We start from the raw sequence: 288,358 nt of genomic DNA, 5'->3' as shown, positions 1-288,358 counted from the left end.
TAGGCCCATAACCTTGGCCATGATTATGCTAAAAACCTCTACTGATTGCATAATTTTATTGCATTTATATATTATCACAGATATGGTAATACAGCAGGGGGCATCACGCCTCCTGTGCATTACTTATCCGAGCTGCGTTGTACAACACAGCATCGGATAATCTGCGTACCATTGGCCGGCTACAGTAACCCATGGGGTCACGCAGCCGGCCGCCGCAGTTGAGAGGAAGATGCCATCGCCACCCCCTCCCGGCCCAGAAATGACAGCAGACTGTCAGTCACTGACAGTCTGCTGCCAGTTTGTGAGCGACATCACATACCCGTTCTGCACATGCGCAGAATGGGTCATGCGCCTGCGCAGATTCCCGAACATCAGGAATCTGTGTTCAGTGCTGTATCGGGCCCGGTGTTTGCTTAAAAAAAGAAAAAAAACATTGGTAAACATCGGTTCCAGAGAACCAATGTTTATATCTAAATAATGTTTTGTATTCAGTGTTAAACACATCGGTACTTCGTGTTTTCTTTTGATGTCCCATCCCTACTGTGCTTCACTGATGCCACAGGTCCTAGTGAATGGATAGGCTGTGTTCTCATGGATTTAGCTCAGCCCACAAAATGACTGTCTCCATTGTATTTTCTGCTGGTAAGTGTCCCAGTATTCCAGTACTTATGTTATTTTCTACGCTTAATCATTTACTGGCAGTTGCCTAGAGAAGGCCACGTCCAATCAAAATTTGACAGTCGTATGTCTGTGTTTACTAGCAAATGCATGCAGGCGGCCCTGGCAGAGGAGTAGCGTGTAGCCAGGGTGTCCGAAGAGTATGCGTGCTACGGCGCCCCACCCACCACCCCCCTCAAGTGTTCCAGGGAGGAGGCGGGTCCAGATGGGATTAATGTAAGGCAAAAATAAAGATTAGGGTAGCCCCCTGTCATAGTGCCCGTATGCAGTGCCCCCATGTGCCACAGGAGAGAACACCCTTATGCAGGCCTCCAGTAGTGTCCCCAGTAGTAGTCCCCCCCTCGTAGTGCCCCCAGTAGTAGTAGTCCCCCCCTTTGTAGTGCCCCCAGTAGTAGTAGTCCCCCCCCTTTGCAGTGCCCCCAGTAGTAGTAGTCCCCTCCCCCTTGTAGTGCCCCCAGTAGTAGTAGTCCCCCCCTTGTAGTGTCCCCAGTAATAGTCCCCCACCCCCCTTGTAGTGCCCCCAGTAGTAGTCCCCCACCCCCCTTGTAGTGCCCCCAGTAGTAGTCCCCCACCCCCTTGTAGTGCCCCCAGTAGTAGTAGTCCCCTCCCCCTTGTAGTGCCCCCAGTAGTAGTCCCCACTTGTAGTGCCCCCAGTAGTAGTAGTCCCCTCCCCCTTGTAGTGCCCCCAGTAGTAGTCCCCCCTTGTATTGCCCCCAGTAGTTGTAGTCCCCCACCCCCCTTGTAATGCCCCCAGTAGTAGTAATCCCCCCTTTGTAGTGCCCCCAGTAGTGCCAGACCCCCCCCTTTGTTGTGCCCCCAGTAGTGCCAGACCCCCCCTTTGTTGTGCCCCCAGTAGTGCCAGACCCCCCCTTTGTTGTGCCCCCAGTAGTGCCAGACCCCCCCTTTGTAGTGCCCCCAGTAGTGCCAGACCCCCCCTTTGTAGTGCCCCCAGTAGTGCCAGACCCCCCCCTTTGTAGTGCCCTCAGTAGTGCCAGACCCCCCCCCCCCCTTTGTAGTGCCCCCAGTAGTACCAGACCCCCCCCCACCAGTAGACCAACATACTATAAAAAACAAAATAAAAAAAAAAAACCCACTTACCTGAATCCCCGCTCCCGCTGCTGCCATCTGCTCCTCCGTCTGTCCTGCCGGGTCGGGCCGCTCTGCATTATGGGAGAGACGTCATATGACATCATGACGTCTCTCCCATTGCCCACTGCGGGAGCCGGAAGATGGAGCGGCTCCCACAGTGGGCGCAGCAGCAGCTAATGAGAGTCTGACAGACTCTCATTGGCTGCTGCCTACAACAAACACACAGCTGCCGGAGCCGGCGCCTGTGTGTTTGTCAGTGTAGCGCTGACCGAACTCCGTCCGGTCAGCGCTACACACGCGGTGCAGTCTGTGTCACAGTGACGCAGACTGCCACCGGCCACCGGCCCGCATGACGCTGCGGCCCGGGGGGGCACATGGCACCCTGCCCCCTGGCCCACCCCACCACTGTTTACTAGTAAGACTTAATGTTTAGTAATACCTGCAATGAGCTGCGATTTAGAAGTGCCAGGAGGAAGTGACCTGGGAGCTGATCTCCTGATAATGTTGTACAGTTTATTCCCTGTCTGAGATCAGAGTAGCTGTTGTGTAATTACAGGTTGTAGCCTTCTGTGCAAGTCAGAGCAGCTGACGAGCCACTATGGGCATTGTAGTTCCACCACAGCCGAAGAGAAAGAGGCTGTCAGGAAAAAAATAATGTATATTTTGAAAAGTTACATCTGAAAATGTAGATTATAACCTAACACATTCTGAAATACAAACAATACCACTTTATACATTTAAAATGCATTACAAATCCATAATTGCCGCAAAATGTCTCTACTGTACACCCTTTATAGAAAACCCCAATAATAATGTGCCTGCTTACATGTGGTAATAGGGAATAGCTGGATTAGAATTACTAATACGATATTTGTAAAAGTTTGTGCGTTTTTTCTTTTTTGTGGGCTCTCAATCAATTTAGAGATTGCGCACAGATGTCTGTCCTACCGATGGTGGTTGTACCCAATACCCCTGGCCCATGTTTTAGAAATGTGGGCCTGATTCAGAGCCGGACGCTCTGACAAGAGCGCTCGCTCTGAATCAGGGCCCTCCTACCTGTTATTGGAGCGGCTTCCTGGCCGCTCGCATAGCTGTGGGTGACCACCCACAGCTCATGCGAGCGGCCAAAAAGATGGCCGCAATGGTCAAGACCATCGCGACCATCGGGCTTGCGACGAGACCCTGCGGTAGGGTCTCGCTGCCGCAAGCCCAGGAGTGCTTTTGGCTCTATCAGATGTCAGTGATGTCAGTGGGGCCGGACCCAGACGGTAGGCGTTCCCACGGGAACGCCTCCGTCTGGGCAGCCACACCACCGGCACGCCCACCGAAGGGGGCGTGCTGTCACTCACCATTGACAGCACGCCCCCTTTGGCGCGAGACCCATAGCGACGGCTTGGCTGTCGCTATTCGGGTCTCGTGCATGCGCACGACGGAACTCCATCAACCCGCACCATCAACCCGCTTGCGAGCGCTAAGCGCTCGCGTGCGGGTCTGAATCAGGCCCTGTATCCCTGGAAATATCCCTATTTTTCAATATTGACCATCTGAGTTTACACTGAAAAGTATCTTACTCTAAGCACTTAGGACCTCATTTTGAGTCGGTCGTACGCATCCGATGTTTCCAAACCACGCGTGCGTATGGTTAGTTGTGCGCATGTGCGTACAAGACCTTGTGATCCAAAATGCTCTCGATCGTATGGCTTACGAGCAGGAAGTGGCTTCTGGGAGTTGATTGAGATGAAAGGCCGTTTGTGGGTGTTGACGGGGGTGGTGGGCTAAAAACACAGGCGTTCCTCACCGTTTTCAGGGCGTTTTAGGGGCGTACATAACTTTCCTGCTAGGGCCGACATAGAAGGCCGGAAGTAGTAAAACGGCACTCTGCGAGCAGGTTAGAGGCCTGGCTGATCGTCCAGCTTGAGGTTGGCTATGTGCTCTCTCAAGCACCAGAGTACAATCGATACTATCGAATGTGACTGATGTTATGTTTGATGTTTCGTTTTTGTGCCACACAATGCAAGCAGCTAATAATCGTTTGTTGTTGCTAATAACACTGCTAAATGGCTTGTAACTGATTCATTTGTGTTTGTATTACAGAATAATAAGAATAAATATATTTCATGGGGATGGCTTATTCTGTGCGTTTTTTTGATAATTTTTTATGTAATTTGCACATGACACAAGCGGCCACAACCAGCAGAAGAAAATTAACATACAGCGACTGACAACGATTGACTTGATCACTAACTGCTATCACTCGTTAGCTAGAGGAGGTGCTTTGTTCATGTATGGGCGTCACTTTGGTTGCAATCGCCCAGCCGTGCGTTTGTTTTTTTTTTCTGATTCTCGATCTTTAAGCGTACGACCGACTGAATGAGGGCCTTAATGTACTGCTCCCTATCTGTTCTTATTGTCTGGGTTTTCACAATTGTTTCACTTACATCTAGTGACGTAGACACCTACATGAGCCCAAATCATCCTTGGAGGCGATCACTTCTAATCCACACACGCCGCCATTCTGTCCTACAAATCTGTGCGCATTATTAGGTGTGAGATCACAAATGTTCCTGCTAGACAATGAAAGTAAATATCTGATTTATTGCTATGGTTTTTGTGCAAAGGGACAGCTTTTAACCATGCTAGAAAATCCCCTTCCTAGGAGTATCTTGCAATAAGTATATTTGGGTGCAAAACTTGTAGTACGCCCTGACAGCACATTTGGGTGCAAAACGTGTAGTACACCCTAACATTGCATTTTGGTGCAAAACGTGTAGTACACCCTAACTTTGCATTTGGGTGCAAAACATGTAGTACACCCTAACATTGCATTTGGGTGCAAAACTTGTAGTACGCCCTGACAGTGCATTTGGCTGTAAAACTTGTAGTACACCCAAACATTGCATTTGGCTGCAAAACTTGTAGTATGCCCTAACAGTGCTTTTGGGTGTAAAACTTGTAGAATGCCCTAACATTGCAATTGGGTGCAAAACTTGTAATACGTCCTATCAACAATCAGTCCCTTGCTTTCATGATCATTGAACTGATAATTGATTATTTTCTATGGTTCAGCACAAATTCACAACTAAGGGCCTGATTCAGACCCACTCGCGAGCGGCTGTCCGCTCGCAAGTGGGTCGATGTTATGGACTGAGCATGCGCACGACGGAGGGAGCTCCGTCGTGCGCATGCGCCAGACGTGATGAGCGAAGGAAAGTCCTTCGCTCGTTGTGTCCGATCAAAGGGGGCGCGCTGTCAATGTTGATTGACAGCACGCCCCCTTTGGTGGGCGTGCCGGGGGCGTGCCTCCCTGACGGGGGCGTTCCCACGGGAACGCCTCCCGTCAAAAGCCGGCCCACTGACATCACTAGTGATGTCAGTGGGAGTGATTTTGGCTCTGATAGAGCCAAAATCACTCCGGAGCTTGCGGTTGAAAACGTCAACCGCAGGCTCCGGCTCGCAAATTCGATGGTCTCGACCATCACAATGCACGCTCGTATAGCCTGTGGGTGGTGACCCACAGCTATACGAGCGTCCAGGAGGACGCTCCATGAAAATGGAGCCCGGCCCTCATTCAGAGCGTGCGCTCTGCTCAGAGCGTACGGCTCTGAATGAGGGCCTAAATGCAATGCTAGTAAATGGGTCTGATATTAAAAGTGTTTGCAAGGTAAAAACTTTATACATGTATAGGCCAGTGCTCACAATGCTAATTTCATATAAAGCAACTCTAATATAATGTCCAGCATTTATTTGTAAGCATAGTCTTCACTTTCCATTATATTGATCTAAACATCACCTGTACTTTCACCTTTAAACCCAGCTGCAGAATGTATTCTCTATATCTGTGTTACTGATAATCTGTTGGAAAGTTTACATTCTAAAGATACCAAAAGTTATGAAAGTTAGTATAGACACATGACAAAAGGTGCTATACTGATACATGGTACTGCTAAGGTATTTACTGTCACCCTTTATATGATGCACCAATTCTTTATCATCTGCACACCTTAGTTTGGTGTCCATGTGTGCTGGAGTTCATGGATTTTGTAACTCTGAGCCCAAGGTATAAATGCAGAGCTGGGGATAAAACCAAAGCGCTAGTTACAGCAGAGAAAACATTGGGCTACCCAATATTCCGCTACATGTAATGTAAAATCTTTTAGAATGATGTCCTGAATAATTAAATCAAACAAACGATAAATCATTTCCAGAATGTAAATGTGTTCCAGCAAAGATGGAACTACCTGATGTAGCGTATACAAGTGTTGTTAACAACATAAAGTAATGGTGGTCTCCAATGGCAACTGTCTTATCTTTGGCTGATTATATTGCTGCTTTACAGTAGCCACACATACCTTGTTCTCTAGCAGTTACAATTGTTATTCTGCTCCCTTATGTATCTTGTGTTCCCGCACCTCTCAGATTTAGTTGTATCATGTCCCCCTAAATGCATTGCGTTACGTCCTGTATTGGCGCTTTATAAGTAAAGAATAATCCTTTTTTTTTTTTTTCTTACTGAAAAAAAACACGACTATATGTCACCAGGGCCAGATTAAGGTCTGGGGGCCCATATTAAATATGGCCAAAATGGGGGTATGCACAATGGGGACCGTATCGCTCGTAAGCGGTATATTGACAAATAGCGATAGCTAAGCTTAAAAAGGAAAAGGGAGGACATTTAACGAGTTACATAACCCCTTAGCACTGTCTCCCCAGAGAAATCAAACTTCAAGTACACACAAGAAAAAAAATACACAATATACACCCACAGGAAAAATTACACACACATAGGCACCCACATGAAATATTACTTACCAGTTGCACAATCTTATCCACATTACACCGCACATAGTGCCCCTGATTCACATTACACCACATTGTACTAGTGCCCCTTATTCATGTTATGACACACAGTAGTGCCCCTTTTACAAAATGCCCACAGTAGTGCTCCTTATACACAATGCCCACAGTAGTAGTGCCCCTAATACACATAATGCCCACAGCAGTAGTGCCCTTAAGCAGTGCCCCCAGTGGGGGTAGTGCCCCTTATGCAGTGACCCTAGTAGTGGTGCCTCTTATGCAGTGCCCCCAGTAGTGGTAGTGCCTAGTGGTGCCCTTTATGCAGTTCCCCCAGTAGTAATGCCCCCTGTGGTAGTGCCCCAGTAATAATGCTCCCTGTGGTAGTGCCCCAGTAGTAATGCTCCCTGTAGTAGTGCCACCTAGGTAATGTTCCCAGTAGTAGTGCACCAATAGTAATGCCCCCAGTAGTAGTGAACCCTATAAAGAAGCCTAATGCACACAAAAAAAAACAACTAATACCCGCGTCCAGTCCGCCTGGCTGCTCCTCTGAATTATAGGAGAGACATCATGACGTCTACCGTAGTTGACTGCGAGAGCCGCAAGCCAAAGCTCAGGAGTAAGCTCCGCCTCCGGCTGCCGCTGTGGGGAGTGAGCTGGGTGCCTACTGGTAGCAAAATCTCAGCGGGCGCCTGGCAAATAGAACCTCCCTGCGGCGTCGGGTTTGGTGGGGAGGCAGAACTGTTTTTTTTCTCCCGTTCTGGACCACTTTAACCCCGGTGGGTGTGGGGGCCCTTCACGCCTCCAAATAACCTCAGGCTGGGGGTGCCTCACTAGCTGGGCTTCCCCCAGTCCCTCTCCCATCACTGAATGGATGTTGCACGCATGCGCGCAGCATCCATTCAGAGTCTCCGGGGTCCGGCACCGCCACTCGGCTACGGCGATGGGGGTCCCCAACCTCCTGATTTGACCACCAGCGGGCCACTTCGGTCCACGGGTGGAACAGTGGGATAGTATTGTCCCGCTGAAATCGGGATGTTGGGGAGGGGTGCGCCCTCTATGGGTGGCGCCCCTGTGTGACTGCACAGGTCGAACACCCCTAGAGCTGGCCCTGGTCACACCTGTAACTGAATATACAGTAGTACTCAGAGAGAGCCCAGCAACTCTTGTATCATAGATTCTATTCAGTGCTGAAATACATATCTGTGGCTGATAAGCGGCACTTGTATAACACAGGCTGCACTCTGGCCAATGATACAAGGCTCATTTACTGAGTGTAAATACTAAATAGATCTTACTCTGATACGGAAAGCTTTGTCCGGAATATTTCATGCTCTTCTAGGTTAATGTCAGGATAATCCCAAAGAGCAAACTAAAATACAAGAAGTTTATGTGAATGATCTATTACGATGAAAAGATGTATCCTTTTCAAGAAAATAATGAACCTTTTTAATACTACGTTGCATGAAAAGGGCTGAACGGCCTAAGAGATGTTAAGGCTACTAGTATAAAACATTTAATGGAAGTTTAAAGTGCAAACCTTAAGACCACTATTGCAACTCTCATTAACACTTATATTTTCGTAAGATGGCGCCTCCTAGCTGGAGCCCTGGTGTTACTACATGTTGCTGGGGGTTTTGTGCTCTCCTAGTTCTGTAATAAAGAAATTACAAATAATTTATTTTAACTATCATTAAATGGCTGTTGAGTAATGTGTTAGTGGAAAGGCCAATCACACGCTGTAATCTCTTAATGGTGACTTGTGATTGGCCTTTGTGATTGGGGTTGTAAAAGAAACATATGGGCCCTGGTAAAAAGAACTGCATGGAGCAGCCCCGGTGGTTCCATAAGCATTGGCCAACCAGGAAAATCAGGGCCTTCCAAACCTGTGTGTATCTAGAAATAAAAGGGATTTTGTTCATCTTTTGACCAAAACATGTCAGCTTGCAGCAGATGGTACAGGGGTATTGATAGTGCCCACAATAACTGTTTTTCTGTTTTGAACACATATATGGTATTAATATTGCCACGCTGCTGGTGCCATGTAAAATGGTAAAACTGAGGGCGGGCAAATTTATTTTCTGGGGTTTTTTTTTAAATCCTGACCAATAAACTATGTTAAGATTGCCCTCTACTACTTCCATCATTTCACAGAACTCTGTTTTACAGGAATTGGCAGATTCATTTAATCAAGTCCCTTCTGAGATTCAGGGCATCCACCGCTGCCAAATTCAGGTGCATAAAATTAATCTGGTTAATGCCCCTTTCTTTCACTATTATTTTGAAGCGGTGATTATGGTCCCTATTTATTAACAAGACAACCCCTTTAGTACTCGCTAAAGGGGTTATGTCAATTTTCAATATTTAAACAAACAGCGGTAATCTAAGATTGTCACTGCATCATTGGATGATGAGAACGATGCAGTCCCCATTGCCGGCAGCAGCCTTTCAGCTTCAGCGAAGCTTTCCAGGCACTGCCAGGTCCCCGCCGGGTTTCTGTGTCATGCGCAAGACACAAACCCGTCGCTGGCAGCGATAGGCTGTCAGCAACACAACTGAGGATGCCGCTGAGAAGGGAGATCGTCGCTGGACCTCGCCGAACCTCGCTGGAGGGGTAAGTAATGATGAATACCAGTGACATATTTCTTTGTATCACTGCGATACTAAACAAAACTTGCCGCTAGTATTTACATTTGTTGATAAATGGGACCCTAAATACCCAGTCATATATGGTCATTATCTGCTTTTGTGATTCATCCTCACATTCTCTTTTCTAGGAATATAGAGAGCTGTCCTATAGGGATGTAGTCAGGAAGCCGACTGTCTGAATGCCGACCTCCGGCTTCCCGACTGTCTAATCCCAGCAAGGTACTAATGACAGGCGTCGAAAACCCCATGCCTGTCATTAGACCTACCACGGGAGCCCGACGCCTGGCATACCGAACGAAGGTAAACCGGAAGCGGGCAACACTTGGGGAGGGGGGGGGGAAGAGTTAAGTTTTAGGGCTCCCGAGGGGACTTAGGGTTAGGCACCCCCCCCCCACACCGTGAGGGTTAGGTTTAGGCTAGGGGAAGGAGAGGTTAGGGTTAGGCACCTTCCCTGGAGACATAGGTTTAGGCTGCGGGGAAGGGGGGTTGGGTTTAGGCTCTTGGGGGGGGGGGGGGGGGGTTAGGGTTAGGCACCCCTGAAGGAGGCTTAGGGTAGGGAATTAGGTTAGCGGTACTTACCTTAATTAGCGATTGGGATCTTCACCCCTGCCGGGCTTCCGCTGTTGGGATTTGAACTGCCGGCCATGCGGTAATACATATTACACCCGTCCTATATCATAGCTGTGTATTGGTGCATGGCATTAAGGCAGTTTTCTTTTGCATTATTGTGTGGTCAAAGCCTATTGTTTATACAGCATAGGCTGCAATGACTAATGCATTCAGTGCAGACCCCATAGAAACCTACGGGGGGTGCTTTAGCTGTCAAAATGGAAGATTGCAGCAAATATCTCCAATCTCTGCTGCAGCCCCCAGTACATACATTTGGTGTTTTTGAGGTATATTCCACAAATATTAATTGATAAATAGGCCCCTTAATGCTAATATGGAATTCTAATTGCATATTTTGTTCTTATATTTACCTTTCTCCTGATCTTGTTGCCCTGAACCTAAATGCTACTGTTCTTCCAAAAGATTTTTAGTAATATAAACTAAATATTTGTTTAGACTTTTAAAGATCTGTCTTACTGTCACAATTCAATGACCTTACATGAGCTAAATGCTAATCATCCTATTAATTAGTACATCACTTCTGGCATTAAACTACTGCATAATTTTACATTTTAAGCATGCGTTTACAGACATAATTCACTTTGACAGCTGTGAAAAGAAGGTTAGTTAGTAAGGCTCGGCAGCACAATGGATAGCATTGCTGCCTCAATGCGCTGGGGTCATGGGTTAATTTGCGACCAGGCTCCAATCTGTGTGCGTGTGTGTGTGTGTATTTTTTCAGGTGATTCATTTTTCTACCACACTAAAAAAAAAAAAAAAACATACTGACATAGATGATTAAATGTTTTCTGTAAATCACTACATAATATGCAGGCACTATATATTAATAACTGGTAATAAATAAAGACTGATAGTTTCAGCAATATGCTCTACCACCAGTTTTTAAATGTGCAATGGCATTTGGAATGTAGAAAAAGTAACAGAAGCCATGCTAATTTGTAAGTTAGAGTATAATAATTAAGGTGCATACACACACAACGATTTTTTGAACGATTACCGTTAACGATATCGTTCAATCGTTGAAAAAATCGTTCACTTTCTGAGTTAAAACGATGAACGATTATCGTTCATGCGCGTTCACGTTGGTAGTTTATAGTTTGCAGTTCAGTCAGACTGAACGAATTTCATTAAGGGAATATACAAAAATCGTTTGTAGTTCAAAAAAATTGTTCATTACATTTAGTAAATGAACGATTTTAGTAAACTATTTTCGTTCATTTTTCCCTTGAAAAAATGAACGAAAATCGTTTACTAAAATCGTTTATTTACTAAACAGTTGTGTGTGTATGCAGCTTTAGTATTAGTTCCTAAGAATATGTATATACAGTGTATATGTTTCGGCGTATACTGCACAGCATGGGGTGATACAATGTATGTGACAGCAACTTGGCTCTAATGTGTTGCAAACATGGCCAGAAATGTTGTCATTTAGAGTTTAGATCGCATTACCAATTATTCCATGTAGGTAAACTGACTTGGTGTGTGGGACAGATTTTCACAGAAATATGGCATTTGTAGTCAACAACATCTAAATATATGTTTGAGGAGCAAACGGCTAATCCACTACCTGGTGAAAGGCCATTCAGTACACACCACACTCCTTTGCACATGTCGAACTGTTTTTGTTTGATTTTAGTTGCACTCTGAATAATAAATTTATCTGTGACCTTCTAGGGAAATGATTTGCAGACCCATATAAGAAGGCTTTTACTTTCTCAGTCTAGTGCCCTTAATATTTTATTCAGCTCACTTATAACATGAAACATTCATTGGAAGGACAGCATTATATTATGTAGGTGGATGGTCTGTGCTTTGTTTCAGCTTTATACTCCCATCACTCACTTGTTAGCTGATGCTGATTGCTACCCACTACCCACTTCACTCCAGGATTTAGGAAATGGATCTGACATTGTAATATTCATGAATAAATTGTGTTTCTGTGTTCAGTGTAATGATATACTTATGTCACTGCACCAGGCCGGTAACTATTATAGAGAGAAATAAGGTTGTTTCACAAAATGTAATGAAATATTGCATCATTTCTGTTAAGCAAGGTCTGTGACATGGCCATGTCATATAACAGTGTTCCACAAGGCAAACCTGTCATCATGCTGTGTCACTACAGTAAATGGCATCAAGTGAAGTAACTGCTGGAGGCAAAAGTTGCATATTTAGAGACAGACTAAATTCTGCACAATGTACTGCCGGACTTCACCTCGATGTTCTGCTGAGCCCATTGCCCTATTACACCACACATTCTTTGATAATTAGCAAAGAGTCCAGCCGCAGAGGTCCGAACATCCCAAAGGAACTTTGCAATCATTGTGCTGACTTGGATCCCCCCCCCCAAAATATTCACAAGATGCCTGGAAAGGACTATACCAGGACTTATGCTTCTGTCTTGTCTACATTGTTACACCAAACCCTCAGCTATCTGACCCAAGTCATACTACACCACCCACCTCTGACATGCACTTCCTCCCATGGACTAAGGTTGCCATCTGACTGGCTCCCACACCAGTGCACACACTGCACACATATCCCAGTGCCTTAAGGTGGGTACACACTAAGTGGACGGATCGGCCGTTCCGCCTCCTAGCTGACTATTGGTAAGTGCATACACACTTGCCAATCGTTGGGCTGATGTGTCATCACCAGGGGCAGAAGTATGGGAGACAATGGAGACGCCTGCCGCCGGGCACCAGCACTGAAGGGGAACCTCCTCCATCACCCACAATATATTCACCCCACTTAGGGCTGTAAATATGGGGGATAGGGGGGCACGAAATGATAACTTGCCTCCGGGCGTCTGGGATGACTTTACACCACTGGTCGTGACTGATGTCACAACTGGGTGGGCATTCACATGTGCCCGCCCAGTTGTGATGTCAGTCACCCGCAGCCTCTGCAGCAAGTGTACGGGTGATGGGCTGACCGCCCATACACACAACACGAATATATCGGACATCAGCTGTGCTGCACAGCCGATGCGATATGTCTGTGAACAACGTCGTTCACAAACATATCATCTGTACATGTCTCTCTCTCTCCTCTCCCGGCCAGTGTGTACCCAGCATTATGTACATCAACAGAATTGAACATTCTGGGTCTGATTTAGATTGGTGCCAGGTAAAAATGCACTTTGATGCACTCCACATGCTACAAATCTTATACCTAAAGAGATTAACGTATCTTCCACTCGTGGCTCCTGGAAAGGTGGGTGGGGCCGTACACGTGGAAGTCATGCAGTAAGTTAGTGCATGCACACTAAAGTTAAACACGCCATTTAGATATGCATCCTAGTTACAGTTAAAAGTATCTAGAAATGCGGAGGTGGAACTTTTGTGTGTCCATCCTCCTAAATTCAACATCGGTTGAAATAATCAAAAAAGTAAATCTGGTGCAAGCAAAACATTTCTTCCACAGTCTCAAGCAGGATCATATGTGGATAAAACCCTGGTCACGCTCAGTGGAAATGGGTAACCCAGGTCTTCCGATCCGGGACCTGTTTACCGCATGGTGATTGGCTGTTATTCGGAAGCTGTCCGTGACAGCTGTCACCGGGGAGGGAGATGTTACGGTTTTTACCCCATCCCCGCTTCATACGGTGAGGCTGTAATCTCTCCCTCCTGTCTCCCCGGTGACAGCTGTGACATCATAGCCTCCCCTTAAGGACACCTCCCTCCCCCTCCTTGGGAAGGACCCCCTCTTATAGTCACTGGTCCACTCCGGTCTAGCGTTCAGGGGGAGAGCTGGAGTTTCTGCCGCTTGATGATGACATCATCTCCAAGCGCCGGGACGGCACCCGGCAGTGGAAATGGGGTAAATCCCGGGTCTGACCCGGCTTGGAACCGTGTTCCAAATCCCACGTCAGACCCAGGATTTTGGTGGAAAAGGAGTATAAGTAGTCCAAGCTAACTGTATACCAGCGTTGATCGCTATTTATTTGAATGGTAAGTAATGCATTTAAAAAGAAAAATATCCAGAAGTTCCCTTTGGGGTAGTTTGGGATGGTCACACTTCAGAAATCTTTGTTCCTCCCATAATGGAGTACATGCAGATGCCCATGAGCCATTGACCTAGAAAGAGAAATTAACTGATTGAACTCAAAGCATATTTTGACTTTGCCGAAGACGAAAATGACCCTCGTGGCTACATCTCTTTTAGGACGATGTGAGGTAAAAAAATAAAATTTGCAGTATCCAGGTGTCTCTCTATGTTCTGACTGTTCCAGAATAGTCAACTAGTTAAATTGAGTATACATCTAAAAGCTGAACACCAAAACAATGATGACAATACAGAGTATTATTTAGACTTGCAGAATGTAATAGGTATGTTTTAGGCTGGGGACATTTTATAATAAATGTTCACTAATTTTTTTTGTCAGAATTTACTATTTTTTTTAAATTTGTTATTAAAAATAGTACTGAATAAGGGTCGCAATTTTGGGGATATTTTTGGAAAAATAGAAATGATATCTCTCTCTCTTGACTTATTTATGAAATAAAGCACATTTATTAAACGAAACGTCAGCAAGTGGAACAATGACCAGATGCAGGAAAAGAGATCTCATTATGATTAATTTCAATTTTAAATCTTTCAGATCTGCTTTTGTTACAAAATGTGCTCTTTTATTACAATATTAAGAAAAAGACATCTATACAAAGGATAATGCTCTCAAACTGATGTTACAAAAAAAATCTTCCTTTGAGTGCCACAACAAGGTGAACACTACTTCACATTCACTATAACAAGTAGCATCCAAGGTCAAGTACTAGGAAACTTGATAACAAGAAAATTACAAGTTGTATTATAAGTCAAAGACATACAAACTACTGGAAAATAATCCAGACAAGTGGAACGTAAGGGGCACATCCACTAGCAGACTGTGAAAAGACTGCACGATTACGACATTGTAATCGTGCAGCCATTTCACAGTCTGTGCTGTGCCTATAATGAATGATCAGTCGGTCAGTGTAGGCACCCTCCCTCATCCCTGAACATGGGCAATCTGTCGTTATCTGCAGATTTACCAGCATATTCAGGCGATGATAGATGTCAAAAACGACCAGCGGGAGCGCGCATCACTGGTTGTTTACGACATTTTCATGGCTGATTTGTGAACGATTAATGAACTATTGAATGATATAGTTATCGTTCAATTGCTCATTTTAATCGGGTAGTGGATACCCGCCTTAACAGTGCTAGTAATGAGAGATCATCTCCAGTACAGAAGGACTTTAATGCTGAGTCTAATGCAGATCCACTTGTCTGATGAGATAGACACTGCTCATGTACCTGGTCCATCAAGAAATGAAGACTATCCAGGAGGAAAAGGAAGAGGCAGTGATAGCTCAAGGAACATTGTTTTACATCATAAAGAAGTATCACACACAATTTCACTGTATCCATAAAACAGGCAACTCTTACTTAACAGAAGAAATTCACAGTTCACCATTATCATCTCATACATCAGAATAACAGTGACTCCTTATGTTTGGAAATAGAAAATGATCAGAACAAGAGAGCGTATGGCCAGGGCAGGAGCAAGGTATCTTTGTACCCTAGGCATAGCTTCAGCCTAGTGCCAGGGCAAGAGCAAGGTATCTTAGTACCCTAGGCATAGCTTCAGCCTAGCGTCAGGGCCGGAGCAAGGTATCTTAGCACCTTAGCCATAGCTTCAGCCTAGTGCCAGGGCAACAGCAAGGTATCCTATAACCCTAGCCATAGTTTAGCCTTGTGCCAGTGTCGGAACAAGGTATCTTAGCACCCTAGGCATAGCTTCAGCCTAGCCCCAGGGCAAGAGCAAGGTATCCTAGCACCCTAGCCATACTTTAGCCTAGTGCCAGGGCTGGAGCAAGGTATCTTAGTACCCTAGGCATAGCTTCAGCCTAGCGTCAGGGCCAGAGCAAGGTATCTTTGCACCCTAGCCATAGCTTCAGCCTAGTGCCAGGGCAACAGCAAGGTATCCTAGCACCCTTGCCATAGTTAAGCTTAGTGCCAGGGTCGGAAAAGGGTATCTTAGCACCCTAGGCATAGCTTCAGCCTTGTGCCAGGGCTGGTGCAAGGTATCTTAGCACCCTAGACAAACCTTCAGCCTAGTGCCAGGGCTGGAGCAAGGTATCTTAGCCTCTAGGCATAGCTTCAGCCTAGTGCCAGGGCCGGAGCACGGTATCTTAGCACCCTAGGCATAGCTTCAGCCTAGCGCCAGGGCCAGAGCAAGGTATCTTAGCACCCTAGGCATAGCTTCAGCTTAGTGCCAGGGCCAGAGCAAGGTATCTTAGCACCCTAGGCATAGCTTCAGCCTAGCGCCAGGGCCAGAGCAAGGTATCTTAGCACCCTAGGCATAGCTTCAGCTTAGTGCCAGGGCCAGAGCAAGGTATCTTAGCACCCTAGGCATAGCTTCAGCCTAGCGCCAGGGCCAGAGCAAGGTATCTTAGCACCCTAGGCATAGCTTCAGCTTAGTGCCAGGGCCAAAGCAAGGTATCTTAGCACCCTAGGCATAGCTTCAGCCTAGCGCCAAGGCCAGAGCAAGGTATCTTAGCACCCTAGGCATAGCTTCAGCCTAGCGCCAGGGCCAGAGCAAGGTATCTTAGCACCCTAGGCATAGCTTCAGCTTAGTGCCAGGGCCGAAGCAAGGTATCATAGCACCCTAGGCATAGCTTCAGCCTAGAGCCAGGGCTGGAGCAAGGTATCTTAGCACCCTAGGCATAGCTTCAGTTTAGCGCCAGGGCTGGTGCAAGGTATCTTGGTACCCTAGGCATAGCTTCAGCCTAGCGCCAGGACCAGAGCAAGGTATCTTAACACCCTAGGAATAGCTTCAGTCTAGTGCCAGCGCTGAAGCAAGATATCTTAGCACCCTAGACATAACTTCAGCCTAGTGCCAGGGTAGGAGCAGGGGCGTATTGGGCCGCCGGGATGCGTGGCCATTTCCCGCTGGGCTGGTCCCTTTTTTCCCTTTAGTGGCCAGTGGCCACCCTTCACTCGCCGCTCCGCTCCGTTGGCCGCTAGCCCGGCTGCTGTGATTGGAGCTCAGCTCCGATCGGGCAGCGTTAGATCTTCTACAAATGAGCAGAAGCTCACTCAAGCTATAGAAAAATGGCAGACGGGAGAGCTGCTGTGCATGCCCAGCCGCAGCCGCTCCTCCCATAAACCTTTGCGGAGCCTGTCAGTCACCACTGACAGCTTCACCTCTAGCCCGTCTGCAGCCGTCCCCCAGGACCATCTCTGTCTGCTGTGTGCACTCTGCATCTGCAACAACAAGCAGCCTGCACAGCAGTCCAGACAGGAGACAGACGGTAGGTGACTATAATATACTGACTGTACTGTGCAAATAACACCCTTGTAGAAAAAAAAAAAATCTGAGTATGACAGTCACCTCCAGCACTGCTCTCTCCCCCTATTGCACACAACTCCAAACACTCCCTCCACCCCCATTTGCGACCCCCCTGACCCCCCCCCCTTCCACACACAGGACCCCTTTCCTGCTCTCTTCTTACAGCTCCATACACTTTCCCCATCCACAGCACCCCCTTCCCCTTCCTTCATACAGGTCCCCTTTCCTGCTCTCTCACGGCTGCAAACACTTCCCCGATCCACAACACCCCCGGTCCCCCCCCCCTGCCATCCCCCACATTGGTCCCCTTTCCTGCTCTCTTCTTACAGCTCCAAACACTTCCCCTACCCCATCAGCGGCACCCCCCTCCCCACACAGGACCCCTTTCCTGCTCTCTCCTCACAGCGCCAAACCCCCCCTTCCCCCACACAAATCCCCTTAACTGGCAAACTGTGTAAGTGAATAAGGGGCCTATTCATCATCATTAAATGGCCCGGTAACCATGCGGAAACATTAGTTTTTCCGCATATGTTACTTACCAATTCATCATCATGGGTCTTATAGGACCCAATGATATTTAGCAAACTCCGAAAATGTAAAGTTTTCGGAGTTTAGTGCCAAGAACAAGTTCCATCTTCAGACGCAGCTTGCTCTCATAGCCCTGCTCCTTCCTTCAGATTCCTCCACCGCCTTCTCACGGACTCCCTGGCGGCTGTGCGCATGCATGACCTCGGGTCACGCATGTTTAGCCGGGCCGGCGGGGAAGAGGTAAGTAACGCAGCTACTTCTGCTTTTTGGAGTAGCTGTCCCCGAAACGGAGCAATGATGACTTGCTCCCGTGTAATCTAGCCCGGCTGTGAGTTGGGTACTATAGTATCCCTCGCAGCGAGATCAATACTAAATCATCGGAAGTCACTCACCTTCGATGATGAATAGGCCCCTAAAATAGATGACATTTTCTGAAATGTGTATGTCTGTCATGGTGATTGCTGCTCTTTTGTCAGTAGTGTCTCTGTTGTGGTGATTCAATTCAGCATGATGTTGAAAAGCCCTGGGAAGGAGTTCCCGGAGCTATTACATTGACCACGCTGTTAAGCCGATTGAGAGGAATCCTCCTTAGGTGAAAGCAGAAATCCGACTAAAGTGCTGGCTGCGATGTTATTTTCCGGCTTAGTATGGCGCTAAAAGCATTGTGGCTGGCACTTTAGTCAGAGAATGCCGATTAGCGCAATTAAACACCCAGCCTAAGGCGCGTTAACGGGCATTCTCTGACTTAAGCAGTTCTAGTTGGACTTAATAGCGAGGTCAAATGAATAGCTCTGCGAACTCCTTCCCTGAGCTAGTCTACAGGTGGTTCTAGTCTGACTTAACAGCGTGGTGAATTGAATCGCCCTCTGTGAGTGATGCTAGTGTTTACAGTTGGATTTGATTACATATGTTGGAAGTAGTGCAGGTGTGCTGGAAACTGCGGTCGTTGGACAATAGCAGACCCTCCAATATGACCCATTCCATTAGGTACAAAATACTCTGCTCCTGGACTTCCCTCTTAATTTATGATTGCAGCCACCTGTGTTAAAACTAGGGGTGTGCACCGGCCACTTTTCGTGTTTTGTGTTTTGGATCTGGATCTTTCTTCGTGTTTTGGATCTGGATTGGTTTTGCCAAAACCACCCTTCCGTGTTTTGGGTTCTGGGTTTTGTGTTTTGGATCTGTATTTTTTTTTTAAAAAGCATAAAAACAGCTAAAATCACAGAATGTGTTGGTTTTTCTGCTCCTATGCTATTATTAACCTCAATAACATTAATTTCCACTAATTTCCAGTCTATTCTGAACACTGAACACCTCACAATAGTGTTTTTATGTCCAAAAGGTTGCACTGAGGTAGCTGGATGACTATGCTAAGCGACACGAGTGGGCGGCACAAACACGTGATCCATCTAGGAGTGATACTGCAGTGGCAGACAGGATGGCAGTTTGAAAAACTAGGCCCCAAACTGTACATAATGCAAAGAAAAAAAAGAGGTGCAAGATGGAATTGTCCGGAGGCTTAGCCATATCTTTGCAAATATATGCAACTGAGATCTCTGAATTATCTACCACCATGTAGTTTTTCAAATCTTATTGCTGATTTCATTCTGAGTGCTGGGGGAATACTTTTTGTTGTTTCTTGTTGTATAAACAGGACATGCACACTTTAACAAAGCAATCATTTCAGCGCCAGGGTCTGCCACACAACTGTGGCTGAAATGATTGGTTCGTTTGGGCCCACACAAAACAAGCTGGCAATTAATCTGTCCCTGCACAAACTGGCTCTATGGAGGCAAGATGTCGTCCTCATCCACCGATTCCTCACCCTCTTCAGTGTTGTGTACATCCTCATTCTCACAGAGTATTAACTCGTCCCCACTGGAATCCACCACCACAGGTCCCTCTGTACGTTCTGGAGGCTAGTCTCCCTGGAAGAGTTGATAATTAATTTTTATGAACATCATCTTCTCCACATTTTGTGGGAGCAACCTCCTACACCTTTCGCTGACAAGGTTCCCGGCTGCACTAAACACTCTTTCGGAGTACACACTGGAGGGGGGGCAACTCAGGTAAAATAGAGCCAGTTTGTACAGGGGCCTCCAAATTGCCTCTTTTTCCTGCCAGTACAGGTATGGACTGTCTGACATGCCTACTTGGATGCTGTCACCAATGTAATCCTCCACCATTCTGTCAATGGTGACAGTATCATATGTAGTGACAGTAGACATGTTAGAAATTGTTGCCAGGTCCTTCAGTCCGGACCAGATGTCCAAACTTGGTCCTGCCTGCCCTGCATCACCACCAGTGGGTTGCTTAGGATAGCTAAGTTTTTTCCTGGCAGCCCCATTTGCGGGAGAAAATGAAGAAGGAGCTGTTGACGTGTCAAGTTCCGCTTCAGCTGACAGTGTTTTCACCAGCAGGTCTTTGCACCTCTGCAGGCTTGTGTCGGCCGGAAAGAGAGACACCACATAGGCTTTAAACCTAGGATCGAGCACGGTGGCCAAAATGTAGTGGTCTGATTTCAACAGATTGACCACCCTGGAATCCTGGCAAAGCGAATGAAGGGCTTCATCCACAAGTCCCACATGCCGAGCGGAATCGCTCCGTCTTAGCTCCTCCTTCACTTTCTCCAGCTGCTTCTGCAAAAGCCTGATGAGGGGAATGACCTGACTCGAGCTGGCAGTGTCTGAACTGACTTCACGTGTGGCAAGTTCGAAGGGCTGGAGAACCTTGCACAACACGGAAATCATTCTCCACTGCGCTGAGTCAGGTGCATACCCCCTCCTTTGCCTATGTATAGGCTTGAATGGCCTTTTGCTGCTCCTCCATCCTCTGAAGCATATAGAGGGTTGAGTTCCACCGCGTCACAACCTCTTGCTTCAGGTGATGGCGGGGCAGGTTCAAGAGTGTTTGCTGGCGCTCCAGTCTTCGGCACGCAGTCGCTGAATGGCGAAAGTGTCCAGAAATTTTTCAGGCCACCCAAAGCGTCTCCTGCACGCCCCTGTCGCTTTTCAGAAAATTCTGCACCACCAAGTTTATTGTGTGAGCAAAACATGGGACGTGCCGGAATTTGCCCAGATGTAATGCCCGCACAATATTGGTGGCGTTGTCAGATATCACAAATCCCCAGGAGAGTCTAAGTGGGGTAAGCCACTGGGCGATGATTTCCCTCAGTTTCTCTAAGAGGTTGTCGGCGGTGTGCCTCTTACTGAAACCGGTGATACACAGCGTAGCCTGCCTTGGAACGAGCTGGCGTTTCTGAGATGCTGCTACTGGTGACGCTGCTGCTGTTGCTGCGTAAGGTGATACATCTACCCAGTGGGCTGTCACAGTCATATAGTCCTTAGTCTGCCCTGTTCCACTTGTCCACATGTCCATGGTTAAGTGGACATTGGGTACAACGGCATTTTTCAGGACACTGAGGACACTTTTTCTGATATTTCTGTACAGTCTCGGTATCGCCTGCCTAGTGAAGTGGAATCTAGATGGGATTTGGAACCGGGGACACACTACCTCCATCAATTGTCTAAATCCCACTGCACTAATGGCGGATACCGGATGCACGTCTAACACCAACATAGCAGTCAAGGCCTCAGTTATACGTTTTGCTTCAGGATGACTGCTGTCGTACTTCATCCTCCTCGCTAAGGACTGTTGGAGGGTCAATTGTTTAGTAAAAGAAGTGGTTTTCCTACTTCCTCTCTGGGATGATGAACGACTCCCAGCAGCAGCAACAGCGGCAGCAGGAGGCGTAGCAATGCAGGATCCTCCGGAGGAATCCCGGATAGGAGAGTCAGTCATGCCAGTGACATGGCCTGCAGGACTACTTCCGATCCTGACTAAGGAGGAAATTGACGAGGAGGGAGTTGACGGTGTGGTTTGCAGGCGCTTGGATACAACAGGACAACGGGATTTAGGAGTCCCTGGACTGCTTACAGTCTTAGCCAAAGTTTCTGAACTTGCCGTATAAGGGAGGATGTTCCTAGGTGGTTAACGTCCCTACCCCTACTTATTCCACCTTTACATATGGTACATATGGCAAGACAGTTGTTGTCCAGATTTGGACAGAAATATTGCCAGACCAAAGAGGTGGAATGTTTGGTCTTCTGCCCAGGCATGACCGTGATGGGCTTTTTCATCCCAAGGACAACAACTGTCTCCCCCGGAGCCTGATTTAAACAAACCACATCACCATCAGAATCCTCCTCGCCAACTTCCTCCTCAGCGCCAGCTACACCAGTATCCTCATCCTGTTGTACTTCAACAGTGACATCTTCAATTTGCATATCAGCAAGTGGACTGTGGGTACTCCTTTCAGCACTTGCAGGGGGCGTGCAAATGGTGGAAAGAGCCACCTATTCCCGTCCAGTGCTGGGAAGGTCAGGCATCGCAACCACCATCACACTTGGACTCTCCTTGGGGATTTGTGATATCTTCTTAGAACGCACAGTTCTTCGCTGTGCTTTTGCCAGCTTAACTCGTTTGATTTTTTTAGTGGGAGGAGGGCTTCCATCGTCATGTGAAGCTGAACCACTAGTCATGAACATAGGGAAAGACCTTAGCCATTCCTTGCCACTCCGTGTCGTAAATGGCATATTGGCAAGTTTACGTTTCTCTTCAGATGATTTAAATGTTTTTTTCAACGTCATTTTCCTGAACTTTGTCATTTCTGATTGTATGTGCCCTCTACTATGACATTGGGCATCGGCCTTGGCAGACGACGTTGATGGCATGTTATCGTTTATGTCATGACTAGTGGCAGCAGCTTAAGCACTAGGAGGAAGTGGTTTTTGATCTTTCCCTATTTTATTTTTATCGGAGAAAGTTTGGTCCTCCATTTATGTTATATTGATATATACGTGCGGCTAAGGCGCACACAAACACAGAAAATAATTTTTTATTTTTGTTGGAGACTAGTGCACTTTGTGGGTTACACCACCCTTTAAGAAATGAGCCAGCCGGCCCTTTCCTTATGTGACACAGGCGCACGCTTGGCACTACTTTGTTGATGCATGTGCGGCTACTGTGCACACAATTCACAAACACAGAAAATATTTTTTTATTTGGTTTGGAGTGTACTTTGGGGGTTACAGCACCCTTTAACGGTCAAGCCAGCCGGCCCTTTACTTACGACACAGGCGCACGCTTGGCACTACTTTGTTGATGCACGTGCGGCTACTGCGCACACAATTCACAAACACAGAAAATATTTTTTTATTTGGTTTGGAGTGTACTTTGGGGGTTACAGCACCCTTTAACGGTCAAGCCAGCCGGCCCTTTACTTATGACACAGGCGCACGCTTGGCACTACTTTGTTGATGCACGTGCGGCTACTGCGCACACAATTCACAAACACAGAAAATATTTTTTTATTTGGTTTGGAGTGTACTTTGGGGGTTACAGCACCCTTTAACGGTCAAGCCAGCCGGCCCTTTACTTATTATTATTATTATTATTATTATTACCCTTTATTTATATGGCGCCACAAGGGTTCCGCAGCGCCTGACAAAGTACAGAAACAAATGAGCACACAAGACAACAGCTATTAACAGTACAGACAATGCAGTGCAAGTACATGATTTATATACATTGCTGCATAACACCTAAATAAGCAGCAGGGTGTCAGTAATCAGTTTTAGGTGCCATTGTGAATGAAAGTAAAAGTAAGGCAAGAAGAAGCACGTGAGGAAAGAGGGCCCTGCTCGCGAGAGCTTACATTCTGAGGGGAGGGTCAGACAAACAGGGGTGACACAGATGGGCTAGATAGTGAGGAAGGAGCATAGAGTAGTGGGTTAGGATGAGCGCTGGAAAGCATTGAGGAAGAAGTGGGTCTTGATGGCCCATTTGAAGATTAAGAGCCAGGAAGCCAAGTGATGGAGGAATTTTGCAGGAGCAGTGGTGTCAGAGGGGTAAATCCAGGGTTTGGTGATGGCTAGGAGAATCCAGGCATTGCAGATGAAGTGCTCATGAACGGAGACCAGTTTATTATAGACAAAACTGGCTTTCCAGAGGGAACAGGAGAGAGGGACAGAGTTAAGAGGTGAGAGGAGAATGAGATTATTAGGGTTGATGCAGTGTGGAGGTGATACTGATCTAGAGAAGGGGAATAAGGAGTGTGGGGTTATGTGGCTGGCTTCTGAATGAGGAAGGGTGACAGCAGGTGGTGGGTCAGGTGGAGGTTTAGTGTGGTGTGGGGGGGGGGGAAGAGGATAGGTGACTTGGAGAAAAGAGAGGGTGCAGGGTTTAGTGGTGGTGCAGCAGGACCATGGTGGAAGAGAAGTGAATAATACTGGAGTTGTGGGAGATGCAGTTGAGGGACTTATATGTGATGAAGAGAGACAGAGGAGGGGGAGAACGTAGAGGGGACTATGGATGGAGAAAAGAGGTGAAAACTGGTGGTAGAGGAGAAAATAATGTAGCGGCTGAGTGAGGGTGGAGTAGAATAAAAGAGACATCGTGTAGATGAGGCGGTTGGGGGTGAAAAAGTCAGTAGTAGTAATGAGTTTGAGATGAGGGAGCAGTACAGGTCAAAATCAGATAAAAGAAAGAACAGTGCTGGAAGATGTAAAGGCACAATTACAATAGTAAATTATAACCAAAAAAGGAGTGTAGAGCTGTTAAAGTAGCAAGACTTGAGAATTAGTCTAAAGTATATATATATATATTTAAAAAAAAAAGTATAGGTGTGAAACAATGGTAGATACGACAGTAAAGATAAATTGACAGTGGTATTGGAATGATTTAAACAATGTAGAGAGGAAACGCAAACATACAAGTATTAAATGTTCAGTAAGCAGGTAGTTGCTTGCAATGCTGAAGCATGGTGTTGTCAAAAGATGGGTCCAGGTTATAATGGAAGCTGGTTGCTGAGTAGCAGGGTTTCCAGAAGCTCAGAAGATCCTTTGCTTTATTCCAAGTTATAGAGAGTTCTTTTAAAATATTGTCCTCCTGTCTTCCTCCTGCTTAACTCCTGACTAACTCCTGAAGTTATGCTGTACATGTAGTCCCACTTAGAAAAACCCCACTTTGAAATAAAACCTAGCAGCCTTGTACAAGCCTAAAGCCTTGTGACCTACTGATTATATAGTTAAGCATAACATGTGTAGTCACTGATGACACCCACCCTCATTACCCTCACCCACACCAGATACAAGTCATAAAATTCTAATACAAACAAGCAAGGCCAAAACAGCATCCCATGAAGCTAGGAGATAAGATCTGACTATATAATTAAATTTAAAGTTACTCTGGTGTTTACAGATATTAAATAAAGACAGTATACCCAGCAAATCTGAGAATTCCAAACAGCATTGGTTTTTCTATAATAGGTGCCTGGTGCAAATATATGATTACCCAGCAAATCTGAGAATTCCAAACAGCATTGGTTTTTCTATAATAGGTGCCTGGTGCAAATATATGATTACCCAGCAAATCTGAGAATTCCAAACAGCATTGGTTTTTCTATAATAGGTGCCTGGTGCAAATATATGATTACCTGCAATGAAAGAATGGAAAAATCCGTCAAAACATCATCCCTCACTGATCGCAGAGGATATAGCTAGTAAGAACTCCTGACTAACTCTTGAAGTTATGCTGTACATGTAGTCCCACTTAGAAAAAACCCACTTTGAAATAAAACCTAGCAGCCTTGTACAAGCCTAAAGCCTTGTGACCTACTGATTATATAGTTAAGCATAACATGTGTAGTCACTGATGACACCCACCCTCATTACCCTCACCCACACCAGATACAAGTCATAAAATTCTAATACAAACAAGCAAGGCCAAAACAGCATCCCATGAAGCTAGGAGATAAGATCTGACTATATAATTAAATTTAAAGTTACTCTGGTGTTTACAGATATTAAATAAAGACAGTATACCCAGCAAATCTGAGAATTCCAAACAGCATTGGTTTTTCTATAATAGGTGCCTGGTGCAAATATATGATTACCTGCAATGAAAGAATGGAAAAATCCGTCAAAACATCATCCCTCACTGATCGCAGAGGATATAGCTAGTAAGAACTCCTGACTAACTCTTGAAGTTATGCTGTACATGTAGTCCCACTTAGAAAAAACCCACTTTGAAATAAAACCTAGCAGCCTTGTACAAGCCTAAAGCCTTGTGACCTACTGATTATATAGTTAAGCATAACATGTGTAGTCACTGATGACACCCACCCTCATTACCCTCACCCACACCAGATACAAGTCATAAAATTCTAATACAAACAAGCAAGGCCAAAACAGCATCCCATGAAGCTAGGAGATAAGATCTGACTATATAATTAAATTTAAAGTTACTCTGGTGTTTACAGATATTAAATAAAGACAGTATACCCAGCAAATCTGAGAATTCCAAACAGCATTGGTTTTTCTATAATAGGTGCCTGGTGCAAATATATGATTACCCAGCAAATCTGAGAATTCCAAACAGCATTGGTTTTTCTATAATAGGTGCCTGGTGCAAATATATGATTACCCAGCAAATCTGAGAATTCCAAACAGCATTGGTTTTTCTATAATAGGTGCCTGGTGCAAATATATGATTACCTGCAATGAAAGAATGGAAAAATCCGTCAAAACATCATCCCTCACTGATCGCAGAGGATATAGCTAGTAAGAACTCCTGACTAACTCTTGAAGTTATGCTGTACATGTAGTCCCACTTAGAAAAAACCCACTTTGAAATAAAACCTAGCAGCCTTGTACAAGCCTAAAGCCTTGTGACCTACTGATTATATAGTTAAGCATAACATGTGTAGTCACTGATGACACCCACCCTCATTACCCTCACCCACACCAGATACAAGTCATAAAATTCTAATACAAACAAGCAAGGCCAAAACAGCATCCCATGAAGCTAGGAGATAAGATCTGACTATATAATTAAATTTAAAGTTACTCTGGTGTTTACAGATATTAAATAAAGACAGTATACCCAGCAAATCTGAGAATTCCAAACAGCATTGGTTTTTCTATAATAGGTGCCTGGTGCAAATATATGATTACCTGCAATGAAAGAATGGAAAAATCCGTCAAAACATCATCCCTCACTGATCGCAGAGGATATAGCTAGTAAGAACTCCTGACTAACTCTTGAAGTTATGCTGTACATGTAGTCCCACTTAGAAAAAACCCACTTTGAAATAAAACCTAGCAGCCTTGTACAAGCCTAAAGCCTTGTGACCTACTGATTATATAGTTAAGCATAACATGTGTAGCCACTGATGACACCCACCCTCATTACCCTCACCCACACCAGATACAAGTCATAAAATTCTAATACAAACAAGCAAGGCCAAAACAGCATCCCATGAAGCTAGGAGATAAGATCTGACTATATAATTAAATTTAAAGTTACTCTGGTGTTTACAGATATTAAATAAAGACAGTATACCCAGCAAATCTGAGAATTCCAAACAGCATTGGTTTTTCTATAATAGGTGCCTGGTGCAAATATATGATTACCCAGCAAATCTGAGAATTCCAAACAGCATTGGTTTTTCTATAATAGGTGCCTGGTGCAAATATATGATTACCCAGCAAATCTGAGAATTCCAAACAGCATTGGTTTTTCTATAATAGGTGCCTGGTGCAAATATATGATTACCTGCAATGAAAGAATGGAAAAATCCGTCAAAACATCATCCCTCACTGATCGCAGAGGATATAGCTAGTAAGAACTCCTGACTAACTCTTGAAGTTATGCTGTACATGTAGTCCCACTTAGAAAAAACCCACTTTGAAATAAAACCTAGCAGCCTTGTACAAGCCTAAAGCCTTGTGACCTACTGATTATATAGTTAAGCATAACATGTGTAGTCACTGATGACACCCACCCTCATTACCCTCACCCACACCAGATACAAGTCATAAAATTCTAATACAAACAAGCAAGGCCAAAACAGCATCCCATGAAGCTAGGAGATAAGATCTGACTATATAATTAAATTTAAAGTTACTCTGGTGTTTACAGATATTAAATAAAGACAGTATACCCAGCAAATCTGAGAATTCCAAACAGCATTGGTTTTTCTATAATAGGTGCCTGGTGCAAATATATGATTACCCAGCAAATCTGAGAATTCCAAACAGCATTGGTTTTTCTATAATAGGTGCCTGGTGCAAATATATGATTACCCAGCAAATCTGAGAATTCCAAACAGCATTGGTTTTTCTATAATAGGTGCCTGGTGCAAATATATGATTACCCAGCAAATCTGAGAATTCCAAACAGCATTGGTTTTTCTATAATAGGTGCCTGGTGCAAATATATGATTACCCAGCAAATCTGAGAATTCCAAACAGCATTGGTTTTTCTATAATAGGTGCCTGGTGCAAATATATGATTACCTGCAATGAAAGAATGGAAAAATCCGTCAAAACATCATCCCTCACTGATCGCAGAGGATATAGCTAGTAAGAACTCCTGACTAACTCTTGAAGTTATGCTGTACATGTAGTCCCACTTAGAAAAAACCCACTTTGAAATAAAACCTAGCAGCCTTGTACAAGCCTAAAGCCTTGTGACCTACTTATGACACAGGCGCACGCTTGGCACTACTTTGTTGATGCACGTGCGGCTACTGCGCACACAATTCACAAACACAGAAAATATTTTTTTATTTGGTGTGGAGTGTACTTTGGGGGTTACAGCACCCTTTAACGGTCAAGCCAGCCGGCCCTTTACTTATGACACAGGTGCACGCTTGGCACTACTTTGTTGATGCACGTGCTGCTACTGCGCACACAATTCACAAACACAGAAAAAATATATTTTTTTTTAGCACTTGGGGGGAGCACTCCTGACGGACAGAGCACCCCTTGGACAACACTACAGCACTCCTTTAGGACTGGGACACTGCACAGGACTTTGGAGTGGACACAGCCCCTATGGACAACTGACTGCACAACACAGTCCAGCCAGTCCCTATGGACTTTGAAGTAGTGGACACAGCCCCTATGGACAACAGTAGCACAACACAGCCAGCCCCTATGGACTTTGAAGTAGTGGACACAGCCCCTATGGACAACAGCAGCACAGCGCAGCACAGCACAGCACAACACTACTCTACACTACACTACACTACACAGCCCAGCCAGCCCTAACTCCCACCCTCCCTCTTCACTGTCCACAGCCGAGTGAGAAAATGGCGCTGACGCGGGTACCTTATATAGTATCCAAAACCCGCGAGACCCGGAAGGCGGGATGATGACGTTTTGCCTCGATTTCAGATCCGTCAGGCGGGAAAAGTCGAGCCTGACTCGGATCGGCCTCGGATCGGGGGGCTTGGGGGGGTTCGGATTTCAGAAATCCGAACCCGCTCACCCCTAGTTAAAACACCTGTCCCATCAATTACCTAGTTCAACACAGGTGACTGCAATCATACATTAGGTGGGAAGTCCTGTATCAGAGCATTTTGTACCTGATGGAACTGGTCATGTTGGAGGGTAGGCAATAATCATGATCTAGGGCGTCCAATCATGTTAGTGAGTTTTATACATTATGGGCCTTATTCTGTGTCAGACGCAGGGGTGATGTTGGACGCAGTGGAGTGAAGTTTCTTGTCCGAGTTGCACTGAGTATAGATCCCGATGGTGTTTGTACAGATGTGCAGTACAGATTCAGACACACACACAAAGAAGTGCTTTATAAATGTGTTGGGTGTTCCAATGTGGTTACAGGGGGTCGGCTAATCAGACGCAGACGTAGCGATGGGCGTGAGTGACACCGGAGTGTTGCGCATAGTGGTTTTGTGCATAGACAATGAATCGCTCACACTGGAAGCCATACATAGATGGATAACCTGCATCTAGTATAGGGCTGGTGCAAGTTTCAATGGTGCGACTGATGTTGGCATCTAAAGATGCACAAAGCATGATTGCAGTGTCTGTACACACTGGCAGTGGGTGTCACAGTACTTGCATATTCAGACGCATGAACATGCAGTCGCAGATGCAACTGCATCAAAAGACGCAAATATGGCCGCAACTGCGCCTGTCACAGAATCACAGAATCAGGGCCTATGAGTATGGAGTATCCCACCCCCTCCATAGATCCCGCCCCCCTCAAAAGACCCGCCCCCATTAGGGCTGTTCCCAGATTTTTCCCAGGCTGCTTTTCCATCCAAATCCAGTGTCAAACACAGGATTTTTAAGGGGGGTTCTATACATTCAGGGAGGGTAAAGGCAAGGAAAATGAGGAACAGTTACAGGAGAGTTATAGTGAGAGTGTGAGGGCAGGGACAATGAGGGGGAGTTACAGGGAAGCTTAGGGTAGGGACACACTGCACACAAATACCTACACACATATCACTTGTCTTTTCAAGGCCTTTCTAGTTTCATGGCACTACAAGTCGCAGCACATCCAGTTGGCAAAGTGTGCTGGGACTTGTAGTCTCATCACAGCTGGATAGATAGTCAGTGATATAGCTGCAAATAGGATCCCTGGACTTCTTACCTTTTAATGTAGAGCTCCAGGTTATGCTGTTCCACTGCAGCTGCCGCAGGGTCCAGGATCAGCTGGCAGTGGGCAGAACGCACTGGTCTGCGGGGAAGGGGAGCTAAGGAGGATAAGTAGGTGCCTTGTGATCACTGTGGGTGGCCCGCTCCTAAGACCAGCTCCTGAACGAGGTCGACGTTGCCAGCTGCTCGGCCCCGCACAGCTAAGGGGTGGTCTTGTGTGCAAAGGGACCACCCCTGCTAACAGTGCCACACTCTGCCCCCGCAGTGGTTCCCTGGTAGGAACACAAGATCCACACACTGACTCGGCCACCGCTGCTCTCGGCTAAAGGGCCAGCACTATGATAGGTACGCTAGCCTGAGCAGATGACAGCTTCCTGTTTGCGTTCCACAGTGGAAAGCAAATCCAGGAAGTGCGGCAGCCAGCACAGACATACATAAGAATAGTCTTTGCTGGCAGCCGGTGTTAGTCGGCCCGGCAGGCAATGTCAGCCGGCCTGGCAGAGAGGTGCATATAAAACAAGTTTGGTTTATCAGGGGGGGTTCTGGGTACAGTTAGAAAGTTGTATTATTCAACATTCAAAGCTAACACACCACCTGACTCCCGCATATGTCACGTATCATACACCAGAGCTGGCAAAGAACTTTCCAAGGGGTAAACAGTAATCCATTCAGCAGAAGAATACAGTCCTCCAAAGTGTGATTGCATCCAAGACTATAACGAGAACCCAGCTTGCATACCGATATTCGCTGCACCTCAGTTGGAAGGGATGGCTCTTTGAAGAAATTATAAGTGGTCTGAGGAATAAATGGTGCTGTGGGGAGAGACTTTTTGAAGTACAGAATATCATAATATAATAAAATCTCAAATAGTAACTTTAAAGAGTGTGACTTCAGCAGTGTTATTTTTTCAGGGGGAAAGCACTGAAACACCATTTCGGACATTCTGTTAACAACTAGCTGGGATACCCGGCGTTGTCCAGGTTGAAGAATGAACCTTGAAGTACATCTGCAGCCTTCATTTTTTACATTGTCCTCATCTATAACCCCATTCCATTGATCCTGAAAAGGACCACACTGTTTGCTAACATTATTATTATTAGCATTTATTTATATGGCGCCACAAGTGTTCCGCAGCGCCTTACAAAGTACAAAAACAAATTGTATACAAGTGACTTACAGAACAATACAATACAGGACATGGATAATATATATTGCTACATTAGTGACCATATCACCCAGATAAGCAACAGAGCATAAGCAACCAAGTGTTAGGTGCCCTAGTGGTGAGTAAGAAGTAAATGACACTATAGTAAGGAGAAGCACAAGAGGGTAGATGGCCCTGCTCGTGAGAGCTTACATTCTAAAAAGGTGGGGGAAGACAAACTGGGTTGACACAGATGGGGTAGATGGGAACGAATGAGCATGTAGCAAGGAGTTAGAATGATAGCTGGAAGGCTTTGATGAAGTAGTGGGTCTTGAGAGCCCGTTTGAAGGATTGCAAACAGGTGGAGAGTCTGATGCGGAGTGGGAGAGAGTTCCAGAGGTGGGGAGCAGTGCGGGCAAAATCTTGGAGGCGGGAGTGGGAGGAAGTAATCAGCTTGCATGAAAGGCGGCGTGCATTAGTTGAGCGAAGAGGGCGGAGAGGAGCGTGAAGGGAGATGAGATCAGAGATGTATATGGGAGAAGATTGGGTGAGGGCTTTGTGAGCGAGCGTGAGAACCTTAAATTGGACTCTGAAAGGGAAGGGGAGCCAGTGTAGGGCTTGTAGGAGAGGGGAGGCAGATACAGAATGTTTGGAGAGGAAGATAAGCCGTGCAGCAGCATTGAGGACAGACTGGAGAGGAGAGAGATGGGATTTGGGGAGGCCAGATAGGAGGAGGTTACAATAGTCCAATCTGGAGATGACCAGTGAGTGTATGAGGGTTTTAGTAGCATCCTGGGTGAGATAGGGTCTGATCTTAGAAATATTTTTGAGATGGAAACGACAGGACTGTGAAAGGTTCTGGATATGTGGTTTGAAGGAGAGGGATGAGTCCAGGATAACTCCAAGACAGCGCACCTTTGGACTAGATGAGATAGTTATTCCATCAATTGATAAAGAAATAGTGGGAAGTGAGGTGATGTGGGAGGGTGGGAAGATGATTAGCTCTGTCTTAGACATATTAAGTTTAAGAAATCGCTGGGACATCCAGGAAGAGACAGCAGAGAGACAGTTGGAGATACGAGTCAGAAGAGAGGGGGAGAGATCAGGGGAGGAAAGGTAGATTTGAGTATCATCAGCATAGAGATGATAATGGAGGTCAAAAGAGCTGATGAGTTCACCTAGAGAGGAAGTATAGAGGGAGAATAGGAGAGGACCAAGAACAGAACCTTGGGGAACACCTACTGTAAGAGGCTGTGGAGGGGAAGAGGAGTCGTGAGAGGAAACTGAAAAAGATCGGTCAGAGAGGTAGGATGACAGCCAGGAGAGGGCAGTTTCACGTAGACCAAGGGAGTGAAGGATATTCAGCAGGAGAGGGTGGTCCACAGTGTCAAAAGCAGCAGAGAGATCAAGGAGAATGAGAAGAGAGTAGTGGCCTTGGGATTTGGCAGCAAGGAGGTCATTGCTGACTTTTGTGAGGGCAGTTTCAGTGGAGTGGAGAGAACGGAAGCCAGACTGAAAAGGGTCAAGGAGGGAGTGGGAGGAAAGAAAAGTGGTAAGGCGGTTGTAGACAATCCGCTCAAGGAGTTTGGAGGCAAAGGGGAGGAGAGAGATGGGACGGTAGTTAGAAAGAAGGTTAGGATCAAGGGTAGGTTTTTTAAGAATGGGGGAGACAAGGGCATGTTTGAATGCAGAAGGAACAGTGCCTGATGAGAGGGAGAGGTTAATGAGGTGGGCAAGATGGGAGCAGGCTGAGAGAGAGAGGAAGCGGAGGAGGCGGGAGGGGATGGGATCAAGGGGGGAGGTGGAAGGGGGGGAGGACCGGATGAGGGCCATGACTTCCTCTCCAGATACAGGGGAGAAGGATGTTAGAGTTGGTAAAGTTGATGGGGAGGGGTGACTAGGGAAAGGAGGAGGTGGAGAGCTGGGGGACTGATTGGATATGATGTCCTGACGTATGGAATCAATTTTAGATGTAAAATAGGTAGCAAAGTCAAGGGCAGTGAGCAAGGAGGGGAGACGAGGAGGGGGTGGGCGAAGGAGGGATTTGAAAGTAGTGAAGAGACGCTGGGGATTAGAGGACTGAGAGGAGATGAGGTTCTTAAAGTATGACTGTTTAGAGAGGGAGAGCGCAGCACTATAGGATGAGAGCATAAATTTGAAATGGAGAAAATCTGCCTTAGAGCGTGATCTTCTCCACTGTCGCTCAGCAGTTCGAGAACACTTTTGCAGGTATCTGGTGCATTTGGAATGCCAGGGTTGAGGAGTAGATCTGCGAGTGTGAATAGTGATTGCTGGGGCAACAGAGTCCAGAGCAGAAGTAAGGGAGGCATTGTATAGGGAGGCGGCTTGTTCAGGGCAGGAGAGAGAGAGGATGGGGGAGAGAAGTGAGTCAAGCAGGGAAGAAAAGGAACCTGTGTCGATAGTGTCAATGTTACGCTTAGTAATGGAGGCTTTTGGAGGTAGAGGAGGGGAAGGAGAGAGGGACAGGTTAAAAGAGAGAAGGTGATGGTCAGAAAGAGGGAATGGGGAATTGAGGTGGTCAGAAATATCACAACGGTGTGTGAATACCAGATCAAGCACATGGCCACTCACATGGGAGGGTGAGGAGGTCCATTGGGAGAGACCAAGTGACGATGTGAGGGAGAGGAGTTTGGAGGCAGAGGATTCTGTGGGGATATCAATTGGAATATTGAAGTCACCTAGGATAATGGAGGGAAGGTCTGAGGAGAGAAAGTGAGGGAGCCAGGAAGCAAAGTTGTCAAGGAACTTGGAGGGAGGGCCAGGGGGACGGTAAATGACAGCTACTTGGAGGTGTACTGGGTGGAAGAGGCGTATAGCATGGACTTCAAATGAAGAGAATGTGAGGGATGGTTCAGAGGGAATGGGTTGGTATGAGTAACCAGGGGATAGAAGGACCCCAACACCACCACCATGGCGACCCCCAGGTCGTGGGGTGTGGGAAAAGGTGAGGCCCCCAGAGGAGAGAGCTGCAGCAGAAGCGGTGTCAGAGGGTGAAATCCAGGTTTCAGTAATAGCTAGGAGATTCAGGGAGTTGGAGATGAAAAGGTCATGGGTTGGGACCAGTTTATTACAGACTGACCTGGCATTCCAGAGGGCACAGGATAGAGGGACAGAGTTTGTTGGAGAGATTTGAATGAGATTATCAGGGTTGCTATAGCGTGGGGGTGAGATTAATTTGGGGAACCGAGCTGAATAGAGTGTAGCGATGGTGCGGACTCCAGTGCTAGAAGGGGAGCCAGTAGAAGGTGGGCAGGAAGGGAAATTAATGATGTGTGGATGGATGTGGGGTAAAGTGACATGGAGAGGGGAGTGGGAGGAGGGATTAGCAGTGAGGTTGTAGGACCCCTGTGGAGTATAAGAGAATGAAAGTGGAGTAATGGGAGAAGATGGGGAGGAAGGTAAACAGAGGAGAGGAGATAAGGGGAAGAGGAAGTGGAGGAGACAAGGGGGAAAGGATAAAGGTGGAAGCAAGGGGCAGAACAAAAGATTAGGTAGACACTGAGTGAAGGTGGGATTTGAAGAAAACATGGTAATAGTAAGGATGATGTAAATAGGGGAAGAAAAGTTAAAAGTAGGAATGAAGACAGAATGTAGGAGAGAGCAGATTTCCAGAAACTCAAGTAATAGTGCAGTGTGGGAAAAGAGTCTGTACTGCAAAAGTTTATTATTGAGTATAAAAAAGTGGAGATTTGGTGGGAGCAGAAATTAATTAGTAAAATATACAGTGGTAGGAGCTAGATATAAGACTTAGAAAAAGAGCTAAGGTAAATGTACATTATTATAGAGGAAAACTGACATAACACAGATAAGTATGCATTAGGATTATATGTAAAGCACAGAGCCAGCAGCAATAGTAGCAAGGGAGGCACCAGGTTTATGCAGCCACCAGACAGGGAGTTCAATAATGAAAGTCCTGGTTATGTGTCCACAGGAGCTAGTAGTATGGAGACTGTGAACTCACAATTGTTCATTCCACTTTGTCCAATTAATTAGTTTGTTGTTTGTAGTTTGGTGGGTTTCCTTCTGTTTCACTGCTGTTTAACGCTGATATAACGCCAATTAATCGATTTAAAAAGAAGTTGACACTTTTAAAATAGGACACTTCTAAAGATAGGGCACCCATGGTTCTAGCCCTGAAAAGGACCTATCTATCCATTTATATAGAGTATTTATACACTGTGACCTCAACACTGAGGTATAAACAATGTTGTTTGTTTTTCCATTAGGAGCCAGAATAAAAAGGCTGTTAGAAGCCCCCACTCTGACTATTTGGAATGGGGTATATCAGGAGCATAGCGACTTACAGAACAGAAATCAGTATATCTTCCCAAATCACTGCAGAACAGAAATCACTGCAGAAAAGAAGTAATTGACAAGCAGAAATTTCTGTAGAACAACCATGGAGACCATTGTATATGAAAATGTTCTTGGAGGAAATTAGTAACTGTCAGTGCAGATGGAGTGTAACAGTTGATCCTCCAACTCACTGCTCTTCCTTTGGAGCTCTGCCTGCTCCACCTGGTATATATCAGCCTGTGCCTTCAGATAAGTGCACTTCCTGAGCGAACTTGCTTAAACCAAAATTTCAAATAAGAGACTCCAAGGCCTACTTGGTGGGCACCATGTACACCTCCATGGCCCTCATGAACTTCAAACATAGCCAAAAAGCAAATCCTGGACAAACTACACCACCATGCCAAATTAGGTGGAGCTATGTACAAAACTCTGCCCATGCATAAAGGACAAACAGACACACACACAACACACACACTTTCTCACTTATTGTATAGATGACTTAAATCGGAACAGATTATTTGAACCTTACTCCGGAAGTCAGGAGGTGACATAATCCTGTCTCAGGATATTCTGGACGCCCTAGGCAAAGATTTATCCTACCACTCCTGTTCCCTCCAGCCAACTATATAAAACCTCACTCACACGCTTTTAGCAAAACCTTAGGAACAACTTTTGCCACGCATAAGCACCTCCAAATATACATATATTATGGTAGACATCAATGTCCCAATACATAATAAAAATAAATAAATCAGTGTCCCAATACATAGTGCGCAATACGTAAAGTATGACACAAATCAGTGCCCGCAATACATAATCATGCCGCACATCAGTGCCCGCTATACATAATTATGCCACATACCAGTACCTGCAATACATAATTATGCTGCACATTAGTACCCGCAATGCATAACTAGGCTACACATCATTATTTATTGTTGCTAATAAAGTCAGGGTCCCACCAAAGAACATTTTCTCTCTCCCCCTCATTCCTCAGTGACAGTAAAGCTGCCAGCTACATCAATCGGATCAATCCACCCACACTTTAAATATTTAACCATGTGTTAAGCATGGCATGGCACATGCTCAGTCTGCAATCGCTTCCATGCACATTTTGCAGATGTCCACGACATCTGTCCGCATTTGGGTTTCCATCTAACTCAGAACCAGGCGTCAAATGTGCATGATTGTTTGGGAATTGTGGGATAAAATAAAATGTTCATACTTTAATTCATATCATACTTACCAACATTTGACCAGCCCCCTCCGGGAGGGGTCTGCCAGGACGGTGCAACAGGTTGGGTGGAGATGTTTCAGGCAGGCAGAGCCGGGGCCACTTTATAATGCCGATATTACCGGCATTATTGATTCAGCTCGAATTGCGTCATCGCACCGCCGAACCTCCCACTTTTGCGGCGATCACGAGGGGGCGGCCGACATCCTGGGTAAGGATACTGCCTTTGAACCTCTATGTACCCCTGCCTATACCTTCTAATATCCTTCCTATAAACCTCTAAGGGTGACGCTAATTTGCGTACGCAGTCATCCAGTAAATAAAGACTCCAGACTTAGAACATGTGGTTCCAAAGCACAAAGTATTATTCAAGTAAAAGTAGTTACACCCTATGATCCTCATATAATCTTAGCGCAAAGAGATTATACAGACCCAAGTACAATTATACATACGCAGCGCTCTCTGGTCCAGATGTTAAGCATCAGCAAGAAACCCCTCGTCAATCAGCATTCAGCACAAAGACTAGGAACCCAGGGTCAGAGCATATTTATACCCCCCAGAAATAAACAACACAATAGAGAAGTTTGTTGCTAATACCATTGGTCCTAACGGGGAGGGCATATGTTACAAGGCATTTAACAGGTTGATTCAAATAGACACAACCCAGCCTCTTACAACTGGGGGTCTCTGGTTTCCAGCCTCATGCAATCATCCTAACAGTTGTTCATATTATGTACATTTTGTTGCTTGAAGACTCTGCAGTCCTTAAGTTGAGAATGCATGATGCGATCTCCACACCGATGGTACCGGAATACTGTTGAGAGAGTACGCGTCAGTACAATTCCAAACATGGCTTACTTATCACGTATAAAACCTTAGTTACAAAATAACCTTTATTTCATAGCAATTATAGTAAATGTGCATACTTGAATCTTATACCTTAAAGCTTATTAAACCTTTTATGTGAATATGTAATGTGTAAGTATGCGGGGTGTGATGTAAAGATGCTAGTTAACTTGGGGCAGATGCGTGCGCATGAAGCTAATAAACAGCGTTTTCATACAGGATCTTATGCGTTCGCTAATATGCGATTATTTACCAGCGCAATTGTGCGTATTAATGTGTGTATGAGAAATGGTGCACTTAAATCTCACTTAAACTAAGTGAACACCTAGCAGTGTGGAATGCTGAGCCTTATAGTTCCACACGCCCCCCTCTCTTAGCAGCGCCCACCCTTCCCAGGCTAAAAAGTACAGTCCTTTGTTCTCCGAGGTTCTTGTGTAAATGCAAATTAGCACAGCTACTAGACCCAAACCTCAGATAACACTCTTGGCTTGAAGGTATTTTATTGCAGGAAGCCTGCTAATGTAAGGTGCTACAAATGACCCTCTTGCTGTATTCGAGCAGGGCCACTTGGAGTGAGAGCAGACGTTATGTCCAGGAAGCTTGTCTACACAAGCTAGTTGTCATGTGGCCATTTGCTCTGTTTAGCTAATGCAATCCAATTTTTTTTTACATACTGTACAGCCATTTCTGAAATATATCCTTTAGGGGAATTATAATAATATACACTTTATCCAGAGCACCCAAACTACGTAAAGTCATGAAATGGGCTTTTGATGAATCACCGTAACTTATGGCGATGGTCACAGATGCAATCACATGATGCTAATAGTAATATCACCACATGTACTAAAGTGTGAGTTTATCTAAAATGGCGCTTAGGCGGCCATTCGCAAAATGGCGTCTTGAGATCTAATTTCCAAGATGGCATCTTGCGGCCAGTCGCAAGATGGTATCGCTGCGATTCAATTTTAAACTGATCTTGTCACAGCCAATAATCCAGCTTCGACAGTCCACCCTTTGATAGCGAACGACATGCTATCACAATCTGATTTTAAAATATAATTTAGGCTTACATTTATATACTATTTAGTGTTATTATGGGATAGCACAAGGTGGGTCTTAATCCATCAATAATGTGTCTCTGAGTGGGGACATAAAACTACTATTATATGCACACCGCGGATCTTTGAAGATCATGTGAAAGGTGTTGGGATACACCAGTCCTATAAAGGCAGTCTTGAAGGGGAATTGAGACTTTACATTATCTGAGGTGTTTTTTTAAAATAACATTTCAATAATACATTCTATGCATGTCTAAATATAATACATTAAATGATGGTATTTTCTAGTTCAGGGTTGTAGTGCAGTTCTGTATTTACCTCGGTATTCATACTGACCACCATCATAATTTCGTTCTTTCGTTTTACTCTATTTTTACATTTTCCACACTTCAACACAATAGGAGCACACCGGACACATATGCCAATTATTATGATGACAATTAGTATAAGGATTAAGAATTTGCCTATACTGGCGATCATTTCCTGGACCCATTCCCCTAGACCTGAGAACCATTTCACTGGGTTCAGCCATGAAACCCATCCTTCTATCTTCTCCCTTACTTCAGCCACTGAAGCGTTATGGTTCTTATGAAACTCCCATTTTAGCTGCAGAATTTCATGCATCTTCCGGTCTATCACCTCCTTGGGGTCGCTGGTATCATTGGTGACATAGGTGCAACATTTTACTCCAAATTGGGTGGCCAACGTTACGCAATACCCTCCAGTAACAGCAGTTAAATAATTTAACACTAGCCTGTGTTGCACCAGCTCTTTCTTGTACGCTTGCAATTCTCTCCCTGTATACCTGAATGTGTCATCGTACATCTCGGTGATATTATCTAGCAATTTAGCAAGTTCCTCAATATATCTAAAGTTTAATGTACCCCGAGCGATCCTGGTGGGATCCAATGCGACTAAAGCTTGAAAGCCAGTTGTCTCACTAATTAACTGAGTGGCTTTGTGCATGTCACCAGGTATCATATTTCGTTTGCCTCTGTGTTCATATTGTGTGTGAAGATAGGGTGACGGTGTGTTTTTATGTATACCAAGCATTTCAACATGTGTGAGGGTCATAACTTCTGGGACTACTCTTCCCAGGTAACACAAACCTTCGGAACCTTCGGAACCACTTATACGCTTTTCTTCCACATATAAAATATACATTATCAGGGAGAACATAAGGAATGGTATGCATCATTATCATTAAGCACATTTCCCTTGCAAACAATCCTATTTCTGGGTCTTCCATCTGGTACATGCAAGTTTCTGGCTGTATTATTTTAGCACAATAACCATCTGGCACCTTACCAATAATTTCTTTGGTGGAACTCAATGTATACCGATACCTAAAATGTTTCCCACTAGATTTAATTGAGCGTAACAGATAATGGTTTATGGATTCATTATCAGCTCTTTGTGAGAAGGTCATCATCTGATTATTCCCCCTCACTTCATAACTCCCGGGTTTATTGGGGTTGGTTATGTTTAAACACAGAAGTGATCTATCTACTTGGAATTGATAGAGTTTGAAATGAGGTGGTTTGGATGAGAGGAATTTTCCATCCAATGTTTTCCCTTTCTGTAATTCTAAAATTTCTGTGATATTCAGTGGAAATGGCACCAACCCTACATTATGCTGTCCCTGTGGCACATGTGAACACACCCAGCAATCAGTTTGATTTAACACTTTGCCTACCATGCTATGATAATCCTCTAAAGGATACCCATCCCAGTACGGGTTATATTTAGGTTGGCACCGTTGGATACAGTTCTCATCAACTAGGGACCCACAAAGCTCACAAATACAGGAATCTTCAGACGATAAACCTCCACACCGTCCCCGAGTATCCGGAATGACAGCTCTCTTAACAATAACAGTACTAAGATTGGTCAGACACTCCCCTGATTGGCATTGCACTCCTCCTGACTCCACTCCATCAGCACCGCCATCAGCTCCCATTTCCTCAATCGGTCTCCCATCACAGAAACTGGATATTCCCAAAACGACCAGGATGGTGAACACGCTAAAAGAGAATATGAAAATGAACACAGCAGGCCCATCCATTGTCACAACAAGACCTGCAAATTTCTCTTAGTTCAGGTATCTCACTACGACCTTTTCAATCCTCCCGTAACAAGCTCGCGAGCGACAGGTCCACGCTATCAGCCTGGTCTCCGACTTGTTTCTCCACCGGTTGATTGACCTTTTTGCAGTGAGTGGAATGGACCCAGGTATCTCTCTCAGCCACCTTCAAAGATGTAGTACTTGTCAGCAGCACCTGGTACGGACCTTCCCAACGATCAGTCAAACAACCTGAAAGCAAGCAATTTCTGATCATAACATATTGTCCTCGTTAAACATCATGACAGTTAGTTTCAGGCATATCATGGGACAACAATTTCAGTTTCTGCTGCTGTTGCTTTAACTGCTTACTCATTGATATTGATACTTTACAGTTACCTCGTTGTTACCCTTCAAGTCTTCCTGTGGACTTATAATCAAATGAGGTTGTCTACCGAACAGTATTTCGAATGGGGACAGATTTAGAGGGGGTCTAGGAGTGGTCCTTATGCTATGTAGGACCAAAGGTAACGCTTCTGGCCATCCTAGTCCAGTCTCTGCCATGATTTTAATTATTTTTAATAGTCCCGTTCATCCTCTCTACCTTTGCACTGGCTTGCGGTCAGTAGGGGGTGTGAAGTCAGCTTACACATATTTTTAAAAACATCACCTGTGAAATGAGTACCCCTGTCACTCTCAATGATTTTAGGGATACCGTACCTGCATACAAATTCCTGAACTATTTTCTTGGCAGTAAACGCAGCAGTATTAGTGACCGCTGGGTAGGCCTCAACCCAATTAGAAAATACATCAGTGCACACTAATACATACTTAAGATTCCTGCAGGGTGGTAATTGGATGAAATCAATTTGTATCACCTGGAAAGGTCTATCAGTCGGTGGAATGTGGGATGGTTCGGTAGGGATCGCTTTCCCCATGTTCTTCCTCAAGCAGGTCAGACAGGATATTGCTATCTTTTCTGCTTGTGAAGAAAAAGTATGCTCTCACCAACTTGCACATTCCTTGTTTTCCCAGATCAGTCAGACCGTGTGCTGCCTCAGCCAGGCTGGGGTAATATGCCTTGGGGGCTACTGGTTTACCTTGTCCGTCCCTCCAGAGCCCGGAGGACTCTTGCCCACATCCCTTGGACTTCCAAATGGACTTTTCCTGAATTGAACACAAATTTTGCATCTCAATTAATTTCAGCATATCAATTGTTTGGAAAAACATAATTTTTTCAGTGGGAGAAAACATTTTTAACCCTGCTGCCCATTTTGCAGCTTCATCGGCTCTGTTGTTGCCCAGTGACATCGGATCATCCTCACATGTATGGGCTTTACATTTAATTACTGCCACCGCTTTGGGCAGTTGGATTGCTTCTAAAAGATGTTTTATGTGTCGGGAATGTGCAACTGGTGTGCCTGCTGCTGTCATAAAATTTCTCAGATGCCAAAATTGTGCACCATCCCGAACGCGTACCTCGAGTCAGTGTAAATGTTAGCAGATTTGCCTGCTGCCAGTTCACACGCTCTAGTTAGTGCTACTAACTCTGCCACCTGGGCTGAGTGAGGAGGACCAAGAGGTTTAGCTTCTATGATGTCTGTGTCATTTACAACAGCATAACCTGTACATAATTCACCTGTGTCTGTTTGTCTATGACAACTCCCATCCGTATAAAAAGTCACATCCTCATTCTCTAAAGGTGTGTCGTGTATGTCAGGTCTAACAGTAAAGGTCTGATTCAGATATTCCATACAATCGTGCGTATCATTATGTCCGCTGAACTCACCTCCCGCCAGCAACTCACCTCCTTCCACCCTTTGTACATCATGTTGTACATATGGTAAATACGTTGCTGGATTCAGCGTGCTGCAACGTTTAACAGTGATGTTTGCGGGTGCGATTAGAGCTAGTTCCCATTTGGTAAACCTAGCCAAAGAGACGTGTCTGGTTTGAGCTGAGTTCAACAGAGCAGATACAGCATGGGGAGTGTAGACAATCATATCATGACCCAATACTACGTCCTCGCTTTTACTCACCAATAAAGCTGTAGCTGCTACACTTCTCAAACAAGTGGGGAGTGATCTTGCCACAGTGTCCAATTGGGTACTGTAGTATGCTACGGGCCTACTGGCATCACCATGTTTTTGTGTAAGGACACCTACAGAACAACCATCGGCTTCCGTACAATACAAATCAAAAGCCATGTCATAATCAGGTATTCCCAATGCAGGAGCTTTTGTCAGACTATCCTTAAGATTAAGAAAAGCCTGCTCTGTTTCCTCTGTGTGTATGACACGATCAGGCTTTGAGGAAGAGACTAATTCCTGTAAAGGCAAGGGTCAAAATAGAAAAACCTGGGATCCATATTCTACAGTATCCACACATTCCCAAGAAGGTACGAATTTGCTGTTGATTCTGCGGCAGTGTCATGTTCTGTATGGCCTGGATTCTATCATTTGTAAGATGTTGTAACCCCTGGGTTAGGCAGTGTCCCAAATATTTTACCCTGGATTGACATGGCTGTAGTTTGTCCTTAGCCACCTTGTGTCCTGTATGCGAGAGATGAAGCAACAAAAGTTTAGTATCATTCAAACATGACATAAACGAGTCAGAACATAGCAATAAATCGTCCACATATTGAATTAGAACAGATCCATTGGCATGTTGAAAAGATTGTAAACAGTCGTGCAATGCCTGGGAGAAGATACTGGGGCTGTCTATGAAACCTTGGGGTAACCGTGTCCATGTGTATTGTACACCTCTGTATGTAAATGCGAATAGATACTGACAGTCAGGGTGGAGAGGCACGGAGAAGAAAGCAGAACAGAGGACAATGACAGTGAAATGGGTTGCATTTGGTGGGATCTGCATCAGGATGACAGCTGGATTTGGCACTACAGGGAATTGGCTCTCTACTACCTTATTAACACCTCTAAGGTCTTGGACCAGCCTATAACCCCTCCCACCACTCTTCTTCACCGGTAAGATGGGACTGTTGGCTACACTAGCTGTACGAACTAAAATTCCCTGTTGCAATAATCGCTCAATTATTGGAAAAACCCCTAATTCTACCTCCTGTTTTAGTGGGTACTGGAGAATTTTTGGAGCTTGCCTACCGCTTTTTAAATTTACCATTACAGGGCTTACGTTTGCCATTAATCCAGTGTCCTGTCCATCCTTAGTCCAAAGGGAATCTGGAATTTGGGACAACATTTCATCTACCTTAGATGGATTTTCATTTAAACTTGTAGAGTGATACATTATCCTTTGGGGAGTGTCCAACATATCCCGCACCTCGTGTGCAACTCTCTCTAGGATATCTAAAAATACACCATCAGGGGTGCAATATATAACACATCCCATCTTACATAAGAAGTCTCTACCCAGCAGGTTAGTAGGAGTCGCAGCAGCCAGAAGGAAAGAATGCCTGGTATGGAACCCAATAGTAACCTCTGTGGACTTTGTTAAAGGATAATGTTCCACTTTACCTGTTACACCCATTGTTGATACTGTCTCGTTGGTCACCTGTAAATTAACTGGAGATTTTATCACTGGCCTGGTCGCCCCTGTGTCTACAAGAAAAGGATATTCAGTACCAGCTACATCAACCATCATGACCGGTTCTTCCCTAGTACTTCCCGTTAAACTGACTATCTGTAGACTACAGGTATGACCTGACCCCTAGTGTTGGCTACCATTCTCCAATAAAGCATTTACGGCCACAATTGGAGCTGGTGCCTGCTGGACATTTGCTGGTCTCTGTGCATATCCCTTATGGGGATGTCCAGGTCTTCCCTGATTTGGGGTTCCTACTCTTTTTACTGTACAGTTTCTACTTAAATGTCCTGTTTGTTTACAATTAAAAGATGTTCGTGGATCGGGTGAAGACACGTGTTGTTGTGAGGTTTGAGCAGAGGGTAAAGGTGGTGGATATGGGTAAGGATAGGGAGGGTAAGGGTATTGTGGGGGATATGAGGTTTGTGAGTAGTATGGGACCTGTGGTTGTATAGGGTTTGTGGAATAGAGCTGTGTTTGTTGTTGCGTGGGGTTAGTGAGGGCATATAACTGTTCAGGTGTAAGTGTGTGTGCAGATGCGAGTGTGTCTGTTGGCTGTGATGTTACCGTCATTCCCTCCAGAGCTTGTATACTTTGTATTCTTTGAGATGTTTTTATCATGTTCTATGGCAGATTCTATGAGGGTATCTATTGTGACTCCCCTCCAGCCAGGTTGTGAGGTCTGAACCTGAGTCTTTAAATTTTCTTTCAGACCGTCCATGAGTACCGTGACTATCATTCCCCTGTGGTGAGTGCTATCTTTAATATCTTCTAACCCAGTGTACTGGGTGATAGCCTGCAGAGCCTGGTCACAATAATCTTCTGCAGATTCACTCTCCTTTTGCTTAATGGTGAAAATTTTGTTCCAGTTAACTACTACCGGAAAATATATACCCAATTGAGTTACAATGCGGGAAATGTTACCTTGGTTTACTTGGTCTGTTAAGGGAACGTCACCATCCAATACACAATCCGTGATAAATTTTGTCACGTCAGTATTGCGTGGTAGACAGGCCCTTAACACCACACGCCAATCTTTATTAGTTGGCTCATGAGAACTACCCAAATTTCTCAAAAATCTTTGACATCTGGCTAGTTCCTTTTGGGAACGGGGAAATCATTTATGATGGAATTTAGTTCTGCTCTTGTCCAAGGACAATGCATTACTACTTCCCTCGTGGGCACTACACCGTTCGCATCTGCATTTCCATTCGGAACGGTTATTGTCCGAATGGGATGCAGACCGGCAGCACTGCTACCTTTGACCTTGTTACCTGGCTGGGGGTTTAATCTGTTGCTGCTACGTATGGTATTAACAACTTCCTCTATGGGTGCAGAGGGTGATAGCACTTCCCTTGCTGTTACCGATGAAGATGGCGGCACCACTCGTGATTGTGGTGATGCAGTATCTATCTTGCACAGCATGGGAAATGGCAGACATTACAATAGGCTCATCATCCACATCATAAACATTTTCTTTATGGTTGCTTAGGAGAGGGTACAAATTGCTTGTTACATTTTTATGGTTTTTTTTTGTAACTGTACTTGCACCTCCAGCCACATAAGGTGGGGGTGGTGAGCATGAACTGCTGGCAATACTCTCCACAACGCTACCTTGCTGCACGTGCACGCCATTTTTCGGCTTGCCCGTATTGCAATTCAGCATCGCAGATGTATTCTCTGGCAATGCGCTCGCAACGCTAGTTTGCGTCGCTTGCACATTTTTAAGCCACACATCCCCTTTATGCTGCCACAACTTTAAACATTCATAATATTTTACCTTTTTCTCTCGGGAGCGCATCAGACTGATGTGATCCCGGACATTATCTAATACATTTTTAGCAAAACTACCAATTCTGGGAAACGGTCTAACACTTTTCATCGTCATTTTAAACAATACATCACAATACCTTATCGCATAAGTACCGTACTTAGTATGCATAATACGACGGGCCGATCCAAACGGCGCTTCCATTAGCAGCACATCATTGTCTAACATCTCTATTGTTTGCATGGCCCCCATTCTGAGACAACTCCTATGCTTTTCAATAAAGATTTAAACTGGTGAAAGACAATCAAGATACTTTCACTTACCTGTGAAACGATTTAAACGGCAGTGCCCACACACCTGGATAAGATTTGAAAAAGGCAACTTCCACACCCAGATAAGATTTAGTAAGGCAACTTCCACACCAATGGAAGTTTAAGTAGGCTACTTCCACGCACCTCTCTACAACAAAGACAACATGTACACCTGCTACTGTGTATAGAACGGTAAAGCTACTTACCGAGCGAATAGCACTTAGCCCTTAAAGGTCATATGGTACCTCTAACTGTAGGGAGCATGTTACCCCTACCAACAAATACTCACTGTTACACACTTTTTCCTGTGCAGAAAAATACACGTTAACCCAGATATTGATAACAATTGAAAAATGTAAACCTCAACGGCTTTATTTAAACACGTGGCAGCACAACCGGAAGTACGTATACGCTATTGTGTGACCAGTCATATACACAATAATGCGACTACCACACAACCGTATGACAACTTTTTAGCTGCGTATGCAAAAGTGCGTCTTTACTGTGCGCAAAACTGCGACTCAGTCGCGTGCTCAATACTGCGGCACCCCTTTAAACATTAGGTTCTATCAACAAAGGAAAACAAACTTTTTCCTCTCTTGTCCCTGGATTCTAGTCAGCTTCCTTGGCTCACAACAAAATGGATAGCGGTCTTTCAGCACAAAGCGGTTGCAGGTAAACCCTGCATGTGGCCACTCCACCCTTTGCTGAGATATCGATAACCGTATGTGCCGTGTGAGTAGGTAAGTGACTTCACGATGAGCCCCCAACTAAGGATACTGCCTTTGAACCTCTATGTACCCCTGCCTATACCTTCTAATATCCCTCCTATAAACCTCTAAGGATGATGCTAATTTGCGTACGCAGTCATCCAGTAAATAAAGACTCCAGACTTAGAACATGTGGTTCCAAAGCACAAAGTATTATTCAAGTAAAGTACAGCAGTTACACGCTATGATCCTCATATAATCTTAGCGCAAAGAGATTATACAGACCCAAGAACAATTATACATACGCAGCGCTCTCTGGTCCAGATGTTAGGCATCAGTAAGAAACCCCTCCTCAATCAGCATTCAGCACAAAGACTAGGAACTCAGGGTCAGAGCATATTTATACCCCCCATAAATAAACAACACAATAGAGAAGTTTGTTGCTAATACCATTGGTCCTAACGGGGGGGGCATATGTTACAAGGCATTTAACAGGTTGATTCAAATAGACACAACCCAGCCTCTAACAACTGGAGGTCTCTGGTTTCCTGCCTCATGCAATCATCCTAACAGTTGTTCATATTATGTACATTTTGTTGCTTGAAGACTCTGCAGTCCTTAAGTTGAGAATGCTTGATGCGATCTCCACACCGATGGTACCGGAATACTGTTGAGAGAGTACGCATCAGTACAATTCCAAACATGGCTTACTTATCACGTATAAAACCTTAGTTACAAAATAACCTTTATTTCATAGCAATTATAGTAAATGTGCATACTTAAATCTTATACCTTAAAGCTTATTAAACCTTTTATGTGAATATGTAATGTGTAAGTATGCGGGGTGTGATGTAAAGACGCTAGTTAACTTGGGGCAGATGCGTGCGCATGAAGCTAATAAACAGCGTTTTCATACAGGATCTTATGCATTCGCTAATATGCGATTATTTACCAGCGCAATTGTGCGTATTAATGTGTGTATGAGAAATGGTGCACTTAAATCTCACTTAAACTAAGTGAACACCTAGCAGTGTGGAATGCTGAGCCTTATAGTTCCACATGCCCCCCTCTCTCAGCAGCCCCCACCCTTCCCAGGCTAAAAAGTACAGTCCTTTGTTCTCCCATGTTCTTGTGTAAATGCAAATTAGCACAGCTACAAGACCCAAACCTCAGATAACACTCTTGGCTTTGAAGGTATTTTATTGCAGGAAGCCTGCTAATATAAGGTGGTACAAACGACCCTCTTGCTGTATTCGAGCAGGGCCACCTGGAGTGAGAGCAGACGTTATGTCCAGGAAGCTTGTCGACACAGGCTAGTTGTCACGTGGCCATTTGCTCTGTTTAGCTAATGCAATCCAATTTTTTTTTACATACTGTACAGCCATTTCTGAAATATATCCTTTTGGGGAATCATAATAATATACACTTTATCCAGAGCACCCAAACTACGTAAAGTCATGAAATGGGCTTTTGATGAATCGCCGTAATTTATGGCGATGGTCACAGATGCAATCGCATGATGCTAATAGTAATATCGCCACATGTACTAAAGTCTGAGTTTATCTAAAATGGCGCTTAGGCGGCCATTTGCAAAATGGCGTCTTGCGATCTCATTTCCAAGATGGCGTCTTGCGGCCAGTCGCAAGATGGTGTCGCTGCGATTCAATTTTAAACTGATCTTGTCTCAGCCAATAATCCAGCTTCGACATGGGGGACTTGCCTACTCTTGCGGGGTGCTGGGAGCTGCACCCGATTTTCAGGAGGCTCCCAGCAGTCCCGAGAGAGTGGGCAAGTATTATGAATATGCACTTAAAATGCAGTGTGAGATGCCTGTAAGGTGTATACAGCAACCTATTACTTTTCTGCTTCAATAGACTACAACATTTCCTAACAATAGTACTTCAATATTGAAACAGCTCACCCACGGCAGGAAGTTGATGATGATGACTGACATATCTATACCCTGGATGGATCTACGCGCCAGTCACATGTTGATAATAATGGCTGCCGTATCTTTGCTCTGGATGTCTGTGCGCTCTATGTTAAGTGAACAGTTGCATTTTTTCATGTACGTTCTTTTCGCATCTTTACATCCCACTCTAATGGGCAGATCCAATGAAGCACAAATGCTGCTGGGACCTATTCCATTAACTGCAGAAGGCAGAGTCACAAAGCCTCATTGAAATCACCAATTTTAGTTCACAAACTGGCTGCTACCACTGGACCTGATTCAGACCCGGTTGCTAAGTTGCGCTCGCTCTGAGCGATTTTCGCCCCTCTGCGCATGTGTTTAATTTGCAGTGCGCGTGCGCAAGCCAGTCTTTGCGATCTGATTTTGGTTGCTAGAAAGCCACTATCAGGTCGCTACTTTGAGTGACAGATAATGCCGTTTGTGGGTGGTAATTGGCGAAGGTGCTTGTAAACGGGGGAGTGGATGTGCGAACGCAGGCGTGTCATGCCGCCAAAACGCTGTTTAAAGGGCATGCATAATTAACAAATTAGCATCATTGTACACATCACCTGCATGTATTTCAGGCCGCACTGATCCCTGTGCTTGCGGCAGGTTAAGGCAACCTCATGGGCTGCGAGCAGCTCCGATGGCTCTCGACGGTTCCGATTAATCCTACATTTCCCGGAGATGACATGTGTTGCAAGTGGCAAGGGGGCATCTTTATACACTTGCGGGTGCACTTTGCCGTAGCTCGCTAAAACATAGTGGGCGTCCTTATGGGACGCAGTGCGAGCACTTCATTTAAATATCCGGCCCCTTTTTGCCAGCGAGCGACCTCAACTTGCGAGCGGGTCTGAATGAGCTCCATTGTGTGTAAGAGATCAGGGGGTATGTTTACTATAGTGAGAGTTTTTTAGAAATGGTGATGTTGCGCATAGCCACCTTCAGTGTGCTCACCTTGTCACGGGTACTTAGACCCTCTTACTCTACACAGGGAGGCAGATTAACTGGCTGACGCATGTCTGCTGGCCAGTCATGTCAGGATTCACATGCAGCTGCGGTCCAGAGCAGCAAGTGCGCTGCCATCTTACCTGAAGCCAGCTGAGTTGTTCAGCCAACCTCGGCATCTCTGCACTGCACATGACTCTGACAACCAATCCTGTGCTGGAGCTTCCTATGTAAACTGCTCACTGCCACCTGTCCTCTGCCAGTATAACGAGTCTCCTAGGACTGGGGGTATATTTACTAAAGTGAGAGTTTTTAAAAATGCAGATGTTGCCCATAGCAACCAATCAGATTCTATTTTTCATTTAACTAGCACCTACTAGTAGATAATAGCTAAAATCTGATTGGTTGCTATGGTCAACATCTCCACTTCTAAAAACTCTCACTGTAGTAAATATTCCCCCTGGTCTCCTGTGACAGAAGCTGTTTCCAACTCCTGATTTCCTGCATCTGTACTAATTTCTCAGCTATTTCACCTGAGTGCTTTTCTTCCAGTGGATTCAGCTTGTCAGCTGCGCTCACCATTCTACAACTAATAGGGCCCATACACCCAGGGCCGTAGAGAGCCCTGGCGGGCCCAGGTACAGAGGGGGCTTAGCCTAATTGCGGGAGGCATGGCCACAACCCCTTGAGCTTAAAAAAAAAGCACTTTTGCAGCACCGCTTCGCAGCGCTGCTCGCCGGGGAGGGGGGCACTGTAAGCCTGGGGGGATGTGATCAGTGTGATCTCTCCCCCCCACAGGCAAAGGAGACTGCTGCGGCTGCTGCTGCTCGGCAGCCACGAGCAGTCTCCCACTGCAGCTCACACGCTGTTTGCTGGGCTGCTGTGAGAGTGAGAGAAGGGAGGGGGGGCGGCGCTGGACCCGGGCCCCCCTCAGGCTCCTCAGGAAGCCTGGGCCCGGGTAAACAGTACCCGCGCTCCTCCCCTCTCGGCGCCCCTGCATACACCACCGACGGATCGGCTCGTTGCTGCAATCCTGCAACCCGGCAATGCGGGATCGGTGAAATTCAACATGTTAGTTGGATTTAGGTATAGCTACTAGAGTTGTACACCGACCCCCGCATTTTGCTTTTGGATCTGGATCTCCCCTGGTTTTGGGTCTGGATTGGTATTGCAAAACCTCACCTCCGTGTTTTGTTTTTCGGTTGTGGTTTTGGATCTGGATTTTTTCTTTAAAAATCATAAAAACAGCTAAAATCACATACAATGGGCCTGTTTTTGTTCCTACAGTATTATTAACCTCAATAACATTTATTTCCACTCATTTCCAGACAATTTGGACCACCTCACAGCTCACTATATTGTTTTCATCCAGTAGAGGCCCAAAATTTGCACCAAGCTAGCTGGCTGACTAAGCTATTTGGCAGCAGTGGGTGGCATAAAAATGTGGCAGCTCAACTTCCAACATGGCACATCAGGAAACAAATATTTTTATTCTTCAAGAGAGGCCTGAGGGAGTTGGAGTATGTATGTAGTTGAAGGCAGGGACAGGAAGGGTTTGGTAGTAAATTTAATAAAACATTTTTATTCCAAAGTAAATTTATGAGTGAGAAGGGGAGGGGAGAAGGCATTTACAAAAAAAAATAATTTACTCATTCACATGAGTCCTTGCCCCAGAAGAATCCTTGAGCGCCATGCCTACTGCTGGGAGTGGATTTTCTCATCCCAGAAGGGGACCAGGAAGACTTCTAGTTGTGCTTTCCTCATGAAAAAGCATTTTCCAACCTGTACAGGGACATTAAAAAAAACATAGTTAGGGGCGTGGCTTAACTATTGGCCGAGTAGGATGTGGGTACTGATGGCTCCTACTACTTTGGAGAATTTTGGGGCCCCAGATAACTTACCGTGGTCCTGCATCAGAATCCAGTTATCCTCCTATCATCCTCCTCACTCGGTGAGCGTCTGGAGGCCGAAGCCGCTACAGGAGACGGAGTTCCAACGTTGGGCCTACTCCTGTCCTGAAGCCGGGAACTAAAGTTAGAGGCTGGGCGGAAGTCGCGGTCTGCGCAGGCGCGATTGCGGATGATCGGCGGCTTTCCCTCTTGCTGTGCTGGACTGCAGGTACCCCTTTGCCTCCCCTGCATCTTGATACTGGGCCCGGTGAAGCCCTGTGGGTCCCTGTAATAAGTGGAGCTTCAGGGGATTGAGCGGCTGCCGTCTTGGAAGAGGCATGACAAGCCCCACTGGAGCACTGGAAATAAGAGTGCCTGTATATCTGCCTATGTGATATTTCCTGCACATTTGCTCTGCATCTAGTTTTGGTTCTGCCTGCCCACAGGATCTTTGGTATTACATTTCCTCAGTTGGACAGTATACTCCACAGAATTGCTGGATCCTATATCTATATCAGCTATCATTATGGCCAGTGATTAACAAGATATGACTTTCTTTCACCACTCCTATATGTTCTGACGCTATTCAACATCTGTGGATTCGTTGTATTTTCAAGCCGTTGTTCTCTAATCTATTTTACTCCCTTTTCATCATTGGCGCCTAAACGTCAGCGTGTACGCCCAGTGTGGTGCCTCCTGTGAGCTTCTTTAAACAATGCTCACCTGCTCGGGGTGCTATGGAAGCTGCATCTCGTGACACCAAGGTTAAAGGATCAATTTCTTCAACACAGTCATCCCCGATTGCCGCTAACTGCCCTACCTCCTGTCGCCACCCCTGGTGATGGGGAACCTTTAACAGTGGGGTCCATGAAACAACTTTTGGTGTCCTTTAAAGAAGATATTTCCTTGGAGTTTCGGAATGCCTTACAGTCCTGTCAGCAGTCGATTGATGATTTGGGATCCCGCACCGATCACTTGGAAACTAAGATGGAGGAAGTGATTGGATCCCATAACGACCTGATTAACTTGCACGAGCAGCTTCACTCTGAGGTTACGGCTTTGCGAAATAAAGTTGGTGACATTGAAGACCGGTCTCGTCGCAACAATATAAAGATACGTGGTATTCCAGAATCCGCAGGTTTTCGGGACCTTCAGGACTTCGTTACGGATATCTTTATGAAGCTCTTGCCCACTACCACTATTACAGAGTTCTTAGCTGATCGTATCCTTCGTTTGCCTCGTGCAAAAAATGCCCTGGGGTTCCACGAGACACACTAATGAGACTGCATTATTTCCACATCAAAGAGGCTATACTTCGAGCTGCCCGTGCGACTGAGATCTACAAATATTTGGAGATATCTCTGCAACCACTTTAGCTCAACGCCGATCGTTTCATCAAGTTACAAGTGCTCTTCAGTAGGTAGAGGTCTTGTTTACCGATGTGGCTTCCCAACAAAGCTGATCGTTTCTCGTAATGGATCCACAGTTATAGTTTCTACACCAGATGACGGTCTTCAATTACTTCGCTCTTGGAACATTGTGCCTGATGACCCAGTACAGAAATCATCAAGTCCTCGTATCCAAAAAGAATGGTCTCTTCTGGGTTCGAATGGTTGAGGGCCAGCTTTCTTTTTGTATGTTTTGCTGTTTCATTTCTAAGTGTTTACTGGGCTGTCATTCTATGGGTATCAGTGACCAAGGGACTCTGGACTGTTACTGGTAAGCTGCATTTATAGAGGTTATGTCCTTTAAAAGAGTAGTTTTCAATGGGTTACCGGGACTCAGTGATTATTCTGTGTTCAATTACTGCTACTTCCCATTTATCTTTGTTTTTGTTTTTTTCAGAATAATAGTGTCATTACACGATTTTATTTAAATGTGCAGATTTTATCTGTGTTAGGAGTGGTGGAAGAAGGGCCTCTACCCCCCTTTTTCTAGTTAGTGCCATCCTAATTGGTGGCCTCCTCTAGTTCCATATGGGAGCTATTTCAGTTTGTTTATTTTGTATCGTTGTTTTTTTTATTATTATTATTATTTCTTAATGTTTCCTTTCCCTTCCCCCCTCCTTTTCTTTTTCTCTTTGGTACATCTATTGTTGTTTGGATGTATCGTTTTACATGCTGAAATGCGATATCTTCATTACTATTGTTTATGGTTATATCGCTAAATTTTAAGGGGTTAAACTCCCCAAATAAGAGACGTCTTGCCTTGCGATACTTTGCAAAGGCTAAGGCCCATGTGGTAGCTATACATGAAACCCATTTTGCTGCCTCTTCTCTGCCTAAGTTCTCTGACCATACTTATCCTCAATGTTACACTGCAAGTGGGCTGGAGAAAAAGGCTGGAGTAGCTATTTTAATTTCTCGTTCCTGTAATTTTGCTCTACAATTTCAACATGCAGATGTGCATGGGCATTATTTGATTTTAAGTGGTAAATTAGAAGACCAATTGGTCACTTTGGTATCTGTCTATGTCCCCAATACTAAACAGGTGGCATTTTGTAGACGCTTCTGTACTGTTTTGCAAAAATGGCATGCATGGCCGACCAAAGCAGAGTTCCCGGCAGCGGAAGCCCGACAGCGCTGGAAATCCCGATCATCGATAGGTAAGTATTGCCTAACGTAACCTAACCCCCTAACCCTAACCCACCTTAGTAGGTCTAACCCTAACCTCCCCTCCAAGTGCCTAACCCTAATCCCCCGTCTAAGTGCCTAACCCTAACCCCCCCTTCCCCGCTGCCTAAACCTAAGTCCCCCGGGAGGGTGCCTAACCCTAAGTCCCCCCCGGGGGTGCCTAACCCTAACCCTCCCTCCCCTTAGCCTAACCCTAACCCTCCCAGGGGGGGGTGCCTATCCCTAAGTCCCCCCCGGGTGCCCTAAACCTAACCCTCCCCCCCGGCGGCTGTCCGCTCGCGGCGCCCGGCATCCCTTCGATCAGTCTCCCGGCGTCAGGGAAATGTCAGGCATCTACATCTAGACGCCCGGCATTTCACCCTTGCTGGGATATGACAGTCGGGAAGCCGTCTGCCGGTATTAAGGCAGCCGACTTCCCGATTGTATACCCTATGTTCAGGGTGATAGAGTGGGTAGAATGCTGGCGTGGAAATTGTAGGGGAAACTGGCCAAGGAGAGAATCCATGTGATTTTCAATAAAGTTGGTGCAAAAGTGTCGGATCCTCTAGATATAGCTAATACTTTTGCTGAGTACTATTCGCAACTATACAATTTATCTAGTGATCCGCAAGTTTTTCAGCCTAAACCGGATGAGATGACTAAATTTTTGAATGCTATTAAACTCCCATCTTTACAGGATGATTTCATTCAATCTCTTGGCAATCCTTGGTCAGAAGAAAAGATAACTGCCTTTAAAGCTCCCTGGTCAGATTGCTATATCAATGCTTTTTATAACACTTTTAAGGAAGAATTGGTTCCAGCTCTCAAGTTATTGTATAATGAAGCCTCGGACACAGGATATTTTCCCAGAGAGATGTTGGAGGCGTAAATTGTGGCACTTCCCAAACCCAGAAAGAACCCCTTATTGGTTACCAACTACAGACCAATAGCACTTTTGAATACTGATGTTAAAGTATATGCCAAATTAATAGCAAGACGGTTGGGTCCATTAATACCCTCATTGGTTAACCAAGATCAGGCTGGGTTTGTTTTGGGTACACAAACTTCAGATAACACTAGGCGAGTTTTCAACTTGGTTGATTTGATTGCTGTATCTGGACATCCATTATTATTGCTTTCATTCGGTGCCGAAAAAGCATTTGACAGATTGCATTGGGGTTATTTGTCTGAGGTTCTGAGTCAATTTGGGTTGCAGGATAGAGCTTTGTCATCTATAATGGCCCTTTATTATTATTATTATCGTTTACTTATATGGTGCCACAAGTGTTCAGCAGCGTCTTACAAAGTACATAAACAAATAGATTGATTTACAGTGACTTACAGTACAGTACAGTACAAAACAATACAATACAATACAGGACATGGATAATATACATTGCTACATTCGCGACCATAACACCCAGATAAGAAACAATGCAAAGCAACCAAGTGTTAGGTGCCCTGGTAGAGAGTAAGAAGTAGATGAAGGTAGAGTAAGGAGAAGCACAAGAGAGTAGAGGGCCCTGCTCATAGGAGCTGCCGAAGCTGGATAATTGGCTGAGACAGAATCTGTTAAACTTAAAATCTGCACAATGCCATTTTGCGAATGGCAACAAGAGCGCCATTTTAGTGAATCTCACACATTATAAGTACATGAATCAGGGCCTAAGGCCCTCATTCAGACCCACTCGTGAGCGGCTGTCCACTCGCAAGTGGGTCGATGGTCTGCACTGCGCATGCTCTGCGGATATAGAAGATGCCTATCTCCATGTTCTCATATGGGGAACAGCATCAGGCATTCCTGCGTTTTGCATTTTTCAAAAATCACTATCAGTTTTCGACGTTGCCGTTAGGGTTATCCTTGGTTCCCCGCATTTTCACCTAAGAGCCTGTTATTCAAGGATCCATAGGAATCTCTTTTCTTAGACCACGTCTACCTGACATACCAGACTCTTATCCAACATGGTTGGATAATCAATTTCTAGAAATCCAGCCTCAGTCCAACCCAGAGACTCCAGTTTCTGGGGATGATCCTGGATACAGTATTTCAGAAGATTTTCATTCCGGAAGACTAAGCCGGGATATCCGTTTGCTAGTCCTCAGACCAAAGAGGGTGTCCATGCTTCGTGGTTTAAGATGGGGAAGATGGTAGCTGCTTTCGGAGCACTACAATTCGGACGATTCTACTCCTAAGTGTTCCAGCTAGACCTGCTATCACAGGGGTCAGGGACTCACCTGCATCTACATCAATGGATCCGTTTGGTTCCGGCTACTGGTCTACTCTGGTGGACACAATCCAACAATCTCTTGGCGGGCAGGAATTTCAGAAAGTGACTACAGACGCCAGCCTACGAGGCTGGGGAGCAGTGGTTCTTGACTATCACTTTAAGGTTCGTTGGTCCCCTCTGGAAACAGGGTGGCCCATAAGTGAGTTGGAACTCAGAGTAATTTACTATGCTCTGCTACAAGCAGCAAAGTTGCTAAGGTCACTTCCGGGGAGGTTTTACTCAGACAACGCAAAGGCAGTCGCTTATGTCAACCTCCAGGGTGGAACTCGAGGTCTCATGGCCATGCGAGAAGTAACTCAGATTCTCTGGTAGGATGACAGTCTGTCGGTATCCCTGTCGGCAGTATCCATTCTGAGAGTCGACAACTGGAAAATGGATTACCTAAGTCGCCAGGACATCCATCCCTGAACAATGGAGGCTTTACCCAAACGTGTCCCACACACTCATGAGTCGATGGGGTCGACCTCAAGTGGACCTCCATGGTGTCCAGATTGAATAATCAGCTCCCAGCATACATGTCAAGTACTCGGGATCCGCAAGCGACGGCAGTCGACACTCTAGCAGTCCTATAACTTGGATTACCGGGTTACTCCGATTACACTAATTCCTAATTTACAAAATAGAAAAAAACACAAGTTGACCTCAGTCTTCTCGTGGCTCCGAACTGGCCTCGGACTAGTTGGTTCTCAGACCGTCAGTTCCTTCTGGCAGAAGTCCAGTGACATCTTCCTCTTTCCCGGACCCTCTGCAACAGGGTCCTTTCGTCCACCCCAATTAGCAAAACTGCATTTTACGGGGTGGCTCTTGAACTGATATCTTGGGATGCAAAAGCATCCCAGACTCATTTTTTTTCCCCCACCATGTTTAGTGCCAGGAAACCCGATTTCGGCTGCGCATTATCATCGCATCTGGCACTCTTATGTGACATGGGTACCTGTCGGGGCTTTCTGTTTAGAACTTTGCGGTTGTCCCATTGTTTTGTTTTTTCTCTAGACCAGATCAGTTGCTGGCCTGCGATTGGGATATTATAAAGTGCAGGTTTCTGCTCTTCTCATTTTCTTTTGCCGTAGTTGCCCCTCATTCCTGAGATGCAGCCGTTTCTTCAGGTGGTGTTGCGGGGGCAGCCACCTTTTGTACCACCTATGGCTCCTTGGGGCTTCTCTTGGCTTTGGCTTCGGCATGCAGAGTTTCGGAATGGGAGGGCTCTGTTCCATAAGCGTCCGTACCTTGTGTTTCATGCTGATAGGGTGGTACTCAGGATGGTAGCCACTTTCCTCCCTGAGGTGGAGTCGGCTTCCCACATAAGCCAACCTTTGGTGGTGCCTCCTTGGTAGAGGACTTGGGTGTGGTTCGAGCTCTCCGCAGTCAAGCTATGTCAGTAATGATCGTTGGTCCAACACATTCTGTGGGTGTGGGTGACTCCACTTTACAATGGTACCATGCAGCCACTTGGTCATTGGTTCACAAGTTTTGGCCACCTTGTTCTGCAGGTCCCTCAGTGCGCCCCCGCCCATGGGGAAAACTTTGGGATGTGCTCAGCGTAAGCACCTCCAGTGTCCCCTAGTAGATGAAAGAGAAAATGGGATTTTGGTACTTAACGGTAAATACTTTTCTCTGATTCCACAGGGGACACTGGATGCCCACCTCAGCGCTCTTCGTCTGCCTGTTAGTTCCGTATGTTGTATGGTTTTGTTGTTGTGGTGATATTTCTCCTTTTCACTCTTGCTGTTCTCCATCTCCCCTCGGTCTTCATTTTCTAAACTGAGGGCTGGTGGGGAATAGAGGGGGAGGAGCTTCACACTTTTGAATTAATTAGTGCCAGCTCCAGCTAACCACGCCTCTATTCCCCAGCGTAAGCACCTCCAGGGTCTCCTGTGGAATCTGAGAAAAGGATTTACCGGTAAGTACCAAAATCCCATTTTAAGATCTCAGGTTTAGTACATGATAAACAGACCATGTTTGGTGCTATTCTAAACCACTGTGTATTTGCAGACTTCCGGTTCCATTGGCAAAGAAATCGCAACATATGTCTGGGAATTATGGATCATAGAGAGTTAGGCATTAAAATGTACTATGTAATGCAGCCAGCTTAGACTTGTTTTTCGGCAGGAAAACGGACACAAAGAAGCTGTTGGAGGCTGAACTATTACAATACAAACTGACCTATGAACTGCATCGTAACAGAACCAGGAAGAAGAACCAATGGGATTATGCCAACTTGTTCTATTGTATTGCCTATCTCTGCAAGGGTTTATATGCAAGCTCCCTGAAACAGCTAGTCAGTCATCTTTTCTTTGCTGTTGACGGAGGTTTCATAGTTGATGCCGGGAATCTGGATTCAGAGCGCCTGCGTATGTATAGACTGTACCTTGTGATTGTATAATTTGTTTGCGCTAGTTGTATTTAGATCACGGCATGTAACTATCTGCTTTTTGGTGAATAATATCTTTTTGTGCTTTGGAAACACAATCAAAGTATGAAGAACAATTATTTCTGGTGCAACTTATTACGCTAAATAGCGACATTTTAGAGTGTATAGATACGTAGGAATCGATAAAGCTTACATTCTAAGGGGGAAGGGACAGACAAACAGGGGTGGCACAGCTGGGATAGGCAGGGAGGAAGGAGTATGTAGCAGCAAGTTAAGATGAGAGCTGGAAGGCTTTGATGAAATAGTAGGTCTTGAGAGCCCGTTTGAAGGATTGAAGAGAGGTGGAGAGTCTGATGGGAAGCGGGAGAGCGTTCCAAAGGTGGAGAGCAGCGCGGGCAAAATCTTGGAGACAGGAGTGGGAGGAAGTAATCAATTGGCATGAGAGGTGGCGTGCATTTGTTGAATGAAGAGGGCGGACAGGAGAGTGAAGGGAGATGAGATCAGAGATGTAAATGGGAGAGGAATGGCTGAGGGCTTTGTAAGTGAGTGTGAGAACCTTAAATTGGGTTCTAAAAGGGAAGGGGAGCCAGTGGAGAGCTTGTAGGAGGGGGAGGCAGATGCAGAGCATTTTGAGAGGAAGATGAGCCGAGCAGCAGCATTGAGGACAGACTGGAGAGGGGAGAGAAGGGATTTGGGGAGGCCAGCTAGGAGGAGGTTACTTTAGTCCAATCTGGAGATGACCAATGAGTGTATGAGGGTTTTAGTGGCATCCTGGGTGAGAAAGGGTCTAATCTTGGAAATATTTTTAAGATGAAAATGACAGGACTGTGAGAGATTCTGGATATGTGGTTTGAAGGAGAGGGCGGAGTCCAGGATAACTCCAAGACAGCGCACTTTGGGGCTAGAGGAGATAGTTGTGCCATCAATTGATAAAGAAAGGGTGGGAAGTGTGGTTATGTAGAGGGGGAAGATGATTAGCTCAGTCTTAGACATATTAAGTTTAAGAAATCGCTGGGACATCCAGGAAGAGATGGCAGAGACAGTTGGAGACACGAGTGAGGAGAGAGGGAGGGGAGAGAGGTCAGGGGAGGAAAGGTAGATCTGAGTATCATCAGCATAGAGATGATATTGGAGGTCAAAAGAGCTGATGAGTTCACCTAGTGAGGATGTATAGAGTGAGAAAAGGAGAGGTCCAAGAACAGAACCTTGGGGAACACCAACTGCAAGAGGCTGTGCGGCAGAAGAGGAGTCATGAGAGGAGACAGAGAAGGATTGGTCAGAGAGGTAGGAGGATAGCCAGGAGAGGGCAGTGTCACATAGACCAAGGGAGTGAAGGATTTGTAGAAGGAGAGGGTGGTCCACAGTGTTGAAAGCAGCAGAAAGGTCAAGGAGAATGAGCAGAAAGTAGTGGCCCTTGGATTTAGCAGCAATGAGGTCATTGCTGACTTTTGTGAGGGCAGTTTCAGTGGAGTGGAGAGAACGGAAGCCAGACTGAAAAGGGTCAAGGAGGGAGTGAGAGGAAAGAAAGGTGGTAAGGTGCTTGTAAACAACATGCTCAAGGAGCTTGGAGGCAAAAGGGAGGAGAGAGATGGGACGGTAGTTGGAGAGAGTGTTAGAATCAAGGGTAGGTTTTTTTAGTATGGGGGAGACAAGGGCATGTTTGAATGGAGACGGGACAGTGCCTGATGAGAGAGAGAGATTAAGGAGGTGGGCAAGATGGGAGCAGGCAGAGGGAGAGAGGTAGCGGAGGAGACGTGAAGGGATAGGGTCAAGGGGGGGGTGGAAGGGGGAGAGGATTGGATGAGGGACATGACTTCCTCTCCAGATACAGGAGAGAAGAAAGTTAGAGTCGGTAAAATGGAAGGAGAGGGATGATCTGGGAAGAGAAGAGGTGGATAGCAGGGTGACTGGTGCACCAATCCCTCAGCTAAAATATTCGTGAATGGCCCTCTCTCCTCGGCCTTTTCTATATCGAATGGCACTCGTCAGAGTTGCCCACTTTCCCCTTTGATTTTCGCGCTTGCTATGGAACCTTTGGCGGAAACCATCAGGGAAACTATTGCTATACAGGGTCCTCAGTTGGGGAGCTCATCTCACAAAATCTGTTTCTTTGCTGATGACGTATTAATGTGCCTTACTAGCCCTGAATCCTCATTGTCGTCATTACATAAGATATTGGAACAATATTCCAGAGTGTCTCATTATAAACTAAATACAGCTAAGACAGAGGCACTTCCTATAAATTTTTCTCCTGAGCTTCTGACTAGGCTTAAAGGGGGTTACAACTATGCACGGCAAGATAAAGGTCTTACATATTTGGGGGTTCAGATTTCAAAAAGGGGGGTTGATGTTGTGACTTGTAACTACCTCCCCCTCTTGACTAAATGTTCACTTTTAACAGCTGATTAGATGTTACAAGAAGTTTTCTGGTTGGGCCATATTGCTGCTTTAAAGATGGTACTGTTACTCAAGTTAATGTACCTATTTCGCACCATTCCTAAGTTACTTCCTTTGTCATTGTTATCTAAATTTGATGGTGTTTTTTCAAAGTATGTTTGGAAATCAAAAAAACCTAGATTGTCTAGACGTATTCTGTCTTTACTTAAGATGGAGGGGGGTCTTCACGTGGGAACTGTCAGTAGCCGGAGCCAATCAGCGGCCGCTCTACAATCAGCGCGGCCACTGATTGGCTGGTGGGACTGCAAAGCCCGTGCAGTCCCGTCAGTTGGCATTCGGGAGGTATCAGTGTGTGTGGCAACACACATACTGATACCCGGTGCGTGGATCGGTAAGATCGTTTTTTTGTTTTCAAAAGTCTATGGATTACTGCGGAGACCAGCGAAAGGATATAGGTGAGTATGAAATCTTTTTTGCAGGGCCAGTCAATACGGATTCTACTGGAGAAGGGGACAGAAACATCTGGTATAGGTATGTGTGAATGGGTAGGTGTGTGTAATAAAGTTATTCTTGGCACGGTGTGTGTGTTTTGTCTTTATTTAACTATTTATTTTACAGTGGGGGCACAGGTGCCGCCTGTCTGCTGGCACTTGTGTCAAAGGGCAGGCATGCTGGCACCTGTAGTCCCACTGTAAAATACAATAGTTTACTTAAATTTCCCCACTTTACTACCCCCGTACCCAACGCTCCAGGGGTGCGGGGAAGAGCCCCGGGCTTCAGACCAAGCCTGGGGTTAAGGGAGAGGGGGGACCCCACCTCCCCTAAGATCTCCAGCTTGGCCTGACCGGCTTGGGCTGATAATACTTTGGACCCGGAGCCCCGGTGAAAGGGTCTCCGGGCTGTGGCATTACAGCCCGGCCATTTTAGGTCTGGTGCTGGTTTTAAATATAGGGGGGACCCGGAGCAATTTTTCCCCCCTATATTTAAAACCAGGACTGGCCCTGCAGCCTGGTGTTGGTTTCTAAATTATGGTGGAACACTACACATTTTGTTCCCCATAATTTTAGAAACCAGGACAGGCTGGCAAGCCTGGGGATGGTTAGGCTTTTGGGGGGGGACCCTATGTCTTTTTTTTTCAGATACAGTCAGGTGCATAAATATTGGGACATTGACAGAATTTTCAGATTTTGGCCTCTATTCACCACCACAATGGCTTTGAAATGAAACAAACAATATATGCTTTTACTGCAGACTTTCAGATTTAATTTGAGGGTAATTACATCCAAATCAGGTGAACGGTGTAGGAATTACAACGGTTTCTATATGTACCTCCCAATTTGCATTAGTAAATTTGAGAGTGGGAAAAAATGCCCAAACTCTCCCGAGTTTGCAAACTCTCCCAAACTCTCAGCTTAGTAAATTTACCCCTAAGTCTCTTATTGCTTATCATTGGCGTTCAGATGTTATACAAAAATTAGATACTACAGAGGATAAAAAACAAGCCCATTGTGATTTTGAGATAGCAGGAGTCTCATACTCCACCTAAGTTAAGAATCCATTAATGATTTGGTTCAGTTGGAGTGAATATCGAGCAGAGGCCCTGATTCAGAGCCGGACACTCTGACCAGAGCGCTCGCTCTGAATCAAGGCCTAGTTAAATTTGTAGCCGCCTTTTGGACGCTCGCATAGCTGTGGGTTACCACCTACAGCTTATGCGAGTGTCCATGATGATGGTCGCGATGGTCAAGACCATCGCGACCATCGGGCTTGCGACGAGACCCTGCGGTAGGATCTCGCTGCCGCAAGCCCTGGAGTGATTTTGGCTCTATCAGAGCCAAAATCACTCCCACTGACATCATTACTGATGTCAGTGGGGTCGGCTTGAGACAGTAGGCGTTCCCATAGGAACGCCTCCGTCTGGCAGGCACGCCCCCTTTGGTGGGCGTGCTGTCACTCACCATCGACAGCACGCCCCCTTTGGTGCGAGACCCGGAGCGACAGCTTGGCTGTCACTATCCGGGTCTCGCGTATGCGCTCGACGGAGCTCCCTCCGTCATGCGCATGCGCATTTGGGTACCATCGACCCGCTTGCAAGCGTCCTGCGCTAGCGAGTGGGTCTGAATGAAACCCAGAGTCCCAACGTTCTCAAAGCATTGCTGGCCTTACTCTGCCGATGTTAGATTCTCAATGATGGGACAATTTTATATGTCTGTTGTTTGATATATGTTTTATATTATATTGTTTATCTGTTGATAATTGTACGGTATGTTAACAGTACTTTGATATTTTTGTGATTTATATTGATGTATTCTGGCCCTAGGGCCAATTTTTTCCCTGTCCCTATTCTGTTATTTATATTATTATTATTTTATTGTTTATTTTATTTTATTGTATGTCTTGTTATATATATTTTGTGACGGAAACTAATAAAAATGTATTAATAGACTATGGGCCTGATTCAGACCCACTCGCGAGCGGCTGTCCGCTCGCAAGTGGGTCGATGTTATGGACTGAGCATGCGCACGACGGAGGGAGCTCCGTCGTGCGCATGCGCCAGACGCGACGAGCGAAGGAAAGTCCTTCGCTCGTTGTGTCCGATCAAAGGGGGCGTGCTGTCAATGTTGATTGACAGCACGCCCCCTTTGGTGGGCGTGCCGGGGGCGTGCCTCCCTGACGGGGGCGTTCCCACGGGAACGCCTCCCGTCAGAAGCCGGCCCACTGACATCACTAGTGATGTCAGTGGGAGTGATTTTGGCTCTGATAGAGCCAAAATCACTCCGGAGCTTGCGGTTGAAAACCTCAACCGCAGGCTCCGGCTCGCAAATTTGATGGTCGCGATGGTCTCGACCATCGCAACCATCACAATGCACGCTCGTATAGCCTGTGGGTGGTGACCCACAGCTATACGAGCGTCCAGGAGGACGCTCCATGAAAATGGAGCCCGGCCCTCATTCAGAGCGTGCGCTCTGCTCAGAGCGTACGGCTCTGAATGAGGACCTATATCTAAACCAATGGCGCTACACTCTAGAGCAGCAAAGACGTTCTCAATAAGTCACCAAAACTTATATAGACAAATACAAAAAAAAAAATTGAACAATCTCACTTGCGCTCCAGATTTTTTCAACTTCAAATAACGATGGTGGTAATTTTTCCTCAAGCCATAAGACATTCATATAATATAAAAGAAAATATATTTTTAACAATGGTGTGTAGTTATTTCACAAAAAAATGTTCCAATGGTGATGTAGGAGAAAGGATCAGTGCATATAGGTCCTCTTCAAAGATACATGCTGTACCAAATTCCAGTGAAATAGTTCAAAACAATCCGAGAGACACCCCAAACCCGTGAACAAGAAGGATATATATAATGAATCCTCACATGAATGCTTACTTCAGAAAGGATGGTTCAAAGCACATAAAGGTTTCTTTAGTCCCAATAATATACCAATGTATAGGTAAGAAATGGATATATTCCAATGAGCTCCAATATAATGCAACGTCAAAAAAGAAAAAATATGGAGAAAGTTGTGGTATGGGTATATTCACACATGTTTATTAAAAACTTCAGTATACAAACACTGCAATTCAGGAATTAAACTACAAAGAGTGTTTTTCATAACAACACTCTACTTGAAAAAGACGCCGCAGTGCATCGAAACGCGTAGAAAAGAGTGTTATGCTATGGTCTCAGGAAGCCTATCCATATTTTGTGTTATACTGAATATACCCGGGTTCCATCTTCAGTGTTTCCTATGTCAATTATATGGTATGGCTACCTTTTACCTATGGTTTTAGTTGGTTGTAGCTTTTAATAAACATGTGTGAATATACCCATACCTCAACTTTCTCCATATTTTTTCTTTTTTGACGTTGCATTATATTGGAGCTCATTGGAATATATCCATTTCTTACCTACACATTGGTATATTATTGGGACTAAAGAAACCTTTATGTGCTTTGCACCATCCTTTCTGAAGTAAGCATTCATGTGAGGATTCATTATATATATCCTTCTTGTTCACGGGTTTGGGGTGTCTCTCGGATCGTTTTGAACTATTTCACTGGAATTTGGTACAGCATGTATCTTTGAAGAGGACCTATATGCACTGATCCTTTCTCCTACATCACCATTGGAACATTTTTTTGTGAAATAACTACACACCATTGTTAAAAATATATTTTCTTTTATTTTATATGAATGTCTTATGGCTTGAGGAAAAATTACCACCATCGTTATTTGAAGTTGAAAAAATCTGGAGCGCAAGTGAGATTGTTCAATTTTTCTTTTTGTAATAAAAATGTATTATTGAAAAAAAAAAAAAAGCATAGTTAGTGGCCTCCAAACTGCCACTTAACCAGCACAAAGATATTAAGGGGTAAATTTAATTTACTAAAGTGATGTTGCCCATAACAACCAATCAGATTCTACTTAACATCACTTTCTAGAAGATAATAGCTAGAATCTGATCATTTCCTATGGGCAAGTAGCATCACTTCTAAAACTCACTTCTAAAAACTCTCACCTTAGTAAATTAAATTTACCCTTTAAGGTCTTACATTGTGTCTTTCTTGAGAATCCTGCGCCAACATCTGCTGCTAGGAGTGGAATTCATCCCAGTAGGGGACCAGGAAGACTGCTTTCCAAAACAATTGACTGTAAAATAATCCTTTGCAAAGCTTTCACATTGAAAATGTCCAAACCTGTACAAGGAAATTTAAAGAAACATAGTTAGTTAGTGGCCTCAAAGTGCCACTTAACCAGCACAGATATGTGGACAAACGTAAGATCTATGATTTAAGGCAGGGGTAGCTAACCCTGGTCCTCGAGAGCTACCCCCAGTGCATGTTTTCCAGGTCTCCTCACTGAATCACAAGTGTAATAAATAATTAACTACACCTGTGGATCTTTCCAAATATGTTGGTGAGTAGTGAATACACCTGTGCACCAGCTAGGTAGTCTGGAACACGTGAAGTGTTAATAGCTCTTGAGGTCCGCGGCTGGCTACCCCTGATTTAAGGCCTTACGTTGTGTCTTTCTTGAGAATCCTGCATCTGCTGCTGTGGCAAGGAGTGGATTTTCATCCCAGAAGGGGACCTGGAAGAGTGCTTTCCAAAAACAATTGACTTAAATAATCCTTTGCAAACCTTCTCTAAAGGTATTTCCTTACAGGGACATAAAAAAAACATAGTTAGTTAGTGGCCTTCAACTCAAACTGCCGTTGTACCCACTGTCCACTTAACTGGAGCAGATATTGTGGACAAGCGGAATAAAGTAGCAAATGCAACATTTAAGATTCAAGGTTTAAGTCTTATGTTGTGTCTTGAGCGCCATGTCTGCTGCTGGGAGTGGATTTTCATCCCAGAATGGATGAAGACATTGTTTTATCTTTCAAATGGACACAGATCTGAAGAGATATAAATAACTACTGACAGGAAAAAGAGGTGATTTGGAGGCCCTTACACATAACTGCCTTTGCTTTACTTCAGCTGCCCACCTTCCAGTGTGTACTCGGAAAGAGTTTTAAATTTCAGCAAAGCCGGGAACCTTGTCAGTGACTGGCCTGAGACTACTTCCCCAACATGTGGAAAAGATGATACCCATCAAAATGAACTACAAATTCTACGAGAAAGACCTTTACCGTCAATTACGTGCAAAATTTATAGAGGCACCTGTAATGGTGGATTTCAGTGGGGACAAATTAATATTGTGTGAAGATGATGTATACATCACCCCAGATTATACCATCACCCAAGCCTATATCGTCATCACATCCTGTGTTGTGTATAAATTACAGCTGCGCTCCCTGTTAGATTGGGAATTAAATGTCCACTTTAGTGGATGTGAGCTCCATTTTAGTCCATATCATCACCACACCCCCTACACATCTTCTGACCTGGGCTACAGGAGGAGCAGCTGCACTCGGGAATACGGTTGCTTGGAGTTACCCCAAAGCCTCGCTGAAATTCAGGTAGAGAGGGGCCATGGGTAGAGACTGGGAGTAGGGACACTATAATCAGAGAATGCAGATTTAGCTGCTTTATTCAATTTTTTAAAACATATCCTCTAATTTCACCTTTGAAAATTTTCATGCAAATCTCATCAGAGGTGTTTTGTGATGCCATGGCTAACGCGCACACACACAAAAAACAGATTGATTGATTGAATTAATTTTTGGGGCACATGGGAGGGAGAGCACCCGAACGAGGCAGAGGCCTCTTGATGAACGACACAGGCAGCAGCCCTGACACACACACACACACACACAAAAAAAGGTTGATTGATTGAATACATTTTTGGGGGGCACTTGGGAGGGAGAGCACCCGAACGAGGCAGCAGCCTCTTGATAAATGACACAGGCAGCACCCCTGACACACACACAAAAAAAAAGATTGATTGATTGATCAATTGAATTCGTTTTTTGGGGGCACTTGGGAGGGAGAACACCCGAATGAGGCAGCAGCCTCTTGATAAACGACACAGGCAGCACAACACCCCTGCACACCTACGTTGCTGATAAATGTGGCTAACGTGCACACACAACAAAAATTATTTTATTTTTTTACTGGTGGTGTGGCTAACATGCACACACAAAAAATTGCTTTTATTTTTTTTACACTGGGGGTGAAGAGTACCCCTGATGGACAGAGCACCCCCTGGATAACACAGCAGAACAGCCAGCCAGCCCCTATGGACAACAGCTAGCCAGCCCCTATGGACTACAGCCAGCCAGCCCCTATGGACAGGACAACAGCCAGCCCCATGGTTTGGATTGGACAACAGCCAGCCAGCCCCTATGCATAACGGCCAGCCAGCCCAACAATTAATTTATTATGCACAACAGCAGCGCAGCACAGCTCCCACCACAACCTCACAAGTAATGCAAGTGAAACAGCAGCGCAGCACAGCTCCCAGGTCCACAGCCTCTTCACTCTCCATGAAAAATGGCAGCGATCATGGGACCTTTATACAATCCAAAACCTGCGAGAATCCAACGATTTGGCAGGATGATGAAGTTTTGCCTCATTTTGAGATCCGAGTCAGGCGGGAAAACCCGAACCGACTCAGATCTGACTTGGATCCCCTAAGTTCAGGTGGGTTCGGATCTCTGAGATCCAAACCCACTCATCTCTATTAGCTACCCAACTAAGTTGTGGGGGCCCACACCAAGCCACATGGATCCTCCCCCACCTCCCCTGCCAACCGGACCCCCCTTTGATTACTTACCTTCTGGCGCTGTGTTGTGAATGCAATAGCACAGTCAGCGCTGCTACATAGAGCGCAGAGCGGCTCCTGAAGCCCGACATCAGTGATCAGCGTCACGTACATGATATGTCACGTGATGCTGATTAGGGGACTCGGAAGCCGCTCTGTGATCTATGCAGCAGTGCTGACTGTGCTATTGCATTCACAACACAGATCAGCAGCAGCTCAGCCCTCATCCGGGAACAGGTGCTCTAGGTTGGTCACTCCGACCCTGTGTGGGCAGGGGCAAATGCAGGATTTTCTGAGGTTTTCCACATACTGTATGTGTGTATATATAAACACATACATACACATATTTAAACAATAAAGCAGTATACATACACTTACATTTTATGCAGCTGCTGTTCACTTCATTAGGCTCCACCCCCTCGTGCCGTAATGCCGCGACTGGCGGGTCATATGGGGTTGGGGCTTGTCGTATTGGCTCCGGCCCCATTTTGGCCACGGTAGCAGGGGGAATTGGTCCATCAGGGGGGGGTTCTAGGTACTAAAAAACCCCTCCTGCGTGCTCTAGTGTTGGGGGCCGCTCTGTGTGGGAGCCTCGTGACGACCGCCCCTGTCGCTCTCCCCTTAATCCAGCCCTGTAGCTACCACTGCCAGATAGCATACGTACAGCAGACTTGCTCTGTTCTCCTATAACACACAAGCATACTGAATGAGAAGCAGTGGCGTAACTAAGGGGGGTCGAGCAGGGCGTGTGCCCTGGGCGCCATAGGACTGGCGGGGTGGGGGGGTACCGCCGGCCACGGCCCAGCCCATCCTAGTTAGGCAGTGTACCGCTGACCGCAGTAGTGTGGTCAGCGCTACACATTTACATAGGACCGGCGCTAGGCTTCCCTGCGCCCAGCACAGGTCCTATGCCAAGCCGAGCCTCTTCCTTCCCCCTGAGCGCTTACCTAATAGCGCCAGGAGGAGGGCGGGAGGTGGGCTCAGGCTGTGCAGTTTAACACACACATCGCCGCCAGCCGTGTATTAACCAGCAGCCATTGAGAGTCAGACATCCTCTCATTGGCTGCTGCTGCTGCTGCTGCACATACATCACCGCCACGCAACGGCGATGTGTGTGTTAACCAGTGGCCAATGAGAGTCAGACAGACTCTTATTGACTGCTGCAGCACCCACTGCAAAAGCCGGGCTGGAGCTCACTCATGAGCTCCGCCTTCCGGCTCCTGCAGTGGGTAATGGGAGAGACGTCATGACGTCTCTCCCATTATGCAGAGCGCGCCAACCCAGGAGGACTGACGTGTGGCGGCGGGAGTAGTGGCCGGAGCCAGAGCGTGGATTCAGGTAAGTTTATTTTTTTTTAACATGTGTGTCTACACTACGGGGGGGGGGGTGGAGGCTACTACTGGGAGCACCATTACTGGGGGGGACCTCTACTACGAGTGGGGGATTACTGGAGACTACAATGGGGGGGACTGCTACTGGGGGCACTGCATCGGGAGGGGGAACCTCTACTGGGGACTACTACTGGGGGGGACTACTACTGGGGGCACTATATAAGGGGCTTACTACTAGGGGACCACTACTGGGGGGCATTAAATAGGGAGGACCACTACAGGGGGCACTGTATAAGGGGAACTAGATAGGGGGGATCACTACTGGGGGCCTGCATAAGGGGACTACTGCTAGGGGCACTATATAAGGGGCTTACTACTAGGAGACCACTATTGGGGGCACTAAATAGGGAGTACCACTACAGGGGGCACTGTATAAGGGGCACTGGATAGGGGGGATCACTACTGGGGGCCTGCATAAGGGGGACCACTACTGGGGGCACTGCATGGGGGGACTACTGCTAGGGGCACTATATAAGGGGCTTACTACTAGGAGACCACTACTGGGGGCACTAAATAGGGAGTACCACTACAGGGGGCAGTGTATAAGGGGCACTGGATAGGGGGGATCACTGCTGGGGCCTGCATAAGGGGTACCACTACTGGGGGCACTGCAAGGGGGGGGACTACTGCTGGGGGCACTATATAAAGGGCACTGCATAAGGGGGTACCACTACTGGGGGCACTGCATTGAGGGGACTGCTACTGGGGGCACTATATAAGGGCACTGCATAAGGTGGACCACTACTGGGGGCACTTCATAGAGGGGACCACTACATGGAGCACTGCATAAGGGGGACCACTACTGGGGGCACTGAATAAGGGGAACTAATGATGGACTGCATAAGGGGGACCACTACTGGGGGCATTGCATACTGGGAGGTACTGTATAAGGGGAACTAATGGGGGGCTGCATAAGGAGGACCACTACTGGGGGTACTGTATAAGGGGTACTACTGTGGGCCTGCATAAGAGGGACCACAACTGGGGACATTACATACTGGGGGTCCTGTACAAGGGGCACTACTGGGGTTAAGGTGCATATGGAAAGGAGTGTTCAGAGTGACGATAAAGGGGTATATGTCATGTTGACATGCCCCATTTTTAAGTGACCATGCCCATTTTTCATCACGCCTTTTTTTTTACATTTGCCCTGGGCTACAAATACCCTAGTTACACCAATGATGAGAAGTCTCATTCATCCTCCAGGCTTCATTTACTCTGGTCCTAGTCAGTCCTGCCCTGTGTCCCCAGTTCCAGGTACTATACAAACTCTACATCTGATACACCTGAGGTTTTTCCTGTAGTTTGGCAGCATCAGTGATGACAAGGTGCTGCCAGATTCTGGACCTTCTCTCACTCTGTGAATGTAGGGATCATGCATCCTATTACTTGAGTGCACAGCTCCTAATTTTCTCTCTGCTCCCCACTATCTAAGAGAGCAACGGGGAAAGAGAATAACCTTCCTCTGCATCACATACCAAGAGCTGCCTATTACTACAGAGAAGGCATATAGTGATGTTATTCACTTTCTTTCTTCCCTTTTGTGTATATCTGTCTCTTTTTCTTCTCTCATCCCATCTGTGCCCTAGATACACACTTAGGGGGTGTTTCCAGCTGCCCAGAACCCACTGAAATTCCAATCACCACATCTACAGATGCAGTATGCTGAAACTGTGGGCACGAATCAGACTCGCACGCTAGGATGTGTTCGCTCGTAGCTGCCAATGTTTCGCAATGTGCGCATGCGTATGTATTGCACTTCACGTGCGGGAACTAGTCCATGCGATCAGGAAGTGTTCTCTCGCTGCGCATAGACAACCCAGCAGAATAAGTGACAGGACAAGCCATTTGTGGGTGGTGACAGGAGTTGGTCGATGAAAACAGGGGAGTGGTTGTGCGAACGCAGTCGTGCCTGAGAATCTTAACGCCATTTAAGAGGTGTGCATAATTAGTACACGTCACATGGCTGAATTTTACACAGAAGCACTCGCAGTGCTTGTGGTAGGCTATGGTCAACCACAAGCGCTGTGTTCACTTCCGATAGTACTCGATGGTACCGATTGTTGCATACACTTCCTGGAGATGACGTGCATTAGTGGGCATCTTAAGACAGGCTGGTCTTAATACACACCGCGATCGCACTCCAAGACATAGTGGGTGTGCTAATGCCTTGCCGTGCGATTGCCTGCCTTTGCCGGATTTGCATATGCTGCGAGCATGTCTGAATTGAGCCCTCTATGCGGTAGTGGGGAGCTCGGTAAGAAAGATGGGGTGCGAGTACGGTTTCTTCCCAATCACATGACTGAGTCGTAGTGTGACTTAGCAGAGCTAACTTCCCAGCACCTACAGTGATGGAGCGGTCAGCATTTTTACTGCAGGCTGCAGCATGTCATACTGTTGTTGGTTCCCCGTCTCTAATGTACAATAAGGGGCCTTTTTGTCAAATAATATATGCATGTGTTTTCAGGAGAAGCAACCCTCATGTGCGAAGCATTCCGACGCTTATAGGCTACCTACCGCAGAAATTACCGGGTGAGGGTTCCGTAGAGCTTTGTGGTCTCGGAAGATAAGTAAAGTGATTGCTAATGCCAGGAGCGTTTTAAGAGAGGAGGGGCCCTTGTGCAGCCTCCGTTTGAGTCCCCTCCTCTCTGACAGAGCAGTAGTCTCTGAGAAAATGGCGCCTTATTCCCTGGGACATGTTTTCTGCGCATGCGCGATTCATTGGGAAAATGGCTGCCTCCATTTTCCCTGTGTTTTTTTGCTGCAGATAAGCACTCTGGAGACAGCGGAGAGATAAGTATTACTAAATATGGGTGCAGGATGTGCAGTGTGCAGGCCCGCTGAGAGCTGCGGCGGGCCGGGGTAATAGGTGGCGTGGCCTAATCGCGGGAGGCATGGCCACGACCCCTTCCCGGAAAAAAAATATATATGCAGCGCCGCTTGCGCGCTGGGGCGCTCTGAGCCCCCTCAGCCTGGCGCAAAGCCAGGGGGGCGCAATCAGTGTGATCGCTCCCCCCACAGGCTTAGGAGACTGCTGTGGCTGCTGCTCAGCAGCCACGAGCAGTCTCCACTGCAGCTCAGCACACGCTGTGTGCTGGGCTGCTGTGAGGGAGGGGGAGCGGAGCCGGGCCCCCGCCGGGCCCCTCAGGAAGCCCGGGTAATCTGTACCCGCTCCCCCCCCTCTCGGCACCCCTGGCAGTGTGGGCCCCCCTGGACCCAGGGGCCCATGTGCACCACACACCCTGTACCCATTATAGATATGCCCCTGGCTAATGCGATCACTTCACTTCTAACGTAACACAGGGATGGGCTCCGAGCCCCTGTCCCTGATTGTGTATTTTAATACATTCAGGTGAGTCTTCTTTTCTCATTGCCGTGAACAGCGGGGAAAAGAAATTATAATTATTGGGTTTAAAACTTAATAAATGATAATTATGCCGCTAAGACCAGCTAGTCAGCAGATCCACTGCAATAAGGTTGTAAAACTATGCTTTATGGAAGTGCCTATATCTTGCTTGGATAATTGCAGATGTTCCATCCTTTCCACTTCTCCTCTTTTCATTTAATATTCTTCCCCTGCTCTCCCAACACTGTGTTATGCTGTGAAAAACTTACAATAAAATATGTTGAAATTAGCTTTTTAATAAATATAATTTTTATTAACAGTTATTTATATAATGCACAAAATATGCAGTACTTAATAATAATAATATTATTATTATTATTATTATTATTATTAAGAATAATAATAATAAATAATATTTAGACTTCTGGAGCTTTGAAACATGGTGGCTCGCTCAGGCAGGATAAAGAGTTTCACATTGAGTACATAGCTGCTACTACATCATAATGGACTGGGGACTCAGGGCCTGATTCAAACAGCGCTCACAAGCGGGGTCGATGCTCCCCCACTGTGCATGCGCCGCCTCCGGCGTGCGCATGCGCGAGGCCCAGCAAGCGACGGCAGCTCAGTCGCTCTGGGGCTCACTACAAGACAGGACGGCTGTCGATGTTGATTGACAGCTCGCCCCGTTTTGTAGGCAGGGAGTGGGGGTGGCTGCACAAACGCAGGAGTTCCCTTAGGAATGCCTGCCATCTGTGGGCGGCCCTACTGACACTTGTGATGTCAGTAGTGGACTTCCTGCTCCATTAGAGCAGGAAGACCACTCAGGCCTGCAGGAGCCGAGACCCTCCCGCAGGGTCTCGACACAAGCCCGATGGTCCCGATAATCGCGACCATCGCCAGGCCGCTCGCACTAGCTATGGGTGGTCACCCACGGCTTTGCAAGCGGTCTGGAGACCGAAACAAAAAAAAAACGCCTTGATTCAGAGCGAGCGCCTCTGAATCAGGCCCTCAGCCACAAACACTCATGCATCCCCCTTGACGGCTTAATTTTCACTGCAAAGCCTCAAGGGAAGGAATGTGCAACACAGTACAGCTGATGTTAGACCAACAGTTCATGCTCAGTGGCCAGGCTGATGTGGATGGCATTAAAACCACTCACTGCCTAAGGCCTACCAGGCACAAGGTTGTTTGGAAGCAACTTGCTTAGGGCTCTATTTATACAAAATAATCTATTTCAGAATGTTTCCCCTGATGACAAACAACCAAACAGGTACCACAAATACCCAGTTACAACCTTCCCACGAAGAGACGGCAACTTAGAGGTTGACTTTGACTGAGGGCATGAATAAGAGATGTACCCTAATGTAACACCCCAATTTTATGGGGTAAAGCTAATGATAGGTGTAGTAATCCCTAGTTCTTCCTTCTTTACAGAGAGGTAAGGAGGTAAGCACATTGCACTTTGGTAAGCTGTGTTGATAGGTTTATTTAAGGTTATTACAAAGATTATTTACTGTAAATCTTCCTTTACATTTACTTTCACAATACACATAACATCAAATCACATTATAATAACATTTGTATTTTTATTTTACAGGAACTCAGCAGCTCGTGGAATCACTGGATGCACCTGGATCCCTGTGGAATCCCAAAGGTTAGTATATTTGTCAATTCCTCCGATCACTTCAAACATAACATTTACTCAATGTAATATTACTATTCTATATTCTGACTTAACCATTAACGTTTTACTCTAACTTACACTGGTAAGTAAAGTTCCCCCAATAAAAGTCTAGCGCTTTATTGTTGGTGCACAATTAGTTACCGGAAAGGTAGGGTTGGTATACGTTGGTGATCACATACTCTTACTCCTTTCTGTATTTGTTCACTAATTAGTAACGTCCGATAAGTTTAAGTCTGAGTTCCACTGCCAGTGACTGTTACTGTGGCCTAGTTCGGTTTGTCTCAGCTTTCTACCAGCTCCCGACTGTCCACGGCTTTTTGGACCTTCTTTCAGGTAACAGCAGGGTGACGCGCCTCTCTCCTTGTCAAGCTCGCCTCCGGAACTGCACAGTAGCACTGCATACAGGTCCTTAAAACTGCCTCCCTTCACTGTTGTCCAGAAGGCAGCAGGTCTCACTGGGCAGCCTCTCCTAGCTCTGTTACCGGCAACTCAGAGCCGACCATCGTTGTTCCACTAAGTCACCCAGCGCAGCCCTCACCAGGCCAAACGCTGCCTCCGCACTTTTCAATGGCCGGTGAGTCTCTATGCATGTCCTGGATGCTTTCTGCTGGGACCGTGAGCTCGAGCAGCCAACTGACATTTTCAGACAACTGTCGGCTCTGCCCGCACGCCTCCCGCTGCAGCCGTCCTCAATGTCCACTGTCACCAATGCCAAACAGTGCAGAGCCGCATGCATATACAGTACATTATATTTAGACACTAGGGCATACTAGCACAAGTGGTACTTTCAGTTTCTGGGGTACCACACTAATGCCACCGCAGCTGGGGATATGTATGCAGTGGCTGTGCGAATATATGCAAATGTCGCAGCCCCTGGATTTGTATTGAGACACCCACTGACGGATACTCTATGGTCGTGGAGAATGGCCATGGGAACTGAGAAGCCTGAGCCCTTTTTACTGCGTATGGCAGGGATGGGGAACTACAGGCACGGGGGCCGTATAAGGCCCGTGGAATCATTTGGTCTGGCCCTCTGAGCTTTTTTCTGCTAGCCTCATCTGGCTAGTAGGGTGCCTAAAATGGCACCCTCCGGCCAGAATCTATGCAGCAGTGCAGTCTGGAGCATCCTTAGGATGCTTCAGATCGTCAAACCGCTGCCCATACAGCAGGATGCTCCAAGCATCGCTGTAATCAGCTATGATTGTGGCCCCGCCACTGTGTGATATCACACGGAGGAGGCGTGGCCTGCCCCGGGCCCGCAAATAATGTTATATATATCAAAATGGCCCTCGGCAGAAAAGAGGTTCCCCACCCCTGGCGTACGGAATTGCAGCTGCAGGCCGAGACGCACCCCGATAATGGTCGCAACAAGCCTGCGTTTCTGGGCACAAATGATCCCTGGCTATAATTCATGCAAATAAATCCTCATTGCGGGTGACCATGACACTTGACGCATGTGCAGATTACCAAAAATCGTTCCACTACGTAAACATCGGTATTACGTCCATCGCTGAATCAGGCTGTGAGAGCATATGTTGATGACTCGCCTGTCCATTATGACAAATTATTATCTTCGTCATAGCTTATAAAGAAGAACCTGTTTTTAATACTGCTCCATAAGATACAATAAATAAATAAGTCATTAATGGTGCACACACTTATCTTACACAGAGATTCAAATTATCAGTGTAATCACACACAAAAGAGCTCAAATATTAATCCTTATGCTGTCGCCACTGATGGTTCCTTTAAAGTTAAACCTTCAGGCTCACCGACAGAACTTATGAATTGCATTAATCAGCTAGCACATGGCAATTCATCAGACAAATCACCGCTGTACAGCCATTAGAGAGGAACAGGCACATAGGAAATGATTGCTCTGACCATACAATGACGTCTCTCAGGTCAATGACAGGTTACAGGAAAAGGCTCTCTCCCACATCACATTTACTACACAGCACTGGAGTGTTGAGATTTATGTTAACAACACAGAGGGCCTGGTTCAGAGGTGGAGGCTAATACAAGCGTGGCTGCGATTTATTTTAGATTTTGCAGCTGCGATAATATCATACTTACCTACACTCCCGATTCGGCCGGAACCTCCCGAAAATCGGGTGCCACTCCCGGCCCCCCGGAAAGGCAGGCAAGTCTCCTGACCCCAGCGACCCACCTGCATAAACCCCGGCCGGTAACGCGATTCGCGCTGAATCACAATGTCATTAATCCATACCTGCCAACTTTGTGGCTGCTCCTTCCGGGAGGGAGCAGCCAGATCGGCGGGACAGGGGGGGGCGTGGCCGGTACAAGGGGGAGTTGCCGGGCGACATCACTTGAAGGCGTGGTGGGGGTGGAGTCACGCAATCGCGTCAGTTTGGCCCCGCCCCCGCTATGCAATGCCGATAAAATAGGCATTGTGTAGCAGGGGGCGGGGCCAAAATGACGCGAATCGCGTCACCGGCCCCCTCCGCTGCGGGGGTTGCAGGGGTCATTGCGGGGGGGACAGGAGGGTTGGGTGGCAGCCGGGAAAATTGCCTGCCTTCCCGGGAGGTCAGGAGCGGCACCCGATTTTCGGGAGGCTCCCGACCAAATCGGGAGGGTAGGCAAGTATGCATTAATCTCTGCATTGTGAAGAGGGGCGGGGCCACGATAACGCAATTGCGCTGTCACGCCCTATGCCCCGCACCCAACAGAGTATCATCCTCTGAGCTACGCCCCTTTTCTCCCGCAACACGCCACCTTTTTGCCGCGAGACTCCTCCTGTGTGGTTGCCCGACAGCTCCCTCCCAGAAGGAGGGAGCTAAATGTCGGCAACCCTGGATAATATGCAAATTCTAGTCTCAGCCTTCCCCATGTGTGCTTGTGAGCGCCAGACATTGCAAGCTTTGAACCGCCAGCTGAAATGGGAGCAGCAGCAGCGGTCTCTGCATACACTCAGGGGTACCTGGTACGCATGCACCTAAGAGGTTTCCAGGATTTTTTGCACATACGCAGTAGCAAATAATCCCTTAGCTAAGCAAATATCACTGCATCCCCCTCTCATCCATTAGCTCTGGGATAGCAGACAATCATATAACTGGCAGAGCAGGTTTCAGTGGTATATATCACATTACTACTATACCCAAGTGAATTAGAAACTACTGCAGAGTTGTTCTTAGGTGATAGCCACCTAATGACTAACACTTTGGGGTGCCTGTCATACCCTTTTAAGGGGCCGATTTATATATAATTGCATTTTAGCCCTGATCTATAATATAATTTCTATATAATTACGATCGCATATCATGGTAACAAGAAATTATGTATCAGGGTTATTTATCCATATTTAATATATTACAATGGACCAACACCATCTAAAGACTTGCGATTGTAAAGATGGAGAACGCAAATGCAAGCAAGGCTTTTCATAACCAGTGCATGGCAACGAAAATATGGACGTGACCAAGAAACTGCAGGAGTGGTTTATCTAATGTGGATGCTGTATTAATGGCTAATTTATTATATAAGAAAAATTGTTGCATGTCGAACTATAATCAAATATATCACCAACCAGCCCTTTCTAACTAATCTAGTGACTGATGTACAACACCGCGAACTTTCTAGTGACCGATATACAATACAGGAAGCCATATAGAGTATGTCCTATGTCCACAGGTGTTTGTGTAATGTAGAATAGAAGCTCAAACCAATGTACTTTACACATTGACTCAACTCTACCGCTGCTCACAAAGGGCCTGCTCTGAGTCGGATGCTGTGCCGATATTTACGTAAATGGCCGATGTTTTGTAACTGCGCATGCATCAAAGTCGCAAAAAGGTGGCTCAGCGAATGCGTCCATCAGAGTGTGCATACAAAGTGTATACAAAGTCACAGCATGGATGGAGACTCGCAGACAAAATGTATTGAATATGTGCTTTGCGTTCCTGGCCGGTGACTGGGAGGTGGCTTTTCAGACACACAGATACGGTCCCGTCTTATGGACGTGTAATGGGAGTGTCACAGAAGTGGATGGGGACTCAGACGTACAATGGCTCACATAGGAGGCCATACTCTGAAGTAGAATCTGCACATAGCATGGCGGCTGCTGCAAGTTCCTATGGTGTGACCGATGGTTGCGTCTACAGAAGCACCAAGCTGTAGCTGTATTTGCATAAAGTTGCAGCGTCTGTCAAAAGACGGGGACAATGCTGCGTCCAACTCAGAATCAGGCCCAAAGGGAGGGTCATGTTCCTCCCTTATCAAACTACCTACAATCAACTTATAATCGTTAGTGCTGGCAGCCAATAACAAATAATAAAAAGTATGATTAATAAATGGGTGGGCGTGATGATGAGATTGCGTCATTGTGGCCCACCCCCCGCTACACAATTCCGTGATAATCTGCATTGTGATAGGGGTGCAGGACCACAATAGAGATTCAGCGTGAATCACGTCATTAGCCTTCTGAACCGCCAACTTTCGCTTCGTAGGAGTGCGGCTTCCAAACTCAGGTGCCACAGGCCATTGATGCTGCCACCTCAAGGCCCAACTCCTATTTCTCATTAAGGGGGAGATTTTATAGCGCTTGGAGAGAGATAAAATTGGAGATAAATAGCACCAATCAATCAGCTCCTGACATTTTTCAAACACAGCCTGTAAAGTGACAGAAGCTGATTGGTTGGTGCTATTTATCTCCAATTTTATCTCTCTCCAAGCTTTATTAAATCTCCCCCTAAATATCAGACAACAGACCAGAGAACCTCCCACATCAAAAGTCAGACCCCCAGATCCACTCTATGCCCCTCAAAAATAAACCCCAGACAATATACTCTAATTTCCCTAAAAAATATAAGAAAAAATAAATAAGACCCCAGATCAGACCTCCCCATCATTCTCAATTAAAATCAGATTATAGAGCAGAACAGGCGCACACCTCCTTTCCTCTTTATATAGAAGACCCCAGAGCTATGGGGAGCAGGGGCAACCCAATTCATATACTCACCCCCCTCCTGCGGTCTTTCAGCGGCAGCTTGCTTGTAGCTTCCTGCACTCTGACTGGTGAATAGCCCCAGCAATCCACCTATCGGTCAGGGGCGTATCTATAATGGGTGCAGGAGTATAGGGGGCCCTGAACCGCACACCCTGCACCCATAATATTACTTACCTCTCCAGAGTCCCACATCGGCGCGGGTGCAGCGCTGTACAAATGACTGGAAAATGGCCGCCAAGGCCCTTTTCCCGGTGACCTGTGCATACTCTATAGACTCTGGGCACACTCTAGTGCCCAGAGTCTATAACTCCGGCGCTAGCCTCACACACAGCTCAGTGCGCTGCCGGCCGCCGGAGAGGAGGGGGCCCGTGTCGGAGACTGCACACGGGCCCCCTCCTCTCTAGAAACACCCGTTATCGGTGTTTAAAGCATACATGCCTACCCTCCCGGTTTTCGCGGGAGGCTCCCGATTTTTCGGGTAACCCCCCGCACCCCCGGAAGGGTAGGCATTTCTCCCGCATTCTGCCCACTTCCTAGTGAAGTGGGCAGAATGAGAATACCAGCGGCGATCGCGGTCTCCGTGTAGGGGGCGTGGCTTAAAACATTCTACATGAATCATGTCATTTGCCCCCGCCCCCTATGCAAATTCTAGCCTATCGCGGCAATTTTACCGTGAGGGGGCAGGGCTTAATGACACAAATTGTCAGGCCCCGCCCCCATCACCCCCCTCCTGCTTCTCTTACCCAGGCTTCTCCCGGGAAGAGATCTGAAAAGGTAGGCAACTCTGGTTTAAAGACATCCCACCACTGTACTTGGTGAGTGGTCAGTAGCATCCAGCAATCACCAAGTCTGCGGTAGTTTACAGGGTACGATAGAAAACTGTCATATCCTGGATGTAACATCACATACTTGACTGCTCTGATGTACACACTAGATGACTTGCAAACGATGCAATGTCGTCAACGATTTCTCCTGGCCTCTCAGGCAAACAATCTAGTGCATACACACTGTGTAATCAAACCAACGAACAAATGATATATCGTGCGTCGTTAACAACTTCCAAATCGTTAACGATATATCATTTGCTTTCCAAAACACCTGACGACCATATTAAAGATTTCTGCAAAATTTAAATAATGGCTGTACTATCTACAGGGTATATAAAGCAGGCGCCATTTTAGCTCTGTGCAGTTCTCCTCTGTGACTAGTGAGGCTTGGTGTATACCTGCTAAACACTGTACATTGCTACTGCTCTGCTTTGCCTGGCTTAACAAAGTGTGTCTATTTTACATTCTCTTGCGATGGAGTTATAGCATCATATGCTGTGGCTGTGGTGTTAGCTCATAGGGAGAGGACCCAGAACAGGAGAAGCCTGAGATCATGCTGGACAAAGGAGTGGCTGCTGAAGAGGGAGACTCTCTCTCACATGTTAAGGCCCCCATACATCAGCAATTGATTGCATATAAAAATCTTTCCCTTTTTCAATCGATTGCAGATTGCATAGATGCCACAATTGATTAAAAAAGGGAAACATTTTTATACACAATCTATTGCAAATTGCTCGATTGCTGCAATCAATTGCTGATGTATGGGGGCCTTTACTGCTTATGGAGACTCAGGAGAGCAATCCAGATAATTACCGCAATTTCCTGCGCATGGATGATGCCACCTTCCAGGAGTTGCTGCGTCTGGTGACTCCCTACATCCTGAGGCAGAATACCAAGTTGCGGAGGGTAATTTCTGCTGAGGAGAGGCTGATTGTTACCCTGAGGTACCTGGCTACAGGAAGAACCCTGGCTGTCTTGAAGTTTGGCTCCCTCATCTCCCCTCAAGCTTTGGGCCTTATCATACCAGGGAAAGGTATAGATACCCTTTAGTATTTGTACATGGAAGTGATGTGGAGTGAGGGGGGAAGTGCGCATCCATGCCCATAAAGGCCACCAAAAGAATACATTTGTCCCCTAATGGGCTCGCTTCGCTTGCCACACTTTGGGCACGGTGGCTCGCTTCTCTCGCCACAGGTTTATATTCCCCCTCTATGTCCGCATGGATAGTAGGGAATGACGTTGGACAGTAACTGATGACGTCAGGGTACAAATACTGATGGGGATCTATCCACTTCCATTATACCAGAGAGACCTGCAGAGCCATCATTACTGTCCTGAAGCAGCAGTACTTAAAGGTAAGAAAAGACAACACAATTTTATTTCTTGTGCAAGAATTTTTTTTATTAGAAACGTACAAACTATGCACCCTAAAACATGGCTGCATTTTTTTCTTTTTTTTTAGAAATGTATAAAATGTCACGCAACATATATGTAAAACATACGTGCCAACTCTACCTGATTGTCAGAGAGACGCCCTGAAATAGTAGCAATCTCCCTGACTCTCTGAAGAGTCTAGTAATCTCCCTGATTGCACCTTACCTCTATTATGTAGCTGTTATATATAAAAAACAAAACAGAAATATATACATTCAAATGGGATCATTAATATTATTTTCCTGCATTGGGTATAAGACACAATGATCCCTATGGCTACATGTATTTTTTGAAAAGTATTAGTGTGTTTTCATCAACAAGAAGATCTTACTAACTGCTTTGGGGCTCATTTACATTTGGATGTAAGTCAAGTTTATGGCACGCCTCTCAGATGTAGCAGTACACGCCCACTTTAACCACTTGCCTGGCACGGTTGTATCAAATACGACCATACCAGACAGGGCATTCACTGACATGGTCGTATCTGATACGACCAGTCAGAAACGCCCAGTGGGCGGCATGCTGGAAGTTAACTTCCAGCAGCCGCCCATCTCAGAGGGACCTGCTGGTCCCTCTACACCTGCAGCTCTCCCTCCTTTGTGTCCTGATCACTGCTGGCCACAGTGATCGGGCACCGGCGGCACCCCCCCCCCACCCGGCGGACTTCCATAGAAGCAGCAGCCACGGCTCATGTAGCCGCGACTGCTGCTGTGACCCGATCACTGAGGCCAGCAGTGATCATGCAGCCGGCCACACCCCCTTCAGTAAGAAGCAGTAGCGGTGGCTCTGGTAGCTGCCGCTGCTTTGTATCTGGGCTGCCAGCGGGACACCCTCCCGGAACTATAGTGATCGCTAGTTGATCACTGTGGAGTAGCTGCAGCAGCGGCTCTGGTAGCCGCCGCCGCTTTGTGTCTGGGCCGCCAGCGGGACACCCTCCCGTTGCGGCTCCTAAACCACTGTGTTGAAAAAGCAACAGCAGCGACTGATAGCCGCGGCTGCTATCTACCCTGCCACGCTAACGGCGCCCCCGCCCCACTCCTTCCGGCCTTAGCTCCGCCTCCTACCTACAGTATATATATATATATATATATATATATATATATATACACACGTTTTCCATTTCCGAAATGCTCGGGACAAGGAGCATTTCGGATATGGGATTTTTTACAGTAGTTACAATACGTGGGGGTCCGGCTTGTGTTGCGGGATTTGAGCGGCATCCATGGCAGGGTGCGGGGGTCCAGCGGCCTCCATGGTGGGGTGCGGAGGGGTCCAGCAGGGGTGTGGGACCATCGATGGTTTGGGAACCGATGTTAAGGAAACATCGGTGGCTGTGGTCTCAAACAATCAATGGTTTCTATAAATAGTTGAACACATCGGCCAAAATTGCAATTTTTATGTTATACGGTGTTTTAAAAAAAAAAATTAAGAAAATTGTGTTGGATACGTCTAAAAAAAATATTCTTGACCTAATTCAGTCAGAAAAAAACCTGACAGTTTCTGAGCGGTTTTTGAAAAAAAAAAAATTGTCAGTCAAGTGTAATGTAAACATTTGCACATTTTATTGAAAACTATGGGCCTGATTCAGACCCACTCGCGAGCGGCTGTCCGCTCGCAAGTGGGTCGATGGTGTGCACTGTGCATGCGCACGACGGAGGGAGCTCCGTCGTGCGCATGCGCGAGACGCGACGAGCGAAGGACTTTCCTTCGCTCGTTGTGTCTGATCAAAGGGGGCGTGCTGTCGATGTTGATTGACAGCACGCCCCCTTTGGTGGGCGTGCCGGGGGCGTGCCTCCCAGACGGGGGTGTTCCCAAGGGAACGCCTACCGTCAGGAGCCGGCCCCACTGACATCACTAGTGATGTCAGTGGGAGTGATTTTGGCTCTGATAGAGGCAAAATCACTCCGGGCCTTGCGGTTGAGAAACTCAACCGCAGGCTTCGGCTCGCAGTGGCGATGGTCAAGACCATCGCGACCATCATCCTGCACGCTCGTATATGCTGTGGGTGGTGACCCACAGCTATACGAGCGTCCAGGAGGACGCTCCATAATTATGGAGGTGGGCCCTGAATCAGAGCGAGCGCTCTGGTCAGAGCGTCCGGCTCTGAATCAGGGCCTATGTGTATACATATTCATAGAAGAAAACTTTAAGTTGTATATAACAATAACTAGACCACAAAATATGGTCCTAATGTGCACATTTAACAACAAACATCTATTTGTATGTAAACAACATTATAAGTAAAATTATCAACAAGTTTTATCAGTCCCAATATCTTCGGTGCTCTACGATATATGGTGCTTGTGGCGCTGATTTGAATAGGTCAATAACCATGTGCTGTAAGCGTAAATTGTGGCACCATCAATCTGCCCTTACGGCATGTGTTTATAGACCTAGTAAAATCAGCGGCAGAAGCACCATATATCATAGAGTAGTTATTGGGAATTATAAAACTTGTTGATAATCGGGGTACAAAATATAACACACTTCTTAAAAATTATAAAATTGAGGAGGGTCCTCCTCTGCCTCCATTAAGGCACTATAGATGCCAGTGGAAGATGTGGACGAATAGGTGGGTGGGGGAGTAGGGTTTGATGGGGTGGGAGCCATCATTCTACTAGGGGCAATTTGGTGTTGCTGAGGCTCACATTTCCCCACAAATGACCAAATCATAGGCCAGCCTCTCAAATTGGAGCTGTTGCTCCGGGACCATTTGACACATTGCACTCCCCAAATGTGTGGTTAGGATGTCAAATTGGTTGCATGGGCTTTGGAGCAGGATTTTGCATTAAGGTCATGTTAACTTTTTTTTTTAAATACCAGTTCCCTACAACCATGGAGGAATGATAAAAGCATTGCTAACTAATCTGAACGAAGGTGGAACTTCCCTAACTGTGGGGGGCTATAGATGGCAAGCATGTGCGCATAACCCCACCTGCCAACACTAGATCCTATTACTACAACTACAAGGGAATCTTTAGCATTGTTCTGATTGCTGTGGTGAATGCGAACTACAAATGGATTTGGCAAGAATGGTCGTGTTCCGGATGGTGGGTCATTCAAGCACACGGCTGTCTATGAGAGGCTCATCTCCAAAAGCCTTAACTTGCCGTTTGTTTAGGAAACTAAGCACGGCCTAAATTTTGTTTGTGGCTGATGAGCACTCCACTTTGCACTCCATGAACACATTATGAAGCCGCGTGTGCAAAGGGACTGACGACAGAGAAGCACATTTACAATTACAGGCATTCCAGGTATTGAGGAGAATGTGTTCGGCATCCTCAGCAATCGCTTCCGCATCTTCCACACAGCCATTAACCTGCGTGTGGACAAGGTAGACTGGGTCGTCTTGGCATGCTGTGTCCTGCATCATTTTCTAAGGATTCGGCCAAATCGTGCAAAATATTGTCTAGTGCAGGCATGTCAGACATGCGGCCCGAATAAACATTTTATGCGGCCTGAGAGTGTGGGCCCACATATATACAATATGCGGCCCACACCCCTGCCACAATCGGAGCTCAGCTCTGATCGGGCAGTGTTTACTTTACAAGGTGGCAACGCTGGTCTCTGGAGCGATCACAAGCCTCTGATCGCTTCAGAGGCCAGCGTTCCCAGTGATGCAGCGCACGGGTGACGTCACCCACGATGAGCACAGCCTGTGCCTGCCGCTCTGAATCTAATTAGATCCAGTCAGCGGCAGCGTCTACGCGGGACTGCGTGGACTGGAGCGGTGCCCAGCGGCCATCGTGAAGAAAGGTGAGTACTGCACAGACAGGTGACTGGGGCCTTTTCTATACTGGGAGGGGACACAGCATAAGGAACATTACTGGGGGCACAACATAAGGGGCATTACTAGGTGCTCTGCATAAGGGGCATTACTGGGGGCTCTGCATAAGGGGCATTACTGGGGGCACAACATAAGGGGCATTACTGGGGGCTCTGCATTAAGGGCATTACTGGGGGCTCTGCATAAGGGGCATTACTGGGGGCTCTGCATAAAGGGGCATTACTGGGGGCACAACATAATAGGCACTACTAAGGACATTACTGGGGGCACTGCATAAGGGGTGCAAATTCAGGGGGCATTGCAAAAGGGGCTCTAAGGGGCACTGCATTGGTTTTTATTAATAATAAACGTTTCAAAATTGCATATAAGACTCTTTTTTTGTTGTTGCGGCCCACGCATTGTTAGACTTTGAATATTTGGCATGGTTGGTATTTTGCGTTTGACATACCACGTCTAGTGTGTAGGGACCTTAAGCCATACTTGCCAACCTTTATATTTGTGTTCCCAGGAAATGCCCGGGTAAGACAAGCTGGAGGGTGGAGACGGGGATGGATTAAGCCCCACCCCCAAATTGACGCAATTGGATCACATTTAAATAGAGGCGGGGCCAAATTACGCAAATCGTGCAGAATCGCGTCATGAAGCCCCGCCCCCTGCATGGAGACCCACGATCGCTGCAGAAATTCTCCCCATTATGCCCACTTCACTAGGAAGTGGGCAGAAAGCAGGAGAAGTGCCTACCCTTCCGGGGGTGTGGGGGGTTACCCGAAAAATCGAATTCTGGGAGGGTAGGCATGTATGCCTTAAGCCTTGGATGGTGATAAAGTGAATGGAGACAAAGTACCAGCCAATCAGCTCCTAACTGCCATGTCACAGGCTGTGTTTGAAAAATGACAGTTAGGAGCTGATTTGTTGGTTGGTACTTTATCTCCATCCAAGTCTTAGTAAATAGACCCCTTAGTCTGCCCCCTGTATGCCAGAGCAGGCAGCCTCAAATGCATACATTGTAAAAACTCTCATCCTGATGCTAAACAATACGAGAAATCCTTTGAAAAAAAGAAGATAAGATTAAGCTGCAACATACCGGGCAGAACTTTCTGACGTATCTTCAGCGGATTCGTCTGCTGGATTTAATGAGGGAGTAATATTACAGCAAATACTACATTTGTATTTAATATTATAGCCTCTTTAAATGAAGTGGACAAAGACATGGCGGCTTGGAAAGTGTTGCTTAGTAAATTTAGCTCCATGTGCCCATTCAGATGCTGGATCTCTCCTGGTGCCCATTACCTACTTACACAGGTGCGTTCTTGGCCTTATGTATGTTTATGTAGTCACTCATTAACCACATTCGTCTTATATTTGGCCGCCCTTGTCTGAACAAGAGGTTATGATGCCTAACAGCTTCATAGAAGTATATATTGTGAATATTAGAAGAAACTCCTCCACGGGTGTATCTATAAAAGGTGCAGGGTATGAAGGGCATGTGGGCCTCTATACTCAGAATGGTATACTTATACACCACCCCCTGCCTTTTGCCAGCAGCACAATTTCTCCTGTGATATATTCTGAAAGATGGCACTGGTGCAGGAGATAGTAAAGACTTTTCTATCTGCTGTGCATGTGTCATATTCAGATTCAGATACGTCCCATGGAAGATGGGGCCACCTGCAAAAGATATAGGGTGGGGGCCTGCTGCTCAGGGAGTAACCTCTGCACATGGCACCCCAACGTTAATAAGTCTCTGGATGACCTTCCTTAAACTCTGTATCTCCTGTCATATGGCAGGGATACAGGGCATCTGATTTATAATGGAGTCAGATGAGCTACTGTGCTATCACTGGTTCTACCCTTCTGTATGAATCAACCAATCCACACAGTGTATTTGTGCAAAGCAAATCTGTCAGTCTCCCTGTGTCGGAATGGGTATGTAATACTGGCAGTCGGGATGCCTCCTGTCAAAATACAGACAGCGGCATCCCGATGGTCAGTATCCCCACAGAGTGGCGTCCCTCCCCGCTGTGTCACCCGGTGTGGGGAGGGACGATATGCATGCGGCACAGCCGAAAAGGGGGCGTGAGCACATGGGAAGGGGGCGAGGCCACTTGGGAAGGGGCATGGCCTCATGGGCAAACCCCCGTGGTCCCGTTGTTACTGGGGGGCAGGGGCGGTGCCAGAAGTGCAAGCTGCCCCTTGTGTGCAGTGCCGGCCGGCTCCCTCACTTATTATACAGTGCAGCACCCGGCCCCTGTCACTGAGGGAGAGTCTGCACCTTGGTGACACCCGGGTGCGGCACGCACCCTCCTTGTGACGCCACTGTCCCCACAGGGGTTGGGTAAGTATACTTACCCCCACCCCTTCTCCGCCTAACCATTTTTGTAGCCTAACCCAGGTTAGTGCCTAAACCTAAGTCTCTCCCCTTCGTGCTTAAACCTAACCCCCCCCCCGGGGTGGCTAGCCCCCTTTAGCGGTGCCTAACCCCAACCTCCCCCCCTCAAACCTAACTCTAACCCTGCTATGCTAAGCCTAACACCCCCCCCCCCTTCCGCGGCTAACAGCTAAGACGCCCCCTAGCGTCTGTCTGTATTTCGGCGTCGGGATTAAGATTGGTGATGGGATTTGACGCCTATCTTAAGTGCCGTGTCGGGCTTTAGACCGGCTGCATGCCGTCCGCCAATCTGCTAACCACATCCCCATGTCTATTCCACGATTATTAGCACATAAACCCCTTACTCTCCCTTGTCTGGATACACAAAAAGGGGAACGACGGCAATAAAACTATTTTATCGCGACAAAAGTTGAAACTGACACAGCGCATGCGCACAGTGTAAGCTTCCGGAGCCGGCCGGGGGCTGCAAGACTCTGAAGATAGTGAAAACTACTGGGGCCAAGCTCTTAAAAGCTTCACTTTCTGGAGTTTGTTACATAGGGGTCAGATCATAGTCTCCATTGATAATAATAAGGTGCGATCCACAGTGCTAATTAGCACTTTGCCTGAGATTTTTGTGAAATATCCTGCATTCTGCCATTAGTATTTAGGAATACATAATTTTATATAAAAAGCAGTTTGATACACAGTTCCACAGTGCAAAAATGTTGTCTGATTCTTATATATTTAATAGAAAATCTATACATACATGCCTACCCTTCTGGAAGTCGTGGGAGGCTCCCGATTTTATGGGTAACCCCCCGCACCCCCAGAAGGGTAGGCACTTCTCCCGCATTCTGCCCACTTCCTAGTAAAGTGGGCAAAATAAGGAGAATTTTCTTGCGGACCAGAAGGTCCGTGAGTAGGGGGCGTGACCTAATGAAACGATTGAAAATTGTGCCATTTGACCCCACCCCCTTATTTAAATATGCATCGTTCACGGCAAATTGCCGTGAGAGGCGAGACTTAATGTCACAACCCATCCGGCCCCGCCCCCAACAACTCCAACCTGCTTCTCCTCCCCGGGAGGAAAAGGCAAATGTCGGCAAGTATGAATATATTTGGGAATGTATTCTTTCCTTGCTGTATCACTAATCGCACTGTTTTAAATAAAGTGTTCAAAAAACACCTTAAAAAGAAGCCCAAACTGGCAAATCATTAATCTGTTTAGCAATAAGACAGTTTCTAGAAAAATAGACATTCATTATTTCATCAGGTTATTATGCAGCCACACTGCCTGCTTTCCACTGGCTCATGGGTCCATTTCAGTAACAAGTGATGCAAAGTTAAGTAACAGTCAGTAAAATAACACTTCCTGTGCGTTTACAGCTAAGATCTGAAAAGAGGGCACAAAACCCTATCTAGTTCCTGGAGAAACACAGCATGACTAGGATCACTGTGCTGTACCTGCTGTAAGTAATTCTAGATTACCAATCTCATCTCTTATCTGCCATGGAAAGACAAGGCGTCATTACTGTCTGTGCACCTATCAGTTTCACACCTGCAAGTTTAATACCTTTACATGTGTCTAAACATATCAATGTACTGTGTATTCAGTTTCAATTGTAAGTAAGGGGAAGTTGAGATTTACCTCATGCAAAATTAACACATCCTTAGAAGTCAGAATTAAAACATAACTACAATGGACAGAATGAATATAGGAGGCTGTAGCTGGTTTCTGTTCATTTTCAAAACTTGCAATGTTTTCCAGTTTTGAGCATTGGCGGTATTTACTAAAGGTCTTTCGAAATGCAAATGCAATCTCCATAGGTTTCTGTGGGGACCACAAAAATGCCTAATTTATAAAGTTTGCTTGGCCCTTCGGGCTTTGTTTCACAATTTTTTTGGAGACGGATTCAAAGGTAATCACTGCAGTTTCTCAGACGGGTCTGAACCCAGAACCAAAGCTGGGTACACACTAGGTTGACAAGTCAACCTATCTGTGCCGGGCTTAATAGCTCAAGTGGGTGGGTATTTAAATTGCTTGTCCAGTTGAGCTGTCAATCACCGCCGGGTCCCCGCAACATGAGTACGAGTGATCGGATATGTCTGTAACATTTGTTACTGTTGCGATATACGGCGATAATAAATTAAAGTTATTGGTGGAAAACTCTCAAGTTAAATTTGCCCCCTTTCAGACATACAGCAAAAACCCAGATTTTTGGACGTGAACGTGCTTCAACCCAGGTTTTTACTATGTGTGAATAGAATCAACCCGGGTCGAAGTTTTGGGTCCATGACCCTGCTCTGTATCAGGGTTTTTCGCAGGTGAAACCCAGGTAGGCTCTAGTGTGAATGCATCCAACCCAGGTTTTAAGAAAACTTTCTCATTGGCTGTTCCGTGCACCTGCAGATGACATCAACTGCAGGCATTTGGGGCCTGATTCAGAGCCGCTCGTAAGCGGCCGCTCGTTCGCTCCGAGCGATGTTCGCAAATCTGTGCATGCGTATGGGTCGTAATGCGCATGCGCCAACCAGTCATTGCGGTCGGAAATCGAGCGCTCGCTAAATAGCGAGTGCCTGCTAATTTGAGTGACAGGATGAGGCGTTTGTGGGTGGTAACAGGGGAAGGTGCTTGAAAACGGGGAGTGGTGATCTGAACGCAGGCGTGCCAAACAGTCAAAACGGGCGTTTTAAGGGTGTGCATAATTAACAAAGCAGCGTCATCGACCACGTCACTTGGTTGTTTCTTAGCCTGAACTGTTCGTATGATTGCGGTAGGAAAATCCTACCACAAGCACTGCGAGCAGTTCAGATGCCTTTCGATGTACTCGATTAATCAAATAAATAGCGGAGATGACGTATGATGCGAGCGGCCAGGGGGCGTCTTTACAAAATAGCGAGCGCGTTTCGTTTGCTCGCTCAGACATAGAGGCGTCAATAGACCACAAAGAGCGAGCGCTCAATTTAAATAGCCGGACCCTTTTTCTGAATGAGCGAGCGCAAATAGCGTCCGGCTCTGAATCAGGCCCTTGGACCACATGGCTGGGGAGCAAATTAATATAATTCCGTATTATTTTATGTTTAACTTTTTATGTGAAAATTTTGTTCTGTATAGACCAATACTTTATAAAGGCTATATTCATAATTTTCTTATATTGTAATGTCAAAATTTATTAGTATTCAATTTAAAAAACATTGGAAACAAACTTTGTGGCCTTTACTCTAAAAAAGCTAATTTTCATATTATGTCATTACTGTGAGCAAAACAAAAAAAGTCCCCTTTAAATCCACACCAAATTCCAGGACAGACCCAGGTTCAGTGTGAACGTATCCGGCCCTGGAATTTTCTGGGTTTTAGTGTAGTGTGAATGAGGGTCTCAACGTTTTTTTTTGCTTCAAAAATTCGACTGTTTTTTTTTTTGCCAAATTACGCAACTTTCAAAACGAAATTTTTTTTTTTTTATTTATCATTAGGGGGGTTGTCCAAAGGGTTCTGAAAGAAATCCACACATTTTTAGTTAAAAATAGGGATATTGCATTTTTTTTTCTCCTGGTCTTAGGTGGAGAAAACTTTTCACCTGTTTTTGGCGAAAATCTGCCGTTTTCGCTGTTTTTTTTGGCGAAAATCAGCGTTTTTTGCTGGCGAATCCGGCACTTAGACCTGGGAATTTCCAGGGTTGATGGACCTGGGAAGTACCCATGTATTTCCTGGTCTTATGCCTGAAAGGGGTATAAATAACATTAAAAGTAATTGCTTTAAGTGAATTGGCTATTAAGATTGTAAGAATGTAGGAAAAAGGTTTTAATGCAGTTCATATCCAATTTTGTATCTGCACCAAATGCAGCCCTGGTGAGGAAAGCACAGCATTGTGACATCACAGCTGTGTCAGTGACTAAATGTACCATCATACACTGCAGCAGTACTGAACAGTGACTCTGTGTTCTCATCACCAACAAGATCCATGTAGTTTGGCTGGAGCAGCCAGTATTGGAATCTTGCCAGCGGTTCCAAAGAAGGTAAAATAGGATGATGTTAAAATAGTAATGCTTAGCAGTGTCTGTTACCCAGAGTATTCAAACCAGTTTTTCTCAACCTCAGTCCTCGGGGAACCCTAACAATGCATGTTTTTCACACTCTGTACTGGAAAACAAACACTTTTTTAAAAAGGTATGCAGTTTCTTTTGAACTATTATACCAATCCCTTTAAAAGATCCACGTGGTACTAATTATTATGCTTGTGATGTTGTGGGGAGACCTGGAAAACATGTACTGTTAGGATTCTTTAATGACTGAAGTTGGAAAACACTGATCCAATATTACTCCACAGGAGTCCAGGTATTGTTGCTTTCCAAACTAATACACACAGATATCATGTTGTTTTAACTTATTAGATTTAATGAAAGCTACGTGTTTGAAAGTGAACATGTACTTTAAGCTTTATTGTGAGACACACTGGCTAGTAAATTTAGTGTTTTTAATACAAGAGACGGAGGCCTTCATTCAGAGGCGGCCGTACGGTCTACGACCGCCTCGATGTTTGTCAAGTGCGTATGCGCACGAGGGAGCCGGCTCCTTCGTGCGCATGCGTGAGACTCGCTACGACCGACAGCGCCGGTCGTAGCGGGTCTCTTTCCAAAGGGGGCGAGCTGTCGATGTTGATTGACAGCTCGCCCCGTTTGGAAGGCGGGCCGGGGGGGTGGCAGCCCAAACGGAGGCGTTCCCATGTCAGTGGAGAGCTTCCGGCTCTGACAGAGCCAGAAGCTCTCCGGGGCTTACGACAAGTGAGACCCTACCCTAGGGTCTCGTCGTAAGCCCCCATCGCGACCATCACCCTAGCGGTCGTTAGAGCTGTGGGTGTAAACCCACAGCCTAACGACCGAAACAGAGGCGGGCGGTCAGGATGCAAGCGGCCGCCCAGTTTCTGAGCGACCGCTTGCATCCTTCGACCGCCTCTGAATGAGGCCCGGAGTCTTTTGGTGCAATTTGTTAATGGCAAGAGTCCAATAACACCATGGGTCGGTGGTTCCCAAACCTTCTTGAATCACGGCACCCTAGAGCAGAGGTTCCCAAACTCCATTACAGTCCAGGTTTTAAGGATATCCATGCTTGAGCATAGGTGACTTAACTAGTACCACAGTCAATTTGATTTAACCATCTGGACTCAATCATGGATATCCTTAAAACCTGGACTGTAATGGCAGAGTTTTTTTTTCTGGCAAAGAATAATAAAGTTAAATTGTGCTTACCTGCCATCCTTAGGTTGTTATATGGTTGTGGATGGGGTTGCACTTCTTTGTCCTCATGTTTTGATTGGCAGCCACCAGCATTGGTTTTATCTATCACATTGACCATAAATAATTTGATTTGGTCCTGGTTCACCTACCTGAGGCACCCAGTTTGGGAACCCCTGCCACAGGTTATTGCTATCTGTCAATATATAATTGTTTTATAGAAACATTTATTTAAAAGTTTGCTATATTTTGTTTTCATCATTTACATCCTTGGTCCTTACCTACTGCCATTGCATTAAGTGACCCTAGATTGCATTCAAAGCCTGATTGTGTTTTACATGCATTGGGCACGAGCAGTTCTTGGTTATGGGTAAACAGAGGACAATCTATTGACCCCAGTATATGGAGCAGGAAGCATTGGAAAAACAATGCCATAATGAAAATGCTCCTATAGCAAATGTTGTGGGTATAATTGGTTAGATCAGTGGTTCTCAAACTCGGTCCTCAGGACCCCACACACTTTCTTTTTTCCAGAACACCCAGCAGGTGCACAGGTGTGTAGATTACTCACCGACACATTTAAAAAGAGGTGGAGCTAATTTATTTCACTTGTGAATCTGTGAGGAGTCCTAGAAAACATGCACTGTTTGGGGTCCTGAGGACCGAGTTTGAGTACCTGTGGGTTAGATTAACATAAAAAAAGGCTAATATTGTGATGACAGTAAATAAGAGGCCTTAGAAAGGTTGTTTCAATGTCCCATGAGTCATGACCTGAAAAAATTGAATGGTTTTAATTTAATTTTGTCACTAAGGGCCATATTCAATTAGGCTACGAAAACCCGTTATCGGTGATACTTTATCACTGATGACGTAATTTTCACCATTTTTCACTTGTCCCCGTATTCAATTTCAAAGACTTTCCACAGGTGCCAGAAACCAGGGATAAGTTTTTACCATAGAATAGGTGACGAAAAAAAGTGCAGAATTGGGGTTTTGGAAGTACCCTGCACCCCTTGGAATGTCTCCCTAAGATATTCTGTGTAAATTTTTTTTTTTAAAGTTCAATAGGAAACCCCCAAAAATTAATTTTTGTTTTGGGGGCAAAATAAAATAAAATTGGGGACAAACTCTAAACTAGAGAAATAGACTCCAGGGGGGTTCCCAAGTATGTGGCAGGTGTTTTTTTAGAATGCGGTTGGTTGCGGCAGGTGGATTTTTAATGATTTTTTTTTAAAGTACTCTTTAGGGACTTAAAAATATGCTTTCTCCCATTTTCATGTACCACAAATTTGATGGGACTAGGTATTTCCCCCCCAAAAAGTTGCTAAATGCTATTCTTCACCACTTTGTCAAAGACGCATAAAAGCACCTGTAGATTAGCTTCCTGCAGCCGCCTAGTGGGCTTTTCTGACTGGTCGCATCAAATGTGACCATGTCAGGGAAAGCCCAGTCTTCTGTGGTCACATCTGATGCAACCACGCCAGGCAAGTGGTTAAGAGTAATTTGTGCCCATTTTACTACCATTTCTGCATCAGTTCAGTAGGTGATTTGTGTTACATCGTGCATCCCTATAAAAGTGCTAATTCACATCACAGCATTTTATTTGTTCTTTTAATATGTATTTTTTAAATTCTTGTAAAGAAAATTAGAACAGGGTACTCTATATGAAGTCCACAACGAGGTCTTCTGAAAGAAAGACACTTGAACGTCCCCAACATTCCCTGCTGGAAAAGCAGGACATTCCCCCCCCACAATTGTTAAGCTCACACTCCCAAACTGAAGGTTATATGCTGGAAGGGGCATACTTACTAAAGTGCAGGTTTTCAGAAGTGGAGATGTTGCCCATAGCAACTAATCAGATTCTACTTAACCTCTATCTAGCACCTAGAAGATAGTAGCTAGAATCTGATTGGTTGTTGCGGGCAACATCTCCACTTCTAAAACCCAGCACTTTAGTAAATATACCCCAAACTCTGAAAATACATGTTGTATTAAAGATGGTTTTTCTGCTTTCAGGCACACTGCTACGGGATTACAGCAATTCAATAATAATGTACAATGCTTTTAAAAGATTCCAAAGCAATTTCACCTCTTCCATGCACAATACTCAAAATTCTGATGTAAATGGAATGTTATTTTTGCTTTATTTTCAGAGCTGAAAGGTGGCTGTAAACTGTGTTTTGTTTAATGTAAAAACATGTATAGGGTAATTACACATGACAACTTCCTGAATTGCAGTTGGGAAAAAAAAGATATATAATTACAACGTGCCACTGCCTTTGAAATTTAGCAGCATGGTATTTCTGTAACTAATATCCAGTCTGCTTTAGAAAAAAAAAATATCAGCAGAAAAACAAAATGTTTGTTATTGGCTTTTACAAATCCCAGTCCAAAAAAAATCGAACCGGTTTTACATGTTTTCAACTGCCCACAGCTCACTGCTAGAAGTGTTTCCATGACGGCATAAACTTTACAACTGTAACCTTCTACTGTATGCCGTGGAAGCATATAATTTCTGAAGTGAACCTCTCTGGGCTTCATACTGTACCTCAGTAATACTGTAGCTAATTGTTCCCGAGTTGTGCACAGAACTAAATGCCTGTATGCAGAGTTGTATCCAGACCGACCCTAACCATGCGCACTGACACCAGCCCTATACTAGGTGCAAATGATGTGTCCCACAGGCGTATTTACGCGCACTCACAGAACTATGCACAGCTGGAAATACTGTTGGCATGCCTTCACTAACTGGGGTTACGTGAGAACGCTCAATTACAACGTAAAGAGCGCGACTTTGCATTACTTACTTGTGTATTCTCAGCTCTGGAGCAAGCGCCTTGTGAAAACACTTAACAATCTGATTGTTACTCATCTCTTCATGAGCCCTAAGGATGGCCATCCAATAGTGGCAACTTGTCTTTCTATGGCACGTAGATATTGTATGGTAATAAGTCACTGGTTTAACTATCAATGTTTACTTGTTGCGCAAGAAGCTGTGCTGCGAACACTGGGCCTGATTCAGAGCCGGACGCTCTGACAGAGCGCTCGCTCTGAATCAGGGCGTCTTTTTTTTTTTTTTATGGAGCAGCCTCCTGGCCGCTCGCATTGCCATCCACAGCTAATGCAAGCTGCCAGGATGATGGTCGCGATGGTCAAGACCATCGCGACCATCGGACTTGCAACGAGACCCTTGTGGTAGGGTCTCAAGGCCGCAAGCCCCAGAGAGCTTTCGGCTCAAACAGAGCCGAAAGCTCTCCCACTGACATCACTTGTGATGTCAGTGGAGCCGCCCCAAAACGGTAGGCGTTCTCATGGGAACACCTCCATCTGGGCAGCCATCCCCCCGACCTGCCAACACCAAAGGGGGCGTGCTGTCACTCAACATCGACAGCACGCCCCCTTTGGTGCGACACCCGGAGCGACGGACTGCCCGTCGCTATCCGGGTCTCGTGCATTGCGCACGACAGAGCCGGCTCCGTCATGCGCATGCGCTCTGGGCCACCATCGACCCGCTTGCGAGCGCATTCTCTGTGGCGACCATCGACCCAGTTGCGAGCGCATCGGCGCTTGCGACCGGGTCTGAATGAGACCCTATCTTTGTTGAAGATAAAAATCAAACCGTTAAAATAAAACAGTACTCAGACCTACCACTTTTTTTTTTTAATTATTTTTCTTTGCATTGAAAATCACATTACTTGTGTCATCTTTACTGCTGTGTTAAATTACTTGGAGAATTAATGTGTGTGTGTGTATGTATGTATATAATCATACACACACATCATATCACAGGGTATAGTAATCATGAATCAGTCACATAGTACAGCAGAAGCCATATATAACATCTTAGCACGTTTTATGTACCTGATGGCATGATGTTATATCAATACACTTTTTTTTTTTCATTTCTGCAAATACGGTGTGCTGGTTTATTTCTGGATATTCTGGAATATGCTTGCTGTAAATCTTTTAGTAGCGGCCAGCCCCGACTTTGCATGGGAGCAATTTAGAATTTACGCTGATAGTCTTTTCTTTAACCGAGATCCTATAAGATTGCCTTGTAGATGACATTAGTCCTTTTCCTCCTGACGTTAACACAAAAAGATTTAGTTTTTACATGACACGCAAAAGGGCCGCGTAAAGTTGCCCATGAGAAAAACAGTCACCACTTAGGTCAACTCCAGCCAAGTGCCTGTCCCTGTGCTTTATGTATTGTTGTGCCACAGTAGACAGACTCTTACCGGGAATTGGGCTCGTTTGAAATGAAAGAATTGTTTTATACACAAATGAAATAGGAACGGTATAAAAAGTTAAAAACTGACATTTTGTATCAGTAAACAGGGCTTACATCAATTTTTCTGTAGAAACTGGATAATACGTATCAATCTCTACATGGGATAAAATAAAGTGCCATTATTGTGATATATCATTAACGGTTTAGGGAGCATAAGCCAAGAAAGCGCTCAGAAGTCCATTTTTTCATTGACTTGCTTCACTAAAATCGTCACTGCTCGGCTACTTTTGTCTTACATTAATGTGTCATACACCCAAACCTTCCTCCACAAATACTCTATAGAATAGTGAGACAGACATCTACCAGGGATTTTATTTTATACTAACTATAGATAGATAACTAAGCTACCAGTGATTGAATACAAGTTTGAGTGAGCAGTACTTGTGCGCTCTCTTTCTTACCTTTATTATTATTCTCAGATTGTAACTGACCAAATTGCAAGTGTGTTATTCAGTGGTCACTCTTTTATATCTGCTGCTTAAGAACTACCATCTTCTGATTCCAACAAACCATACTGCCCTCCTAACTTCAGTAATAACATTCTCCTGACATACCCTAAAGCTGGGTACACACATCGTTAAGTGTGTACCCAGCTTTACGGTATGTCATGCGACGGACGACCTCACAGCCAACGGGCCGACATATCGGTTGGCAGGTACACATTACTCAATCCAGTGCCTGACCTCCCGATATGTCGGCACCAGCCGCATCCCGCTACATGGCGTCATCAGCCGTATTGTCAGACTGAGCTGCATGTAGGGACGATTTGACTGACGACCAAACGGGAACACGCTTGGTCGTTAATAGTGCGTACACACTGGACAATGTGTTGGCCGGATCAGACGACATATCGTCTACATATTGGCTAATGTGTACCCATCTTGAAACCAAGCAATTATGATGCTGAATTGGTAGCAAAATCTGCGTAAATTAGAGTTAAGAAAAAAAGTGTATTCCACCCATATGCAGAGCTGTATACGTCACGAGATGTGTCCAACTCCGCAACAGCAGTATACAGGTCATGTGGGCATTGCCATAACCTAACCGGTGTCTGTATTTGTGTGAACATGGTTTTATTGTAGCTGTCCCTTTACTCCCCCCTTCTGCCTCTCGAGTTATAAGCTCTATAAAGACACAAATACCAGATACTCGCAGTCTGCATTAGTGCATATCTATGCGTTCTTGTTCTGGACATACGCAGTTACATTTTGCAATTTATGCTACACAAACTGGCAGAAGTTACATTTAGCATCAGGCCCTACTGTATATATTGATGATCAAAAGATTCTTATATTTAATTTGTTTCCCACGCAGTTTCCCAAGGGAAAGGGGCTAGCTGTAGCGAGTCATTTTTACTCCTGGCTCACGCCACCGAGTCACTAGCCTAACTTCAATGGTTTTGAATGTAGATTTTCACACTACTCTGTTCTATGATATAGTTAAGATTACATGGCAGAGGGGGCTGCATATAAAAATTACAAAAAAAACCTATATTTTTACATATATAACAAAATCAAAAACAATCTCTCAAAACTGAGTTACCCAAATTATTTACAATTTACATGGCAGAAAAACGGCTATAAAGCGAACTTCACTCTGTAAAGTGCATCGTCATTTTGTTCAGTAATAGAACTAAGGGGTCTATTTACTAAGCAGTGTTAGGAGACAGAGTGAAAAGTGATAAGGTGCCAGCCAATCAGCTCCCATCTGTCATTTTTCAAACACAGCCTGTGAGATGGCAGTTAGGAGCTGATTGGCTGGCACCTTATCACTTTTCGCTCTGACTTCTAAGACTGCTTAGTAAATAGACCCCTAATTCGTAAACTTGAGATGCTTGTCATCACTGTGAGCTTCATCTGATCTCTCTTCATATAACAATTGGACCTCAGAATTATCAGTGTCTTCTCAATAGTTGTCATTACCTCCCCTCTAGCCCCGCACCAATAGATCGAACCTGTTGTCTTTCCTGCAACTAGCCCTACTCATGCAGTTTACAACGTAGATCCCTGTTCACCTCCTTCCAGTAGATAACCCACTAGACTTTAAAGCTGCCTACACATGAGGCCTGATTCAGAGTTCGGAATAGAGTGAGATATCTTTCTCAACTGTAAACCTGAACAAACCATATTACAATGCAAGGGGTGCAAATACATACATTTTTTTACATGTGGGGTAAATACTGGCTGATTTTGCATGTAGCCCACAAATACTGCACAGCTTTAGTTTTACTCTACAATTTAGATGTCAGTTTGAAAACGCTCCTCCCAAATCTAAATCTCTCTGCACATTTTAAATCTGCCCCATCTGCAGTGCAGCATGGCTTCACCAAGATGATCAGTTGAGAGATCTCACTCTATTCCCAAGTCTGAATCAGGCCCATGGTACGATCCGTTCAGTGAACAAAGGCCCTGATTCAGAGCCGGACGCTCTGACCAGAGCACTCGCTCTGAATCAGGGCCCACCTCCATTAAAATGGAGCGTCCTCCTGGACGCTCGTATAGCTGTGGGTCACCACCCACAGCATATACGAGCGTGCAAAAAGATGGTCGCAAAGGTCTTGACCATCGCAACTGCGAGTGAAAGCCTGCGGTTGGGTTTCCCAACCGCAAGGCCAGGAGTGATTTTGGCTCTATCAGAGCCAAAATCACTCCCACTGACATCACTAGTGATGTCAGTGGGGCCGGCTTCAGACGGTAGGCGTTCCCTTGGGAACGCCTCCATCTGGCAGGCACGCCCACCAAAGGGGGCGTGCTGTCAGTCACCATCAACAGCACGCCCCCTTTGATGAGACACTCCGAGCGAAGGAAAGTCCTTCGCTCGCCGGGTCTCGCGCATGCGCACGACGGAGCTCCCGCATGCGCAGTGGGGAACATCGACCCACTTGCGAGCGTACTGGCACTCGCGAGTGGGTCTGAATGACCCCCAATTTCCCTTGAACTTTCTGTAGTGCAGGACAAACGATATTGGGTGTACAGACTGAAAGATATCTTTCAGTGAAGTCATCCTGCCACATCTCTGAACAGGCAAATCTTGATGAAATCATCCAAGTTGGCATGCATGTATGGACGACCACAGATATCGTTATCGTCCATGTGGGAGCGCGCATTGTTGGTCGTTCGCTGCATAAAATGAACGATATCGTTCATAGATATCGTACCGTGTGTACGCACCTTAAAGTTACCTGCTTACCGAGCAGCTGAATCATTTGTTCCCTTTCAAATGTCATTACTAACTAGCTGATCTACTGGATTCCTTTCTTTCCTTTCTCGCCCTCACCACAAACCTATCCACCCTCCTTAGCTGCTGGCTAACCTACTAGAGCTCTCTCCACCAAGTTAACACCCCTTCTCCCCACTATTTTTATTTTGTAAACTAAACCACTAAATCCTTCTAACATTCTCCAAACCGAGGAGATGTATTAAACATTGGTTGATACTTTATCTCTCTCCAATCAGCTCTGTAATTTTACAGGATGTTTGAAAAATGACAGGAGGTGATTGGTTGGAACTTTTTAAGGATGGACATCGGTAGCCGATGGTTAACAACCATCAATGTTTCCGATTCAACGGAAGTACTTTTTCCATCAAATAGCAGGAATTTGATGGTTGCCAGCCATCAGATGCAGCTTTCCGATGGCTGGTTGTGGGGGAAGCACACATTGCTGCTCTGCATAGCAGCAGGAGAATAGATGCCGTACACATGCGCACAGCATGTTCAGTGTTAGGGGGTGCAGCCCAGCATCTCGAGTGTGACCCCACAGTTACATGTACAGGAGGCTCCGCACCCTTTTGACCTTAAGTGCAGATACGCGAAGCTATGACTGCTTCTATGCACAGTGTATCCATCGCAATGGTTATACAATCGAACAGTTGCGATGTGATGGCTACTTGTCATCGCATCGCTGTATTTGAGGTCAGAAGCCTGGCAACCATTATATTCCGGGCTTCCACTGTCCATCCCTAGCAGGGCCGGATTGGCCATCGGGCACTTCTGACACATGCCAGAAGGGCCGATGGCCTAAGGACCGGCTCGAGGAGGGGTGAAGGAAAAGACCCCCGCCCTCCACCCAACGGCACCGAAATCATTAAGATTTCACGGAGCCGGAAGGGGTGGAGGTGTGTATGGGCCGGCGGTGGCTGTGCCGAAAAGAGACAGGGGCATGCCGCGAGGCCAGCCCCCGTGACTCGCGGCACGCCCCCTTGCATTTACCACGCCCCCTCTATATGGAAGTGGAGGGCGGACTGCCAGGGCTGATATACAGCCCCAGTCCATCCCTGATCCCTAGTACTTTCTCTCTCCAAGCTTTGATACATCTCCTAGATACCTCCACCTTCTCCTCTTTACACTAAACTAACTCACTTTATTCCTCTCTCCATCTTCTCCTGACCAAGTTAACCCACTAAAGCTCTTTCCACTTAACTAACCCACTTTATCCCTTTCCAACTTCTCCCAACCAACCTGACCATAAATCCTTTTTCACCTTCTCCGCACCGAGATTACTCTCTAGATCCTTCTTCACACCAAGTTAGCCCACTTTCCTCTATCTCTACATTGAGCTAACCCACTAGATTCCTTTCCATATTAAACATGACATTCCAGGATCACGGTCTGCTCAGCCACTGGATCCCAGCAATACGCAGTGACAGCTCACAGCACCCACTGGATCCCAGCACAAATTCTTATCCCACTCACTCATGATGCCTCGGTGATGGAGCCTCCGGCTCTACCTCCCAGAAAAGTAAGTAATAGCGACTCTGCCCTGAGTGACCGGAGCACACAGAGATCTGTGTCCTCGTACATCCCACCTGTGGCACCGGGTCGGGCACCGACTAACGGCGAGCCCCACACCAGCCTCTACGGCCGGCAGCCGCCATTGCCCCGCCCTTCCCCCTGTGACACCAGAGGCGGGGAGTACGGAGCGGCTACGATTGGCCGATCCCCCGGCCGCTTCCTCCAATCGGCAGGCCGGCCTGTGGTAGTGCGAATAGCGCTGTGGGGGGATCTCAGTCAGTCAGCAGTGCTGCTGGGAGGAGGAGGTGGAGGAGGACGGCTCTCCTACCGCCAGCCCCTCCAACCGACACGGTCACACACCGGGGGGCCCCGCAGGTGAGCCGAAAACGGGGGATGCTCTGAGCCGGCTGGGGATGGGCGGTGGGGACCGAGGCGGGGCCGCTCAGAGCCGTTACTTGCATCTGGCTTTGCGCAGGCGCAGTATGGCTGGTCCCGTGTCCATCCGTCAGTCCGTCCGTCTGTCTGTCTGTGTGATAATGTGCATCACGTGTGTGTGTGTATCCTGTGTGCATGCTTGTGTCATATGTGACTGACTGTGTCATCTCTACCTCATCTATAACCTCATCTATACAGGACTCTGCCATCACCAACTCATATTATGTGTGATATTTATATACTATCTCTGATTATAATCTGTGTGATATGTACATAACCTAATCTATATTCTAGCTATACAGGGCTGTGTCATACCTTTTTATAACCATTCTATATGCAATAGCTAAATATACAGGTCTCTCATTGTATTTGATCTATAATCAATGTAATAACTATATATGCAAGACCCATACCTATCTAATAATTCTATAACAGGGCCCTCTTACCTCTTTGTTATCACCCAGGCTTGTTTTTACTATTCTTTTCCCAATTGTAAAGAGCAATGGAATATGATGGTGCTATTTAAGTAACTGTTAATAAGCTATGTAATTACAGGACTGTCATCCCTATCTAATTCTCTAGTCAATGTAATACCTATATGTACAGGACGGTATTATTATTATAAATCTCTATATCTATAATTCCCAATAATTCTATAGTGTACATATGTGGGGTTGTCTTCGCCATCTAATAATTCTATAATATATGTAATATCTATATATATATATGCATGTCTGTTATCTCTGTCTAATTAGTATGTAATATATGATATATATGCAGGACTCTCATAGTTTATAATTTCAAATCTATCCTCCGTGCGCTACAAGTTGCGTTGCACAATGTAAGAGCGCCGCGTTGCTTGATAGCGCCAAGCGTCTTGTGTGTCTTTTTCGCTTAAAATGCTTCTTATTCGCAAAGTGATGTGAATGAGACGCACAAGCAGCTACTGCTGATTCAAATGATATGCGGCATGCCTATATGCTGTGTGCGACTGCAGCTGTATCTACATGCAAAATGCTACATTACAGTGTCTGGGCCTGTGACACTGTAACAGGGATGGGGAACCACAGGCCCAGGGGCCGTATAAGGCCCCCGGAATCATTTGGTCTGGCCCTCGGAGCTTTTTTCTGCCAGCCTCATCTGGATAGCAGGGTGCCTATAATGGCACCCTCCGGCCAGAATCTATACAGTAGGCACGCCTGGAGCGTTCCTAGGATGCTTCAGACGGTCACACAGCTGCCCTTACAGCTCCCCGAAGCATCCTCAGGATGCTCCAGGCATTGCTGTAATCACTTGCGATTGTGGCCTGTCCCAGTGTGACATCACATGGAGGGGGCGTGGCCTGCACCAGGCCCGCAAATAATGTTCTATATATCAAAATGGCCCTTGGCAGAAAAAAGGTTCCCCACCTCTTCACTATAACGTAGTATTTCACATGCAGATACAGCCGCAGTAGCACACATAATATAGGCATGCCGCATATGAAGCTACTTGTGTGTCCTAATCGCATCTCTTGGCGAATAAGGGAAAAAGTTGCACGAAAAGACGCTCTCTGCTACCGGGTGTGATTAGAAGGGCTGTATAACGCACATGGAGGCTAATGTGTGTATATGTGTATAATATATATATATATATATATATATATATATATATATGTGTGTGTAATATATATTAATAATAATCTGTCAACACTGATAATTCTAGAACCTATGTATTAATAAATGCAGCGCTTTTGTTTTCTCTGAAGTTACAAGTTAATACAAGATTCAGAGGGGGCAATTCAATTAGAAGTGAAGAAATGTAACTCCTGGGATGAGTGTCCAGACCCATTCAGTTACCTGTGCTGTAATCCTGCAACTAGTGGACTTCTGCTCGCACCCTCTTAAGGTGCGAGCAGAAATCTGCGCTAGCTAGTGCCTTGAGGCTAATAGTAAAATGCCGTTTACCTCGACTAAGCCCCGAGCAATTATCGCGGTGATCTGCATCTCGCCACTTAAGTGGCTCATACACTGTGCGATAAATCAGGCGATCCGATGGATTGGTACGATTTTGCTGCTATATCGCACCGTGTAAGAGCATGTTATCGGATAGTGCGCGCACCCGTGGGGGTTGTACATCGCACCCCCAGATCTTACTGCAGGTTCAGTCGATCTGGGGATGTGCGATCCCATGCAGCACTATGCGGGTGGGGGAGGGGGAGACTGCATATCGGGCGGTCAGCCACCCGATCGCACCGTGTGGGGACCGCCCGATATGTCGGACGTCTGATCCCCCGTCACGTCTGACGGTGCAAATCGTACCGTGTATGGCCGTCATTAAGTGGGTTTACAATTGAAGACCTACGGGTACTTATCCTGGGAGCACATCTTGTCTCTTCTAATTGGACTCCCCACATACACTGGACAAGTCTTCAGATGCTTACTTTTATTCATTTGTGAAATTATTTAACTGATTATTCCGGTTTCTAAAACCACTTCAGTGCAACTATTGGGGTGCTCCATAAGGTGGAGCACCCCAAGACCAAGTAACCATATCTTATGTACAACAATCAGACAGCAAAGTATCCTTCCCAAAATGGTATGGATACTTTGCTATCTGATTGTTGCAGATAAGAGGTTCTATTTTTGGACTGTACCGTGGACTGACTTATCTTTAACATGGAGTGACAACAATAGTTTTTTATTTTGCTGTTTATATATGATGTCTGTGGTTCGTGTGATATATATATATATATATATATATATATATATATACACACACACACACAACTGTATTTCTAGCCCATACTGATTGTATAGTCTTTATAATATCTGTTTCATTCAAGACTCTTTCATCACTATATATATATTTTTTTTTAAATCATTGCAATATCTTTATATACTCTTGTCACTTTATTAGGTACACTAATGGGGAGTTCAATTTAAAGCATTGTGCCGCGATGCCTGGCTGCGCACACCGGGTATTTATGGTAGTACCGATATCACAAGTTTTACCTTGCTCCTTTATGGGGTGTGAGGGAAAACTAGGGATGTCGGAGGATGCAATGTTCCGGCATGGCACATCGAGTCTGTCAGGGAATTGAATCTCTGGAATGATTGTTGATTCTAGATTGGGTTATTTGAGTATCTCATGCACTGCTGATCTAGGCTTTTCAAGCACAATTATTTAGAGTTTACAGAGAATGGTGTGTTAAACAAAAAACATCCAATTATCATCAGCGTGGTGGGAAAAAATGCCTTGTATATGAGAGGGGGCAGAAAGGAATGGCCAGACTAGTTCAAGCTGACTGGAATGAAACAGTATCTCCAATAACTATGTTACAGCAGTGTATGCAGCAGAGCATCTCTGAATTCCAGCAGTTTGAACCTTGAAGTGGAAGGGCTACAGTAGCAGAAGATCTCATCAGCTTCCACTCCTGTCTATTAAGAAAAGGAAACTCTGGGCCTGATTCAACTGCACTCAAGCAACTGTGCAATTCTGTCCATCTCAAATGCAGCAGGAGGTGTCTGTAGGAAATGATGGTTGCTCCTTTGGCCAGGCTGCAGTAGCTGAAGCTTACCGCAGCCTGGCCAGGTCCTGGCAGTTGTGAGGACAGAAAAATCTGTGTCCCAGAAAAAGGAAGCGACATAACACGCCAGCCACGCCCCCCCAAACGGCACAGCATGTTAAACTTCGCAGAAAGGGTCCTGTCCATGCGCTGACCCTAAACCATCGGGTTAGCGTTCATCTGTGAATTAGGCCCTCAGTCTGCAATTGGCACAGGATCACTAAAGCTGGGTAGTAGAAGATTGTAAAAACGCTGCTTGGTCTGACGGATTTTGACGTTTTAGCTGTGACATGCAGCGTAAGCTATGTGAATCCATGTATCCGTCATGTATTGTGGTGTAGGGAATAGTTTCTTGACACATATTAGGCTGCTTAATGACAACTAGGCATTGCTTATATGACACTGCATACCTGTGTATTGCTGACAATGTGCATCCCTTTATGGCCACAGTCTACTCCCCTTCTAATGGCACTTACAATGGCACGTTATCCTATTGGATGTCACAAAGCATACATCTCAAGCTCTTTCCTCGACCATGCCAATGAGCACAGTGTACTCCGTTATCATCCACAGTCATCCGATTCCAATCCAATAGTATACATTTAGGATGTGGTGCAACTGGTGATGTACAGCCAACAAATCTGCATTAACTGCATGATGTCAACATGTTTCCATCACCTTGCTGAAGTCATATGCCACAAAGAGTTAAGGCTGTTCTGGGGGCAAAATGCTATGGTAACCAGATTCAAATAAGGTGTAACTAATAAAGTGGCCAGTGAGGTTTTTTGTTTGTTTCTCTCAGTAATCTCAGTGGACACTACAATTGTGTGCTATGGTTGTGATCCAGTATCTCCAATTAACCCTCGCACTCAATAGAGGTGCATAGGAAAATCTACAATGGTGGGGTACTGCATTCCTCCACGAAGTGCCCCGTCGCACACTGCAGAGCATTGAATATGGGCCAAAAAGTGTAATTCCGGGCACACATTGGACGATATATCGTCCAAATCCGGTGGTTCGGATGACGTATCGCGCACAGCGGCCAGTGTGTACCCACTATGTTGCTGACTATGCGCACTCCTGCGCGTTGTCAATAACATCGCCCGTCAGGCCAGCATGCAATAATGTCAGTGTGCCCCCCGTCATCGCTGACTGCATCGGCAAGTGTGTATGTACTTGCCGATGCTGGGTCCCGCCGCATGCATTATCGCACTGAGGGCCTGATTCAGACCCAGTCGCAAGCGCTGAGCGCTGGCAACCGGGTCGATGGTGAACCCAGAGCGAATGCGTACGATGGAGCCGGCTCTGTCATGCGTGAGACCCGGATAGTGACGGGCAATCCGTCACTCCGGGTCTTGCACCAAAGTGGGTGTGCTGTCGATGTTGAGTGACAGCATGCCCCCTTTGGTGTTGGCGGGTCGGGGGGGTGGCTGCCCAGACGGAGGCGCCTACCGTTTGGGCGCGGCCCCACTGACATCACAAGTGATGTCAGTGGTAGAGCTTTCGGCTCTGTTTGAGCCGAAAGCTTTCTGGGGCTTGCGGCCACGAGACCCTACCACAAGGGTCTCGTCGCAAGCCCGATGGTCTTGACCATCGCGACCATCATCCTGGCCGCTTGCGTTAGCTGTGGGTGGCAATGCGAGCGGCCAGGAGGCCGCTTCATAAAAAAAAAAGACGCCCTGATTCAGAGCGAGCGCTCATGTCAGAGCGTCCGGCTCTGAGTCAGGGCCTGAGTGCACAGTTTAGTGTGTACCCAGCTTAAGGGTTACCTGTTCTTTTTGTGATGCTGGTCATCTCCTTTGGTGTGCTGTGTAACGTGTATTTAGAAAGCATGCTAATTATGGCATTCCTTATATCACCAGCCCTATTTTTTTACAGTTTATTTTTTTTTATTTTTTTTTTATTTTCCCATAATTGTCTATAATGCTTACATTTCCTGTATTATTTTATGTATGATGTACCATAGATGTTAGTGTGGTTAACTTTGCCTTTTATTTTTAGGGGCAAAACGTTCATAACCTGTGTGTGTATCGAATTCTATTTTAGTTCTACATGTCTATGGGCTCGGTTCAATTCAACGTGAATTGAATAGCGCCGGGAAGGAGCTCCCGGAGCTATTCAATTAAGCGCGCTGTAAACCCCTGACTAAGGGTTTCTTCTTGGTCCCTTCCTGAAGTGCGAGCAGAAATCCGACAAAAGTACAAGCGCAATGCTGTTTTCTGACCTTGGCATGGTGGAAACAGCATTGCGCCGGGAAGTTTAGTTGGAGGATACCCGTTCTCGCGACTAAACACCCTGTTTAAGGTGAGAGGGGCGGAAGAACGGGCATTCCCCGACCTAACAGCTCATACCCGGCGCTATTCAATTTGCGTTGAATTGAATCGAGCTCTATGAGGGGAACTGGATTCAATGGGAAGTGCCACTGGGCTTCTCGCTTATGCAGTGTTAGCCCCAAAATGTAATCTTACAGCTGGGCAACATTTAGGTGGTAGCCGAGGGGGGTGTACCGACTCGATCACATTGTGCACCCCCTCCCATCTGGCTCCTCACTGCGTCCTCTGCTAGCTGGCGCCAGCATACTAGTGTGTGTCTTTGGGCACGATTCTATTCAGCGCGATGTAAATAGCTCCGGGAGATAGCTCCCGGACCTATTCAATTCATCACGATGTTAGGTCGGGGAAGGCTTGTTATCGCGCCTTAAACAGGGTGTTTAGGCGCGATAACAGGCATTCCCCGACCTAACTTCCCGGCGCGAGGCTGTTTTCCATGGGCGAAGGGCAGAAAACAGCCTCGCGCCGGGACTTTTGTCGGATTTCTTCTCTCATCCCCGGAGGGATGAGAGAAGAAATCATTAGTCGGACTTGGCAGCGCGGTGTATTGAATAGCTCCGGGAGCTCACTCCCGGAGCTATTTACATCGCGCTGAATAGAACCGTGCCCTGTGTGTGTGTCGGGCTGGGCCTGAGTGCCTGATTTCAGCTGGGTGATCTGGGATAAACGCCCATGTAAAGGTGTTGGGGAGAACACTGCATTGTCGAACAGCACATGACACCGTTGTCAGGGGATTGAAACCCCGCTCCCCAAGTTGAGTAGTGTTTCTGCAGCACACACCTTTGTTATTTTTATAGGGGAAGAAGCAGAATTAATTTCATATGTTAAGTCTTCTAGATTTTAAAAAGGTTTTCCTTGTTGGGCTACTATATTATTCTTAAAAAGGTTTTCCTTGTTGGGATATTATATTGTACTTACATTCGCTTAGTTTAAAATGACATACACTATAAAAATTATTTTGACTTGCAGATTTTTTTGGAGGAATTAATTTAGTATTGCAGGAATGTAGCTCTCAGGTTAAGTGCCTGGAGTTATTCAGGTGACTGCTTAGCGCTCAGCACTAAACCCAGGAGATGCACTTTCTCACAACTATTGCCTGGGTCTTAGTCCCGGTAAACTGTATCTCCCTGGTGTAGTGCCAGGCACTATTGTGTTACCGGACACTGTAAGACCGTGACTAGCCTCAAGGCACTAGCTCGCGCAGATCTATGCTCGAACCCTCAGCAATTGAATAGCTCCGGGCACTTAACCCGGGAGCTACTTCCCTGAGGTGCTTATTGAATTCCCCCATTTATTGTGAAGACCTACATGTACAATCCTACTTTCTGGGGAAAAATGGATTAATACCAAAGCAAGAACCACAAATTATTTTGGTTCAGTTTCTTTCAATTTAAAAAACAATACATTTTGTCACTTTTGGGCACATTTTATTTGTTAGGAGGTAAACAGATTAAAGGTGTTTTTAATACAATCAAATATGAACTGTTGCAATTGTTATACTTTGAGGGACAGGCCGCCTCACCTGATATGGTAATGTGTAATACTTTTTTCTTTCATGTGAAATGAGATCTTTATATTGCTTAATTACCTCTGCATATTCAGACAAATATTCTAAAGGTGTTTGAATCGAGTTGTAATGTCCTACGCCAGATATAGGTCTTTAGCTTTTATAGTGGACTGTTGAACTGTGACTCTTAACTCTGCTCATGATGAGGCTGTTTTGTCCTACGCTGCCTGATTTATTTATTTATTTTTTAAAGGGCAAAATGCACCCCGCTAAAACAGCCTGCCTGTGCCTTCCCCAACCGCGGGTCGCAGTGTCCCGCGGGTGAGAAGTCGTGGTGACAGATCACCACCGGGTGAATAGACGTTGTTTATGGCATCAATTCACCATGAGGGAAGAGCTCAGGGGAAGCCAGGCACGCCTCCAAGTGTGACGAATTGGAGGTGTTACAATGACACGCCCCTCCCTGGCCAACCACGCCCCCTTTTCAGAGACTTCCCCCTCAGCGCTCTGCCCTGCCCACAGTCTAGCGGGAACACCAGATATTCCCAACATGTACTTGTCCCTTAATTTGCCTCATCACCCACCTTCCCAGTTCTTCTTTTTTTTTGTCCCTTTTTTTTTTTTTTTTTTACATAACTGTTAACCATTTGTTGTCCAGAATTCTATTGACAATCTCAGACTGTGTTTTATTGATGTACAGGTTGAGTCTCCCATATCCAAAATGCTTGGGACCAGGGGTATTTTGGATATCGGAATATTCCGTATTTTGGAATAATTGCATACAATAATGAAATATCTTTGGAATGGGATCCAAATCTAAACACAGAATTCATTTATGTTTTATATACACCTTATGCACACAGCCTGCAGGTAATTTTATGCAATATTATCATTAATTTTGTGGCTCAAACACAGTTTGTGTACATACATGAAATTAATTTGTTTCATATACACCTTTATACACAGAGCCTGAAGGTAATTTTATACAATATTTTTAATAATTGTGTGCCTTAAACAGTATGTACATTGAACCATCAAAAAGCAAAGGTTTCACTATCTGTCATACTTCAACATTTTTTTTTTCCATATTTCAGAGTATTCTGTATTTTGGAATATTTGGATATGGGAGACTTAACCTGTATTGTGTTGCTTGATGTATCTTCACTAACGTCATATGTCTGTAATGCTGTTGGTGTTGGAATTATTTTTTCTTCAATAACAAGATATAAAAATTCTATTTTTTTTTAAGAAAAGTTAGTTTTCTGGAGCAAGTTACAATTTGTGTGGGTACTGCTTATAAAAAACAACTTGTATTGATGCTGGCAGGTGACCATCACAAAAACTTCCAAAACAGACTCTGTACAGGAGTGTGAGAAAACTCTTAGCAGTGAAGGGTTTAAACTAGGGATGAGCGGGTTCGGATTTACTCCGGTTCTTATCGCCACTTTACCGCAAGTTCGGATTAGTTTGGATTTATTTTATTGGCTATCCAAAACACGTGATAGCCGATAGCCAGTAAAATGCTGTTTTGAGAACCGAGTAAAACCGAACCCGCTCATCCCTATTTTAAACGCTCATTTTGGCTTCTAGATTTGACTGACTGGCTCCTAAATTGTACGTTTACTCGGTAAAGGGATCAGGCACACTTAAGGTGCCCGTACACTGTGCGATAAAGCAGCCGATCTGACAGATTGGTACGATATAGCTGCTATATCGTACCCTGAATGGGCATGATATCAGGGCGCGCACCCTTGTGGTCGTACATCACACCTCCAGATCTTACTGCAGGTTCAGTTGATTTGGGGATGCGATGTGCGTCGCAAGGTGCATATCACACCGTGTATGGGCGACTTTAGACAACAGACAAACTATTGTCCACAAATGAAAACATTGACCCTTGATTACCAACTTTCAGCATGTTTATAATCTTCTAACATAATCTCTTTTACATTGATAATCTCATTAACTGTGTTACAAAATGTTGGGTAGTTGCATGTATTGTTTCAGGCTTTTGAGGGCACAACAATACTCACTCACAAAGGTTTTGTTTCCGCATTTAAGATGCTATGCGTAGCTGTAGGTGCCAATAATCCTTGTAACCACTGTAAAGCTGGGTACACACGAAAGATTTTCTGTTCAACTAGTTGATTGGTTGGAATGAAAATCTGGTAATGTATGGGAGTAAATGATGATCAGCAATTTGTTCCTAAATGCCAGAAAACAGATGAAAATGGCATCAGACAAGTTTGTTAAATGTTTGATCTAAACAATTTGTTCAAAACAGTTTTTGTCCGTTTTCTGGCGTTTGGGAGCAAATTTCTGATTGTCTTTTACTTTCATACCTTACCAGTTTTTCATTCCAAACAATCAACTAGTTGGATGGTTGGACAGAAAATCTTTAGGTGTGTACCCAGCTTTAATGTATGGCAATTCTTGTTGCCACTTGAATGTGGATCAGAATTGTACAATCTGAATTATGTTGCCATTGGGGAAGGGGGGAATTTTTTTTTTTTGGGGCGTTTATTAATGGGCGTCTTACGGAGCAAATGAATTGTTGCTCCGATCGGGCATGAGGGTAGCAGGCGCCCAGATTTCTGCTCGCACCCTCCTGCAGTGGTGAGCAGAAACCTGCAAAAAGTTGGGCATTTGGGTGCTCTAACCAGGACTTTAGACTGGTTTAGCCACTTCATGCGTCTAAACCTGGTACATTTGGGCGCAACAAGCGCAGTGAGTAATAGGTGCCCGCTACGCTCGCAACTATCGGCTAATCAATTGAATAGCTCTGTTGACCGCCCATTACTTATGGGTGTGCAAAATACAATGTCTGTCTGTAATTTTATTATTTTTTTTATCAATACATAAGATTAGGCACTTTACTTACACTGCTTTAACATATTACATTTACTTACGAGGGAAAACTTTCGATGCCAGAAATGTTGGGAATTTAATGCTGATATTAGGTAAAGTGCAACTTAATACATTATGGCCCATTCATATTGAAAGGGTAACAAGTGCTTAGTGGGCTATATGATCCAGTCACTCAGCAATGTTGGTCTGGGGTCAGAACATTTTTTTTGAGTATCTGAAGAGCACACGTAACTTTTGTGTTAACTGTGTAAAAGGATGGTAATTCGTTAACATAGTCTAGGGACGTTGGGTGGGTGGTTCAAAACTATAATAAACTGAAGAGTTTTCAGGGAAGGCTTGGAGGGAAGTATATGGGAAAGGTTTCTGGGCTGCACAACCTGACTCTCTATATTAAGGGAGGTGCTACCTGATGAGACTAATTGCAGACACAGAAACAGACAAATCTCAGGTGCACAACTCCAGATTATTAATGATATATATATAAATGCAATAAAATTTTGCAATCAATAGAGGTTTTTAGCATAATCATGGCCAAGCTTATGGGCCTACCCACCAATATCCAGGTAACCTCTTTTGGGTTGGTCCCTAACATACCAAGGTTCAAATCCAGAGCGCAGGACCCCCCAAAAAATGCCCCAGCCAAGCTGCCCCAGGGCACCAGCATAGTAAGAAAAGTGCAGTGTAAAGAGATAGTTAGGAGCAGCTACAGCTGCATATAAGGAATGAAAATAAAAAAAGGTGAAGTACATATATATTAAACACACAGTGAAGGGTTAAAATGTGTTATAATGGAAAATGTGTTATAATGCAGTGCCCTGAGACATACCAGCCAATGCAATCCAGGGGGACCCACGCCCCAAAAATGAACCAAAATTGCACTACAGTATATAACTTTTAGGACTTACCTAGAATTGTGCCTAATACAGTGTGCATATACATTACCATACTATGGAGGGAAGTATCCAGTGGGTGAAGCCGACAGTCCTTTAATGGGGGAATGGGAGCAAGTAATGAGTGTGAATTAGAGATGCATATCTTGCTCAGAGCATAGGCAAGGTGTCTGGCTATATTTTGAGACAAGTGAGGAGATATATATTGATATTGGGACTGATTCACGACGGTTTGCTATTGTGATCGCAGCTGCGATTACGTAAGCAGATCTGCTGTGAAAATATGCTAATGATTGCAATTGCAAAGTCAACATAGGGACGCCCACTACCGCTATCTCACATGGCCTCGCAGACCTGCCTTTACATTGGTACCATCGAGTAACATCAATCCCTCAAGCACAATTATAGCAGGTCTGACCTTACTCAGAAATCTCAACGGTCGTCGCACGCAGTCAGTGTTCAAGCTGCGTATGCCATTGCAATGGCTAATTAATGCATGCCCAGGAAACGGCGTTCAAACGGACAGGCACGCTTGCGTTTCTCCAACCACTCCCCCGTCACCACCCTCAAACGCTGACGTCCCGTCCCTTGATCTGCGATGGCTGTTGTATCTGCGTCGTGATCAAAGTTCTATCTCATGCACGCGCACTGCGGTGCATGCACAGTGCACACAATCGGCCAATCTGTGTACGCTGTTGCAGTTGTGATCCTTAATGAATCCGGCCCGTAGTTTTGTTGTTGGCTATGTGTGTTAGTAATATGCTGTGAGGCTCTGCATACGTTTTGTGGCTCTGTATAAAAACATAATTGTATTTAATTGAAACACAATGTTCAGGACGTTTTAAAAGCCTTTCACTGGCTCCCCTTCAGATCTCATTTCAAACTTCTAACCCTAACTTACAAAGCCCTAGCCAAATCCTCTCCTATTTACATTGCTGACCTCATCTCCCTCCACACACCCGCCCGTCCACTTCGCTCCACTCTTGAATGCCGCCTCTCCTCCCAGCTGATTACTTTCGTGCACTCTCGCCTTCAAGGTTTTGCCCTGCTGCTCCTCTCTTCTAGAACTCTCTCGCTCTTCCTATCAGACTCTCCACCTCCAAACAGGCTCTCAAGACCATACAGGAAACCGGGCGCTGTGGTCTAAAAAGAGTGAAATCTATAAGCAGCTACACCTAAGGGGTGGCTAGCCCCTATGGAAAAGAAGAATAGAAAAGAAGGGAGTGCTGATAAGTCATAAAACATTTAATAGCAATTCATGAGGATAAAGATAAAAATCACATATAAGAGAACATAAAATGTATAATGCACATGGGTACAGATAGAAGCTAAGTCTCATATAATTGAGTAAATGAGAACAGCAGCAATGTTACCATATGAGTAATGTCCGTGGTTAGAAGGTATTAAGTGCTGTTGTAAGTGACCTGTATAGGGTCATGAGTGTCCAATCATAAAAAGAATGATTCCAATTCCAGAAAATGGTGGTTGATTAGTGAAAATTCTATGAACCAGTGCTATCCTGACTAATGTTCTTGCACTGTAGTGAAAAAAAGTGTTCCAGTGTGTAAAAGAGTTGACGAGGGTTAACCCAGATGAATATGATGACTATAGTATAAATGGATATTAGATCCAGTACTTAGCTGATGGATGAAAATGACCGGACCGGTCTCGGTATCAATCAGTCAGTATTCCTCCTAGTCCCGTCCTCTCGTGGCAGGCAGTGTCCGGAATGCCGCTCTAAGGTGGCCTTAGGAAGGAAGGCAGCGGTGAAAGGGTAATGAGCTGAGCATTACTAACCATGGACATTACTCATATGGTAACATTGCTGCTGTTCTCATTTACTCAATTATACAAGACTTAGCTTCTATCTGTACCCATGTGCATTATACATTTTATGTTCTCTTATATGTGATTTTTATCTATCCTCATGAATTGCTATTAAATGTTTTATGACTTCTATCAGCGCTCCCTTCTTTTCTATTCTAGGCTCTCAAGACCCACTTCTTCATCAAAGCCCACCAGCTCTCATCCTCACCTGCTGCTCCATGCTCACTGTCTCTCCACTCTGTCACCCGTCTGTCTTATCCTCCTTTAAGCGATCAGTGTTCTCCCCAGAAAATTTTAGCAGCCGGGTGGCATCAAGAAGTAGCCGGGTGGGGGCCTTCACAATAAAAAAAATATTTAAATCCTGACCTTATAGTGATTTAAACTTGAAATAAGACTTTATATACTGTCTCCACTTACTGGCACCACAGGGGACGCGGTGCTTTGGGGTGATTGCGACGTGCCGGGCAGTAGCTGTTTCTTGCCAGAAGTTGCGCCTGCAACATAAAGCCTGGGGAGAACACTGGGTATCATGAGCAGGGCCCTCTTCCCTCATATGCTTTTCTTTCCTTCCCTTGCTTCTACCGCCATATCCTCCCCACTGCCTACTACAGCACCCAATCTTTGGCCGATTTCTGACAGCTGATACAGCAGTGTTTATAAACAATGTCCATGTTCTGCAATGTTTTGTATTGTATGTCACTTTCATTCCTGTGTTACCTATTCATACGGTTTCTTTTTTTTTTTCTTTTTTTCTTTTTGTACTTTGAAAGGTGCTGCGGATCCCTTGTGGCGCCATATAAATAAAGGATAATAACTAATTTATATGCCTAGGAATGTACATTTTCTCATTATTCCAATATTCCTTGCATAAACGTTGCCAGCAGCATGTAATTGAGACACTTGTGTGCATGTGTAACTCTGGGCTGCCCTTGCATACCTGTACACACACAGGATTGGGTAGTAGCCTAGTTAGTGTAGCACAGAGATTTGTCCTGCGACCTTGTTCAAGTGACAGAAATGGGCCCGGGCAATGTTGTCATTGCATTGTGTTTTTCTCAGGGCTGTCTGTAAGTGAGGGAGGAGTGTTAGGAGATGGATGTCACAGCTTTGTGATAGTAGACGCTCATCCTTATTAGCAAAGAGGCTGTTTTGGCAGGGACTGCTAGGCTGTGTGACACACAGTAATTCTAATCAAGATTTGCATGTCAACACAGAACCTTATCTATAGCAGTGCTTCTCTAGATCCATTCTGTAACCCTTTACATTTCTTTATTTTGTGCCTTAATGCTGTACTACATCCATTTTTTTTTTTTTTTTTTTTTTTTTAAATAAATCTTTATTGGTTACTAATGTCAGATACCGCTGGCCATCTGATTTACTATTGTCCCTCCTTTTTTTTAATCTTTTTATTTCCCTCTGTTGCCTCCAGGCACTGATTTGGCTCTGCGTGGGCAAGATGGCAGTCACCCTGGATAGGATCAGGAAGATGGGATTTCTTATTTTGAAAATTGTCCTACGGTTCGCCTTCATGTTCATCAACAATATGGTTGCTATTCCATCCTATGTATTATATTTAGTAGCTCTGCAACCTCTCAGACTTATAGACAGAAAACTTTTCTGGTGTATTGAAGGAGTCATGTTTAAATGGCTCTTGGCTATGGTAGCATCGTGGGGCTGGACTGCGGGATACACAGGTAAGCCTTCCTTTTAAGGATGTTTCATGCAACTGTTTAGCCAAGTAAAATGCAAGTTGTGTTCTGAAAGTGTGTGACTTAATGTATGGAGAAGTTATTTCCCTGTGCACTACCGACTTCCTGTTCAGCAGAAACAGAATCTATGAAGTTTTCCATGGAGTCATTTGGAGCAGCTGTGCCATGGTGAAATTACTTGTGCTCTGCTCGTTCACAACAGAATGTATATGCCTTTAATTCTCTTGCCATGTTGTATATCCTCTTAAATATTGCTTGTTTAAATTTTTATTTTAGTTGTGATGTTCATTTAGTTTTTCGTAATGGATTTTGTTCACCAACTTTATGTTTAAACAATTGCATGTTAGTACATTCATCATGATCGGTAAAGTGACAATCAGTGATCAGCTGGCCCTGTCCTGTCCATCGTGTGAGATATCTGATCTGTATTGATTTCGCATGCTTGTTGTGTTTGCAAATCCATTGATTATTCCTGAAATCTGGTGTAGCCGTGCAGGTTAGAATGGAGAAAAAGCTGCTGTAAGGCTTCTGGCAATATGAAGTGGTTATATTGAGGAGGTCACAGTGCTTGGATGACATGGTGTGTTAGTGCCATTTGTTTGTGGGACTTGTATTCATACTCATTGGGCCCGATTCAATTTAGTGCGATGCTGAACAGCCCCGTGAGGGAGCTCCCGGAGCTATTTCATTCGCCGCAATGCTCAGTCCGCCACTTAAGTCGGATAATGCCATTCTCCGACTAAAGTTGCTAACTGCGAGGCTGTTAGTGCTGCGCTAAGTAGGAAAACAGACGCGCAGTCGGCACTTTTGTCGGATTTCTCCTTGCACCTTCGGGGGGTGTTGCCAGAATAAATCCTTTAGCTGTACCAAACAGCGCGGTGAATTAAGTCGCTCCAGGAGCTCCCTCCCGGGGCTGTTCAGCTAGCGCTGAATTGAATTGAGCCCCTTGCTGTACAGATTGAAAATAAATGCACAAAAAAAATGCGCTGGGGGGATTCAATTGTTTTTTTGGGGCGCCCAATAGGAGCTATTTAATTGCATCTATAGAAGGGCGCGAGTGTATACGCGGCATTAATTTCTGCTCGCACTCATCTAAGGTGGCGAGCAGAAATCCGCAAAAAGTCTGGCTTTTAGTCTCTCAAATATCATCCTGTCACCTTTAGACAGGAGATTGGCCACGAGAGGGCGCAAAAAAACAAACCCAATTGCATCCCCCCCACAAAGTCTGATTATGTTTTAAGTGCTGATGTAAAAATGGTTCGGGTTACTGCACGGATGTCGTTGAGTGAGCTTTCTGAGCAGTTGGTGAAAGCAGCCCGGGCAGTCAGCTGTGGCTTCTGGGACTGTGTGACTTTCCATTGCTCACTTTTATGAAATTTCCTCCTGCTTATTTGCACTATCTATTTGTTCATAACTAATTTGAGATTGCTAAATCTGAGCATTGGAAAATCTCCATTATCCAGCTGCAAACATGTATTTCTAACTTTTGATATTAGATGATCTCCTTTTAAAACTGTTCGTTTGTCCACCCAATCTCCACTTAAGTGTGTTTTGTCTAGAAATATGATCATGTTGGTAAAACTCTATAATGTGTGACATGTAAGCAATTTTTAGTTGTTGACCGATTTTTACATTCATTTTAAAATCTCTTGTGTGGACCCTATAGATGTGCGAGGAAAAACTTGTGATGTAGGCACTACTATAATTGGTGGCACATAATATGAATTCCCCCCCCATGTGAGTATGTGACACATATAGACACTTGCTGAGCTCGGCAAGATTCTAAAATATTCTTGCAAAAAAAAAAAAAAACTGCACTTGTACGTCCATCTCTTGATGATTGTAACACTTTCTTCAAAAGTTATTTGTCCGTCAAACAAGAAATATACTGCGCTCTACTGCATTAGTGAACACAAATGGAGCATAGAACATAAAATAAATTTGTTTATTAAACACAGAGATAGCACAGAAGATAAATATATCATGTACAAATATATCGTATACAAATAACAAATTCACATACATAAAATAAAATAAAAATATATAAAAGGACAATAAATTAATGAAACTGAGACAACTGAAAAATGAAAATTGAATGCAAAAGAGTTGATCAAGCTCTCTAATTGTAGGTATAGAAAAACACATCTAATCTCATCGATGAGTATGAATTTCATTGTTTAATTGTCACCCAGTCACACCGGTGTTTTATTAATTACCTAAGATTCATAAGTCTTTAGTTTCACCACCGGGGCGTCCAATTATTTTGGGGATTGATTCACTCACTTCTAATTTGTCATTTTTTGTTGACCACTTTTTACAAAACTATGTTGTGACTCAGAGGTCATATATTCGTGACACCATGGATCTGTTAGATAAATTGAAAAATATCACCTGGCGTCCTGGGTACAGTTTCCTTACCCTGGACGTACAGGCATTATATACTAACATCCCACATGAGGCTCGAATTTCGGCGGTCAGCCAAACATTGACTAGGGATGCCAATACCTCTGAGGACCAACAGAAGTGCTTATTAAATTGTATTCAGTTTATTTTGACACATAATTTTATTTTCAGTCCACCCACTACTTACAGATTCACGGGACGGCCATGGGCACCAGATTCGCTCCTAGCTTTGCCAACATTAATATGGGCAGGTTTCAAGAGTCATATGTATATGATGGACCAGCTGGAGCTAGTCTGGTGTTCTATGGGCGTTATATAGATAATTTATTTTTTGTTTGGGATGGGGATATTAATTCGGTCACTAATTTCACAGCTTTTTTGAACACTAATACTATGAATTTACGTTTCACCTCGCACTTTAGTCACATTTGTATTGATTTTTTTTGGATGTCACTTTGTCAGCTGCAGACGATAAAAACATCTCAACTCTATATACTAAAAACGTGGACTGTAGCTCCTATCTTCATTATAATAGCGGACATCACCGCCCTTGGATTGATATCCCAAAAAGCCAAATGGGTAGGATTAGGCGCAATTGTACAAGAGACGAGGATTTTCTTCTGCATGCTGACAAACTGGAGGACAAGTTTCTGAACAAAGGGTACCCACTGGGACTGATAGAGGGAGCTAGAATTCATGCTGAAACAGTGCACCATTACAAGACATTGCTTCCCTTAAGAGTACTAACACTGAGATGGCCAGAACCTCTGTTTCTATACAGAACAATACGTTAAATGAATACACATCATTAGAAATAACAAAAACAAAACATAAAAAAGATACATCAGTATTGTTTATTTCTCAATTTAATAATGAATCAAGTCCATCATCAATAAAAATTATTATAAAAAAGATTCTACAATGTGAACAGATTCTCTCTAATATCCTTTCCCCTAAACCTACTATAGTTTTTAAAAAGAACAGAAACTTGAAAAATTTGTTGGCTCCAAGTACCTTTTCTAATACTAAGATCAATGGCACAGTGAGCACGGATACATGGCTCCCTACGAAACCAAAGGGATGTTTTTTGTGTAACTACACAAGATGCCTTACTTGTAGATATATAATTAATAAAAATAAACAAATATCATCCGTAAGCACGGGCACCACTTTTGATATCAATTGTTTTATTAATTGCCAATCCACTTATGCTGTTTATGTTCTAAAGGTGCCCACACACATAGCGATATTTTACCCGATCTGGCCGATTTCGACGCAATTGGAACGACTGATTGTGTAAAATATGGCCAAATCGTGAAGAAATCGTGTGTCCACACTCACGATCATGATGCGCATCTCCGCAGGTCGCAAATCGCATCCTCCGATCTGCCGTGCTGTAGGGCAGATCAGACAATCTCAAGTCAGGATGAACTGGAGTAGTTAGGAGGCACGATAGATCGTGTTTCCAATTGGCAACATTTTCAGACCAAATCGTGTGCAGGACTGCCAGGGAGCTCCCAGGGAGAGTTCAGGGGGAAATCGTACACATCCTGTGATTGAGATCACATCGGTATGTGTGTGGGCACCTTAAGCTGCAGCTGTCCTATCCAATATGTGGGACGCACTACTAGGAAACTTAAAGAACATTTTCGTGAACACAGACTAAATGTAATAAAAGGCCTGGAGACACTTCTCTGAGGTTCACCATAGTGATCCTACTTGCTTGAGAGTATCGGGGATAGAGAGTATAGGTAGAACCATCAGAGGCGGCGATAGATTCAATAAATTATGCAAAGCCGAATCGAAATGGATCTTCAGACTTCAAACATTATCTCCAGATGGTCTTAATGAGGCTCTGGAATTCTATGATTAGTTTTGGCCTTGTTGGTTATAGGTGAGGTTGTGGGGTGGCCGACATTACCCCATATGTACTGACCGGTCAGTGGTGTGATCTCTCCCTCCCACATCCTCCTCACCCTCTCCTTCCTTTTCCTATCTTCTTTTCCTTTCCTCTCTCTCTTTCATCCTGTTCCCAGTTACTTGATCCTTCTCTGGGACTCCTTACCTATTTGTTAAGGTATTTATTCATATGGGTGTATGTGTGTACTGATGTACATGAACCTTTTTTATATCCATCCCCCTATTTTTATGGAGGTGTTCTCAGAGATCAGCGGCTATTGTTTGGTAATTCTGAAGATTATCTATAAACGCTTATGTTGAGAATATAATATATTATTTGAATATTACATGGCATATTATTGCTATTACTATTAGATTTATGAGATCTAAAAGAATAACACCTCCGTATTTGGCTAATATCACCATCTATATAGAAGCCATATTTGTATACTCTAAGGGGGTTATTTTATCTTTATCCACATGCACGCGGTGTATGTACACATATGTATATGTTTATTTATGTGTAGTGTTTCCGCTAGGCTGTTTTAGCGGGGCGCCGCGCCCTGCCCTATTTCTGAAGGGCAGAACGCGCCCTGCCCTCCAGTGCGGCAGTCCGCTGAGACAGCCTGCGGGTTCTGCCTCCACCCGTGGGTCGCTGTGTCCCGCTGGTGGTCAAAACGGTGGCGCTGAGGTCACAGCCGGTGAATGTACGCCGGGCGCATGCGCCCGGCATCCATTCACAGTGACTGCAGAGCTTGGGGGCTGCCCAGCATGTCCGTTAGTGCCGGGCACGCCCCCAGGAGTGACGAAAAGGGGGCGCGTCATAAAGGCATGCCCCCTTTTCGTTGGCCACGCCCCCTTTTCAGGCACGCGTCTTCGACTCGCGCAAAGTGCCCTAACTCTGGGTCCGGCGCCCTGCCTCCCGCCGGACCTACAGTGAACACTATGGGCGGAATTCAATTCTTTCCAGCCCATATCGTGCCCGACGGAGCTATTCAATTCTTGCTCCTGTCGGGCACGATGAGCTGCCAGCGCTACATTTCAGCTCGCAGGCCCTGGGGGATGAGAGCTGAAATGTGCAAAAAGTGACATGTTTGGGCGCCTAAACATCACTTTTCGACATCGCGCCCAGCACTTTGGTCGGGTTTAGCTGCTTTACGCGGCTAGACCTGACCTCTATGGGCGCGATCAACATGAAAATCTTGGACAATTGCATAGCGGCCCGCGATCTCCTGTCACTTTAGACGGGAGATGCGGGCCGCGAAAACAATTGAATTCCGCCCAATGTGTGTATGTATATTTATGCGCGTATGTATATATTAGGGATGTGCAGGCTCGGTTTTACTAGGATTTACTCGGTTCTTATCGCCACTTTACCGCAAATTCGGATTTATTATATTGGCTATCCAAAACACATGATAGGCGATAGCCAATAAAATGCCGTTTAAAGATCCGAGTAAAACCGAACCCGCTCACCCCTAGTATATATATGGGTGTAATGCATATGCTTATGTGTATGCATGCTGTACACATACTGGGATTTGCATTTATGCCTCTGTGACTAAAACATCTTTCAAAGATAACATACTATTACAATGACATAAACATCGAGACACTATCGTTTTATAGATACCTTGATACTTGCTATGAATTGATTGTCTTGTTTTAATGAATATATTTATTTGGGTCCTCTTTCTCCTTTCTTGTTAGACTAGTAGATTGTGTCATATTTGTTGTTGGGACGTTAGGCTAGAATAATATTTATTATTAATAATAATAATATTTTTAATTATTATCATGATTTTTAATTATCTAAATAATATATTATTTTTTATTAATGTTAGTTTTTATAATCTCATTGCAATTTATATTTATAATAAGATTAAGTTAATTTATTAGGCATAGGGTGTATGTGTCTTTCTATGCCAGGAATACTACCTATGTACTTGGATAATTTAGAGTGAACTACTACAAGTTCAGAAGAACATGGGACTGATTTGGGATTTTTCCAGCTGAATCCTTTTGAATATGCCAAACAGCTGATGACTATACTGGATAAATTAATTACCCAATCACCCATGTTCCTATGCTATTTAAACCGGATAATGGATGGTGGGGAGCATCTTAGCTTGAAAAAGGCTACAGAGGTAGCCGAAACGCGTTGCCGCTCCCTCCTGGTCTACCGGAGATTCTCTTCTCACTTTGCCATCACTCTCTACCCCATCTGGCAACTATCCGGCAACTGATCAGTGACCGCCATCTAGCCCTACATCTGCTACAGTCCTTTACCGCTGAGACGTGGAGACGAGAGCCGGGACTCACGCGCTGGTACCTGGAAACGCTGATTGCTGCCCCTGCCCGTCACCTTACCTTGCCTGGATGCAGCCACGTTATTGCCCGGTAAATCACTAGCGACTGCTGGTGAACCCTGCACCTGCCTGGGTCTTTCGCTACCGGGACGTAGAGACGGGAGCCGGGACACACGCCCTGCTACCTAGAAGCGTGGACTGCTGCCCCTGCCCGTCATTTCACCTACACTGCTGAGGCCACGCAGAGACGGGTGCAGCCTATTCCTCACAGCAGCTCAATAAATCAGGGGCCTCCCTCTACACTGTGCAGGACACTTCATGTATAAACGCCATTATTTGAGCTATAAGTGACTGTCTGTATGAACTTCAAGCGCACTGCTTGCATACATATGGGTCCATTTATAAACTGATAAGGATACATCATACGAGAAGTCACCTGTGTGTTTATATAAGAGAATCTCCAAGAAAATTATTTAGAATTTTGCCATCATTATACTTCTCTGAAGTAATTCTATTGCAATCCGGATTTACTTTACATTTTTATCCAATAGCAACAACCAGCCAAGTCCGTGGTTTTCACATGAGATTAGAGGTGTTTTTCTATACCTACAATTAGAGAGCTTGATCAACTCTCTTTTGCGTTCACTTTTCAATTGTCTCAGTTTCATTTATTGTACTTTTTATATATTTTTATTTTATGTATGTGAATTTGCTATTTGTATACGATATATTTATCTTCTGTGCTATCTGTGTTTATTAAACCAATTTATTTTATATGCTCCATTTGTGTTCACTAATGTCCCAACTCAAGTAGTAGAGCGCAGTACATTTCTTGCTTGTTCTTTCAGTGAGGTTTACGGTCACCTCGTTTCCTACTGCTGCACTACCGCTTGATCCTCTTACTGGTTTAGCGCTGGGTATCCATTTCTCTTACTTGTCCGTCAGCAAACGATTTCGTTTTTTTTTTTGTCCACTAGTTTGTGTTTTTATACAGTTGTTGGAGATCGTATACGTGTTTAGTATTTTCAACCATAAAGATGTGTAAATATTGTATTGCTCAGTGGGAGATGCGGTTATTTAGAATATTTTGGGGACACTTCTAACAATAGAGGCTTTGCACAGTTTGTCACCGGCCAATAAGTGAAACACTGTAATTTATTGGTTAAATGACGTATCCTCCAGCCCCAGCTGAAGTGTGAAGACAGGCGTTCCATGATCATTTAATAAAACCCAAGTACATAATCAAAACAAGTAGTAATTAGAGATTCTAGAGAGCTAGTCACTGCCATGCTTGCCCCTGGAGGATATGTGAATTAACACCTTGGGTTTAGGAGTGCTAGGCTGGGGAAAAGAGCAACTGGAAACAAATGCCATAAAACCAATTACTGCAATTACCAATCATGCTCCTTTTTGTTTTACGTTGTATATGAAATTCAACAGACTTTTCTGATGTAACCTATTGACAGAGGTGTAAGAGGGGCCTTACAGTGATACGATTCATGTGCACACACTGGGCATCAAACTGTGACCCAGCTGCCAAAATGGATTGTTATTTTTTTTTTGTCATTGTTGAACAATAACTTGAAAATATGGATTTCTGTTGATTCTGCAGTACCAGTGCTCCGGCTTGCCTTTACGTTTCAAATGTTAGAAGATATAAGTAGGAATGGTGCCAATGTTTCTTATTTCACCTATTTTTAATGTGCTTTTCATGCTTTTTTTTATTATACCCCTTTTCCACCTAAATTCCCGGTCTGACCAGGAGTTGGAACAAAGTTCCTATCCGGATCAGACCCTGAATTTTGCCGACTCGGGATATTCCCGAGTCAGCGCAGCTCACACCGCAAGTCGGGTCTGCATAGACCCGGCTTTTGCAGAGTGAACGTGGTCGCTAGGAGATGACGTCATCTCCAAGCGCCACTGAAGCCGGACCAATCGGCCGGCTAGCAGCGCACTCCAGGTCATCGTGACCCAGAGTGCGCTGTTCTCACAGCAGGATTTCACAGGCTACGCCCGTGTTGAACCCTGCTAGTTACCTGGGTTGGATTGCCGGGTCACTCGACCCGGCGATCCAACTCTCTCTCCCCTTTTACACCAGGGAGCTGCCTGGGTTAACCCTTCAAAAACCTGGGTTTTAGCTTCGGTGTAAAAGGGATATTAATCTGAAAAGTGCAAAAAAAAGCTCTGACTCTGAGCTCTGTCTACTTAGCATTGGAGATCTGGGAAATTGTACAATGTTTGCATGCATTACTACTTCAGATCAAAGCATCTCAGACCTCTGAGCAGGAAAAGTTTTATGAAAGCTAAGTTTTCAGGATAACAAGCATGTATGTAGTCCAAATAGTCTAAAATAAAAGCTAGAGCTCTAGTTAAAAGAACCATGTAATAGATATAGAAAAGCGTGAATGGTCCGTCCTGTCTCAGTCATACACAGAGGGACCTGCAGCGCCGGCCAAACTGTAGTACCTGTAACGATCTGGCGACTGTCGAGTGAAGTAAGTGTGTGTGTGTGTGGTCTTTTCCATCCTTTAATTAAAGATTTTTTTTGCTGTACACTTAAATATTACGCAGGTTATTGTCTGTTGAAGTTAATGCTCTATTAAGATTTTATCTGGCTTGTTGATCTCGCTCTTTACCAATAAAGTTAATTGATGTGAGGTCATGCAGTCATGTTGTACTGCTGCTACTATATGCCAAAGAGCTTGAATTATCTCTTTATTATTATTATTAAAATATATAGATCTATCTATCTCATATCAACAAGGTGTGGTCTTTTTTTTATTGAAACCCCAGAGGTCATTCTCCAATAGTTGCTCTGCTTTCCCCATAAGGTAAAGCATTTATCTCATTGGTTGATGTCAGTTTTGTGATATGTGATACTGGTGTACACAAAGGTTATGTCTGACTCTTTCCTTACACCCTGCCATGTCACCTTCAGAAGATCACAGGCCTGTACATTACACTGGTAATCTGATCCTGTGTTTAATCATAGCCGGGAGCCAGCCTGTGTTTTTAATAGAACAATTCTTCATAGATTTCAGTAATTCAGCACATTTATTCCCTGCGAGCCATGCTTTCCATGCATGCAGATATATATATGACAATATGCATAGGCAATTATGCTTCAAGCCAGATGGGTTTTATTTGATTTGTACCAACTTGCTGCATCCATTAGTTGTGTAAATATATTAAACATGATGGTTGCAATGTGCACCGCTTATTACCTTTATTATGGCAATGCGTTCTGATTAAGGCTACTATTAAAAACACCAAGGCTTATGCACTTTGGGGCTCATTTAGCATTGTACGCATTTGCTCACCGAATGTACATGGGGGAAGGCACTTACATTGCATATCAGGATGCACCCTGTTTATAATGAGTAGTTTTTGTACCTGATGTGTCAGGTATGTATTTACTCCTAATGGTCGGATAGAGACCTGGAGCAACATTGTTAGTGGTACCTATTAAAGTCAAAAGTATCTTATTAGTATGCAGTGTAATGAAGTGTCATAATACACAAGAGAGAATCATGGCTGTACAGTTATTAAATGTAAAAGTCATATTTTTCATATAAAAGTAACAGCACCTCCACTTCTGCTGTTTAAACCATGGAAATATCAATGGGCTCGATTCAATTCAACGTGAATTGAATAGTGCCGGGAATGAGCCCCCTGGAGCTATTCAGTTCAGTGTGCTGTTAAGCCCGACTAAGGATTTCTTCTCACATTCCCTCCTGGGGTGTAAGCAGAAATCTGACATAATTACAGGCGCAATGCTGTTTTCTTCCCTTACGCTGCGGAAACCGCATCGCACCGGGCAGTTTAGTCAGAAAATGCCGGTTCTCGCAACTAAACGCCATGTTTAAGGAGCAGGGGTGCGAGAACCTGCATTCTCTGACAAAACAGCGCACTGAATTGAATAGCTCCGGGAGCTCCTTCCCGGCGCTATTCAATTTGCGTTGAATTGAATCGTGCCCAATGGGAAGTTTCTTTTGCTACAGTAGTCCAAAAGTAAATGAACGATCAATTGTTGATACGTAATCTGCCAATCAAAAGTAGCTTAGATAGCGCTGCTGAACGTTATCATGATCGCTTACCATTGCTCTATCCCAGTGGTTCTCAAACTCTGTCCTAAGGACCCCACACAGGTCACATTTTCCAGGTCTCCTGGTAGGTGCACAGGTGTAGTCATTACTCACTGACACCTGTTAAAAGATCCACAGGTGGAGCTAATATTTTCACTTATGATTCTGTGATGAGACCTGGAAAACATGCACTGTTTGGGGTCCGAGTTTGAGAACCTGTGCTCTAGCCATTCAGAACCTGCAAGTGTTATGGCTTCTTAAAGGGGATCATGCTGTAACTGTATGCAGACTACGCATGGTAGCACCTACCATGCTGCATCTCAAAGCAAAGACACTCTCTTTAATGCATTTTGTAACTGTGTATCTCTTGCAAAGTCACTGAGTTTAAGGTCAGACTCTAAGGGCGGAATTCAATTGTCTCAGTGTGCCCGATCTCCCGTCTAAAGTGACGACATATCGCAGGGCAATATTCAACTGATACCAATTATTGTGCTCATAGAGGTTGAGCTTAGCCGTGTAAAAAAGCTGCACCTGACCAAAGTGCTGGGCGCGATCGTGAAAAGTGCAGTTTGGGCAGGGGTGTGTGAGCTGAAGCATCGGCAGCTGATCGCGTCATACAGGAGTCACAATTGAGTAGCTCCATCGGGCGCGAAGGGGGTGCAAACAATTGATTTCCACCCTAATGGAGCCTCTTGTATCTCTGTAATGGTGCCAGTTCTTTGTTGATTAGTAAATTGATATGCCACGTTTTCATGTTTATTGGCATAGCTGGAAATTGCTGGCCTCCCCTGGGTGCATGTGTGAAGCAAAAAACATAAAATATACAGGTCTGTGACTAATTTGGTCCAGGTAGAATGCAGACTTGGAAGTTTATTTACATTGGGCTGAGTTCAATTGTTTTAGGCGCCGCAATAATTAATGGGGTTCCGTTGGAGCAATTCAATTGTTTTGGGTGCCCATTAATTATCGCACTTGTCGTGCCCAATTAATCAGGGTTTAGCAGCTAAACCTGTCTAAAGTCCTGGCTACTGGGCGCTCAAACCAAGCATTCTTCCACGTTTCTGCTCACCACCTCGAGGGGGCAAGTAGAATGCGGCGGATGTTCACGCTAGAGCATAGTAACAATTAAATTGCTCTATCGGCCGCCCATCACTGACGGCCACCGGCACAAGCAACTTAAGCTAATTTTTGGGCAGAAATTCCATGTTTTAGATCCACTATATAAAGGAAATGTAAGTTTTACCTCAGAATTCAGCATGAGTCATCTCTCTGTGGTGCATATTGTGTGTGTGTGTGTGTGTGTGTGTGAGATATTTATTATTTTTTTATTTATTTTATACACCTGCCCCTGGTGAATAAATATATTAATTCCCAAGATAAGGCACTTCCTCTGAGGCCAGATTAATAGATTAATCAGTCAGTGAAACATTTGCCTTCCTTCTGTGTGGAGTTCTGTACTATACACTGTGAGGGAAGCCTGGAATCTGTTCAGAGTGTAGCCTTGGTCATTCAGGCCCTGAGGTGCAGAACATCCTGTATTGCCGCACTCCTCTGTCAGACTTCAGGAGAAATCTAACCTCAAAACAGCTGCCTTATACTGGGGGATGTTCTATATTGTGATCTGTTGAGGTAAGAAAAAGAGAAAAAAAATCCTTATTGGAAAAGCTGATCAACAGATTAAGGGGCTGGTGCAGAGTTGTTGGCACAATAGGTGTAAATTCTGGTTAAAAAAATAAAATAAACCAGCTCTCACTAAAAGCGTACATGTTTGCTTCTTCAGGTCTTTGTGGACATGACCTTACTGCGCTCAGCCTACGATTGTGCATATGCATGTGTCCTGCTTTCAGAGCATGTGCAGAGCAAAATCGCACATGGTACCAGTGATCGCGGTGAGCCAAAAAAATTAGGGTCCTATCTGACCTCTTCAATGAAAGTCTTATGAAAATCTAACAACTTGAACAGAAAAAAATAATGAATGCTAAACCGTTTTGTAAAGCATTAGTTAGCTAGTAAAACATTTTGTTAATCTTTATTGCACAATGAGACATTTTTCCATAATAGACTCATGTGCTGGTAATCAACATCAGAGCTGCCAGTGTTAGCCAACTAAAGTTTTAGGGCCCCATTTATCATTGAATATTTGAGGTAAAATCCAAGAAAACACCATTTTTCTGAGGCTTACCTCAAATATTACGTTTCCCCCGGAATGGAGGGATCCAATATCCACTGCGATCCCTCCATTCCCGCTGACAGCCGCCTCCCCCATGGGTTTCTATGGGGGATGCAATGCTGCCAGATTTACCAATATCTGGAATGCGATGCATTTCCGACACGGGCCCCGTCAGCTAACGCCATTAATATTTATTTCGCCATCAGCAGGCTTATCATGCAGGCCCATGTACAAAGAGCCCACCTATAGGAATCAGAGGCTGCACATCAATGGGAACAACTCCTGGGACTTCCCCCACTACTGCCAGCACCAGTAACAACCCCCCCCCCCTACTCCCTGCATCGACAACCCCCCCCTCTACTCCCTGCATCGACAACCCCCCCACTACTCCCTGCATCATCAACAACCCCCCCCACTACTCCCTGCATCAACAACCGCCCCACTACTCCCTGCATCAACAACAACCCCCCCACTACTCCCTGCATCAACAACAACCCCCCCACTACTCCCTGCATCAACAACAACCCCCCCACTACTCCCTGCATAAAAAAAAAACCACACACACACACACACACACACACACACACACACACACACACACACACACACACACACACACACACGTGTGTATCAGGCGGGCCCATTTCATGAGGTTGAGAGTGTGGGCTTTGCCCAGCAGAGTCATGGCCGCGCAGCTGTCGGTGGTGCTCATCTCCCGGCAGGCAGATGATGGGGCTACACCTCCTCGCTCCGCGGATGAGGAGCAGCTGCCGGGATATGCTATATAGCTGCAGCACAAGCACAGCGCCACATACACACGCACGCTGACGGTGACTTATCACCGGCCCCCGCACACTGCTAGTATTGCCACTGGGACTGCCGCCGGCGCCAGGCACCGCAACATGTGCAATGTCCAGCAAAGTGACGCCACAACCACGCTATTGTTATGGGATCTTGGGGGAGCGCGTCAGCGCCCCCTGCCGCTCGGGCGTGTCCCATTATTACCGGCGTCTATTTGACAGCGGTGCTTTTAAACTATGCGGCAGCGTGCAGGGCGGCTGGGTCGTGTCCCCGGAGACTCGCTGTTCCGCACAGGACAGCAGCACAGCGCGTCCCCGGGGGACCCAGCTCTTTAAAATATGCGCTGTAGCGCGTATTGCAAACACTGTGGTACGCTAAGTAAACTGGTGTACTGCTCCCGCTGCATTAGCCCCTTAGGGGGCAAGTCAATTAATTGCAATTTTGAATAGCACCGGGAATGAGTGCCCGCATCTGTTCAGTTGTCCCCATCGCTCCCTGCACTTAAGTCGGGAGATGCAGGTTACAGCCCTTATGCTGGGTGTTTAGTTGCATTATCCATCATAAGTGTGGCTCTAGTTTAGTGAGATTTCTGCTTGTACCTAATGAGGATGCGAGCAAGAATTGCTCCAGTCGCGTATTAACAGTGCGGCCAATTAAATAGCTCCGGGAACTCATTCCAGAAGTGTTGTTATTCACTAACCAGTGTGTTAGTCCTCATAGAGTATGATTATCATAGGATAACCTTTTGTCATGGACTTCAGGAACTCGAATAGTGCCATGTGAAAACATTGGTTGCAATGTACATTTATTCATACATTCTAATATTGCCATTACACAGGTTATATGGTTGATTTTAAAGAGATCTGAAGGATCGCTGCCTCTTTTGTGGTCACTGTACTCTGTTTAACCACAGTTAATAAGCTGCGTAGTGTTTATTGTATCACTTGTCATTGGTCCTCTGGGAGACTGATAATGTTATCCTGGCGATCAATCAACTTTTTCCTGTCCAACCTTTGTAAATGCTGTGAATATGAGAAGGGTTCATGTACTTGAGGTGTTAAATATATTTATGGGTCCGTTCACACAACTGCTTTCTCTTCTTTTCTCGCACATTTGGTTAGCATTGTTGTAGCTATGCTGTGGCATATCCATTTAGCCGCGATAACTTTTATTTTTTTTCCCCAATAAAATTTAATTTCAGAGAATTTTTCGGCAAAAATGATTAACTTTTTATAGGAATTATCGCAAATTGCACAACTTATCAATTCAGAGATTGTAAAAAGCAAAGTCCCAATATTTGGGTAAAAATGTGGGGACTTTGGACACCCCCTGTAATGACTAATTAGGCATGGGTGGTACATGTGTCTTTAAACATTTGCAGGTGGCTGCACCAGGAGATATATATATATATATATATATATATATATATATATATATATATATATATATATATATATATTATAATATAATTTTTTTTAAACGTGCCCTAAAATGAAACCAATATACTTGCACCCATTTTAATGTACTCCTAATTTAACTGCAGCATTTATTTTGGCCAAAAAAAAACTTGCATTCTATCATTTTTCACTGTTATAGGAAAATGCATATACGCCATTTGACACAATTGATTATGTCCACTAACACACTTCTACACTACTCCCCTATCTCAGTTGACCTTGTTTTGGGATATAGGCTGATTTCCCCATTTTCACCTGCACTTTTCGCCAGTCTTCAATACAAGAATTATCGTGCGACTGTGTTATTGTGGATTGGCCGGTTAAACGGGAGCGCGCAAACATGCAAAAAGCAGCAAATTCAGGCGAATGGTTCGAAATGTTTTCTCCGGAGAAAACTTAACTTTATCGCGGCTAATTGGATTTGGCCCAATGTCTGCATATGTGTAAATAGCCCAAAACCAGCAGGTCTATTTATTAAAATTGGTGCTAACTAATAATCTGTATTGCAGTTGACTGGCGCGGCGAAAATGACACCTTTCCAACTTTGCAAGTCCCTATTGCCTGGGTATAGAGGAACGCCATCTCAAGATGGCATTACCCAGCAGGAAAAAGCTTTTGATCTTTGTTGATTAGTAAGTTACGTTAACGTTCCTGCTAGGCTGTTTCAGCGGGGGCCTACCTGATTTTTAAAGCGCTAATATGAGCCCTGCCCTTATGGTGACGCCCTGTTGATCACACGCTGATGTTAGCGGACCCACAGCATCAGTTCACGGTGCGGGGAGAGCTTGGGGGCAGGCCAGCTGGGTACGCCCCCTAGAGTGAAGGAAAGATGGCATGCCACAAGGCTTGCCCCCTCCCAGAGAGACCACACTCCCCTTTTCCAGGAAATGCTGGAAAAATACAGGTACAGACTGGGAAATATGAACATTTGAAAGTGGAGAGACTGGCTACATGCAAAAGCGGCTTGTGTTTACCCTGCATACAGAAAAATAAATGTATTTGCACTCCTTGCATTGCATCATGGTTTGACCAGTTGCACAGTTACTTGTTTTTTTGCCTTGCACCCAATTTCTGTGTAAACGTTTGTTATTGTTTTTATAGTATATTCTAAAGGAAAAAAACTTTGAGGCCTTAACCGAAGGCATTTGTTTTGTCTTTCAATCTTGATGTAGTTGTTTAGAAAATTTGTATGCGCTGTAGGTGGTTGGGAGTCACCTATTCCCCTTTCAGGGCAGTCATTGCCTTAACCCACTGAGCAACAATAATCATTTTAAGAGGAACTTGCTATAGCTGGTTGTGTGACCATGCCTGTAACATGAGCCAGTTCTTTCAAGAATGACAGATCTATTATTCAAAGTTTATGGAAAGAAGTGTTGTTTATTTTGACAATGCTTTTGTTTTCTTCCTGTGTAGTAGCTTTCTCCATAGACTTTGGTAGTAACACTGCCACCTAGAAGTTTAAAAAGAAACAGCACCCTATATTGGTTAGATTAATGTGATGCAAGGTTTTTGTTACTTTTGGGGGAATTCAAGTGAACGTGATGTTGAATAGCGCCGGGAATGAGTGCAATTGTCCGCATCGCGCACTGCACTGAAGTCAGCAGATGCAGTTTGGGTTTAGTTGCAGTAAACCGCATTCTCCGACTTTAAGTGCCGTACACGATGCTGTTAGCGCATGCGGTAAGCCTGCAATTACCATCGCGGCACTAGTTTAGTCTGATTTCAGCTTGCACCTAGGAGGGTGCGAGCAGAAATCCTCTAGTTGCGGGTTTACAGCACGTCCATTGAATGCTTCTGGGCACCCATTCCTGGGTCCGTTTAACAACACAATGAATTCCTCCCGCCGCACCCGCATCAACACTTTTTTTTTGCTGGAAATTTGTATTTCATAAATTCCTGTTTCTTTACATGTCTGTACTTATGTCTATTGGCAAAACCCAAATGCTGTAATTTATAGTAATACGAATATAATACTTTTGTGATGGTACAGCGTGATACACACTTTCATTTCTAATATCTGACTGGTTGCTCTGTGTTACAGTACATGCTCTACATGTTTGGTGTGATTAGTCGACATTCGGAAGGTATAGTGTTCCAGCAGGGTGACACGCCCTGCACAGGCCACAGTGTCCCGCTAGGGTAAAAAGTTGGGGAGATGGGGGATCACTGTGCCGAGAGGGTGAATAGATAAAGTGCGGGAACAGTTTGGGGGCAGCTCAGCATCTTGGTGTGACCTGAACACGGCCACTAAAGTGATGGAAAGGGGGGGGGGGGGGGTGTGATAGGGACCCTCCTTTGAAATGCCACACACCCTTTTTGGACATGCGCCATTGTCACCAGTCGGAAGGTCGTCAGAATGCCAACATGAACAATTGACCACCAATATGCGGACATACGATTAGGTTGACGTGTTTAAAATGTCATGTTCAGAATCTCGACATTTTACATGTTTTTTTTTTTTTTTCTGCTTATTTTAGCCTATCCCTCAATCTAGTCCTAAATATAAAAACAAAACATTTTAACCATGTTAACCTATTTGTATGCTGACATATTTTTTGTTGACCTATTGTCCATGTTGACAATCTGTCGACATTCAGAACCTGTTGACATTCTGAATGTCGACTACCTGAAAAAATCCCCGCTGTACTAATAATTTTATCAATATAGGCCCAGTGACTCTATTTTTCCTTCAGTTATACAGTGGTTTCAGAGCAGTAAAATGTGGGTGTGATTGTCGTACCCTCACCTATAATTTACTATCCTGTCCATATAATCAGGGGTGGTTATTATTATTTGTAACTACTGTTTAATTTAGATCTGTATCTGGACTCCCAATGGAGGTATATCTGAGACATCTCTTGATATTTCACAATGCTGTTAATCTCCGTGGAGTATAGCTTCAGATGCGTCTCTGGGGATATCTCAAAGCCTGCTTGTTTTGACGCGCAATAATCAAGAATTCTGAATATTGCCAACCCATAATTTATGCGAGTCCTTATTTTATTGATCTCACTGGATACATCTCTTTCCTGGTTTCTTAAAATATTTTACTCCTAGATGTGACTCATTCTATGTAATACTGTCCCCAGTCGCTGTAAAGGGAGGTGTTTGGACTTTCTTAGTATGACATGATCATCAAACTGTAATTATTTATTGTTCTTTCTGGTTTCCTGAGCTTTACATAGGATAAGTTTTTGAAAAGAAGTGTCCAATAAATAGAAAAATGCTTCCTAATATCACCTACCACATTTTTGAAAGACCTATGCAATAAATAATCGTTTTCCCACGATTAACCTATAGTTCAGAGGTTCCCAAACTTTCTTTAATGACGGTACCCCAGAGTATCTGTATTTATTACATGGCACCTGTAGGCCAAGAATGAGTTATTGAGTAATTCAGCGAAAGTTATTAAAGTAAATAAATTGTGCTTATACTGTATGTTATCCTTGGGGATAGTTATGTGGTGGTCAGGGTTGTGGGTTTTGTTTTTTATCCATGTAATTTTTGATTGGCAGCCACCAGCACTGGTTTGCCTGTCACATTGACCATAAATAAGCGTGAGTTGGTACTGGGCCACCAACCCATTGCACCAGTTTGGGAACCACTGCTATAGTTTATTGCAGAGCATCACTTCATACTGGCCAGAGAACAGAAATTGCCGTGGCTTAGGACCCGATGATACGCAACTAGAATCGCAATTGATCCAAAAATATCCAATTTGTTCATTCACTATAAATGTACGAGGGCACTCTCCAAAGTCAATCCTTTAAATCCGTTTTTATTCGGGCTAGTTAATGCCACATGGATAATAGACATCCGATCCAAATTTAACAAATGCCTTATGTAACCATCACCTTGGGGTTCAATGTGGTGCTGACAGTGTAAACAACATGGTTACTGTAGGCAGCCTATGACAGATCGCGCTGACAGTATATAAACACATATATGGATTAATGTACGGGTGGTCAATACTACTGATGTACAAAGCAAAAAAAACTGTTACTAGCTATGATCTACTATAAAACAATGGTGTTGGAACCTGTAATCTGAGCGTATTCATAGATAGCACACGCATAAAAATCTAACAATACACAATACTCACCAAAATGATATATACAAAAGTATGAAAATCAAACAGACAAATCAATAATACTATGACACAAAAAGTCAAGAACATAAATATTTAGGCAGAGCAAAGTGACACAAGAACTGAACCCCAAGGTGATGGTTACATAAAACGGAAAAGAAAAATCCATGACTGCCAACGTCATGCAATGAAAGTACCTGCAGCGCACTAGTGTGCAAAATGAGACGTGTGGGAAAAAAGTGATAAACCCAAGGATAAAAAACCAATGCAATGCATTGCGACTAAAGAATACACCACCTAACGATGATAGAGGTAAAACCAAACACCACCAGTATGTCACCATTGTGTTTATAAAAATATATGCAATGGATTGTATTCATTAAGGCCCCTAGGGGCCACCGTGTCCAACTAGTAAATCGAATAACTTTCACGCTTTTTCAATATTTGAAGTCTATCGCCCCCAAACTCAGGAGGTGGTGTCAAGTCAGTTCATTTGCATTTCAGGCTGGCAATTTGATGCCCTTTCTCCAAAAACTGCCTGGCCACGGGTTTGTCAGTAGAGCCTGTGTTCAAGGCTGCCCTTATTGAAGCCCTGTGGTTGGCCATACGGTCTCTGAATTTACTTGAGGTCAGCTCCACATAATAAAGTCCACAGGAACAAATCAAAATATATATCAAGTGATCCAAAGCACAATGCAGATGGTAACGAATCTTGATTTTGCGGCCGGAGTGTGGTTGTGGGAACATAGGTCCCACCAACATAGAGGTGCACGTACTGCATGCAATTACTACAATAAAAACTACCAGGCTTTTAGATGTCATGGCCTCTATCATTTAATTTTTGCTGCCCGGGTGTGTGGTTGGCCTCATTAAAAGTTGTTTAAGATTAGGTCCTTGTTTAAATTCCATAATTGGGGGACCCACATGACTTATCCCTAGATATAATATGCCAGAATTTCTTGAGAGCCTTCTGAGTTTTAGGTTCGCAATTATCATATCTCGTGATGAATATCGGACATTGTTTCTTTGACCTGCTTTCAATATCACCTGTGTTGTCTAAGAAGATCTCCTCTGCCTTGCTAAGACATCGCTGGAGCGTTTTCATCCTGTAGCCTCTCTCAAGAAACTTGACTGTCATCTCTTTCAATTGTCTGTCCCTTAAAGTGTGATCACTGCTTCTCATGACACGTAGGAACTGGAAGATGGCCAGATTATGTTTGTATATTTTCACATTCTCATATCTTATTATGGGGTGGCCATTGATAAACATTTGCTTTTATTTGGACACTACAGTATCATTGTTTAGCGTTATTGACATTTAATACACATAGAGGCAAGCATTCGCGTTTTTTTGGTAATTTAATGTTCAAGCACATCCGGATAGTTGTGCTTTAGTTCTCAAAGGTAAATGGAACCTGATGGACTATCTTTTGTTTTTTGTTTTGTTTTTTTTCACAGAAACTGTTTTTGATCATGTTGATTGATTATATGCAATTTATGTTTTGATTGGAATAAATTGTCCTGATGAAGGTTCGACGTGAACCGAAACGTTGACAGACATAAGGCATTTGTTAAATTTTGATCGGATGTCTATTATCTATGTGGCATTAACTAGCCCGAATAAAACAATTGATTTAAAGGATTGACTTTGGAGAGTGCCCTCGTTCATTTATAGTGAATGAACTAATTGGATATGGATATATATATATATATATATATATATATATATATCTCTATCAGCCCCCCAACCCGATGTTGTGGAAACATCTGCAGCTATGGTCTCAAACAGTCAATGTTTCTATCGATTGTTGAACCCTCGGCCATCGATGGTACAGTCAATGGCCATCACTACTATATACCATAAAATGGTATTTTTATGGTGTGTGTATATAGCATTCAAAAAAATATAGTTGTTTTTTTTTTTTTTTTTTTACAAAAAAGTGTTGGATAAGTTTTAAAAATATGTCCTCGACCTAACTGAATAATAAATAAAAAATGACCATTTCGGAGCGGTTTTTGGAAAAAAAATTGAAAACATTATATTACAGTAGGCACACAAGTCTTGCGAATAATAAAACAACCATTAAACCGCCCCATAATCATGCATTTTATTTTAGCTCAATCATAAAAGCCTTTTACCTAGACGGCCTTCTGATTTTCTTTGGTAAATGAAGATCTTGACAGGTCTACTTATTGCAGACAGTAAGGGAGCCGCCACGTTCTCCTGAGGTGTCCTGTCTACTTGAATACTAAGGAACTTTTCAATGTATATCTATGATGCAGCATCAATAGATATGTTGGTGAGATGCCTAGCCTTGCTGGATGCCTCCTCATTGCTGTGCATTTGCAGAGCTTATAACACAAATAAACTCGACTAAAACCTTTTACGAATATATGGTTCTTAGTAACATTTTCATATACATTAACCTTTTTATTACTTCTATGTTCCATGTAAAATGTAACTATCTTTTGCACTTCTTACATCCTGTTTTATAAAACAGGAAGGGTCTATTGTGAAAAGCAGCAGGATGCTCATGGTTTATCACAGTACAAAAACTGTTAAATAGCATATGTTGTGGTACTGTGTGTAATATAAATATATATATATATATATATTATGTGTGTGTGTATATAATATAATTTCTCCCCGTTGTTTGGTATGCACCAGCAGGAAAAAATAGGCGTCCCTCCACGGCTTTGTAAATAAGATGTATTCAGATAAATAAAAAACATGACATCGTATTTACAAAGCCGTGGAGTGCCGCCTATTATTTCACGCTGATGCGTACCAAACAACGGGGATTCATACTGAAGTATCAGTTACTTATAAATTAATCAGAGTATTTATCACAGAATATTCCATAGTTTGTAATATTTGCATACCATAATGAAATATCTTGGGAATGGCACCCAAATCTGAATATAGAATGCATTAATGTTTTATATACACCTTATGCACACAGCCTGCAGGTAATTTTATACAATATTATCAATAATTTTGTAGCTCAAACAAAGTTTGTGTACATACATGAATTTCATTTGTTTCATATACACCTTATACACAGAGCCTGAAGGTCATTTTATGCAATATTTTTAATAATGTGGCTCAAACAAAATTTGTGTACATACATGAAATTCACTTAAGTTTCATACAGTATATAGCTTATACACAAGGCTTGAAATTTTCTGCAATATTTTTAATAATTTTGTGTTTTAAACAAAGTTTGTGTACACTGAACCATCAAAAAGCAAAGGTGTCACTATCTTTCATTGTAAAAAAATTCCATATCTGTGAATATTTGGATATGGGAGGCTCAACCTGTGTGTGTGTGTGTGTGTGTGTGTGTATATATGTATATGTGTGATATATATATATATACATACACATACATACACACAGATAGAGATATATATATATATATATATATATCTATTTCATTTGTATATGTGCGCCTGTGAGTTATGGGGTCCTGACAGGCGATATTCAGTTGTTTTGCCTATATGCGTTAGTGTTGCGGGCGCCCATTACATATCGTGCATGTCGCACCCAATTGCATTGTGCAAACAACTGGGCGCGATGAGTTTGGACACCCAAAATCTCGACTTTAGGCGGATTTCTGCTCGCCACCTCAGGAGGGGTGCAAGCAGAAATAGGAACCCATGGCAATTGCACCCAGCAACATAAACGATTCAATAGCTACTGTCACTTTAGTTAGGAGCTGCTGCCGTGTTAAAACAATTGCATTTCCCCCCATTAAATACTTGTAATTTACATATTATTTATACTTGGCTAGCTTGGGGGTGATTTCAATCGTTTTCGCTGGCAGCTCTGACTAATGGACGCCCGACAAAGCAATTCAATTGTTTCTCCTTTCAGGTGCGATAAACGGTGGCATTTCTGCTCGCACCCTTCTGAGGTCACCCTAACAAGGACGGATTTAGGTGTTTTACGTGGCTAAACCTGGTCGCGACAAGCGCAATAATTAATGGGGGCCAAAACAATTGAATTGCTACATTGGTCGCCCATTAATTAGCGTGCCAAATAAAACAATTTAATCACCCCCCCATGTGTGTTAGATTTGTTCTACTTGTACTATACCAGAGTGTGTATATAGGCTGTGCGCCTTTTTTATGTAACAAGCTTTTTACCAGGGCTCGACAAATCCCGGGAGCCAGGTTGCCCTGGCTACTAGATTTTGCAGTGAGGGAGGAAGCAGATCGTCATCAGCTCCGGTAGATGATTCGTGCCTATAGGATTGCGGTGTTCATATCATGCACAGGAGTGCATGTGCTGAATGTCGCCTGCGGTGACTGCTGTGCCTCTGTCCATCCCGGCCTGCACTGACGACTCCTTTCCATCCTGGCCTGCTCTGATCCCTACTGTTTGTCCCAGTCTACACTGATCCTCCTGTACGTCGCGGCTGTCTACTGTCTCCTATCTCCGGCTGCCTAGAGCTCTCCGGTAGTAGGGTCTATACGTGGCTAGCAATTGCGTAGCGGCTTCAGAGGGATAGTGCTGTGACCACGATGCGAGGGGGGTTTTGTTGTACTTTCTGGCACCATTGTTTTATGTGAAATGTGGCCCGTTATTACTGGAGGGTGGGGGGTGGAGCAGGGGAGCTGTGCAGAGCAGTGAGAAGGCCCCCATTTTACTGTATCCATTAAACGGTGATCATTTTGTGGACTAGTATAGTGTGTATAAAGGTTGTATAACACACACCGCTGTGCTCCTCACTCACTCCTGTAATTTTTTTGAGGGGACGGTGGTCTGGCTCCGACACCTTCATTCTGGCTCCTAGATTTTAGAAAAAATTGTCAAGCCCTGTTTTAATCCACAATGTGGGTGTTCTGGAGCCAGGCTGCCTAAACCTATATGCAGCCATTGTTTGGATCACCTGCTGTACAGATATCATGTGATCAGTGATGGCTACGGACATCTCTGGGCCTGAGGCAGTCGCAGGGAAGGCAAAGGATTTCCTCAAGTGGTCTGAAATTTCTCGAGGTCTCGAGTTCCTAAACATAGATTGGGCTGTTCTGCTAAGCTTTAGAATCCTCCCCAGAGGTTCCCGCAGCTCTTCCAGATGTGCATAAAATGCTTTATTTGCAATTGTGAAACAGTGCACATATATATTATATCAGGTAAACATTCTCGCATTTTTTTCACTTTTCTTTTTAATGCCTTTGTTTATGTAAAACTTATTTTCATTATTACTGATTTTATTTTATGCTTTGTCCTTTGAGTAGTATTTGTGCTTTTTTTTTTTTTTTTGGTGAACATTTATATGCAGACTAGTCCACAGTGAGTTTATCAACATAACCACATTGTGCGGATGTTTAAGTTTAATCACTCAGGTAAGTGGCATGGTTAAAATTGTAAGACTGCACAGTCAAAAAGCTCTAAGTAGGATAACTCCTTTGTCGGGATCCAGGTGCTGGCATCGTCATGGCGACAGTCACTGTGTACCTAGAGACTGTTGATATAACTTACCCAACTCTTAGAAACCTGTTCCAATCATGCTTGTCTTGAGAGTGACATACATAGTATTTAATATACTCTGGAGAAGCCGGACTTCTGAAAGTTAAGTTAGTTTTAGCACCTGTTATCTAATACCCCTTTTACACCAAAATCCCGGGTCCGACCCTGGAATTTGAACACTGGTCAATCCCGGGTCGAACTCTGCTTCAGACCCCGTTTACACTGCAACTGGACCCGGGTTATTCCCGGGTTTGCCCCGTTTACACTGAACCCAGGTAATCTCTGCTTTTCTCTATAGAAGTCACTAAAAATGGTCTGTTTTAAGCTCTGACAAAGATGGTCACAAAAGGCAACAAAAGTGAGGGGTGGGGACTGCTTACAGCATTGCTACAGGCTGCTGTTCTGGCTGTGGCAGGCTGTGTATCAGCCTGCATTTGTGGCTGCTGGTCAGGCTGTGGTGCAGGCTGCAGTTCTGGCTGTGGCAGGCTGTGTGCCTGCCTGCATTTGTGGCTGCTGGTCAGGCTGTGGTGCAGGCTGCAGTTCTGGCTGTGGCAGGCTGTGTGCCTGCCTGCATTTGTGGCTGCTGGTCAGGCTGTGGTGCAGGCTGCAGTTCTGGCTGTGGCAGGCTGTGTGCCTGCCTGCATTTGTGGCTGCTGGTCAGGCTGTGGTGCAGGCTGCTGTTCTGGCTGTGGCAGGCTGTGTGCCTGCCTGCTTTTGTGGCTGCTGGTCAGGCTGTGGTGCAGGAGGTTAGGCAGGCAAGCGATGGCTTCATGTGAGTCTCTCTATGCAGGGCACTGACAAATTACATCATCTGCCGGTGCCCCAGAAGCTCCAATCAGCATCTTTCGGAGCTAGCCGGGTCAAATAAGCAGGGTAGCACCCGTTTACACTGCCTCATGACCCGGGAACAACCCCTTTTCAACCCTGCTCTCAACCCGAGTAAGATTGCCCGGTAAATTGACCCGGGTTGTTTTTTGGGAGCCGTTTACACAGAGCCTCAACCTGGATCGACCTGGCAATAACCCGGGTTATTTGTTTGGTGTAAAAGGGGTATTACTTCAGATATTGACATGAATTATTTGAAAATATATCCAAATAATGGGCTTGATTCAATTCACCGCGAATTGAATAGCGGCGAGATTGAGCTCCTGGAGCTATTCAATTCTGCGCGCTGTTAGGTCAGAAAAAGCAAATTCTCCCGCCCCTCGTCTCCTTAAACATGGTGTTTAGTCGCGAGAACGGGTATTCTCTGAATAAACTTCCCAGCGCGATGCTGTTTCTGCCGCGCTAAGGGCAGAAAACAGCATCGCCCCTGTACTTTTGTCGGATTTCTGCTCGCACCCCAGGAGGGATGCGAGAAGAAATCCTTTAGTCAAGCTTAGTAGCGCGCTGAATTGAATAGCTCGGAGTGCTCCCTCCCCGGGGCTATTCAGCATCGCTTTGAATTGAATGGCAGCCTTAGTGAGGTGTATCACTTGTGACATTGTTTTCAGAAGGTTGCTACGGAATTATGGGCCTGATTCAGAGCCGTTCGCTATTTGCGGTCGTTCGTTCAAAAACAAGGGGTGGCTATTCAAATGATCCGTTCGCAAATTGCAGTCTGTTCACACCTCTAAGTCTGAACGAGCGAGCAAAACATACGCTCGTTTATTTGATAAAAACGCCCCCTGGCCGCACGCACCATACGTCATGTCCGCTATTTATTAGATTAATCGAGTACATCGTACAGCGTATGAACTGCTCGCTATTCTTGTGGTTGGTGTTTTCAACCGCTATTTTGCGAGCAGTTCTGAGTTAAAAAGAAACCAAGTGACGTGGTCAATGACGCTGCTGTATTAATTATGCACTCCCTTAAAACGCCCGGTTTGACCTTTAAGCACGCCTGCGTTCGGATCTCCATTCCCCATTTTCAAGCACCTTCCCCTGTTACCACCCACATACGCCTCATTCTGTCACTCAAAATAGCAGGCCCTCGCTATCTTGCGTACCAACGATTTTCAGCCGCACTGACTGGTTCGCGCATGCGTACTAAAAACCGTACGCATGCGCAGATGTGCGAACATCGCTCGGAACGAGCGTACTGCCGCTAGCGAGTGGCTCTGAATGAGGGCCTATGTTTGCTATACTCTGTTGATTTCAATGGAGTCCTATGTAGTTCTCCAAAGACATGTTCTTGCATATGCACGGCATGAAGGCAAGGACGCACTGACATAACTTCAATATTATTACAGCTGCCACTGACTGGGACCTTTATAATGGTTGGTTGTTCACTTTGCGTATGTCGTACAATTTTTTTTTTTTGGTAATCCTGTATGTAGAATGGTTATGGGTCTGGTACATATGGATAGTTTCACTGCATGTGCATGTTTTTTGCTGAGCAATGGGTAAAATATATACATTCTGTACATACCTGACATGTAAGAACCATGGCCACAAAAGGGGAAATCCTAATAGTTTTTTTTTTTGGACACCAGACAGAGCACCTTAATTGTTGCCACGATTGGGCGCGTTCAGACATTTCTGCTTGCGGCCTAGTGAGGCGATTGAGCATAAATGTGCAAAAAGTTTTTGTGGTTTGGGCGTCCTAACCAGCAAAATCAGGTGCTTTTGGGTGCGACAATCCCAATAATTGTTAATGTGCACCCAAAATATTTGAATTGCTCTGTCGGGCGCCCATTAATTATCGCCGTCCAATAAACAGTGTTGCCCCCAAAATCTTTGCTTTCCTCTTATGTATGCACTCTCCAGCTTTCAGTGCATTCTTGTGTCACAGTGCTTTCCAGTTAATGTAGTCGGTGACACTTTGTAAAGCTTCCCCAGTGTACCATCCCTGGTGTGCTGTATGTATGGAAGCTGCATTATTACATCAGCACAATACCTCACAACAGCTAGAATAGAAATTTAATGTAAAAGGGCTTTCATGTGATGATTTATTGTTGTGTTTTTCTTTTTTGTTTTTCAATTTTAAACTGTAGTTGCGTCAACATAATTGCAACCAGTACTAGTTGACTTGATCATATATCTCCACTAAGCACCATTTCTTAGTTGTGATCTGACTGGTATAAGATGTAGCTGTAAATTTACTAAGATTTGTGTTGGTCCGAGATTGCTATCGTGGGTGAAAATATCTCTTTTTTTTGTGCAAATCTGGAATTTACTATCATTAAAGTCAGGTGATTTGTTCATATTTTGGAGTTGAAATCTGGTGAGTTAATGCCGCAAATTCTGCCGGTTTTTTCACTAGAAATGAATTTGCCATCGGCTCAACTCGGAAGTACTTTTCATTAACTTCAGCCTAAATCGGGAATTTACCATTATTCGTGTTGCTATATTCGGCCGTTTTTACAGCGAAATCGGGGAGTCAATAGAAGTTTCAAATGCACCACCTCCTGAGCTGCGAGTTGCCATCAAACATACACAAATCAGTGCTATTTCTGTATGTTTAATAATGAATAGTGTGTTTTTTTTAATTTTTTTTTTTTCTTCTAAATGACATGAGGTTCCCCCCTCAAAAGCCTAACCAGCCCCGGACTGGTCAGCCAGTCCTAGTTCCGAAAATTCCGGGGAACAAAACGAGTAGGGTTCCCCCGTAATTTAAGAACCAGCACCTGGCTGCAGGACCTGTGCTGGTTTTAAATATAGGGGGAAAAATGCGTAGGGGTCCTCCTATATTCAAAACCAGCACCAGACCCAAACCGGCCGGGGTGTAATGCCACAGCCAGGAGACTTTATTACTAGTTCTCCATGGCGAAAGCATTTTCACCCCAAGCCGGTCAGGCCAAGCCGGAGATCTCTGGGGAGGTGGGGACCCCCCCCCAAAAAAGGGGTCCCTCCCTCCTAAAACCCCAGGTTTGGTCTGAAAGCCCGGGGCTCTTCCCTGCACCCCAGGAGCTGTGGGTATGGGGGTAATAAAGTGTTTAATAGTATTAAACGATTGTATTTTACAGTGAAACTACAGGTGCCAGCATACCTGCCCTTTGGCACTTGTGGAACTACATAGTTAAAAAAAGACACTGTAGATAGTATAAATTTATTACACACTTATCTCAATCAGACAACCTGCTGCCAGATGTTCTGTCCCCTTGTCCCCGTAGATTCCAATGGATGTATCTGAAAAAAAGATTTATACTCTCCTCCATCTTCCCGCTGCTCTCCATAGCATCCAGGGGTCTTGGCAAAATAACCCGAATAACCCGAAGCCATAAGGACAAGTATTGCTATGTGTGTTGTCACACACAGGAATACTTTGCGAATGACAGCTGACGGGCCGCCTCAGGAATTTCCACGGGCCGACAGCCAATCAAAGACCGTTTTACATGTAGCGGCCGCTCATTGGCTGGGACTCACGTGTAACCAGCCAATGAGCGGTCACTACATGTAAAGCGGCCTCTGACTGGCTGGCGGCTCGTGGATGGAGGTGAGTATAGGATCTTTTTTTCAGGTGCATGCAAACGGACTCTGCTTGGCAGAAGTGGACGTGAACATCTAGCAGCAGGTAAGTATGTGTGAGGTAGGTGTGTAATTTATACTATCTACGGTGTATGGTTTTTTTTTTTATTTTATTTTTTTTAACTATTTTACAGTGGGGGTACGGGTGCCGGCCGCCTGCTGGCACTTATAGTTCCACAAGTGCCAAAGGGCAAGCATGATGGCGCCTGTAGTTCCACTGTAAAATACAATAGTTTATTACTATTCAACACTTTATTACCCCCGTACCCACCACTCCAGGGGTGCGGGGAAGAGCCCCAAGCTTCAGACCAAGACTGGGGTTTCGGGTGAGGGGGGGACCCCTATCGATTCCTACCTATCTATACACTCAAAAATTGTTGCTATTTAGCGTTATAAGTCACACAAGAAATAATTTCTTTCAGACTTTGATTGTGGTTCCAAAGCACAAAAAATTATTATTCAATATAAAAGCAGATGGTTACACGCTGTGATCTAAATACAATTAGCGCAAATAAATCATACAGTCACAAGGTACAGTCGTTACATACGCACGCGCTCTGAATCCAGATCCCGGCATCAAAGATGAAAACTCCGTCAACAGCAAAGCAAGAAGACTAGCGTCTAGTTTCAGAGAGCCTGCATATATACTCTAGCAGATATAGGCAATACAATAGAACAGGTTGGCATGATTCCATTGGTTCTTCTTTCTGTTTCTTCTATTACAGTACAGTAATAACCCTATCACAGATTCTGTCTCAGCCAATTGGTATGGTCACATTACAGCCTCCCAACGGCTCTTTGTGTCCATTTTCCCGCTGCATAACAAATTAGACTGGCTGCATTACAGGAAACATTTCAATCCCTGACTCTCTCTGATCCATAACTTGCAGACCCACGTTGCGATTTCTTCCCCGATGGAACCGGAAATCTGCAAAGACACAGTGGTTTAGAATTAAACCAAACACGGTCTGCTTATCATGCACTAAACCTTAGATCTCAAATAACATGTATTTCACAACATTACTGATAATGAATTAAACCTTAAGTATTAACCTTAATGCTAGGGAACCTTTTTATGTAAGTGTGTAGAGTGTAAGTATTGGGGCATTTGGAAAACACACTAGTTAGCGTTGTGCGACTATGTGTTTTGTGGAGTACAAAGTGGTACGTGTTTTGCAGAGTTGATCATATTATATTTTTTAGTAACTGTCGATATTTATATAACGAGGACTTTTAACATCTTTCTATTGCGTAAGAATCGCACAACGCTAAATAGCATCACCGTATGTACTTATGTGTGAGATTCACTAAAATGGTGCTGGGCGGCCAGTCGCAAAATGGCGTCTTGCAGATTTAATTTTAAACAGATTCTGTCTCAGTCAATTATCCAGCTTCGACACCCCCTATTTTTGGGGGTGTCCCCACCTCACCTGAGATCCCAGGCTTGGGGTGAGAATGCTTTGGCCATGGAGACCCGGTAATAGGGTCTCCTGGCTGTGGCATTACACCCTGGTCGGTTTGGGTCAGTGCTCGTTTTAAATATAGAGGGACCCCATGCATTCCCCCTATATTTAAAACCAGCACAGGCCCTGTAGCCAGGTGCTGATTTCTAAATTACGTGGGAACCCTACTCATTTTGTTCCCCGTAATTTTCGGAACCAGGACTGGCTGACCAGTCCGGGGGCTGGTTAGGCTTTTGGGCGGGGGGACCCTACGTCTTTTCTTACAAATTAACCCTTAAATCTAAAAAAACAAACAAGCAGCCTGCACATATTTCACTGATCGGGGCTTCAACACGGACAGGACCGATCAAATACACCATCCTATAGACCGTAACTTGTGAGCAGAACCTTCTTACCTATTTAATGTCTGTGCATATTCAGTCTTGCTTTATTACTGTGTTTGTCCCCAATTGTAAAGTGTTGCACGGTGCTATGTAAATGTTAATAATAGTAGATTAGTAAATGTGTACCATGCCCTCCCTTTTGTGTGGGAGTTGGGAAACTGCAGCTGACCCTTTTGAGCAATGTTCAAAGTTGTGACTAATGGTCATAGAAAAGAGTCATGTTTCCATATGCCCCACCCAGTCTTCAATTTCAAGGAACAGTCCTAGTCATAGGTCTAAAGATTCTCCAGTTGTTTCTTTTAAATAGACAGACAGAAGCACACTGTGTCGTCTATCTAACTTATTATTTATTCAAGTGCTGTTATTCATTGACTTTAAGGTGCAGTTCTGAGTTTATTTCAGTTAGGATGTTAAGTACACTTCCTGTTACTCTACTCCTCTTAAAGCAGCAATCCCACGTGTGTGTGCCTCATTATACTGCTGCTTTAAGCTGCACACACTGTTAAGTGACTTGTATACATAAACTGTTTAGTGATGCTTGTAAGATGCACAAATTCTGACTGCATGGTGTGCTTGCAGCTTAATGTTTACATGTAATTGACGTACAGTATATCCACTATTTTGCCATCTGTAGCAATATTCCCAACGATACAACATATCCCTTCAATAGGAACTAGTGATACCAATGGTGTATGAGCCACTTTTTGTACACTGGTTCTTAGTGATTGCCCCACAAAATGCCTTGTACTGCTGTGTGTTGTGCTCCTTTCAAGAGTTAATCAACAGGAAGTTGGTTTTTACAACGTGTCGGTCCATCCATCATAGCCATTTGTCCTTAGAGACAATTTGACCAGGGAAAGTGGCACTGTATTGGCTTGCTGATGCTCCATAACAGGCAACCAAGAAAGGAGCCTATTGGTTAAAAGCACTTGTCTGCTTTATGTCGAACGTCTGAGCTTTGGCTGTGCTCATTAGTGATATTATAATGTTGTTGTTTGTGGGATCATTAAGCCCTGTGACAAGCAGTCATTTTCATCTAAGGCTTAGCGAGTTTAATGTTCTGTGTGCTATGGACAAATAAGTGCTTAATTAACATAGTTCCCTTCTTCTGTTAGTGATAGAATAGCAAAGGCTTCAGTGGGGAGATGGCTTTATAAACTACAGTTATCCATATTCTTGCGTTTATTTCACTTTAAGTTCTCCACTTTTAGAGAAACATTCTTAATTAAGCCTTCTGTCTGTCTATCCTTTATAGCACCTGTTATCTGAGGTCCATCCATAGCTCATTACAGAGGTGTTTACTAGAAAACAGCCATAGAACTATGAAGAGCTTGCATTACACTCTGGGCCTGATTCAGCAAGGATTGCTATTGCAATCGCGTATGCAGGCGGCCTATTATTGCGTATGCATCGCAGTGCGCGAATGCTTCACTGCAGTCACAGAGATCGCACAGAGCAGTCGACGGGCAGAAAGCGTTTGGAGGTGGTGACGTGGGGTGGTCGGAGAAATGCAGGCGTGCCAGTGTGTTGGAATGCGGTTGCAGGGGCGTGCATAAATTAACCCCTGATACGGCATACGCAGCTTGAGTGCTCACTGCATACAGGAAAGTTAGCAATTTATAAGTGAGGTCTTACCTGCCGTAATTGTGCAAGAGGCTCCGATGTACTTCGAAGTTGCCAATGTTTTGGATGGATTGCAAAGTATTACGGATGTGCGAGAGGGGAAGTGGATGCCTGCATGCTGTCCGTGCGAGTGGTTTGCAGTTGCAATTATTAGCATACTAACGCAATCGCATCAGCGATCCTTGCTGAATCAGGCCCTCTGTCTGCTTCCAGTAATGAGGAGTTTCCTTTAAAAGTAGAACATATTAATAAATGTAAAACGAGCGCTTAAGCAGAACATAATAAACATTTCAAACCTATCAAGAGAATGTATAATAGTGTTCATTCTAGATCTGGTGCAGGGCAGAAAGGTCCGAAAAGGGGGTGTCACCATGAGAAAAGGGGATGTTTCTTTAAGACGCACTCCCTTTTCATCACTCTTGGGGTGTGCCCAACATTACCGTACATGCTGGGCTGCTCCCAAGCACTCCCCTCACATCCCTTAGCGGTGATGTGGTTGTTGCGCTTGGAAATGACATCAAATGTATCTCTGACTTGGCTGTAAAATTCCTCTGATGCCGTTGTCACCCATGCAATTTTATTTGGGCACTCGGCAGACCATTTCAGCAGGGCACCGCCATAAGGGCAGAACACATTTTGCCGTTCTGAAACTGAGCAGAGGACAGTGCCCTGCTAAAACAGCCTAGTGGGAACACCAATACACACGCACGCATATAGGCACATGCATACATACATACTCTCCCTGCTTTTCAATACACTTTGTCCATCTGTCAACAAGCTTTCGTATTCCCTCATTAAAAAATGTTTTAGACTTCACTGCGAGCCACGAATGCACCGCTGTCTTCACCTCTTCATCAGAATTGCAATAGTGATTATGCGTACAGTCTCACTGCGATAGTATGCTAATCCATTGTGATCGCTATGCCATCGCAACATCACATAAGGATGTCTGCTTTACCTTACACACATCCGTAATGTTTAGCAAGACTGCAAAACCATAAGTACCATCGCAGCCACACGCACACTTTCACAAGCTCTGACCTTACTCAGGAATTGCTAACTTCATCGCACGCTATGAGTACTCAAGCTGCGTATGACATCGCAGCGGATAATTTATGCGCGCCCATGCAGCGGCGTTCAAATGCACTGGTATGCCTGCGTTTCCCCCCCCCCCCCACAAATTACACTTCCTGTCAATCGCAGTGGCTTCATTGCGCACTGCGGTACATGCACAGAATGCAACACTTGGCTGGTTGCGTGCGGAATTGCAGTTGCGACCGGTAATGAGTCAGGCCCGTAGACTTTGATGCGTTCCCTTTTCGTCACTCTTTGGTGCGTGCCTGGCACTTATGGAAATGCCGGGCAGTCCCTAAGCACGGAAGTCACTGTGAATGGATGCCGGGCACATGCGCTTGGAGTCCATTCACCGGCGGTGACCGCAGCTCTGCCGTTTTCCTAACCCGCGGGACACTGTGGCCCGGGGGTGGAGGACCGAACCCGCAGGCTGTTTCAGCGGGGCGCCGCGCTGCAAGGCAGGGTGCTTTCTGCCCTTAAGAAAAACGGCAGGGCGCCCGCTGAAACAGCCTAGCGGGAACACTACTGAATAGGCCCGGAAGGGAGCTCCCAGAGCTATTAATGCTGTTTAATCCGACAGCTGCCAGTTAAGTTGGAGGATGGTGGTTCTTGAGACTTAACCTGGGTGTTTAGTCAGAGAATGCCAGTTCTCGCGACTAAAGTGCTGGCTGTGAGGCTGTTAGCTCTGCGCTAAGCCAGAAAACAGCCTCGCGCTGGCATTTTAGTTAGATTTCTCCTCGCACCCTCAGAAGGGAGAGAAGAAATTATTTTGTTGGACCAAACTGCGTGCTGAATTGATTAGCTCCTGAATAGCTCCGTGAGCTCCCCCCAGGGCTATTCAGCATTGCACTGAATTGAATCGAGCCCATAAAGACAGGAAAGGACATGTATACATACATGCATGCAGGGTCACACATGCATGCAGGCAGGTAGGGGCATAAATACATACAGGCATGATGGGTCACACATAGACACACAAACATATAGGCAGGGTCACACACATATGCATAGTCAGTCAGGGAGGGTCACAGACACGTACAGGCAGAGAGGGTCACACACAGACACAACCAGACAGACTGACTGAGGTACCTTCCACTTTGATATGGAGCCAACAACTCCTTCCTCCATGATGCCATGACATGGCGCTGTAGTCCCACCAATCGGAGCTCAGTACACGCTCCTCTGACCCCAGAGTCTCATTAGAGCAACAGGAAGGAAAGACTGGAGCTGCTGCCCTTAAACGCCTGGCTGTAGGAAGGTCCCACTCTGTGTGGTGCCCCTGTAAGTGCGTTGTGGCGCCCTAGGGTGCTGCAGCACAGGGTTTGGGAAATGCTGCTATAAACATTATATATTCTGTTGATTATAGGTTTGAAATGTTTATCAAGTTCTGTTTCTCCTTAATCCACTAGGGGACACTGGAGGCTTCATGACAGTGGGGTATAGATGTGTGCTAACCGGGAGCTGGCACTTTAAATTTAGAAAGTGTGACTAGCTCCACCCCCTCTATACCCCCTACAAGCCAGTCTTCGTATTGTGCCCAAGGGAGCTGGTCATACTTTGTGCTTCTCCTCAGGGCATAGTTTAGTTTAACAGATGGGTATTACAGAAGATGCCAAGTAAGCATTGAGGCCTCTACTTATACACTGTCCGCTACACTACTGTATTGTTTGTATGTCAGTGTTGTGTACCATAGCTGGAAGAGGACCTAAAGCTTCACAAAAAACTTTTTTTCTTGCACAAAATGCGCAGAAATGTTTACACAGGGACAATCCTCTAACTTCCTCTTGTGTGAGGATTGTGATTCAGAGCAGCTGGCTCAAGGATCACCCCAGACGCAGGAACCGCCATCTTGGATGGCGCTGTTCACTTATGTTATGTCACACCTGTCTGCAGAGCTGGAGGCCTCTTGTAAGAAAAGAGGTTTTCAGATCTCAGAGTTCTACCCGCTCAACCCCTGAACCAGGCTGGGCTCGTTCCCTAGCTAAGTCAGGGGAGGGGCTCAGAAAAGCCATGACCACGTCCCGCGTCCCTTCCGCGGGGACTTCACCACAGGTTCCCAAGAAGAGGCGGTTATCCTCAGTCCTATAGTCAGATGACTCTGAAAGGAGAGAGAGTTTTAGGATTCTGGGGAAGAAATGGTCAGGGTGGGAGCTCGTCTTAGAGATTTCAGGGCAGTGTGGGCACAAACTTTGTCCGGACACCTGAGTTTGGGACCTCCTCACTCAGGGGTACAAACTCTATTTCCAAATCCAACCACCTCCTCGGTTTTTCACCACAGGTTTGCCAGTTCCCAACAACAGACTGGTCGTGATACAAGAAGCTGTGGGCAAACATCTGAACGCTCGAGTGTCGGTACAGGTCCCCACACATCAATTAAAACAAGACTTCTAGTCCAGCTTGTTCGTGGTTCTGGAGCCGGACAGATCGGTCAGACCTATTCTGAACCTGAAGGATCTCAGGCCCTGATTCAGAACCGGACGCTCTGACAAAGCGCTCGCTCTGAATCAGGGCCGTCCCTCCATTTTGGAGCGGCCTCCTGGCCGCTCGCATAGCTGTGGGTGACCACCCACAGCTATAGCGAGCGGCCAAAATGATGGTCGCGATGGTCAAGACCATCGCGACCATCGGGCTTGCGACGAGACCTTGCGGTAGGGTCTCGATGCCGCAAGCCCAGGAGTGCTTTTGGCTCTATCAGAGCCAAAAGCACTCCCACTGACATCACTAGTGATGTCAGTGGGGCCGGCCCCAGACGGAACGCCGCCATCTGGGCAGTCACGCCCCCGGCATGCCCACCAAAGGGGGCGTTTTGTCAATCACCATCGACAGCATGCCCCCTTTGGTGCGAAACTCATAACGACTGCTTGGCCATTGGTATTCGGGTCTCGCGCATGCGCACGACGGAGCCGCCTCCATCGTGTGCATGCGCACTTGGGCACCATCGACCTGCTTGCGAGCGCTTGTGGGGCCTTCCACAAGTCGATCTCCATTGTGTCCAGACACAATCATCAACTGCCTCTGTACTACTCTCGGACAAGAGACCCGGAGACAGTGGCAGTGGACGCACTGACAACACCCTGGCTGTTCGGATTCATCTATCTTTTTTTTCCGCCAATTCCTCTTCTGCCTTGGCTTCTGCAACGCATTAAGAGGGAAAGGGCTAGGGTTCTGTTTAGTGGCTCCAGATTGGCCCTGCAGAGCTTGGTATTCCAACCTTTCAGCACTGTCCATTTTCTTCCAGAAGAAACTGGCCTTACTCCCAGATGTTCAGACTTTTTTGCAGGGGGTTATCTGTTTGCAACCACCCTTTGTCCCTCCCACGGCTCCATGGGATTTGGATCTCGTCCTCTCCTTCTTGCAGTCTTCACTGTTTGAACCGTTAGACGGTTGAGTTTAAGTATCTCTCGTGGAAGGTTGTACTTCTCCTAGCCCTGGCTTCGACCAGGCGAGTGTCTGAGCTCGGGGCTCTTTCCTGTCGTCCTCCGTACTTTGTATTCCATGAGGGTAGGGCTGAACTCTATACGCAGATGGCTTTCCTTCCTAAAGTGGACTCTATGTTCCACATAAACAAGCCTATTGTGGTGCCGGTTCTTCAAGAGGACTCACCAGCTTCCAGATCCCTGGACGTTGTTAGAGCTCTCGGGATCTATGTGGAATAGTACAGCACCTACGGAAAACAGATTCCCTGTATGTCCGGGATGATGTCGTTTGTCCTGGTTGGCCGTCTCCAAGCAGACTATTGCACGCTGGATCCATCTGACCATCAGGCAGGCCTATGTGGTCTCCTCCAAGGAACCTCCGGCTTCCATGACAGCGCATTCCACATGCTTGGTGGGTCCCTCGTGGGCCGCTGCCTGCGGGATTACCATGGCTCAACTATGTCGAGCGGCCACTTAGTTGGGCCGACATACCTTTGTCCAGTTATATCATTTTGATACGTTCACAGCCTCTGCCTCGCAATATGTCTGCTGTTTTTTTCAGGGTTCTCAGCACTCTCCCTCCCGGGAAAGGAGGGAGGGAGGGAGAGACGTCCCCACTGCCATGAAGCCTCCAGTGTCCCCTAGTGGATGAAGGAGAAAACAGAATTTTGGTACTTAACGATAAATCCCTTTCTCTGATTCCAAAGGGGACACTGGATGCCCACCCGGCATTGTTCCTTTCTGCCATGGTTGGTTGTCATTCTACGTTATGACTGCTTGTTCTTCTTTGTTCTACTGTTTTTTTTTGTTTTTTTTTAGAACCTTTTTACACATGTTATGTGTTTGTCATTATGTGTACTTCACTTCCTACTCTGCAGTTTGTTTCCAGCTCTCCTCGGGCACAGTTTCCGAAGTCTGGCTTGTAGTGGGGTATAGAGGGGGAGAAGCTAGTCGAACTTTCTAAATTTAAAGTGCCAGCTCCTGGTTAGCACACATCTCTACCCCACTGTCATGAAGCCTCCAGTGTCCCCAGTGGAATCTGAGAAAGGGATTTATGGGTAAGTACCAAAATCCTTTTTTTACTGCTCATTGTCAGGATGTGGCCTGGGATCGGCTGCTACACACATCTGCGCTGGTGTCCTTGGGCTTAGGTGTCCAGACGCTGGGAGTGGAGGTGAGTGGTGACCAAGTATTCTCCCTGGGGTCCGCTAGGGCTTCCGTGTGTGCGTCCTGGTTTCCAGGTGCTGGGCATGGGCGCAGCCATGTTGGTTCATATCACCTGACTAGTCTCTCCCAATGGTAGTCCTGTGGTCACTCAGCTGATCCTCTGATCCAATGATCAGCTACCCAGGGGTATTTAAGCCTGGCTTCAGGAACAGGAAACTGCTGTTCAACTTCGCTGTTCCAGTGCCTGTGATTCTCACCAGTGTTGCTCTGTGTTATTTCCTTCAGTGTTGCTTCAGCCTGCTTTGTACCATCGCGGCAAGACCATCGCGGCCATCAAACTGCACGCTCGTATAGGCTGTGGGTGGTGACCCACAGCTATACGAGCGTCCAGGAGGACGCTCCATAGTTATGGAGGACGGCCCTCATTCAGAGCGTGCGCTCTGCTCAGAGCGTACGGCTCTGAATGAGGGCCCTAGTTCAGTCACTTCCCAAGTCACCCGATCCCCCCCCCTTCCCCCCGGCTCACCGTCCTCTACAGAGGAACACTTGCATCGGATCGTGCTCATTTTACAGATACCATTTATACTGAGCTGCTTTTATTATATCACAAGTGCAGAATACTATAGACGTTTTTATAGAATATTTTAATAACTTTTATTTATAACCTTTTCTCATTTTCAATATTTACAAAATGTCAAACATAACTTAAAAAACTAAATTTTTAGCAAAGCACTAGACTCTACAGAAACTTCTCACTGTAGCTGAAATGTTTAATAAAAGCACCAAAATTGATTATATAGCCATTAGTTCTCATCCTGCTCTATACTTGTATCCAGTGCATTCACACTCATTCAGTGGCTTTATACTGTATGGCTTGTTTTCCCTGTATTGTGGTACGGTCACTTGGTGGTGCCATATAGATAAAAGATAATAAATAATATCAACCAACATTCAGTCTTATTGCACATAGGGGGCAATTCAGTTCTTGGCGGTGTGCCCTGTCCGGCTTTTGGAACGGTCTTTGGCAATGTGTCTTCACTTGTTCTTACTCCATAGAGGTGTGTAATTTTCCTTCCTGTAATAAGCGGCAATATGCGCAGCCAGACATTGCATTGCTGTCCTGTTGAATTCCCTCCATTAAATTTGTCTGGACCTCCTTGTGAAGCATTAATAAGTGTATAGCGTTGTTAGCCAGTCGTTTCCAAGACATAGCATTTGCTGTCTAGTGTCCCCTCTGATTGTTTAAATAACCAGTTCTAAAATCAAGGGATGTTCCCAACAGCACCTTTTTGTTTTAGTTAGGGGGCTATGTTTTAACAGTTTGTTCCTTTGGTCTATGGGCCATATTCAATTTGGAGCGAAAAGCTGTTCTCTGCTAAACTTCTTTTTTTTTCTCCAATGATGTCATTTTCGCCGATTTGAGTTATCCCCGTATTCAATTTGTCGGACTTTTCGCCGGTGCGAAAAGTAAATGCATCAGACCCTGCGATAAAGTATCACCTATGAATAGGTGGCGTAAAAAAGTGCAGAATTGGGGTTTTGGGATGCAGATTTCCAAAAACCACCCTGCACCCCTTGGACAGGCCCCCAAATGTATTCTGTGTCAGACATTTTTTAACAGGACACCCCAAAAAAGGTACTTTCATATTGGGGGCAAAAAAAAAAATTGGGGGACAAACTTTAAAGCTAGAGAAATAGACACAGGGGGGTCCCCAAGTATGCCCCAGGTGTTTTTTGGGTTGCAGGTGGTTGCGGCAGGTGCATTTTCTTGACGTTTTTTAAAAGTTCACATTAGCTGCTTCAAAATATGGTAGTACCCATTTTCATGTACCCCACATTTGATGGGACTAATTTTTTTTTTTTTTTTTTTAAAGTAGTTAAATGCTTTTCTTCACCACTTTACCAAAGTTGCAAAATAGCACCTATTGAGACCGTTTAAAGACACCAAATACCTTTAGGGCTATTCCGGGGTACCCCTGGTGAAGCCCAATGTCAGAGCTTCTTTTGGGGGGTGTCAGGCTGATTTCCCCAAAAATTACAGAACTTTGCGCAGATTTCCTTTTTCGCCGGGTCCCATATTCGCCTCTTTGAAATTGAATATGGGGAATCGCGGGACGAGCGTGATACTTTATCGCAGCCAAAACCTCCAATGACGGCGAAAAGTCCGGCAACGGACTTTTCGCTTCAAATTGAATATGGCCCTATATCTGATATAACAACAATTTTAAATGCAGTGTTACATCCACAAATGTCCTACTCACATTAATTGTCGGACTTTTAATTTTGTATGTCCAGTTTCTCAAAACTACGTTGTTAACTTGAATGGACAGAAAACCATTTTATGCAGGCCTACTGTGCCTTAAAGTAGTATGTACTGTGTAAAAGAATAAAAGTAATTCTCACATAGGGCACAATTCAATTAAATGCAATATTGAATAGCGCAGGGAATGTGTTCCCAGAGCCATTCAATTGGCCATGCTGTTAACCCACGACTAGAGGATTTCTGCTCCCACCCTCTTGAGGTGCGAGCAAAAATCCGACTAAGCTAGTGCTGCGATGCTAGTTGTAGGCTTAGCATGTTTGCTAAGAGCATCGCGCCCAGCACAAGACAGAGAATGCTGTTTACCGCGACTAAACACCTGGCATTAAGTGCCGTAAACGGCATCTCCTGACTTAAGTGCAGGGCACCATGGGGACAATTGAAGAATAGCTCTGCGCACTCATTCTAGCGCTATTCAACATTGCATTTAATTGAATTGCCCCCAAAGTCTAGTGGATAGAAAAATAACTGCTTTATCTCAAGTACTTTATACTGGAATATGTTATATTTGTTTGGTGGAGACGGTAAACTGTAGATGAGGTTTAATATTAATCTTGTTGAAATTCTTTGTTCATTTTTCTCCAATGTAGTAACTGATATTACAGTGGATTTCTTGGTATCGTATCGGACTCATTTTTAATATATGCGTCTTTGATTTGAGGAAACTAAAGTTTATTCTACAGCAAATCTGCAAAGAGAAAAATGGTATATTTAACCATATTCTTATAACCCAGCCTTGCTGTACTTTTGGAATCGTTGAAATGAATTTGCAGCCTGGAGATACCTTTGCAACAAGTCACCAGTTCATCTAACCAGCTTTAGCATGCAGCCAGCCGTTCCCATTACAATAACAAAGGCCTTGTGCAAACATCATTACAGGAGCTAATGAACTATAAAACTACACTTTTTACACTTGTGAATGGTATGACAGTTCTAGGGAGTGTGAATACTATAACCATACTCTATTTATGCTAATAAACAGTATGTCCTCACATTCAGGCTAAATAGCACAGCCTCTGACCATTTTATGTGTGCATGATTTATTATTCATTCATTCAAATTACATCTCTCCCACTCTTAAAAATATTATATAACTCTGTACCCACTTTAGCAATAGTCACTTCTAGACTCTTCTTTCTGTTTACTATGGACTGGCTGGAGACAACTCTGAAATAATTTAGATGTTAGTGTCTCCTTATTCTCCTTTCAGCACAGGAGCGTCCCCACCCTTGAAGGATACTGCTTTGGGACATCCCCAAGGTATCCTGTGGATACCCTATGGACCCTGATGTAGAAAATGAGATATGGTAAGAACTTACCTTTGTTATCTCTATTTCTACGAAGTCCATAGGGTTCAACAGGACTCCCGCCCTGTCGCACCTGTGCTGCAGATGGGCTTTACTCTGGTCACCAGTTTTTCCGTTCCCCTCTGGTGAGAATGTGATTCTTGTGTGTGTCCAGATCTTTTTTTCTCGCTCTTCCTTCTCCTCCTTCGGCCTATGGCTTGGTACGTAACTGAGATGCCTTGGCTTGGCGGCGGGGTATAGGAGGGGGACCCTAGTGCATCCTGGGAGGCTGAAAACTTAACTCTATGGTGCCCGATGCCTGACGTCATCACCAAGGTATCCTGTGGAACCCTATGGACTTCGTAGAAATAGAGATAACAAAGGTAAGTTCTTACCATATCTCATATTTTTGATTTGATGTTCAAATTCTTCCTTGATATATTAAATTTGTACTGTATATCCCAGCTAAGATGGTTATTTAACTTTCTCTGTTAACAAATATATTAATCATCTATATTGTTTTCATAAAAATAGAAAAAATATTTGGCTTTGCTATAGGGATTATCTCCCTTCATTTATCCCTGTCACTAAATTGCCTTGCTTATACAATATTGACTAATATATATATATATATATACTTATTGTACTATACAAAGCCTTAATAAATATATTTTGGAAAAAAAAAAATCATATAAAGTAAACTGATGGGGTGCGAGAACAGTCCATCATGTTAAATTGAATTCCCCACCATGACCTCTAAGCTGTAGAATCACTGTACTACTTGCCCCCTGGTAGTCATGTTTCCAAGATGTTTTTAAATAGCAGACAGGATCCTGACTACTGATGTAATGTGATGTGATGGGGGGCTCACTCACAAGCAACCTGAGACCATTGATGTGTGGGGTTGCTTCTCGACCAAGGGAGTGGGCTCACTCACAATATTCCCTAAGAACACAGCTATGAACAAAGAATGGTACCAAAACATCCTCCAAGAGCAACTTCTCCCAACCATCCAAGAAACAGTTTGGTGTTGAACAATGCTTTTTCCAGCATGATGGAGCACCTTGCCATAAGGCAAAAGTGATAACCAAGTGGCTCGGGGAACAAAACATCGAAATTTTGGGTGCATGGCCAGGAAACTCCCCAGACCTTAATCCCATTGAGAACTTGTGGTCAATCCTCAAGAGGCAGGTGGACAAACAAACAACCCAGAAATTCTGACAAATGCCACACATTGATGGCCACCAATTCTTGCCTAATCAGTCAGTATGTGGTCCAGAAGTTGATTGACAGCATGCCAGGGCGAATTGCAGAGGTCTTGAAAAAGAAGGGTCAACAGTGCAAATATTGACTTTCTGCATAATCTTAATGTAATTGTCAATAAAAGCCTTTGACACTTAGGAAATGCTTGTAATTTTACTTCAGTATACCATAGTAACATCTGACAAAAAAGGTCTGAAAACACTGCAGCAGAAAACTTTGTGAAAACAAATACTTGTGTCATTCTCAAAACTTTCGGCCATGGCTGTACATAAAGTATTGAGTAAAAACAATGGGGGTTGATTCAATTCAGCCGGAGTTTGGGAACTGCAAATTCACAACTTAAATATCGAACACATTGCAACTAATTTTCATGAAGTGTACTCCCGCACCTCTCGCAATTCCATTGTAAATGCCCATTTCCAGGAATTGTGGCAGTATAGCCTGTTAATTCTACATAAAATGTATAGTATAATTTTCCAAGTCTGCAAAATGATGGGAAAAAACTTTTTTAACTCACACCTGCAAGTTTAAAAGCACTTATCTGTCCCATATCATTTACCCCATTTTTGAGCATTTTAGAGAAATTCACCTGGAAACTGTCATGTCAGTATTGGCCATATTGTTCTATCTATATGCCTCCAAGTTCCTGATTATTCATTGTCAGAGGTTCTCCACTGTCTGTCTATATATGTGCAGTAATACAATACTAAGAGGTCGCTCAGATTATTAAATGGTGATATAACACACTAAATGTTTAATGTTCAAATGAATGAAAACACTATTTTATCCATACCCCATATAGATATACCCATATACTCCTTGGTGGATTATTTTGAAGGAGCCATAGAGATAGTTGTCTAGTACTTTTACCCAGTCTCAGTTTGAAAGGTGGACTTCTCCTAAATCGCTTTCTTCTTAATACCAGTCACCACTATTGAGAAGTTAAATATGTAGATTTAGGAGTGGGTGAAAAATGGGTCTGTATTATTATTATTACCAGTTATTTATATAGCGCACATATTCTGCAGCGCTTCACAGAGAATATATTACCATCCACATCTGTCCCTGCCGCAGTGGTGCTTACAATCTATATTCCCTACCACATATACACACTATGGTCAATTTATTTTGTGGGGAGCCAATTAACCTACCAGTATATTTTTAGAGTGTGGGAGGAAACCCACACAAACACAGGGAGAATATACAAACTCTACACAGTTAGGGCTGTAGTGGGAATCGAACCCATGACCTCAGTGCTGTGAGGCAGTAACACTAACCATTACACGGTCTGTGCTGTATCATCATTAGGCACAAAGCAACCAAATGCTGTACAAAATAAGCCGTAAATTTCTGCATAATGAGCACACGGAGAACTAGCTGACAAGAATTGGCTTACTATGGAAAAGTGTGGTGCATGTACTGTATATAATATGTATGTGTTTTATATTAATTTCCTCAAGCCCTGAGGAATATGTTTTAAACATTGAAAACGTCGGTTAAACAGGTTGTCCTGTCGTCTTTCTTGTCAATCCCTGAGTGCCACCGATGATGAATGCATATTAATTGGACATTTCTTGTTCAATTGGACGGAGGGCAACAGTGCAGATTAAGCCATATATGCAGTCAGTGCCAGATCTACTATATTGTGTGTGTGTGTGTGTGTGTGTGTCTATATCTCTCTATTGCACTTTCTTGCCTGAGCAAGGCACTATATGTAATTAAGCTCAGAGTACTTTTAATAACAATCTGCTGCCTACTTCTTTTTCCTATAGAATATGGTTTGCTGTGGTAATGTAACAAATCCTTTTGATTCCTGCTTGGTATTAAGTACTACTCATATTACTCATAATATTTGTTGTTTGACAAGTGTATCCTATTGTCCCACATACATTAGATCGGAATTAGTGTGTTTTGTTTTAAGTATTGCAGATCATTGAGAATTGCATAATGTAAAAAAGGTGGTTTCATGGTAAAACACAGTTTATTCTGCACAGAATGTGGGTCACGTAGCGCTGTTGTTACCATCCTTTCATATGTCAAAACCCACCTACTGTATGAACATGACCCATTATTCCTCTTAACCTGTAAAATATTCAATCTCGTAACAATGCAGTACAGAAAAACAAAGACTCAATTTAATATTTTTACTTTCTATTAAAGCTTTGTTACTAGTCTTCACCATTAAAGCTGCATTATCTCACTCGTCAGATATTTTAAATCATTGCAGAGTGGAAGTGTGCGGAGGAAAATCTGCAGCATGAGTTGTCGCTGAGACTGTGAGCCCTAGGAAAAATGGCCATTGGGGCGGCTCCTAGGTAAATGGCGCACTGCATTATTTGATCTTATATAGTCTGTTAGGGGTTGTGGCAGAACAGTTAGCCCTATTGCCTCCCTGTGCCGAGCAGTGGGTTCCATTTCAATCAGGACCCACTCTGTACGATTTTCCTCTGGGTTGTGTGTTTTCCACACACACAAGATACTCCTGTAAATTCGCCACTGATAACATGACCGCATTATTCACAACCGCAAAAGTATAACCATATAGAAGAAAGGAAAAAGACTGGGATGCACAGGCCACATGCAGAAAGAAATATCAGTACTTAGAGGAGAAAAGGTTAGTACATCACAAATGGTAAAAGGGTCATGTTTAGGATAATCTATATAATAGTCTAGTGTGAAATGAAAAATAGACAGCTTCTGTGGGGAGGGAACGAGAGAGAGAGAGAGAGAGAGAACGAGAGAGAGAGAGAGAGAGAACGAGAGAGAGAGAGAGAGAGGGAACGAGAGAGAGAGAGAGAGAGAGGGAACGAGAGAGAGAGAGAGAGAGGGAACGAGAGAGAGAGAGAGAGGGAACGAGAGAGAGAGAGAGAGGGAACGAGAGAGAGAGAGAGAGAGAACGAGAGAGAGAGGGAACGAGAGAGAGAGGGAACGAGAGAGAGAGGGAACGAGAGAGAGAGGGAACGAGAGAGAGGGAACGAGAGAGAGGGAACGAGAGAGAGGGAACGAGAGAGAGGGAACGAGAGAGAGGGAACGAGAGAGAGGGAACGAGAGAGAGGGAACGAGAGAGAGGGAACGAGAGAGAGGGAACGAGAGAGAGGGAACGAGAGAGGGGGAACGAGAGAGAGAGAGAGGGGGAACGAGAGAGAGAGAGAGGGGGAACGAGAGAGAGAGAGAGGGGGAACGAGAGAGAGAGAGAGAGAGAGGGAACGAGAGAGAGAGAGAGGGAACGAGAGAGAGAGAGAGAGGGAACGAGAGAGAGAGAGAGAGAGAGGGAACGAGAGAGAGAGAGAGAGAGGGAACGAGAGAGAGAGAGAGAGGGAACGAGAGAGAGAGAGAGGGAACGAGAGAGAGAGAGAGGGAACGAGAGAGAGAGAGAGAGGGAACGAGAGAGAGAGAGAGGGAACGAGAGAGAGAGAGAGAGGGAACGAGAGAGAGAGAGGGAACGAGAGAGAGAGAGGGAACGAGAGAGAGAGAGGGAACGAGAGAGAGAGAGGGAACGAGAGAGAGAGAGGGAACACGAGAGAGAGAGAGGGAACACGAGAGAGGGAGAGGGAGAACGAGAGAGGGAGAACGAGAGAGAGAGAACGAGAGAGAGAGAGAGGGAGAACGAGAGAGAGAGAGAGGGAGAACGAGAGAGAGAGAGAGAGGGAGAACGAGAGAGAGAGAGAGAGGGAGAACGAGAGAGAGAGAGGGAGGGAACGAGAGAGGGAGGGAACGAGAGAGAACGAGAGAGGGAGGGAACGAGAGAGAGGGAGAGAGAGGGAGAGGGAGGGAACGAGAGAGAGAGGGAGGGAACGAGAGAGAGAGAGGGAGGGAACGAGAGAGAGAGAGAGGGAGGGAACGAGAGAGAGAGAGAGGGAGGGAACGAGAGAGAGAGAGAGGGAGGGAACGAGAGAGAGAGAGAGGGAGGGAACGAGAGAGAGAGAGAGGGAGGGAACGAGAGAGAGAGAGAGGGAGGGAACGAGAGAGAGAGAGAGGGAGGGAACGAGAGAGAGAGAGAGGGAGGGAACGAGAGAGAGAGAGGGAGGGAACGAGAGAGAGAGAGGGAGGGAACGAGAGAGAGAGAGAGGGAGGGAACGAGAGAGAGAGAGAGGGAGGGAACGAGAGAGAGAGAGAGGGAGGGAACGAGAGAGAGAGAGAGGGAGGGAACGAGAGAGAGAGAGAGGGAGGGAACGAGAGAGAGAGAGAGGGAGGGAACGAGAGAGAGAGAGAGGGAGGGAACGAGAGAGAGAGAGAGAGGGAGGGAACGAGAGAGAGAGAGAGAGGGAGGGAACGAGAGAGAGAGAGAGAGGGAGGGAACGAGAGAGAGAGAGAGGGAGGGAACGAGAGAGAGAGAGAGAGGGAGGGAACGAGAGAGAGAGAGGGAGGGAGGGAACGAGAGAGAGAGAGGGAGGGAGGGAACGAGAGAGAGAGAGGGAGGGAGGGAACGAGAGAGAGGGAGGGAGGGAACGAGAGAGAGGGAGGGAGGGAACGAGAGAGAGAGAGAGAGGGAGGGAACGAGAGAGAGAGAGAGAGGGAGGGAACGAGAGAGAGAGAGAGGGAGGGAACGAGAGAGAGAGAGGGAGGGAACGAGAGAGAGAGAGGGAGGGAACGAGAGAGAGAGAGAGGGAGGGAACGAGAGAGAGAGAGAGGGAGGGAACGAGAGAGAGAGAGAGGGAGGGAACGAGAGAGAGAGAGAGGGAGGGAACGAGAGAGAGAGAGAGGGAGGGAACGAGAGAGAGAGAGAGGGAGGGAACGAGAGAGAGAGAGAGGGAGGGAACGAGAGAGAGAGAGAGAGGGAGGGAACGAGAGAGAGAGAGAGAGGGAGGGAACGAGAGAGAGAGAGAGAGGGAGGGAACGAGAGAGAGAGAGAGGGAGGGAACGAGAGAGAGAGAGAGAGGGAGGGAACGAGAGAGAGAGAGAGAGGGAGGGAACGAGAGAGAGAGAGAGAGGGGAGGGAACGAGAGAGAGAGAGAGAGGGAGGGAACGAGAGAGAGAGAGGGAGGGAGGGAACGAGAGAGAGAGAGGGAGGGAGGGAACGAGAGAGAGAGAGGGAGGGAGGGAACGAGAGAGAGGGAGGGAGGGAACGAGAGAGAGGGAGGGAGGGAACGAGAGAGAGAGAGAGAGGGAGGGAACGAGAGAGAGAGAGAGAGGGAGGGAACGAGAGAGAGAGAGAGAGGGAGGGAACGAGAGAGAGAGAGAGGGAGGGAGGAACGAGAGAGAGAGAGAGAGGGAGGGAACGAGAGAGAGAGAGAGAGGGAGGGAACGAGAGAGAGAGAGAGAGGGAGGGAACGAGAGAGAGAGAGAGAGGGAGGGAACGAGAGAGAGAGAGAGAGGGAGGGAACGAGAGAGAGAGAGGGAACGAGAGAACACACCCAGGCAGCGTCAGGGACCGCATCTAGTATAGTGTAAGCTTTACTGGGGCAAGGAGTAATATGTATGATTAAATGTTCTCTTTTAAAGTGCTGCATATTGTGCATTCACTCTATACATAATTATTATGAATACGGATTCAGCTCACTAAATGGCTTCCCTCTACCTTGTGTATGTGACCGATGAAGGCTACTTTTAAATGGATAAATGTGAGACCTTATTCACAATTGGCAATAGTACTTTAAGGGGTCTATATGGGCAACATCTCCACTGGTTCACTTCTCCACTGCTTGATAAATAGACCCTGAACCTTGTACACACATGCTTTTAGCCCTTGGCTCAAGGTGGATGGCACGTGAAGGCTCTATGACAAAACCAGGTGCCACCATCTTATTATTATTATTATTTATTACCAGTTATTTATATAGCGCACACATATTTTGCAGCGCTTTACAGTGAATATTATGGCCATTCACGTCAGTCCCTGCCCCCAGCGGAGCTTACAATCTATATTCCCTATGATATGCACATACACACTAGGGTTAATTTTTTTTTTGTCAGGAGCCAATTAAATTACCAGTATATTTTTGGAGTGTGGGAGGAAACCCACGCAAGCACAGGGAGAATATACAAACTCCACCCAGTTAGGGCCGTTGTGGGAAGTGGACCCATGACCTCAGTACTGTGAGGCAGTAATGCTACCATTACACCACCTGTGCTGCCCATAATCTTGACAACACATTCCAGCCCCTTAGCAGGCTTCATTTGCGGATAATTCTCTGTTGTTTAGGCCGGATCTGTGTAATTGTTAGTTACTTCTATTTGCTGGTGGCTCTTGGCTATCCTGCGATATGTCTGAACAATCTAGTTATGAGTGACTTGAATACACTTGTACAGCTTCCCCGTCTCTTTCCATAGGGTGGAATTCAGTTCCCTGACTTCGACATGATGTCCAGCTCCGGAAAGGCAAATTGGTGTCTTCTGGCATTGAAAGTTTCCCTCACACCCCATATAGGTGAAAGTGAAAATTTGCGGGCATTACCGAAATTGCCGATATGCCCGCAGCTGGCCATGTCAATTTATATTCCTCCTATTGATGGAGACCTGCCTGCTACCTGCCTCTTGTTAATGGAGGCGGAACAGATGCATTTGAACATTGCAGGCTAAGCCTCATCGGTGGATTCAACCCTGTTTGTGCTGGAGATGTGTAATGATTGGACTTTTGCAGCAAATTCATTAGGTTGTTGCTGGTTGCATAGCTGACCTTCATGATCAAGAACTTCCAGCACAGTACTGGTGTTGTTTGATAATAACAAGGGCCCTATCTGTGTGGTGTTTGTATGTTCTTCCCTTGTTTGTGTTATCCAGTTTCTTCCACTACTCCAAAAATGTACCACTAAATAAATATCTGGTTGTAATAATAGTACTGTTATTCCTTCTATGTAAAATGCAAACTGGTAATCACAATGGAAACCCCCACCAAAGACAGGTGACAGCTTACACTAGGGAAAGACGATTGCCAACAAATACATACTAATCGAGCACTGGACTGTCTTTGATGCCCATTGCTTATGCTAATTTTTACTGCAGATTAAAGGCCGGTACACACCTGGGCAACATATCCGCTGACCCAGGGATCTGCAGACAGAGCAGCAGATTGGTAAGACAATAAACATTTACCAAACTGCTGCTCAATGTGTCTACACTGACATCACACCTGGGCTGGCATTTAAATTTGCCCGTCCAGTTTAGATATCCGTCACCGGCGATCCTTACAGCAAGTATCTGGGCGCGTACAGCCAGAGGTGCCGATATATCTGCAGGTCAGGACAGATGCGATATGTCTGTGAATTACTTCTTTCACGGATATATCGTCTGTGCACACCTGCCGATGCACTATGCGATATGCCATTCGTTGGCTGATGAACAACATATCGCATAGTGTGTATCCAGCCTTAAGGTGCGTACACATTGGGCAATTTTACTGAGCGATTGCACGATTAGGGCGTCATAATTGTGCACGATAATTGAGCGATTGCACGAATAGTGCACCATAATGATGGAAACGACCAGCGATGCGCTCTCTCGCTGGTCGTTCCTGACGTTGTCCATCGCCTGAACATGCAGGCCAATCGGTCGATAATGACAGATTGGCCATGTTCAGGAATGATGGAGGGTGCCTACACCGAACGACTGATGTTCAGTCTAGGCACTACAGGGGTACAGGAACGACTGTACGATTACGATGTCTTAATCGTACTGTCTTTTTTTTTTTTTTAATCACCCAGTGTGTATGCACCTTTAGGCTGGGTACACGCCATGCGATATTTTGCTCAATTAGCCAACATACGACACCTGTTGTAACTGTTGCGTTGGTAAGGAACTGATCATGTGATCTACCAGATGTTTCACTCTCTATTGACCGCAACATTTTTCTTATGACTTTTAAAGTAATTGACGTAATTTTGTGAAATTTGACAGTCCCACCTCGTGCCTATGTTACATGCCGAGATTAATCGGTACACATCTGAACGATGCGTATTTATTGTCCAGACATACTGGAAAAGTCGATAACTGTTCTTATCAGCACATAACGCACAGGCACAATGAATGTGGAAACCTCCAGTACACAACTTCACTGTCAGAAGCAGGAATACCTACTGACTAGTGGTGGCGGGGGACCACACCAACTGCCATCCTCACTGGTTATATCCTCACTGGCATCCTCGCTGGCAGTTTGTGTTGTTCCCCTATTTGAATTTTGGACTGCGCTGCTGACTAGGGTGATGAATAGCTGGCCTGGATGCTAATGGCGTACACTGTTAACACTTGCTATGACTTCCTCATAGACCATGGTAGGGATGGCCATCAACCATCGATGATTCATAATCGATAGTTTATGGCCGATGTCTAATGCTTTATTCATCGATGGGGGATAATCAGATGGTTTTCCTCCATCGATGTCTAAGCATAACCGAATGGGTTTTTTTATATATTTTTTTTTTTTTTACAATGTGCTGGGACACCTAGCATTGGTCTGCCCCCGTGAAGCCACGCCCTCAGATTCTGATGGGTTAGTCAGTCAAAAAACACGGATGACCATAGGTTGGCAAAACCACCAATGGTCATCCATTGCATAGTTGGTAACCATTGATGGCTACTTGCTATTTTGCCATCCATGGTAACCATCGATGGAAACCACACTGATGGCCATCCCTGGACCTAGGTATGTCTGTCAGATTTCACTAAATTATGTCAATTACTTTAAAAGTTATCAAAGAAACTTTGGGGCCAGTAGTGAGTGAAACACCCTGTAGTTGTGCATCCTGTTTATATGCAGCTATATGCAGCTAGCCAGCACTGTGGTTGTGCATTCTATTTATATGCGGCTATATGCAGCTAGCCAGCACTGTGGTTGTGGAATCTTTGCCCTGAGTTCTTTTGTGATAACGATCTTTTCTTTGAAGTGCTGCAAGCTCTGGGGTATTTGAATTCCACCCCTTTATGTTCTCTGCAATATTTGATCAGCATGCCTTACATATATTTTCACTACTACAAAGGTCTTGCTCTCATTATAATTTAATTAACCTAGTCTCCTTTTTATCTGTATGTGAGCCAGTACGCACAAGAGGAGAGGCCTAATGTACAGCACCTGCATTAGTAATGATCTTCTGAATCAAAGAATATATTCCACTTAAATGCACTGTATTAGTAAGTTTGGTATACTTCCTCTTTTTTTTAAATAACTTTATATTTCTAAAATAAATTATTTTGGATTATGTCCCTGCTCACACAATCTTTCAGGTTCCAGTTGCATATGATGGATGAATATCATTCTATTAAAGCTAACTACAAATATTAAAACAATTAGCATGCAGAAAAGTTGAAAAAGCAGTAATTTTATATAATTATAAAAAAAAATGATTTCATTTGTGGCCACTGACTTTTGTGGAAGTTATGAATAAACTATTGGATTATGTAAAGTATTTGGCCCCAGAACACACAGGTTTGTGCGTTTTAGACCTTTGAAGTAGTTATTTCTTGTGGTTATTGCGGCCCTTAATTAGGGGATGTAGCTATAAAATAACTGAATAAACCCTTTCCTTTTCTATTACTGGATACATTTTGCAGTGATGTAATGCTTTGCTTAAACATAGTTTTAGAATCTGTATCTATCACAGAGAAACATTTTCTCATTTTGATTATCATAAAATCAAATTTACCAGGAAATAACATGCTAATAGTCCCAATGGTGACTTTGTTTTCCTTTTTGGGCCAATTTTGTGGCTATGTAGATATTGTGTGACGCCTTGTCCCTATTACGGTCTCTATATCATCATGTCTCTCACCTGGTCAGAGACATTCTATGGATTCCAATCTCTGGAGCGCTTTGTAGAGAGAGAATTCTTAGACCTTGCTATGTAATGTCTGGTCTGGTCTGCACTTGTAGATTGCCTTTGGGAGAGTTATAGAAAATATCTGACACCCCACACTGTAAAACAATCTGCTTTGAGATGTCTAAGAATTTCAAACAAACACACAGCACTGCTGAGACAGCCACGGGGTCTGGGTAATGAAGGGAGCATGGCCAAAGCCATGATACATGGCCAGGCCCCCTCCAGAAAGAAAAACATTGGGAAAAAACAACCATCCGAATCAACTTTTTTTTTTTTTTTTTTTAAGGCTACTATTGTTATCGATGTGTCAAATATATTTGAAAACTATATAAGGATATATAGTCCTATGCAACATAGGGGGCAATTCCATTGAATGTGATGTGAATAGCGCCAAGGAGTTGTTCCTAGAGCTATTAAGTTGTCTCCCTCAAGCCCGTCTTTTAGTCGTGAGATGCTGGTCAGCTCGCCTTAAGCTGGATGTTTAGGTGCACTAACCACCATTTTCCAACTCAAGGGGAGAAATGGCCTATACCAACCAGTTGCTTCTACCGATCATTTTATAGTGCCCACAGTTGTAATCCCCCCCTATGCATTGCCCATAGTAGCACCCTCCCCTATACAGGAGGGTGCAGGTTGGGAGTAGTGGTCCCCCTATGTAGTGCCCCTTTAATCAGTGCCCCCAGAAGTTGTCCCCCCAGTAGTAGTCCCCATATACAGTGCCCCCAGTAGTAGTCCCCCTATGCAGTGACCCCAGTAGTAGTCCCCACTATGCATTGCCCCTAGTAGCGGCCCCATCCTGTACAGTTCCCCAATAGCGGACCCCCCATACAGTGTACCCAGTAGCGGCCACCCCCTTCATGCAGTGCCCCTTACACACAAAAAAAAAAAACCATAACTACTTTATTATTCACTGCCGGCTCCCACGCCCCCGCAGGCTTCCCGCGCTCCTCACCTTAGGAATCAGGATGATCGATGACTGTCTTGACAGTCACACACTGAGACACACAGCCAGGAGCAGCCGTGCCCAGCCCTGTATCACCGACCACCAGCTCCCATGCCCCCGCAGGCCGCCCGTGATCCTCAGCACTTTCAGTCACACGGTGACACAGCCAGGAGGAGCAGCCGCTGCCCAGCCAGCCCTGTATCACCGAGCCGGCTCCCACGCGCCCGCTGCCCGCCTGATAGTGACTCCAATTTCAGTCCAGTCTCCGGCGCAGGTACAGCTGCTACAGCACTCAGCGCAGCTGCCTCTCTCCCATCACGTCTTTGACACCGGCGCCGCCCTTGTTCAGCGCCACCGCGAGGGCTGCAGGGACAGTAGAAACGCCACTGGGAGGCAGGGGGTTGCTGAAAATCTGGTCGCCAGGCAGCCAAATCTGGTCGCCATGGTGACCTGGCCCCCGGGTTTTGTCGAGCCCTGATTTATAGGATGGCTTAAGGAAGATATAGCCTCATTGGATGGGTATGCAATCTACCCTAGTGGATGTGTAATGTATATGTAGGGCATGTGGCACATGATTGGATGGGTATGCAATCTAATGTTCCCGCTAGGCTGTTTTAGCAGGGAGCCGTGCCCTGCTGGATTTCAAAAGGGGAGAATGTGCCCTGCCTTTTTGGCGGCACCCCGCTAAAACATGCTGGGTGCCATCCCCACCCGAGGGCCGCTGTGTCTTGCGGGTGGGGAAAAAAGCGGTGTAGCGATCACCGCCGGTGAATAGTTGCCGAGCACATGCGCACAGCATTTATTCCCAGAGAGGGGAGAGCTATGGAGGCAGCCCGTCATGTCCCTAAGTGCCGGGCTTGCCCCCAAGTGTGATGAACAGGGGGCGCGTCTCTACGGTCCGGTGCCCTGCCCGGCGCCGGACCTAGAGGGAAGACTACAATCTACCTGCTAAATGGGTGTGTAATGTGTATGTAGGGCATGTGGCACCTGATTGGCAGCAGTTATGACCAGTCCACTTTTGCATACACACAAAACCACAATCCAAAAAAGAAAATCTTTCTGTAGTGCCACCTTTTTACTTTTGAGTCCGTGTTCCCCAGAATGCCGGCTTGTTACCACACAAGTGAGGAAAAAGCTCCAAGTCAGTATTTGTGATCCGGATAGAATGGTACAGAACACTATGGGGAGAATTCAGTGTTTTTCGCCACAGATTCCTGCTCGCACCCTCCTGTGAGTAGAAAAGGCTTGGGCACCAAAAGAATTTTGTATCCCAATCTCCCATCACTTTAGACAGGAGATCGGGCGCCAAAAAAACTATTGAATCCCCTCCTATATGCTTTAACAACAACATATAGTTTGATAATCGTTCTGAATGGATAATTTGTGGCTGAAGCAGAGTGTTGTGGTCAACTAATCTTGCAGAAGTTGTTTGTGACTTGGTAATATTTTATTCATGGTCCTGTTGAGGAAAAGCTGCAAACTATATTGTAAAACAGAGTATTTGTCTTAAAATTGCAAATGAAGGTTAAATAGTAAAAAAGCTACGATCTCTTAAATATAAAAAGCGGTCAACTCTGCGTACTGTGGGCCTGATCCACACACATACGTTCATCTGATGTTGAATGCACATCTCCGTTGGTTCCGGGTCTGTGATTACGCTCACAGACCCCTCTCAAGCTGCAGCATGCTGCTGTTTGATGTTTGGGGTGTGGAACGGGGGCGCGGCTGGCCACCGTTGCCGGAAACAAGGGTTTGTTGCTCCCGTTTTTCGGGAGGGACAGGACTGGGGTCTTCATCGGCGGACACAGGTTCCTGGCCTCTTATGTGACCAGCACCCGGTCAGGCTGTTCAAGAACATGAATGAATTTAAGAAAATGTTTAAGAACTGAATTATGAATATAAATGCATCATGTTGGATTTAATTACTGAGTAAGATGTTATTGGGTTAGACACCCAATAACATCTTACTCAGTAATTAAATCCAACATGATGGTTGGATGGTTGGACTTAGGCAGTGGGTGCTTTCATCACCATTTGCAATTTTATGGCCATTATTTTTTTCCCGTTTTTCATATTGATAGCGCTAAGCAATCACAATTTGTATGCTTCAAGACTGTTTTCTTGGTGGATTGGCACCAGATTTGTTTTTGTGTGCCAGCTGCAACTGTCAATAAGCGCCTTGCTGTGTAAATTATATGGTTAGGGTAGTGGTGTATTTTTTTTTTTTCTTTTAATGACCTGCAACTAGTATATCGTTAAAACCGCTGTCTGTAGATTAGAATATACACAGTCGAGTCACATTATTATGACCACCTGCTAATAGCCAGAGTAACCTCCGCATGCAGCACGGACAACTAGACTGGCTGGGAGTAACTCAATAAGGTGGTGATAGTTTGGCACAGATATGTGGAGTCATTTTGACTGCGGTGCATCCCACAACTGCTGAAGGGTGCATGGAGGAGTATCCATAGAGTGAACACAATGATCAAGGTGGTCATACAGATTCTAAATTGGGTTCAAGTCCGTGGAATTAGGGGGCCAGGGAAGTACTTGGAAGTCTTGGTAGTACTCGTCCAACCACTGTCGGACATTTCTAGCCGTGTAACATGTCTCATTGTCTTGCTGGAAGATCCCATCCGCCTCAGGGAAGACAATCAGCATGTATAGGTCTACGTTCTCTGCAAGGATGGATTCATAACCAAATCGGTTGACGGTGCCTTCCACATGGATGAGTGGGCCCAGAGAATGCAATGAAAACATTCCCCAGATCATAATGTTGCCACCACCAGTTTGTGTTCTTCCAGCAATGGTTCTCCGATGTCTCTTGCCTGACACACCAATGTCCATCCATTCGATGAAGCCGAAAACGTGACTCATAGGAGAAGGCAACCCTTCGCCAATCAGCTGAGGGCCAATTCCGATACAGGCGTGAAAAATGAAGCCTTTTCCGCCGATGCACCTTCGTTAGTAATGGTGCAGCGACCATCCATTTGCTTCGGAGCCCCATACGCAGCAGGGTTCGCTGAACTGTCGTTTTAGACGCAAACTTCTGGTGAGCCACCAAGGTTCATTTTGATGGTGAACTGCTCCACTGTAGCATGTCGGTTGGCCGACGTTCACCGCTCTCATCAATGGCACGTGGTGCTCCGCAGTTTCCACAACTGTTGTTTGCAATGGTGCCTTTTGTCCAGTCACGATACACCTTCACCACAGCAGCGTGCGAACAGTTCACAAACTGCGCTGTTTCAGAAATACTGCCACCCTTGGCCCGAAAGCCAAAAATGATCCTTTTTTGCAACTCTGGTAAATCGCCCTTCTTACCCATGAAAGCAACGAGTGATGTGTGCAGAAAGCCTATCGCACACCTTACAGTGCAAACCTGGAAAGTATTCACAGCGCTTCACTTTTTCCACATTTTGTTATGTTACAGCCTTATTCCAAAATGGAATAAATTCATTTTTGTCCTCAAAATTCTACACACAATACTCCATAATGTCAACATGCAAAAAAGTTTACTTTTTGAGATTTTTGCAAATTTACTTAAAAAAAAACAAAAAAACTAAGAAATCACATGTACATAAGTATTCACAGCCTTTGCTCAATACTTTTGTTGATGCACCTTTGACAGCAATTACAGCCTTAAGTCTTTTTGAATATGATGCCACAGGCTTGGCACACCTGTCTTTGGGCCGTTTCGCCCATTTCTCTTTGCAGCACCTCTCAATCTCAATCAGGTTGGATGGGAAGCGTCGGTGCACAGCCATTTTCAAATCTCTCCAGAGATGTTCAATCGGATTCAAGTCAGGGCTCTGGCTGGGCCACTCAAGGACAATCACAGAGTTGTCCTGAAGCCACTCCTTTGATATCTTGGCTGTGTGCTTAGGGTCGTTGTCCTGCTGAGAGATGAACAGTCGCCCCAGTCTGAGGTCAAGAGCGCTCTGGAGCAGGTTTTCATCCAGGATGTGTCTGTATATTGCTGCATTCATCTTTCCCTCTATCCTGACTGTCTCCCAGTTCCTGGCGCTGAAAAACATCCCCACAGCATGATGCTGCCACCACCATGCTTCACTGTAGGGATGGTATTGGACTGGTGATGAGCCGTGCCTGGTTTCCTCCAAACATAACGCCTGGCATTCACGCCAAAGAGTTCAATCCTTGTCTCATCAGACCAGATAATTTTGTTTCTCATGGTCTGAGAGTCCTTCAGGTGCATTTTGGCAAACTCCAGGCGGGCTGCCATGTGCTTTTTACTATGGAGCGACTTCTGTGGAGGAATGCTGTAGCTCTGACAGAGTGACCATCGGGTTCTTGGTCACCTCCCTTCTCCCACAATTGCTCAGTTTAGACGGCCGGCCAACTCTAGGAAGAGTCCTGGTGGTTCCGAAATTCTTCCATTTACGGATGATGGAGACCACTGTGCTCATTGGGACCTTCAAAGCAGCAGAGATTTTTCTGTACCCTTCCCCAGATTTGTGCCTCAAGACAGTCCTGTCTAGGAGGTCTACAGACAATACCTTGGACTTCATGCTTGGTTTGTGCTCTGACATGCACTGTCAAGTGTGGGACCTTATATAGACAGATGTATGCCTTTCAAATTCATGTCCAAACAACTGAATTTACCACAGGTAGACTCCTGAGCTCAATTTTGAGCTTCATGGCAAAGGCAGTGATTACTTATGTAATACTTATGTACATGTGATTTCTTAGGTTTTTTTTTGTTTTGTTTTGTTTTTTTAAATTCAATTTGCAAAAGTCTTAAAACTTTTGACACGTTGTCATTCTGGGGTATTGTGCGTAGAATTTTGAGGACTAAAATGAATTTATTCAATTTTGGAATAAGGCTGTAACATAACAAAATGTGGAAAAAGTGAAGCGCTGTGAATACTTTCCAGATGCACAGTATATACCCACCAAGCCAGCGCACTGCACGTGACTTACTTCATGGTGATAATAATGTGACTCGACTGTGTATGTCAAGCACTTGGGGGCAGTATATACATGAAGATTAGATGGTTTCAGAAGAATATTTAGCAACTATAAGTCATCCTACACATAACCGCCGCTATTAGGAAGTATTTGATATCTTCTATTAACCTATGCTTCAAATATATTTATATGGCAAACGCTATGAGCGCGTGCAATCCCATTGACTGTTGTTTAGTGGATCCTTTTTGTGCTACACTTACAATGTTGGTCATACATGCACAGTGGATATTGGTAAAGATAGAAACACATCATTTTTGCTGTCTCGTTTTGTATCTGAAATGGTAATTGGCTACACTTGCAATGATAAGTGATAAAGTAGCTGGAAAAGGATTGCGCAGTTCGATGTAGATTCACAGAACAGTGTATATTAGTGTTCACTCTATGCCCGGCGCTGGGCAGGGCGCCGGACCTAGAGAAAGGGCACTCCGGCGCGCTCTTGAAAAGGGGGTGTGATCACAGGAAAAGGGGTTGTCTTTAAGATGTGCCCCCCTTTTCATCACTCTTGGGGGCGTGCCCGGAACTTACTAACATGCTGGGCTGCCCCCAAGTGCTCATGTCTCTGTAAATAGATGCCGGGCGTATGCATCTTTTACAGGCGGTAATCTCTATACCGCAATTTTCCCCATCCGCCTGCGGCCGACAGGTATTTATATTTATCTCTCTCTATCTCTCTATATATATATATTTCTCTCTCGATCTATATATTTTTATTTATTTATCTCTCTATCTCTCTCATGATACCGAACTATTAACTCTTGTTATGCAGTGAGCCTATGCACATGGTGATTCCAATAAAACATAAAGGAACTGATTTATAAGGTAATAACCAAGAGTAAAACAATATGCTGTCCTCAAATTGCATGTATTTTACTTCATGTAACTCACCTTGGCGGTGGGTTAATGGTGTAAATTAGCCCTGGTACACTATAGGTCCTTTTATGCCCAGGCTGCCTTTAAAGGTATGAGCAATATCCATGGATTTCAGGGAAAGGCGACACTTACAGAACTACAAGGAGAATTGATGGAACCACCCCCTGCTGATTTGCCAAACACATTTTGTTTGAAAAAAAGCCTCTAATGCAAGGCACTCTTTTCTCAATGTATTGTTCACCTAAGTACGTGGGTCACGTGGGGATGGGGTGTAGGATGTCTTCCTTCCACGATGCTTAGTTTGGAAACAAAAGGAAAGCAATATAAAATGACACCCGAAGCCCTGCAAATGACTCAGAAGTGCAATGCACTTCTGTTTATATACACACTGGGGTTTTCCCACCGTCTGAATCAGACCATGAGGAATCCCCATGTTAGTGCACTATGTAGCTAAGCCAATAGCATGAAATATACACTACAGAGTTGTGCTATTAGGGTAGCTTATGGAAATTGCTTAACTTCTGAAGGATACATTTTCTTGTACTATGCAGAATTGAAAACAAATTGCAAATTTATTTTAAATGGCATTTGTTTCCTTTTTTGGCATAAATTGCCTCCACTCAGCATAGGTCCCTTAGGTGCCGATTCAATTCACCGCACTGTTGATAGCGCCGGGATGGAGTTCCTGGAGCTATTCAATTCAGCACGCTGTTAGAATGACTACAGGATTCCTTCTCACACCCTCCTGAGAGTGAGCAGAAATTCAACTAAAGTGGAGGCCGTGGGACTGAAAGCCTGTAAACAGCCTCCACCCGGAACTTTAGCTGACGGCAGGAACTCATTCTTGCGTTACAACAGTGGTATGTAGAAGAGCATCTCTTACATGGCATGTCGACACTTGACTTGGATGAGCTAGAACGTTCCCGCTAGGCTATTTTAACGGGGTGCCGCGTCCTACTTGATTTCAAAAGGGCAGAATGCACCCTGCCCTTTTGGCGGCGCCCAGCTAACAACAACATGGCGGGTGCCGTCTCCACCTGCGGGCCACAGTATTCACATAGAGGGGAGAGCTTGGGGGCAGCCCAGCTTGTCCGTAAGTGCCGGGCACGCCCCCAAGTGCGATAAAACGGGTCCCCTTTTCGGGCGTGCACTAGAGTGCCCTTTTTATGTCCTATGTCCGGCATCCTGCCCAGCTCTGGACCTAGGGGTATATTTACTAATGTGCGGGTTTTTAGAAATGGAGATGTTGCCCATAGCAACCAATCAGATTCTAGCTATTGTCTTGTAGAATGTGCTAGAATCTGATTGGTTGCTATGGGCAACCTCTGCTCTTCTAAAAACCCGCACTTTAAAATACCACCTAGAGTGAACACTAGAGCTACAGTAGCAGAACCACCCCACAAAGCTTCCATTCTTGTTGGCAACAATTGGAAACTGAGGCTACAGAGAGCACAGGATCACCAACACTGCACAGTGTATGGTCTGACTAATAGTGATTTCTGCTGAGACATGCGGATGGTAGATTATTCATTTACTGTAAACCACATGAATCCATGTGTCCACTCTGCCTTGTGTCAACAGTGCTGGCTAGTGATGGTGTTATAATGGTGTTGGAAATATTTTTTTGACATGCATTGGGCTCCTTAATACCAATTGCACATTGTTTAAATGCCACTGCTAACCAGAGATTGTTGCTGACCATGTGCATCCTTTTATAGCCAAAGTCTACCCACCTTCTAATGGCTACTTCCAGCAGGGTAATAAGCCATGTCACAAAGCACACGTCATCTCAAGCTGGTTACATGAACATGCCAATGGGCACGATTCAATTAAACTCGAAGTGATTATTATTCAATCCATCGCGATGTTGGGTCGGGTAAGGTTCGTTTTCGTGCCTTAAACAGGGTGTTTAGGCGTGAGAATGGGCGTTCTCCGACTAAACTTCCCGGCATGATGCTGTTTTCCCGGCGCTAAGGGCTGAAAACAGCATCGCGCCTGGACTTTTGTCGGATTTCTGCTCGCATCCCCGGATGGGATGTGAGAAGAAATCCAAGTCGGGCTGAACAGCGTATGTGTATTGAATAGCTCAAGGAGCTGACTCCCGGCGCTATTCACTTTGCGTCGAATAGAATCGTGCCCAATGAGTTCAGTGTAGTCCAATGGCATCCTCAGTCACCAAATCTCAATCCACTAAAGCACCATTGGGATGTGACCATCTCCTAATAACTGTACAGTGTGTTAGATGCTTTTCCTCGTGTCAGTATCTGTTTGTAGAGTGTAATGTGCATAGAACCCCAAACTGTACTCCCAGCCCTTGTATATTATGTGTAAATGTTTGCACTATATAAGCTTGTGACTAAGTAATCGGTAAATGCCCATGTAGCTGACAATGTAAACCATGTACAGTCTGGTTTATACTGTGTGTTTTTATGTCTGATTCATCCCTTTGTGCTCCAGACACACCGCTCTATAACTGCTGCTCCTTTATGCTACACACTTTATGAATTTGCACTTGTCAAACTTCTTGTACGGTAAATTAATCTTTTGCATTGTCCTTGTGATATTTTCTCCTTTCCAGTTTTTCGTTGTGCACACAGCGTTCCGATGTTCTGTTACAGCCGTCATTTACCATCTCCCACATACTGTGTAAAAGGCGGCACAGGCTCACTAAGGATGGGTGCTTTCTAAGTTCACATTTGAGGTGTTTAAAGCTTAGTTAGTGTTTCTTCCACAGCCACAGGGGACACTGGAAACTCGGTACTGTGGGGTATAGTTGGGATGCAGAGAGGAGCTGGCACTTTAAGAATTTAATAAGTGTGACTGGCTCCTCCCCCTCTATGACCCCCTCATCCCCAGTTAAGAATTGTGACTGGAGGGAGCCGGTTCCCTGGGCATCAGCTTAGGCTGGGTTTTTTTAAATTCTATTTTTACAATGAGGATACAGACAGGCAGTTAGCCCCTGTCTGCCTGCGCCGTTGGAGCCAGCCGGAGGGACCCGCCGCCGCTGCCTGCAGCGTGCGTCTCGGTCCCTGGTCTCAGCACATCGGTGCTTCGGGGACGCGCCGCAGCTGCTCGCGGCTGGGTCTGCGACTCCCCTCACTACAGCACACTGGAGGAGGAGGAGGAACCCGTCACACTTACTAAATTCTTAAAGTGCCGGCTCCTCTCTACATCCCAGCTATATACCCCACAGTAACGAGTTTCCGGTGTCCCCTGTAGCCTTGAAGAAACAGATTTATCGGTGAGGACCAAAATGTTATTTCAATTAAGAAAAAATAAAATAAAATATATATATATATATATATATATATATATATATATTTTGTGTATATCTATTAGTATAAAATCTGAGTCTGATATAAATTAGGTTATCACGTCCGTTTGCGTGATGACCTAATCGTGACTGTAGCATGTGCACAGCTTGCGCCCCCAGCACCCACTGCGCTGTGTACATTTGGGAATGATTTGCACGCATGCAGAGAGAGGATTAGTATTAATAACTGGATGATAGAAGGGCGAATAGCGGGCTGGGAATGGACGGGTGAGGCATCGAACTGAGGTTAACCCCGGGTCCATAACTGCTAGTGTGTGTGTGTGTGTGTGTGTGTGTGTGTGTGTGTGTATACATACATACGTTTTCTTAGTTTTGCTGAGTGGGAAAAATAAATAGTGAGAGAGAAATTGTACATGCATGCATGCATTCATACTCTCTCTTACTACTTCTTTTTCCCACTCAGCAAAACTATCTTTGCTTTATTGCATAACTTGTGAATATTCAATGAAGGTTCCAGTAGTGTTATGCATAACTGATGACTAGACATTTGTAAGATGTGCCTGACCCTTTGTTAGTTACATCCCACACTTGTGCACAATTTAGCCCTGCCTTTAACACTTTACAAATTCTCAGTTGTCTAGTTATGTCGCCTCACCGTATCATAGCAAAGGACTGCAGCAGTTACAGTACCCCGATTTGCGCAGCATCCATTCTTATTTCTGCATGAAGTATCCTTCTGAACCTTACATGCTTCCTCTGGCTCGATATCCTCTTATGGAGCCTTTTACACCATCACAAAGCTGCCTGTGACAAGGGAGAATGCGAGAGAGGAACAGCTGCATGTGCCACAAGAGGCTGTGGTTAGGGAGACAGACATAATGAAGACTGCCGAGCACAGCTTCGAGGCCAAGAGTGAAAAAGGCTCATGCTAGCATTAATAATAGCCCACTGCCCTGACCTGGCTAAAGCGTAAGGCCTGGAATTTGTGATTTCAGGCTGATCCTATTGGATGTCAAAGTTTGCCCTTAAAGAAGACCAAAAATGGCCAGTTGTTTTGGTTTAATAATTCCATATGGGAGATAAGGATATTGAATTAGAACCTCTATACACTCCTGCCTATACCTTCTAATATCCTGCCTATACCTTCTAATATCCTGCCTATAAACCTCTAAGGATGACGCTATTTTGCGTACGCAGTCATATAGTAAATAAAGACTCCAGACCTTTTACCTGTGGTTCCAAAGCACAAAGTGATATTTCAAGTAAAAGTACAGTCAGTTACACGCTATGATCTAAGTACAATTTAGTGCAAAGAATTATACAGACCCAAGTACAGTTATACATACGCAGCGCTTCTGGACCAGATGTAGGCTTCAGCAAGAAACCCCCGTCTATCAGCATTCAGCAAGAAGAGTCAGACTGAGGTCACAACACACACGTTTATACTCTCACAGAAACAGACAACACAATAGAGAGGCTTGTCACTGATGCCATTGGTTCCCAGGAGGATGCATCTGTTACAGAGCATTTAACAGGTTGATTCAAATAGACACAGTCCAGCCTCTAACAACTGGTTGTCTCTGGTTTCCTGTTCATGCACATCCTAACAGTTGGTCATATAATGTACATTTCGGTGCTTTAAGTCTCTGCGGTCCATAAGTTGAGAATGCATGTTGCGATCTTCACACTGACGATATCAAAATGCTGTTGAAAGAGTGCAGATCAGTATAATATCAAACATGACTTACTTATCATGTATTAAACCTTAGCTACCAAATAACCTTTATTTCTCAGCAATTATAATAAATGAACAAACTTGAATCTTATACTTTAAAGCTTATGAGACCTTTTATGTGAATATGTACTGTGTAAGTATTTGGGGTTTGATATAAAGACGCTAGTTAACTTGGGGCAGATGCGTGCGCATGAAGCTAATAAACAGCGTTTTCATACAGGATCTTATGCATTCGCTAATATGCGACTAGTTAACAGCGCATTTGTGCGTATTAATGTGTGTATGAGAAATGGTGAAAGATGCAATCGCATGATGCTAATAGTAATATCGCCATATGTACTTAAGTGTGAGTTTACCTAAAATTGCGCTTGGGCGGCCATTCGCAAAATGGCGTCTTGCGATCTCATTTTCTAAAATGGCATCTTGCGGCCAGTCGCAAGATGGCGTCTTTACGATCTAATTTTAAGCTGATCTTGTCTCAGCCAATTATCCAGCTTCGACAGGTCATCAATTAATGTAATATCGGTAAGTAGAAAAGACGCTTTCTGTAATTGAACCATGTTTCTTCCTGCTCAGGTGATTGCAGGAAGGTCTGCAACTCAGAAACAAGCCCTCAGCCAGTTTGTGTACATCATTCCTGCTCCAATATTGCCCCACACCAGCATAAGTACCCTTGCGCTTTGGTACAATGCAGGGTAACTTCAGCTGACAAAGTTATTCCTTTATGACACCATCACTACCCACATATCTTATCAGCATGAGTACAACCTATGTATTAACATTTCATCATAAATGTCTCCAATAATATACACACACACATATTCCCCCTCTCACCACACAACTCGGGTTGTTCAGCCTAGAGCCGGCACTCTCCTCCCGCTGAGCCCTCTTACCGTTGGGCAGCACGCAGCTGGGAACAGTAGGGGGTTCCAATCTCTCCCCTGCTGCTGCCTTCGAGACTCATTGACCCGTCCCAGACATCACCCGGACCAGGGAGTGGAGTACGGGAGGCACACACTACCTCCAGTCCCGGGAACACTAGCTAACATAGTCTGTGCATGAGGCACACAGGGACATTGGTGTGAGCGGTGGGTGATGGCGCTGCTGCCCCCAGTCTGTATAGCGCTGCTGGTCACCTGGGCCACTCCTGTGACAGGGCCCCTATGCCAAGCATTACTACTAGAACACCTCAAATAAAAAAAAATGTTGGCACAAGCGATTTCATTGGGGGTGAAGCCACAGGCAACAGCTAGTTATTACTGTAATTATATATTTCTTCATTTTCTATCCCTTCAGTCCCACCTTCCATGTATTACAGGTATTTAAATTTGTCAAGGATATTGCTCTAGAAGTATATCTCCCCCCTATATTTTAATGCTAATTAGACTGATGTTGAGAAATGCATGCCTTAAGCCAGATCATTTCCTCCTATTAATGGGAAATGCAGGTCTGTGCTGTATATACAGCACTGTATCTGATTACAGCTACTGTACATTGTACAGTTACTTGTTCCATTCCTCACCACTCAGTAAGGCTCTAGAGACTCTTCTCCTTAATGTAACCCCCATGCATATGGCTTGCTGGAAGTTGGGTAGTAAAGATCGACAGGAGTTGTCTGTAACACATCGTCACGCTGTGTACATTCGGAATAAAGATTTATTTTTTATTTTTTTTCAATCATGCTTTTTTTGGTTGGAGCTGGGAGCCATGAGCTGTCTATTATGGAGACAGCCGTTTTGTGCATGCTGCCAAATTTTAGGCTGAGCTAACTTACTGGGAACTAGTGACATAGCAGAGGCATGAAGCGTCTTGTATCTCATTGTTGCTAGTTCCATTTGATGGCCTTAAGTTTGGTTCAGCTAACAAATTGGCTGCCTCCAATGTGTTAATGCGACAGGTGCACTTCCCAGAATTATGTTTTCACATCTTCATACGTAATATTAATGTGCCTCGTTTATTTGTATGTGCCTGTGCTACAAATCCTTTATACCTATTGTAGCCTAAAAATAGTTGTTTGGGTTTCCTTAGCGATAATACAGGTCTAGACTTGAATGTTTTGGCAAGAGCAGGGCAGCTGCAGTGTTGCCTTGAAATTGTACGTGTATATATATATATATATATATATATATATATCTATCTATCTATATCTCCGTACCAAAAATAATTGTGTATGTTTGTGTATATAATATATAGATATGTATATGTGGATATAGGTATTGATGAATTCGACATAGATAAAATATATATATATATATATATATTTTATTTTTTTTACCTTTTTGACTGTTTTTCAACTTCGAATGCTTATAAAAACTGTTACACTTCATGCAGTTGATTCATATATCAAATTAAAGGAAATTTTAATGCTGAATTCAACACAATAAACTGAGGTCAAATATTTGCATTACAAGGGAAGTTATGCAGTGAAAACAACACTTGGGGTGAAAATCCTTGTGTACTTAAGATGTTACTGTCCTATCAGTATTTCGTTGGGTATCCTTTATTTTTCAAGACAGCAGCACAGCGACGTGGCATTGAGCCAAGCAATGTTTGGAGCTCTTCCTTCTTTTTTATGTGGTGCCATGAGACAATTATAGCCTCAATTAATTGTCTTTTATTGGATGGACGCCTCAGATGTACCAGTTCTTTCAAACGGAACCACAAATGTTCTATGGGGTTCAGGTGTGGGCTGTTTCCTGGCCATCCCAGCACCTGTATGTCAATCTCCGTGAACCCCTTTTTGTATGTCCGTGCAGTGTGACAGGGAGCTGAATCCTGCTGGAAAAAGATCCCTGATAGAAAGTAGAAGTTTTGGTTGTAGGATGGTGTCAATGTACTTTCTGCTGTTCAGTGTGCCATCTATGACATAAAGGCGTCCCACAGCATCTGCTGTTATACATGCCCAGATCATAACACTTGTAGGATTCTTTGTTGTCGCTTGAATGCAATCTGGATGTACCTCTTCCCCGATGTGACGTCTCACGTATTTTCTCCCATCACTACCAAATATCGGTATCTTAGTTTTGTCACTCCATATCACTTGTTTCCACTGACCTTCTGTCCATGCAATGTCTTCTTTTGCTCACTATTAGTTTCTGCCGCTGCTTTTTATTCAGCAATGGCTTTTCTCTTTCATCCACTAGGGGATACTGGAGGTGCTTACGCTGGGGTATAGAGGCGTGGATAACTGGAGCTGGCACTTTGAATAATTCAGAAGTGTGAAGCTCCTCCCCCTCTATTCCTCACCTGCTCTCAGTTTAGAAAATGTGCCATCGGAGCTGGTCACAATTTGCTGTGCTCCAGCAACACATATGTTTATTGTTTTTCTTTTATTTAGAATATTTCTTTATTTTCCTACATCTTTTACAGGAAGGAGTGCACAGGGCTTATTGAAAAAGCACTGACAGCTCCTTTATCGCCACAGCACATCTCTAACATCACAAGAGCAGAGTGTGCTGCAGCTGAGAGCGCCGCCGGAGAGCACAGTGAGTATGGCTGCGCGTCTCGCGCCTGCCCGCCCTATGTTGTATGCAGCACTATGGCGCTGCTTCACTCCTCCTTCAGTTGCGGCAAGCGGCTGTTAGTTGAAGTCTGTGAGCGCTGGGCTCCCCCGTTAGACGGTGGGCAGCCAGGTTAGTGCGGCAAGCCTGGAAAAAGACGGGGCGGAGCTTAGCAGCGCGGGCTCTCCCTACAACGCTGGTTAGAGCAGCGCTATGCTCCCTATCTAACAAGTCTTCCCTCTCCCCGTTAGTTTACAACATCGCAGGCTGTAGAGGGGCTGACAGGTGCCGCAGCCAGCGTTACACAGGCACCCCTTCCCCCGCTAGTAGAGCGGCACGTAGCGGGGCAGTCAGAGGGGACAAGTTAATATATGGCCAGCGTTAAGCAGCTATATTGCATGCCTCAGGGGTGGACCTGACGGGCACTCTATACGCGGCAAGCGGCTGTTACAACAGCGTGGCTGCCGTTTTTAACACACTACCTGCAACTCTCCTCATTACAGGAGAGTGCAGAAGCCACACAGTGTGGGCAGAAGGATTGATTCTCCTAGCACACATCCATTCTACAGGATCCTTTCCAAAAGGGGCTGTGAAGATAACACTGGGGTGTACAAAGTGCAGGGAACCTGAATTATTGGGAGGAGTTGTGTGAACTCCTCTGTTTCCCACTAGCCTTCTGTCTCTGTATTCTGTCTCTATTTATTCATAGAGTCTGATTCTGTGTGAGTGGCTTTGTGTATATACCTATGTCTGGACTGTGGCTTATCAGAAAATGTTTGTTTGTTCCAAATGTAACAATAAATTAAGCCAAATGCTGCTGGCACCATGCTATGTGATGCTTGTTTATTAAAGGAAGGGGCAGCGCAGACGGTGCACTATCCCTGGGGTGTGGAGTTTGTGTGTTCTCGCTGTGGGTTTCCTCCAGGTTCCCGTTTCCTCCCACTATAGATACCATTATAATCCTCTGTGGCTATTGCGGTCTCACCTACTCCTGCATGGTCCGCTGACATGGCAGGAGTTATGGCGGCTGTAATGTCCGAATTGACAACTAATAGGAGGTTAACCAACTATCTGGACTGGTACAGATTGTGTACCACTTCTACATTGTCCTCCACTGCCTATCATAAGCCTGCACTAAGCATCCTCTGCCGACTGTCCTCTGGTCAAATGAGGAACCCCTCACAGCTCTGCGCCACAGTACTTAGAATCTGCCTCTCAGGGAGTGGAGCCTTTTTAATTCTAGCGGTCAGGCAGATCCTTAATGTACCTGAGGAAGTAGTCCCTGCAGCTCAGCTAGAGCTTCTAGAACAGCTTTCTGTGGCCTGGAAACGGCTGGATAAGCAGCTCCAAATCCATGTCGTTTCCCTTCTGGCTATCCATTTCCATCATCCATGATGGAACATTGGGTAACACATCCTCCAGTAGAAAACTCTTCCTTTGCCAGGTGCTACGTTAATTTAGGACTCTTCTGCTAGTAAGTTGGAACAACACTGCAATCCAATTTACATTGCAGCAGGAGCCCAATTTAGACCTACCCCTGTTATCGCTTCGGTTATCTATGCTGTAATTTGCTGGGTGGACCAGTTGATTACGGGCTTGGATACTTCCAGAGAAGAGTTACGATTACTAGCAGAACTCTCAGTGAGTCAGCAGTTTATATGCTCTGGCTTCTCTTTAGAACGCACAATTCGTTCGCCTTTTACTAAAGATTTCCGTAGAGAAAAGCAAAACTGAGTTTTGTCTCAATATTTGCATGCCCCAGCTTAATGGGTTTTAAAATGACCAGGGTTTCCAGAGAGACAGATCAGTGCTCGTATGTCCGTTTCTGCTATTTCTGCCCGCAGAGTTCTTTGCTTACTCTCTTGGCAGGTGGATGCAGAATCCAAACAGGCTGTTGAGGGTCTACGGTTCACAGGTGATATGCTTTTTAGTCCAGAACTGGACAAATGGATATCCCAAGACAAGTAAGACTTCTCTCTTCCCTTTGAATGCTTCGCAGGAGGACCTACAGGTCCCTCATTTCATTCCTTTCGTGCCCATCCCTTTCGTTAAAGGGCCAGAGGTACCCCTTCACACATTAGGGGTGGCAGAGGAAGAGGTCGCCCACATACAGTTATACGTCGACAGGATCAAAGACCAGTCGACCAACAGGTGGCTGACTGTCTCCCATCCCACCTGGGATCTCCTGCGATGGGACCTTGGTTTCCGTGCGGTTTGCGGTTCCGAATAGCTTTCGAGCTTTCCACTCCACATCGGTTCTTTTATACGAGTCGGCCGGTGTCCACGGACAAGGCCCCTATTAAACCAAAAGTCTTCAACCAATATGTTAAGCTGTAGCATTTCACTATGGAGTTACTTCAGTCTGTCATTGCAAGCTTAGAACCGGCAGAGTTCCTCATTTCTCTGTATATAAATGATGCGCATCACCATGTCCCAAATTGGGAACCGCATCAGGCTTTCCTGCATTATGCTATTTTGCAAACTCACAATCAGTTTCGGGCGTGGCCGTTAGGGTTATCCTCTGCTCCCCGTGACGACCAGTTAATCAAGGCTCCATCGAAATCACTTCTCTTGGACCATGACTTACTGACATCAACAATTTCTACTTATCCAATCTGAGTCTGTCCGAAAGACTCCAGTTCTGGGGATGGTCCTAGATACGACTTTACAGAGGATTTTCCTTCCGGAAGACCAGGCCCGGAATATCCAGTTGCTCTTTCAGCTAGCCCTCGGATCAAAGTGGGTGTCCTTGCTTCTTGGTCTTCGTCTCTTGGGGAAAATGTTAACTGCTTCAAGGCACTACAATATGGATGATTCCACTCCCGAGTGTTCAAGCTGGCCCTGCTAACACAGGGGTCAGGGTCTCGCCTGCATCTATATCAACTGATCCATCTGGCCCCGGCAACCAGGGTGGCACTCCTTGGGTGGATATGACAGGCGCCAGCCTCCGAGGATGGGGAGCTGTTGTCCTCGACTATCACTTTCATTGGTGGTCCCTACAGAAAAGACGGTGGCCCATAAATGTTGGACCTCGGAGCAGTTTCCCATGCTCTGCTAGACGCAGCGCAGTTTCTAAGGTCTCTTCCGGTACGAGTTCTGTCAGACAACGTTATGGCCGACGCTTACATCTACCGCCGGACCGGCAACCGTAGTCACAATGCAATGACAGAAGTATCTCAGATTCTCTAGTGGGACGAGAGTCAGTCAAGTAATCTTGTCAGCAGTATTCATCCTGGGAGTGGACAACTGGAAAGCAGATTACCCAAGTCGCCAGGATATCCATTCTAGGGAATGGAAGATTCCCCCACACGCGTTTCACGCACTGGGGTCGTCTTTAGGTGGACCTCAGGGCGTCTCGATTAAACATCAGTGACCAAGATACGTGTCAAGAACACTGGATCCGCAGGCAGAGGCTGTTCACGCCCTAACAATTCCATGGACCTACGACATGGTTTATCTGTTTCCTCCGATTCCACTAATTCCTCGTTTACTAAAACAAATAAACAAATAAAACACGAGTCGGCCTTAGTCATTCTCATGGCACCGACCTGGCCTAGGAGGAGTTGGTTCTTCGGTCCTTCTTGGCAGTCGATCTGGGCCACTTCCTCTTCGTCCGGTCCTTCTGCAGCAGGGTCCTTTAGTCCACCCCAACTTAGCACAACTGCTAAGTTGGGGTGGACTAAAGGGGTTGGGGTTGAATCCGATATCTTAACACGGAAGGGCATCCCAGACTCAGGTATTCCCACCATGCTTTGCGCAAGGAAACCGGTTTCGCTGCGCATTATCATTGCATAGGGTGTTACAGTTGGGGCCTTCCGTTAGGGGTGTTCCATTTTTTACTTCTCTCCAAACGGGATTAGATTCTAGTCTTTGCCTAGGATCATTAAAAGTGCAAATTTCTGCTCTTTCTATTTTCTTTCAATGCAGGTTGGGCCTCCTACCGGCGATTCAGTCATTCTTCAAGGGGTGTTGCGGGTGCAGCCACCTTTTGTACCACCTATGGCTCCCTGAGTCTTGGTATTTTTTTTTTTTGTTTGTTTCTTCAGTCTTCCATGTGTGAACCTCCCCAAGAGGTGTATATATCAATGTGGCCGGAGGCAGGCCACATGGGGTTAATGGCTGCCACAGCAGTGAAGGGGTTAAACCCCGTGCTGTGCCGCCGTTTTTAAAAGGACAAAAAGGCGCCAGGCGCCCATTGTAAATGTATACTCTACGCTATGCGCTGAGTGTTAAGTGTGTTTTTAATGTTTTATATGCAGCGGCCTGCACTCGCTGCACTGGGGGAGTGTAGGTAGAGTGTGTCATGGCCACTGCGGGACAGGGAGAGCCAGCTCCCACTGCGACCAGCGCTGAAACAGTTAAAGTGGACAGTTTAAAAGCACACTGCACATGGTTCATAGTAAACTGTATTAAAGTATATATGTATTGCTGTAATGCACTGCAGCTGATCTGCAATGCATTAGTGCATGAGGCAACGTATATTTAATAGGCTGTGTGCACTATATGGTTTAAATGTATATTTTGTAGAGAAAATGCACTTATTGAATATATGTCTGTATAAGACATGACAACCCTCTGTGTCTGCAGATACTAGATGCTGATTGTGATTCCCTTAGCAGGACATCTGATGAATAGGGTGACTGGAAGTTCTCTGTGTGAAGGTGTGAATGGTGTCATATAGCCAAACACTACATGTACAGAACTTCCTTTGAAAAGACAATCTGTTTTTAAAAACCTTTTGGATGTCACTGAATAGTGTTAAGGTTGGAAATGCCAAACTGATTGATAAGGAATCAGGATGAATGTCATTTACTATTTCCTGTGACATGTTATATCAACATTTTAGGAGACAGTATAATGTATGATAAATCAGTTTGTGTTGGTGGATTAGGAAGGAGGATATTGAGTGACTCCTTTGAAATGTAATATGTTGTTAATTTATGTTTTCTGAGATAGCCTGATTGGCTAGAGGGAACACAGGGTGGATTTGCCCCCTGTGATGTTGTGTGTAAGAATTACATAAAAAGAGGGACTGTGAGCCCTGTATGTGTACAACCCTGTAACTTCTATGAGGAGAAGAGCTGCTGATAAGATTCCTGTATGTGGTACATCTTTGAAAATCCTTTGTGGAGAATTGCTATTTGATTCTGTGTGATATTCCCCTTCAGACGGAAGGGAGGGTCTTCTTTAAGACATTGAGCAAATAAACATAGTTTGCCTTTACTTCAATTGACTCAATCTTGCGACCAACAGAATTGCGCCAAAACACTATTCCGTTCTCCTGCTGTTCTGGGTAAGAGCTCCGTGTCTCCAAGTTCAAGCCCTCTGCCAAGCTACCGTGCAGACCTGGTCCATTGCGAGGGATCAGGTGGGAACAGCCAACACCAAACAGGAGGTGTGTCCGCAGTTAATCAAACGCAGAAGCGGTTCCAGGTTCCAAGGCAGGAGCCTGAGTGTACCTAATAAGCGGTTCCAAACGCTGATGGTAGAGTTTGGTGGTGGCAGCATCGTTACACGCCCACGGTGCAGTGGGCGAAGTCAGTGACAGGCGGTCACTGACGGTGAGTGGGAGTCCAAAAGCGCTAACCCGTGACCAGGGATGGCCTAGGCGAAAGGCGTCCGGTCACAATCAAGTACTGTCTTGGAAGACGGTCCTCCTCCAGGCTTTAGCTACAGCTCTTGGGAGTTTGAATTGGGGGCTCTGTCTTATAGGCCTTGTGTTTCATGATCCTAGGGCGGAACTCAGGACGCAAGCTACTTTCCTACTTACGGTTGTGTCTATTTTCCACATAAATCAGCCTATTGTGGTACCTTCTTTGGTAGGGGACTCCGGTGTTTCTTCTACCCTAGATGTGGTTAGAGCTCTTCGCCTCTGTTGCTTGGATGACGTCCTTACGCGAGTCTTATTTGTCCTTCTTTTTTTATAAGGCTTTTCGGAAGGGTTGGCCAGCATCCAAACAGGATTGGCATGTTGGCTTAGACTGACAATCTGTCAAGCTCTTCTCAGCAATGATCGTCAGCCTCCTATGCCCGTGTCTGCTCATTCCACACGTTCTGTGGGTACGTCGTGGGAGGCACGTAGGGGTGTCTCTACTTTACTATTGTGCCGTGTGTTCACTTCGAATACACTCCCTGTGTTTCAGGTGGCAGCTGTTCGTTCTCCTGGGAGACCGCTGTTGTTGTGTCATCAGTGCTCACTTTTGTGAAGTTTTATAGATTGATACATTTGTGGCTTCAGCATCATGTTTTGCCGCCTTGTACTGCAGGTTCCTCAGAGCGCTCCCGCCCATGTTGGAAAATTTTGGGACGTCCCCAGCGTAAGCACCTCCAGTGTCCCCTAGTGGATGAAAGAGAAAATGGGGTTTTGGTACTTACCGATAAATCCTTTTCTCTGATTCCACAGGGGACACTGGATGCCCACCTCAGCGCTCTTCGCCTGTCTGTTCAGTTTGTTCCATATGTTGTATGGTTTTGTTGATGTGTGATATTCTCTTCCTTTCACTCCGGTTGTTCTCCATCTCCTCTCGATCTTCATTTTCTAAACTGAGGGCAGGTGGGGAATAGAGGGGGAGGAGCTTCACACTTCTGAATTATTTAAAGTGCCAGCTCTAGTTATCCACGCCTCTATACCCCAGCGTAAGCACCTCCAGTGTCCCCTGTGGAATCAGAGAAAAGGATTTACCGGTAAGTATCAAGATCCCACTTTTTCGGGCAATCCCACCTTTTAGGCCAACCTCCGTTAGTCTTCTCCATACCGTTCTTGCACTGACAAAAACACCAGTTGCCCTCAGTTCACTGCTAATAGCCGCAGATGACATCCATCTGTCCCTGAAGCAAATTAATTTTATTCTCCTGTCATCAACTGGTAGTAGCTGTTACTTTAATCTGCTTCTTGAATCTCACGCATCTGTGCTTCTTTGTCTGACTGAAAGTAGCATAACTTCCCTTGTAATGCAAATATGTGACCTCTGTTTATTGTGTTGAATTCAGCATTAAATTTCCTTTCATTTGATACATGAATCATTGCACTGCGTGAAGTGAAAAGTTTTTATAAGCATTCAAAGTTGAAAAACATTCAAATTTCAAAATATGTCCGCAATTTTGTCCACCAGTGTATATTAATCTCGAACAATGTACTGATATAGCTCTACACTCACATTGTCTGTATTAGTGTCTTTTAACAAAAAAAACAAAAACTTCAGAATGTTCACTTCGAATACACTCCCTGTGTTTCAGGTGGCAGCTGTTCGTTCTCCTGGGAGACCGCTGTTGTTGTGTCTCAAATAACGAACGATAATTACTAGGAAAGGGTGAGAAACAAGTGCTCTCTAATGTAATAATATTGTAAAAAAAAATTAGATAAGTTAAATGCTTACCTCAATATAGTGGTATATGAGCTCGTCAAAGTGGGTCTTTATTGAACCAACGTAGACATCCCTCCAAATATCGTTTTCATTAGAAGATTACCAGGCTTCGCCTGACTTGTTCAACTGATCCCTTGTGTTTCTACCAGTCTGTATGTACTCCGCCACCCAGGGAGGAATTCAATCAGCCACTGTAAATTACCACGCGTTAATTGATCCCCCTGGGCTATTCAATTAGCCCCGAAGCACGGCTGCCTGTAGCACTTATCTGGGATCTTTTTTTCCGAGATCTCAGCTGGCTCTGAAAAAAAAATCCCCGATAATTAGCCTGTTTTCGAGAAGCCGCAAGCACAAACAAAGATCCTTGAATTGAACTTATCATGGATTCTATGGGGGGGGCGATTCAATTCAGCGAGAGTTGAATAGCGCCGGGAGGGAGCTTCCAGAGCTATTCAATTCACCGCGATGTTTACTCCGACTGGAAGAAGTTAAGTCGGAGAATGGTGGGTATTAATCGCGAGAACCGGCATTCTCCGACTAAAGTGCCGACTGCGAGGCTGTTGGCATCGCGCTAAGCTGAAAACAGCCTCTTAGGCGGATGTCTCCTCGCACCCTCTGGAGGGTGAGAGAAGAAATCATTAGCCGGACTAAACAGCACGCTGAATTTGAATACCTCTCGGCGCTATTCAATTCCCGCTGAATTGAATCGTCCCCTATGTACATTCCTCAAAAACCGATACATATTCGGGCACAAAAAACGGACTCTAAACAGTTGTCACTTTTAAGAGTGGTTTATTTTGGAAAGAAAACTTGTGTGTATGTATGGGCTGTAGATGGTTGGAGTGAGCCATGCACCGAACAGTTAAAGCTTTAGCTCCTGGGATGCACTGGCCATCTTCCACATAACATTTTGGTGCTGGCAGAAGCAGTAGCACCTTTCAGAACGGTGTGGCTGTGTTAGACAGACCCAAGTTCTTATTTTATGTTCTAAAGTTTTTACTTTGTGTCTGAGCAAGTGGCGCTGAGCTTCCTAATGTATGCCTGAGTGACTGCTCCTACTACCCCCGCCGGTGCCGCAACAACGGTGAGTGGTCCAGTATTTCAGATCCGTATCGCCTATAGCTTTTGAGGTGTAGCCCCTTGAACACCCTGCCCCCCCTTCAGAATTCTCTATGGAGAAATCTTTTTTTAGATGCAGCCTTAATATAAGGGCACGACTGTATGTATGTATATATGTGTATGTGTGTGTGTGTGTGTGTGTGTGTATGTATATATATATATATATATGTGTGTGTGTGTGGATGGCGCTCCGTATATTACCCTGAATTATTTCTTGCGGTGTAAGTGTCTTTAAGTTGTAAAGTTAAAAGTTCCAACACTAAAAATCCTTCTAATAAAAGGAGGCAGCTGTCCTTTCCGTGTATCTGAATGGCCGTCAGACGGAATGTGATCTAGAGAGTGGGGTGGAAAGGGCATGCGCCAAATAGTGTATTAAATTTAAACAAGATAGTGTATTGTGCTCAAATGAAATTGTGCGTACCAGAAATAAATTCTTTAATGCTTATCTGGGTGGTCTTGTCAGCCGGATGCGGTTATAACTTTATCCGGATATTTGGTGCCACACAGGGGACCTTCAATGAAAGAGGCTCATAGTAGAGCCAAATAGGAGAAAGCAGATATAGTGTAGTAAGTCTAGTACACAATGCGTTGCTAATAATTATTGTGCGTACCAGTTATAGTCTTGCATAGAGATATAAAGGTGGGTTCTTTACTCGTCTGTCCTCCTGTGTTCCTCTCACCCCAAGGTTTTCCACGTTTTTAGATTGTGGTCTTTTAAATCAGAGAAAGACCCATCATCAGTGGTATATTTAAAACAGGGGGCTTTATTAGAGGGGAATATACAAGGGATACATATAGACACAGTTACACTGATCGCAGTGAGCCAGAAAAATTGTGGGTCCCTGGGACCCCTTGCTTTATGCTGAGGGGTGTTTTTTTCTCCTTTTTCCTATTTGTACACCCAGGCCATTGCCAGCTTGTTTAATCCCAATATATCTGAAGCAAATTATTCTATTTTTCATATAATAACTATCAGGTTATAAGTAACATAAATATATGAACTTCGCAAAGTGTTAACCAGAATTATATACCTTTTAAATCATTTGGATAATTTCCTTTCATAAAGATAACGATGCACACAAAGTGTTATAAGTAAAACGTTTTTATATATCAAATCTTCATAAAATCAATGCTTGTTAAAATACAATATAGACGAGAGAGAGAGAGAGAGAGAGAGAGATATATATATATGATTGCCGAGTGTGTGCAACATTTCACCCAATCTCAACTACACAATGATACAGTCAGACCACGAGATTGTGGGGTCTCTTCCCATCTATGGGTATGTTAAACCATCTTGTCAGACTAGTTCTGGGATCTGACTCTCTCTGGAATATGTGAATTACACATATATATATATATATATATATATATATATATATATATATATATATATATATATATATATATTTGATTCTAATTGTATAAGGAATTATTATTATTGATTTTAATATACACACTGTAACATTTCCCCCTTTTGTGAGTTCAATGACATCTGACAGTTGAACTGACATAAGTTTTTTTTATTCCTTATGACCTGTTACCAATTACAACAGTTCCGATGTCATATACCACATACGTCACTTCATGAGAAATGCACAATATTTTCAGCTATTAATATTTCCAAGATACTACAAAAAAAACCTTGTCCACCCATCTTCCAATTCCTATGAATTTGGTCAGGGGTTGTAATACTTACTTAATAACACTAGGGAATTTTTGAATCCTTTACTCCGATATACATCTTTATACCATTATACTTTACCTGTATACACCTGGGATTTAAAATGAGCAGGATTTTATACCACCTGTCTGTTTTTAACCCATATCATACCATATACAGTCTTCAGAACAATTGCATATACCATAAACATTGCTATAAGCATAAAAGTTAAATCCATTATCACCTGTAATCAGAATCCTAAGGACGTCTCCTTATTTACTGCAGTAACGACAAATCCAGATTTCCTTATTTCTGCTTTTCATATGATATCCCTATTTCTAAGGAACATCCCATGACCAACATTCTGAGTATTACGCGTATCATATTGTTCTTAATATCTATAATGTAACGTATATCGCTGTCTAAAAATCATATTTCCTGCAGTCATATATAATTATCACATGACCTGTTCACCTAAAGGGAAACAATTATTCAGACATCCTAACATCTGTGGCATCTTAAATGAAATTATCCATTTTTACCTTTATTACAGACTTCGCCAACCTGCGATTCAGTCTTTTTAAACCATATTCTGCTTACCAATATATATAGAACGATTCTAGGACTCATTGCAAACCTGCTATATGATCCAATTAATCATACCCTGCTTAGCAATACATCACCTGATTCTAAGCTTCACACCGTTGTTACCTACATATATATCTGTCACAGAACTAAATAAATGGGTTAAACACATCTACCTCCCTTTGCGAGTTCCTTAATCTATTTATGGAAATCCATATCTGAGTTATGACTAGTATACAGGGTCAGACTGGACCATAGGGGTACAGAAAACCTCCGGTGATCCCCATTGTTCTAGTCTAACACTGCTGGTGTCTTACTATTTCCTGTCTGTAATGGTGGAAATGAAGTCCTCAATCCTTACTAGATTGGAGAATTTATCTTACAGATCTGAGATCACCCAGCGAGAGTAGCTAATTCACGCCATTCACAGGTTCTCAGTGCGCGCTTCTCTGCTCAAAATTCTTACCGCGTCGCCAAAATGCAGTACCCGCTCAGACAACTATTAAAGACATGCTTCTGTAGGAAGTAATGGTTAGAATTAAAACAATAGAATGCCTTACATAAAAACAATAATTGCTTAAAATATCCATGACATCTCAGATATTCATAAGCATCTTAAATCTCTTTGAACCTTGCTAACCTTTCCATACAGTATTCTTACGTATCCTGTCCTATGCCACTAGACCCCAGACACCGGGTCGTCATCGCTTATGCTCTATGCATGTATAGCGACCAAAGCTTCATGTGAGCTAAACATTCAAGCTTTCACAGGGCCCATAACCGCCCTAATATTCCTTGACAAAATAACATCAAGTCCCTGATTATCTTAAACAATGTATTATGCATATTACGCAAACCTTCAAATCATAACTGTAAGATTATATGTGGTTTACATGCGATCTAATACACAAATAATACAGTATAACACACCACATGTTATAACTTACTCAGAAGTGGATTTCTTAACCAAAAATAAATCTATAAACTGTTGTATTGCAAGGATTTTTCAGAAGTACATACAAACTGCACACAGAAATCATGTGTATAGCACACATACCTAAAAACTCCTGTATTGCAGCCATGTGTGTGTTCAGTAATGTCATATTACACAGATCCCTGTTTTCTGAGATTGTGTATAAACCTCCCCCCCTTTTGTTCAAAATTAGACATTGAGAACAACAGAGGATAATGATTGCAAATCATAATTCACATTGGTGCTGAATTCTAGCTCCTGTATAAATCATGATTATTCTACCAAACATCATAAAATTTGCCAATTGTAATGTATGTTTGTGACATTATCAGAACACACAACATTGGAACAATCCTGCAATACATTGCAGTGCAATAGGTAAAATAATTTTACCATCACTAAGATAAATTTCCAATTTACATTCATTTGCTTCAAATATATGAAAAATTTATATTTTATCAAAAATTATTATTCATATTTGTGTTTTCTGCGATTAATTATGAATTCTCCAGTACTTCAAAACATTGGTACAGGTACAGTGCATGTTTTAATGTGTGACCTTAATGCACAAGTTTCACTGCAGATATGCTGCAGGGTGAGTTAAACAGAAATAAATGGAGTGATATACCGTGAATGTATGTGTGACAAGTTTACATGCGTGTGTGTATGGAGGGGATATGATATTCTGTATGTATATTTTAAGGGATATAAATGTTTTCCTGCACTTCCGGCAGATTAATATCTATAAATAAATTGTGGATTGCAATCTATCAGGGAAAACAATTATTTGTGTATATATTGGCATGTGTGAGTTGTATGCTTTTGTTTTGCTATGAATGGGGATGGTGGAGCCTCATGGTAATGCAGCCATGATGTTGTAAAGAGATCTATTGTACCAAGTGTAAGTGTGTTTATTTTTTTGTAGTGTGTTATTGCAGATATGATATATGCAGCACAGAAAGGGTTAATACAGGGTACCTTGAATAACCAGGAGTCACCATTGCTTAGAGCCTGCTGTTCACTGTAACTTGCAGTCCTGCAAAATATGCTTATTGGAAAGAGAAATTGTTACATATCTTGTGCAACCATTCATAAGTGAAAACAAACAATCTGTGAGAATTATAATTAAATCAGGCATCGCTGGATTGCCATTCTACAAGTGGCATCCTGTGTACAAACAAAAAATAAACAAACCTAACACAAAAAAAAATGTGGGTTCTCTCTGCCTTTTTTTAATTGTGGGAATTAAAATTGTAAACAGCAACAATTATAAGTTACCACAATTATAAACAGACCTGTTCGGGGCGCTAATGATGATTTCCACAATTTTAAAAGCAGACCTGTTTGGGCGCCATTGCTGAGGGGTGTTTTTTTCTCCTTTTTCCTATTTGTACACCCAGGCCATTGCCAGCTTGTTTAATCCCAATATATCTGAAGCAAATTATTCTATTTTTCATATAATAACTATCAGGTTACAAGTAACATAAATATATGAACTTCGCAAAGTGTTAACCAGAATTATATACCTTTTAAATCATTTGGATAATTTCCTTTCATAAAGATAACGATGCACACAAAGTGTTATAAGTAAAACGTTTTTATATATCAAATCTTCATAAAATCAATGCTTGTTAAAATACAATATAGACGAGAGAGAGAGAGATATATATATATGATTGCCGAGTGTGTGCAACATTTCACCCAATCTCCATCCCAATCTCAACTACACAATGATACAGTCAGACCACGAGATTGTGGGGTCTCTTCCCATCTATGGGTATGTTAAACCATCTTGTCAGACTAGTTCTGGGATCTGACTCTCTCTGGAATATGTGAATTACACACATATATATATATATATATATTTGATTCTAATTGTATAAGGAATTATTATTATTGATTTTAATATACACACTGTAACACTTTACTAAATTGGGGTCCTACCTGACCTTTTCTGGGTCCCATCGGAAATTAAAGCTTTTAATCTTTAGTGTACAATGAGCCATTTTTCCATAATAGAGTCAAGTGCTGGTAATCAACATTAGAGCTGCCAGTGTTAACCAAAGTTTTAGGGGCCCATTTATTGAATATTTGAGGTAAAATCCCCGAAAACACTTGTTTAAATTTAATACACTGTTTAGCGCATGCCCTTTCCACCCCACTCTCTAGATAGATAGATATCTATCTATCTATTAATATTAGAGAGAGAGATCTGTGTATGTACTGTGTATTTTTATATATATATATATATATATATATATATATATGTCAGGTCCATAAATATTGGGACATTGACAGAATTTTCAGAGTTTGGCCTCTATTCACCACCACAATGGTTTTGAAATGAAACAAACAAGATGTGCTTTAACTGCAGACTTTCAGATTTAATTTGAGGGTAATTACATCCAAATCGGGTGAATGGTGTAGGAATTACAACAGTTTCAATGTGTGCCTCCCACTTTTTAAGGGGCCAAAAGTAATGGGACTATCAACTCAAAAGCTATTTCATGGACAGGTGTGGGATTTTCCCTCGTTATTTCATTATCAATTAAGCAGGTAAAAGGTCTGGAGTTGATTCTAAATGTGACATTTGGAATCAGTTGCTGTCAACTCTCAATATGAGATCCAAAGAGCTGTCACTATCAGTGAAGCAAGCCATCATTAGGCTGAAAAATCAAAACAAACCCATCAGAGAGATAGCAAAAACATTAATCAACTGTTTGGAACATTCTTAAAAAGAAAGAACGCACCAGAGAGCTCAGCAACACCAAAAGACCCGTAAGACCACGGAAAACAACTGTGGTGGATGACAGAAGAATTATTTCCCTGGTGAAGAAAAACCCCTTCACAACAGTTGGCCAAATCAAGAACACTCTACAGGAGGTAGATGTATATGTGTCAAAGTCAACAATCAAGAGAAGACTTCACAAGAGTGAATGTAGACAGTTCACCACAAGATGCAAAACATTGGCGAGCCACAAAAACAGGAAGACCAGATTAGAGTTTGCCAAACAACATCTAAAAAAGCCATTACAGTTCTGGATCAACATCCTATGGACAGATGAGACAAAGATCAACTTGAACCAGAGTGATGGGAAGAGAAGGAAAGGAACTGCTCATGATCCAAAACATACCACCTCATCAGCGAAGCATGGTGGTGGTAGTGTCATGGCGTGGGCATGTATGGCTGCCAATGGAACTGGTTCCCTTGTATTTATTGATGATGTGACTGCTGACAAAAGCAGCAGAATGAATTCTGAAGTGTTTCGGGCAATATTATATGCTCATATTCAGTCAAATGCTTCAGAACTCATTGGACGGCGCTTCACAGTGCAGATTGACAATGGCCCGAAGCATACTGCAAAAGCAACCAAAGAGTTTTTTAAGGCTAAAAAGTGGAATGTTATGCAATGGCCAAGTCAATCCCCTGACCTGAATCCGATTGAGCATGCATTTCACTTGATGAAGACAAAACTGAAGGGAAAATGCCCCAAGAACAAGCAGGAACTGAAGACATTTGCAGTAGAGGCCTGGCAGAGCATCACCAGGGATGAAACCCAGCGTTTGGTGATGTCTATGCGTTCCAGACTTCAGGCTGTAATTGCCTGCAAAGGATTTGCAACAAAGTATTAAAAAGTGAAAGATAGATTTAGGATTGTTTAGTTTGTCCCATTACTTTTGGCCCCTTAAAAAGTGGGAGGCACATATAGAAACCGTTGTAATTCCTACACCGTTCACCTGATTTGGATGTAATTACCCTCAAATTAAATCTGAAAGTCTGCAGTTAAAGCACATCTTGTTTGTTTCATTTCAAAGCCATTGTGGTGGTGAATAGAGGCCAAAATATGAAAATTCTGTCAATGTCCCAATATTTATGGACCTGACTGTATATATTATTATTATTACCAGTTATTTATATAGCGTACAGAAAATAGTTGGCCATTCACATCAGTCCCTGCCCCAGTGGAGCTTTACAATCTATGTTCCCTATCACATGCTCACACACATACACACAAGGGTTAATTTTATGTTTGGAGCCAATTAACCTACCAATATATTTTTGGAGTGTGGGAGGAAACTGGAGTACCCGGAGGAAACACACGCAAGCACAGGGAGAATATACAAACTCCACACAGTTAGGGCCGTGGTGGGAATCGAACCCACAACCTCAGTGCTGTGAGGCAGTAACGCTAACCATTACACCATCTGTGCTGTGTATATACACATACACATTTTTAAATTTTAATGTTTTTCAACTTAGAATTCTCATAAAAACTGTTACACTTCATGCAGTGCAATGATTCCTATATCAAATTAAGGGAAATTTAATGCTGAATTCAACACAATAAACAGAGGTCACATATTTGCATTACAAGGGAAGTTATGCAGTGAAAACAACACTTATGGTGAAAATCCTTGTGCACTTATGATGTTACTGTCCTATTGGTATTTCGTTGGGTATCCTTTATTTTTCAAGACAGCAGCACAGCGACGTGGCATTGAGCCAACCAATGTTTGGAGCTTCTCCTTTATGTGGTGCCATGAGACAATTATAGCCTCAATTAATTGCCTTTTATTGGATGGACGCCTCAGATGTACCAGTTTTTTTTTTTTTCAAACGGAACCACAAATGTTCTATGGGGTTCAGGTCTGGGCTGTTTGCTGGCCATCCCAGCACCTGTATGTCATTCTCCGTGATCCACTGTTTGCATATCCTTGCAGTGTGGTAGGGAGCTGTATCCTGCTGGAAATGGGGCATTATCTGGAAAAAGTTCCCTGATCGAAGGTAGAAGTTTTGGTTTTAGTATGGTGTCAATGTACTTTCTACTGTTCAGTGTGCCATGTATGACATAAAGGCGGCCTACAGCATCTGCTGTTATACATACCCAGATGATAACACTTGTAGGATTCTTTGTTGTCGCTTGAATGCAATCTGGATGTGCCTCTTCCCTGATGTGACGTCTCCGATATTTTCTCCCACCACTGCCTAATATCGATATCTTAGTTTTGTCACTCCATATCACTTGTTTCCACTGACCTTCTGTCCATGCAATGTGTTCTTTTGCCCACTGTATTCATTTCCTCCACTGCTTTTTATTCAGCAATGGCTTTTTTCGGGCAATCCTACCTTTTAGGCCAACCTCCGTTAGTCTTCTCCATACCGTTCTTGCACTGACAAAAACACCAGTTGCACTCAGTTCACTGCTAATGGCCACAGATGACATCCATCTGTCCCTGACGCAAATTAATTTTATTCTCCTATCATCAACTGGTAGTAGCTGTTACTATAATCCACTTCTTGAATCTAGAGCTTGGCTAGCGCTTCCCTGGGAGACCCTAGACTGCAGCCGGATAACGGGGATGTCCGGTAAGGCGATTCCCTGCTTGCGGGGAATCGCGTCTGAATGCAGTCTTTACACCCGGCTGTGGAGACCAACCCGGGGGATGCTGTTGTGGGGCGACTAGTGCGTGTGCTCCCCCACTACACCACCAGAGCAGTAAAATCTGGCGTCTGGGGCCTTTGTTAAGCCAGTAGACCCGGGGGTTAATACAGCAGTGGGGAGGCAAGCTCTCCCCTAACAGCCCCTCCCCCAGCTCAGTGTGATGTCTTCCCACATCTGAGCTGCTCCTCCTCCCTAATGCGACGCTCAGGTGCCTTTTAATCAGGGGTTTTCTGAAGCTGTAGGTGTCAAGCGCTTATACGCCCCCACGCTTCCTCCCACTGTGGGGTACCAACAGCAGTTACAGCCTGCTAGGTTGGTACCACCCATACATCCTTCCTGGATGGATGCTTATGCCCAACCCAGCTCAGGATATGGCTCATACGTCTGCCGCCTTTCAGCAAGATATTTTAAAGGGGGACAAACCGTTAGCCACCAAAGCACATAGGGGCACTGTATTATTTCAGTCTGCCCAGCTTTCAAATTCTGACACATCATCTAAGGAGGCAGATGATGCACAGGGTTCTCCGTCGAGATCCCCCTCGGGTGGCGACGACCATCATTCGATGGTGGATGTTCCTTCTCTAGTAAGGGCGATTTAAGTCAATCTTGAACATAGAGGATGAGTAACCGGCACCTAAGCCTAAAACCCCAATGTTTAAACGACTAAAGGTGGTCAAGGCTGAATTCCGTCAATCCGAACAGCTAACTGAGCTTATGGGGAAAGCATGGAATATTCCTAACAAACTCTTCCAGATTCCATGAAGACTAGCTCTTTTTACCCTCTCCCATCTGGTGAGTGTACTAAATGGGAAGTCCCTCCTATGGTGGATTCTCATGTAGCACTTTTAGTTAAAAGCTCTACGTTGCCTATACCATCCGCATCCTCCCTTAACAATGCTACAGAAAACTAGAAACTTGTCTTAAGTCTGTTTACTCATTTTCTAGCGCTATTACTAGGCTGACTAGGGTCGCAGCCTGGGTTGCTAAGGCTGTTGAAGGATGGACGAATGCACTGGAAGACAGCATGTCATCAGACACTACCAGGTAGCAACTGGCCTTCATCTCCCATATTCGGGAGGCGGCCTCTTATTTGAAAGAAGCTGCGTTGGATACTGGACTCCTTGCTTCTAAAGCTTCTGCGACCTCTGTAGTCGCCTGCAGAGTCCTATGGGTAAGATCCTGGACAGCGGACTCGTAATCTAAGAAAGCCCTCGAATCCTTGCCTTTCTCTGTTTGGCGCAGTATTGGACAAGATAGTGGTTACTCTGGCAGCCTCAAAATTTGCTTTTTTGCCATCAGCCGCTACTCATAGGTCTTCTTTTCGGGCCTTTCGTCCCCAAGGTAAGGCAAAAAGACAGACAGGTTTTTTTTCCAAGGCAGCCTGCTTCAGACAAGACCAACAAGTCTAGATCTAAGCAGCCTTGGGCGACCAAACATCTAGCTCCTAAGTGTGACAACAAACCTTCCGCCTGATGTTGCAGACCTACTCCTGGGTGATCTCAGGGTGGGAGACAGACTTCTGCGGTTCACCGACTCATGGCATCAGACAATCACAGACGCCTGGGTCAGAGAAGTGGTCTCTCGTGGATACGCTCTCACTTTCCGTAGACGTCCTCCCAGCAATATTTTTGTACAGGTCTTCCATCAGACCCCATCAAAGCCCACGTCTTCGAGGAAGCCATTCACTCCCTGCTGAGTTCAGGTGTGGTAATACCTGTTCCTTCGTACCTTCGAGGAACTGGTTTCTATTCCAATCTCTCTTTGATTCAGAAGCCGAATGTGTCTCATCGGCCTATTCTGAATCTCAAACCCCTCAACATGTTTATCAGAGTGGTATGTATATAGAGAGAGGTTGCGCTCAGTAGTATAATGAAATTAAAAATAAAAATTACCATATGAAATATCCTTTGAACACCATTAGTTTAATCTAAAATATAACATAATACAAATAAAACACAATATATAAACACAATGATAAAACATGTGTATATTCACTACTGGAAATAGATGAAAAGATACTCTGTTGAACCAGCTTTTGGCTGATGAATGTAGGAATTGCTATTGCCAGTAAGTATGAAGCACAATAAATGGACCAACTTGTCTGTGACTAAAAGGTCCTGAAATAAATTAAAATGATACACAATGATGCAAGTACTGGTGCAAGGAAATAAAGGCTCAGTCACATCATCATCGGACTTAAATATGCTGACTGGTTTGATATGGTAGGTTACCAAGGTTTGTAGGCGTTATTGAAGTCATACAACTTTAAAATGCAGAGACCTTGAATCAGGGTGTTTCAGCAGTCCGCTCTGTTATACCCCGCTGCCGCCGACAATTACCTCACTGTCATCCCGACACAGACACGGCGTGAGGTGTTCCTGTATGGAACTTTGGCTGTGTCTCTGATATCCCGCTGCTGCCGACAAGTACGTCTGTGTCTTCCCGACACTGGATCAGTGTGAGGTGTCCTTGTTAGGAACTAAAACTGTTGTGCGGTTCCTTGTGCTGCCAGTGATCGCAGTGGTACCAGTAGTTGGTCAGTGGTTTAACCAAAGTTGGGGATCAGAATCCAATAAATGGCAATCCAAACAGTGTCTTTTGAAAAGTCTCAGCGGTGGTATAACCTGTAGTCTAACGCGTTTCCCTGTCTATCGACAGCTTTGTCAGAGGCAGTGTAGTTGTTTCCCTCTTGTACGGGGAATATAAACCCTCTTTCATTAGCTCTAAAATCGGATCACTTATGATGGGAGAGGCGGACTACGTAGCTAGCTATAGTAAAAGACTTTCATATGGGCAAGGTTTATCAGAGTGCCCAAGTTCCGCATGGAGATTTCAAGAGCTATTGTTCTGGCAATGGAACCTGGGGATTTTATTGTTTCCCTGGACATTCAGGATGCGTATCTGCATGTGCCTATTACGCCATCCCACCAACTATTTCTATGGTTTGCTGTTCTGCAGCGACAGACCAAATGGCAGTGTCTAAAACTGGTAATGTCAACGGCCCCTCAGGTCTTTACCAAGATAATGGCAGTTATGTTTGTCTATCTGAGGCGTCAGGTAGTCGGAATCACTGGTGATGTCAGTGGGGCCGCCCCCAAACAAAGGGCAGGCGTTCGCATGGGAACGCCTCCGTTTGTGAAGCCACACTTACAAAACTGGGCGAGCTGTTGATCAACATCGACAGCCACCCCTTTTGTAGTGAGCCATGGAGCGAGTGATTTTTGCGCTCGCTCTGGGGCTCGCACACGCCGCACGTGCGCACTGGGCCACCATCGACCCGCTTGCGAGCGGGTCTGAATCAGGCACAGTGTACAGAGCGCTCCCTTTTGCGCGACACCTTCTCCAGGGAAGGCCGGTCCAAATCCTGTCCGACAATGTGACCACAGTTGCCTACCTCAGCCATCAGGTAGGCATGCGAAGTCGGGCAGCCATGCGGGAAATAGCACACATACTAATGTGGACTGAACGTTATCTCCCGGCAATCTTTGCAGTATTCATCCCCGGAGTCCTCAACTGGGAAGCGGACTTCCTAAGTCGTCAGCATGTACACGCAGGAGAATGGGCTCTTCACCAGGATGATTGTCAACTCCAGGTGCACAAATGGGGTCTGCCAGACAAAGACCTCATGGCCTCGCATCACAACCACAAGGTCCCCAGGTGGGGCCAGGCCCAGAGACGACTCAGCAGATTTTTAGAGCTTTCAGCTCTAGCAGTGCGATGGAATTTCAATCTTGCATACCTTTTTCCTCTGATTTCCCTTCTCCCAAGGGTTCTCCGGAAATTCAAGCAGGAAGGTGGCATGGTGATACTGATATCTCCAGCTTGGCCCAGGCGCCACTGGTTCACCGGTCTACGGAGTCTTTCCATAGACACTCCTCCTTTTACACTACCTCTATGGCCAGAGCTGTTAGCACAGGGTCCTTGTCTGCACTCGGACCTCCCTCGTCTGTCTTTGACGGCGTGGCTCTTGAGTTATCCCTCTTAAGAGCCAAAAGTTTCTTTAGCTCTATGGTCAGGACAATGCTTGGGATGAGGAGCCTTCCTCAGCCCGCATATGTCACAGAGCTTAGCACTCTTATTTTTAAGGGTGCTCATCCAGATGTTATGGTCCTATAGTTTTAGGGGTTGCTGGGTGCTTGCTTTTTATTTATTTTTTTTCTTATCTAGGACAGAGCTGTCCTCAGTACCTGGATGGTTACCTTCCATAAGTGGTATCCCGGGGTTTTCATTTTGATTGAAGAGTGTGTGGTTCCGGTTTGTCGGACCTTCATGTACGGTTTGTCGTGGCGCTTTTCCTAGACAATTGTGCAGGGAGGCCTTTGAGACTTTTGCCTCTCAGGATGATTCCTTTGGGCGCAGGATTCTCCTTTCTGCTCAGGAGCGTCCCCACCCTTAGGGGAAACCTCTTTAGGACGTCCCCATGGTAATCCCTGTGGACCCCCTATGGACCCTGAAGAAGAAATTAAGAGTTATGGTAAAAACTTACCCTTGTTAACTCTATTTCTTCGAAGTCCATAGGGTCCACAGGGCGCCCACCCTGACGCACCTGGCTTCATTGGGTATTTTTCTCTTGGTCACTGATTCCCTCATCTTTTGTGAGCGTGTTCTTTGAGAGTAATTTTCTTCCTTCTCCTCTCTCCTACTCCTGCCTTGCGCTTGCTTACAAAACTGGGTGCCTTTAGCTGGGGGCGGGCTATATGTGGAGGAGGGCCGGTGCATCCTGGGAGCTAAAGCTTTAACTGTTTGGTGCATGGCTCACTCAAACCATCTATACCCCATGGCAATCTCTGTGGACTTCTAAGAAATAGAGTTAACAAGGGTAAGTCCTTACCATAACTCATATATATATATATATATATATATATATATATATATATATATATATATATATATATATTATATTATATTGTTAGTGTGTGTGTGTGACAGGAGGGAGGTGGGCACTACAGAATACATGGAGTAGCAGGATGCATGAGTAATGTAGTTCACAAGAAGAACACTGCTCTCCAGGACCAGATTCCAAACACCAAAAGTGTTTCTGTAGGTATACAGCATATTTAATCCAGCACTGTTTCGGGCAGCTATGTACCCTTTTGTCATGCTACAAATATAACAGAGAGGTGTATATATAGGCTTGATTTGAAAGAAAAAAAAAGGTGCAAAAACTAAGGCCCGCTATGATGTATTAATCGGTAAACAAAGACAATGAAGACCAACCAGTTATGCACTAGTATTTAGCTATAGAGGCTGCAGTAAAAGACACATTCTGTGATCCGAAAATACCAATTCCATGTGAATTACATATGTCATAATAATCAATTGAAGCCATAATTCAATCACATGTGAGTTTAACAGGACATATGATATAGTACATTTATATCAGTAAATATGCATTCCCCATTCTTACGGTTATTAACAACAAAAGACCCACAGATCAGCTTAAAGGAGCCCTCACACTGGATAACTCACAAAAGATGTGATGTCGTCAACTATTTCCCTTGAACTCCCCGGGCAACTCATCGTCACTCCTGGACAGACGATATCTTGCTAAACTGTGCAATGTGACTAACAACCGTTCGTGCGTCCTTAATGATTTCCAGTGCATCGTTAAGGAGATTGGCAGGTCTTACCTGCAGTACTGTAGGTAAGATCTGAAGACACGACAAACGACCCGCTGGACTGCGCATCAGACCGTTATCGTTCCTTGAAGCTGCACGTTTTTAAACGATGTATCTTTCCGATGCAAATCGTGCCTAAAATCATCCAGTGAGTGGGCAGCTTAAGAGTTTAAGATTGAGCCCAGTTGCTGCATATTAGAAAAGTAATGGTAAACTAGGTTGTGCTTTACCTGAGAGCTGAATGTCTGAAGCTGACAGATGTGCATGAAATAAGGGGGCTGTGGCTGTTGCTCTCCAAGTGCCAAAAGCACTAGTAGAATTGGTAATACAGATAATCTGGCCAGATGTCCTAACAGGGTTACAAGAATAATATACAGTCAGGTGCATAAATATTGGGACATTGACAGAATTTTCATATTTGGCCTCTATTCACCACCTCAATGGCTTTGCAGTTAAAGCACATCTTGTTTGTTTCATTTCAGACTTTCAGATTTAACTTGAGGGTAATTACACCTTACATCAGGTGAACGGTGCAAGAATTACAACGGTTTCTAAATGTGCCTCCCACTTTTTAAGGGGCCAAAAGTAATGGGACAAACTAAACAACCCTAAATCTAACTTTCACTTTTTAATACTTTGTTGCAAATCCTTTGCAGGCAATTACAGCCTGAAGTCTGGAACGCATAGACATCACCAGACGCTGGGTTTCATCCCTGGTGATGCTCTGTCAGGCCTCTACTGCAAATGTCTTCAGTTCCTGCTTGTTCTTGGGGCACTTTCCCTTCAGTTTTGTCTTCATCAAGTGAAATGCATGCTCAATCTGATTCAGGTCAGGGGATTGACTTGGCCATTGCATAACATTCCACTTTTTAGCCTTAAACTCTTTGGTTGCTTTTGCAGTATGCTTCGCGTCATTGTCCATCTGCACTGTGAAGCGCTGTCCAATAAGTTCTGAAGCATTTGACTGAATATGAGCATATAATATTGCCCAAAACACTTCAGAATTCATTCTGCTGCTTTTGTCAGCAGTCACATCAACAAATACAAGGGAACCAGTTCCATTGGCAGCCATACATGCCCACGCCATGACACTACTACCACCATGCTTCACTGATGAGGTGGTATGTTTTGGATCATGAGCAGTTCCTTTCCTTCTCCATACTCTTCTCTTCCCATGGCTTTCATACAAGTTGATCTTTGTCTCATCTGTCCTTAGGATGTTGTTCCAGAACTGTAATGGCTTTTTTAGATGTTGTTTGGCAAACTCTAATCTGGTCTTCCTGTTTTTGTGGCTCACCAATGGTTTACATCTTGTGGTGAACCCTCTATATTCACTCTTGTGAAGTCTTCTCTTGATTTGTTGACTTTGACACATATACACCTACCTCCGGGAGAGTGTTCTTGATTTGGCCAACTGTTGTGAAGGGTTTTTTCTTCACCAGGGAAATAATTCTTCTGTCATCCACCACAGTTGTTTTCCGTGGTCTTCCGGGTCTTTTGGTGTTGCTGAGCTCTCCGGTGTGTTCTTTCTTTGTAAGAATGTTCTAAACAGTTGATTTGGCCACACCTAATGTTTTTGCCATCTCTCTGATGGGTTTGTTTTGATTTTTCAGCCTAATGATGGCTTGCTTTACTGATAGTGACAGCTCTTTGGATCTCATATTGAGAGTCGACAGCAACTGATTCCAAATGTAAATGTCACACCTAGATTCAACTCCAGACCTTTTACCTGCTTAATTGATAATGAAATAACGAGGGAATAGCTCTCACCTGTCCATGAAATAGCTTTTGAGTTGATAGTCCCATTACTTTTGGCCCCCTTAAAAAGTGGGAGGCACATATAGAAACCGTTGTAATTCCTACACCATTCATCTGATTTGGATGTAATTACCCTCAAATTAAATCTGAAAGTCTGCAGTTAAAGCACATCTTGTTTGTTTCATTTCAAAGCCATTGTGGTGGTGAATAGAGGCCAAAATATGAAAATTCTGTCAATGTCCCAATATTTATGCACCTGACTGTAGGCAACTGGATTGCCGGGGATAGGTGGAGCAGCTGAGGGCAAGTAATAAAGACCCAAAATACCTCCAGGTCCCGGTTTCGACGATTTGGAATTGAATGCGGGGATACGCGGGGACAAGCGTGATATTTTTTTGCACCCAAAACCTCCAATGTCGTAGAAAAGTCCAGCAACGGACATTTCACATCTAATTGAATATGGCCCTTAGTTCCTTGTACAGGGTTGGAATTTTAATTTGCAAACCTTATTCCAAATAAACGTGCAAGTAGCATGTGTGCCCACATCTGCAGGGGTAGCATGTGTGCCCACATCTGCAGGGGTAGCATGTGTGCCCACATCTGCAGGGGTAGCATGTGTACCTGCCTTACTACTAGTCATAATCCTGAGTTAATACTTTCACCTGCCCTATGCTAGGTGCAAAAGATATGCCTCCTAACAGGCAGTTTTTCACTCATGCCCTGGTCTGCATAGCCTACACAGCCTCACTGAACTTTTACTACGTGAGAAAGCCCCAGCACCAATGCTTATGACTTGGCACTAGTTGTACATACTTAAGCAGCGCACATGTAGTGTGTATTCATGCAAGATACACTTGGTACACAGGCAACACTGCCTCAGCACCTAGCCGTGCACACTTGGGGGTATACACTGTAGTTCTACAAGCACTAGCATACAAGAACAGACATGGACTGTCAGTGCAAGATGCCACGTGTATTATCTCTAATACACGCACTTCACTTGCACAGAATTATGGTGCATACACACTGTCAGATCTGTCAGATGACTGATTTTATCAACGATTTGAACCTTTCAGACAGTATTAAAATGAATGAAATCGTCGAAAACTGACTGCAAACAGACTATGGGCCTGATTCAGACCCACTCGCGAGCGGCTGTACGCTCGCAAGTGGGTCGATGGTCTGCACTGAGCATGCGCACGACGGAGGGAGCTCCGTCGTGCGCATGCGCCAGACACGACGAGCGAAGGACTTTCCTTCGCTCGTTGTGTCCGATCAAAGGGGGCGTGCTGTCAATGTTGATTGACAGCACGCCCCCTTTGGTGGGCGTGCCGGGGGCGTGCCTCCCTGACGGGGGCGTTCCCACGGGAACGCCTCCCGTCAGAAGCCGGCCCACTGACATCACTAGTGATGTCAGTGGGAGTGATTTTGGCTCTGATAGAGCCAAAATCACTCCGGAGCTTGCGGTTGAAAACCTCAACCGCAGGCTCCGGCTCGCAATTTCGATGGTCGCGATGGTCACGACCATCGCGGCCATCAAAATGCACGCTCGTATAGCCTGTGGGTGGTGACCCACAGCTATACGAGCGTCCAGGAGGACGCTCCATGAAAAAGGAGCCCGGCCCTCATGCAGAGCGTGCGCTCTGCTCAGAGCGTACGGCTCTGAATGAGGGCCTATGTCAGATATCATTATCTAACAACAGATCTGACCGTGTGTATGCACCATTACTCTGGTACTCCCCAGCCAAGTATATCAGGATAGACCCAGTGCTAGTAAGCTACGTGCAGGAGGCTGATGGTTAGTTTGAGCTCCCCACAAAAGAGGAAGGGCCTGGTTGTGCCAGCATTTTGAGTTTTCACACTCCAATCCACATGATATGAAATCCTACAGTTTGGAGGTGAAAAGTTCTGGCAATGTGCCAAAGAAAAAAATAAAATCAGTAAATGTACTCCCTGTCTTTCCAAGTGCAGAGGCCCTATAACATTGCTGTACTACACACTCCTGAGAGTTTTTTCTTTTCAGCTTTATAAAATCTTTTTTATTTTTTTTTTCCCAATTTTTCTTTCTATTGATCCAAATGGCAATCTCGTACATACATTATTAAAATGTTTCTGCAGCAATTTTCACTAGAATGATTGACTTCACATGCCTCAGTAATGTCACTAGGCTACATAGTCATGAATATGGATTCAGCTCACAGTATGGCTGCCTCTTGCACCGACACTTTCATTGGTGCAACCCCCATACACTGTCTTTGTTTTGGTTTTTAAATTTCAAATGATATACCTTGTTACCATGAAGCTGTTAAAGTGTTACAAAAGATAACTCCGATTTCCTCATTGGATGTGAGGGGTAGAGTTATATGATTGCCATTGCAAAAACAAACCTCTGACACATGGAAGTGTTTGTATTATATCTCTACCATGGGAGTGCAGCCTGATCTGAGTAAAAGCTAGTCAATCAAGGACCTTTTCATTGGTCACGTGATGGCAGAGGAAGATGGGATTCCCAAAATCTCAATACTCTTGAAATGACTCTGGTTGCTATGGCAATCATACGAGCAAACTATAAACCAGTGTTGGCTAACCTTGACACTCCAGCTGTTATGGAACTACATAACCCAGCATGCACTGCTACAGTTTTGCTATTAGGGCATGCTAAAACTGTGGCAGGGCATGCTGGGATATATAGTTCCACAACAGCTGGAGTGTCAAGGTTAGCCAACACTGCTATAAACCCTACTAAATGTGTGTGTGTGTTTTTACTGATGAATTAAAACTGTGTTAATCTTGAAGACACTTGAAGTGAAGGATTCTTATTCCTGTTTGGGACTAGTTTGTCCCTATTTTTTTCACAATTGTCATTTTAGTATGCAGAGTTAACACAATACACACAATGTTCTCTCTCTGTTTGATTTTCATATACCCTAACATATACGGTGGTCATATAACTGAAGATATTCTGATTTAAGTTGAGTTGCTGAATTTACCTATTATTTTGCACTGCACCAAGAGGTGTCACATTGTTATGTATTTTATTACACATTTGAGGCGCTTTCTGAACACTTTATTTGTTTCATATTTTTTTATGTGTGGTTAACAAACACATTTACACTGGTTTAAAGCTGCCACTCCTATATCGAATGAGGAGTGTTATTTAGATTGCACATGTTTTGTAGTATTGAGATTGTACCTGTCCGCTTTACTGTCTTCATTATTTCATATATACATACATTTAATATGTCAAATGTTGGGTCCGGCACTCTTCTGTCCAAATAATCGTTTGGTGGCTCTGACTTCCTCACCGAAACGTTGAAATAAACGCCACGTATTTCACTTCATCTTCAGCCTCTGAGTGCCGCCGCCTTCAGTCTCTCTCTCTCTCTCTCTCTCTCTCTCTCTCTCTCTCTCTCTCTCTCTCTCATATGTATATATAGAGATATATGTATGTATATGTAAATTATTTAAACATGCTCTGTAATAATCTAAGTTTTACTTCAAACTGTGGGGGCGATTCAATTTAGCTGGAGTTGCATAGCACTGGGAATTGGTCCTGGAGCTATTCAATTTAGAGCGCTGTTTAGTCCGATACAAGTTAAATTGGAGAACGTTGGTTCTCGCGACTTTAACCTGGCTGTTTAGACGCGAGAACCGATACTCTCCGACTAAAGTGCTGGTCACAAAGGCTGATGGCACTGCACTAAGCCGGCAAACAGCCTAGCGGCCGGCACTTTAGTCGGAGGGTGCGTTAAGAAATCATTTAGTCGACCTAACGGCACGCTGAATTGAATAGCTCTGGGACCAACTTACTGGCGCTTTTCAACTCCTCTGATTTGAATCGCCACCTATATTTCATTTAAAATCAAGGAATGTTGCTTCCAAAATATTGCAATAACATTTCCTGTAGGTTAATCATTAAAGTAGTAGCAGGCAATGCTATTAATATTTTTTATCACAATTAATTATGTTCGATCTCTTTAAAGCCCTAATGATGGGATTTTCTTGTGATTTGCAGTTGTTGAATGGGGCGACAACGTTCACACGATCACAGAAGATGAAGCTGTAATGTTGGTGAATCATCAAGCAACTGGAGATGTCTGCACATTAATGATGTGCCTACAGGACAAAAGCACGGTATGATGCATTTCTCTCTGTGGAAACTTGTGTATAGTAGATTGTAGAGTTGCTAAGTGGGGATAAGTTGCAGCTCTTACAGCCCAGCACAGAACACACTGCAGTTCCTGTGATCTAATTTAATGCTTTTTAAAAAGTTTATTTTATTTTATTTTATTTTTTTCTTACAAAGAAACCTTTTTGTCTTCAGTGATAGGAGTCCCCTCGTTTTATTTTCAGTCTTTCTTAAGGGGGCCTGATGCCTGCATGCTATGGTGGCAGACATCTTGTCAGTTGCACCAATATTTTTGGAAATGCAGCCTAATCACTAATGTTGGTTAATGAGGTATTGGTTCTTATGCTGTTCTGTGGCCCAGCCCACAACATGTTCGTCTCCATTGTGTGCTTATGTGACAGGAGCACTTTATCGCCGTGGAATCAAGACTCTATGGAACAAAGTAGAATGGGCATAGATTAGCGAAGTGATATCCAATCTTTTACTTGGTGAAAACCACGTCATACTGTTCTAGCCTCCTAAAAATACATATTCAAACTTTTGAAGTAACTATTTTATTAATTTGTTCAAAGCTACAATAGCAGGGCCCAATTTGTTTTTAAACACTGGTAACACATCTGATTACTGTGGCTTCTTCCCCTCATTTGCATAAAATGCCACTGGCATTGGGGTGGAACTATCTACAAAAGAGAGGGAGTAAAAGTCAGAGTTTGAACCTTTAAAATAATGTGGAAATTGATAACTTGTCTAAAATAATATGCCTTCAGCACAGATTCCGGCTGCCAATTGAAGAAGCGCAAACCAGGTACTACATAGCCCCTGACCTTGTCCTGTGCTCCCCCTCCTGTTCCAGCCAGCCCTCCCTACCCTGTCCCCCCCTCTCTGCTCTAAGCCTCCCCAGCTAGTCCAGCCAGCCTTCCCTGTCCCTCTTCCTAGTCTATACAGCCTTCCTTGCCATCCCCCCCAGTCCAGACAGCCCTCCCTGCCCTGTGTGTGTCTCCTGTAGTCCAGCCAGCCAGCCCTATCCACCCCCCCCAGTCAGGCCGGGCCTCCCTACCCTGCCCCCCCCCCCCTCTCTGCCCACCCCTTTAGTCCAGCCAGCTTTTCCTGTCCCCCTCCTAGTCCAGCGCCAAACTTCCCTGCCCCGTGTGTCTCCCCCTAGTCAGCCAGCCATCCCTGTCCTGCCCCACCCCCTTTCGGCCCTGAGCCTACCCCCCCCCCCAGTCCACCCAGCGTTTCCTGCATAAACAATTACCAATTATGCGCTAAGACAGCCACAATAGAATAATAATTTATCCAATAATATATTGGTGTATTCCAAGCAGCAATTCCCAAATTAGACCTCTCTGTCTCCAGAGGTCAGAAAGTGTGACATAAATTAAATGATAACCTGAGGAGCGCTTAATATTCACAATTTTAATCCCCTTTGGTAATACAATATTGATATAAATATATAGATTATGAATCAATGGAAGATGAGTGTTGACACACAAACCACTTTAATCATTCCAAAACACTTTGTTAAAATTCAAAAATACATAAAACTTTTCTTATAACCTGTCATCTCAATTATAAGGAACAGCATTGCTGAACAAATCTTTGTCAATTGTGACGACAATCACCCAACGCGTTTTGTGTATCACTACTTCATCCGGGGTTCTGTGGCCTCTCTTGACTTGCTTGTCTCAAAATTTGTAAAAAAAACACCCTTTTAATGATGGCTAGTACTGGTTGATTCGTTAGACAGCTCCTGAGTATTTTTAAATCCTTAATTATACATAAAACGTTTGTTCTATCTTTCAGACTTAAATTCTGGTCTCCCAGGTTTGGATTTTGACTTAAAAAATCTTTAGATGTAAAAGAGGTGCATAATCCTCATACTGAGACAAAATATCTCCTTAATTGCTTGCTCCTGTTGTATAACAGATCATATATAAATCCCAGACTTCTCTAAGGCTTCTTTAACAAAAATATCTTCCTTAATTACTTGCTCCTGTGCAAATCCCAGACTTTTCTAATGCTTCTTTAACAGAAGAATAGTCCTCCACCCTTGTGAATCTGGAGGCAATTTCTGTCGCACTTTACATATTCATCACAGTTTCCCTGTCCTTTCTGTGCAGTATACAGTACTATATTAGTGATTCCGATGTCTGCAATATAGGAAGGTACCAACGCTTGCACTGTAATTCACAGCAAGTATCTGTTTCATTGGTGTGTGTATATTGTGTATTATGTTATATTAATTGGGCTTATTGTGAAGGTCTGGCTTTGATGGTCACCAATGACTTACAACAGCATGTGTTTCTAGTTCATGCCTGTTATACTATCACGGTAAAATATTTGTTCTTTACAAACCATAACAAGTAAGACTAATGTATATATCCGAACATCACTGCTGGCCTGAAAGGGTTTTACTGTTGCTGTCAATGTGCTCGGGTTCAAACCCCATAATCCCTGAATCTGCCGGAACAGTGTAGTAGATGGAGTTTGTAGGACTACACTTGGTCCAGTGTAACAGGAGACTCCAGTATCAATTGTAGCAACTACTACAAGATTTCTGAATTCCTGTCCTAAATTTTCATGCTTTAATGCAGATCTAAAACTAACTTGTTTGCAAAGATTGATTATTACCCTTTGATCATAGGTGGTTCGGCAAATGATGTGGCTGATGGACCATATATTCAAATATACAAATTTCGGTATTGTGTCCCTTGTACACGGAGACTTTTTCATCCGACAGGTAACCCCCAATTCATTGTTACTGTATTTTTGTTTGGAAAGAAATTGCGCATGTAACTATAATAATGAATAAATATTTGTGATTACTTTTGGTGTTATGGGGTCACAAAGGTATCTCCCCACCTCTGCCCCCTCGATCCTTAATCCAAACGCCTAACATGTTGTGAGACGCTTTGAGTTATCTCCTCACCTAGGTCACACTAGACATTATTTATGTCAGTGGTTCCCAAATGTTTTCGAATCACGGCACCATAGAGTATCAGCATTTATTCCACAGCACCCCTGGGCCAAAACTTTCTTATTGAGAAATTTAGCAAAAATTCTATGAAGTAAATTGTGGTTATAAGTCACCCTTAAGGTCAGTTATGTGCTGGCTGACAGGACTGCGCTTCTTTTTGTACACATATTTTTGCCAGTGCTAATGGCTGCCAATCGCATGGACTAAAAATAATTTTATTTGGTACTGGACCACAAACCCAGGCACCCCTGCAAGTGCCCTGAGGCACCCCAGGGTGCCACGGCACCCAGTTTGGGAACCACTGATTTATGGTTATAACAGGGTAAATCTGTCTGCAACCTCGTAATCTACTTAATGGTTGTAAGATGTACTTTAGGCAACCATTTAAGTACACACCAATTCAGTAAAGATGAGCGCCATATTTTAAACTATTCTGCAAACTATTTGCCTCTTTATGCGTTTGCCAGAGAGTTTTGCACATGTTGCTGTTGGAATATGACACTGAATGTTCCCGGGACGATCACAGAGCACCATGAATTGTTTGTCGTTGTCCCTGGTCTAAATTATAAACTTTGCGATATGGGAATATACAAATGGTGCAATATTAATGGCATGGAATGTGAATATTACTGGATTGTCCCACCTTTGGGGAACTATCTACATACAATGTTAAAGCAATTTTTCTCTGTTCTACATCCCAATCTCCTGGCCTGAAATTAGAGGGATTATTAATGCTGCTCCAAATACAAGGCTTGAAAGCCAGACACAAACTTGAAAATGGCTATGCGTACTAATTACTTCTGGTTAGACTTCTATTTTAAGGGTAAAGGACAACTTTGTAGTAAATCTGATATCTATAATAACTGGGACAATATAAAATGTGATTTTTTGCCTTTTCTATTTTTGTCAAACATGACCAAGACATAACTGTGGCTGCTGGCTCAGCTACCGTCTTAATAAATGCCATTCTTTTCAGATGACTTTGTTTGGTAAGATAAGGCAGTGATAAACCATTACCAAATCAGGGGAACTCTGGGTGCAGCAATTGTGTTTCAAGGTCTAGAGAGAATAGTACAGTATGGTCAGGGTGCACTAAACTCTAAAGTTGGCTATATAAAAGGAACAGACAGTATTTTTAAAATTTGATGTGTGATTTTGCTCTTATTAAAATTAAACAGTAAGTTAAGAGATAAAGGGGGATATTTATCATAGCTTGTAGAGCGGTAAAGTGGAGACAGCTAAAGTACCAACCAATCAGCTTCTGACTGATTTTTCAAACACAGCCTGTAAAATGTCAGAAGTTGATTGGTTGGTACTTTCTCTCTCCAAGGTTTGATAGATCTCCCCCAGATTGTTTAATTTGTGCAGGTAATCTGTCCATGCTTTCTATCCATAGCCATCAGAGAGTAAAAACACACGCTAAGAACAATTCCCCCCACAAACTTAATCTAATTTAGGGGGAGATATATTAAACCACCTGAGGAGGAGCAGTGTAGAAATCAACAATCAATCAGCTTCTACCTATCATTTAACTAGTATGTTTTATAAAATTATAGCTAGAAGCTGATTGGTTGCTATGGGGAACATCTAGACTTGTCGTCTTTTGGAAGGTTTGGTACATCCCTTAATGTGTCGTAGGTATATGACAGATAAAAGTTCTCAGCACTTGAGCTCAGACTACGTTACCCTGCTTGTGTACATGCAACAATTGTTGTCTGTCCTTATCCTCTCAATTGTTGGCAGAATGAAATCTGTCCTCGAGGTCATTAAATAATGGGACAGACCATTAGTTAATTTAGAGCAGCATTATATTCCAGTGATAAAGTCCTCGGATATACAGTTTTGCACTCATACACCTAGCTTTAATACGTCATGTGGCTCAAGCGAGCCGCCAGGTCCATTGCAACTCTGCTTGCAACTGGCGCATCGAGGACTGCAGCAATAGTGTTTAAGGACACATCTGTAGATGGCACTTTTTTTTTTTTTCTAAAACGTTTTAAGACCTTCCATATGTGGAATACGGTCCACCATAAAAGCCATCTTGTAAATCACAAGGTTTGCAATAATATTAGCAAAGCTTTGGATGGGGAAAATTTGTTGAAATATTGATGTCTACAGTTTACAGTTTATTTTAAATTTTCAGTGGGAATTAGCTCAGTGTGTTTTGGATTTTCTTGTTATTATGTTTGGGTATTGTTTTACATTAGATTAACTTTTAATTGACTGGTGCATGTTCATGGCTTACAACACTTAAAAGTTGATGATAGCAAGTGCTCAAATTCTATTTTTTGTTTCGTACCACAGGGCAAAGCTTATCGTGACCAGCAGCTGATCCTTCTCAAGGACCACCTAGAAAAATACTACAGGAGTCGAGATCGAAAGTGGATCATTTTATTTCCAGAGGGTGGTTTCCTCAGGAAACGAAGGGAAACAAGCCAGTTATATGCCAAGAAAAATAACTTGCCGTTTCTTACGCATGTTACCCTTCCAAGACTGGGAGCTACAGAAGTCATCTTAAAGACGTTGCTGGCGCAGCAAGAGAATGGGACGCCGGCAGGAGGAGATGCAGCCTTAGTAGGTAAGCGTAGGGCACCAAGCGCGATGACCTTTATATTAAACTAGCTGTAATGGCTGGTGTGTCCTGGCTTTTATTTATTTTTTACTCTCGGTCTCCACTACCAGCTACTCTTACTCTCCATCTATCCCTCCCCCTCCCTACCCTTTTCTCTCTTCCCCACCCCAACATTTTTTCACCATTTCTGTCTCCTTTCTAGACTCTCTTTAACCCCTTCCTCACTCTTTCCTATGAAACACTGACTGGGTGAGGTCAGATCAGTCCAACTTTCATTACATTCCAACATGATGACATAATTTTTTTTATCAGCAGTCAGTTTTATTATATAGAGATACAATGTTGGGCTCGTATTTTACATTGATGGAAGATGTGCAGTAGTTGTGCTAAGGCTGGTGTTTGGCTTGCAGATGAATGCAAAATATTTCAAGGTTCAGCTGTTCTTCATTTAAGGGGATGTCCGCCAAAGGTCCACTCTAGCCGCTGAATATTGTCCTATTCATGTGAAGTAGGCCGGGAAGGAGCCCCCGCTGTTACCTATTCATTAACTCTTATAACTTCTGATGTCTGAAGGTGATTATGGCCTGTTAAAGGAGTTTTGTCAACCGATATTCTTTATTGGCATGAATGTGTCCACCTGCTACACTTACAACCACATTGTGAAAACCAAAACCGTATATAAAGGAAATGCAGGGCTTATTAACAACTTTTTTTTTAATGTTTTAAATATTCATTGCGCTAGGGTGCGACACAAAGCGGCTTTCTGTATACAATCAGAGAGCGCCACCGAGCGGTCTCGTATGCTAGCACAAAGGAAATAATGATATAAATACATTTACAAAAAAGTTTCTACAAGCTAAGGCCGGCTACAGGTGAGCATTTTATTTCCATGATAGTGCGTCCCACTCTGCATCGGCCCCATTGTTCTAGTTTGAGTGCCAAAAAGGGCAAACCATTAATAAAGAAGGCACCGAATCCTTCTTTTTGCTGTGATAGGGGTAGTGCCCCTGGTGGCAGAACAAATCTTGCATTTGAGGGTTGCGCTGTACGGCTGTTAGTCTTCACTGTGCAAGAATTGTGATAATTGTCAGAAAGCACATTGTAGGTAATCTTACATAGATGATTCTGCTACATAGTTCTTACTTAGAAACAGTGTTTTTGTTGGTTTTTTTTTTTTACTGAATTATAGCTAGAGAATAAACTACATTGTCATAAAAATGGTCTTTTGGTGTTCCTTCCCCCGGGCCATCACCTCTCCGCTTTGCAGCGCTCATAAATCTTTTTTTCTTCCCCTGTGGTGGTGATGTGTTTCTGGCAATCATCTGTAAAATGTGATCTTTGATTTGTGTTTTTTTTTTTGTACTTCTGTCATAGTTATGCGGAATTGTTTAAAACTCTCAACCCAGTTGCTGGGTGACAAATAGCTGCTTCCTGGGGAAACAACAAAGGCCCTGGATCCTGCCCTTTGTGTGATCATCTGTTGTGGCATTAACCACAAGTTTCATCTCTTAGATGTCATTTCAGATAATAAGATAATGACAGTCTTGGACAAATAAGTCCTCTATTGCTTTGGGTTTTGTATCTGGGTACTGTGCTGCTCGTGGCTTTGAGACTAGCAGGATTTTTGCACTTGTTGGGCTCTCTATGTAGTCGTTTTTCAGCTCTGTTGACTTTTCTGTGGAGATATAAGCAAGGAGTCCCGATTGGTTTACACAGGAGCAAAAATTATAAGGATATCAGACATCGAACTGTCTAACATGTTTCAATTTCTTTAGCAGTTTGAAGACTTTTTTGAGAGATTAGTTTGGTATTGGTTTTACTATTTGATGTGTGGGAATAGACTTTTATTTAAAAATGACATCCATGCTTCATTGCGACAAGCATGTCTGGGCTGACTAATAGGCCTCTGTTACGCTGAAGTGACAGATATCGTACTCGCATGCGCCATGCCCTGGCATAGGTTTTGTAGCCATGTACAGAATGCTAGGGCATGGTGCAGATGAGTTTGATTATTATGTAGGCGCTTTTGCATGGGGACCATGGCATAGTCTTTCTACAATATTTTTGATGCTGCATTAGCCAATATAACTTAGGTGGGACTAGCCCTTAAGAATATTCCCCTTCTGCACACATGTAACACAGAGCTGTGCAGTTTCGGCCAGGTGTCCATGCAATTGTCCACCTTTACGGAAAGTAACTGAATAGGCCCAAACTGTCCATTTCTGTATCTCTGTCTTTATACTATAGAGCAGGTCATAGATTTAGTTTCTCTGACACTAGCCGCCCTGATCCCCTAAAGAAATTTTCTTAAGTGCCTTCCCATGTGTAGTTCATTGTTGTATTGTCCTTAAAATATTAATTACTGTTTGGCAAGACTTAAGAAATTAAGCAAAAGTGTATAAGCATATGTAGAAGTGTAGACCATAAGTAGTATGTAGTTAGATACTTAGAAAAATAGAGGGATTGCAAAGAAACAGCAGAATAACAGTTGTGAAGAAACATGCTAATGTATCAAGGGAAAGTTTACGATCTTTGAGCGGATACGCTCGATTGCAGTCACATTACTTTGTACTAGCAGTGTTGAGTACATGTACATTAATGTTCTCTTTATATTGCTGGTCACTAGTCACACTAAGGATGTCAAAGCAGCCTTTTCATGTTGTTAGGGTGAGATGTATCAAACCTTCTACAGAGCACACATGAGAAGTTGCTTATAGTAACCAATCAGATTATAGTGCTCATTTTATTGAATGTACTAGATAAATGATAGCTAGAAGTGGATTGGTTTATATAGGTAAAGCTGGGTACACACTAGGTTGACAGGCCGACCTATCCGACAATTGGTAAGTGTATACCACACTTACCAATTCGTCTGCCCAATGTACCGGACTTGACAGCTCAAATGGACGGGCTTTTAAATCCCCGCCCAGTTGAGCTGTCAATCACCACCAAGTCCCGTGGCATGTGTACGGGCGATCAACGGCTCGACTGCACACACCCATAGATGGCCGATATATATCTTTCAGAAATATCTGCCATCTGCTGTGCTGCACAGCAGATCGGATATGTCTGTAAGCGACGTTGTTCAGACATATCCGCTGTAATGTACTATAGATATACAACCTGTTCAATGGGCGATATATATCCATCAGTGTGTACCCAGCTTAACTTTTTTTCCCTCTTGAGAAGGTTTGATAAATCTCTACCTATGTCTTGACATGCTGTTCAGGATAGGAATCTGTTGTGGTGATTTATATTATTTGTCTTTCATTGAGAATATAAACACAGCAGCTTTGTAATCACAAGAGCCCACCAGAAGCAGTTATTGGTACCAAGGAGCATTCCTGCATGAGAAGACAGGTTTACTTGTAAACCGGCCAGTGATACTTTAGAAAAATTAACTTGGGAACAACATTTGCCATTCGAGGGAGAAACGTGGTTAGTTCCGGATTATCATTTTACGGTTACGAAGTACCGTATATACTCGAGTATAAGCCGACCCGAATATAAGTCGAGGTACCTACTTTTACCCCAAAAAACAGGGAAAACTTATTGACTCGAGTATAAGCCTAGTGTGGGAAATGGCAGCAGCTGGTAGTGCCCCCAGTAGTAATCCCCCCCTGGTAGTGCCCCCTGTAGTAATCCTCCCTTTCAGTGCCTCCAGTAGTAATCCCCCCCCCTGGTAGTACCCCCAGTGGTAATCCCCCCTTTTAGTGCCCCCTGTAGTAATCCCCCCCTGGTAGTTCCCCCTGTAGTAATCCCCCACTGGTAGTGCCCCCTGTAGTAATCCTCCCCTGGTAGTTCCCCCAGTGGTAATCCCCCCTTTTAGTGCCCCCTGTAGTAATCCCCCCCTGTAGTAATCCCCCCTGGTAGTGCCCCCTGTAGTAATCCCCCCCTGGTAGTGCCCCCAGTGGTAATTACCCTGATATTGCCCCCTGATAATGCCCCCTGGTAGTGCCCCCTGTAGTTCCCCCCCCTAGTAGAGAGAGACGTGGTAAGAATAAAAAAAAAATAAACACTTACCTGAACTCCTGCTCCTGGTCCCGCCGCTGTCCGCTCCTCCAGCCGCTTTGCATGGGAGAGACATCGTCATGACGACGTGTCTCCCATCACCCACTGCGGGAGCCGGAAGATGGCTCCCGCAGTGGGAGCAGCAGCAGCCGCTGAGAGTCTGACAGACTCTCAGCGGCTGCTGATTACAGCAAACACACAGCTGCCGGCTCCGGCAGCTGTGTGTTTGGCAGTGTGTAGCGCTGACCGAACTCCGTCCGGTCAGCGCTACACTTCACTCGAGTATAAGCCGAGGGGGTACTTTTTCAGCACATTTTTTGTGCTGAAAGACTCTGCTTATACTCGAGTATATACGGTACATATATTTTTAAAGAATTGGCATAATTCGGGAATGAGAGTTCCTTTTCTTATTTTTATTTCCTAATAATTTTAGTATTGGTATCGGTTGTTAAATTATTATTGTCATTTATGTAGTGTCGACTCATGGAATTTTAATTTTATTTTTTAAGTCTGTGAATTATATTAATAAACACATTTGTTTTATAAAGGTATTAATAATTTTATTTGTAACAACTTCTTTACTCCCTGTATTTCCTCTGAGTGCTTTTGTTTTGTGGGTGTACAGTATTACCCCTATTGAAAGTGTGGATATTTATAGGTGAAAATTATATCTTCCCCCAATTTCTTCTATTTTAAACTGTTAATTGCTCTGTATGTTTGGTATAAAGCTGCCCATCCACTAGCAGGCCTCAAAACAGCTGCACGATTTCGACATTGTAATCGTGCAGTCATTTGCTCGTTCAGTGTGGGCACATCAATAATCTTCAAACATGCGATAACGTCAGGTTGTCCAGCATGCTTGCAAGATGATGTCTAAACGACCAGCGGGCACGCGCATCGCTGGTCGTTTCAGACATTTTTTTAAACAATCTGCAAACGATTTTCGAACTATTATCTAACGATATCGTTCAATCGTTCAATTAAATTGTCTAGTGGATGGGCACCTTAAGTATCAATAGATTCGATTGTGCAGTATGACCTTGACTTGGTAGAGTGGACACTTTGTCTGTATATTGGTTCAGCCCAATATATGGCTGCATACACAGAATGAACTAGTGCCATTACTGAGGCATGAGGTAATGTGCAGCTGATTGGTGCTTATTAATTATATTCAAATGTTAATCTTTTAAACGACGGGGAGTGTACTCTCCAGTATGTTCAGACGTGTCCGTTTCTCTGACACTACTTCCATACTGCACTAAAGGACGTTGAGGTTGTTTGCAGAATGTCCTCTAGATCACCGGAGCAGTCCTCGCAGCCTCGCAGCATGTCTTTATAAGATTATCATATGATCACACACAGCTGCTTAGGCTTGGCTAGGAATTTATATCCTTACACAGTGTTAATGCAGCAATTACTGCATGGCAACAGTGAGTGGACACTGCTTACCCATTTCCCAAACAAATATGGTTTTGAAGTTTTAGTTTATTTGGAAATGAATGGAGCATTCTGAGGTCCTGCCGTCTCCTTACCTGTGACCAACCTTTTGTTGTGTACTGTATACATTCAGCTACTAAGATATGGGACCATGATTATTTATTATAGTTTGTGCTTTATGCAAATACCTTTATCTTTCTATGGGGGTTAGCAGTGCAAAAAAAAAAAAAAATCGAGAACAATGACCAATCCATTTTACTCTCTTTATGTATTCTATCAATTGTTATGATGCTGTTTCTAAGCACCTCTACAGCTTCGCAGAGGGTTTGGGGAATTGGGATTAGTGATATCATTATCGAACTGGTGGTCTGGTTTTGTTTAGTACACAGCATGGCAGCCCACACTGTGGTGGTGGCAGTTGGTGCAATTTTGAATGTAACGGCATGCAAAAGTATTCAACCCTCTAAAAGTCAACTGATTTGACTGTGACAAATGAGACCGATTTGCTCCAGACAGTATTTTTATTACGACCAGTAAAAAGAGGTCAAGCCATTTTAAGTGTGAGGGGGATCAGTAGCCACGTAGTCCAAGATTACACCTGGACTTTCCTATGGTGAGTCTGGAGGTACCTCTATGTGCTGTATGTAGCCGCACTTACTAGTAAATGTTCAAGTTCTTCATTTATTATTTCTCTGCAGATTTGAAAAAAAAAAAAAAAAACCCTGAAAATTGCTGCTTCATCTTTCAGTTTGATGGGTGAGTTTGTACCAGGTTTGCAGTCTGCTTGGGAGTGATTTTTGCTTCTTCCTTGCAGATTTGCCCCAGGCTATTTGGCTGACGCTTGTGGACTGCAATTTTCGAATAGTGCCAGAGATTCTCGTTTGGATTGAAATCTGGACTTCACCATTTTATTACATCCACCTTTATGTTGGTTAGTCACACCAGTGTAATGCTGGGTACACACTAGGACAATGTGTGCCCAATATGTCGTTTCTGGATGAACCGGAACGATATATCTGCCGGATCGTCCAGTGTGTACGGACTGTCTGCATGCTCTTGTGGTGACATACGATATCTTCCGGTTGGTGCTGCACGGCCTACCGGACGATATATCATGCGGCGCTGTTGCAGGTAATGAAGGACAGAACTAGGGACCATACCGTCCTTTACAATGCTCAATGTATACCCGCGGTACGATATGTCTGCCTGTGTTGCCGACATATCATCCGGGTACACTTTTGGCTATGTGTGTACCCAGCTTCACTTTGGCTTTTTGTCTTTTAACTTAATGGTTCACAATAAAAATACTGTTGAACAATCTGTGTGTGTCATTTGTAATTGAGACAAATCTGTTGAAACTTAAGTGGGCTTAATACTTTTGCAAGCCACTGATACATGTAGGGGTATGTAGTCATTAGGTTGACCCTTACTTACGATGTTGACACCGCAATGTCCAGTCTTATGATGTCGAGATTTTGAGAATATCTAAAAGTTACCTGTAGACATTGTAACAATGTCGACATTGGTGTTCTGCGGAAGGGAGGGATATGCTGAGTATACGCTTGGCGATATATCGTTCGATGAATGGTATATTGTGAGTGCAACGGTGGACGTATACACCCAATAGCTCTGTGAATGGTGTAGTTCAGACATATCCGGTCGGCCCTGCAGGACAGCTGAAGCGGATATATCTGAAAGATCGGGTAAAGCGGATATATCTGAAAGATCGGGTAAAGCGGATATATCTGAAAGATATATCGGGGCATCTGCAATATGGGCGACCTGCTTAACGGCCACACACAGGCTGCAGGAACCACCGACACGGACATCACATCTAGGCGGGCAAATTAACATGTCCACCCAATTGTGATGTCAGGCCAGATATATCGAGCTGCCGATTGGTGGTAAGAGTGTATAGCTTACCAATCGGCCGTTCGGATGGTAGATCGGTCTTTTGACCGATCCATCGTCTAAATGTACACCCGGTGTTAGGGTTAGGTTGGGGGGAAGGGGGAGGGTTAGGGGTAGGACTTACCAGAACACTAGAGCATCACAGGTCTGACCCTGAAGTGACTGTTAAATGACCTGCACTGGAGCCGAGGCAGCCATCAGGAGCATGCAAGTCACCGGTGGGCCACCACAGACTATATGTCAGCATGATGAATGTTAACCTATCACTCCACACTCCATTCAGGGTTCTATGGAAGCCATACTCCTGACTGGGAAGTGGCAGAATGCTGCGAATAGGATGTGAGTAAAGATGCAAAACATAGACAGTGAGAGAAGCAGCGATCCTATGACTGTAAACAAGAGCATACTTGTAATCAATTTAAAAAAAATCAATAAATTGCATTAATGAATGTTTTAAATTTAGTGAGCTGTATCCAGACAGTATATTAAAAAGATTTACAGTAATTGCTCAGTATAGAATGTATCCAGCCAGTTACACCAGGAATTTATGGTCGTTGCTTTGCTGTCAGATTACCTACAGTGTTACCCAAGGTAGCCTACTCGCATTTAAAAAGAAATTAGTATTAATAACTACAAGTTACACCTAAGGAGCATATTTAGTTTTTGTCTATTGCCGATTGTTGAAACTTTTGTTGTTTATATGATTAATGTAATAGGGTTTCTGGCAAATAGAGTATGATAGTACTGCTGGTTAGCTAGCTGACTTTCCTCTACCTTTATGTTGGTCATTGTTGTAGCTCTAGCAGTAACTATAGCTATGGTTACATGTGCGAGACCTAGAGGGTCTACTGATTGCAAAGATAGCAACTAGCCTAGATAAAGTGGTTGACCTACTAGTGTACTACCATTGCAGTCTCACCCCAGTATTACAATAGTCTAGAGCAGTAGTAGTTAATTTGACATTTTCTGCAAAAGCTAAAGACTATTGTGAATGCATTGAAAACCGGTCTCCTCCTCCCCTGATTTATTCTCATGAGATTTATTGCGTAAAAATTCAATTAGTCACTTTGTTTTCCTATGCAGTTAATTACATGAGAATTAATTGCACAACTGAAAACTATAAAAATGAATTCCACAATGAGAGTGGCAAGATTAATGGAGCATACACACTGTCAGATTTGTCAGATGAACGATTGAACGATTTTTGACTGCATTAATATGAATGGAATCGTCCAAGTCTGACTGCAAACACATCAGATGTCAGATATCGTTATCTGACAAACGGGAACGCTCATCGTCCATCGTTCAGGTATGTCAGATATGTCAGATTTTCCTTCAGATATGAATGACTGAACGATTTTTAAATCGTTATCGTTCAGATCTGAAGGAAAAATCTGACCGTGTGTATGCACCATTAGACACAGAGGATCACCTGCAGATGAAAGGTAGGAGAGACAAGTTTTGTCCTTGGAATTTAGCACCATCCAGTGGTGACAAAAGTATGTGGAGCTCTGCAGCTGGTCAGATGAGTCCTGCAGTCGCTCATGCAGAAATTAGGCACTCACATTAATTATTTAGGGCCCTGGGAATTGCCTGACTCCTGGGAATATTTCAGCCTGATGTATTAAAACAACTATTATGTTTACAGTTTTAAAATGATAGGGGGATGTTTCTGACCCCTTTCACATAATAGGAATTCTAGTGAAGTGGGATAGTTATATACAGTGAACTGTATAGTTATGGTGACCGCGGAGGCTGAGGTCTGGTGACTGCCGGCTTGCGAGGAGGCTGAGGTTTGGCTAGCGCGGAGGCTGCGGTCTGGTGACTGCCGGCTAGCGCGGAGGCTGCGGTCTGGTGACTGCCGGCTAGCGCGGAGGCTGCGGTCTGGTGACTGCCGGCTAGCGCGGAGGCTGCGGTCTGGTGACTGCCGGCTAGCGCGGAGTCTGCGGTCTGGTGACTGCCGGCTAGCGCGGAGTCTGCGGTCTGGTGACTGCCGGCTAGCGCGGAGGCTGCGGTCTGGTGACTGCCGGCTAGCGCGGAGGCTGCGGTCTGGTGACTGCCGGCTAGCGCGGAGGCTGTGGTTTGGTGACCAAAAGTGTGATTGCGGACAGATTTCAGCGACTATAGTACAATGCCCATATTCTTAAGACAACAAAATAAGGATTCCACAATACAACTACTGGCTGGGTTAAATCTACTTATCTGGGCTGTAGCCTACTTACTGTATCTATAGTGCAGGGGGCCTGGTATTACCTCCCCTTCTCACTTCTGGTTGGCTGTGCATGGTCCATCTATATTGTCAGTATACACTATCAGGCTAAGTAGCCAATGCAGAACCTGAAGCAGAGCACATGCAAGTAATGGGATAATAAATGCTGTGTCTGTTTCATCTAAAACCAGTTTCCCCCCAGATATCCCCCTGCACTTCCCCTTTATCACACATTTCCCACCACCACCCAAGACAAATATAACTGTGTATATTCATATTTACGAACTCCTGTACTATTCATAATGTACCTCTATATCAGTTACCATGTTTTTTGTTCTTAATACTTATAACGTTTGGATGGGTGAACTTTTGAAGTTTGTGCTGTAGACCAGTAACCACTGGCATGTTACACCGTGGCATAAGCTCCATACACACGTAGTGATCAGACAAAGACAAAGATCAGATAAAGCCATCGTTGTCTGATCATCCTGCATGTTCTGGATGTTTGATATCGAAGATCCAGCACATGCACCAATCCCCAAACAACTATAACGTCCCCATAGTAACCAGGCTAACCTGGTCGATATCGACCATCTATGCACGAACATTAACCGTCGTTTGGGGGTTGGAAGGGCCCAAAAACAGGACGATGTGAACGATAATCATACCATAATAGCGATCACAAAGTTACCTTTATAGGTCCTTACTAGTTTCCTTCTGAAACATGTTTGCAGAGCATAAAGCGGTGGCAGACAGTAAAGATTATCTTGGGAAATCCTGGAGTTCTTTCACTAGCACAAATCAAACATTTTGGCTGTGTACACACAGGCTCTCCTGCCGAGTCGGTTCTCATAGTACTAGAGATGTGATATAAAGCCAATGTAGCCTGGTGCTGAGTAGACCTGAAAGAGGATTAAATGTTGCTCTAACTGAAATGTTTGGGTTCCCATTGTCTGTTCATTTACTGAAGAGTGAAACCACATCCAGCTGTCCCTCTTCAATTAAATATTAATGATCAGGGAAGAACGTTTTAGATTTAGGTTACTTGTTCAATACTTAAGTAGCTCAAAATGAGCTTTGAAGAAATTTCAGAAAAAACATTCAGGATTCCCCCCGTGCCCAGATGCTTACCTCACTTTGGGAACGTACACTGCAGAAGTATTTGGGAAGTGAATGAGAACCAATAAAGTGTTGCATTGTAATAATTATGTTAGGTCAATCATATTCACAGATAGACTATGCAGATCTCCACGATTTATTGGATGCGCACCAGTGCACCTGCAAGATATTGTCCAATCTAGTGTGTTGGGGTTTTCTTTTTTTTCTTTTTGTGTTGCTCTGTGTATTTGGTATCCCAGAACTTTTAGATTTTTTTTTTGTTTTTTTGTTTTGTGTTTTTTTTACCACTTTTATGTTTCTAGAAAATGCTCAGTAAAATGCTCCTGAATTGGTGATTCTATTTTAGTGTGTTTACTTTGCCATACTAAACTGTTTGCTGTAACATAAAAAATGAAATATTCTGAATTCCAATAGTTTAGCACCCCCTTGTGGCCCATTTTCTGTGGCAGTAAAAAGTCTACAGACCCTTTTTTGAAAGGGCAGGTTCTTATGATGTAAAACTTGAAATCAAGGTAAAGGATAACTATCCAGGGCACACATTCAAGTCAAGGAATGGATTCAGAAAAGGAAGATCAAAGTATTTCAGTGGACTAGTCACAGACTGGCCTAAAGAGGACTGTACTCAGGAGATGGGGTTATCAGCAGGGAAAGGTGGGACAGAATCGCAGAGTTTGTCATAATGAATTAAAAGGTGTTTCCACAAATGATTAGGTTATAAAAGGGTTGGGTATGCCAGCGCTCTGGATACCGGCTGTCAGAAATCTGCCGCCGCCATCCAGACAGGGTTAGGTATTTACCCTAACTCTACCCCCCCTTCCCCAAGCAGCCTAAACATATATCTTCTCCTCCCCCCCGCACAACCTTGCCCTCGCCCTTGTGCCTAAAACTCCCTCTAACCCCAATGCTTACCATCGGCATGTCAGCGGTCGGATTGGTGGCGCCGGGATTCCAGCGCCGGTGTCTCGGTGATACTAACTGCATCCCTAATAACAGATAAGCGTGTGCATACTTCTGCAGCCAGAGTATTGTGGGCATTTTACTTTTGCATCTTTACAACACAAAGACCTGCAATTTTAATAAGGGTTTGTAGACCTTATAGTAAATACTGTATCATGTAACATGTATTGTTCACGTTATCAAGTGTTCACCCTTATTATGCTTGGGGTGTGGGGGGGGGGGGGGGGCTGGGAGTGACCTAGATATTTCTTGAATGTTGGGGTTTAATAGAGTGTAAATCTGTATGATCATTTCATAAGGTCTGTCCCTTGACCTGAATACATGTGCAGAGGGTGCTGTGCCCCAACGGTTCCCACTGCTAGGTAGATGGGACAGACTAAGGAGAAGAACTTGGTAAATATGAAAGTTTGGTGGCTAGGGGGCATATGTATCCAAGCTTGATGTGAGATAAAATTGTGGAAATATATATCGCCAATCAATCAGTTCCAAACTATCATTGGTTGGTGATCTATATCTCACAATTTTAGAATACATCAAGCTTTGATACATATGCCCCTAGGACAGGACAAGCACCAGTCAGATTGAGGGCAGACAGAGTGGGCAGTCTCGGGTGACCCGCCATATGCTGGGTACCTTTATTTAGTATAGGAATATTTTCATTAACTCTAGAAATTCCATTACTTCCAGTGCAGTTCTAAAGTCCAATTCCAACAAGGCACTATCTGCATGTAGATTGTATATCCTGCCTGTCTGCATGGGTTTCTTCCTAGAGTCCAAAAACAGGATTTAAAGGTCTAGAGTGTGTATCTGTATTTATTTATTTATTTTTATTAACAGTTTCTTATATAGCGCAGCAAATTCCATTGTATTTCTGTATTTGGCTCATGGTAGGTAAGTTAGGTTGTAAGCCCAACTGTTGGAGATACTGATGTTAATTAACAGTCACAGATTCTACAGCGCTACATGATATGTTGATGCTATGTAAATAAAGGATGGTGATAATCCCAACAGGCAAACCTGAGACCTAGAAGTCCAATAATAAAACCCCAGGCTCCTGAATGCTTCTCACTAAGCTCCCATAGTGGTGGTCTCATAGAGTCCTGTACTTCTATCGGGACAACATTGGCTTGTTGCTAATAAGCAGTTAGGCCTACACTGCACCATGTGATGGCGGGCGGGAGTAATAACTGTTCTGGCCATGAGGTAATTGGACAAACTTGTGATTTATTTTAAGGCATCATCTTTGATTTTATGCAGATTGCATCATGTTTCAATGAGTCAGCAGAAATAAACTAAAGGATTTCTCCCTTTTACGTGTATGGTACAATCTGAAGGAGCAAACCCAATCCTGTTGATATAAATCAGAGTAAGCATTTACAGTGGAACTTTACAGATTTGTCTCTTTCATTTTCTTTCGTTTGAACCTTAGCCTAGCTTGTATGTGTTTTTGGATGATATTTGTAATATATATATGTGGTCCCAATTGTCAAACCCTCAACAAAATAGATCAACACTTTCATTATAAATTAAAAATAAAATATGTTTGTTTTTCTGAGAATAATTTGTCCACATAGAAAACCTGAAATCTTTGTGGCATGGATTCGACAAGGTGCTAGAAATATTCCTTAACGATTCTGGTCCATGTTGGCAAGATTGCATTAAGCAGTTGTTGCAGATTTGCCAGCTGCACATTCATGCTGTGATTCTCCTGTTCTACCACATCTCAAAAGTGCTGTATTGGATTGAGATCTGATGACTGTGGAGGCCATTGGGATGTAGTGGACTCATTGGGGGTGAATATTTTTAAGGAGCTCTAATTAATGGGCAGCCAATGTTACGATTCAATTGTTTTTGGTCGGCCATTAATTATCGTGCTTGACGCACCTAATCAGACCGGGTTTAGCCGCATAAACAAGTCGAAAGACCTGGGCAGGACTTATCACACATTTCTGCTGGCCTCCTCAGCAGAAATGCCGGCGCCGGCAGTTGTTCGCGCCTGAAAGGAGCAATTCAATTGAGTTGTTCCGTCGGGGTCCTGGCAATGACAGCCGCCAGTGCTAATGCATTATGTTCATGGTACAAGCTTGAGACATTGAGGATGCTCAATTGATATGAAGAGGACTGGTGTGCACCAAGAAAACATTCCCCGCACCATTACACCACCAGACTGAGTCATGGACACAAGGCAGGATGGATCCATATTTGTATGCCAAATTCATGTATGTTTCACAGTCAGACCTAGTACTGTTTTTCTAATCTTTAATCGTCCAGCTTTGGTGATCTACTGCCTGCTGCAGCCTCAGTCCTGATCTTGGCTGACAGGAGTGGAACACGTTGCTGTTGACAACCATCCACTTCAAGGTTTGTAGTGCTGGCATTCAGAGATGCTTATCTGCATACCATTGTTGGAATGCAATGTTGTTTGAGTTACCGTGGCCTTCCTGTCAGCTTGCACCAGTCTGGCTATTCCTCTCTGATCTCTCTTGTGAACTAGGTGGTTACTCCCACAAAACGTCTGCTCACTGGATGTTTGCTCTACACACTATTCTCTGTAAACTCTAGAGACTACGTTGTGCTTGACAATCCCAGGAAATCCGCATTTTCTGAGAAACCCAAACCAGCTCATCAGCCACTCCATGGTCAAAATCAATGAAATCACATTTTTTCCCCATTTATGTGTTTGGTCTGAACAACAACTGTACCTCTTTGTCATGTCTGCATGCTTTTATTCATTGAGTTACTGCCACATGATTGACTGTAGATATTTGCATTAACAAGCCGGTGTGCTTAATAAAGTGGCCGCTGTGTGTGTATCTGGTGCTATAAAGACTGTTATAATATAGATTTCAAAACTGTAAGATGGATGTAGCCTTATTAGCACTGGATATAAGAGCATGTGATGAGATACTTCTTAGAGCTGCTAGTTGATTATTTAAACATATGAAATAAAATGCATAAATGACTTTACTAATTTACTTTACAAAATCAATCCTTTGTTTAATGTGTTTTTTCTTTGGTTTGAACTACCTTTTTGCTTTGTTTTAAGGTCGGAAACCTAAAGGCTTACAATGGATAATAGACACCACCATTGGATACCCCAATGCAGATCCTATGGACATTCAAACCTGGATTCTGGGCTATCGGCAACCTACTGTCACACATGTGTACTACAGGTGAGCGTACTTCCTGTTTTGTGCTTAGTCAGCAGACATTGTTTGAATTGTGAAGCTGAAAGCTAAACACACAAATCTAAAACTAAATTGTTCAAAAGTTAAACTGCAGAAAAGGTGGTGGTGCCTATTGCAACCAATAAGACATTTGCCTTCCTTATGTAAGGTGTAATAGACAAAATAATAGCTTAAATTTGATTTGTTAACCTTTCAATGGTAGCACAGTGAGCCTGTGTACCTCTGTCTTGGGATGCTGTCTTTTTTATATAGTGGAGTGATATGATGGTAGTGCAGTGGGTCCGGGTGCTTCTGCCATTAGGCAGCTGTCTCTATAGAGTGGAGTGATATAGGATGCATACACATTGAGCTCTGTAGGCGATATGTCGTTATGAAATTGCAAATCGTCCCGACATTGCTCCTGTACCTAGCTTTAGTTTGAGACCCTCTGCATTAAACTATTATTTATAGACCCAAATCAGAGCAGCAACAAATGTATGTTGGAAAATCGTGCTACTGATAAACTGCATCAGGCTGCTGACTTCCTACACCAAACCACCAATATCTATTATGTTTGGACTAGAGATACTGTATGCCAGAGAAGGAGGTAGGGATAAGACTTGTCTTGCGGCCTACTTGCAAATTAGGCCTCCTGCCATTAGGGTCAGATATAAACATAGGGGATGATTCGGCACAAAATAGAATTGCAAAGCAGCACGCAAGTAGCTTTGCAGTTCCGTCCTTGGAGGAGGAGGTATCTGATGCCGCCTGGTGCATTTTGCATCTGCAGGCGAGGTCGCAGGTTGGGATAACCATCGAGACCATCGGTCACGATGGTGGACAGCGCCGGCCAGCTGAGTAAGCCTTAGCTTACGGAGGCTGGCCGGCCTGTGAGGCCATTCCTGGAAAACTGGGCCGACATGTCCCCATTTCTGGGAATGCCGGCCGTTCACGCACCGCCCCTTAAATGTCTCTGCCTGTCAATCAGGCAGAGGCATAGCAGGAACTGCGTGCAATCACGCAGGTCCTATGCTGCACATGAGCAGAACGAGTCCTGCCCCGATAATGACTAATCTGCGTTCAGCGTTGCACGCTGAATTATGCTTATGCTTGGTATACACGGGACAATCTGCACAACCAATTATATCGCTGAACGATTTCCCTGTAGTGCAGGACAAACGATATTGGATGTACACACTGAAAGATATCTATGATGGATATCTTTCAGTGAAGTCATCCTACCACATGCAAATCGCGCTGAAATCGTCCTGCATGTACGGACGACCAAAGATATAGTTATCGTCCAGCGGGAGGGAGCGCGCATCGTTGGTCGTCTATTGCATACACACGGAACAATATGAACGATATATCATTGAACGATATCGTTATCGTTCAAAGATATCGTCTCGTGTGTATGCATATTTAGCCCAATAGAACCTTAACTTATTACCTCGTAACTCCTCTAGGGGGAGCTGTGACTGCAACTATTGCTGCTTGGAAATGGGTTAGAAAATATCAATACAACAGCTGCTTTTTTTTTTTTTTAACAGTTGTCCAGAAGAATAGTAAAAGCATTTTGTGAAAGATGCTTTGTTCTATGGCTTATTTCTCTCCCAAGTGCACCTGTCTTTACACAGTGTCTGCCATTGAGTATAGTGCTCTACAAGACAGGGGCCCGCTATTTAAATATAAATTACTGCCTTCAATTTCTCTGCCATTGTTTTTTCCATTAAGCTATGACCTCCTATAGTAGGCAATGCCGCTATTTTTGTCTACTACAACGTCCATTCATCTCAGATTAGTAAATAAAATATTATATATATGTGGTATGTACAGTGCCTTGCAAAAGTATTCACCGCCCTTTGCACTTTTCATGTTTTGTGCCCTCACAACCTGGAATTAAAATTGATTGTTTGATAGTGTGCATCACTTCATTCACAGAACATGCCTACAACTGTGAAGTTGTGTTTTTTTATATTGTGAATCAAAACAACATTTAGGACAACCTTACAGAAAACTTCAGCGTGCATAACTATTCACCCCCCCCTAAAGTCAGTACTTTGTCGAGCCACCTTTTGCGGCAGTTACAGCTGCACGTCGCTTTGGATAAGTCTCTATGAGCTTGCCACATCTTGCCCCGGGGATTTTTGGCCATTCTTCAAGGCAAAACTGATCCAGCTCCTTCATGTTGGATGGTTTTCACTTGTGAACAGCAATCTTCAAGTCTGACCACAGATTTTCAATTGGATTGAGATCTGGGCTTTGACTAGGCCATTCCAACACATTTGAATGTTTCCCTTTAAACTAGAGATGAGCGGGTTCGGTTTTACTTGGTTTACTCTGTTCTTTACGCCAAAATTATCGCAAGTTCGGATTTGTTTGGATTTATTGTATTGGCTATCCAAAACACGTGATAGCCGATAGTCAATAAAATGCCGTTTTTGAGATCCGAGTAAAACCGAACCCGCACATCTCTACTTTAAACCACTCGAGTGTTGCTTTAGCAGTATGCTTCGGGTCATTGTCCTGCTGGAAGGTGGTCACATGCACAGATACACCAGTCTCTGCTGTGGAACTTTGCAGCTCCTTCAGGGTTACCTTTTGGTGTCTGCTGCCTCTCTGATTAATTTCCTCATTGCCCGGTCTGTGAATTTTGGTGGGTGGCCCTCTCTTGGCAGGTTTGTTGTGGTACCATGTTCTTTCCATTTGATGATGATGGATTTGATGGTGCTCCGGGGGATCATCAAAGATTTGGATATTTTTTTTTAGAACCCAACCCAGAATTGTACTTCTCAACAACTTTTGTCCCTGACTTGTTTGGAGAGCTCCTTGGTCTTCATGGTGTGATGCCTCTTGCTTAGTGGTGTTGCAGCCTCTGGGGTCTTTCAGAAAAGGTGTGTTTATACTGACAGATCATGTGACACTTAGATTTCTCACAGGTGGACTTCATTTCACTAATTGTGACTTCTGAAGGTAATTGGTTGCACCAGAACTTTTGAGGGGCTTCATAGCAAAGGGGGTGATTACATATGCACATGCAAATTTTCAGAATTTTATTTATAAAGAGTCATATATAATTTTATTTTTATTTTTTTCTCATTTCACTTCACCAAATTAGACTATTTTGTGCAGATCCATCATGTAAAATTCAGATTAAAAAAATAAATAACAGGTTGTAATGTAACTAAAAAGCCAAGGGGGGGAATACTTTTGCAAGTCACTATGTATGTGTGTATACATTTTTACGTATACAGTGTTGAAAGAAAATGTTTTTATTATCATGTTTTTTAATCTTTTGAGCTGCACAAGAGGCCAAATGCGTGTAATTCATGTATTAAAGTGCGTTACTAATAATTATGTATTACGCTTGAAAAGGTCGATTCTGTCATGGAGTTGTTGGTGTGTGTGTGTTGTTTTGTTTTTTTAAACCTATAAAGTATCCATTTTTTGTGCCGTAAGTGTTCCTGAGAGACTGGGAAAATATAAAGTTTGGTAACAGAGATGGCTTTATGTGCAGAGATCAAATGGGCTTATATTTGTCATTTGACCGAACTTGCGTAGATTATTACCGGTTGAGTCTCCCATATCCAAAATGCTTGTGACCAGGGGTATTTTGGATATCGGAATATTCCGTATTTTGGAATATTTGCATACCATAATGAAATATCTTGGGAATGGGACCCATATCTAAACACAGAATGAATTTGTTTTATATGCACCTTATACACACACAGCCTGAAGGTAGTTTTATACAATTTTTTCAATAATAAGTTTGTGGCTCAAACACAGTTTGTGTACATACATGAAATTAATTTTTCATATACACCTTATACACAGAGCCTGAATGTAATTTTATACAATATGTTTAATAATATTTTGTGGCTTAGTTTGTGTACATTGAACCATCAAAAAGCAAAGGTTTCACTTTCTCAGTCATGCTAAAAAAAAAAACATTCCGTTTTTCGTAATATTTGGATATGGGAGACTCAACCTGTATTCTTATCCTTTATTTATATGGCTCCACACGGGTTCCGCAGCGCCTCACAAAGTACATAAACAAATGAGCAAACAAGAAGACAACGACTTAAGGTGCCCATACACTGGACGACTCACAAACGATGCAATGTTGTTGATGAATTCCCTTGAACCATCCGGGAGCTCCCCTGGCAGTCCTGGACAAATGGTCAGATTGCACAGTTTATGCAAGATATCAACGACCTTAATCTCGTTAACGAGATTGCCAGATCTTACGTGCTGTAGGGAAGATCTGGGGATCAGACATACGAATCGTTATCGTTCCTGGAAGCTGCACGATTTGCAAGTTTTTAAACAATGTATCTTTCCGATGCGTCGTCTTCGTGTAAATCGTGCCTGCAATCGTCCAGTGTGTGGGCACCTTTACAGTACAAAACAATGCAGGATAAGGACATAGTTTATAAACATTTCTGCAATAGCGATCATACCACTCAAAAGCAGCAGGGTGTCAGCAACCAAGTGTTAGGTGCCCTTGTGGGAAGTTTGGAGTAGATGAAGGAGAAGAGGGCCCTGCTCGTGAGATCTCACATTCTAAAGGGGAGGGGCAGACGGGTTCACACAGAAGGGGTAGACGGTGAGGAAGAAGCATGGAGCTCATATTGATAAATTCGCTCTTCACTTTGCCCAGAGAAATTATATAATACTTTATTTTCCCTTTCAACAAGAATTTATCCCATCAAAGATGTTCCCATGGAAACAGAAGCATTAACGGATTGGTTATATCAGCGCTTTGTGGAAAAAGAGGAGCTATTGTCACACTTCTATGAAACAGGTACAATATCAACTAACAGTCCCCATACATCTACCACTGATTGGGGCAATTCCCGGTTCTGCTGATGGCGGGGTCCGGGAATCGGGAATATTCAACATGTTGAAAGAGCTCGATTTCCCGATCTTGTCCACAAAATGGTCGGAGTCGGCGAATCGGGTATTTTTTTAACATTAATGGATTGCCAATCATCGATTGCCGCCGGTCGGCGGATTCAATTCTGGAAATGCTCCTCAGATGTATGTGCCCCTTTAACTTTTAAAGTCCTAGATTAACATTTCTGTAAACAATTCTCAGTGGGTATGATAATTTTTTGTTTTAGTCAACAAGAAGGTTAAAAAAAGAATTGTGGACCTTATAAGTACACTGAAATATTTTAATATCTTTAATGAAGTGAGAGATGCATCTGTGGGGGAGATTTATCAAAGCTTGGAGAGTGAAACGGGATAGAGATTTAGGTGGCAGATGTATCAAGTCTTCGAGAGAACGTACTAACCAATCAGTTCCCTCCTGTCATTTTGTTCAAACACAGCCTGTAAACTGACAGAATCTGATTGGTTGGTACTTTTTCTCTCTCTCCAACATCTCCCCCAAAGTACCAACCCATCAGCTTCCAACTGTCATTTTTGTAACACAGGCTCATTTATCAATGAGTTTTATCATATGCAATGAGTTTTAAAACTCATTGCATATGATAATGGTGCTCCAGCCAATCAGCTCCTAACTGTCATCTGTTTGAAAAATGACAGTTGGGAGCTGATTGGCTTGAGCACCATTTGTCATACACAAGTTTTTAAAACTCATTGCATATGATAAAACTTGTTGATAAATGGGCCCCACAGTCTGTAAAAAGACAGTTAAAAGCTGATTATTAGTACTTTGGGGGAGAACTATCAAACCTTGGAGAGAGATAAGGTACCATCCAATCAGCTTCTGTCAGTTTTCAAACACAGCCTGTAATATGGCAGTTAGAAGCTTATGGGTTGGTACTTTATCTCTCGCCACGGATTGATACATATCCCTATCTATCTCTCTAAATGGTTTAATAAATCTCCCCCACAGTATCTTAAATACTCCTGCACCTTGTGAGAATCACTGATTTAGCCATTTTTTAAATAATATTTCTTGCAAATGCGCTACAGAGAGTATTTCAGTAATTCACATCAGCGCCTGCCCCAGTGAAGTTTACAATACGTATTGCCGATCAGGTGGCGAAAAATACACATAAGGGTTCATTTTTTGCCAGAAGCTGATTAACCTACCAGTATGTATTTGTAGTGTGGAAAAAAAAAAATGTAGGAAAACCACACAAATATGGGGAGGACATACAAACTCTGCACAGATTAGCCTTGTATGTGACCCCAGGGCTGTGAGGCAGTAATGCTAACCATTATGCCAACCGTGCTGCCTCTAATTTCTAGTGAATAAGTCCCAGTTGATGCTACTACTTCCTATAGATTTGATCAGCTCCAAATCGTGTTGCCAGATAATTTGATAGACTGCATTTTTGTGAATAGTCCTGCTAACAAAATGGCTTCTTACACTGTAACACACTTTTACAATGAGAATATAACACTTGTTTGTCTCCTCCTTCCAGGTGCTTTTCCTCCCTTGCAGGGACAGAAGAAAGCCGTGCCAAGGGCGATGATCCTAAACCACATCTGGCTCTTCCTTGTACAGTCGCTGGCGTTTTTGTCAGGGTACATGTGGTACTGCGTTCTTCACTATTTTTATCAATGCCTATTTTAAAAGCTCAAGGGGACCTGAGGATTAAAATGTAGGCAATTTCAAGCTCTTGCGAGAGAGGATCATGTTATCTGTGTGAATGTGAATAACATCACAGTCAAGGAACTAGCTGACTTATTTTTTCCTTTTTTTTTTTTTTTTTTTTCTTTTATAAATCTATATAATTTTATTTTATTATGATTTTTTTTGTTTGCATTTTTAAGCTCTAATTGGGGCTGTTTTAAACTCACGTGATATTATGGATCAGTGTCAGTGACCTGCTAATGTTTTTTTAGCAAATGGGCATGAGTCCTTCTCAATCTTTTTTTTCGAAGATGAAGGGTTTTATTCATGACTGGACGCGTCAACGTTTCCTAATAATAAAAACATGCTAAAGGAATACACCTCTGCAATCTCCTAACTGTAGTTCGCAGAAATCCGCCGGTCTTGAATCTTTTGTGATTGGGTGTTTGCCCACGTTACCGCCCACTAAACAAGACTCTGAAACGCGTTGCTAGGGGATTTTTTTGTGGTTTTTTTTTTTCTCATTCACTGTAACACCCAAGGAATGCGTTGTCATGAAGAATCCGGTGAGATTACATAGGATAGTTGTCTGTTCTCCTGTCCTGTTCTCTGTGTCCTTCATGGCATTACAAAATTATGTATCCAACGTAACGAAGATTGAGATGTTCATTCTTGTTTTATGTTTACCATAATGCACCTGGTTTACTTGTACAAGTATCCTCACCCTGAGGATGTCTACTTACCTGAAAAGTTAAAAATGTTTTTTGTGTGTTAGTATGCACCATTTTGTATGTGAATTTTATCAGTGTATAGTGTCTTTTTTTTTTCCCCCTCTAATTGCACTTTTTTTTCTTCTTTTTTTTTCCCAACTGTTCTAACTCTGTGGAGTGTATTTGTTCCAAATAAGTGCTAAAGCTTTTAGATCCCACATCTGATGATATTTCATCAGGAATTTTCCTCAACTGAAATGTCTTGTTATATTAGTGTAATTCTGTCTTTATGGCACTACATATATTTGACAAGCAATGGGACGTGGCCAGGGGATGCTATTATTTTGCCAATCCAGAAGTGACTCTGACCATATGTGTCCAATATTCTTTCGTTACACCCCTTGAATCCATCACAGGAGCGCGCCTGACGGGCGCTGATCTCTGGTGTTTAAGGGCATTGCAAAGTCCAGTTTTCATAGCACAATATTCAGATGTCTTTTACTCTGCTGATCAGTTATAGTAATACCATGTAGAGGATAAATATGTATTTCAGTGGCTGCTTTCATCAATGAGATATACAGCGGAGGAGAAGGAAAAAAAAAAAAAAATTGGTGCCAAAATCTTTTTACCCATTCACTGCCCGAGAGCCCATCAGTGTATTTATATCCATGGTAACCTGTTACATTTCATTCTAATACTAGAATGAAAAGGTGGAGAGGAGGCCATTTTGAATGCATTGCTATGTACCTGCTACAATTGATTTCCTTGCTAAAACAGAACAATGTATCTGGGTCAAATAAGCCAAAAATGAATATAAACTATTTTTGTTTTTAGAAACAATTTGCTGACTGTCGGACAAGGCAGATATCACAGGCAGTTTTGCAAATTGTCTTATCCTTGGCCATAGGACATGCCGGTTACACAGAATACTCCTACAGTGTGGACAGAAGTGATTTTTTCATTATTGCCAGATCTGTTTCTTAATGAACGAAGGAGAGTTTCTACCATCATTTTTATTTAGTGTTCTCCTTTGTGATTAGATTTTGTTTGGCCTCTTTTATAATAACTGTGATTTACAACGTGATGTCAGGATACAACTCGAAAAAAAAAAATAATAATAAAAAAAAGATAATATATATATATATATATATATATATATATATATATATATATATATATATATATATTTAGTGTGTTACCATAGACTCTCTGGCCAGAATATTACTAAGTACATTAACCCATTAGTGTTCATAAATATCATGTTTTCTGATTTGTTATCCAGTTCATTCGAGGTGGTTATTTCTTTTCAACAGTAACATCAAACTTAAATCCCTAAAAATTGCCATTGTAATACAATTTAGCAAATTTAACACAAACAGCCACTTTCTTGACTTGTTATAGCAAGCCGTATGGGTGTAGATTTAATCCCACCTAGATTTTCTTAAGAAGGAAAACAATTTGCTGGTTTTCTCCTTAAAATAATATATAAGTTTGTATAAAAGGTTGTGTGCTCTGCCATTTTATAGTTTAAGCATTCACTTTCCTGTCGAACTCTCAGGCATTATGGCATTTTTCATACAACCTTTTTATATAAAGAATAAAATGTATGTACAAAGTGATTCAAAAAATATGAGAGTGATAGTACCTAGCACACTGTTATAACATTGCTAGAACCTGGGTAACAATTACTGCAGCGTAGATTGACAGCACAAAACTGCTTGCGGACGATAAACTAAACGGTTTAGTAGCTAATGTACAACTAGTTTGTGTAATGTGACAATGGATCCACAAAAAGGAAGTTTATATATCCATTTACTATATGTTATGTGGATAGAACTGTATTGTTACAGCTCTAATACCAGATTATAGGGTGTTTGGCAAAAATCAGTGCTGAAAAGCTATCAAGGGATAAACCTAACTTTAGTATCATATTTATTAGATATATTCTTTTGAGCCTTTTTACAGAAGACCTGTATTTGTCATACGGTGATTGATAGCTTGGACATTTTAGGTCAAATCGGCACTGAATTCTACACATGGGTCCAAAATAAGACAGTATTGTATGTATATTCGTTGTCCCCGACCAACTTGGTAAATTACATATATGGGCCAAAATGTGTAAAATTATACTTCGCCTCTAATGACTTAGGTGATCCAAATGAAGCTGTTTACAACTGGGGCCCATATCCAATTAGCCCCCCAACACTGTTGGGGCGCTAATTGATCCACGCAATCGGCGAAAAACGGAGATGTTTTGCCAATAATCCCTGATGTTCGCCGATATTTTATTTCTCCCTATCCTATTAATCCGGGCAAATTAATAGGATAGTTCAGCCGTTAACACATGGGAGCCGCGATAAGCTCATGGCCGTATGTGTTCTCGCCTTTTTTGGGGCGAAAAAACGGCACTTATCATGGATTATTTTTCAGGACACATCAGGTCCCGAAAAAAAAACCCTGATAAGTGCCGTTGTCAGGCCGACTTTGGGACTCATTGGATAGCCCCGAGCAAGCCCCGGGCGAGCTAGTGGCTAATTGGATATGGCCCTTACTTGTGAATGAGCCTACATCACACATAACAGATTGCCACAACACAGAGCAATTTCATCAGCAGTTGAATTGAATCAAATTGGGCAGATATCGGTGCCCTTCAGTTGCAAACAATTTCACTGTGCTGTGTGTTGACACCTGTTTTATTGTACAAACAAATTTGAAATAATCTGTGTTGCTGCTTTCTGTCTGATTAGGCAGATCAAATTGTGGCTATGTGCAATTTATTAACAATTAAATATGATCAGCAATCCAATCAACCAACTGCAAAATACTAAATCAGTCAGTGTGTGGGATGCTTTGAATTTGAAAGTAAGGGTCTAGCAGTTTATTCTGCTTGCATCAAGTCTCTAGTTAACAGGTATGGTAAATGTTAGCATCATATTTTGTTTAACCACTCAAAGGTGATTTTTTTATGATTATTAAAAGAAATATGATGTTTTTATTTGCATTGTTATTCCCACAGTGATATGTTAAAAAACAAAAACAAAATTATATATATAATTTTTTTTTTCTTTTTTCTGCCTTTTGGATAAAATACTACACTTATTAGTGCTGTTTTAAAGACACACTGCCATCAAATTTGTGTATTTATATGTTTTAAGTTAACATAACATGTAGAATCACATAAACTGCGAGGCAGTTGGCCACCATCAAAATGGATTGTATTATTCAGTATATGTGGAAAAATGCAGTTGAAAGATTTTGATCCTCCTCTGGCTGCATGAACAGGCCCCAGTGTAAGTCAGAAGCTTGGGTAGCCAAACTGTTTGGTTCTTAGGTCAAGTGGCAGGATTGGTGAACTTGTGGCCAATATTGCATCAGGCCTCGGCAAAGAGCTGGCATTACTCCCATTTATCCTATTACTTTTCAAGCTGGTGAATGCTGAACCCTTATTTGTTCAGGTAAGCTGATCAGGGTGAATAAGAACTCACAAGGGCTGCAGTTCAACCATAAGACAGCAGATCCTTTATATTATAATCTTCCTATATAAAAAAAAAAAAATCAAAATTTAGTTGAGATCCTTTTTACTAGTTCACACACAGACAAGCTATGTAAATTAGGACTGAGGAAAAACAACTAGTAAATCTACCCCCATGTGGTAGTCATGGGTTAAACTCTTTCAGCTGATTAAATTCTGTATGATGTGCCGCCAAACATCACAGTGCTATTCAATTCACCGCGCTGTTACCCAGACTAAAGGATTTCTTCTTGCACCCTCCTGAGAGTGTGAGCAGATAAACAACCTAAAGTGCCGAGGCTGTTTTTCAGCTTAGTGCGGCGCTAGCAGCCTCTCCGCCAACACTTTAGTCAGAGAATGCCGGTTAGTGCGACTAAACATCCAACTTAAGTGGCTTTAGTCACACTTAACCGTGGTGAATTGAATAGCTCCAGGAGCTCCTGCCCCAAGCTATTCACATCAGGCTGAATTGAACGGCTCCCCCATATTTGGCAGTGCATATATTTGCCTATTAAGGTGGTAGGCCAACACAACGCAAATTTCCTGCGGACCTCTATGGGATGCGAGGAAAAACTTAATGTTGACGATCCAGAGCGCCACACCGTGGCCGTTGCGCATATTTGAATCTGCTAATAAACTGGGTGATCTGGAAATGATGGACATAAAATCTGAAAAATATATGTAAGACGTTGCACTAAACGGTACATTCTAAATGCAGCCCATTAGAATGTACTCAGTATTATAATTCAGTTTTTCTTTTATTTCCAGACTTTTTAGTGTAGTAGAAACATTGAGTCTCTGACAATAACATATGCTGCTATTCAGAAGAATACTTTGAAGGATATGAGAGCTTTATCTGTTTTCTTTATTTGAGTATTAAGACTTAATATTGTAGAGGGTCAAAAAAATATTTCAGAATTTTTATAAAACAATTGTTCAACAAGCAGAAAAGTTTGGTCCCTTAACAGGGACCTGTTTAATCCATACAAATATATAACTAATTTGAAAGAGATTTCAAGATTGACTGTAATGTGTTTTGAGATTATGGAATTTGATTAATGAAATGGTACTATGTGGCATTTGTACTGCTACCTATAGCAGGTATTCACCTTTACTTGTGCACTTTTAGAAAGTTAAGTAAAATATAACAATGCTTCAGTTTATTGCAGAGAGTCTTTGGCTTTGGAAGTTCCCACCATTTAAACCCATTTGTTATAAATCTTGTCAAATATGTTTTAATTAGGAACAAACATTGAGAGGAAATAAAAACCTAGTTCACTGTTCTGCAGGACGTGTCTTCTACACAAAGTAGAGGCGGCCATTTTCTGAGCTCTGCTAATATTCAGGCTATCCATCTATTAGGTGCTATTGAGATCACTGAGGCATGAGGCTGTTTTTGTGCCTTATTTCTCAATGAGTTCTTATAGACCAATAAGCTTCATTCTCCTAAATATTGGTCCATCCCATAAATGTCTGCCTAAACTGTGTAGATGAAGAGTGCGCTATGAGGTAAGATTAAATTACTTCCTTTAGAGGTAAAACCTAGCATTTTGGGTTGGAACATATTTTCTAATCCAAAAGAGCGGGTTTAGACTTTACAAAAATAAACACTGTCAATAATGTAGTGAAAATCTGCTATTTTGAGTAATCTCACTTCAATAAATAAACCACATGATAAATACAAATTGGTCAGAAATGATCTAGATAATCTTTAATATTTTTTTTTCTCCCTCCTTCATTTTTGATATATTAAATTCTAAGCCCCTGCATGGCCTGGAGAACATATAAAGTATAGTTTTCACTCTTGAAGTGATTGGTGTTAATTTGGAATTGTGTGTGCGGTCTCCTGAATTTATCAGGTGGTCCTGATACAACTCAATAAAGACATTTTCAGATGTCCATTCATAATTTTTTACATTTCTCAGAGTAGTCCATCCAACATTTCTATGAAATCCAAAACAGTTTCAGATTTAAGGAAAAGTCCTGTATTTATCCCAAATAATTTAATTTCTTATGGTTTTGTTTATAATCTAAAACCTATAGTGTACAGAGATATAGGATTTATGCACTAAAGTATCTGTCATGGCCATCACATGTTTGTATGTAATAGAATTTTTCATGATTCTTGTAAACATTGCACACAATTGTGTTTTTCTTTGCTTTTTTTTGCCACGCTGTTTGCACTGATTAAGAATACTATAGGATAACTAATTTCTTCCATATTTTAAAACCAAACTATTTATTGCTATTTTTTTTTCTAAATAAATCACTGTTTGGTGTATAACATTAAAATACGTGGGACCAAAGTTGCATCCGTGTCCAAATTACAAAAAAAACAAACAAACTGTAAATGATGGGTAATGCACCAGAATAAAGTGTTGGCAAGTTTTTTGTTTTGTGTTTTACAAGGTTTCTTTCATGTGCACAGAGTGGGGACCATTTGGTGGGCTGAACCAATACTTACATTGGTGGATGCAACCATTTTGTGGTTTGGCACAGCCTATAACTTTCAAATTTAATAATATATCAGTTGATCCTAATGATCCGATTTTTAGTATTTCTTTATCCCGCCCACAAAATGTCTGCCTCTACAGAGCTCTTCAGTGGTCCCAGTAATGGCCCCATCTCCATGTGAATGGGTAGACTGCATCCTCCACAAAATGGCTGTGTGTAAGCAACAATACACCAAATAAAGGTCATGTTATAGTGAAGCAACAAACAAATATTAAAAATTCTCTAACCCCCTCCCAACATTCTATTTTTTTTTTCTTTTTTGCTATATTAAAAAGTCTAGAAATCAACAAAGCCATTGATATTGTTTAGTCTTTTTTGTGTGCAGAACTGTATGTGACATCACCTTGACTCATGCACATTTTTCATCCAGGAGTGGAGTGTCTTACCGTATCAACTTCATTTTTATATTTTGTTAAGACTTTGGTTTGTGAAGATTTTAAGCAGCGTTTATGTTGGGTTTCTTTTAAAATTGACATTAAATGCATATGTTTGTACAACAGATTTACTGCCACCATTTTGTTGACTTTTTAGGCATTGTTCATTTGTTTTTGTACCTGCATGTAATGTGTGATGAATGACTGAATGTAAACTGTAGTGACTATACATTTTGTAAAGGGCTGGTCACAATTGGATTAACTTTGTATGTTGTTTAAATTTTTTTTTATTTTTAAAAAGACAGAAATGTTAGTTGTATTATATAAAACCAAAAATATATAAGTTATAAAGTCCAGCTGTTGAATATATTTTTTTCATCTTTAAGAGTTTTGGTTTCTTTCCTTTTAAAGCAAGCAATATCGACCCAATTTACAAAAATGATTACTCGTTCTCGATCTCGCGCAGTTACGCAGTCTTTACACCAAACTAGTATATTGCCGGGTAACCTCGTCTAGGAGGACTGCTGTAGAGGTTTTACCTATCAATGGGGACTACTCCTGGAAGACATCAGTACTGATATTTGAATGCTCATGAATGCAAATGATTGTCAGCTCCTAAATGACTGACAGCAGCTCTTGTCCAACAGAGAGCCAGATATCTCTTCTACTCCTATATCTCTTCCTTGATCCTTTCCAGTGATTGTACAGTATGTCCAGCAGATGCCCACAGTAGCAAGTGCAGGAATAGAGGGGAACCACCCACAAGTATGGGGAGGATATTGTGGTAAACCCTCTTAGCTGCTATGAAGGGCTATACAGCTATATTACCAGATTTATTATTTGCTCAGTCTTTTTGTTGCTTATACAGGTTGAGTCTCCCATATCCGAAATGCTCGGCACCAGGAGCATTTCGGATTTTGGATTATTCCGGTTTTCGGAATACCTGGGGGGGGGGCCCGGCGGGTGGGTCCGGAAGGTGTTGCGGTGGTCCGGCGGGTTTCGTGAGGGGTCCGGTGACTGAGGCGGAAGGGTCCGGCAGGTAAGGTGGAAGGGTCCGGCGGGTGCTGCGGCTGTCACGAGGGTCCGGCGGGGGGTGGCCTGGCGTGTGGACCAAGCTCAGGCCGCTAGTCATTGGCCGCTGATACTAGTGACGTCATGACGTCAGGTCACGTCGTGACGTCACATATGCACCAAAATATTCCGGTTTTTGGAATATTTCGGTTTTTGGAATAATGGATATGGGAGACTCAACCTGTATGTAGAATTACACAATTAATGGACCATCATTTAAATATTTGAATGTATTTTTACCTACATGGTCCACATCTAGTGTTAAAATGACATTCCTGTTTAAATGTAAAGTATTACCTCCCCATTCCACTATAGACAACTAAAGCTCCTCCCACAACTTTTGTTGAGATGTTATATAGGTCAAAAATCTTATTCTGCAGGTATGTTAGTGACCACAAGCTCCACCCCTGTGAATGAATTCACCAATCCACACAATTTATATTTTCACAGCAAGTATGAACAGATGTTACTCTAAGGGCTCAATCTAATTAGGTGCAAATTTCCAAATGCAAATTTTTTACATGAACATTGCATGAATGTGCGCACACGGGAAATGTGAGATCCAATTAGAAATGCCAATTTGCAATAGTTGCAGCGACTTTTCTACAAAATGTGACCTGAGAGAAGTGCATGAAAAAGTGGGGAAACAACCCTTGACCCCAAGAAAGAGGGCAACTGAAATAGCAGGGCCATATAGGAGGCTTAGTGGTCATAAGTAAAGTACTGGAGGTTTTTAAAAGCTGCAAATGGCTGATACTAGTTTGTAAAAAGTCAGATTTAACACTTTTAATTCTCATCTGCAAGTTCAAAACCCCTCTCCCATCAATACAACACCTCCACCAGTGATGTGTGGTCAGATGAGGCAGAGCCTTTCCTGTCATACCTCCGGTATACTCCACAGTTTTGACTATAAAAATGATAATAAAACTGTGAAGAAAATATTATAAATATCTTTTTCGTGGTATTCTAATCATTTTTATAGTCAAAACTTTGAAGTAAAAAGTGTATGGCAGGTGAGGTACTGCCTCCCCTGCCTACCTTTTCCGCACATGCCTGTTCAAAACTTGCCAAAATTCCAGCAAGATATACTACAGATCCTTAGTATAATGCCCACATGAACCCTCTGGTTCATATATGTATCTGTAAATCTGGCTCTGATACTAGCCAGGGCCTCCCCAGCCATTTACCCCACCACACATCACTGACCTCCACTTACCTGTCCCACATCATTTACACCCCCCACATACGTGTCCCACATCATCTACACCTCCACATACCTGTCCCCACATAATTTACACCTCCACATACCTGTCCCATATTTTTACCTACATATATCTGTCCCCCATCATTTATACCTCCACCTACCTGTCCCACATCATTTACATCTCCACCTACCTTAATCTTCATGTCCTCCAAAAAAGCAATGCGAGTTTGGAATTAGATTGCATATGAAATCCTAATTCTCCATGAGAACAACTGGCAGGACCTAACTTGCACCTAATTGGACTGACCCCTAGCACTGCCTGCTCTTAGACCAGCGTCTCCATCCTGACATGGTAGTTCCTGTATATTTTTCATCAGAATTTCTCAGCAGTGATTGTATAGAAGTGTCAGATAGTGGCTCCACTTGTTTTAAGATTAGTTTTATTTCCATGACTTTACTTTTTCTGACTCTTACTAAAGAAATCACATCCATAGTGTATCTCTGAACTTATATGTTTCCGTAATGAAATGCACAAACACTTTTTACACACAAAACTTGCACGTTCTGTACAGTCTCTGGCTGGACAGTGCTTTATGCCTCAATCAGGGTTTAGAAGTGTGAGAAAGCTGTTAGACTCTTATAACATACTGTCTGTGCTGTTTCACTGACTGGTATCCTATAATCACCATTATACTCACAATGCAAGCATCCCACATATCATTTAGAAAATGGATATTTTGGGCCTGATTCAAAGTTATATGCAAACCCAATGGTTTGCGTACAACTCTGATGGCTGACGATGGGCTCATCGCAGGATCTGTACAAAGACGCAGCAGCGATGTGATTATCGTACAACTCTGAATCAGGCACTTTCTCAAGCTACCACATACATTTAACACTTGTGAGAATTCTACTTTGTTAGAGCCCATCCTATATATATAGTAAATAACATACTATCAAGTTTGTAAGAATCTCTATTGCATAATGCAATTAATGTCCTGCTGCTATTGTTACTGCCACTCAGGACAGGAAACACACCTCCCAGAAGCCTCACTTTCTGCCTCATGGGAAATTATCTTGATACATTATGATTGCATATGTATGTAGTTTGAGTAGATCAGGGTATGGCCTAATACAGGGGTAGTCATACTGTGGCACTACCCATCCTAGCATGCCCTGACAGTTTTAGAATTTGCTGATAGCAAAACTGACAGGGTATGCTGTCATGTGTAGTTCCACAGCAGCTGGCGAGCCACAGGTTGGCTACCCCTTTCCTTTATATGTCCCAATTTTCCCTTCAGGAATGTTAAGAGTCATGGAGAACAGTATAGGGCATCTAATTCCTAAGAAGAGACTTCTCCAATTTATGATATAGACTCCAAGACCATGGACCCTCCACTGATGAAGGTCCATGAAATAGAACATGTTGCAACATTTTAAAGGGTAGCAGGGCTGCCTTAGATTTAAATTTGGTATACACCATACGATGGTGCGACCAAGTGACGATGTCGTGCAACCCCATACACACTGCATGATCGGGCATAACAGCACGGCGGCATTCATTAAACCGTCCCATCTGCCGTGAACGACTGATCAGGTGTACACTCTACGATGTGTACGATATACCATTCTGATCCACGTCGGAACAATATTTCGTACGATGCATTATATAATGTGTACCAAACTTACATCTCTTGTGGTGTAAACTATACTTTGAGTATGTTAAATGGATCTAGCCCAGTGGTTCCCCAACTTTTTTGAATCACAGCGCCCTAGGGTATTAGCATTGTTTTCACGGCACCCCTAAGCCAAAAGTTTAATATTGAGAAATTCAGAAAAAATGTAGGTAAAGTGAATTGTGCTTACTTGTCATCCTTAGGGTCAGTTATGTGGTGTGGTCAGGTTTGTACTTCTGTTTGTCCACATATTTATATTACATTGACCATAAATTATTTGATTTGGTGCTGGACCACCAACCTGATTCACCCTGGCAAGTGTCCCGATGCACCCCAGGGTGCCGCGGCGCACAGTTTGAGAACCACTGGTCTAGCCCAAGAATATTTTCCTGTTTTATGAGCTTTCTAAAGCTACCAAATTAACCAAAATCTTGGTGTGTTTAGGCTGGTAATTAGTTCTATTTCATTTATGTGCTGGCACCAACCTGGTTTTAGAACACAACCGTTCCCAACCTTTGGTGACATTCTAGCAAACTCTAGAATGAAAAGCAATAGATCCATTGTTATCATTTCAGCAATCAAGAATAATTATATACAATTACATATAAAAGATGCTTAAAGACAAATGTGAAGGGTTATTTGTTTAAGTTTCACCCATTAACCAATATGTATTTGGGAGCATATCCATCTTGGGATCATGACAGAGGTGTGTCCTGTCTGTGTTTGGAAATTGCAGTTGTAATGAGTCTTTATTTTAATGAAAGTGTATAATGAAAATATGGTTATACGATTTGTAAGACTGATATCCGCAAAGCACATGACCCGGGCAGTGTACACAGTGGTGTCTTTCAATACACCTCAACTACCATCTGAGCTGAGACCAGTGAATGGAAAAGAGACATTTACAGGTATCATTGACCTTTAAAGAGTGATGACATTAATGTTCTCATGGTGAAATTCCAGATACTTATGACAGAGCAGGGACAGAATAATAGGGCATGTTCCACCTCTCCCCATCACTCTTCTCTGCTTTAGTAAATAGGTTACATCAGAGCTTCCAAACTGTGAGCCTGATTCAGCAAGGAACGCAGTTGCTAATATGCACGCAATCGGCCGATTGAGTACTGCGTATGCATCGCAGTGCGCGAATTGGCCATTGCGAGCGGGACGCAGACCCATCGGAGAGTTATTGACAGGGAGTGCAGTTTGTGGCTGGTAACGGGGGGGGGGGGGTCGGGCAAATGCAGGCGTGCCAGTGCGTTTCAATGCCGTTGCAGGGGTGTGCATAAATTATCCACTCCGATGCCCTATGCAGCCTGAAGTCTCATAGCGTGCGTGGTTTTTAGCAATTTCTGAATAAGGTCTGGGCTTGTGCAAGTGTGCGTGAGGCTGCGATGGTTCTCGATTGTACCAATGTTTTCGCAGTCTTGCTAAACATTACGAATGTGTGAAAGGTAAAGTGGGCAACCTAATGTTTTGCTGAGATTGCGATCGCAATGGATTAGCATACTTTCGCAGTTGAACTGCGTGCGTACACAATATTGCATTCCGTAGTGAATCAGGCCCTCTGTCCTCAAGGCACCCGAACGGTCCAGGTTATAAGGATAACCATGCTTGGGCACAGGTGACTTAATTAGTACCTCAGTCTTTTGATTTACCCATCTGTGCTCAACCATGGATATCCTTTAAAACCTGGACCGTTAGGTTGCCTTGAGGACTGAGTTTGGAAACCTCTGGGTTATATGCAATGTACTTGCATCTCTTCATGGATTACATTGATAACTATGTGAGTATCCATCTCTTCTCTGTTGACCTGTTGAGTAATGAATGGTTATCGAATTAAAAAGACTTGTGTAAAACCTTGCCTTGCATATCACAGATGGTTGCTCTAATAAGGGGGTGGATCTATTTTTTACTTTTTTTCTTTTAATGCCTTTCATTTTTGTGAACTTCAACATATACTAAACAGTCGTTCAAGATTCCCGTTCACAACTTTTTAGGTGACAGAATATTTTCCTATTGCAAATATTCAAATGAGTCCAACATACCATGCGTTGTGCTAGTAATAGTCTATGTGCCACTGAAAACAATGATAAATAATTGATCACCAATTGATTTGCTAATCCATTGTCTCTTATTGTGAAAAAACTACACGTGTACCTCACTTTTTGCGTGCCCTGAGGCATACCTGGTTACCTTTTTACTTTCCGCTAGGTCAATATTTAATTTTGTAGTAAATAGGTAAGGAAGGAGGATATGAAAGCTTAGATTAAGTATCTATTTTGATACTGGTCAGCTGGATTCTCCGCCATATGAATAAATGTTTCAAATGTAACTTTTTCTTAGACAGCAGAATATTTGGACTTTAGCAAAATAACATGGCAAACTTGGCTGAGAGTTGTTTCTCAACAATGCCTGGTGACCCATAGGTTGCTTTGTAGTTGTGCTTTGTCAAAGGCAAGAAAAGCTCATGTTTCTTGATTCGTTTGTTAACATGCACTCAAGAGACTCCCTGATCATTTATGACCTGTAATTAGCTATTTTTAATGATCTACGATTATGTACAAACCGCATGTAGACAATGTCTCATGTAACTTATGATGTAGAATGGTTTAACTGGAACTACATTGTGTGTACCATGTACCAAGCAGATTTGCTTATACTGATTACCCTTACAACAACAAATCCCTTGCATTCAATGCAAAGACTGGAGCTGATTTGTTGTCGTGACCAAGGGCATGAAACCTAAATAGATCTGCGTGGAAGCAGGAATCCACTAAAGATATGGTCCCCCTTTATATAGTGCTTCATATTTCATGACAATATTGGGGACTACATAACTCCAATAGTTGCAATTTGTGGATCCCAAAAACATTTGTTTTTAAACAGAAAGTGGGAGTGGTCTCAGATGTAGGGTTTTTTTTGGGGGGGGGGCACTTAGTTCTGATTCTTGCACTTTTAAATGGTGGGAGGTTATGGGGTTGGATCTCATGATTTCAATGCTAACCAAAGTTCACACATTACCTCTTTGTTTTCTTTTACATTATCCTTTTACAAATCCTAAATGTGATTTGGTGTATTTCTGAGGCCAGTGTGTAAAGTAGTATTCCGTGCTGACCAGCCCTCTATAGACCTGTACAAAAAAAAAGCCATTGTTTTTAATTCCTGCTTGATAAACACCAGTTTGTATTTCAAATGTTTATTCTTCCTGGTACAAAAAAATATGTATTTTTAAAGGGGGTTATCTTTTTGGCTTTGGAAAATGTCAGATGTGTGAGCGAGTATGACCATATCTTCATTCTGATCTGATAGAAATCAATAAATTTTTACTTCTCAGGACTCATAATTAATGTTTTAATTTATTCGTCTCTTGATTTACTGAAATGTTATCTTCATACCACCAACTTAGAGTTAACAAAGAACCTAAGCTTAGAATGTAGATAGATTATTAATTGACCGGGTCAGTGAGGTGAAAGGCTGGCATTTTCCAACTCTTTTTACTTGGACATTTGGATCCCCATGATGTCCTGTCCTGTCCTGTCCTGGTTTCAGTGAAATCAGGACTCTGTAAAGCGATGATATCCTTAATTCTTTTGAAGCAGTTGCTTCCGAATTAGAGCAAATGAAGATGTGCATGGTGCAAATAGTAACATTGTATCCTCAATGTCCTGCCTACAGTCACTCTAGGCCCCCACCTCCATCATTAATTTCACCTTCTCTTCTAAAATACTGCGCCCTCTAGCTTTATATATGTGTGGCAAAGTAACCATGAGAGTAACAGGACATCAGAATTCTTTGCGTCAAAATGCATATTTCTGTACATGTGCAAGTGTGAGCATTTGTACTGGACTTTAGCTCTTTGGATGTCTGAATCATGTTTGGTTTGTGCAAAACTGGCACGTCTAAGTGCATTAATCCGCCTTTTTATTTTCGTTGTGTAGTGGACTTACAAGAAACCACCATGGCCTGGGCTGGATCTAATGAAATCAAATGGACAAGTCCTTCTGCTAGAGTGAAAGGCAGCCTCAGGCAAGACTTCAAGGTTTGGTCTCCAATGTTAACAAGGAAACCCGTCCTGGCCAAACTATCCCAGGCTGCTCTACTACTTGGGAAAACAATAGCATGGCCTCCCTCCCAAACACTACAAGTGCTACACTAAAAAGGCTTTGCTTATGGGCATCGGTGTAACTGGGGATAGGGATCCCTAGAGTGACCACTTTGCCACATGGAGAATCCCAGTAGAATGATCAGGACCCCTTTGCACTATACTGAAATAGTAATAAAATGCAAATAAACCACATACATGATAGTTAATCAACTTTATTGAAATTATTGCTGAACAATAAATTGGGAAATTTGGAAATGTACACATTCAGCAAGCTCAAGGTTTGAGCACCATAGTTATGCCATCTCCTACTGATGTGATGTGTTTTTATGGACTATGTACAAATCTATGATTACTTCTCATATTCGGAAGTTCTCTGTACCGACTGTCGGCAGGAAGGTTTCCCCACATACTTTAAATTGCTGTTCAGTAAAATTAGCAGTTGAATTTAAAAAATGTTTACTTGTTATACAGTACTACACTATGAAAATGTTCTTAATGTTTTTGGACAGACTGAAAGTTTTATACTTTTTTTTTTTGTCCTTTTTTTTTTTTTGTCTGAAAAAAAGGGGGTGCTTTCTGTCCTTTTTTGTTAAGGGGCCCATTTATCATTGGGCACATACGCAATGCGTTCTGGCAAGATATTAGCGCCAAATGTATTACAGAGCACAGACGGGCTCCGAAAGGATCTCTTTATAATACATCTGGGGGATACTAATTATATGCGGTTATCCCATGAAAACGGGTGTTTTCAGGGAATATGCTGCAAATCGTTAATGATCAAATAGGCTCCTAAAACAGTTGTTTTTATAGTTCTCTAAGCTACTACTTGTAGGGTTCTCGCTTATTGGAAAGTTAAGTAAAAACACTTTCTGTAAAAATGTTTTATTATGATTAAACCACTTCCAACTTTTTCTCTACAATACATAAGAAGCGATAGGTGTGTAGGAAATATCGCGATTTAGCTTTATTGAGCTGTGAGTAAAGGAACAAGTTAAACAAAAAAAAGTTTCGGGAACAATTTCTCTGTTTCTGCAGCGATCTGCATGGGGCCGTTATAATAGCTTTTATGGGTCCGCAATATAGACGTTGGTATAAAGAAAAGTCATGGTGAACAGTATATATATATATATATATATATATATATATATATATATATATATATATATATATATACACACTCTCTCTCTCTCTCTCTCTCTCTCTCTCTCTCTCTCTCTCTCTCTCTCTCTCTATCTATATATATATATATATTCAGACCCACAATCCGCTTGTGTGTCTGAAGCATCAAGTTGGACTACAGCTTTGATCAGGTTACTGAACTAACTGTTCTAGCTCTGGTATGAAGATTGTTTGGCACAGTGGAGAACAGTCGTCACTATTTCTGTCACTATCGCTGTTAGATTTGACACTACACAGAGTGTAGCTGAGTTATATAGCGTGACGTTTAAGGGGCCTAGCTTTTGTTTTTATGATGAATATGATTAAAATCTGATTTAATTGACTAATAACTTCAGTGTAGGAGACTTAATAAAGCTTGGAGAGAGAAAATTGAAGATAAATAGCACAAACCAATCAGCTCCTAACTGTCATTTTTCAAACACAGCCTGTAAAGTGACATTTAGGAGCTGATTGGTTGGTGCTATTTATCTCCAATTTTATCTCTCTCCAAGCTTTATTAAATCTCCCCCTTAGTCCCTTATTTCATGACAGTAGTGGATTTCTAGCAAATATTACTATAGTGGGCTCTTATCTCAGTCTGTACAGTAATTTTAAAATGCATCCTAAGAAAAATATATAGTATTCTTATTTGCACTGCTACACGTAGCATAATGAGCAGGCTCAGGTTTAGCCGTCCTACTCTGAAAGGCCACTTTTTTGACATATGAGCTGTGCTAAGAAACTGATTCAATCCGCTACCTGATGTGTAGAAAGTACCATACAGAACAGGCTGAGCACAGGACAGTAAAAGAGGTGTGGCTAGTGCATATGAGGTGGGGCTTAGGGAGCTGATTATTTAATTGTCTTTATAGGCTCTGGTGAGGTAATTCTGCCTAAGGGGGACATGTATTATAGACTGTTGGGAGGGGGCAAAACTAGGCATTTCAGATCTTGAGCTATGAATATAGTGAGTACTTGGGAATAATTACAACTTGGACAAAGGTTATGACTGGGAATAATAATTTGTATCATAGGTTCAGATGTATGACTAATATTACGGAGATGTATGGAATATGATTAATGTATGCAAGGTGTATGTTTGTATTTTGCTCTGACAAGTCTAGCGGAGTACATCGGGTAAATATCTCTTTTGCCCTTTACTAATGTACAAAGCTGACTGCAATCTGGTGGTTAGTGTAATAATCAGACCTCATTTTGTAAGTATATAAATTAGACTGTGACCCCAAGCCATCTGTAACACACAGCACACCTCCAGTCTGATGGGCCACATTACAGATCATCAGCCTCCAATGCATTGGCTGGTAATATGAATGCAACCTGATGCCTAGCGAAGACCAGACCTATCTAGTCAGAGCCGGCTCAAGACATGTTCGACCAGTGCGGTCAAACAGGGGCTGCACCCCTCCCAGCCATTCCCGATTTCAGCGGGACACTCATGTTTTTTGGGCACTGCCCCACTGTTCCACCGGCGGGACGAAGTGTCCCGTGGGAGGTTGGGCACCTCCACCGCCGTAGCGCTGCCGGACCCGGAGAAGACGAATGGATGCCGCCCACATGCGCGTGGCATCCATTCAGTGCCGGAAGAGAACTGGGGGCAGCCCCAGCTACTGACGTAGTGCTGGGCTCGTCCCCAGCCTGATATCGGGAGGCATGCCATGTGGGCACGCCCCCAAATAACGTAATTTAGGGGTCATGGCCTATGGTAATTAGGCCATGCCCGATTAAGGCCATCTATTAGCCATCCTGCACAGGGAGTGGCTCCCCCTGGAGGCGGTCCTGTATCTAGTGTATTCTCTTTTCGTTAGGGCAGAGGTTCCCAAGCTCCGCCATTACAGTCCAGGTTTTAAGGATATCCATGCTTGAGTCCAGTTGGTTAAATGAAATTGTCTGAGGTGCTAATTAAGGCAGCTTTGTTCAAGCATGGATATCCTTAAAAAGTGTACTGTAATGGTGGAGTTTGCTTTATGGGGGGAAGACTGCCAGTATCTATCATTGACACCTAACAGACAGCTACTGGTTGTCTGAACAAGTGCCACAAAGGAGACTACTTTACACCTAACCTCAATCACCTGCCAGAATCCACTGCAAAAAGCAGATAATTAAAAATAGTGTCAGGATTCTAGAGGTTAATTACCTCTCCCAGCAGCACATCCTCAAAACAATGAGCAAGTAGAAGGATATCCAGGCAACAGGATTGACTTTTTGGGACTGCTTTGCACCCTACCATACTCTTCTACCATATGGGTCCCCCATGCACCTTCTTGATGGCTGCCTTGTATCTGAATATTACATTATGTTCATCTCCTATAGCAGGGATGGGAAACCTCATTTGGTCTGGCCCTCTGAGCTTTTTTCTGCTAGCCTCATCTGGATAGCAGGGTGCCTATAATGGCACCCTCCGGCCAGAATCTATGCAGTGATGCCGCCTGGAGCGTCCTTAGGAAGCTTCAGATGGTCACACCACTGCCCTTACAGCTCCCCGAAGCATCCTCAGGATGCTCCAGGCATTGCTGTAATCACTTGCGATTGTGGCCCACCCCGTGTGACATCACATGGAGGGGGCGTGGCCTGCACCAGGCCCGCAAATAATGTTATATATATATCAAAATGGCCCTCGGCAGAAAAAAGGTTCCCCACCTCTGTCCTATAGGATTCCATAGAAAGGTAAAGAGATAAAAGAAATACTTGTTTTAACATTAAAGCCTATACTGGTGTTGCTCAAACTCTGTCCTCATGGCACCCTGGCAGGTGAACTACAGGTACCAGCGGGCCCGTAATGCCCCGTATGCTGGTGGTTCTTCAAGTACCAGCATGCGGGGGAGGCTTGCTGGGACCTGTAGTTCACCTACAAAAAACAATATTATCACTTCTATTTTTTTTACACTACATTTTACACTATCAACCGGGCACCCGCAGCCCAGGGGTGCCGGGGATAGCCCCATGCTATCAGTCTAGGCCTGGGGGATTCCTGGGAAGGTGGGGTAGCCCCCTAATAAAGGGGATCCCTCTCTCCAGGGCACCCCACCTTCCCAGGGATCCACCAGCCAGGGGTAATGCATTGGCCGGGGAACCCATGGCAAGAGTTCCCCTGGCTGTGGCATTACACCCCCGCTAGAGTCTCTTTTTGTCCCCTGTATTTCCAAAACCAGGATCGACACAGCTGAGCCCAGTGCTGATTGTGCTAAATACAGGGGATCCCTATGTCTTTTGTCCCTTGTATTTTCACAACCAGGACTGGCTCTGAAAAGCCCGGGGCTGGTTGGGCACACGATCTAAAGATTTGCAAATAGTTAGATCGTGCACGATATAACGTTTGTCAGATTGTACAGTTTATGCACCATATCGTGTCCTGGAGTGCCTGGGAGTTTAAGGGGAAATCACTGACAACATCACATCATTTGCAGGTCATCTAGTGTGTTACTAATTTGCTAATATTATACCCTGAATATGACTCCATGAGGCCCTAGGCAACAGATTGGTTTGGGCCCCTTCACATCCCCATTTGTCAAACAAAAGACTAAAAACAGGGTAATCCGGGCCTCACAGGGCTCCAAGAGGGAGCCTAGTCTGGCTAATAGATGACTCCGCTAGGAACAGCACTGATAAAATTTATAGAAACCATTCATTTAGACTTTTGCAACTAGAATATGTATGATTCATTATTTCCTTATATAACGCTGACCCCTAAACCTATTTATAATAGGCCGATTCCTTTACTTTTCACATACTGAAAAGAACATTTTATGAAAGTTCAGAGCTAAATGTCCCACTAGCATTTCTGATGGGAAAATGCTTCCACGATACTGTTCAAAGTTCTATGATATTCTGTACAGTAATTATTAACTTCCAGAAGACAATGACCATATGGACACAAAGCTTTCATACAGTAGTGTGCATATGCCTTATCTTTAGCCTTGGATGTGAGCCAGCGTGTGCAATGGTCCTGATTGTGATTTCACGCTTTCCCTTTTATATAGCTGCTGGTAACGATTTGGGTGCAGTAATGTTATTGCTATGTTCTACTGTGTTTTTCTTATCACCCAGGACAATTGTGACATCACAAAACGCGTGATGAATACATTTATTCTTAAACATATACTACTATGTAAATAAAAGCAGATGTTCGGTTTCTGTAAGTGGGCCTAATTCAGCAAGGATTGCAAAGCTGCACGCAGGCTATAGATATACAGTATGATATATGCACGCAGGCAGCATTGCAATTTCGATCCTTGCAATAATGCAAATGCAGCAGGAGGTGTATGATACCACCTGCTGCATTTGCGATCCCGGAGGTCGCAGTGCTGGGTTCACCATCTGCCCATCTGTGGTCGATGGTCGTGATAGTGGACAGTGCCGGGCGGTCTGGCCAGCTGGGTAAGCCTCAAAAGTAAGCCGGATTGCGAGCCCAGCAGACTGTGTATGTCCACGAAGAAACTGAGGTATGTATTATCTCAATGTGACATCGGGGAGAGGAGCAATAAAAGAATAAACAGATGCTTGACACGGCACGTGCATGCTTCTCAAGCCAAAAATGATTAGATGTGTATATAAATATATTTTGGGATATATATATTTTTAGGGAGTGTGGGCCTGATTCAATACGGATCAAAACTGCGATTGCAATAGCGTTTATGCACGCAGTCTCACTGCGATAGTATGCTAATCCATTGCGATCGCAGCACAATATAAAGACGCCCAATTTATCTTACAACCCACAGTGCCCAGGAATTCAAAATGTCAGGGGCTACATATGAAATGTGTCAGGGTTACCTACCTTCAGCTCCGGGAGGGAGCTGTCAGACTTAACGGCTGGGGGGCATGTCGCGACGATGATGCCCTATTTGAGGCAGAGTATGGGGCGTGACTGCGATATTGAGGCCCACCCCCTCTTCACAATGCCAAAAGTAATGGCATTGTGAAACGGGGCCACGATGACTTGAATCTGCAAATTGCATCACCCCCCCCCCTGCTGCATGGGTTTCTATTGTGAGCGCGGGGTGGGCGGAAGGGTCACGGGGAGGCTTGCCTGTCTTTCCAGGGGGCCAGGAGTGGCACCCGATTTTTCGGGAGGCTCCTGGCCGAATCGGGAGGGTAGGCAAGTATGAAATGTGTGGAGGTTTGGTGGGCATTAGCGTAACTGTCACTACTTCAGGGGAAGCAGCATCTGCTGGGCCTGCAGGATGAGTGGGGCCATGTAGCCTCTGCACACGGTGAACCACCAGTGATCCCTGCGACTATCATTACAGAGAAAGTGCAGTGCAGCCAATATAAAAGCGTAACTGCCTCACTTCCACATATTAGTATGAGGCCTTGCGATGTGGTGTTACACCTGTGGTGGTGGTGGTGGGTGTATTATATCACTGTTTGGGAGATGTCTATTTAGGGGAGGAGGGTGCAAACAAACTTGTTTCATTGTATGCTTTAGGGTCCATTTATTAATAATCGCATTTTGCAATGCGATCAGGGCATGCAGTACCACCCATGATCGCATTGCAAAATGCGATCCTATCTGCCGGAAGTATTATCTGGGACATGCAGGGAGACGGGCTCCGAAAAGAGCCCGTCCCTGTGATGTCTCCGGAGGGCAGTCGGGGCTTCTGCATATGCGCAGTCCCGCGGACTGCACATGAGCGTCGCCCATTGCCGGCGGAGGGATCTGGCAGATCCCTCCGCCGGCTGATATGCGGTGAGTCCACATAGATTACAGCGGCTACTACTACTACTGCTGGGGCCAATATCGGGAATGCTTCGCATTCCCGATATTGACACATTTTGCAGCATCGCATCCCCCATAGAAACCTATGGGGGATGCGGCTGCCGGCGGCAATGGAGGGATCGCAGCAGGTATCGGAGATAGCTGCTGCGGTCCCTCCTTCATACATCCGGGGGATACTAAGTATTTGAGGTAAACCCCGAAACCAGGTGTTTTTGTGAAATTTACCTCAAATTCACTTTGATAATTGGGCCCCTCTGTTAGTATTATGACTGGAATTGAAATCATGAAGGAATTTTGTCCAGTTTATATCCTATATATAAGAGATGTGGATAAAATATGGGTTTAGAAATGTGCGCCTGAAATAACGTGCAGCAATCATATATTTCACCCATTTATTTGGCTGTCTGTTGTCATATGAGTGTGACAAACCTGAGGAATACATGTACAGTACATAATAAACTAACACTATTTGCCAATGCTGCCACCTACAGGACGGTTTGCGCATATACAGAAATACATTCATGCAGGGATGAGCAACATAAAATCTAGGTGGGCCTAACATTTCTTCTTTCTAAGGCAGAAACTAAAATGAATCCATAAACAAACATAGCTTAAAACAGTAAAATATATTTTATTTTGTGGAAAACTGGTGACCCATACAAGTGTAGACCTGCATTGCATTTTGACTGAAGATGCACAGTAGTAAAGAATTAAATTAATTCAATTGCAGAAAACGGCTTTAAAATAATAGTTGCCTACGTTTAATGAGCTCCCCTCCAGGAGTTGAGAAAGGGGAGCCCTATGAAATCAGGTCAATCAACACTTTGTGTCATCACCCTAAACCCACTGCTACATTAATACAATTTGCGTAATTGTGTTCCATCCACTACAATGTAATGACACAAAATGTACCATGGTGGCCAAAGCCTGTATATCGCATTCTAGTTGGGCATAATGGAGGTTGCCAGACTTTCTTGGAGATGACCTCAATATTCCTGGACATTCGGGGTGAGTCGGCAAGTATGAGTGAAGCTGCATACACACACAACGATTTTTTGAACGATTATCGTTAAACAATATCGTTTAATGATAATCGTTTGAAAAAATCGTTCACTTTCTGAATCAAATGATGAACGATTATCGTTCATGCGCGTTCACGTTTGTAGTTTGTAGTTCAGTCAGACTTGTCAACTCAACGATTTTCATTAAGGGAATAGGCAAAAATCGTTTGTAGTTCATAAAAATCGTTCATTACACTTTAAAAAATTTGACAGATAATCTGACAGAAAATCGTTCATAAAATCGTTGGTAACAAAATCGTTGTGTGTGTATGCAGCTTTAAACAGCAGTAGCTAAAGCCAATCATTAAGCTGGGTACACACTGGAGCGACGGCCATTCGTTTCCAACATAAGAACGAATGCCCGTGAAAAGTGATTGTGCGTCCACACCAGGGCCGAAACTAGGATATCTGTCACCCGGTGCAAGGTAGCAATTTTGTGCCCCCTCCCTTACCGTACCTGGATTTTGTCCTTGCTCCTCCATAAGGCAGTGCACTAGTCAAACGTCCCTGGTATAGTGACTTACATTATTCCACACACAATAATGCCCATTACACCTTATGCCACACACTGTAATGCCTATTACCAAAGTGCCACTTACATATTTGGCAGACACTATTTTATGCCCCACAGTAAGACTTCTAATTACTTTAAAATTACCTGCTCGTTGTCAGGGGTTTTATGCTCATTGCCAGGGGTTCCATGCTCGTTGCCAGGGGGTTTCACGGGAGAAGATGCAGCTTTCAGCATCTTCTCCCAGCACTTCAGCTGGCCTAACAGACACTAGAGGTCCAGTAAGGACCTCTAGCATCTGTCTCCTCCTTGGCAGCGGCCATTTTTGGATGGCCGTTTTCTGACTCTCCAGCATCCAAGCCACCGTGAGTCATCCCTTTTTCACCCCCTGCATTCCGGCACCCGGTGCACATGCACCTCTAGCCCCCCCCTAGTTGCGGCCCTGGTCCACACTGGACGACTTTAATGAACGACGGAACGATTACTCTTCCATCATTCATTAACAATACACTGGCTGCTACCGATATTGCTAGGTTTGATGTGCAGCACATTAAACCTGGCGACCATCGCTGCGTACAGTGATATAGGCGATATGTCGTTCCGCAACAGCAAATTGTCGCTCTAGTGTGTACCTAGCTTAAGACTCTCTAACCCAGGCCCAGCAACAGAAATCTCGGGGCCCGATATATTCAGTTGTTTTTTTTTTGTCCTGAAATAGAGAATAAAGGAGGTGCCAGATGTTTAAATCACTTATTTCAAATGATTGAATATACAGGAGCAATAGGGTTTAAACCATACTTCCTGACATTCTGGTCAACACAGAGGGGGGCATGACAGCGACATGACACATTAGGGGCGTAGCCATGCAATTAAGTGATTGTGGTTCCGCCCACGCTAAGCACAAAAAAGAAAAAGGATTTACACTATACGGTGAAATATTATTTTGGTTAGTAAAGGGGTCAACATCTATTATTTATAACGCTAAAGGGACAGTATTTATAAAGAAAAAAGTAGACACATTATTTTATTATAATGGGATACACCCTTTATATACAGAATATATATATGTGTATATACTGAAATAACCTTTATTGGGACACAACACACTTTTTGTCTCTGATGCAGGCTGGGCATAGGTACAATAATGGGGCAATGTGGGTTTCTATTTTTTTTATTTTTTATAGTATGGTAGGCAAGATGGCTGCAATTTTTAGTTTTTCAGGTTAATTTTTAAAATGTAAAAAGTTAGAATGTGGATATGTTGTGGGTCATGTTTGCAAACACCAAACATGACCCACGACAAATCAACACACGACCCGCGTTCTGGCCAGTTTGCCTTTAACACAGCTGGGAATTTGTAACTCGTCTAAAAATCCAGTCCAGAGGTTCCCAAACTCCACCAGTACAGTCCATATTTTAAGGCTATCCATACTTGAGCACAGGTGACTTAATTAGTACTTCATTCAATTTGATTTAACTATCTGGACTCATGCATGAATATCCTTTAAAACGTGGACTGTAATGGTGGAGTTTGGTAAGCTCTGTTCTAGCCAGATTACTGGAAACCAACACACCTGACGCACATGCACACGGAAAGAAAAGGGCAAGTTGCGGCCGGAGAATCGCAGACACTTGCGTTTACTTTCAAATCTAAATAAGTCTCTATATTCTTTACCATGCATTTTTATTTTTTAAACCAGAGGTTCCCAAATGCGGTTCTCAAGGCTCCCCAACAGTTCTGGTTTTAGAGATATCTATGGATGAGAACAGATGGTTAAATGGAATTGACTGAGGTACTAATTAAGGGATCTATTTACTAAGCAGTGTTAGGAGACAGAGTGAAAAGTGATAAGGTGCCAGCCAATCAGCTCCTAACTGTCATTTTTCAAACAGTCTGTGAGATGACAGTTGGGAGCTGATTCTCTGGCACCTTATCACTTTTCACTCTATGTCCTAACACTGCTTAGTAAATAGACCCCTAAGTCACCTGTGCTCAACCATGGATATCTCTAAAACCAGGACTGTTGGGGAGGCTTGAGGACCGCGTTTGGGAACCTCTGTCTTAAACACTACTGTAAACAGAAAGCAATAAATACTTGTTTCCACACGCGTTAAGATGCCCACTGCTGTACATCCATTGACCTCTAGAAGGGTCACTGAGACGTGGTACAGGGCAGAGGCAGTTTTTCTTCCTCATCAAGTACAGTACACACAATGCTGATGTAACCTTATACACCAAACATCAGCATTCCTTTCCTCCTCTTCTCAATTACCCTAATTAAGTCCTGGATTTCAACAATGCTACATTTGCCACCCAGAGTCATTTCACTGGTCATTTACTGTTAACAATATAAGTAAACTATGGAGGGTAATAATCTGTCAGCAAAATCCACCGTAAAGAGAAGGGTGGTACTTAGTAATACATCTTATTCAAGGAACAGAAATGCTGGGTACACACCTAACAGATATATCTGCAGATGACGGTTATTCATATACACTGAACGACCATCATTGTACACTTGCAGTAGAGGCCATCGTGTCACTCCCTCCTCCCCATGGCCTCTGCTGCAAGTGTACACCCAGCACGATGCCCCTAATTGATCGACCAATATATCTGCCAGTGTGTACCCAGCTTGAGAAGCGCATGGAGCAAACAAAAATACCTCACTGGCCTGGGAGGAGCAATCTAACCAATTATATTTGATTAAATCATAATAATGGACCGAAGAAGCATATTTTAAGGTGGGTACAAACTGGAAAGATATATCTGCAGATCAATCAGCAGATGATGGTTGTTCATACATTACAGACTGAACAACCATCACTGCCGCTGGCTGCGGGTCCTGCTGGCTGGGGGTTGTGTCGCTTCCTCTGCAGCAAGTCTACAGGCTAAAGGCTGACTGCCCATACACACAGCACAATGTGCAGATATATCTACCAGTGGCTGTGCTGCACAGCCGACACAATATGTATGTGAATGATGTCGTTCACAGACATATCGTCTGTTCACACTGGCCAACGCAATGACATATATCGGCAGTTCAATTGATCGGCCAGTGTGTACCCAGCATTACTGTGGCTACAACATCTGATTTATCAATTAAGTTTTTTGACCCATCACTGCAGCTATTTATTAATTGGCTACAAACTACTCGTTCAATGACAGTAGACACAAATACAATCAGTGCTTCGGCCAGACTTTTGCATTTCAAAGACAAAGAACAAACATCGGTTCTTCTGAAGTCACCAACACAAATAATAGCAATGATAACACTTTATTGTGTACTAGTGAATTTTAATGAAAGAGAAAAGAAAAACCACATTCTTAGTAAACAGGTTCTTCTCTATTTTACTTTGGCTGTAATGGTTTAAGTTGTGTGTGATCAATCAGAGGCCGTTTTTCCGTTCTATGGCTCCTGCATGTCCTCAGTTAATGAAGCCTTGAATCTGTAGCCAGACTGCTCACAGCAGCACAGAGAATTATTTATTAACAGTTATTTAAATAGTGCTGACCAGGGCCGGATTAACAATGGGGTGGGTGGAGCTGCATTTTCCGTCCTCCTCATCAAAATAGACCCATAGGATCTGCTGTAGACAGGAAAACAAATTCCTGTTACAGCAGCCTGCCAGCTGCCGCCCAACCAAGGTCCCGCCCCCGACCACCCACTAGCGCTGCACAGTAATAGGTGCCATCTCAATGCCGCGTGATGTCATGCGCTACAGGTTGGCCAGGCCTGCCTAGGACCCTCATCTATACAGCATCAAACCCCAATCTCCCACTACTGCCAGCAGCCCCTTCCCCTGCTACTGCCAGTACTCCCACTTCCCCACACTTACCTGTCCCTGTCTGCTCACCTTTTGTTACTGTTGAATGCTCATTCTATTCACATCATTGTTTTACACCCTGGCTGGGATACCTCTGACATAAACTGAATATGGGGACAATCAAACTCTATTATTCTTAGCTGATTGTTGATTACCATCCCCAGTCTATAGTATACTATCTATCGTACCATACAGCTGTATTTAAAGGAATTACTTGAATAAAAGCCAATGTGTTTTTATCCATCTCATTAGACACTGTGTCTGTTAATCTAATTAGCCATTGTATATTCTACCATTATCCTTTGGTTTAGTCATTCAATTAGCTATTGTGTCTTTCACAATACCAGTATCAGTTGTCTAGCCATCACAACTTGTACCTAATCAGATTTGCTCAGCTCTTTACAATTGCCGTGTTTCTCCTGCTTCCAGCATATCCACTTCAAGAACTGACTGCTTACTTGTTGCCTAAAGCTGGGTACACACTGGGTCGAGGGGTCCCGCCGACCTATACACACTTACCAATTGTCTGCCTGATGTCCCGGCTTGGCAGCTCAGCTGGGCGGGCATTTAAATTTGGCCACCCAGTTGAGCTGTCAATCATGGCCGGGTCCCTGCAGCATGTGTACGGGGGATCGGCGGGTCGCCCCTACACACCAGCGATGACTGTTATATCTATCAGATATATTTGCCATCAGCTGTGCTGCACAGCAGATCGGATATGTTTGTGAACGACATCATACAACGCTGTACTCACCCGGTGATGACCTATAGATATATGGTCCGTTCAATGGAACGGGCGATACATCCATCAGTGTGTACCCAGCTTTATATATATCCCACCCCTTGACAAGTGGCATTGTAGTGAGATAATCAATGTTATTCACTTCACCTGTCATTGGTTTTAATGTTATGGCTGCTGTAAGTGTATGTATATACACATACACATCCGCTGTCAGGCACGGAAGTGGAGATCCCCTTCAGAGTGGACTGGGGCTGGTTGTGGAGGAAGGGGCTGAGGGCAGCGGCTCTGGAAGCACTGTGATCAAGACCTGACTGTGTCATCAGTGACAGTGTGGTAACTGACCTGAATCTACTTGCATACATTCTACTGGGGCCAAAAAGGGATTCTGAAGGAGTGAAAAGGACGCACGGCATTATATGCAGTTACTCAAGTATTGCTGTGGTACGCAATATACTTAAAATCACGCTAATATCTATTTGAAGGAATACTACACTATATTTGTGTTTTCATCTGGCTCTGATTGAGCCCTTCCCATTAAGGTTTTCCAGCTGTTTGGAACTCCTGGTCCACCCCACCAAGTGGAATCCCTGTAAAGCACTACAGATAAGCCTAAAAGTTTTTTTACTTGGTACGCACATTTTATATATTGAGCACGTACACTTCACTTAAAAATTACTACACTATCAGGCGCTTGTTTTTTTCAACCCTCATTTCCAGATTACCTAACTCCTGATTGCTACTCGGGAATGCGGGAAGACTGCTGCCACCTTCACCAAAAGGATTAAAGTGTCACGTTGATAGCACCAAACGGATTTTAAACATTCATCAATAACATTTTGCACTAAAGCACAATATACTTTGAGACTTGAACCAGTGCGCCGTTCTATAATCTTTTTATATATAGATATATATATATTAGAACAAAGAAAGGGGGCGCCACATTGTGCATCAAACAAGTAAAACCGTTTTATTCCAATTTATATGTTTAAATCCAATTGGCATGCTAGCTGTATAAACCACCGCAAGTATAACAAACATGAAACAGAATAATCCTGGTTAGTCACATAAATGTCTCTGGGTTTCTTTCCAGCTACTAGTTCATCTAGGAAGGGTTACGATGATGAAACGTGTTGGGGCGTGGTCTGGTGTAACCCTTCCTAGATGATCTAGTTGCTGGAAATAAACCGGGAGACATTTGAGTGACTAACCAGGATTATTCTGTTTCGTGTTTGTTATACTTGCGGTGGTTTATACCGCTAGCTTCGGTATGCATGCCAATTGGATTTAAATATATGACTTGGAATAAAACTTTTATTTGTTTGATGCACGATGTGGCGCCCCCTTTATTTGCTCTAATTTCGAATTCGGGTAATACTGTGGGGAAGACGCCGGCTAGTAACTTAATTTGGCCCGTGTATTGGATGATCTCATTTCTTGAACAAAGGGTCTTATAAATAAAAAAATAACAGCAATCGGAGCTTTGACTCCTGGTACTCTAGTAAAAATCCTGATTAGCGCACTGATTTAATTTGAGGGTAATTACATCCAAATCAGGTGAACGGTGTAGGAATTACAACGGTTTCTATATGTGACTCCCACTTTTTAAGGGGCCAAAAGTAATGGGACAAACTAAAACAATCCTAAATCTAACTTTCACTTTTTAATACGTTGTTGCAAATCCTTTGCAGGCAATTACAGCCTGAAGTCTGGAACGCATAGACATCACCAGACACTGAGTTTCATCCCTGGTGATGCTCTGCCAGGCCTCTACTGCAAATGTCTTCAGTTCCTGCTTGTTCTTGGGGAATTTTCCCTTCAGTTTTGTCTTCATCAAGTGAAATGCATGCTCAATCGGATTCAGGTCAGGGGATTGACATGGCCATTGCATAACATTCCACTTTTTAGCCTTAAAAAACTCTCTGGTTACTTTTGCAGTATGCTTCGGGTCATTGTCCATCTGCACTGTGAAGCACCGTCCAATGAGTTCAGAAGCATTTGACTGAATATGAGCATATAATATTGCCCGAAACACTTCAGAATTCATTCTGCTGCTTTTGTCAGCAATCACATCATCAATAAATACAAGGGAACCAGTTCCATTGGCAGCCATACATGCCCACGCCATGACACTACGACCACCATGCTTCACTGATGAGGTGGTATGTTTTGGATCATGAGCAGTTCCTTTCCTTCTCCATACTCTTCTCTTCCCATCACTCTGGTACAAGTTGATCTTTGTCTCATCTGTCCATAGGATGTTGTTCCAGAGCTGTAATGGCTTTTTTAGATGTTGTTTGGCAAAGTCTAATCTGGTCTTCCTGTTTTTGTGGCTCACTAATGGTTTACATCTTGTGGTGAACCCTCTATATTCACTCTTGTGAAGTCTTCTCTTGATTGTTGACTTTGACACATATAAACCTACCTCCTGGAGAGTGTTCTTGATTTGGCCAACTGTTGTGAAGGGTTTTTTCTTCACCAGGGAAATAATTATTCTGTCATCCACCACAGTTGTTTTCCGTGGTCTTCCGGGTCTTTTGGTGTTGCTGAGCTCTCCAGTGCGTTCTTTCTTTTTAAGAATGTTCCAAACAGTTGATTTTGGCCACACCTAATGTTTTTGCTATCTCTCTGATGGGTTTGTTTTGATTTTACAGCCTAATGATGGCTTGCTTCCCTGATAGTGACAGCTCTTTGGATCTCATATTGAGAGTCGACAGCAACTGATTCCAAATGCAGATTTCACACCTAGAATCAACTCCAGACCTTTTACCTGCTTAATTGATAATGAAATAATGAGGGAATAGCCCACATCTGTCCATGAAATAGCTTTTAGTTGATAGTCCCATTACTTTTGGCCTCTTAAAAAGTGGGAGGCACATATAGAAACCGTTGTAATTCCTACATCGTTCACCTGATTTGGATGTAATTACCCTCAAATTAAATCTGAAAGTCTGCAGTTAAAGCACATCTTGTTTGTTTCATTTCAAAGCCATTGAGGTGGTGAATAGAGGCCAAAATATGAAAATTCTGTCAATGTCCCAATATTTATGCACCTGACTCGTGTGTGTGTGTGTGTGTGTGTGTGTGTATGTATATATATATATATATATATATATATAATACACACACACACACACTCTCTGCAGGGGAGGGCGTGGCACATCATAGTGGCCAGTAGAGGGGGCGTGAGCGTGATCACATCATCATGGCCCTACTCTTGCTGCGGATATTAGCATTGTAAAGCAGGGGGCGGGGCCATGATGACACAATTCAGGGTGAATCTCGTCATCAGCCACTTGGGCCACCAACTCCACTAGGGTAGTGTGAGGCCATGAGCATCTCTGGGAGACCCCTTAGGAAAGGATCCTACTGTGCCAATCTCCACTCTGAGCCAGACTCTCTCCCAGTGCCATCACTGAGGTCAGTGACACCCAGTGCACCAAACAGACTACCTGCTTGCCCACCCGATAGGGGAGGTGGTCTTGTAGGGAAGGGGTGTGGCCTCGCAGCACAGCCTGTTTCATCACTCCGGGGGCGTGCCAGGCACTACCGGGGATGTTGGGCTGCCCCCAGAGACTAGAACAAAATGCCAGCTCCTCCTCAGTGACCGGGAGCAAAGTGCTGCACAATAACATCAAGTTCAGTGGCCGACTCCTGGCCACTAAGGAGGAGCTGGCATTTTGGTCTCACCCCTTCAGAGGGTGACACCTGGTACAGTCCGTAGCCTCCTAGTGACGCCACACTGCTCTCTTCTCTTGTCTCATTTCTGCTCTTTCCCCACTAAACTGTAAGTACTTTCACATATTTTCCAGTTTGCATTTATTCTGTCTGCCTTTCATGAACCTGTTTTATGTACTGTATGCTCTGTTTTCCTCACTACTCACTGCTAGGAAGCACTGTCTTACAAATCAACTACAATAGTAATCAAAAAAATTGTAATTGTTCTCAGAATTTACAGCAAAGTACTCAACCCTGCAAGAGGTGACATTCAATTGCGTCCTCATTCACTTAACGTATATGTGTTATTTTGGTTCAGTGCCTGTACTCACCAACTTTGCAGGGAGGTAAGTGCTCTACTTGGACAATTGCCTGCACCACTGCAAGACTTCCAGATATTCTAGGTGATTATGGAACTTTACAAGAAAGGCTTCATATTGCATTATTATAAAGGCACTAATAATTTTTGCAAATCCTTTTCCAGAACTAGAAAAGTTTTTAGCAGCCCCTCCTACGGTTACCCCTATCATTTGTAAGATACTGACTGTATTCCTCAGGAGAACTGAAGAGGCGAGTGCATGAAAGTGGGAATCTTTATGAAATACTGCTGGCAGCGCCTGGCCGACAAAAGCAGAGTTCCCGGCAGCGGAAGCCCGACAGCGCTGGAAATCCCGATCGTCGCTTAGGTAAGTATAAACTGACCTACCCTCCTTAGGGGTGCCTAACCCTAACCTCCCCCTCCAAGTGTCTAACCCTAATCCCCCCCTTTCCCGCTGCCTAAACCTAAGTCCCCCCCGGGGCTGCCTAACCGTAAGTCCCCCCCGGGTGCCCTAAACCTAACCCTCATCCCCCCCCGCGCGGCTGTCCGATCGTGGTGCCCGGCATCCCTTTGATCGGGACGCCGGGCACCGGTCTCCCGGCGTCAGGGAAATGACAGGCGTCTAGATATAGGCGCCGGTCATTTATCCCATGCTGGGATAAAGCAGTCGGGAACCCGGCTGTCGGGATTCCGGCAGCCGGCTTCCCGATTGTATACCTGATGTTATGTTACATTTGAAAGAAATTTAGATATTGACAGTTAAAGATAAATATGACATGAATTGGACATAGCACTTTTATTCGCAAAATATATCCGTAAATAGACATAAAACAAAACGTATCAAGCACTCCTCCACTAGGGTAAAATGAGAAAATAACAGTCCTGACCTCATATAATGTCATTGGTTTGTAATACCAAGATGTCTGTATGTCCGTTTTTGCCCAGCAAAATGAATAGGGATGTAACTCCAAATGTTCCCAGTTGACGTCAAAACTTCACCATACTCGTCTCCGATAATCTCGTCGGAACTGTTAGCACACGGAGATAAAGTGTGAGCCCGCCCTGCAGAATCTGTAACCGGCACCAGGCAAGACTGAGCTACAGCATCCACTGGGAAAAAATCAGGCTCCTGTTGAATATCACTGGGGCTCTTACTGACATCAGTGGTCTTATTGGAGGTTGTGGTAGAAAGCAGAAATAGGCTGTCAGTCTGGGTCTTCCATTACCACCTGTATATTCCCTATTTTTCATGACTGATTCCAGTAACATGATTTCCTTCTTTGAGGCTGCTGAACCAATACACTGTGAGGTGATGCCAGTACACAGCCCTAAATATAGAAAGTCCCCTATGACTGCTGGTACTTTCTCTGGTGCATGGAGGAAAAGAGAAAATGTATTCTTCATCTGAGAAGGCAGATAATGGTCACAGCTAGGACCCCTAAAAAACAAAGGCTTCTGTGAGGCTATTGCTGTGTCACTTGCTGAATCAACAGTCAACTCTGGCCTTAAGTCAATTTGGGGGTCTGAAAACTTTACTATGTTGTTAGCTGATTTTTTATTTGTAACCTTTATTTTTACAGCAGCATTGATCACGCTGTCTGTTAATTTATTGGGCTAGACTACTATGCTTGCAATGTGCTGTCAGAATGGCGTGGCTACAGTGAAACATTGCTTATTTTACCTTGTGGATGCATAGGACAATGAGCAATAGTGCTTTCCCGTAAGTATCCGTCTGTACAGCTGCCACACATCATGGATAATTAAATTCTCATAGAATGCAATTTTCTAACCATTCCATAGATTCTCATTGAAGTTCAGAACTGAGCTGATAGACTGCATTTACCCTTTTATTTTTGAATAAGTATCTTTGGCCGATTGCTGCCATTTCTAGTTGGAATTAATGCTTTTCCTGAAATACCTGTATGCTTCCCGTTCCCTGCTGAAGATTAGAATCCCTGTAACTGTCACATATCCTGTAAACTCCCTGTGTGATGTCCCTCTTTTAGTCTGACATGTGGACCGGTATGGTAACATTCCTGAAATTAAAATGACAGATCTGAATAGAGGGCAGTATACAGGGGTACTGTACTGCAGGTGTCACAAACTGTGGGACTCTATAGTGACTTGCAGTGAAACATTTTATTTAAAAAAAAAATGCTTGCCCAATCTAATTTTGTAGTTGTCCGCTATAGGAGTGGCACTGTTAGAATATTCATGTTCACTTTTCCCCATTTCTTTAGTGCCCCAATATAGTGATCTAGCCACAATAGCAGTTGTATTCATTATTGCAGCCTCTGCTATTAATGGTTCGCAACTCATTTCTAATAGAACCAGTGCTCTGTGTGATACTTAGGGCACCATTTAACAAGTCATAACCCCTTTAGCACTAGTTTCAGATACTTAAATGGGTTATGACAGCAATCCACTGTTTAGCAAACAGCAATAGGCTTAATTTACTGCTGTTTATGTAGAAATCATTAAGACTTCTATAGATGCTGTTAGTGGTACAGTCCTACTTGCCAGTAATTTGGACCCAACAAAGTCTTTCCAGCTTTGCTGCAGCCCCACCTGGTTGAAACGCTATACGCATTTGACAATAGCTCGTCCCTGGCAGTTAGACTGCGGCAACTGAGCAGAACATGTCATGGAGTAGGAAGATACCACTAGACCTCCCTGGACAAGTAAGTGATGGTAAATAGCGGCAGTATAAAAGAAGGTAACACTGAGAGATACAGTGATACCAAAAAAACTTATACTGTTGGCAACTTGAAATGCAACTAAATGGAAGCCTGGTAAGGAGGCCAGGGGAGGCTTAGTAGGGCTCAAATCAATTCACTACCAGGCAGGGAACAGAGATCCTAGATGTGAGCCGATTACAAAATTCGGGCAGTGCTGACAAAGTGAAGCTCATAAAATTATCTTTATTTTACTACTAACTGCGACGCGAGGGGGGAGTATGAGATCGAGGCACAGGCACCCATCCTTAGCATTGGTTCTGCTGCACTAGCCAGTTCTAATAATTATAAAATGTCTCAGTCTAGTAGCCAGGAGCTATACTCTCTTCCCATGGCTGGCAGATGCTGGGGAATAAATAGCCCCTGCCATGTAGCCAGGTACCTTTGCCTCACTTAAAATGTTATAGTACCATGGAAGCATCTGATTAAGATCCCATAGTGTCTTGGTAGGTAGCAAACTGGTGGGCCCCTTAAAACCTCCTGGTTTTGGTCGCATTGTTCACAAAGTCGGGTAATGGATAGTCGGCAAGGACCAGTGATGCGCGTGCATGCTGGGTCCTTGCCGTCCCCGACCATCTACTGAACATGCCCGTCAACCTGACTACGCTCGTCAAATTCGGCATGTTCAGAGATAGGAGGTCGGGCTCCTTCACTGAATGATGTTCAGTGAACGCCGTTCAGTGCGGACACCGCACCATGGCGACCTGAAGGTCTTTCAGGTCGCCTAGTGGAATAAAACAGCAAGCAGACCAGTTTCTATTTGATATCTGGGGAAAGGATTGCACTCCAGGAGCGTATGGGGTAGTTCCAGATTCCTGATCCCGGGAGGCATTTCAAAGTGTGACTAGGTGTGCATTGTACACCACCCCATGCTGTACTCTGCTTTTAATTTGTTGGTGAAGGATTGTTTGTATTTCTACTTGGATTGTGTTTATTCGGTTGGAATAAATAAACTGTGTTACACTAATTTCCGATCCTGTCTTCCTCTCTTATATATATATATATATATATATATATATAGGAATGGAGTGAACTAATGCAGAGATGAGGGAATACATGAAGGAATTTAAAAATGTTATTGGTAAAAGTTTACCTCGGGAAACTGTAACAGATAAAGAACATCATTTGACTGTACACATATAAACCACTATCCATGTTAAATATTTAAGCGAATATACAGAATTCATGGGCATCTGCACCCTTGTATATTATTTTGTGATTTTATGTTTGAGTGTTTGGTAACAACTTTTTGAGGGCCGTAGGCAGCATTCATTTGTTGGAGCGCAACGTTTATTATTGTTTCAATCAGTAATAGAACAAGACTGGGTAATAACAGTCATAGAGTTAAAAGGGCCCTGCTCGCAAGCTTGCATTTTATAAAGAGATAGGCATTGTTACACAAGGATAGGTGCTACCTATTGCATATTGGTCCAGCCAGATTGGTGTGTTGTATGATCCAATCACACAGGAATGTTGGCCTAGGGGTCATGAGAATGTGAAAGTGATTAAAGAGAAAGTATGTAAAGTTATGTATGGACTGTATATAGAGGATAGCTTATGAAGGTGGTTCTGGAATCTGATAAGCTTGTCTAAAGAGGGGAATTTTCCTGGGACGCTTCAAGGTTTGGAGACTGGAGGAAAGTCTTATTGCGCGAGGGAGAGCATTCCACAAAATGGGTGCCGCCAGATAAGCACCCTGTAACCGTGAATAGGAGCAGGTGATGCGTGTGGATGAGAGACACAGATCTGGTGCAGAGCGGAGTGGTGCTGCCAGATAAACGCCCTGTAACCGTGAATAGGAGCAGGTGATGCGTGTGGATGAGAGACACAGATCTGGTGCAGAGCGGAGTGGTGAGGTTGGAAGATATTTGAGGTAAGTGAAGGCGTTTTGGTGTAGTTTTGTTAATAACCTTTGTGTAAGTAAAATTAGTTTATAAGAATTTAGTAGAATACAAGTAACCAATGGAGGGACTGACAGACGGAGCAACAGACGATGAACATTTAGCATGGAAGCTCAGCCTTGTAGCTGTATCATACTTGCCTACTCTCCCGGAAAATGCGGGAGGCTCACAATATTTTGCTCAGTCCCATATGGCCTTAGCGGTGGCCCCGCTAACACACCCCTCAATACAACCCCGTCCACTGCACAACATAGCCTAGTTTGCCTAGGGTGTGGCTTAAAAGATCTACACTAGATAGACAGCCAAAAGATAGACACCAAGTCGTAGACAGGCAATAGGTCAACAGATACAAAATGTCGACACACAAAATGTCCAGGGATGCCGAGACGGGAGGGAGCGGGTACAAATTACCCAGGCCCTGGGCTTGTTGCAGGGTCCCGGGTCCGGCACCACTCCCCCTCCCTCTTAAGTCACAGCAGCCCAGCACATGCTGTTGTGTGTGGGCTGCACTGGGAGACTGCTCGTGGCTGCTAAAGTAGCAGCCGGAGCAGTCTCCTATGCCTATGTGGGGAGCAATCACGCTGATCGCGCCCCCCCCCATTGGCTGTGCGCCGAGCTGAGAGGCACACAGCGCCCCCTCCCCAGCTGAATTTTTTTTTCTTCTAAGGGGGCATGGCCACGCCTCCCGCGATTAGGTCACATCCGTCACCTGGTTCCGGCGCGGCTCTCGTCGGCCCTGAAAATGTCCACATAGATGAAGATCGACAGGTACAAGGGTCAACGTGATCAAAAGGTTGACTCTGGAATGGTCGACACGTTTTTTCCTGACCCTAATCCTCACCCTAACCCTCCCTCCTGGTGCCTACCCTACCGTATTATTGTTGATCTATTGACTGACATCCGCATGCCTAATAGTTAATCCAGCTATGGTGCCAAGGAATAAACAAGACAGCCTTCCCAAATACAGCCATGGGTTACCACTCTAGCCCAGTTTGGCTGGAAATGAGTTATAGTGGCCATAGATACCAGGCGCCCCGTTATTGTGGAGCATCACATGATCCCACAGCTGACGTCATTATACAGTAGGGCTGCCGGCTCGCACACTGCGCCTGTCCGAAAATGCGCGCGCCTACTTCGCGCCGCGTCAGTCACCTGGCAACAGCTCCTCTGCTCCCCTCCCCCCACCGACGCGATCAACAACAGCCGGGGAAGCAGCATGGCCGCTGCATTCTGTGCTGAGCCAATCACCGAGCGAGAAGCCAGTTCTCCTCAACCAATTAGCACGAAACCATCGTGTGGCTTCCGACCAATCGGCGCACAGGTAGCCAGGAAAGCTGTACGTTTAAACCGTCTCTGGTCAGGACGGGTTCTGCTGTTGCTGCTGCCGCGGTGGACGGAGAACAGCTGTGGAGCTGGAGACCGGACGTGGCTAGCCGGAGGATGCCGTCGCGGGTGGAGGATTACGATGTGATGTACACGATAGGCTCCGGCTCCTATGGGAAGTGCCAGAAAATTCGCAGGAGAGCGGACGGGAAGGTGAGCGGCGATACGCGGGGCAGGTACTGGCACAAGTCCCTGGAGCGTTGCCTGTCCCACTAGCTGTACTTACTGAGGACACTAGGGGGCAGTGTGCACGGGGGCTATTGCTGAACGCGTCGAGGAACCATTAGTACCTGGGGCAGGCTTTCCAGCTGCTGTAGCACTATATGTCCCAGCATGACCGCACACATTGGCTGACAGGCCTGCAGTGTTTGTGCTGGCAGTGGCTGGTGGCACATTGTGCAAAGACTTAATGGCAAAAGTTCAGAACATATGTGTATATAACCTAACTTAAGTAAAATATATAGTGTGTGTTAATGTACCCCAACTTCTGAACTTGGGTCCTTTGCTTATTTAGCCTCATAGAGGTGCACAGGAGGAGGAGGAACGAAGATTCCTCCCTGTAATCAGTGGTACTGTGCGCAGTTGGAAAATGGCATTCCCCCAATGAATAATGCAAATAGCCCCAGGTTTGGGAAAGCAACCTTTGTTTTCTAGTGTGTATGGTGACAATGGACAGTATGGGGCTAATTCAATTTAAAAGGAAGCCTGCGATATTCTGTCGGGACAGTGAAGAAATGGTGGCACATTGTAGGCACAACATTGCCCTGTTCACCTTGCACCCCAGTAGGCATTGCAGGAGCCATGTTGCAGTGCTGTACTTATCCATGATGGTTGCAGTCACCTTTTTTATGTATGTTTGTAGTCCGCTTGCATAAAGGAAGCCTCCAAATCGGATGATGCCATACAGTGGTGGAGGTTCACTGCTGTCGCCCGGAGGCAAGGTCTCCTCTTAAAGCTGTGGGCCCTGCTATTGAGGAGATGATGATTATTATTATCTTTATATGTTGCTGCTCTCATTTTGGAATATATATTTGGTTGTATTTGTACTATACTATGTTCATATTATCAATGCAAGTGGTGTTTACAACCTATTTTAATTCTAACTGATAAAAGGTCATCTTTATATTTGTTTGGGAACTGTGTCTCATCCTAGGAGGGGTTGGGTATGGGATGCCAGCGGTCAGGATGCTGGTGCCGGGATTCTGACTGGTGTCAGTATTCCGGCATTCTGAGCGCTGGCGTCCGGACAGCTGGGATTTTAACTACCTCCCCCTAGGAGTACTGTTCTGTCTCTTGTTTTCTGCTATAAAGTACAGAAACTATGAGCAAAAAAAAAAAAAAGTGACTTCTAGTACAGAATATTGCAGGACAAGGTTTATAAAGATTGCTGAATCAGCTGTCCTAATACCCATAAGATAAGTGGCAGGGCGGCAGAACCCAAAAGTTTAGTGCTTTTGTAGGCAGTGGAGAGGGGTTGGTATAAGTAAGGGAAGAGGTCCCTGCTCATGAGAGGTAACAATCTTCCTTGTGACCCTCGCCGTGCTCCTCAAGGGTCTCCAACCCCTAACACATGGTATCTGGATGCAAGGTTCTGTTGCCTCTCGTTTGATACATTACCCCAAAGTTAGACATTTCATGCCCCCCAAAAAGTAGGGTGATGTGTTGCAGCATAGTAAACAGCTGTATTTTGATGTGATTTTTTTTTTTTTTTTAATGTGTTTTACATAAGTGCATTCCCTAGTGCTGGCTACATGCTGTATTATCTGCAGTGATATCAGGCAACTGGCCTTATATTTCTGAATGTAGCACAACAATATCGCTGCCGTACCTGTTGATGATGATGCAATCGAAGTCATGTGACTCATTGTTAGCCATGTCAGTAATAGTGGTGCTGTACGGCTACTATCGGTCCTTTCTGATCGTACCTATGGGACCCCTCTGGTGCTTCGGCCACACGCTGGGGATGAGTGGCCTGGGTGTACCTGGGTGGCTGGCATTAATCAGTGACTTTAATCAATAACTATATATTGGTAATGGTATTTGCTGCTGCAGCCTTTTCCCTCATCTACATAAACAGACGTGGAAAACCTATTCACATTCTCACTGTGAAATGTACTTTTATAATGTGTATTTCTTCCCCCCCCCCCCCCCCCCCCCCCTGCCTGCTAGGTGTTGGTATGGAAGGAATTGGACTATGGAACCATGAGTGAGGCTGAGAAGCAGATGTTGGTCTCTGAAGTGAACCTGCTGCGGGAACTGAAACACCCAAACATTGTCCGCTATTACGACCGTATCATTGATCGAACAAATACTACTCTCTACATAGTGATGGAGTACTGCGAGGGAGGGGACCTGGCTAGTCTTATTGCCAAATGCACTAAGGAGAGGTATGTTCCTATTTATCTCATGTATGGTATAATGGGGAAAACTGAGAATGAAGGATAATGGGCTTGATAAAATATACTGTACATTATATGCGAATATATAATTACTTGTCCTAAGACCGTAATGTCTACACTAACTCGTTGGCTTTTTCTTCTCTCCTGTACCTTTCAGGCAGTACTTAGAAGAAGACTTCATCCTGCATGTGTTTGCCCAGCTTGCCTTAGCCCTTAAAGACTGTCACAAGCGAAGTGATGGGGGTCATACTGTTCTCCACAGAGACCTCAAACCGGCCAACATATTTCTAGATGCTAAAAAGAATGTGAAACTTGGTGACTTCGGGTTGGCCAGAATATTGCACCATGACACCAGTTTTGCTAAAACGTTTGTTGGCACGCCCTATTATATGTCTCCTGTAAGTGCCATTTTCTGTTATCAGCTTGTCTGTAGCATGGCTGTCCCTTTTTTTAATGACTTAAAGATCTGTAACAACTGAACTACATAGAATACTATGCTTTTCCACTGTATTGGGAAAACTAGTGGAAATCCAGCACAATCCTTTCCAAAGTGCTTTATCACTTGTACGGATCAGGCCAGGTTTTCATGTATTCTCCATATGGAGTCATCTCTACTAGGGGTGAATTAAGGGGCACAAGGTACTGCTGGCATGGTGCTGAAACACCTGTATCGCACAGATTTCACTTTTTTTATTTTTCTCTAATTTGCAGCCCCAAAGAGATGTGTATTGAACTACAATAGCCCATACATTGCTAGTTTGCAGCATCTGCATCGCCCCTAAGTAGCTCACACTGAAAATTAAGCTAGTTTTGGGCTCTCTTCCAGCTTCTTTTTATGTATGTTAAACTTTCAGTATTTTCATATTTGGGTACCTTTTTATTTCTGTCCCTATTCAGGCTCTGTACTGATGACTCCATTAACCTAATTTAGGATTGGCATAATTGTCTAAGCTATCCTACTGCATTTGACATTGCTGTAAAACCTCATTTGGTGCAAGAAATGACAGTAAATAGTGATCATTGTCAGTTCCAATATTTATTATGAATGCTGTATGTATTTCTATATAGATAGATCACTGATCCCTTCTCCAAATTATACTGGTGTTGCTTTCACCATGCAGCTGAATACAGCAGAGTAGCATTGCCAATATGCCTTATTCCAGGTTACTTTTTATTGTGCTAACCATGCACTAGAGCAAGGGTGGGGAACCATTTTTTCTGCCGGGGCCATTTTGAGATATAGAACATTTGCGGGCCCGGTGCAGGCCATGCCCCCTCCATGTGACGTCACACAAGTGCGGGGTCACAATCGCCAGTGATTACAGCAATGCCCAGAGCATCCTGAGGATCTTCCGGGGAGCTCTAAGGGCACCAGAGTGACAGTCTGAAGCTTCCTAAGGATGATCCAGGCAGCACTGCTGCATAGTTTCTGGCTGCAGGATGTCAGTCTAGGCACCCTGCTAGCCAAATGAGGATAGCAGAAAAAAGCTCAGAGGGCCAGACCAAATTATTCCGCGGGCCTTATACAGCCCCCGGGCCTGAGGTTCCCCATCCCTGCACTAGAGTGTGGGGGAGGATGGCTGGATCAGGGGTACTAACAGCTATGCTGTCCTCTGACTGGGTTATAGCTGCACATGATGGAAAATACTGCTGCTATACGGCCACAAAGCAGTTTTTAATTTTTTTGAGACTGTTTCAGTAAGATACGTTTCAACGAGCAGCTGGAAAAGAGGTGATGACGGGGGAGGGCATTTAGTGATTCTCTTATTGGAAAATCTATATCTATAGTATGTTAGTACCTAACAACTAATATCCTTGCCCTTAATTAAAAAAAATTTTAATTCACTGTTGTTCACCATAAATGCAGCTAGTCCAATTAGCCAGTAAATAGCTGGCCCAATTCAAACACACAACTCCAAATATACCCAGGTTGGACTGCACTAATAGTGTAAGATGTTCTATCAGTATCACTTGACTGAGAATAATTGATCAAGGCTTCTTTCACTAAAAATTTACAATTTCTACTTCAGGGTCCATAGGGGGTCCACAGGGTTGACCTTGGGGTATAGGTTGGGAACCAAATCCGGGCACCACGCAGTTAAAGCTTTTAGCTCCCAGGATGCACTTGGGTCCACTCTCCCTATAACCCCGCCCCCCAGCCAGAGGCACCTCAGTTTAAGTTGGTGCCCGGCCGGAGTCGGGTCACCGTTACTGCAGGGGGGCTGCTTAGCAGCCTCTAAGCTTAAAAGAGTTTTGTTTTATTATTTTTTTACTACTCTTCAGAGCGGCAGCATCAGACTGTCCAATGGACGTCTGAGCTGCCGCTCCTACACCCCGCCGGCGCTGCGACGCCAGTACAGATCTGGGGATCGCAGCGGGACCCCAGAGTCTGTACTAGCCGGGCTCTGGAGGAATCCCTGGGCTGCTGCCGGATCGACGGGGACAGGTAAGTCGCGTGGTCATCGCTTGCGGTGACCCGCGTGTACATGCAGCCTTATGCCTCCGGTCTCTGGGGACAGACCGGAGGCGCTAGCGGTGGCGGCGGGCTCCCCCTCCATGGAGGCATACCCCGCGTGTCCACAGCCCACCAGGGATTATAGCGGCAGCGGGAGCCGGCATCCCGGGGGGTTAATTGCTAGCCAGGGGAGGAAGCCTTCCCTGTCTAGCGGCTCCTCCCCTCAGCTCAGCGCGCCTTTCAATAATACAGTCTGGCGTCGCTGAGCTGCTTCCTCCGCGGGCCACGCTTCTTCTGAGGTCTCCAGCGGCCATTTTCTCTCTGTGGTGCTGCAGAACTCTTAGGATGTCAGTGAGCCCAGTCCCCCTGCGTACCTGGCCATTTTGGGTGAGTGTACACAGCGCTATAGCCTTCCCAGACACTGAATCTGGGCAGTTGAATGTAGCGACATTGTGCAGTATATTATATGTCATGCTTATGTATGTATATATATTTTTCTGCATTGTATGTGACTTATGCTAGTGCTGACTGTCTGCTTTTTCTCTCACCTGTCAGTGTATATCTATCCCTTTTCTTTATCTGCCCTAATACAGGTGTACCTGGGGTGGTTCTGAGACCTCACATATATATATTTGTTAATATCTGTGAGGTTTGTCACATACTGTTGCGTGCTGCACGTTGCCATATTTTAGATGGAACTGTGAGTTGCGTACGCTGATAATGGGTTCCTGCAGCTAATCTTAGCGTCAGTCAGGACCGGTATGGCGCTGCTTAATATTTCCGTCAAGATAGTCAGATATATCTGACCAGGAGATTGCACACGATACTGCACCCATTATTGCTATCCTGCAAGTCATAGCCTGCAGGAATTAGTGCGGAGGATTTTAACTCAGAAAGGTTTACGTATGCGGCACCATCTGGTGCCGGGCCCCTTGCACGACCCCCTTAAAGGGCGTTGTTTCTCAGGATCCTCTCCTTTGAGGATCGCCGGGCGGGCCCCATTGTCGTCACTCGCTGGGAGTTACTTCACCATACTGCCCTTTTGAACTCGGGGTATCTCGCAATTTCTTGCAATTTACCCCTGTGTCACAGACTATCGCTCCCTGCCGGGGTTTTTCACAGTACATGAATTACCTCCGATACCACATCGGTCTGTCATTCCCCTTGCAGGGATTACCACAACGGCCACCCTGGTGGATGTCGTTTTATACGAAATACTAATTGGCGTGATATACGCCCTGTGGTTACTGACCAGTGGCTCTGCCGTGAACTGGATGGTATATTCGGCTCTTTCCCTCTCACATGGGGGGGAGCCGATCTCAAGTATTATTATCCCTGCTTTGGGGCTGGTAGCCAGGCTCATTCTGGATATAGAGAATGTCGATCCTGCACCTGTATCATACATCTCCCGTTTTCTGCCCAGCGGGTGGATCTCATAGCGGGAGTCTGGCTGTCCCCAGATACGAGGAGTCACAAAGGCCTCCTGTTTCCCATTCCCTGAGGGTCCTCACAAGTAATGGAAATCCCCTTCTGGGATGGATTTGTATGTTAATCATCGGGTTACAGGCATTAATACGCCTCCCATCCCGGCCTGGACGGATTTTACGGATCCGTAGGTGGTAACTTTGCCTGAAATCAATGTACTCGTTTTCAGGGCCTGTTGCCCGTCCTACCATGGCCATCGCATGGTGATGCTTTTGTGACGTTTTTCCCCTCCAACACGTCTGAGGTTCAAATATCTTTTTGCCGCTCACAAAATATGCAGTGGTCATATGTGGGATTACCTCATGGGATGCCGGTCTTCTAACTTTCAGGGTTTCGGCGGCATCTGTATCCGCCGCAGTACCCTATGGCTGCGTTATGGGAAAGCAGAGGTGCACACTCCTTCCAGGGGGAAGTTCTTGTTTGGTCCTGACCTTGACAAGATCGTTGCATCATTGGCAGTATCACTAATGGGGAGATACCGTCTTTAGCTGCTCCCACTACATTCGGACTAACTCTGTTAAGTCTTTTTGTCCTCAGGGTCAGCCTAAAGGCCTGTTTTTTCCTAGGCTGTCGGCCTCCACGGGGGCCACCATATCCAGTACCGAGCAGTCCTGGACTTCCGGACGACCCTGTTTCTACACCTGAGGATATACCCTCAGCCTGACGGGACAGGTCTACATCTGGGGAATTTCCAGAGTGAGGTACTGATTCTCAACGGCCTCTCATTGCTCATGCAGCCTCCTCACAGGCATTGGTACACGGGCCCTTCTTCAGAACTGATCAGGGCCTTACAATCCCAGAAAGCTATACAGTCTTTGTGGTAAGCAGAGCTATTTCGGCCAACCTCACTATCTCAGTGAGGGACTGGTTGTTCTACTTTCTTTTTGGGGCGGTGACCGACTGGTCCTCCTTTGCCTATACTCTGTCTCAAATCCCTGAATCAGATTCCAACGGTGCCTTGACTCAGGTGGAATCGTCCATGCTCCATCATCCGATGTTTGGAACCTGGGGATTTTATGGTATATCCGAGTATTCAGGATACGTACCTACGGGTACATACAGAGCCCTCTCATCAGCATGGGTTCAGGTTTGCTGTGCCACAGCAACACTTGTAAGTTTCGGGCTCTGCCTTTTGGGGCTGTCCTCAACTCCACCGGGGTTTACCAGCTTTATGGATTTTCTGACAGTTCACCTGTTCAGTGTATCCGAATGCTCCTTTCTCTGGACGGTCTCCTACTTTTAGCAGGATCACCAAGGTACTTTACCGCCAGGTCAGGATAACCGGGGCTTCTTCTCGTCACAGAAAAGTCCTCCCTGCATCCCTCACAGGGTTTTCTTCATCTGGGAGCACTGCTGGATTCTCAGAATCTGAGAATTTTTCTGGCGTAAGACAAGATCTCCACTCTTCAACTTCGAGGGTGCGGATATCTACGCAGTCGACATATGTCATTACTTTTTGTGATGCGCGGTCTACCAGAGTGTCTACCTTTTGGTAGGGTGGAATGTGCTCAGTTCCATTCCAGGCCTTGCCATAATTGACTCCCCTCCAGATGGATCGAGTTTTTTCCATCGGATCACTGTTCGAACGATGATACTTTCTACGGAGGCGAGTTGGTCTCTGTCCGGGTGGCTATGGCCATCTCGTCCAGGGTGTTCTTTGCTAAAGACAGTGTCTGGTCCGCATTCATTTCGGGGCAGTTGGACGTCTGTCGCTTCTGCCCTGCCACTTACCTTGTTGATACTTTAAGCTGTCTTGGACTTTCACTCTGGCCTAACCCATTTGTCACGGTTAACCTGAATAGGTTCAGTCCGACAGTGTCACAACAGTGGCTTCCATCTAGGCAACACTGGTAGTTGGGTGGCAATGTTAGGAATGTCACCCATTCTGACATAGTCCAAGGGTCTTCTCCTGGCCAACTCTGCGGTGTTTATTCCCGGAGCTCTCCATTGGGAAGCGGGCTTCCTCAGCCGTCACGGCGTGCAT

At 44.1% G+C, this 288,358-nt stretch overlaps 2 protein-coding genes and 1 non-coding gene across 5 annotated transcripts in view; all 3 read left to right on the top strand.

The window, feature by feature from the left end:
- Window positions 1-103,208: 103,208 nt before the first annotated feature.
- LPGAT1 (lysophosphatidylglycerol acyltransferase 1) lies at window positions 103,209-257,131 on the top strand. Of its 3 annotated transcripts, none has more exons than XR_015878990.1 (9): window positions 103,209-103,289; window positions 117,748-118,012; window positions 214,755-214,873; window positions 217,513-217,608; window positions 220,150-220,423; window positions 235,108-235,234; window positions 239,929-240,035; window positions 241,630-242,347; window positions 256,783-256,840. XR_015878990.1 is itself a non-coding variant. In XM_088477550.1 (9 exons), exons 2-9 carry the CDS (start codon window positions 117,775-117,777, stop codon window positions 256,820-256,822), a joined length of 1,104 nt encoding a protein of 367 aa, XP_088333676.1. In that variant the 5' UTR covers window positions 103,209-103,289; window positions 117,748-117,774; the 3' UTR covers window positions 256,823-257,131. The 3 variants fall into 3 exon arrangements, 2 of the variants coding, with proteins under 2 accessions (XP_088333676.1, XP_088333675.1); XM_088477550.1 differs by having other exon boundaries at window positions 241,630-241,732; window positions 256,783-257,131; XM_088477549.1 differs by lacking the exon at window positions 256,783-256,840 and having other exon boundaries at window positions 241,630-243,421.
- Window positions 187,874-187,989, top strand: LOC148518279 (U5 spliceosomal RNA). The gene has a single exon (XR_015879211.1). It is a non-coding gene; the product is annotated as a U5 spliceosomal RNA (small nuclear RNA).
- Window positions 257,132-279,889: 22,758 nt separating the features above from the next.
- Window positions 279,890-288,358, top strand: part of NEK2 (NIMA related kinase 2) — a 23,179-nt gene continuing 14,710 nt past the window's right edge. The window contains exons 1-3 of the mRNA XM_088477310.1: window positions 279,890-280,188; window positions 282,205-282,422; window positions 282,592-282,832. Of these exons, the coding sequence (XP_088333436.1) occupies window positions 280,093-280,188; window positions 282,205-282,422; window positions 282,592-282,832 (555 nt within the window). The 5' untranslated portion in view covers window positions 279,890-280,092. The remainder of the gene's footprint in view (window positions 280,189-282,204; window positions 282,423-282,591; window positions 282,833-288,358) is intronic.

The sequence above is a fragment of the Taudactylus pleione genome, unplaced genomic scaffold (assembly GCF_031769625.1).
Source record: "Taudactylus pleione unplaced genomic scaffold, aTauple2 ptg000201l, whole genome shotgun sequence".
In the NCBI taxonomy this organism is placed as follows: Eukaryota; Metazoa; Chordata; class Amphibia; order Anura; family Myobatrachidae; genus Taudactylus; species Taudactylus pleione.
This window is presented reverse-complemented; position numbering and strand designations above follow the sequence as displayed.

Excerpts from the sequence above, each read along its gene's own strand:
- LPGAT1 (XM_088477549.1), top strand. The coding sequence starts at position 117,775 with ATGGCAGTCACCCTGGATAGGATCAGGAAGATGGGATTTCTTATTTTG. Across the intron at positions 214,874-217,512 it reads GCCTACAGGACAAAAGCACG|GTGGTTCGGCAAATGATGTG; the intron begins GTATGATGCATT and ends CTTTGATCATAG. Across the intron at positions 220,424-235,107 it reads AGGAGATGCAGCCTTAGTAG|GTCGGAAACCTAAAGGCTTA; the intron begins GTAAGCGTAGGG and ends CTTTGTTTTAAG.